The sequence below is a fragment of the Paramisgurnus dabryanus genome, chromosome 1, assembly GCF_030506205.2.
Source record: "Paramisgurnus dabryanus chromosome 1, PD_genome_1.1, whole genome shotgun sequence".
Taxonomy (NCBI): domain Eukaryota; kingdom Metazoa; phylum Chordata; class Actinopteri; order Cypriniformes; family Cobitidae; genus Paramisgurnus; species Paramisgurnus dabryanus.
Window position 1 is genome coordinate 29211391 of NC_133337.1, and position 288358 is coordinate 29499748.

Genomic DNA, 288358 nt, shown 5'->3' on the forward strand with positions numbered 1-288358 from the left:
TTACTGGGTTGATCTTTTTCACATTTTCTAGGTTGATAGAAGCACTGGGGACCAAATTATAGCCCTTAAACATGGAAAAAGTCAGATTTTAAGGATATGTCCCCTTTAAGAGTTAAGAATAGCCAACAAGCAATAGCCGTCATTTCACCATTTAGGTTAACTGTAGTCGCGATACAGTCCAGCTGTGTTCTTGTTGACGTTCAAAGTGTTCTCAAACCAAACGGAGCGTAGCTAACTCCTCCCCTCCCCCTCCCTTAGAATTCGCTTAGAGCACCTTTAAAGTAAAAATTTCCCAGCAGTATTTAAAGCAGTACTTCGGCTAGGAATTCATTGAAAAGTGAGGCCTTATATGTCAAAGTAAAGCGGAGTGGGTAAGTGGGTTATTCTTACGAAATCCAGATTTAGAAGGTGTCCAGCATCAGAATTTTTAACTCTTTCACCGCCATTGACGAGATATCTCGTCAATTAAGAGAAAACGCTTCCCCGCCAATGACGAGATTTTCCGCAATACTTTACGCAAAATTATCCACCAGGTGGCGCACTTCTGCAACTTATACAACCCGGAAGTAGCGCCTCACGTGGAAGAGAAAGAACTCCGTGTATGTTTTAAAGATCGCTCTGTATCTGATCTCTATCAAAAGTCCTTCGCAAAAATGCAATTATCTCAGCTTTTTGCTCAAAATTGTTTGTTTTTGAAGAAACCTACCCATGTTTGAGAGGTGATTACAAGAGAACTAATGAAGGTAGGATGAAACGGTTTTTTTTTTTGTTTGTTTGAAAGCAGAGGGTCTGTTCTTTCATCTGATATATTGTTTGTTTATATATTTAAAGAAGAACATTTTCTGGAAGGCATTAAACTTTTGTGAAAATCATGAAAAATGCTGGCGCTGGCTGGCAACTTTTTTAAAAAATGCTGGCGGGGAAAGAGTTAAAAAGCCATTGAAGCCAATTTTTTTTGCATATACTGTATGAGATTCAGATCTGAACTTATTTTAACCATTATTTTTAGAGGAATTAAAAATATTTCCCATAGAATTATTTACATTTATTAGATTATCATTATCAAAAATGATCATTACCGCAACATGATATTACATTAAATATATGCATTTACAAACTCACGTTTCGGTAATAAGAACTAAAAAGTTGTCTAGGTACAATGACAAACAAAATTTCAATTCTTATCTGGAGAGAAAAAATAAGAGCTGCTTACCTAACTACTTTTTTTAAAATGTTAGTTCCTTGAGGGCTTAAACAATGATTGAAAACTGTTGTGGAGGATGAGAAAATTGGTCTTGGACACATTTATATTCCTTATTATTGTCTCTACATTTACCAGTGATCACCAATACCACATGTTTCTTTACTGTAAATGTTTATACTATAACAGCACTGAACCTTTTTATTTTTTAGATTTTGTTTAATTATAAATATTTCCATATCAAAGAACCCAAATCCAGTCATGGAGACGTTTCGGTAATGAAAATTTTCCCATTAAATGTGGAAAAAACAACAAAATTGGTTTGTATGATGTCATTTGAAATCATGTGCAAAATAGTACATGAAGAGATGTGTGTAACTGTATGCTTCTTATTTTGATACCATTTACTTTTATTATCAAAATGTTTCATGACACCTCAAAAGTGAGAGGGGAGAAGACAAAAAATGAGGGCTTGGTGATGTCAGCAGACAAAAAGTATCATAGGCCGAGAGAGTTTGATGAAACAATATGAAGACAAATGTGACCCTGGACCACAAAACAATCCATAAAGGTCAATTTTTTGGAAATCGTCTGAATAAATCAGCTTTCTATTTATGCTTGTTAAGATAGGACAATATTTGGCTGAGATACAACTATATGAAAATCTGGAGGGTGCAAAAAACATAAAAATATTGAGAATAACACATTTAAAGGGATAGTTTACCCCCAAATTAAAATTCACTCATCATTTACTCATCCTCATGTTGTTATAAACCTTTGTTTTGATGAACACAAAGGAAGTTATTGTGAGGAATGTTTGTTCATGAGCCCCATTCACTTCCATAGTATTCTTTGATGGGGCTCATAATTGGTTTGGCTACAAACATTCCTCAAAATATCTTCCCTTACATTCATCAGAATAAAGAAATGTATACAGGGTTGTAACAACATGAACGTAAGTAAATGATGACAGAAATTCATTTAAAGTCATAGCAACACACATTACTAATGATAAATACATATATTATGTAATGTAATGTATAATGTATAAAATATATTCATGGAACATGATTTTTACTTAATATCCCATTGATTTTTGACGATAATTTTGACCCATACAATGTATTGTTGGCCGTTGCTACAAATATACCCATGTTAAGACTAGTTTTGTGGTTCAGGGTCACAAATATCCCCAGAATAACATGTGCTGGTGAATCACGCACATTAAGCACATGAGTTCCTATTGCTCAGCTGATAGAGCATTGCATTAGCTGTGCAAAGGTCATGGGTTTGATCCCCAGGGAACACACACATACTGATAAAAAATGTAGTGGTTGAATGCACTGTAAGTCTTTTTTGATAAATGCGTCCTTTACAGACCTAATCCAGATCAAAACCTGAAAAGACAAATCCACTTCAACCCTACATCAAGGACACATTAGTGAGCAATTTTGATATTGCCTGAATAAAAGTCATTTGTTCCTCACACCAGATAGATGGCACTTGCACAGATAACATTCAGTTAAACTCACCACACGCCTGCTTTCATATTAACCACCTCGCTCTCTCTCTCTCTCTCTCTCTCTCTCTCTCTCTCTCTCTCTTCTTCTGTTTTATATTTAACTTCAACCTGTCAATTAAAGAGTAAGAGGGCAAAGAGGAAAAAACAGACAGCAAGAAGCACAGAACTAATTAGGCAACTGTGTAATTTTAATTAGCTGTTTTGATAATTAAACTAATTAGTTCCCCTGTGTTTCCACTACGCGCTACCGAGTATTTTTTATAACTCTGCTTCAGAGCTTCACTCCGTCGGTTAATTAGTCACTTTTGCATCAGAAACCTTTATTGATAGCCTTAATTTGCGGCAGAAATGAGAAATCTGCTGTCAATAATTCGGATAATTGCCCGCCGTTTGATTACGGAGAACAAAAGTGCCAGCCTTTGAGCTCCAATCCGTCGGAAATCCCTTGGGTCGTTTCCTGGATGCTTAGCTCTTCCCCCATCTACATATCGGCAAATAAAACCGCTCCCAACATCCCGACCCCGCTAACGAGACGCAAATCCTGCCAAATGAAGAACGACCCACCGAATCTTTTTTTTTTTTTGCATCATGCTTGACTATTTTTACATTTTTATCAAGCTCGGTGTCCAGCGTATATGAAATAATTGCATAAGGGGGCTTTGAGGAGAGACAGGGAAAGTTGCAGCTTTGTAGCTAATTAGTGTCCTTGGAATTAAATGAGCAGCTCTTTGTGCACCTCGAGCTCCTGCGGCCCATGTTTGCGAATTGAATAATTGATTCCCCTCCACTAATCAGAGAGCGACATAATGAGCCAGTTTAATTAAATGGGGATCTAACCTGCCGAACACTGGGAAAATATTTGCTCGTTTACAGCTAATCAGGAATAACAGAGCGAGATGGTTGGAGGGGTGGGGGTTTGGAAAGAAGCCTGTCCCTGTAAAGAGGGAAAAAGACACGTCGCCGAAGGAACATTTGGGAAAACCTGTATTGCAACAAAGCGGCCTAGCTAAACCATCGCTTAAGTTTGGTGAGCTTTCACAGAAGATCTAAATGTCACAGATTAACCTCTCGACTCAATACAAAGAATACAAACTTCAAAGACGCAGGGTACAAAAACATAACCCCTTAAGCGTGACATCACATCCTGTCCGTCAAAAGTAATTTTGCAGATCAAAGTCAACCATGACCACATTGTTTTGCTTGATGTCTCTCAATGTCAGGCTGACCGACCGAATCAAGAGACGAGACCTCGACACTACCTTATGTTTGGGGCTCTCTGTCTGGTATTTTCAGCGGGCCCCGGGCCCTGGGATGATGGTAGCAGATTGACCTTTTCTTATCAGAGGGAGGAAGTGCGGTACTGGCTGACAGGTCCTCGTGGACAGCACCTCAGGATGAGGTTGAGATAGCCGTGGTCTCCTGAGCATTAACCTCTGCTCCTTCTTGATGGGCCACTAGAGGCACCACTTACCCTCTGAGGCTTGTGGATCCTGAAGACCTTTAAGTGTGTTAGATAAAATAATAGTGGCTCAAAGGAGTGTAAAGTCCCCAACCTGATGAAGGAGGTGGATACATTCAGTGTAAAAAAAAGTAAAACATTTGAGATAATAGTAGAGTCTGGGATTTTAGTCTGGCACCTTCTGAAGAGTAAAAAAATCTTGATATTTTTCATGTGCATCAAGTTTGGACACACAGGCATTACTGTGCTTGCACTACGCCAGTGACTTCATCACTGTTTGTCGCTCGTCTCTTTTAATGACGTTGTTTAGGAAGCGTTCCTAAATCTGGTTGTCCTATCGCATACAGCAAAAAAATTAATTACTTTGGCCAAAAATATGTTTTAGCTTTTTCCCCGCCAAAATATTTGCATAAAAAACCATGTTCCTGATGAGGGTTTATGTTAATCTGTAATACCGCGATTATCCACTAGGTGGCGGTATATTGCACTAACCCAATTTATAAAAAAACTGAAGCAAAAAAATGATTTACTAATTTTAAACTCGAAGGGGCAATTTCCCGGACAGGGATTAGACAGCAAGACTAAATACATGTAAGAGCTGTACAAACTGAAAACAACTTGCACTGACATATCTTAAAGTACATCAATGCCCTTTGTTTTGCCTCAAAATGCACACTAGTAATGTTTTTAGTAATGCATGTTTGTTAAAATTATATTTCCTAATTAAACTAAGGCCTAGTCCTGGCATAATCCCTGTCCGCAAAACCACCCCCATGTATGTTTTGATAATCATTCTAAATCTGATCTCTAACAAAATTCCTTCACAAAAATGCAATTATTTCAGCTTTTTGCAAACAAAAATATTTAAGAGTTTATAAGCAAAGAAAAAATAAATAAAACGTTTTTTTTTCCAGTTTTGTTTGTTTGTTTGAAAGCAGTGGGTTTCTTCTTTCATTTTATATATTTGTATTTTTATATATTTTTAGAAGAAAATTTTCCTGAAAGGCATTTTGTGAAACTTTTGTGAAAATCACAAAAAATGCTGGCGGGCAACTTTTCAAAAAATGGCTGGCGGGGAATGAGTAAATTATATGCTAAATACATTGTGTAGAAAGTAAAACTTTATTAAATATATTTTTTTTATTTTAAATTTATTTAGTTTTAACCTAAAGAACACCTATTATCCGATTAAACGTTTTCAACTTAAATCTCTTTTCTTGGACTACAACAAACACAAGGATTGTAGGCAATAGTTTACTTTTCTCGGCCTGTTGACGTGCTGATAAAATTGGTCGATCAACTTGGTCCTCTGCATTTTCTCGATCAAATTCGGCTTGATATTAACTCCTGTCAGTATTGCATTGTGAGCTAATCTTTCAAACATGGTAAGGAGCGTCACATTTCCGGCTGACGATAGAGGTATTAACGCCAATCACAACGTACAGATTAGCTGGCCAATCGGAGAACACTGAGCTTTGTACAAAATCAACACGTTTCAGGGAGGCAGGACGTAAAAGTGCAACAATAATATACGGTTTGTGGAAAATAATGCGTTTTTGAACCATAAATCACACGTACACATTGTATTACAGCAAATACACAAAACAACGTTGTTTTTAGCAACATAATGGGTGCTCTTTAATATATATTTAAATGTATCTCAGTGGCAATAAATACTTTTTCTAATTTTACAACTAAAATATATTTTTCCTGGCCAAAATATTAAAGTTTGTATAAAATGCATAAGTATGTGTAAAATATAAAATTAAAAGTATATTATTCAAATGAAGATAGATTTAATTTTAAGTTTTTCAAACCTGTTATGTTTACAGGTTAGTAACATACAAAGTATTTTTTTCCAATGCAACGTAAATATAAATGCTTTAAAATATATTTTTTAAAATATACAAAAAATATATTGGTGAAAAATACATTTTTGTAAAAATATATTTCAGTACATATAGTTTTTTGGGATTTTTTTGTAAATTTGAAAATATATTTAAAATTATATTTGAAAAATGCCGTAAATTTTTTCCCGTATGTGAGTAACAACTATAGACAAATAAGTAACCGTCCTCTCAGTAAATGCCAAAAGACAGATAACATTTACTCTCATTGGTTGTCACTCCCGAAAGTCTCTCGTCATTTGCACAAAGTTGAACTGTTTTCAACTTCGTCAAGTACCTGGACACGCCCACTTCCTGTCGCCAACGGTCCCTTTTGCAGCAAATCAGAAATTAATGAGATGGTGTTGCTCCGCCGTTGCTAGTCGCTGGCGGTGTGCATGCAAAATAGTAAAGCATTAGCCTTCAAAAAATTTTATTTAAATAGATATAAACAAATAAAAAAAATATATTTATATACTTCTAAAGGGTCAAAATAAAGTAAGGAATAATTGAAGACGGGCCGTTGAATTATAAGAAAATAATGCACACCCAAAGCGGGGTGTCGTTAAACTGCGGGTGTGCATTATTTTTGAATAATTCAAAGGATCGGAGTCACTTATTCCGCTTATACCACGGTTACCACGAACATTGACTATTTTTAAGTCATTTGACAAGTTAGGTGTGCGGTTTACAGAAAAATAATCAACACCCGTGGAACATTCAACAGAAAAAAGCATTCAACAGACCTGTGGTATAAGTTAAGTTCATTTTTAATCTTTAGTGCTTGTGACTTGTTGATCTACCATATAATATGAAAAGTTTCAACTATTAAATTACAATTATGAAGTACTTTTGGAGCGTGAAGCTAAACATGATATATCATCTTGCCTATAAATCTGAATTTAGTTTTCCAAATATGGACTTCCCTAATAGTCGAGAACAACTACACGCATCTGTCACATGTTTTGAGCGAGACGTATTGTTATTGGTTTATACTTCAGTGCATCACCACTATAAGAGGGTCCGCAGTGGGACAGAAGTGGATCATTGAGTGAATAAACACACCTCCTGCCCCAACCTCCTCGCCCATCCCCAACCCCCCGATAAAAAATGAAATACTGCATTGAAATTCCACACCAGAGGAAGGAAAGAGAGAAGCTAAAGCTTTGAAGCTCCAGCCTGCCAGTCTTTTTTGTGTTTTTTGTGTGTGTATGAAAAAGCGAGAGTTCCATGTTTTAGTACTCTCTCTCTCTCTCTCTCTTTCTCTTTCTTTCTCTCTTCTCATTGCTCACTTTCTCTCTCTCTGTCCCTTCTTACCTTTACTTTACAGAGACTCCCGTTTCACTGCTGTCGTTCCCAAGAGCCCTGCACAAGTCAGAAACACAGGTTTGAAAAAGTTGGGTTTGGAAAAGAAATGGAAAACATCCCTTGCTTTTGAACTTCTCAAGGTGCACAGCCACACCTTGGCCATATCTCATGTGTACGATAAAGGGAAGTGAAAGAGAAATAAGACGATAGAGAGAAACAGTAAACAACATGCAACACTGGTCAACATGGATAAAATAAAGCTACTTCTTTGTTTAAGTTTACTGCTAGCTGAAATCATTACAAATATAAGTGCAACCAGTATAGAGAACATAATGCCATAATATTATATAATTTGATGACCGCTCATCAGCAGGCATTGAAGAACATCATTTCTTCTCATTCTCACTCACGTGAAAACAAAATCCTCCATCTTTACTAGAGAGAGAGAGAGACTCATGCACGAGATGAGACGACGTGGCTGAATATCAGACAGACAGAGGATAACGAGACTCATCCCTGCCGTTCATTAGCGCAAAGAACTCCCAAACCCCGAGGGATGGGATAATTCCCATGGTAACCATCGCACATTTTTAACAAGCATCTACGCTGAACTCGCCTTGAGTGAGTGCTGTACCGCTTCCACCTGATCAGGCCCGGCCCACGAGCGTCTACTGTTACACGAGAATGATTAGCGGGGTCTTAAGGGACTCTTTGAGGCCCACGCCGACACCACTTGCTCGTGTTTGCAAACTCTTTACGAAAACAAGGCCTTTAGCGGCCAGGCTGAGATGTTTGAGCCGTCTGTGTAAATGGTCTGGTGACCTTTTGAGATAATATTGTTGTGTGACATCTCAAGGTCAGGCTAATGGTGCTTAAAGCTTGTGATGCTTATTTAGCACTATCGAAAAATGGCCAAAAAGTGTTCTCTAGCTGTCACCAGGGCAGTAGGCTTTAAAAAGGTACAGAATTCGGTACCAATAATAAGTGCAAAGATGTACTTTTTAAATATGGACGACCACAGAGACATCTAGGGTAGGGTGACCTTACGTGCCATTTTCCTCAGACAAGTCTTTGGCAGGATTTCGGGTGCGTCCTCCGGAAGTCGACCGCATACGTCATCGAGGTTTAGTATTCCAGGTTCTATTTTAGAAAAGCAACCGTTAGAATTCATGGTAAGAATGGAGGACGCACCCGAAATCATGGCCAGGGAAATATGGCACATATGTAGGGTGGTTTTTCGTGCCAGTTTCGCCGGACTGAAATAGAACCCGAAATATTAAATCTGATGACGTATGCGGTCAACCAACTCGCCTTCTGGAGAACGCATCCAAAATCCTGCCAAGGACGTGTCTGGGAAAAATGGGATGTATGGTCACCCTACCCTAGATCTCTTGGGCTTTAATGGCCACCCTACACGTATGGTCACCCTAATCTAGGGTGATGCAGTAGATTAACCAGCTGTGTTGACCAATTAATATCCAGGACCAAGATCAATTTTCTAATCTGTTGCGTTTTATTATGGCACCTAAAGAAACAAGATCAGTTTGTCTGTCACCTCCAGGCTACAGCATGTATTCGTCACTGTGCCGAACTGAAACAGCTCATTTCTTTGCTGTCGCCACGTTGACGACATACATAAACTGACAATTTCGTACTCGTCGTGTAACACCGGCATAACGCTATGATTACTTAGCCTCCAGAGTAAGTAACCGTACGATGTGTATTTTCTGAGGCCTTGAAGTAAATCATTAGCATTCGTATGCCACTTTGAGGGGCAGCCATTACTAATCGCTCAGAAATTTCCTCTCCTCGACTACCTGCGGGCCTGTCAGGTTGTAAATGAAAAAGAATTAGGAAAAAATCCATATGTTTCTACGAACCCAGCCCCCTTCCCCCCGCGTTCCCTCACCCCGGCCTGCGAGCACTGAATGGGAGTCTATCATTAGAAGACCAAATTAAACATTAGCTCTTCGGCTGCCGGTAGTTTGAGCTAATTGCTAATCAGCAGTAAAAGTTGCCTGGCACGGAATATTGCTTACCATAAGCTAAAGGTAATTTGCTGCTTTAGACAAGCTAGACCGACTCGTCTGTTGTTGTCCAAAGTCCGTTCCTAATTACAGCCGCGGGGCGATGACAGTCATTCAATGGAGATTAAGACTGAGGCGGAAAAATGGAAATGCGCCATAATGCAGGAATGAGCTCGAAGTGCTTCTGTCTGCTTTTCTTTAATTTCCCCACTCCGGCTCTTTTTTCCCGTCTGCGCTCGCTTTATTACCGAGAGGGATGGATTCTTGCATGGCAAATCGACACCGGGGCGGCTTGTTGATAGCCAAAGAGTCCATTGGAAAGCTCCGGAATGAATCGAGCTGAGATCATCAGAAGATAACTTAGCCTGAGGGTAATTGGGACGACTCTTTTACTTATATATGCATAGACACAGGACAATAAAGGGGTCCATATTGTAAAATATAGTGGAACTTGCCCGACTAGTTACTTTTGCAGTCAAGTAAAGTAGACAACATACCCTCCAACCCATACGATTGCTTTGGTCGTTTGTCCATTTCACGAAATACGACCAATTGAGGCATTTAGTAAATTAACGCCTCTACCGGCTGCAGGTGAAACTTAATATAGTAGGGTATAAAATGATATTTTGGGGGGTGATTTTGCTATGATGACATCTACTGGGATAAGATTTTTAATTTAAACCGCCAGGATTAATTGTATTTTATTACACATTACACTATTCAGGCATTTAGGGCAAATAACTTTCCCATTTATTTATTATATGATATAAACACAGCATACAAAACAGTCAAAACTTTTTAAAAATGTACTTAAAATATACCAAGTGTAGAAGAAGCGATGATACATCATCTATGATTGTGAAAAGGCATTGGCTCTCGTGATCAATTGCATCATTACATTAGCTAAGAATGTGAAGCGCTATTGGCTCTTGTGACCAACTACATCATGCTGGTTTATGTTTAATTGAGATCTGACTGTGCGTTCTTCATAAAAAGTAATCGTATGGCTTCAGTTCGAAAGGTTTGCAACGCAAATGGTTTGTAATACTTTTATACTGTATTATGCAATAAATACCTGACTGTACTTTTGTGTTTAATATGGTTGAGAAGTGGTTGGGTTTAGGGTAAGGGTGAGGGTGGGGTTAGTTATAAAACCATTTCTACATTTACAAATTTATAAAATTAAATGTGTCTAATCTAAAGTAAAAGGCAAAACCTTAAAATGTAACAACAGATTGTAAAAGATACTGCCACTTAGAGGACACTAATCCCTTAATACGTCACTTTACGTCGTAATAAGGTGCTTGCACAAACGAACTATGAGGTCGTTATATTTTGGAGGACAGTCTCAAAGTAGATTATGTAAAATACTCAAAATATGCATGCTGTTAAATAGGGCCTAGATCGTGGGGCTTGAACAACTACCTCTTTTATTAAGTTATTTTACTGTTCATTAAAAATAATAGGGGTGTAACGATACATCGTGCGATTCTGATTGCTATGCTTCTCAATGAATGAAATTTTGCTACATCCAAAAGCCAGATGGCGCTCTTGTGCAGAAACTCAAAATGCGCCACAGAAGAAGAAACATTACACAGGCAGCTCAAGGAAACGTGCAAGCATATTTACTGTATATCACTGTTCTTCAAACATTAACATGTATTTTCATGATAATAAAGAATATTTATAATGATTATGTTTGATAAGTTTAGCTTTTTCAAATGCATGTTATAAAAGAATCAAATTGTGATTTTAGATTGATAAGGACTTAGCCGTAGTACACGAAATATTTGTGCATAATATTGCCATTGTGATTCCGAATCGATATTGGACAAGTATTATAGTGTGTATCGTGAAATATCGTACACCCCTACAAAATAATCTATTGTATTTTATATGTGACCTTGGACCACAAAACCAAAAAAGTCATGAGGGTCTTTTTTAAAGTAAATATTTAAATAATATAATAAATATAAATAAGATTTCCACTGATGTATGGTTTGTAAGGATCAGATACAACAATTTGAAAATCTGGAATTTGAGGGTGCAAAAAAAATATTTTATATTGAGAAAATCGCTTTTAAAGTTGTCCAAAGTCCTTAGCAACATATATTACTGATCATAAATACTTTTTTTTGATATATTTAAGGTACATAATATACAACATATTTTTGTGGAACATGATTTTTGTTTAATATCCTAATGATTTTGACAATAAAGTTGCAATGAAATTGAAATGAAAAACTGTGATTTTTAAAAAAAAATATATGTGCCCTCATAATCTTTAAACAAAAACGAAAATCTACACTGTAAACAATTTGCTGTAATTATGCAGCTGGTTGCCAGTAACTTACTGTAGAAGATAAAGACTGAGAATATTTTTTATGTTCATTTAACTTTGAACAAACTGTTGCAAGTAAATAACATAAATGTAAAATCTACAGTAAGTTACTGGCAGCTAGTTGCCAGTAAAATCCAGTAATACTGTAATTTTTACAGAATTTTTTTTACAGTGTATGTTATGGCGGGTGGGCGGAGTTTGGGACAAGATCGCAGCATTCCAATTACACTGAAAACAATGATTCATTGAGTTTAATAAAATTTTTTAAGGTAAGTGGTTGCAATCAATTTATTTAAGCTACATTTAAACAAAAAAGATTAGTAAAGTAAAATAAAATATAAAACTTTTGTTTAAATGTAGCTTAAATAAATTGATTGCAACCACTTACCTTAAAAAAATTTATTAAATTCAATGAATCATTTTTTCAGTGTAGTTCTCGATGGACGAATTCAAGTCCAGCCCTACTTTATTCATTTCAGAAGCCGTTTTACTTGGATATACCTCACCGCGGGGAAAATAAGACAATCGCTTTTTGTTTCATGGCAACTTTAAAGTTGCAGTTTTTCGTAATCCCATTTTCAAACTTTAGTGTGTAATGTTGCTGTTAGAGCATATATAATACCTGCAAAATTATAAAGCTCAAAGTTCAATGCCAAGTGATATATTTCAAGGGCTATAGCCCTCTACTTCCCAGGTAGATTATGACAATATTCTGGATTTTTGACAAACCTCCGCCTACAGGAATACGCCAAAAAAGGGCGTGACCTTGTTGCGCTTCCACAGAGAACAGGAAGAATTGCTTTGTAGTGTTTTTGTCGCCATGCCATCGGGAGTCATTCCGGAGTCAAATACCCTTTTTTTGGCCTTTACTGAGGACAGCTTCCTCAATCTGGCGTGACCTTTCCAGACAACGTGCGCTAAGCTGCTGTCGAATCACAACACACTGGACCAGCCACACATTTAGAACTCATTACGTATTTCTGAAGGATGGACTTCATAGAACAAGGAAGACATCAGCTTGTTTTTAAAGAAAGTGAAAACAGCGAACAGGAAACTTGAAGACATGATATATTGCGTACTGTAAAAACAATCAACATGGCACCTTTAAAAAAATTATTAATTTTGACTGATACAATGTTTTATTGGCTTTTGCTGCAAATATACGACTTATGGTCCAGGGTGACATACGAATTGTAAGTGTTCCTATGGTTCATGCACAGATGGGTTGACACATGCATAGCCTGGTTGCAAAGAACTAGTTGACAATGTTAATAAAACACAGCTTTACTCCGATTCGTTTCTCATCAATTGCCACGGCATCCCATTTTTCTGATTGTCTCAGTGTCAGCCAGTCAGCTCAGCTGATGTCCCACAGGTCTCAGTCTGCAGGATAAAATCGGAGTCTACAGCTATCATAATTAATAATCACCCACCCACAGGCTTCACAACCTAACCTTCAAAATCCAATCCAACCCCTCTTCTGATCCTCGGATTGATAGATGTGCATGTTTCCGTGCACGCACACTGTAAATATGTATGTACTCATAAACTCAAACAACATTCGGCCCTTTCATCTGTAGGTTTGCCACACAGGGTATAAGACACAGACACAAACACATATACAGATACACGCTCCTATACCCTACTTTTATCTAATGTCAGATATCAAAATGTCAAACCATCGGTTGGTGGGAGGAGGCGGGGCCGAGCGGGTAGTCGTGCATGCCTCACGCCCCCTGGTCGAATCCCAGCACGGTCCGATCGATACGTCGTTATAGATCTTAATCACGTGAAGCGTATAATCGCCTAAAACCTATCAATTATAGAGAGTGAGATAGCTGGACCGCCAGATCCTGGCCTGAAGCCGCCTTCCTCCTTGGATTAGGATCTGAGATTGGGTCAGGATCATAGGAGCCTCACCCTGCCCGGCCAGATAGCGCATTAATGACCACTCCAGGGGCAGCCGTCTCTTCGGCTGCAGTCTGGCAAAATAAATAATAAATCATTTAGGGATGAAGCTGACATAATTACCAACTTAGAAACTCAGCACGGGCCAGCGAGGCCAGTAACAATGGGAGAGGAGAGCGTGAGAGGCCGAGCCGTGATTAGTTCCTCTTTCTACACATGTTGTCTCTTTATTATATCTATTCATCTTTACTGCTTTTGTTTGAACTCTTTGTGAAATATTTATACAGACACACGAGCACGGAGTGACAACGTACATGCAAAAAGTATGCACGTGTAGTCATTAGTGCCACCAATTGGAAAAAAAGAATACAAACATCCCTCAGTGTTGAAGCAAACAGGGAGTCACGTCACAATGTTACTGTATGTTGTTGGCTGAGCCAATGCAGCTAAATTGAGCACCACAAAATTTTGACTTTTCACTGAAATAACCTACAAAATCTTGCTTTTTAGGCTAAAAATGAGAAAGTATCTTGACACAGAAAGCGTGCGTTCTTGGGAAGACATAACAAGTAATAGATCTCCATCTGGGCATATATGAAGTCAGGGATCCATATTAATACCCCAAAAATAGACATAATTTTGTGGTTAATGTCACACTACCTCCAGGTAAATAAACTCCATCCAGGAACACACATAGTATGGTAAATGTTAAGCTATTGACCCAATCCCCCGCAGAAGTCATTCCCTCCAATGAAACACCTTGTTGCCAGTGGCGATGCAATTAAAGGGACGGAGAACTCATTTACATGTGTGTCTCTTATGCCAAAATCTCCAGTAAGGAGGGTGCTTTGGGGTAACTCGGACAGCAAAGCTTTCCCCCACAATAAAGCCGCAAACTATGGCAGCGTTTTAGTGCCACATAGAAAAAATAATAATAATGTGAGAATAAAGTCGAAACATTTCGAGAATAAAGTTAAAATTCCAGATTGCACAATAGAGGCAATATCCTGAATCTCTGTTTTTTATCCTGAATAAATTCAGTTTTCTGTATAACCGCTGCAGTGTCCGGATGCTAAAAGATGGAGGATTTCTTTATTGCTAAATCCTGTCCTAAAATACACGTCTATGTCTAACAGAAGCTACAACTATGTTGTTTCCTGAAATTCTGTTTTTGAGTTTGATTCTGAGTTTGTTGTTGAAATATTTTGACTTTATTCTTATTATTATGACTTTATTCTCGAAATATTTTGACTTTATTCTCATTATATTTCAAATTTATTCTTATAATTTATGACTTCATTCTCGAAATATTTTTACTTTATTCTTATAATTTATAACTTAATTATTAAAATTATGACTTTAATCTTTAAATATTTTTACTTTTTTCTCATAATTTTGACTTTATTCTCAATTTTTTTTTTACTTTATTCTTGACATATTTTTACTTTTTTCTCATTATTATGACTTTATTCTCAAAATATTTTGACTTTATTTTTATAATTTATGACTTCATTATCAAAATTACGACTTTATTTGCATAATATTTTGACTTTATTCTCATAATTTTGACTTTATTTTCAAAACCTTCTGACTTTATTCTCGAAATATTTAGACTTTTTTCTCACAATTTTGACCTTACTTTTAAAGCGTTCTGACTTTATTTTCATAGTTTTGACTTTATTCTCCTAATTTTGACTTTATTCTTGACAGATTTTTACTTTATTCTCATAATTATGACTTTATTCTCAAAATATTTTGACTTAATTCTTATAATTTTTGACTATATTATCAAAATTACGACTTTATTTGCAAAATATTTTGACTTTATTCTCATAATTTTGACTTTATTTTCAAAATGTTCTGACTTTCTTCTCAAAATATTTGGACTTTTTTCTCATAATTTTGACTTTACTTTCAAAACGTTCTGACTTTGTAAGGAATAATTGACGACGGGCCATTGAATTATAAGAAAATAACGCACACCCAAAGTGCAATGCGGCACGACACGAAGCGGATTATTCCTCTTATACCACGGTTACCACCAGTGATGGGCAGTAACGCGTTAGAAGTAACGCGTTACTGTAATCCGATTACTTTTTTCAAGTAACGAGTAAAGTAAGGGATAACAATTGCAAAACGAGTAATTAGATTACTGTTACTTCCCCGTTAGCAGACTGCGTTACTGCGTTATTTTTTAATCTTGATTTTGTTTCGTGAGACTCTCTCGTGTCGTGACGCAAGTCGAGTGACAATGACGTATGAGCGCCGCGCCGTCAGTCAGTGTATTGTTGAACGTGAGAAGACAACATGGAGCGCGGAAGAGAACAAGACTATGCAGCGTTTAATGCTTGGAAGTACCGACATTACTTTGAGTTTAACCCAGTTAAAGGTGACAAAAACATCAGCGTCCGCTGTACACCCTGCGTGGGAATAAAACTTTTATCCACAGCGAAAAATTCCACCTCAGATCTAAGCAAACACCTAGCAAGCCGGCACAGCAATGTGAAACTTACTGAAAAAATCCCTGAACCCCCAACTGACATGACCGCTGCGGCTCCATCTCATACACGTTCACGCGAAATCTGATGTAAACAACAGACTACTATATTTCATGGATTATACGCATTTGTGGACAAAAATTGTCATTTGATGAATTTTATTAGACTGATTTCATGGGTTATTCACACAACTGAAACAGACCGGATTCGACTCGCGATCGTTATAAGGTAAGAAGTCCCGTTTATATTTTGCATCTAGTCATCTGGACTTCTGTAACAAAATACATTTCTGATGCTAGAGCATGTATCTCAAAACAGAGACAATCACCATACAATGATGCTAAACCCGTAGACCTTTTAAACGATGTATAGTAATGTTGATATTAATATTAATAATCTTTGTAGACAGTATGCTATATAGATATTGTTTGCAGGCTTAGAAAAAAACTACGCCATCACGCCCACGAATTAGTGCGCGTCGAGAGGTTAAAACAGATAATGTTTCATTTGATTCAATTTCAGATGATGGAATATGCAGAAAGAATAGAATAAGCACCTTAAGTTTTTCCCTTAAGTATGACACTTAAGGGGTAAATTCCCCTTACCTACAGTAAGAGAATAATTTAAGGGTGTTGCATACAGTATAATCCCTTAAATGGTTCTCTTAGGTAAGGGTAATCGTTAAATGTTTCACGACAGCGACCCAGGTTTATAAAATACTATTGTTGCCATGGAGATGCAACAGAAAAAGCATAAGGTTTTTTTTGCAACACCCTTAAGTTGAAATGAAACATAAGGGTGAATTTAAGGGAAAATTACACTTAAGGTGCTTTATGCAACTGGGCCCTGTTGCATACTGTAGCATATTCAGGTCGTGCATCATGTTTTTGAAAAGTAATTAGTAAAGTAACTAGTAAAGTAACTAATTACTTTTGAAAATAAGTAATCAGTAAAGTAACCGGATTACTTTCTTAGGGAAGTAATCAGTAATCAGTAACTAATTACTATTTCCAAGTAACTTGACCAACACTGGTTACCACAAACATTGCTCTGGTGCCTATTTTTAAGAAATTTGACAAGTTAGGTGTGCGGTTATCTGAAATTAATGCATACCCATGGAACATTTCTCAGCCAATCAGAATATAGCATTCAACAGACCCGTGGTATACATTTTTATAATTATAAAATGATTTTATTCTCGAAACGTTTTGACTTTATTCTCCTAATTTTGACTTTATTCTTGACATATTTTGACTTTATTCTTGATATATTTTGACTTTATTCTCATAATTATGACTTTATTTTCTAAAATATTTTGTTTATAATTTTATATTTTATGACTTTATTCTCATATTTATGACTTTATTTTCGAAATACATTGACTTTATTCCCATAATTATGAATTTATTCTCTAAATATTTTGACTTTATTCTTATTATGACTTTATTATTGAAATATTTTGACTTTGTTCTTATAATTATAACTTTATTCTTAAAACGTTTTGACTATTCTCATAATTATGATTTTATTCTCAAAAGTTTTGACTTTATTCTCATAACTATGACTTTCAAAACGTTTTGACTTTACTCTCGAAATTGTATTTATTTATTTTTTCTAGGTGGCACTAAAAGGCCGTCAGAGAGATGTTATAAAATAATAGGGGGGACCAACATATTGGCTGATTCTCAATTCCAAGAACGCAAAGAACGGACTTGTGAGAATTGAGTTGTGTGCGATCTTCCTGTTGGTCACTTGACCTCTGCCATCGTTTTGCCGCAATGACTTCTGGGGCGTAAAGCGAGTTCAGTGCACAAGTCTGCACTGGCATGCTCGATATCAAGAACACATCCTGGATTTTTCATGCGTCCCCTGTACTTGCGTCTTGAGAATTGGAATATAACTTCGACAGTTAATGATGACGTAGAGCGAGGACACAAGGACGCAAGATCGCTGAAGAACGCATATTGAGAAACAGCCATTTTCTATGTCTACTAATTCATCTCACCTTACTGTTTTTCCACACACCTCAGCCTCCTCACTTCCCATTCCAAATTTAAATTCGGAAAAATTCTTAAGCGGATTTTCTCAATTTAGCCATACTTTTAATCTTTGGCAAAAATGACTGATGACTTCTTTCAATAAAAAAACCCTGACAGGCTTACAGCACACACCGGAGGATTAGTTTCCCGTGGAGATGAGGTTTTCCTTTGTGCCTCCGTGTGTCTGTTTGATGGGGGTTTAACTGGAAACGTTCACGCTGAAATTGGATGCAGACAGGGATAGTGACGCGATGGCCGGGTTTTGATATGGACCTGGATACGGTCTTCTTCATCTTCCTCACACTTAGGCCTGCTTTTACACAAAATGGTACAGTACGTCTTGGGTGCATAGTGCACAGATGGCATTGTAGACACATAGCTAAATCTAAGTAAAAGTGTTTACTCTCTACTAAAGATATTTCCTGAGGAAATGTTTGTGTTATCGTTCTCGTTTCTGAGGTATTGGATTCTTCATGTGTAGCTGTTATGCCGTACGGACTCTTATAATGCAAGAGATTATAAAGACATTTTGTTGCAGGGAAACAGGCCTCAAAGCAAGGTTAGCAGGTTGTTTAACAGCTAAATTATTTCAGGGTCTCGGAAAAGTCTACTTTACAGCAATGCCTTGTATAAACATTGACCTAAGAACCATTAAGGCCAGTAATTTAGTATTAGTCGTTCATACTAAGGAAATGTTGGACAAGCATTAGGATCAACACAGTTTTTGCAAGCATCTATGGCACACATTTGGACGACTGCTGCCCCCCTCCTTCGCTGGCCGGGGTTCCAACAGATGGGCAAAGTCAGGCCTAAGCTCAGACACTTACCATACCGGCAGGCTTGCGCATCCTTACCCATCATCCTCTGAATCCTGCAAACAGGCATTTGTTTGTTGATTTGGATCTTCTTATGCCCCATCATACACCCAGAGCTGACACTCATTTGCACAGTGCTGTTAAAACAAAGCGGGAGTCACTAATTACTTTTTAATTTAAAGTAATGTACATTAGTAAGCACGCTATTGACGGTTTAGGTTTAGCATACTTAATACAGTATGTAAGGGATAATGTATAGTCAGAGGGGTAGTATCGCTAAAAAAAAACTAATGTGCTTTCATAATCTTTCATTAAAAACACAAAGCTCCTTCCTTCCTCAAAACGATCTCTCTTTACTTCTGGTCACGAATGGTGGGAGGGTGGGGTCTGGGAAAAGATTGCATTAGCAAATAGCATCATGACCCAACTTCCAATGATCCAATCAATTCCCAATGGACGAATTCAGGTCTTTTTTTCTAATTTTAATTCTAATTTTTCACTCGGATATACGATGGGAAAAATACAGTGGCGTCCCAGTTGCGCGTCATGTAAACTTACATGTGTCATGTCAAAATACATGCCTGCTGCAGACGCTTCAAAGGGGTTTGTGATAAAAGTGATGCTCAGGTTTGCCAGATACTCACTTAATCTTATGTATAATCAGAGTTTAGTGTTAAGGTAGTGTCTTTCGAGAATTTTGTGAACATGAGCGTCTCGTTATCATTAATCCTTTCGACGCGTGTGCAGCAGGCACGTATTTTGAATTGACGCACGATGCACATGGTTCACATGACGCAAGAAACACATATTTTGACATGACGAGCAACACATGTGACACTCCGAACTATTGAAAGAGAAGTCATCGGGAAAATAAGACAATAGGCTTTATGCCCAGCTGCACTACTTCCTGAACTTCAGCCAGCTCCTTGTTTCCTGTCTGCCATTATTGGACAAACTGATTAATCCAGGTGTGCCTGACCTCAGTAGTCACAACAACAATAATCAGACACACCTGGATTAATCTGTTTGTCCAATAATGGCAGACAGGAAACAAGGAGCTGGCTGAAGTTCAGTAAGTAGTGCAGCTGGGCATAAAGCCTATTGCTACTTCAGTTTCATTGTGACTTTAAACAGCTACTTAGTGAATAAATAAGTAAATAAATAATGGACATAACATTTTGAAAAAGCATTTATGTAGAGTGAAATCAAAAATCACACTCTAAACAATGCTGAGTTATTATAACCCATGGTTGCATAACAACAACCCAACATATAATTTTTAACCCAGCATGTGTTCTGTCCAATATTTACCCAGCATGGGTTAAAAATAACACAGCCATTGCAACCCAAGGAATGCAGTCATCTGGGAAAACTGTCAATTTTATTTTTTGGCAGCCACATTTTTGAATCAACCCTGATTGACCAATCAGAATCAGGTGGAATATGCATTTAAATTTCTTTTCCAAATGTATATATTTTATCAATACGTGAGTTCCATGGAAATCAAACCCACAGCTTTTTGCGTTGCTAACACAGTGCTCTGTTTTTAATACTCAAAAACATTAAATCCAACAACCATACTCACAAAACTTTGAAAATGTGAAAATCCTTTACAGTTGTGTGAAAAAGTGTTGGCCCTTTCCCCACAGGGCCAGGTAGTTTTGGATTTTTGTTTTCCTTTAATAATAAAAACCTTCATTTAAAAACTGCATGCTGTGTTCACTTCTGTTATCTTTGACTAATAGTTAAATTTGTTTGATGATCTGAAACTTAAGAAATCTGGAGGGGGGCCAACACTTTTGCACTCATTGCAAGCAACAAAATCCAAAAGTATCCAATCTGGTTGCATCTTTTGTTGTGCATACAGTTTGTATTTAACCAGCGCGAGTGCTGAGTTAAGAGCAAGATAAACCGCCGGGGTGGTTTGCTAGTCTGCAGGTTTTAGAAGAAATGTAAAGAGAGGAGAGGCGTATTGGTTTGCCTTTTAAAGCCCCTGCTCTTGACCTACTTTTCTTTAATGGAGATTCTGAGTGCGAAAAAGAGCTGTTTATCAGACGATGAAAAGCATAATGACACAATTTATTTATTCAAAGCAGAGCAGACTGCTGACCCTCGGGGAGGTTGGTCAGCCTTTAAAGTAAAGACTGTTGTTATTTAGGAGATGTAAAGTAAATGTTGAAAAGTGCCTTTTTACGCATTAGCATTTCAGAAGGCGTTTCGCACATGCTTCAGTCTCGTTACGTGACTTTAAAGAATGGCTGGATTAGATGAAACACTTGCTTTCTTATTTAAATGAGGTCATTGCGTACAATGTTGTGCTCTTGGTATTGAAAAAATCGTTTTTGCAAATTTTGATTAGTCTAGGTGGGTTTTTTAGCCATTGTGGATTGTACAGGTCCCTGGTGATGGGGGCGAAAAGGTGTACCGGGTGGGTATGGCCAATTACAGCTTTTGGCGCTCATAAGGCACTTCAATAAGAATTATTCAGGACGTCCCTTTATTTGATTACAGCCGGTCCCCTGACTTCCCCTTTTGCTGGCGACCACAATGCATTTCACCAATTAGCTTGCGCACCTGGCCACAATTGATACGAGCATCGTGCATCCCCAAATTATTCACTAAAGCATATAAATATTTGATATCTGTATACCCTGCGTACCCATTTTTTTAACCTTCATAAAAACACAGATGTTTAATATAAATCTTTCAGGTCATCAGCTCGATTACTCTCTTCATCTCTTTCTCTATATCCTTTCCTCATTTACTATTTGAAGCAACTATTAGTGTTTTAACACCACAGGAAAGCGGCTTCATTGAAATGCAATGAAAACCGCACAGAAAAGGCAAAGTTAACTAATGGGCTCAAATTTTCAAACGAATGCAAGATTAAAGCCAATTGAGTCTCCCATCGGGTTTTGACTGAAACCCTTTGAAATGGAGCCCCGTAGTGGTTTTCAGATATGAAAAATAGGACTTGTTCTAAAATATTAAAAATATTTTATACCCTCATTACGGCAAAGCAATTACATTTATTCAGAAACTTACTTGAGGCGATTCGAGCGTCTGCTTTACGGCAGGTACCGTCAGCCTTAACACTTGGTTCCCAGATATATCGCGCTGACATATCAGAGGAAGAGATATAATTTAATATAGGCCAAATTCATATTTGATCCGTGCATTGTAAGTTACAGCTTTAATAACCCAACCATGTACTGGCGGCCCATCGTGAATCTGTAAGTTTGAGCGTAGACTCTGGGAAAAGAAATGGGGGAATCAGAATTGGTGATCTAAGGTGCAATAAAACAGTAGTCTACCGTATAAACCTTTTGGGAGCGAATAACTAAATTCTGAGCGTTCGTATCCGTCTTTTTGCAACAGATGTATCTTATAAACTAGTCTGGCCTAGTTTTCCATAACAGACACTATTAATTAAAGATATGACACAACCGTTCCTCATGGATATATAAATGAAGCACGAAAGAACAATTCAGATTTCCGTTTGTTCTCCACAGACTCACCGCTGTTTTTCGCCAAAATCTCACGTTCACAGGGATCCTGTGTGTTTCGAATCACACACCACAATATGGCAAAACGCACAAAACTTCTCACACATTCAGACAAGATGACAGGGAGAACGATACAAAACTCATCTCTAGATCTCACGAGCGCGTGCTCTGCCCGTAATGGGGTAAGAAGTCATTAAAAACATCACTGCAGGCCTAATTAAGACGGGACATCTGGTCTCGCCGTACAGAATGGATCGCAGCCGGGTACAAATAACTCCTCCATGACAAGTTGAGAGATGTCATACATCTCAGTGATCGTCAATCAACAGGGGACTTAGGCAACTCTTTCATCGTTAATGAGCGAATGCTTTGTTTTCCTGTTATAAGAGAAAACATTTTGACAAATTTCAAAAGGGGGGTTGGAGGCAGGGTGTCTTCTGTCATTTTTCAATTCCTCTTTTATGTTGCTGCCAATTAGTCGGTGTAAACTTTAAGTTGCCTTTGACGATGAGGAGTTTTGCATAACAAATGCTTGTACGGTTGCCGATCTGCTACAGGTTGGTCCTCGAGTGGCAAGATGAAGGGAATTGGATTCTTGAACACTGAAACGAAACCAAACAAAATTTTCCTAAAACCGCTGAACTAATGGCACCAAAAGGGCCTTCCTGATTTTGCCAAGTTATTACAAGAGATATATCTTGATCAGCATTATTGTTGACCTTGGGACAAACTTTTCAATCAACCAATTCGATCTGAGACATAAGTTAACTCATTCCCCGCCAGCCATTTTTTTTTTTTTTTTTGAAAAGTTGCCCACCAGCATTTTTTTATTTTTACAAAAGTTTCACAAGATGCCTTCCAGGAAAATGTTCTTCTAAAAATATATAAACATACAAAATATAAAATGAAAGAACAGACCCTCTGCTTTCCAACAAACAAACAAAAAAAGTTTCATCCTATCTATATTTTTTTCTACCGAGCCCCTAAAGTGACATTGGAGTAATAAAATCTAAAGTTTAGTTTCATGTGCTCATGCAAAACCTTCATGTGCAGCGCGATAGTTTCACGTGCGCACGCAAAAGTTTCAAGTGCGCACGCAAAACTAAATGCGATAGTTTCACGTGTGCACGCAAAAGTTTCAAGTGCGCACGCAAAACTAAATGTGATAGTTTCAAGTGTGCACGCAAAAGTTTCAAGTGCACACGCAAAACTAAATGCGATAGTTTCACGTGTGCACGCAAAAGTTTCATGTGTGCACGCAAATTAAATGCGATAGTTTCACGTGTGCACGCAAAAGTTTCAAGTGTGCACGCAAATTAAATGCGATAGTTTCAAGTGTGCACGCAAAAGTTTCAAGTGCACACGCAAAACTAAATGCGATAGTTTCACGTGTGCACGCAAAAGTTTCAAGTGCGCACGCAAAACTAAATGTGATAGTTTCAAGTGTGCACGCAAAAGTTTCAAGTGCACACGCAAAACTAAATGCGATAGTTTCACGTGTGCACGCAAAAGTTTCAAGTGTGCACGCAAATTAAATGCGATAGTTTCACGTGTGCACGCAAAAGTTTCAAGTGTGCACGCAAATTAAATGCGATAGTTTCAAGTGTGCACGCAAAAGTTTCAAGTGCACACGCAAAACTAAATGCGATAGTTTCACGTGTGCACGCAAAAGTTTTGTTAGGAAAGACACAAGACCGGTATCCCAGCGCAGAGGTTTTATTCTCAGAATGTGTATAATAGACAACACTCAATGTAAATGTATAGGAGAAAACACTAGATGGATCAGATATGTATAATGGAGAGCTCTCAGTGTCCGTGTATGCATAAAAGGAGAAGAGATGACACAGTAATCAGAGGGACGAAGTCCTGGTGGCACGGAGGGAGATTCCTGGTGGGACACAGAGAGAGAGAGAGCGGTTAGAGTCTTCAGCAGTACGCGCGCTGGACAGCGCACTCCGGCAGTCAGGGTGTGGAGCAGAATACGCGCTAGAGCGCACTGCGGCTGTCAGCGTCTTCGGCAGTATTACGCGCTCGTGAGCGCACTGCGGCTGGACAGGGTGTAGAGCAGAATTACGCGCTAAGCGCACTGCGGTGTCAGCGTCTTCTGCAGAATTACGCGCTCGTGAGCGCACTGCGGCTGGACAGCACAAGATGTAAAATATCGCTTGGAGATTCCTCTGACTGAAAGCTTCCAAAGACTAGACAGATGCCACACCAATCGAGAGATACTGACAGCAGGGCGGGGAATCTAACGGGGCAAAGGCAGCAGAGAGCACGGTGAAATATACTAGGAATAGACTAGACATGACAAGAACTAGACAGGGCTAGCGGGCAGGAACACACAAAGACGAACTTGCAAAGAACAAAGGAAACGAGGGGAATTTAAATCAAACCGGATTGGGCAATAATAAGAATCAGGTGCGGGACGCCGGTGAGAGAAGTCAGAGGTAATGAGATCACCAGGTGGAGGACGCGCACGTGTGGAGCTGTCAAAACAAAAACACAACACATAGAGAAACAAAGACAAAGCAGCCAATAAGACCGAAATCATGACAGGACCCCCCCCCCCCCACGACCGCCACCGGGCGGTCCATGAGGAGACTCACCCCGTCGCCGGCGGAGATCCTCTATCAGCCCAGGGTCCAGGATGTCCCGGGCCGGTACCCAACACCTCTCCTCCGGACCATATCCTTCCCAGTCAACGAGGTATTGAAATCCCCTACCCCGGCGACGCACATCCAGTAAAGATTTAACTGAATACACAGGGGCACCATCTATAAGCTGAGGGGTGGGAGGGGTGGGGGCAGAGGGAACAGGGTTAAGGTGGGAAAAATACACAGGCTTCAGCTTAGACACATGAAAAACTGGATGAACCCGACCGAGTGCTGGGGGCAATCTGAGCCTGACCGTCACGGGATTAATAACCTTGACAATGCTGTATGGCCCAAGGAATCGTGGAGCCAGCTTGCGAGAAGGCTCACGGAGAGGTAAATCCTTGGACGAAAGCCATACCTTCTGCCCACAGATAAAACGGGGCGCGGTTCTACGGTGACGGTCGGCCGCGGCTTTGGTTCGTCTGGAAACCTGGCGTAATGTAAATCTAGCCTTTCTCCAGGTGCGTTTGCAACGACGGACAAAAGCTAGCGCAGACGGAACCACCACATCAGGTTCCTGTGATGGGAATAAAGGAGGCTGAAACCCCATGGACGCCTCAAAAGGGGACATGTTAAGGGAAGAAACAGGGAGAGAATTATGGGCGTATTCAACCCAGGGTAACTGTTGGCACCAGGAGCTCGGATATTGCGATGTCAGACAGCGGAGAGCTCTACCTAAATCTTGGTTAGCCCGTTCACATTGCCCGTTGGTCTGAGGATGATACCCTGAAGACAAGCTAGCTGTGGAGCCTATTTGTCTACAAAATTCCTGCCAGAAACGAGAAATAAACTGAGGACCCCTATCTGAAACAACGTCTGTGGGCAGACCATGTAAGCGAAAGACGTGCTCGATCATAACCTGGGCAGTTTCCTTAGCAGTGGGCAATTTGGGCAAAGGGACAAAGTGAGCCGCCTTGGAGAAGCGGTCGACAATGGTCAAAACTACAGTGTTTCCCTTAGAACTAGGCAAATTGGTTACAAAATCGATGGCGATATGTGACCAAGGACGAGAGGGAATGGGTAATGGTTTAAGCAGACCAATAGGGGCTTGATGAGAGGCCTTATTACGGGCACAAACCTGACAGGCTAACACAAACTGTCTGACATCGGGACCCATAGAGGGCCACCAAAAACGCTGACGTACGGTAGCCAACGTTCTCCGAACCCCCGGATGGCAAACAAACTTGGACTCGTGACCCCACCGGATGACCTCGGAGCGAAGCGCATTCGGAACCCACAATCGACCCGCTGGGCACCCCTCTGGCACTTCCCCCTCCCGGCCGGCCCGTCTCACCCGTTGTTCTATTCCCCAGCGCAGGGCACCCACCACCCGCCCCTCCGGGAGGATGGTTTCGTCCCCAGCGGAACCGGGGCTTTCGAACAAATGAGAGAGAGCATCAGGCTTAGTATTCTTGAACCGGGCCGGTACGAGAGGGTGAAGTTAAATCTCTCAAAGAAGAGCGCCCAACGAGCCTGACGAGAAGATAACCTCCTGGCTGAACGGATGTATTCGAGATTCTTATGATCCGTCCAGACCAGGAAGGGCTCCGAGGTCCCCTCTAACCAGTGACGCCACTCACCCAAAGCCAGTCTGACCGCCAACAGCTCCCGATTGCCTATGTCATAATTTCGCTCTGCTGGGTTTAACCGATGGGAGAAGAAGGCGCAGGGATGCACCTTGCCATCCCTTGCAGACCGCTGAGACAAAACGGCGCCTACCCCGACATCCGAAGCATCCACCTCCACAATAAATTGAGCAGCCGGATCTGGAATAGAGAGAACAGGAGCAGAGATAAACCGGGACTTTAAATTATCAAAGGCCTCCTGAGCACGGGAATTCCAGACAAACCTCTCCTTGGTGGAAGTGAGAGCAGTAAGAGTTTGAGCAATCTGACCATAATTTCTGATAAATCGCCGGTAAAAATTGGCGAAACCCAGAAATCTTAATAAATCCTTACGGGAGTCGGGGACTGGCCATTCGGCCACCGCTTTGATCTTGGCTGGGTCGGGACGGATCTCACCGGGGGCAACAACAAAACCCAGGAACGAAACTGACTTACGATGGAATTCGCACTTCTCCGCCTTGACATACAGCTTATTTTCTAACAGCCGGCGTAAGACTCGGCGGACATGCTGAGTGTGTTCCTGCATAGAGGGAGAAAAGATGAGAATATCATCTATGTACACAAAGACAAACTTGTTAATCATGTCTCTCAGCACATCATTAACCAGAGTTTGGAAGACAGAGGGGGCGTTACAAAGGCCGAACGGAAGAACGCAGTACTCAAAGTGTCCGGTAGGGGTGTTAAAGGCTGTCTTCCATTCATCTCCCTCTCTTATTCGCACCAGATGATAGGCGTTGCGTAAATCTAGCTTAGAAAAGAACTGCGCCCCCTGCAGGAGCTCAAACGCAGTAGACATTAAAGGAAGGGGGTACCTATTCTTAACAGTAATGTCATTTAAACCCCTATAATCAATACAAGGGCGCAGGGAGCCGTCCTTTTTGCCAACAAAGAAAAACCCCGCCCCTGCGAGCGAGGTGGAGGGACGGATGAGACCGGCACGCAGGGCATCATTAATATACTGGTCCATAGCCTCTCTCTCAGGACCCGATAACGAATAAAGTCTACCCTTTGGCGGAGAAGTGCCGGGGAGGAGATCAATAGCACAATCATATGGCCGGTGAGGAGGAAGGGAGGTGGCCCGGGCTTTACTAAACACCTGAGCGATATCCGCATACTCCGCCGGGACTCCGGTCAAATCTACCGCCGGAACCTGAGGGAAAGAAAGAACAGAACCAGAAACAGCAGAACCAAGACAAGACACATGACAAGACTGGGACCAAGACAAAATTACACTATGCTGCCAATCAACGTGAGGATTGTGTTGCGCTAACCAACCATGCCCCAAAATAATGGGAGATAGAGAAGCATGAAGAATATGCAACACAATCTCTTCACGATGATTACCAGACACAGAGAGACTCACAGGGGGAGTGCAATGAGTGATCCGCGCCATCTGCTGCCCCTTAAGGGACCAGACATCCAAAGGGGATTGGAGAGGGACAGCCGGGAGACCCCAGGAGCGAACCAGAGCCTCATCAATGAAGTTGCCCTCCGCACCAGAGTCGAGAAGGGCGGTGGACGGATGATCCCGCCCAGCGAAGGACAGCATGACGGGGAGCTGGGTGCTGGAAACAGGGGAGAGTTTAGAAGATGTAGCGCCCACCAGGACTCCCGAATTCACTGGTGGGCAGCGGCCTTTTAACGGGCAGGTCCTAGCAAAATGTCCGGGTCTCCCACAGTAGAGGCAGAGGGCATTCTGCATCCGCCTCTCTCTCTTTCTCTGTGACAGGCGCATGCGCCCCAGTTGCATGAGTTCCGACTCGACAGGTGGAGACGTCGGGGCAGAGGGAGAAGTGGAAGTCTCACCCATAAGCACTCGCTGGCGCAGAGAGTGACGCTGACCATGAAGGATCCTCCGGGCTTCGATCCGGAGAGCCAGATCAATAATGGCTTCGAGCGTGGGGGGAAGATCGTGCACGGCGATCTCATCCTGCAGATCATCTGACAACCCCTCAACAAACTGCGCTCGAAGAGCCGCTTCGTTCCAGTGGCAGGCAGCCGCTAGGGTCTTAAACTCTATGGCGAACTCGGTGACGGAGTGTCTTCCCTGAACCAGGCGTGCCAACCGAGCCGCAGCGGCGTCCCCGCGAACGGAGCGGTCGAATAGCTTTTCCATCTCCTCGCGAAATTCATGGAAGGATCGGCAGCAAGGATCGCCGGCATCCCAAACGGCTGTAGCCCACTCACGAGCCCTCCCAATCAGCCGGGTGATCACGTACGCAATCCGGGTGCGCTCAGAAGCGTAGCGACGTGGCTGGAGGGCAAAGACCAGGGAACATTGTGACAGAAACGCTCGGCAGGAGGCGGGATCTCCATCATAAGGTGGTGGGTCTGTGGCATGAGGCTCCGTCTTTAACTGCTGAAACTGGTCAAGACGGGAGGAGAGGTCAGCCAAGCGAGAAGATAGATCCTCGACCTCTTGAGACATGGTGGTGAGACAGGCCGAGTGTTGGCCCAACCAAGAGCCTTGCTGGGCGAGAGCAGATCGGAGGGCGTCAACCTCCGCGGGATCCATATTGGCAAGTTCGTCCTGTTAGGAAAGACACAAGACCGGTATCCCAGCGCAGAGGTTTTATTCTCAGAATGTGTATAATAGACAACACTCAATGTAAATGTATAGGAGAAAACACTAGATGGATCAGATATGTATAATGGAGAGCTCTCAGTGTCCGTGTATGCATAAAAGGAGAAGAGATGACACAGTAATCAGAGGGACGAAGTCCTGGTGGCACGGAGGGAGATTCCCGGTGGGACACAGAGAGAGAGAGCGGTTAGAGTCTTCAGCAGTACGCGCGCTGGACAGCGCACTCCGGCAGTCAGGGTGTGGAGCAGAATACGCGCTAGAGCGCACTGCGGCTGTCAGCGTCTTCGGCAGAATTACGCGCTCGTGAGCGCATTGCGGCTGGACAGGGTGTAGAGCAGAATTACGCGCTAAGCGCACTGCGGTGTCAGCGTGTTCTGCAGAATTACGCGCTCGTGAGCGCACTGCGGCTGGACAGCACAAGATGTAAAATATCGCTTGGAGATTCCTCTGACTGAAAGCTTCCAAAGACTAGACAGATGCCACACCAATCGAGAGATACTGACAGCAGGGCGGGGAATCTAACGGGGCAAAGGCAGCAGAGAGCACGGTGAAATATACTAGGAATAGACTAGACATGACAAGAACTAGACAGGGCTAGCGGGCAGGAACACACAAAGACGAACTTGCAAAGAACAAAGGAAACGAGGGGAATTTAAATCAAACCGGATTGGGCAATAATAAGAATCAGGTGCGGGGCGCCGGTGAGAGAAGTCAGAGGTAATGAGATCACCAGGTGGAGGACGCGCACGTGTGGAGCTGTCAAAACAAAAACACAACACATAGAGAAACAAAGACAAAGCAGCCAATAAGACCGAAATCATGACAAGTTTCAAGTGTGCACGCAAATTAAATGCGATAGTTTCACGTGTGCACGCAAAAGTTTCAAGTGCGCACGCAAAACTAAATGCGATAGTTTCATGTGTGCACGCAAAAGTTTCAAGTGCGCACGCAAAACTAAATGTGATAGTTTCAAGTGTGCACGCAAAAGTTTCAAGTGTGCACGCAAATTAAATGCGATAGTTTCACGTGTGCACGCAAAAGTTTCAAGTGTGCACGCAAATTAAATGCGATAGTTTCACGTGTGCACGCAAAAGTTTCAAGTGTGCACGCAAATTAAATGCGATAGTTTCAAGTGTGCACGCAAAAGTTTCAAGTGCACACGCAAAACTAAATGCGATAGTTTCACGTGTGCACGCAAAAGTTTCAAGTGTGCACGCAAATTAAATGCGATAGTTTCACATGTGTACGCAAAAGTTTCAAGTGCGCACGCAAAACTAAATGCGATAGTTTCATGTGTGCACGCAAAAGTTTCAAGTGCGCACGCAAAACTAAATGCGATAGTTTCACGTGTGCACGCAAAAGTTTCAAGTGTGCACGCAAATTAAATGCGATAGTTTCACGTGTGCACGCAAAAGTGTCAAGTGCGCACGCAAAACTAAATGCGATAGTTTCATGTGTGCACGCAAAAGTTTCAAGTGCGCACGCAAAACTAAATGTGATAGTTTCAAGTGTGCACGCAAAAGTTTCAAGTGCGCACGCAAAACTAAATGCGATAGTTTCACGTGTGCATGCGAAACTGAACTTTATTTAATTTTTGCTCCATGTCCCCTTAGGGTTTCCGTTTTTTCTCTACTTATAAACTCTTACATATGGATATAGTTTTCTTCAAAAAGCTGAAATAATTGCATTTTTGTGAAGGAATTTTGTTAGAGATCAGATTCAAAACGATTATCAAAATATAGTTTAAAATTAGTAAAAAAAAATTTTGCTTCAGTTTTTTATCAATCGGGTAAGTGCGCCATCTAGTGAATCATCGCAGTGTTAACATTAATTAAACCTCATCAGGAACATGTTTTTTTATGCAAATGTTTTCTCTTAATTGACGAGATAACTCGTCAATGGCGGGGAAAGAGTTAATGTGAAGTTTAGGCTTACAAACAGTAATGGTTAGTTATGGTTACGATTTTTCAACAGAAACTATGTTAACACAGAAACATCTCTCATTTGGCAAAATCAGGTTAAGCTACCAAATGATGAAACTGATTTCAAACAGGAAGTCCCACCCCAAACTTACAGCACTGGTCCAATGTAATATTGTGAAGCAATACATTCTAATATGTAACATTTAGGTACAAATACGTATATATTTGGTAGCAATGTGTACCTTTGAGGTACCATTATCACTTTTTGAAAGGATACCGGCCCAGTGATAGCTAGGGACCATTTTTTGACAATTTGTTTAAAATATATATATAGTGTAAAAATGTGTTCAATATTTCTGTGCTTGTTTAACAAAGTTGCTGTTTACTATTACGTGCGTTTGGGATTTAATATATTTAGTTGTTTGTTACTCTTTCAAAATAATATTTGACTTCGTATTTACCTCTACTACCTTTGCAACAAAGCGAAGGGTTAAAGTTGTACGAACCCACCGAGATAAAGAAAAACAAAAACCCAAAAGATAAACTATAAAAAAATAAATAAAGAACAAAGGCAAAACAACCAGACCTAGTCAGAAACTGGAGACAATGCATGAAAATAATTGGAGCCCAAGGGGTGATATTTGTTCTCCTGAAATAATAATTACTCTTATGGTCTGTGCGCAAGCTACGGGGAGGAAAAAAATCCAACATCACATTGCTATCAATAATCATTTTGTATAGTAATGCGTCTGTGCTTTATTTACATCAATACGTTGGCTGTGATTTCACCTGACGTTTTAATTAGATTAATGACAGATAAAGAACCCTTGGACCTTAAACGGCCTTTCAGCACTCATTGTGTATAAATTCAATCAGAACCCTACCATCTTATAGATAACACAGTGGCAGATAATGTATTAAAAAAACCTATTGAGTCTAAAATAAGGCAATTTCTATGTAAATCGGCAATAAAGCAGAACTTTCCCAACTGCTGAGGGCAGTCGCATTATTGACATGCGGGCTGTTTGGGAAATTGTTTAACTGCTTGATAGCAGGTATCTCGCTAGATATTTGCTTACCTTTCCTCTTCCATTAATGCTCCCTGTAATATTAAGCCATCTCCCTTGCACACGAATATCTGCCGGCCCGGTCGCGGCTCACTCTTTAGCATCTGATTAACGTCGGGTAACTCTGTCTCGGCCAACAACTGCGCTATCGCGTTGAATATTGTGTGCGGGATGAAGAATATCCATCCATCTTAAATTGAACTTTGGGATGCATTATTGATTGACCGGTGAGATTGTGTCAGAAAAAAATAAGTGGCACTATGGGTTTTATTTTTAATATGAATGATAATGCACCTTCGTGAACCACGGGCCCCATCAAATCTATAGGCCCGTTTTCACATAACTTGTGATTTTTATTCTATCATGTAAGCAAAGATAACAGGCTTCATTTATCTATTTCATTTATTTTGGGTTATAGTTAGACGTCTATTAAAGTTTTAGCGTAGACGTCTGGGCTGTGTAAGACCATAGACTGTAAAAAAATATGGACGTAGTATCCGTGACGTCACCCATAGGTTTGTGAAGAGCTTTTTTGAAGCTTAAAGTAGGTGGTGCCTGCCGTCGCCATCTTCCCCGCGCATCACTTGTGGATAACCGAAAATTGTAACGAGGCGGGACGTGGGTGAAGCTGGGGGCTGGTTGTTGAAACCACGCCCACCTAGCTCGACTCTAATGACAGCAGTAACAGTTCACCCGTCACTCAAATGGCCACACCCTTAATTATGCAGAACTTTAAGGCTTAATATAATTTAAACGGATGAGTTACAAAAAAATTCACACCACTCACAGTTGTCATGAAGGGCAAAATTAGCTATACAGACCAAAAACACTTTTTGTACCAGGCTCTAAACACATTTATTTCTGCTGTAAAATTGGGCATTTTAACATGGAGGGCTATGGAAATTGACTCCCTTTTAGAGCCAGCCTCCAGTGGCCAGCCAATGAATTGCAGTTTATTTTTGTAATGCATCTTTTTAAATTATATTAAGCATTAAAGTTCTGCATAATTAAGGGTGTGGCCACTTGAGTGACAGGTGCTGTTACTACATCGAGGTAGGCAGGCGTGGTTTATCAACCAGGCACCTCAGGTCCACCCACGTCTCCTTTTTGCCCATTTCCGTAAGTGACGAGCTGTCAAGATGCTGACTTTGGGCTTCAAAAATGCTTTTCATGGGTGACGTCAAGGACACTACGTCCATATTTTTTTACAGTTTGGATGGCTATTAAATGCAAAACTGCTTGCTGGAAACTGTAATACTAAAATCTCAATTGTAATTTTTGCTTTAAAAAATAGCATCACACTTCTGAGGTCTAAATCGGACTCTTTCTTTGTCTGACGTAAAGTTAATTTTCTCAACTTTGAAATGAGATGATAAAATAATTCTGGTGTCAGCGTTTTTTATCGTAACTAGGACTCGTATCTCCCTGCAGGCCACCTAGAGGGATTATGATTATACAGTAGATTAACACTTTTATCTATGAGCAGCGAATTATTGCTAGATGAGGCACAAACCAGCGAAATACGTCATATTAATAGGAAACCGATCGTGATGAGTGTTGACTTTTGAAGTTCATCTAACTTGTCTGCAGTGGTATAGAGCTAAATGTTTCCATTGAGTTAAAGAGAAATGTGATTGGACAAGATGGCCTGATCTGAATGACAGCACTCCATAAAAATAATATAATTCAGTCTGCTCGCATGCACAGGTATGTGCGTGTGCCTGCGAATGGAAATGTAAGCTTAAAATGTAAAGGTTGAACCTTCCGAATAAAAACTAGATGTTGAGATTTACACTCCCCACTACTTCTTGTGTATACAGTGACTGGAGTTAATTCAGAGTCAAGGTGCACAGCCATGTTTCGGTGCCCGCTGGAATTTGTTTTCTATTTCTGGCAAGCACAAAAGAGTTAATATACATTTAAAAGTGCTAGCATCTCAGGTTAAAGCAAGCAGATTTGGGGGGCGCATAAGAGAGGTGTAAATGTTAAAAGTAATAATTCACCCAAAAAGTAAAATCCTTTTATTATTCATTCGCCCTCATGGAACATTTATTTTTACTATGTTAGGAAAGAGGTTTCTTTATAATGAAAGCTATAATATGGTGTGGAATGTAGTACACCTGTCATTTGAATTAATTTTATAATGTTTTTATGCATTTTTTGGACCATGTGGTCCCTCTCATAATATGGAAAAAAAATGCATAAGAATTTTTCAATTTCTTGTTTATTTTAATGTCACAATAAAATTGGGAAGAAATATTTTGGAATATTGTTTTTTTTTTACAAATGAAAGACTTATCCGTGAGCTTCATTATTTAAAAAAATCATGTTCCCTTATAATCTTTAATCAAAATTCAAATCTGGGCCTTATTGCTGCAAAAACAGTTAATTACATTAAATTAATTCATTAAATATTTTGTTATTTTTTTTTCTTTTATGGCAGAAAATTTCAGAACACAAGTCCTGTTAGTTGTCAGTTTTTTATGTATTGTGCACAAACAAAAAGTTAAGTATAATCTTTTGATCTGTCTGCTGCATTTTGTTAAGTTATTTAAAATTATTTAACATTTTAATGTTCAATTTGCACCACTGTAGTTGAGGTCAAGAAAAATATTCATAATGCTGTTATAAAACTATTTGACAGAGTATTAACACTTAATGATATTTAAATGCCAGTTTAATGCAATGTTAACCCATAAAGCTAGGTAGTTTCTTAAGTTTGATAATTATCGTGTTTATGACAGATTTATGACAAGTTATGCGGCTTTCACATAGGACGCGGTGTGCGTTATGAAACCCATTCATTTCAATGGCTTGCGCCGCGCGAGGGCGGTTTGTTCTTACGTCGAGCAAAGCGCGAGCGCAGGGGACAAAGTTCAAAATAGTTACATTTTTGCGCTGCGCTCTGTGACGATTACCCGCGCGGCCAATAGAAACGGGGCATCCAAACAAGCAAAATGGATGAAAAGCTTATATTCTGAATTCCTGTAGCTTTATAATACAAGTTTATGCTCCTACAGAGACATCGGAAGGAAAGCCGTGTCATGGAAATGCGTAGCAATTCAAGTTGGCATGCCAGGTGTGTTTTAAGTCAAGCAGCTTGTTGTAGGTAGGCAGCTTAAAGTTACGTGAAATGGAGACGGGCAACATCAATCTCTGTATTCCTCATCAACTATTTAACGCAAATATAAACACTGTAGTAATTTATTGAAAACCCCGCCTAATTTGGTCTGGCCATCAGAGCACAAATCACTTGGCTGTGCAAAACACAGCGGCGAGCGCAGCGCACACTGCACCCTTTGTGAAAGCCGCATTAGGATGTATTGGTTTATGTTAAGTTGTCACAACAAAGACTACTCAAACAATGTCATCTTTGCATTATAAATGACATAACTGAACAAATGACACTTAATGACAGTTGTCATAAACGTGCATAAAATCTCCTTCATGTTCATGTGTCTTTCAAGTAAAGTGTTACCTACTGTATAAGGGGAGGGCGCACATTGAAAAGTTGAAAACAATTCAATCAAATATCGGTATTGGCATTGTGCATCCCTATAAATGACTGTATATGACAATTTTTTTTTGGGGGGGTGACCTATTATTTTAAGATAGAAACTGATTTAATAATTACAGTGTGGCATATGGTGCCGGCCTGTCTGTTTTAAATAATGAATCTCTTTTTTCTAGCAGAGATCGTATTCAGTATATTAAAAGTACAATATAAATAGAAAAGAGTAATTAAATCAATAAATGAAATGATGCTTAGTGCTTAATGCAATAAAAAAGTATTTCATAAATAAAAAGCATGCGAAAGCCTTTATAGCATTGTCCAAGTTCACGAGACATGTACAATAGCTGCGGGTCATTAATTTATTCATGTTGTTTTCTTGAAATATTCACACAGTGATAATCTGCAGAGACTCTCCCGAGCAATGTCCGAAGCGGTGCAAAGACGAGAAAGAGAGACGATGACGGCAGTAAATTATTAAAAATGTCAAAAATAATCACCAACTCCCTACAAACCTCAGCTGTCATCAAACCTGTAGGGTTAATCTGAGCTCCGTACTGCAGGTCAAAGCATGGTATGAAAGCTGTTAACAGGAATGTAACAACAACAACTGGCGGATGCATTGAGGTTTTGTAAGCTGGTGCGCGCAGGCTCAACAAATGATGGTTAAAGCATGACCTCCATTCATTCAACGTATGTCGTAACTAAAAACTACTTTCACCTCTATTTTCGTTGCTTTGTGCCGAGGTGGCCTCATTTAAATCTCAAGGCTGGCGTTGCGATTGAATACTATAGGATGTATGGGATCTTAATAGAACCTTCCACTATAAGCTGCTTTTATGAAAGCAATTCATCTTTCATTTAAATGCCACAGGAGCTTTTTTAAGCATATTATTATAGCTTTTGTTACATTTTTTGTATCCTACTGTGTTTTGTACTAATGTATTTTCTTTGTTGTTGGGTCAAATGTTTAATGAATGACAATCAATTACAATTTAGTTCCAGACTGACTGACAGACAGATCCACTCGTTGTACCCGGAGTCGGGCTAACGTCCACGCTAGCTGCTATATGTTTTGCATTGAGATGATACTTGAGGCTCGATGTGCTGTGGTGATATGTGAATTTCTTGTTGGATAGCTTACACTCAACCATGCTCTTATCGACGCTTCCATCCGTTCGTTTTTTATAAAAGAATTTCCCATCCATGGGGGCCAACCAAAGCGATCTCATCAGCTTCTTCGTTCATGTTAACTGTGGTTTGTTGTTGTCTGAAGTCATGAACGCTACTTGGTGCTCCAGTATAATCGGTCCGCCGAAACTCATCCAATGAGAAATGTTCCGCGGTGCAAAAATAAGTGAGATTAAAATGCGTTAAAAATGTTTAACGCGTTATTTTTTGTGTAATTAATAAATCTTAATTAACGCGTTAAAGTCCGGCCCTAATTTTTAGACATCCAAACCCCAACTCTAACCCCAACTCCAGATGAGAATAGTTTAAAAAGCGGAAAAAAAACATGTAGAAACCAATACATAAAAGTACATTCAAACCCCAAATCTAACCCCAAGCGACAATGGTTTACAAATAGGGAAAAAATTCAAATACAATACATACAATACTAACAAGTCGTGCCACGGACACTACAACTATTTATGGAAATTTGTGCCGAGTGACACGAAAAAGACCTGTGCTCAATGCACAAGATTAATCAAGGTTAATTTCGTGCCATGGACATTAATAAATTAATAAAAAACTTTGTGACTTTAACAAAAATTGCTGCGAGATCATGTTGTATTGGTTTATAATTTATCAGTTGGAAAAAATACACTCAGCAAGTGATTCCAACGATATCATTCCTTCTATCTTTATCGTTATAAAGTGTGAACTTGAGCTTTTCTTTTTAAAATAAAACAAGTTTTAAGACTTTGGTTTAGTTATAGTTATCGTTATAATGTGAACGGCTCTTAATGTCAAAAACTTTTGTTAAACACAAAGCTTATTTTTTACGACAATCCAAAAGTTTATGGGAAAAATGTATGGGCTTTTTGTGAGGGAACCAGTGTCCCGCTAACTTCCACGTTGGCATCGAAAAATACGTCATCCCTTCGGCACCCTATCGGCGCGAATTTGCTTGGGTGGCTCAATTGCCTCAAAACATGTCTTTCACACAAGATGAAAATATTCTTTGGATATAAATTCTGAATATAAAAATGTTTGAATTTAATATCAAGGACTTTATAAACTTTTTTGGCATATTTTTGAGCATATAATGTAACACAAATCACTTCAACAAATCAAAAACACTTAGAACAGAATTTTATAAAAATACTTTAAAAGAGGAATTCACCATTGCCATTTTCTTTTTAAATCTGCATTTATTTAAAATTCTCTCTATCATCTGTATATATATTTGATAAAACGAGACCCAGCAACAGAGAGAGAGAGAGTGAGAGAGAGAGAGAGATTGAAAACAACATTCAGAGTATGAGAAGACCAATTCAAATATCTCATTTATATGATGTTCCCTATTCAATAAGTGCGAGAAAAGAATCAGTCCATGTGTCGCTCCATGCAGTTATCTTGTTCAAGTGCATCCACTGAAAGCAAAACTAATGGAATTCTGTGCGGCGGGCTGTCTGGCGTTTTCTGATCACTAGAAGATTGCACTATTGACCAAATGTCAGGCTCAGAGAGATGCAATGATTGAATAAAAGAGTATACATAATCGAAGCCGAGAACTCTGCCAGGGCCGCCTTCTGTTGCTTCTCTAACTACACCCTGGGAAATTGTAAAAAAAATCATTACCCCTCTCCTTCCCACATTGCCCCCACACGCTTACGGTCACACGCAGCGCTGTCATCCGGCCTCTTCTCTCTCGTGACGCTTTCTTGAAATGCTATTTGTTTTTCTCATTAAAAGCACATTTTAAATGTCTCTCATTCTCTCTTGCATGCACACACATGCACACGCATTCATTCCTGTGCGTTTATGTCAACAAAGTTCAAATCTGTCTGAGGATGCGTTATGAAATATTCGGAGCCAAATTAATGTGCTTTTGGTACAGGAGGAGTGAGGCGAAGAGGGCCTCGGGATATTTAGATCAGTACTTTTGATTGGTCGCAGGGAGGAAACGTGGGTGTTGACCCCAGGAGACCAATACACCCCCCATTCCCCCAAAAAACATAACTCACACACCTAGAGGAAAGAGAGGGCAGCTAACAGATTAAATTCTGATTGGAAAGAAGACGCCCAAAGAAATTTATCGGTCACTTGAGAGGCTGAGTGATGTTCGACCAGTTTGACAACTGCTTGAACACGCTAATGATTCTGTTGCATTTATAAATGCAACACGGATGTGGCAAATGAAAAATGCATTCCCTCAAAAAAGAGATTTTTTTCCCTCTGCTTCTGTTCTAATACGATCCAAATCTGTCAGAGGTTAAATAAATTACATCTTCTAAAGGGAAAGAATGAATTTGTTTGCCCGGTGTTCAGTGTATTAAATGTATTCTGGAAAAGTGAAAGCTTTCACTGCCGAACTAAGTCGCCGGATTTGTTTGGTTAGTGTGAAAGTGTTTTTTTCCGAACTTGGATGGGCATCAAATTGGCGAAACTATCTATGCAGAGAGTATGATATGCCTCTGGCGGAGAATCTATGCAAATTTGGCAATTGATTGTTAAAATTAGTGACATATTTGCATTTATGCACACTCCTGGTAATACTCATAAGTATATTAGCATACCTATGCAATACATCTGTCGCAGAAATGCACAATTGTGTGAGTTTTGCTGGTAAATGTGACTGTCAGTAAAAATGTAATAAGCGCCCAAAAATAAAAATTAAATTAAATTAAATTAACTCCCAAAAATAAATGAAATAAAATAAATGAAATAAAATAAATCAAACCAGACAACTTGTAATCACTGTTGATTTTATTAAAAGTAAAGTAAAGTAAAGTAAAGTAAAGTAAAGTAAAGTAAAGTAAAGTAAAGTAAAGTAAAGTATAAAATAAAATGTAATAAACGCCCAATAATAAAAAATAAATCAAACCAGACACTTTGTAATCACTCTTGATTTTATTAAACGAAAGTAAAGTAAAGTAAAGTAAAGTAAAATAAATTTTTTTATAAACGACCAATAATAAATAATAAAAAAATAAAGCAAACCAGACACCTTGTAATCACTGTTGATTTTATTAAACGAAAGTAAAGTAAAGTAAAGTAAAGTAAAGTAAAGTAAAGTAAAGTAAAGTAAAGTAAAGTAAAGTAAAGTAAAGTAAAGTAAAGTAAAGTATAAAATAAAATGTAATAAAAGCCCAATAATAAAAAATAAATCAAACCAGACACTTTGTAATCACTGTTGATTTTATTAAAAATAAAATTAAAATAATAAAAAAGTAAAACAAAAAACAAAATAAAATTTAATAAATGCACAAAAATAAATAAAATCAAACCAGACACCTTGTAATTACTGTTGATTTTATAAAGAAAAATATAAAAAAAAATGCCCAAAAATACATGAAATAAAAAATAAAATAAAATAAATAAATCAAGCCAGACACCTTGTAATCTCTGTTGATTTTATTAAACGAAAGTAAAGTAAAGTAAAGTAAAATAAAAAATTTAATAAACGACCAATAATAAATAATAAAAAATAGCAAACCAGACACTTTGTAATCACTGTTGATTTTATTAAACGAAAGTAAAGTAAAGTAAAGTAAAGTAAAGTAAAGTAAAGTAAAGTAAAGTATAAAATAAAATGTAATAAACACCCAATAATAAAAAATAAATCAAACCAGACACTTTGTAATCACTCTTGATTTTATTAAACGAAAGTAAAGTAAAGTAAAGTAAAGTAAAGTAAAGTAAAGTAAAATAAAAAATTTTATAAACGACCAATAATAAATAATAAAAAAATAAAGCAAACCAGACACCTTGTAATCACTGTTGATTTTATTAAACGAAAGTAAAGTAAAGTAAAGTAAAGTAAAGTAAAGTAAAGTAAAGTAAAGTAAAGTAAAGTAAAGTAAAGTAAAGTATAAAATAAAATGTAATAAACGCCCAATAATAAAAAATAAATCAAACCAGACACTTTGTAATCACTGTTGATTTTATTAAAAATAAAATTAAAATAATAAAAAAGTAAAACAAAAAACAAAATAAAATTTAATAAATGCACAAAAATAAATAAAATCAAACCAGACACCTTGTAATTACTGTTGATTTTATAAAGAAAAATATTTAATAAACGCCCCCCCCCCAAAAAAAATGCCCAAAAATACATGAAATAAAAAATAAAATAAAATAAATAAATCAAGCCAGACACCTTGTAATCTCTGTTGATTTTATTAAACGAAAGTAAAGTAAAGTAAAGTAAAATAAAAAATTTAATAAACGACCAATAATAAATAATAAAAAATAGCAAACCAGACACTTTGTAATCACTGTTGATTTTATTAAACGAAAGTAAAGTAAAGTAAAGTAAAGTAAAGTAAAGTAAAGTAAAGTAAAGTAAAGTAAAGTATAAAATAAAATGTAATAAACACCCAATAATAAAAAATAAATCAAACCAGACACTTTGTAATCACTCTTGATTTTATTAAACGAAAGTAAAGTAAAGTAAAGTAAAGTAAAGTAAAGTAAAGTAAAGTAAAGTAAAATAAAAATTTTTATAAACGACCAATAATAAATAATAAAAAAATAAAGCAAACCAGACACCTTGTAATCACTGTTGATTTTATTAAACGAAAGTAAAGTAAAGTAAAGTAAAGTAAAGTAAAGTAAAGTAAAGTATAAAATAAAATGTAATAAACGCCCAATAATAAAAAATAAATCAAACCAGACACTTTGTAATCACTGTTGATTTTATTAAAAATAAAATTAAAATAATAAAAAAGTAAAACAAAAAACAAAATAAAATTTAATAAATGCACAAAAATAAATAAAATCAAACCAGACACCTTGTAATTACTGTTCATTTTATAAAAAAAATATTTAATAAAGGCCCCCCCCCAAAAAAAATGCCCAAAAATACATGAAATAAAAAATAAAATAAAATAAATAAATCAAGCCAGACACCTTGTAATCTCTGTTGATTTTATTAAACGAAAGTAAAGTAAAGTAAAGTAAAATAAAAAATTTAATAAACGACCAATAATAAATAATAAAAAATAGCAAACCAGACACTTTGTAATCACTGTTGATTTTATTAAACGAAAGTAAAGTAAAGTAAAGTAAAGTAAAGTAAAGTAAAGTAAAGTAAAGTAAAGTATAAAATAAAATGTAATAAACACCCAATAATAAAAAATAAATCAAACCAGACACTTTGTAATCACTCTTGATTTTATTAAAGTAAAGTAAAGTAAAGTAAAGTAAAGTAAAGTAAAGTAAAGTAAAGTAAAGTAAAGTAAAGTAAAGTAAAGTAAAGTAAAACAATTTATAAACGACCAATAATAAATAATAAAAAAATAAAGCAAACCAGACACCTTGTAATCACTGTTGATTTTATTAAACGAAAGTAAAGTAAAGTAAAGTAAAGTAAAGTAAAGTATAAAATAAAATGTAAAAAACGCCCAATAATAAAAAATAAATCAAACCAGACACTTTGTAATCACTGTTGATTTTATTAAAAATAAAATTAAAATAATAAAAAAGTAAAACAAAAAACAAAATAAAATTTAATAAATGCACAAAAATAAATAAAATCAAACCAGACACCTTGTAATTACTGTTGATTTTATAAAAAAAATTTAATAAACGCCCCCCCCAAAAAAATAATGCCCAAAAATAAATGAAATAAAAAATTAAATAAAATAAATAAATCAAACCAGACACCTTGTAATCTCTGTTGATTTTATTAAACGAAAGTAAAGTAAAGTAAAGTAAAGTAAAGTAAAGTAAAGTAAAGTAAAAAAAATTTATACACGACCAATAATAAAAAATAAAAAATAAAGCAAACCACACCTTGTAATCACTGTTGATTTTATTAAACGGAAGTAAAGTAAAGTAAAGTAAAGTAAAGTAAAGTAAAGTAAAAAAATTTATACACGACCAATAATAAATAATAAAAAATAAAGCAAACCACACCTTGTAATCACTGTTGATTTTATTAAACGAAAGTAAAGTTAAGTAAAGTAAAGTAAAGTAAAAAATTGAATACACAACCAATAATAAAAAATAAAACAAACCAGACACCTTGTAATCACTGTTGATTTTATTAAACGAAAGTAAAGTAAAGTAAAGTAAAGTAAAGTAAAGTAAAGTAAAGTAAAGTAAAGTAAAGTAAAGTAAAGTAAAAAATTTTATACACGATCAATAATAAAAAATAAAAAATAAAGCAAACCACACCTTGTAATCACTGTTGATTTTATTAAACGAAAGTAAAGTTAAGTAAAGTAAAGTAAAAAATTGAATACACAACCAATTATAAAAAATAAAACAAACCAGACACCTTGTAATCACTGTTGATTTTATAAAAAAAAAAAAAAATGCCCAAAAATAAATGAAATAAACCCAAATGCGACACAAACATGAATAAAAACTGTCATAACAAAGTTACAGTTAACTCTCCGACTGACTTAAACAATTTAAGTTTATAAACACAAATCAGTACTGTGAACTTAAATATATTGAGTTATATGCACATATGCACTTATATTTAAGTTCACAGTACTTATATGTTTGTGTTTAAAACTTAAATGTTTTGAGGCGATTGGTTTCCTCAAATGTTTTGAGTTGAGTTCACTTATCAGGTTTTAGTAAACAGGAACCACTAGCACTCACAGTAATACTCGTGTTAGTGGTAAAATTGTTCCGCGGTATAGACCTAAAAGGGCAAATGTACAAAAAAGTAAACAGTATTGAAGGGGCAGGGGGTGGAGTCAAAGCAATTATGCGTTTAATAGACGTCCATTAAACTTCCAAACACAGCCCAGGCTAAACAATGCCTCTTCCGAGTAGGCAAAAAAACTAAATATGTGTTTGGGGTGTCATGTGTGTGGCTCATCATATCAAAATCTGTATTCGGTGCATCATGGGAACCTATAATCAAGTGTAAAAAACTCTGTAAAGAAATGTAATATTACTAAACAAATATTTGTTAAGCGTGAAGAACTTTGGATGCACCTGTGCACGGATAGAAACAGTTCAGGCCCTCCCCACACACATCTTCGCACACTTGTGCATGCAATTACATCTAAATGCACTAAAATGATTGACTGAACCAAGTGAAGGGCATTTACTTTTGTGAACCGTGACATAATCTGAGAGGTTTCGAATCCTTTTTATCAGGAGGCCCAGGTAATGATGAAGGCATGGGATCCATTCAGAATTCTCATTTACAGCGAGGAGAGGATGGCCCCATCTGTTCTGTGGCAAGGCCCCCTTCCAGCAATCTTTGATATCACCGAACGCTATTAGCCGAGGAAGAGGCTGGGCTAATGGACCTTTAAGAGCTCATTTATTTGAAGCAATTATTTTGAGGCGACCCCTTTTTGGAGTTGAGCATTGCCCTCGCAAACGGGAAGATTATGCCGGGTTTGGAGGAGAATGCGTTTGACTGAAGGACACAAGAAAGTGTGGACGAGATTGAAACTCATTTCATGGAGGCAGACTGGAAACCCACAAACAAGTCTATTATGTGGTGGCATACAGGTGTACCCCCACAACCAACATGGTGCCAAATTTAGGTTTGCATTTTTAGATATTTTTCTCCACATAAAACGATGTTTACACAAACCATTCGGTGTCAGAATAAATGTATTTACTGTACACTGCTTTTCTTCAATATGCCGTAAAGTTCCTGTTTTGAATCGCAGGAATTGCTTTCCTCTCATTTGTGTAATGGTCTCATGTCTACTGATGAAAATTACTTACATTTTTAAACATTCAGTGCTAATAACCAGCTGTAGACTCGCAGCCAACCAATTTCACAGTCCCTTAATGCAGGAAATCTCGAAATCGAAACTATTTCAGCACAGCAAAGGATAAATAAACATAAAAAATTCAACGATTCCAGCAAGTTTGAACCAATCTGTTTTAAACAGAGAGTAAGAAAACAATCTCGAAAAGGAAGAAACTGAGTCAGCAGCGTTGGTCTTAAAGTGGACCAGGCCTTCACATAAAAATGGAGATTGAAGTGCTCAAAGGCAGCAATCGTGTCTTCTACCGCACAAAGGCATTAATACACAGGATGTGGAGTAAGTCTTCGCTTGGTTCTGACTCCGGTTATGTTTAAACACCACTAGGGGTACTTGTTGTTGTGATGGATGGATCTCACACCCCTTTTAGATTGCAAAGAATATGTAGGCTCTGATTTCCATTTTACTCATATCCGGATAATGCATAACTTCGAAAAAGGCCTACTATACAGACAGTGTGCTATATTGTATATAAACCTTTACGGTTATGAATAACCATTTCTGTTATAATTTTCCAGGCTTTTAAATGTGTGCCGATAAACGTACTATGTGTGCATCAATTGTATTTATTCAGACATATATTCCAATCAAGCAATTTGGCATTTAAAGGTGCAATAGAATGTAAAACTGTATTGACGTAGGCATACATGAATAATATGAGCTCTGTACATGGTAATGATATATTGTGAGCTTCAAATGCGATAGTTTCCTCCACCTCCTGTAAACTTCGTGCATGCAAAAGATTGCTGAAAAACAGGCAAATCTCAACATAAAACTAACTGTGACGTTACAGTCCAGATGTACACCCCCAACATTAAATTACACATTAAATGAAGTACAATGTTGTTACCATGCTAAAAACAAAGTTGTTACTGCTGAGTTAGCGCTATATAGTTAATGCTATATGCTAACATTTAGGCTGAAGTTGTACTATTGACTTTATAGTTACGTTTTGCAGGTCCATACTGAAAAAAACCCACACAAAATTACCACTTAGAAATGATTATCAATCTCCAAACAATTGATTATTCATCATATTCGTCTGATACCCATACAGCAAAAAAAAAACATTTCTCTGGCCAGAAATATATTTTAAATATTTGCGAAATAAATTTTGTAGAATGTTATGCTCATTTAAATATATTTTTGAATTTGGAAATATATTTAGTTTTAACCTTCATATATCAACATATATTTCAAAATTACATTTTTAATTTTACATTCCATAGGGCAAAAAAGTATTCTTTGACAAAATATATTTAAAATACATGCTAAATACAAATAAATTTTAGTATATTTTAAAGTTAAAAATATATACAATTTTAATCTTTTTAAGACGGTAATGTTTACAGGTTCATAACATAAAACACAGTACATATAGTACGATAGATATATTTTTTATGTTTTAAAATGTATTTATTTTTAGAATATATTTCAAAATATAGACGGTTTCAGCAGTAACAACATGAACAAGCGGCTTTCATGGTCATCACGTAACTTCCGGTAAACTCCGCGAAGAATAAATAACAAAAAAGTACTTTAAATGTAGTTTATTTATATAACAAGCAAAATAAACAACACCTAGATTACCTAGGAAACCAAAACATTTGTTATTTTCGACCAGGTATTTGTTTAAGAGTTCAGTTTAGCAACTAGTCAGACCATTAAAAAAACTGAAACCGGAAGTAAAGTTTGGACCAGACGCGTATCACGTCAACGCACGTGCGTCCTATGAAACAGTCTATACAAAAAATGGCTGGTGAAAAAATAAATTTTTTAAACATATTCCAAAATACATTTCAGCAAATATATTTATTGGCCATTTTTTGCATATTTTGAAATATATTTAAAAATATATTTTTTGCTGTATACACTGAAAAAAGTTTTTTAAGGTAAGTAGTCACAATCAATTTATTTTATCAATTTATTATAAGCTACATTTAAACAAAAGTTTTTTATTTTATTTTATTTTTATTTTTTTGTTTGTTTGATTAAAAGTAGCTTAAATAAATTGATTGCAACCACTTACCTTAAAAAAAAATTGTAAATTGAATTAATCTTTTTTTTTTCAGAGTATGGGATATAGGCACGTCTAAAAACAGCCCAGACATCGATGCTAAAACAAGGAAACATTTTGGCTGCCAGTGAAAATTTATACGATCAAAAAATTTTTTTTTGCAAAAACATCATGTAACATCATGAAAAAAAGTTTATTTTGGCTAGAAGTGGGTTACTCATAGCCGACTATATTGGGTATATAGTTAACTAACTTGGTGAAATTATGGCTATTGCTTGCTTGGATGAATGGCAACACATAGTACTTTTCCAAAATCTTGCTATATCCTAGACAAAGATATGCATACTGACAATATTTACAATGGCGCTGAAAAAGTAAATCACGCAAGTCCTACTATCCCAAATCGCAAGAGCATAACAAACTACAAAAAAGTGTGGTGCTCAAGTTCGTGGAGCGAATCAAAAACTCATATCGCATGTTTTGTGTTCTGGGCGCTTTTCTTTTTTCAGCACATTCAAGAATCTCACATTCAGTTTTCGACTTTGCCAGAAAGAACACTTGGTCCCTAGCTGCTGCTAAATATCTCCTCCACCCTCCCTCATGACGACGGTGCGTTTGAGAATCACTCAGAGACCGAAAACCCAAAGAACATCACAATGGATTGGATAGATGGCATTCCCCAAGTAAAAAGATCAATCAGACCTTTTATCAATGCGCCTCTTTCATTCAACGTCTCAATCTTACAAATACGGACAACCTTTAAAATTTAGTTTAACCTCACCTTCAAGAACTTCTACGGTTTGTGATATACTTTGTACTCTTTTCAAATGGGTACATTCGCTTCTTGCCAACCTTATTTTTATTTTATTTTTTTCAGCTGTATTCTGAGATCAGACAATGAGCAGGTGATGCAATATTGCGGCCTGGCGGACTCTGTAATGTAGTCAATGGTATATAAGTCCTGCTGCAATTTAAAACTGCTTATCCGAGCTGAATCCAAATGGGAAATCACTCCCAAACAGTTTTCTCTTATAAGCATTCGTCGGGGCTTAGCCAGGGTGGTGTTCATCTCCGCACAGAGGATGCGCAAATCGCTTTAGTAAAAAAAAATTTTAAGGCCTCATGAGCCATTTGATGAGATGCCAGTGCATGGGCTTCAGTTTCCTGCGTCCAATTTGGTGGGCACCGTGCCTCGGATGTGCATCCACTTCCATTTTCAATATTGCTTCTCCTATCGTGACGAGAAAGAATCCTCAAAGAAACAAAGCTTGATATTGGAAAATAATGGGCCGTGCACGGGTCCTGAGCTGGGAAGGCTTAACCGTTCGGTCCCAACATACCAGATTACTTTTTCGTGTTTTACGTCTATGGCTTTGTTCGCGCCGCACATAAATTTGATTCGGTTTTTAAATTGAATCTTAAGGAGCGGGGTCCACGCTGTCGTTTTACGAGCGATGAAATCTGATCTGTTTGTTCGGACAATGTAGACAGTATTCGGTGTGTCGACTCTACTTTGGTTGGTACTTGTAATAATGTCATCGACGTGATGATGATGGGTGACTTCCTCCGTCACAACTGAATGTAGCTATTAAAGTTGATTGTCTGAACTAATGAGACGCAAAAAAAAGAATAGACATTTATGCATATACAGTGTCAACAAAACTGAAAGGCAAAATAATATTGTGAACTTGAACTTACGTGGCTGTCGTGTCCCTATAACTATAAAAACGTAATTCCGAATGTGACCTTAAGATTGATACACAAAAGAAGCTATTCCGAATTGGATTTTAAACGACACATAAATGTTTGTTAACATCCGTTTTCACGTGTTTACAGATTTCAAGAAGATACTCTTAGATTCCAGTTGTTTTTATAGCCGATAATTCTGCACGTTTGAAGAAGGAGCACCTCATGCGTTAAAATCGGGCTACTGTGAAGATACATCTGAACCATTTCAAGTACAATGGAGCGAGATGTGAGAGGAGGGATTGTAAAATGCCTGTTTTTCCACCCCTCCCGAGAACAGGATCGGGGTCTGATCATCACTGGAGGATTAGTAACTATTCCACTGGGTCCCTTGACATGCAAAAAGAGCAGCCAATTAAAACTTAAAGGAGGGGACTCTTGCGCTCCTACGCGAAAACATGGAGAAAAACACAAAAAGAGAGGAAGGCTCGTACATCAACCCCCTTTTCGGCGCCGTGTACTACAGTATATCAGGGAGAAAAGCCTCAATGGGTGGCTTTGAACCAGCAAAAAAACTGCACGCCTAATTTGCAGGTTTATGCCAGAACACATTCCCGTCAAGCTTGCAGGGGGTGTGACATGAGAAACCAAATTTTGGAAAAAGGAAACAAATGTGCCACGTCTGGCAGATGTTTATCATGCCATTTAAATACTCTGTGTACTGGGGACTGCATGCATATGATAGACAGGCAGCCTAGCCTGGCATATGGGGGATTGAGATTGCTTCTGCACTGTGTCATCACTTAAGGCCCACCTCTCAGAGACCATTAGATAATTAGCAAGCACTGTGTTGGAGAAGCTAAACTGCTCATTAGAGCAAATCTAAACACCAGACCACCCATTTTTCCTTGGAATGTCTGCTTATCCCAAAAAGCCAAAACCTTTAAGGCGAGTGCTTAGGTAGTGCTTAATTGGTGCATTTTTGGCACAGTTTTATGATGTCACCAGTGTGTTATGTCATCACCTACAAAGACGCCACAATGACCACGGTGCTGGCTTGATTGGATACAGCTATGTCCAAATCTCACGAGATGTTTGGTTTAAGGTTACGTTTAGGAGTATGATTAGGGCGAAAACATTGGTTCTGGTAAAATGTGATGTCTAAATCATGTGAAATGTTGGGTTTAGGGTTAGGTCTGGGGGTTGGATTAGAATGAAAATAGCAAGATTTCACGAGATGTAGGCCGTAGCTGTATCCCTTCTAGCCAACATAAATAAACTTGTATCCCAATGTCACCATCATATTAGGGAGGGCGACTGAAATGTAAACCGATATGAGTAAACGGGGAAGTGTGTTTATTTCTGAATAAAACGCAAAATTACGTCAGAGCCGATGGTGTAGTGGGCAGTGCTCCGACATATGATGCAGACGCACTTTTGGCAACCTCAGTTTAAATCCCAGCTCGAGGTCCTTTGCCAATCTTGTATCCCTCTCCCCACCCTAAACTTTCCTGTGCTCTCCTATCATACTATCTAATAAAGGGTGGCAGTGGCTCAGTGGTTCATGTAGGTTGTCTACAAATCAAAAGGTTGGTGGTTCAATCCCCTTGTCTCCTTGACCAAGACACCTAACCCAGACGCTCCCGATGATCTGGGTGGCGCCTTGCATGGCTGACACCACCATTGGTGTATGGGTGAAAGTGAGGCAAAACTTGTAAAACGCTTTAGACGCTATTGGTCTGTAAAAGCGCTATATAAATGCAGTCCATTTACCATTTAATAAAGGCGAAAGTGGCCCAAAAACATAACAAATTTTCACAATTTCTTATGACAACAAATACATTTCACCATCTTTGACATATTGCAGAAACGGACCAAAGCATTCAATGCAGCAATCATGTATGTCCATGGCTAAGTAGAATGGAAATGGCAGTCGCTCTTGCCATTGTAAAATATGGCGAATAGCTTACCAAAAAATGTTCACCTGTACTTTTTTCTGAAGAAAAGAAAAGAAACGATTCTGAGAGAACTCAGGTTGCACTCATATCAATTCCTAACCAAACCGTACCCCAGCACGATTGTCCCCCCTCCCTTCTACTCCAGAAGCACGCACTCACACTTTACTTTGAGCGATCCGAGCCCGGGCACACTTTCGTTATTAGGATGCAATGGAAAACAGGAAGTAAGCGCTCTCTTAACACTGGAACCCATTGTAATGTCTGTGTTTTTATTTTTAATACTAAATGATTTGGTGCGCGATGACATGCACAACCCTCTTACATGCCTATCATATGCTTAGTTGATCTGTTGCGTGTGCAGCTCAGACATTTATGTAACCCTGCTGTGCACATTTACGAAGGCGGTTGAGTGGTCGCGCAATTGACGTCTCTGTCCATTTGAACCACGTTCCCAAGTGACCCGAGCCCACCTCTGCAAGTCGGCCAAGGTGCGATTTACCAAACCGTGCCTGGGCACGTTACGGAGCGATCGCACTATTCAAACAAAACAGGCATCAAAAGGCTTTGGGGGTCCAATGCCCGGGCTGGCTTTGGTTTGGATAGTATGAGCGCACCCTCATTTGTTTTGCCCATACCAGTCAATGGGTGCCAGTGTTGTTTGGTTGCCAACTTTCCTGTTGTTTGGTATTTTCTTTTGTGTTTTGCAGAAGAAAGTCATACAGGTTTGGAACAACATAAAAGATTTTTGGGGGAACTATTAATTTAACTAACCGTCGTTTTCACCCCCACTCTCTTTGCATGATCGAAATTGACCATAACAGAAGCGCCAATCGCCTTTGATTCCTTTGAATCCCTTCAATTAAGATACTGAAAAACGAAAGTTAGTCAAGGCTGCATCAGAGAGTTTCGCTGCTCCAAAATGATAGTCAAATAATGACACCTAAAAGCCACTTCAACTGATTTCTCTATTCAATATTACTCGCATAGCCTTACCTTGAGAGCACTCAATAGCGTGGAAATAAGTGTATTGCTTTGACTATGTCTCATTTATGCGTGTAGCCTATACGTTTTGGAATCTGCCAAATTCGGTGAATTCACTTCTTGTGCGAATAACATACTGTAGGTGCTTCGGACTAACCTTTTGATGGCGGTGAAAATTCATTTCATGCTAAGTATGTTTTGAAAAGCTCAGTGCTTCTATTCTCACAGCCAACATGATCTGGTGAACTTACCGCACACTATTTCATTTCAATTTTGTAATGAGGCCATTGTAAGCCGCGAGTACAGTACATTAAGTTCATTTCGAGGACCCACCATCTGTGTTTTTGAGTCAATTAGCGCTAGGGATGAGAATGAGCTAGAGGCTAATGGCACTAAACAGAGAGGTGATGTCCTTCGATGTTTCGAATAAAGAAAGAGATGGCACAAATGTCAAAGCAGACGGAGGACGTGCCTCTTGTGTACTGATCAAGGTTTAGCTCCCCCTCCTCGAATCACAGGCTTAATTATTTTAAGAACGACACAGCCCTGATCTCAGATCAATGCAAAAGGGCAACTTTTACGGTAGCAACACCGTGTCATTACACTGACTGACGCGTGTGGGTGGGAAATTGCGGCGAGAGTGCATGAGAACATCAGTGACATCAATCATCGCTTCATCTTGCCAATTAGCGCTCGCAGATATACACGCTGATGAAAATCAGAGCCTCATCTAACTGGCTGACAGACTGTGAGATCGACCCTCCCTCCCCCAAAACAGCATCATCAGTGCTGTAACTTTACAGCAAGGTTTTGTTCTTGGGCCTCTGCTGTCAGCGGGACTAATATTTTATTTGCAATCAACACAAAGTGAATACGATGATTCCAAAGAGTCAACACTTAGCATTAGCTTAGCATTGCGAGCTTTGCCGCAATATTTAATTTAGTTATCGAGATACATTCTGTCATGGTAATTTACTATCACTTTAAGCTTCACGGTCACAATAAATGGTGAGGTGAAGTGCATATGTCCTTATTATTTAATTGTCAAGCTGCAGTTGGCAGTTCTGTCTTTAAATATGTTTAGTGTCTCTGTGGACTCAAGGCTCTGATATCGTATACAGGCTTTTTGCACGACAGATGGCATGGTGCTAGTTAGTTCATATGAATATTTAAAAGATTGCAATTTTATATTTAGGGCTGTGGAATAAAACAGGAATGCAAAGCATCAGACAAAGCGGATTGATGGTTCTTTTCAGTTTACAAAATCGTCCAGCTAAGAGTTACGATAAAAAGGGTGATTCTGTTCATTTGGCAGTGTGAATATTTGAACTTTTTACCCTAAAAGTCTGTACATATACACCAATAATATCACAGACTCAAGTAACAAGACAATGAGTATGAACAGCTTCACTAATACAAACTAATGACACATCTGTTCGCCTACACCGTATCTACAGCAAGCAACCGCAATTCCTGTTAAAAGCTGTTTTGTGTAGCACATAAACTAGAGGTTTCATCGCAAGCAAGCCTCCATTTTACTGTCAACTGATGTTCAGCACTGCAATCAGGGATTGTCGGCAAGAGATTAAAAGATATTTTCCTCTTCAGGCGGAGTAAATTGGTTTTGGATTAAGGCTGATTGATTGCCGCAGAGGTATACGGCAGTCTGTTTGAAATGCTTAGTTCCAAACACACAAGTCATTTCAGCCAAGCTACTCAAGGAAATCATGCTGGATGGAATCAATAGATATTGTGTAGCTGGTACCAGTATTGCCCAAGGTTATCATTAAAGGCTTGTAGAAATATTATTCAAAGGTTCATCTTGCGGTTTTAAAGATGTCCGTTACGTATTGTGCTCGCGAGGCGCTGACTGGTTTATTGACTGTAGAGGCTTCATTGTGACGGAAGATTTAATAGGAAAGTGTAAGAGTGACCTCGAAAACTTCCCTCAATTCAAAAAGCATAATTGTTGCTTAGCTTTACGAGAAAAGCTGTTTTAGTAAAAATAAAAAGAGCTCCCCCTACGTGCACTGGTTTTGCAAGATGAATTCAAATTGTCGTTTACAATTACAGGAGATACTGAGCAAACATTACTCTTAGTTGTATTTTTTGTATTTTGTCTGCAATCTTTTCAAAAGCAAACATTTTGTATAAACATACAGTAATGGGGCGTACACCCCAAATGCGAATTCTACAATTTGTGCGGGTTAATGCAAAGACGTAAATAGATGCAAACTTGCACGGGGCAGTGTGAATGACGCGTATTGGGCGACGCAATTGCCGCAAAAACACACGTTATTCGAGAATATTTAACTCCAGCAAAACATTTGCATGACACGAAGTTAAATCCTGCAAGTAATCTAGAGCGAGGAATGCGATTTGGGGTGTACGCAGCACAATGGAGGTAGTCTTAGATTAAAACGTACCAAACTACGTATTTACAATCCTCCTTTAACCAATTCAGAAACGCCCTAAACAATTTGCTGTAGTTATGCAGATGTTTGCAGGTGAAATGAACATTAAACATTAACAAGTCTTTGTCTTAAAACTATACATTGTGACGGAGGATTTCATAGGAAAGTGTAAGAGTGACCTCAAAAACTTCCCTCAAATCAAAAAGCATAATTGTTGCGTAGCTTTACGAGAAATAATGTTTTTGTAAAAATAAAAAGAGCTCCCCCTACGTGCACTGGTTTTGCAAGATGAATTGAAATTGTCGTTTACAATTACAGGAGATACTGAGCAAACTTTATTCTTCGTTTCTTTTTTGTTTTTTGTCTGCAATATTTGAAAAAGCAAACATTTTGTATAAACATACTGTAATGGGACGTACACCAAATGCGAATTCAACAATTTGCATGAGTAGATTACATATGAAGTTAATGCAAAGACGTGAATAGATGCAAACTCGCACGGGGCAATGTGAATGACGCGAATTGGGCGACGCAATTGGTGCAAAAACACACGTTATTCGAGAATATTTAACTCCAGCAAAACATTCGCATGACACGAAGTTAAATCCTGCAAGTAATCTAGACAAGGAATGCAATTTGATGTGTACGCAGCACAATGGAGGTAGTCTTAGATTAAAACGTACCAAACTACGTATTTACAACCTTCCTTTAACCAATTCAGAAACGCCCTAAACAATTTGCTGTAGTTATGCAGCTGTTTGCAGGTGAAATGAACATTAAACATTAACAAGTCTTTGTCTTAAAACTATACATTGTGACGAAAGATTTAATAGGAAAGTGTAAGAGTGACCTCGAAAACTTCCCTCAAATAAAAAAGCATAATTGTTGCTTAGCTTTACGAAAAAATTATGTTTTTGAAAAAATAAAAAGAGCTCCCCCTACGTGCACTGGTTTTGCAAGATGAATTGAAATTGTCGTTTACAATTACATGAGATACTGAGCAAACTTTATTCTTCGTTTCTTTTTTGTTTTTTGTCTGCAATATTTGAAAAAGCAAACATTTTGTATAAACATACTGTAATGGGACGTACACCAAATGCGGATTCAACAATTCGCACGAGTAGATTACATACGAAGTTAATGCAAAGACGTGAATAGATGCAAACTCGCACGGGGCAATGTGAATGACGCGAATTGGGCGACGCAATTGCCGCAAAAACTGGCATTATTTGCGTAAAGTTGAGAATATTCCAGCAAAACATTCGCATGACACAAAGTTAAATCCTGCAAGTAATCTAGAGCAAGGAACGCGATGCTTCGCATTTGGTGTGTACGCAGCACAATGAAGTTAGTCTTAGATAAAAACTTACCAAAATACTTATTTACAACCCGCCTTCAGAAATGCCCTTAAAAATTTGCTGTAGTTGTAGCTATTTTTGCCAGTAACTTAATGTAGATTAAAATTTTTGTTATTTACTGGTAGCAGTTTGTTCAAAGTTAAATGAGCATTAAATGAACATTAAACATTAACAAGTCTTTGTCTTAACCAGAAATCCTCATCAATCTTTTTTGTTTTTTCCTTCAGATTTTGGTTCCCAGAATGCGTTGCATGAAACTGTTATTTTAGTTTTATTCTATAAAGATAAAGACTTGTTAATGTTTATTTAACTTTGTACAAACTGTTGCCAGTAAATAACATACATTTAAATCTACAGTAAGTTACTGGCAAACAGCTGCCAGTAATACCAAACTTTTTACATTGTTCTTCAATCGTGTCAATCGTGTCAGCTCTCGGTCCGGACCTATAAAATTAATTGCTGTTTAAATTAAGTCATTTTCATCTATTCTCTCTGTGACAATACGAGGGGCTGGCATCTTGTGGTCTGGGTGTCTTTAAAGGTTTCCCCTCAAGCCCATTACTAAAGGTGATTCTTCAGACTTTGCCGGAAAGAGTCTCTATTAGAGTCTCACTTAGTTTCTCTCTGCCAAAAACTAAAATTGGTCTACAGGGCAGAAAGAGTGAGTCTGGTAGAGAGACTACAAAAGTTGTCATTAGAAGCTGGGCATCCCTTGACCTTAGTTGAGGGTCACCTACCTGAACCAATTACTGGGTGTCTCTTTAAGAAGAAGCTCTCGTGGTTGTTAGCGCAAACTCGCACGTGTCCCTCTGTGCCCGTCGGGAGCAGAGAACTCTGGGAATTAGATTTAGTGTCAATCTGTACCAGAGTCTGCATGAGCTTAATAGATTGTAAGGCCCGTATGTAATTACGAACAACCTAGTTTGGGATTCGAAAATGTGTAAGAAACAGATGATGGGGTGTGCTAGGATAAGAACATAAAGGTGGTCCGATCCTGCAGAATCTCAGCGGGACAACAATTAAAAACGGATATAAAATACCACATGGCATGGCACCTGGAAACTAATGCAAACTATACGATGTTTGCGAATGATACATACTGAACACCCCAAGATGGAGGTCGACAATTAGCAGATTCGACAATTCTGCATTCTGTAATAAATTAAGCAATCTGAAATCATTTTGTAAAAATAATTATGCTTTTCTCTGTATGTAACAGTTAACGAAAACGGGCAATCTTAAAGGGACAATAAGTAGGGTTTTAAGTGTTTTATTAATCAAAATCAATGTCTTTATTCATCAATATGTCCTTGTTGGTGTCAAATGACCCCTGCCAATGATCTGACTTTGCTTTGTAAGCTTAGAATTTCTTTTCTTTACTTACATTGAGCGAGTAAGTCCAAGGAGGCTTTCATGTCGTTCCACCGTATTGATAAACTATAATAGCAGAGAAGGACAAAAAGCACTAGCCTACCAACGCGTTTCCGCAACGCGTTTTCATTCAGAACATGTGAACCAGCCGAACCGGACAAGGAGATCAGTGAGTACATAACGGCTACCGTAGTTGCAACACGCATTTGAAAAAGCGAGGCGCTAGAGAGCACTATTCGTTTGAATGCAAAATACAATTTCACCACTAGATGGGGGTAAATCCTACTTATTGTCCCTTTAAAGGAATATTTCCTTGATAAGCTTAAAGGAATATTTCACTTTCATAACAAAAATTTACTCATTTCCATGTCATTCAAGATGTTTATGTCTTTCTGTGTTCAGTCGAGAAGAAATTACGTTTTTTGAGGAAATAATTTCAAGATTTTTCTCAATTTTATAGGCTTTATTGGATCCCAACAGTTCACAGTTTTAATGCAGTTTAAAATTGCCGTTTCAACGCATCTTCAAAGGGCTCTAAACAATCAGAAATGAGGCATAAGGGTCTTATCTAGCGAAACGATAGTCATTTTCGGCAAAAAAATAATAAATATGCACTTTTAAACCACAACTTCTCGTCTTGCACTAGCCGTGTGACGCAACAGTGGGAGCTTACGTATTGCGTAATGATGTTGAAAGGTCACGCGTTACATATGTAAAACGCACATTTGCCGACCATTTTAAACAATAAAGTCAAAGTCAAAGTATCTTTATTTGTCTCCCTAGGGAGAAATTTGGTTTGGAGATAAGGGAATTGCTACAGAAAAAGACACAACACAAACACAAAGATAAAAACAGATAAAAATACAAAAAAGTACATAAAACGTTAGGGCTACACAAGTAGCTGTGCAAATTTGCAATCCACTGTTCCTTAAAAACAAAATAAAAGACATATATTAGTATCATTTCACATACAACAATGCGGAGCGGTCCTCTTTCTCCACACATGTAAACACTGGGGTGGTAGTTTCGCATACGTCATGCGTGACCTTTCGACGTGATTACGCAATACGTAAGGTCACGCTGGCGCCTCACACGGCTAGTGCAAAATGAGAAGTTGTGGTTTAAAAGTGCATTTTTTTTGCCGAAAATGACTATCGTTTCGCTAGATAAGACCCTTATGCCACATTTGTGATCGTTTAGAGCCCTTTGAAGATGCGTTGAAACTGCAATTTTAAAGTGCATTGAAACTGTGAACTTTTGAGGTCCAATAAAGTCTTTAAAATAAAATAAAAAATAGTTTGTTTTCCACAAAAAAACAACAACTTTATTTCTTGTCAACTGAACAAAGAAAGGCTTGGATGACATGGGGGTGAGTAAATTATCAGGATTACTTATATGAAAGTGGAGTATTACTTTAAATTAATGATTTATAATTTGAGCGTTCATGTTGAATTTCGTACGATTTTCAACAAACGTAAAGGTAAGTACGTAAAGTAACCTGTAATTTATTGTTTCTGACAAAGATTGTAGTAGATTGACAAAAGTTTTGCCGCTTCAAACTGGAAAGCAGACCCAGAAAATACATTTTATGCTATATTTATATCATCATGGTCAAAAAATAGTCCCTAGCTATCGCTGGGGCAGTACCCTTTCAAAAATACACATTTGTACCTAAAGAGTTCATATTTGTACCCCAGAGCTACATATTGGTACCAACAAGTCCACATTAGTACTTTAACATAACATATTGGTACCAAATGTGTAAACTCTTAAAAAAATAACCCAGCATTGGGTCAAAAATGGATGATCCCAACCCCTTGGGTTGTTATTTAACCTATTGTTTTACCCAAAAATGCTGAGTTGTTTTAACCATTTAATTGATGGGTCATTTTCTGGGTTAAATTAAGCCTAACATCTGAGCTAGTTAAAAAGTTAAAAATAACTTTTTTAGAGTGTACACATTGCAAATAACCCAGAAGGTTTAGTGTGTAATGGTACATATTAGGACCTCTTTAAAGGGTACTGCCCGGGTGGGGACCATTTCTTCTGAACAGTGTACAGTACAAGAAAGAATCTGATATAGCTTGGTTATCACGCTGTTGACAGGAAACTACACATTCGCCGTAAATGGCAAAGAGATTGATCACATTAAATATCTCAGATCTAACTCTTCATTTGTTTCATGAAAAGCCGCATTCCAAGAGTGAGTATTCTGTAAAATCAGATTTATTTTTACAAAGTATTATGGCTGCCAAACTATAAATTCACAGTGAATCACAGGCAATTATAGATCCCGTTTAAGTGGGCTTTAAGTCTCTGTCTTTCATCACAACACCCAAATCTCTTATTGGCTCCACTTATCCGCGGCTCAGCAATAAAAATAGGCCTCATTCCTAATATTCCTGATTTACCAAATAAAACAATCACCATACGTGAACATACAACAGCATCACATCCTTAGTCCCCTCCATGGCTGAAATACCCTATAATTGCATAGCCCTACAACATTGGCTTATGAATCAAACCGAGACCTTTGCTAGGAAAGGCATTTAAAAATCTGACTTTAAAGACATCAACAAGTATTGAAGCAAGCGCATGCCTGTAGCATAAGGTACAAACTGTGCAAACAACCATACATTTGAACTGAAATTCACAGTATTCGCACTCTTAGGTCATGATCTACTTCCTACACATTTATGTTTTTTTCATCACAAACTGTGCACGGTGTAGAAATATTTGCCCCCGAGATGATTGACAGCCACCCCAGCTTCCTCTTCTTCTCCATGCGTGACGAAACGTCTCGTCTTTTAAGTGCGAAAGCGTGACATTCTCATTTCCCTAAAGTGTTCTGTGTTTTAACACGGTGGATAATTAAGCAAGAGGGGGGAGTGGCCCTGATGGGCATTATAAACGGTGTGCCATCACTGCTCACCGTTCAACCCCCTCCCTTCTCAAAGTCACCATCAGAGGAATTATTAAAGATAAAAAGGTGCTGTGAATAAAGATCCTCCCCTGACAGATATTATCATTACAACATTTTATCAAAAAGTGCAAACTAGTTTTTTATCTATCCAGCAGCACCACCGCCACCATCCATCACTCTTTCCCTGGGTATTTTAGCATGGAGAGAAAAGGAGAACGAGAAAGAGATGGAGGGAGCAAAAAAGCTAGACTGAGCTCTGTCAATTGGAGTGAGTGCACAACTAAGTCTGGCTTCACTACAAAGGTTAGCAGATCTGACTGTCAATACTGTCAGAGGAATGGAGTCTTAGGGATGGGAGGGAGCAAAGGAGGTGGAGACACGGAGGTTAGGTGGTGGGGGAGGCAGGAGGGTTTGCTTTGAGAGAAAGAGATACTTTGATATTTCGGAATGTTAGAAGGGTGAATGTGGAGAACTGGAGGTTGGGGATCTAATTACCGGGCCATAATTGGGGGCTAGGGAATAGGTTGCCGTCCTCTCAACTCGCTGCAGATCAATTATGTTAAGAGAACATCTGTAAGTAGAACTTAATGAGGTCCATTAGAGCAACATGCGCTGCCTTCCCTAACGGTGCTTGTCAGCTTCTTGGATGAGTTGGAGTGCGCTGCTAACTAGGGACCTGGTGAAGGTGCTTAAATAGGCGAGGAGACGTGCGGGCCGGCTCAGGTCTGTTTTTGCTTTGCTGCCAGGGAGGGAACGAGACTGTGAGAGAAGAAACAGCCGTTGTGGGGAGAAGGAGGGGAATCTTTTAAAGCGGGAGAGAGACAGAGCGCGCGGGGAAGGAGTTGCGCTGAGACGGGCTGTGCGTTAGTACCCAGACGCCTGGAACTTGAAAAGGAAAGGGAACGGCTGTGTTTCAGCGACTCGTCTTACGTGGCAACTTTTCCTCGGTACAGTATCTTTCAATCAGATTTTCAAGAAAAAAAAATGAAGCTTTTCAAGAGCAAACAGGGAATGGTGTTTTTCTTCAAATTAAGGTTAAGATCTCTGGATAATTGTCAACTACTTGTTTTTAAATATTTAAAGGAGCAGGCTTAGACTGGCTTGTGTGTCTATTGTATCCTGGGTGAGCATTACTCTCCCTGTACATTAGAAGCGGAGGTTTAAAACTGGGATTAAGTTGAAGCTTCCGTGAAATGAATGGTCGCTGGAGATGCTAAAAGGAGGCTTAAACCAGAGGATAAGAGTGCAAAGGAAATATCTTTTTAGTCCAATCCTCTCCGAAAAGATTTTCCCAGTGAAGCCCGGTAATTAAACTCCGCTTTCATTTCGACCGCAATGAAACGACGTTTACTCGCGCGCGCAATGCGTCCGTCGGATGAAGTGGGGTGGTCGTCTGCCGGATATCTCTCTGGTTGCTGACGTTGTAGTGCACCTCTGTATGTGTGTGTGTGTGTGTGTGTGTGTGTGTGTGTGCGCGGGAGAGAGGGAGAGAGGAAAGAGAGAGAGAGGCAAAATAATAATAAGCAGCTCTTCATTCCAACGATGTCCGTGCGCAGCGGCATCCAGCGCGCTTGCAGCTGGTCCATTTTGCGCATAGCGCATCACGTAACTCTCCAGCTCATCACCCCCAATAATTCAGATATCTTCGGTGAATAATTGACGTGATAATGCTGGAGATGAGGTGGTGGCAGGAGGGAAGAGAAGAAGAAGGGGTTAGCGTCCCCTACTCTCTCACTCTCTCTCCCTTTTACGCAGCTTAAAGCGTCTCCACCGCAAATTGCATGATTACCAAGATAGCCCGCTTTGAAATAATTCAATCCATGACAAAACCTAATTACTGGCAGGTAATACCCTGTCAGCTTTAATGCATCTCATCACTCATAATGGAAGCGAGGAGCGTTTTATGACCCATCTCATTACCCGCTGTATTTTAGGCAGAGAGTGATTGGCGTGGGGACGCAATCTTACCACTGAGAAACTCTGTTACCAGTTCCAGTCTCCCTATATTCTCAACTGAGTAAATTCCGAACTACAAATGACCACTTTGGGCCATGAAAGAAAATAAAGTGTGTCTGTGTTTCTGTGTGTTTGGGAAAGGGAGGGTGGATGGCACCTAAGGCATATGATTCATCCTCAGCAACATAAGCATCAAACAGCGCTAATTAGAGCGAACAGGTGTAACCAATGGGCAATAGCTGCAGAAGAACACAGGGTAAAAGATGTGCACTATATCTGAAATAATAAAAATAAGCACAGTGTACAAATAAGTTCAGTGCACTGTTTGTCCAGAATTGCATGCATTTGACGTTGCAGGTGCACAGTCACATGAAGCATGCACTTTAATGATTAATAAAGAAAAAATGCTTTATTGTGTGGCCTGGGGTACCCTACTTTGACTTGATTTAGACCTATGTGTAAATAACTAAAACATTAAAGCAAGGTGAATGTTGCAATGCCAGATATAAGACTGATATGTAAGGTGCGAGCAATGGTTTTGCTTTTACACGTTAAGATAGTAGCATGCTTCCTGCATTCTTTTATTCCTTTAATTGTGTTGTTATTTATTATTATTATTATTATTGTCTATTTGTTAATGAAATCTCTATTACTGTAAATTATTGGTGTGATCCAACAGTAATTATATTTGTTCATCTTAAATTATCACTGCTTTTCAAACCTATTCTTAAAGGCATAATATACATTTTATTTAAGATGCCCTACAGTATAAACAACTTATTTGCCTTTTATTATGGCATTTGATTGATGCGCTATGTTGATTTTTTACCTGGCGACTTCAAAAATTAAAAACTGATCTGCAACTAAACTTATTATACACTTCGTACATTTCAAAATCTATTCTAATAAAATGTCTGGATTATGAACACATGCATGTGTATGCTGTACATAAACCGTGGTTAAATTCATTAATTACATCCTGTGAATCAATCGTTTGCGCATGTGTTGAATGTGTTATTCTATATCACCACGAAAATGTTGCCTAGTGCTTAAACAAAGAGAGAGAGAGAGAGAGAGAGAAAGAGAGAGAGAGAGAGAGTCAAAAACGTGTAGGAGAGCTCAGTGAGGTGAGCATTAAGTTTGTCTTGAGGTGCGCGCGCCCGGGTGCTCGCGCTCTGTTACTTCGGCTGACGGTAATAACTGAATGACCTTTTCCTCCTCGTGTAATGTCTCACTGGTGAGGGATTGGGTTTGAAGATAATAAAGCTAGGCTTCACTATTCCTCGTTCCTCACTCACTGATGGGCAGGTTGTACTGAGCCCTCTCACAATACCCAATATATGACGGCTCGCGCGAGAACACCTGTAGCTTTTGGTGCGAACAACTACTCGTAGATGATCCATGTGGACCTCATTATTTTCAACCTGAAGATCACTCTTATCCGCGGTGCAGTGTCAGATTCGTGAACTTTTGCTCCGTGGAAATATTGAGTTGGAGTCTGCACGACAGTGCGCTATCCTAAGTTAACCTTCTGCATAATTTGGTCGGGAAGGTGAGTGTGTTACGCTTTCGTTGTTTTGTTTATTCACAATAAATAGTGGGCTTGCTGATCATTTGGTCTATTTCTATAAACAATGCGCTGGACTAAAGTATCACTAATTGCTTATTACAAAACAATGTCTCTGATTTAGCAATCGTTAATGCAAAACATCGTAAATTGATAACACGTATGTGTATACAAAGGCTGATTTGTATTGCTGCATTATATTAGATAAAGTGATCATGCAATGCTAAATTCAGAGCTCATTTTTAGTTTAATGCACTTTTTGACACAGCTTAAGAGGGACTGCCAAATTTGGATTGCATTTGTGCTTTGATTTTAAAACCCACAAATGTTACGGTTCTAGCAAAATGCTTGAAAAAAACACCTGCATTTCAGTACTATATGTAGTTTCTGTCCTATGCATATAACTTCGTGCCGTCTAATGTAAGAGCACCGAAACGCCTCGAATAGGCGGAACAGCGCAAGGCACGATAGGATTATAAGATTACAGCGCGCACGCGGGGGTAAAGCATATGCCTTTGTCATCCGCTGTCATTTGTTCGCCGCCACTCGCCTCTCGACGGCTGCTGCTCGATGCAATTTCATAGTCGAGCACTGTTGTGACAAACGGAGTCTTCAACAGCGCGTTGCGCGCACCGCGTCTCTCTCTTCCTCCCTCTTGTGTTTTGTTATTCGGTGTTTTCCTCGGTTTCATTCCGTTCTGAAGCGAGCTGGATTGTTACTCGTAACAAAAGCGAGCCACCGTCGCGCGCGTACAGCTGCTCACTTCACGCGCATCTTCGGCTCGCGCTTCGGTCTTGTTGCATGGTGCTGCTGGGAGCCGGAGCGGGTCAACCAATGCAGAAAAGGGAGAAAAGTTTCGGTAAGAGCCACGATTTTACCCCTCAATATCTGTGTTATTCGTGTGTGAGTTTGTGCCTGAGTATCTGAAGTGTTTCAAATGCGCACCGTGGCAGTTTAAAATTGAAATGTGGCAGCTGCGTTCATCTGAAGCGAGGGTTTAACGTACATTTTCCCAGTTCCCCTGATTGTTTAATTACGCGGTCTGAGTGGATAATTGTAAATAACGTTATTTTGGTGTGGCTCCTGCGCGTTAATGGTCCAATGTGTTAACGGCTTCATTTCGTCATTTTGCAAGCCGCCTCGAAAATTAGCCGCTCTGTAGCAAATCTTATTGGCCTTTGGCGCGCGCTACGCTGCCATGGCAACAGTAATTAAACTGATAAGAGGGTGAAATGTCAGTATCTCCGGCTCGCGCAGCTGTGATGCGCGTGAAAGGAGAAATCAAATTGGTACTTCGCGCCCTGTGTTTGCTCACCAGAAATTTCCCGACAAACAGTGCATCCCATTACTATGTGAACGTGTATTGTTAATGTAGCTTAATGTGCAAAAAGTCGTGGGTTTGATTCCTAGTGGAACAGACATAGCCTACTGATAAAATGTACAGATTGAGTCACTGCAAGCCTCTGCCAAATGCATACATGCAGGTGAACGGGACATAATGAAAGATTTGAGTGACAAGAAAAGACTAAAAATAATCCCAGGTTGTGGTTTTCTTTCCATGTGTAAAATAAATCTTTTGTTCATCAAAAAAGGCTAAATTCTTGCACAAACTCTACTACAATGTGTCCAAAGAGCATTTGGGAATACAGACTTGTTGCGAGTTTGTTCCATTGCTCTCGGTTCACGTGGGACCCGATTGCGGGCCGAGGGGAGTCGAAACTTTAACTTCTCTGGATTTGGTAATGAGAGGCGGTGACGTTGCTGCGTTAACCATGCGAGATTGGGAAGGTGCGGATGAGTGGGACAGAACAACGACTCATACCCGAGGCAATCAGCCGTGCTCTCCTCTTACAATCCAAACCGGCCAATTAAAAGCTCAACAGCTTCATCGCAATGGGACGAAGTAGGGCTCATTACTGCAAACAGTACCTGTCTGATGTGCCTCCTCGTGGTTTCGCCCCCAATCAAACCTCTCTTCTGAATTCGCTCGACAGAGGGGTCGGAGAAATCCGCGGTGGGCTAAGGAAGAATATTTATTGTAATCGTTATTATCCCTCACCTCTTTTTCATTGCATGTTCCTACGTCCTAATGAGCGTGGTCCTGAAGCAGAAAGAAGTTATTCCACAGTCTAAGCCTACGGTACTGCATCAGATATTTGCTCTAGGCTATAATTATGACCCTAGAGGGATAGGCTACCTGCTGTTCCTTTCCCTGCATTGTAATGCTCAGTTGAATTGAAACAATTTCACACCTGTCCTCAGTCTTGCTAATTGGTGCTCTGTCTTGTTTATTTTCTGTGAGAGCCAACTGCCACGCTTTTGGCGAATCATTTCTGAAAGTAATTATCGTCAAGGCCGCATGTTGGATAGATAGGGAAGAAGGAAATACTTGCATTATCACATAGGAAGAGCGGACGCCTTATGCATCTTCGATTGCAATAGTTTTGGCCAGTGTTATAAAACCAAAGTTCACGGATTGAATTTGTTAATCTCATATTCCTCTACAAATGTATTTCAGCCTGGACAGCACGTGCATGGCGGCGGCGAGCGCATTATAACTTTCCTGAGGGAGGTCTTCAATTCAGACAGAGACACTCAATTTACCACAGCTGAGAAAATTCTCAGCGACCCTCTCACTCAAAGCTCGCAATTTTTCAGCGCTTGCTCTCTCTCTCACCCCATCCAAGAGCGGCGTATACATTAGGTGGAAGCTATGGCTCTGACAGCTTCGCCTGCACAAGGTGAGAAATGGGGACTGTCGCAGTGGCAGGACAATGGGGCGGAATCGGGCGTACTTTTAATGTAGGACAAAAACTTTTGGGGACGGGACAAAGGAGAGGCTCGAGAGCTGGTGTGGGGGAGAGGGGTAGAGCTTGTGCTGCTCTGTATGGAAGGAGAATACTAATTACGGGCCTTCAGCATGAGCCCACATTGTCCCTTTTTTACCCAACAAAGCCCTTTCACTCCCTGTATAGGGCTATACAATGCCTGCTCCGGGGGCAAGCTTTCCCTCGCCCTTCTTCTAAAGAGAGGGGAGAGAGGGAATTAAAAAAGCAGGGGTTAGCTATGTTAGTTTGATATACTGTATCGATATCAATATCAGATATTTGTCAGTTTCCACACAAGTGAGCTTTACGTCAACTGGCCACTACTTTATAATTTAAAAGGCTAACATGTGATCTATTTTGTTTCGCCTGTCACCACAAAACCTGTTTCTCACCTTCCTGTACTCTTCACAGGTATACAAATGCTCTCTGTCCAGCCGGACACCAAGCCGAAGGGCTGTGCCGGCTGCAACCGGAAAATCAAGGATCGCTACCTGCTCAAGGCCCTGGACAAATACTGGCACGAAGACTGCCTCAAGTGCGCATGCTGCGACTGTAGACTCGGCGAGGTGGGATCCACTCTCTACACCAAAGCCAATCTCATCCTCTGTCGGAGGGACTACTTACGGTATAAACATTACTTACTATTTGCACTGTAATGCAATAATTTATCCTGTCTGAACCATGTACAGTCAAAAGTCGGAGTCCACATTGATCTGCGATTAGATTCTTAAATGGATAGTTTATCCAAAAATGAAATTTTGCCCTCGAGTTGTTACAAACCTGTCAACGGTTTGGTTACAAACATTGGTCAAAATATCTTCCTTTGTGTTCAGCAGATGAAAAGGGTGAGTGCATTTTAAGAATATAGGGATGATTTCAACATTTTTAGAAAGAAATGTTAGTGGGGTAAAATCAGCTTTTGCACAAACTTGTGCAAAGTGTCTCAGACATTTGGACACCACTGTACGTTTTTTACATTTTGTGCGTCAAAACATAAGTACACTTTACTCGTTGCACTTTTACATTTGAACCTGAAAAAAGCTGAATCTGTACTACATTCACAAGAGACCTCTAAGGGCCTTGCTTCAAATACCATGTCCAAACACAGCAAGTGGCACATAAAGCCATATTGCTTTTAACACTGGCTTTAATGGCTGCCCTTAACGCCCAGAGTTCTCCCATGCTGTTAGATATCCTTTGCTCTTCATAATAGAAAAGGAGCTCAAAGGAGATCTTTATGAGCCTATAAACTGCTGCCATTTCTGCGAGGTTTCAATGAATTCGCTTGTTGGATCCAATCAGCACACTGAGCCTTGATAGAAGGGCATTGTTTAGCAGGAGACCACCCTAGTTTCTGTTCAATCAGCTTACCTTTGTCCACTGATGGAAGGGTTGCCTTAGAAACCCAACCTCCCAATTTCATGTTACTCTGTATCTGTGTCACTTTGTGAGCAAACAGGCATCGCCGTTTTGAGGCTAATAGTACAGTATGTGCAGTATGTTTCATGTGGAAAATACAAACAATTCATGACCAGTGGCGACTCGTGACTTTTTTCCAAGGCCCTATTGCAGTGGATCGTCATGTCAAAATATGTCAAAAAAGGGTTTATGATAAAAGTGATGCTTGCAATTGATATTTGCTTAATCTCAGATGTAAACATTGTTTAGTGTTAAGTAAGTGTATTGCGAGATGTAAGCGCGTCTTTTATCATAAAGCCTTTTGACGCGTATGCAGCAGGCACATATTTTGACACGCGATGCACATAGGTTCCCATGACGCACCGAACACATATTTTCACATGACGAGGAGGCACCGGCCAGCACTGTTTATGACTGTATGTACTGCGCGATATTGATGTAAAACGATATGTTGTAATTTGCTAAACATATGGTATGCGGTACAATAATGCTTTAGGTTTGCAAAATCAAATATTATTTTTACTAACATCCATTTTTAACCAACATTTTTCGGGAGAAAAAAAGAAATATTCACTCTCATTTTGTCCCACCAGTCTCTAAGGGGACATGGAGCAAAAATTTAAAAAAGTTTAGTTTCGCGTGTGCACGTGAAACTATCGCGTGCACACGTGAAACTATCGCGTTTAGTTTCACGTGAGCACGCAAAACTAAACTTTACAAAATAATTCTGCACATGAAGGTTTTGCATGAGCACATGAAAGTTTCATGTGAGCACGCAAAAGTTTCACGTCAGCACATGAAACTAAACTTTAGATTTTTATTACTCCAATGTCACCTTAGGGCTCGGTACCTGCTATCTGCATAGACCCAAAACTTTGACTAAACGTAACTATCAAGTATTAAAATAATTTTGCTATTGCAAACCGTTATGGCTGCGATACGTATCACGATACATAGGTTGTGATGCAATGTGTTGTGATACTGGAAGCGATGCGATATATTGGGATATTTCTTGTTTTAGGAATATAATAGGAATGTAATTTTAGGAAAGCTGTCATTGAGAGCACATCACCATATGCAAACCTTAGCAAAAAAATTGTGGCACGCCCCTATGAAAGTACTTCCTGTCACTGTTTACGTTAAGAGTTTAGAAGAATGCTTTCTAGTGTTTGGGATGTAAACTCCAAATGAAACATTTGCCATGAATCTTGCATGATTTTATAAAAATATACTTATAAAATATATTTATAAATAAATACTCACATGTATCGGTATTCCCTTGCACCACCTACAAACCGTTGCGTATGCACATTTGCAATATTACGATAATTTCTCTATTTTTTGCTGCCCTTGTTCTTAATAACAAAAGGCCGGCAATCTGTAATTTTATGAGTAAAGCATGCACATTCATCCCTGTATCTCTGAGCCGATTAGTTAAACAGCTTCGCATGTCAACTAAAAATGAAAGTATGCGTGAGTGCGACTCTAATGCATGACTAAGGTCTACAAAGCAGAACTTTCGTTCCCTGCGAACGCATCTGACTTCACTCAGTAGTAGTTATACACACCCATGCTAGGAAACATATCTGCTTTTGCACAAATATGAAATGATATAAACGCCGAACGGGACGCTCCGGGGAGTCATGCCATCGTGAGCGCGCTAGAAGCTACAGTAGCTTTGAAATGGCACAGTTCATTTAATTTTGGCATGGGCCATGAGAGAGTCTCCATTAGGCACGGCACACAAGCAGACTTTGGGGAACGCGACTCTAAAGCATTGCCAGAGGGCCAGAGGCAGACTGAGATTACCATCTCGCAGTAAGCCTCATTGACTGTGTTTTGCTAAACTGCATCTTCATTCACGACAACACTGAGTTTGTGCCTGAAACAATAGCAGAGATGAGATAGATGGCACCAGATATGTCATTAGGAGAATCTCGCACAGCAACAGTTTGTGCAAGGTGCAACACCGACCTCAGATCAAGTTTAGTCTTCTGCATTTTTTTGTGTAACTTTTTAAAGTTTAAGACACTTGGTCACATTAGGCGCAAATATGGCACAGCACCAGTTCCTCCGAACGTAACAAAAGAAACACCAGTCTTCACATTGACAAACCAATCAATCGGCACTCCCACAAAACACTTCCAACACTTGATCCGATCGTTTCCTTATTTATTTTCTTAAGTTAGTGCACCGAGATGAGAGATAGACTTAATCCTCTCTTCTTTGTTCTATGTTGGGCTTTCTTATTCCGAGTAAATTACGTCTGGATTTATTATACAAGACTCCCCCCACCCCCACATCCACACAAAATCAATCCCGTCCTGTTTAGCAGTGTGGCATATTATTAAGGCTGACATAACCAGGGTTAATAGAAATCTTCAGGGGTCTACAACCATGAGCGATGTGATCCCACCAGCTGAGAAATAATAATCCCTGTCACAACACACACAAAAACAAATTAAATAAGGGAAAAAAAGAGAGATTTATTCCTTCCCAGACCCGTCTCCCGTAGTACAACAAATATGATGTAGGTTTTTTTCTAGTGTTTGGTCTTCGGTTGTCAGAGAACATCATTCGATTCATATTCGAGGTAATTATTGACGGAGAGCGTTATCGTGGCCGGCTCGATGCTCGTATTACGCTTAAAATATGGGTAAATGGTACCGCCTGTCATATCAACAAATGATTCCTTTGATATTGTGCGGACATCTCCATTGATGATAAAAGTAATGACTGCCGTGGCAGTGTTTATGCTGACGCGGTTACATTTCATAGCGGGGGACGATAAAGTTAAAAGGTCCGGCGACAGAGGAGACCGAGAAACGGGCAAAAACGAACCCTGTCACAGCTCGCCGAAAGTAGCCTAGGATGCAAGCACGGGGAGAGGAAATCTGTTAGGCATCGGCTAATGGAAAACTGTAAATTCTCAGGCATCCATTTTAAAGACAGCACGGGGTGACCACTTATTTATTTATCTATCTATTCATTCGTTTTTTTAATCCAACTTCAATTTTCCTCTACAGTGGTTTTACTAAGATTGTAAATGCAAGCAAACTCGGCGCCTAGTCAACATGACTGGATTTATTACCGGTATGGAAAGCTGGCTATCGGTGAAAGATAACCAACATGTAAAGCACGGTTTTGGTTTGTAATAACTTGTATTTTTCACTTTGTATATTTCACAAGCGCTTTAGAAACTTTTTCCGTGAAAAATGAATAAATTTCATGTTTTTATATTTGCATGCGTTATCTTGAGATTGTTGCGCGCCATATGTTTATCTGTCTGCAGTAGGTCCACAAAACGCAGGTAATCTTTAAAGTCGGGAATTACATTATGGAATGCGTTTATGAGATTATTTATGATATGTAAAATTAAGAAGAGGAAAGATATTTTTGAAAGATGAAAAGAGAAATGTACAATAACGATAAAAATAGTTTTAAGTATTAAAGTGGTTTACTAAGTATGCAACCAGTGAACGTCCCCTCCATAAAAAGTGAAGTTAAAGTCCCATCGTCCTTGAAAACATGCAAAAGCGTCACATTTGGGTCTGCACCGATGCGTAGTCCAAAGAGTCACCACCTAAGACGACAGAGACAAATGGTTAGGAAAACTGCAGTATGGAGACCTCTACACAAACTGTGTCCAATCAGCTCTTTTATTTTAATCTGTGTTTCAGGTGCTGTGCAGGTGCGCAGCACTCGTTTCTTTTTTGTCTTCTCAGGGATCCTGCTTACACCATCTTTGTTGTAATCACAAAGAGGTCGAAAATGTAAAACTTTAGTTTACACCCTCGGCAATAGTTCTCACATATAAACACATTTACTGTATGCTGACGTGACAGTGAATTAACCATGCTGTCTGGTAAAGGTTAGCCTGGTCTCCCCGTTGGGACAAGCGCAGTACCGTCTGCTGTAGTTTTTCATATTTGTTCCTTGCAGTGTTTTTGAAGCGGGCTGAAAGATCGAGGCCATCTCTGGTTCTAATGACCAACGCAGATGTAAGCAGTTCAGTCTGAAGGGCATGAGCGGCCATAATATCGCACGGCACATCTCTATTGTGATCTCGCACTTTCAAATCCAATTTAGAAAGTACTTGACCACATTAAAAGCAAAAGTTTAAGTGCACCAAAGATGCATTCAGAGTCTGTATACCAAGCAAGCAATAGCCTTCATTTCTCGCACAAAACTTGCGTTTATATCAGTGACGCGTGTGCGCTGTTTGCTTATAGTACAAACGTCTTTGACCAGAAAGACGAGAAAGTGACGCAACAGTTAAGGTCTAATAGAGGTTAAAGAGCGACAAGACCTTAAAGGAAAACACCACCATTTTTCAATATTTTACTATGTAGTGCCTCAACTTAGATGAAATAAAACATACCTATCTTTTTTCAATGCGTGCACTAGCGTAGCATTTAGCCTAGCCCCATTCATTCCTATGGCTCCAAACAAAAGTTTTATTTTGTGCCACCATACTTACTCGTGTAACTACTCATGTAACAGTCTTTAAATAGAGAAAAAATGGAAGTGTTTGGTGGCTTCTAAATTCATCCCTGTTTGGAGCCATAGGAATGAATGGGGCTAGGCCAGGGGTGTCAAACTCATTTTAGGCTGTGGGCCGGATGGTAAATAACGCCATGAAGTGCGGGCCGGATAATTTTTTTAAACCTTAGTGTGCTGATAATTGTGTTAAAATTAACTTAACAAACCAATTAATTAGTCTGTTTAGCAAGAAAACCAGAGAAACACACAGCTCTGTGAAAACTACATTTCATAAGGTCACACTCATACTGTATATTATACACACAAATTTACATCTGAACAAAACCCACTGGCCTTATAGGTTGAAAAGCTTTAATTTAACTTCATTTGCCTTAATGCCAAAATTATTTATAAACCATTCACTTTTCTTTGGAATATATTTGTAATGAGAACAGTCATTTAGAAAATGCTAGATGGGGCAGTGGCCCAAACCAAAAATGGCACTATGGGGGTGGTACTATTATTATGGTTTTAATAAAGTATTATAAATATTATGTATTATATTACTAGCATCAACTTAGACAAGTGATTATAATGGGAAATATAATAAGAATTAAAGTGTGACAATCTGCTAAATATTCAATATGATTTACCTGCTGGCTTGATGGAGCTTTGAATCCATGTTTGTAATGTTGAACTGCTGCTAAAAGCCTCTCTTTCCGTTCTCTGTCGTTATTTTGTGAAGGCATTGGTGTTTTTTGTATTTTTTGTCTACAAAGTGTGCCAACAACAGAAAATTTAGTGTTTATATTAACTTAGATCTGATCGGGAACATTAAATCGATTAGACAAGCATTGTAACGTAAATAAGAATGTGCATATTTTGGTTTTGTTAGCTTGCTAAGTTGTAAGCACTTTTAGAACACTGACAGCAAATCATTACCGGAAGAAATACATAAACATACTTACAAATTACTAATTCTGCGGTTTAACAACTGATATAATGTAATGAATCTACCTGTTAATGCAACGAACTTCGGAAACTGTCGTCTTCGCTCTCCAGGCAGAGAGTGGACACAGAGATGCTGCGGAGCGGGCGAGAAAACACGAAGTGGATCACCGGAATCAGTGGATCTTTAGCGGAGCGGTAACAATAAAACGCCAAGATTTTTGGGCACCGTGTTTAGTCTATGTTCCGCGTTTTGCTGCTTTCCGCAAGTCTCTCATATTAAAAACGAACTAGACACCCGCCTAAAAGGGTTTTTAAAATATGTATTTAATATTTAATAATACTGTATAAATCATCACGCGGGCCGGATTGGACACCTTTGCGGGCCGTATCCGGCCCGCGGGCCGCATGTTTGACACCCCTGGGCTAGGCTAAATGCTAACACATTCACGACGCGCTGTACAAAGATAAAAGTGCACGCATTGAAAAAAGATAGATATGTATTAATTCGTCTAAGTTGAGGTAAGAATATAGTAAAATACTGAAAAACGGTAGCGTTTTCCTTTAAAACAGACTGCATGGTCATAGCACCTGTCATATTTATAATATCTATATCTAGAGATCCGTCTCTCATATACAGGTATTCATTCTGCCTGTAGGTTTGTGCATATATTCATACCTGTTTATTTTACATATTGCCTATTTTTAATGTAATGGATTACGAGTTATCTTGTCAATTAAGAGAAAACGTTTTCCTGCCAATGACACTTCTCTGATGAGTTTTACGTAATAAAAATACGGAAACACATATAAACTGAAACACATATATACTGTGAAATATACTGGTACCGTAAAATAAAATTACTCTTTCAATGAAATGGATTTTTGGTCATAACCCCTACTAGACAAATTAGGTAATCAGAACTTTTGTTAACTAGTTTGAGATGAGTTTGACAACTGCAGTGTTGGGCATACTCTACTGTAGGGCTTTTATTTGTATAAATATTATTTTTAAGGTTTGAATTTGGTTCAGACGTTGGCTGACATTGAAGACAGCTGACATTTCTGTCTGTATAAAAACAATTTCAACATGGACATGAAACACGACTTGACAGAAAAACAATCACAAGTAAATGCTTAACATCCACCTACAGTTTGATTTCCACACAATACTGCAGATGGTCTGAATTTTAAACATTGAGATTCTTAATGAACCCATGTTAGGTTTGTTGGCAGCTCTATATTATACTGACGAACTTCAGGGTCCTGGGGGAAACATCTGCAAGGTCGGCTTTTGAAAACACGCTGTACCGTACATCAAGTTGTTTTCTTTTGGGTGCACCTGTTCTTTAATTGTTTTTCATGTGCTTTGTTTTAAATAATGACTTTTCTTAAAGGTAATAAAACAGCGAAGACAAATATTGTCACTTACTATTATATCCTTGTGGTGTAAAACATTTTTATTGTCGTTTTTAAATCTTATTGTGCTTGATGGCTTAACAATGCTGCTAGACCGTCTAAACTCCAAACAAAGCTATTTGTTTAAAACAACAAGGTAGATCCACATGACCGTTACAGAGAGTTTAGTACCCACCAGCATCTTTGGGACAAACTGATTGTGCAGCCCTATGGTTTTTAAAGAGGAAATATTGATGACTTAAAGGAGGTAAATCCGTTCGGAGAGGTGCTCCAATAGGAGTGGCCCTTACAGCTAAAGGACCACGGGCACTTGAGGTGCGAATTCAGAGGATGTAACGTCTCTTAGCCTGGGATTGAGCTTCATCTCAACGGCACTCGTTACAGCAGAGCACTCAGCGTGTACAAAAGGTCTCTCCCGGTGAACCTGCAGCTTCGGACACTTTAGCTCCTTTCCCTCTCCGTCTTATTAGACGACCTCTCAGCATCTTCTGTTCTTTGATCTTAAGCTTCTGTTTTTGATAGCATGTAGTGTATGTAGTGTGGTGATGACTGCTTTTCATCGCAAGCCAGGTTATTGTCGTCAACACAAAGTTTTTTTTTTTTTCAAAGCTAACATTCATGTTCAAGAGAAGAAATCAATGTCACAGTAGCTTTTAAGTCGTTGTATATTCGGATGATAGTTGTGTTACAAACATGCAAAATTTGTTAAACAAATTTAACATTTATTTATTTATTTTACCTTCTTGCTCTGCTTGGCACATTTGTGATAGCTTATAATTGCGATGTCCAATTTGTGAATGATTTTTGATTTTGAATCAAATCTTTTCAGTTTGAAACATTTAGAATTAGAGATGCACGGTATCAACGAAAATGTGGTAACTTGCTAGATCACCCGATATGCGAATGTAGTTTGTAAAATCAAATTAAATGTTAACACTTAAAGTTATATAAATAACATACATGTTTCACAAGCCATCTTTGAATCACCATGATTTTATGCATATTTTGAATTATCGCATCAAAATGAGTTAATTCACAAAAAAGTTTTTTACGCTCGCTTGAGGTGATTTTTGATTTACATTCTTTCTAAAAACTTTAAATTATATAACTAACATACATTTTTCACAAGCCAGGTTTAAATCACCATGATTTTATGCACATTTTTAATTATCGCTTTAAAAACGAATGATGGAAACACCAAATTTAAAATAATAATCCCTTAATTCGCAAAAACGCTTTGACGCTCGCTTGAGGTGGTTTTTGACTTGCATTCTTTCTAAAAACTTAAAATTATATAACTAACACACGTTCCACACAAGCCATGTTTGAAATACCCTTTTTGAATTACCATGCTTTTTTGCACATTTTGAATTATCGCATCAAAAACGAGTGATGGAAATGCCAAATTTCGTATAAAAATCCCTTAATTCGCAAGAAAGTTTTTTACACTCGCTTGAGGTGATTTTTGACTTACATTCTTTCTAAAAATGTAAAATTATATAACTAACATATATGTTTCACAAGCCATGTTTGAATCACCATGATTTTATGCACATTTTAAATAATCGCATCAAAAATGAGAGATGGAAACGCCACATTTCGATTATAATTCCTTAATTCGCAAAAAAAGTTTTTACACTCACTTGGGTTGTTTTTTGACTTACAGTCTTTCTGGGAAAAGAAAGCATAATTTTCGTTGTCTCACCTGTCTCTCTGCTATCTGCATTGAGTTCAACTCTGACTATGCATAACTTTTTGAAGTATTAAAATCATGAATTTATTGCGTATATATTGCGCCGTGCACATTTGCGAAATTACACTAATTCTACAGTAAGTTTGTTTTTTTGCTGCCCTGATTTAAATAGCCTATAAAATTCTGTGCTGTGTTTTTGTCATAAAGTTATTTAATAATTACTGTCTATCGTTAATCTAAACTACTATAATACACCGAAGAAAGTTTTTAGCTGTGCCTGTGCCATCTCTTTCTGTGCTTGTCATTTGGTCCCGTTATTTGTTCCCTGCGCCGTGCTGTATGATTCCCGCCCCTGGAGGACACGCAGCGAGCTTCTAAACAGCAGCGGCCGCTTCACCGCCACAAGGTGAACTATTTCCCGCTGTGTGTTATTATTAATAACTGTCAGCCAGAGGGGGTCACCCCCGACCACTCCTTAAAAAGAACTCAGGGCAAGGCAACTAGGCCGCAGCTGGGCGCCTTGTAAAACAATACCCCCTCCCCCCTTTCCGCTTCCCTAGAGGAAGAGTGCTTAAGGCAGGAATAATGCATGGGAGCGGTTGGGGAGTACGGCACGGCCATGTTTCCAGCCGTGAAAAATTAAGATGTCACCACCTGGCAGTGTTAAGCATACCTTTTGCCAGAGCTCGATGCTATCTGTTGGAGCAAAGACAGGCCAAAGGCAGTACGTTTCCACTGAACGTCTCCTCCTGTAGCCATGAATCCCCAATCACCTGCCTATTTAAAAATGTAAAAAAAATATTTAATGTAAAAATTAATCTTAGGCATAGGTATCAGGAAAAGAGATGCTTTAACATTAACATCTCTTTTTGTGTTTCACAACCTTCAAACAGCATTAGGGTAACATAACAAAATTAATTTTTTGTTGAACTGATTATTTAACTTTTTTTTCTTGTGGCAACCACCATGGAGATTTCTTTTCACTTTGTCTTTATAAACTTTGCACAAGTGCAATCTTTCCCAAAGCTGAGCTTAAGTTTATACTCCAAATACACAAATGGGTCATACATAAATTTTTTTAATGCATCTTAAATAAAATATTTGAATAAAGTTGGAAGTTTGGCCACTACTGGTGGACAAAGAGCACATTAGCACAAAACTGACCGGTGTCATTTTGGATCTGCACAAAGTTTTGTCTTTACTGTATATAGGGTTGCTTTTTCTAAAACGCTGTCATCGTCCGCGTAGCTGCATCGCTGTGGTCAGAGTAATTCCAAATAAGTGTTCCTCCAATCTCCCGCCACCACCTCTAATCCAACAAGTTTCCATTAAAACGAATGTTATAACTGAAACAGGGTACCGGAGATGTGTGTGGGAGGGAAGTGACAGCAATTTATTTGTGCTCACCTCTTTTTCCGTGTACTCTCACTTTGAATGCATTACAAATCCTGCTTTAATTTTCTCCACTGTACCACGTAGACATCTAGCGACATCACTCCAATCTCTCCAAATGAAATTGGTTTTGGAGAGGTCAGAGTTCAGTGCATCGGTCTGTGTTATGATTTCCATCTAATCTGGAAGAGGACTATAAATACCTACCTTTCCCAGGCACGGGTACGTACTTGTCCCTGCGTTTGGGAACCTTGTAATAAGTCAAGAAGTGGGGATAGAGATGATTTCAAGTTGTATGTTTTGTGGATTTATGGCTGGCAAAATGTTGGATGGCTTAAACTGTGCCAAAAGTTTGATTCGGTTTACACAACTTTGTATAGTCAAGTTAAATGTTCACCACGTGTCCCAATCATCTCGTTTTATTGCTTTGTACATCTAATGTGATTTTATTTTAATGCGTCTTGCTTCAGTGGGGTTTTTTATTGTTGTTGTATTACTGTATATCTCAGCTTGCACCTGCCAGACGAATGTGTTTATTTTGTCCCGAGAGTGAAATTGGCCGGACAATTGCAAGCAGGACCGACAATCATAATGCATTAAAGAAATTGCCTCGAAATATTACGTCTTTGCAGAAAGCTATTATTTTGTATTCATCACATCATATGGTAGCAGGTGATACAGTGCAGAAGCGCTACAACTAAAATTGTGGGCCGTGGAACAACATCACGCTAGCGGTGGAACATGCAGTCTTACAACACGACTACCCGCTGAGCGTGATATTATCTGTTATTGTTGTAACACTGGAGGTTTTTCTGCAGTGCACTATAGCTACACTTTCAGATGTATTGATTTCTGCTATTATGAGATTTTCTTGTTGTGCATATGTGTACACTACCCTTACATTTTTTTTTATCAACCTAGCAGATCACATTACCTGCATCCAACAACCTCTTTGATCCTCTTAATCAATCCTCTTGTACCCATTACGTTAGGTATCTTATTTTAGGTTGAGACCCTAAAATTGTGCACAAGGCTAAAATAGGTTTGAATCTCCTTATGGGCATCATTTTGATGAGATGACCTAAAAATAGTCGTCATGATACATCTCATGTCGAAATGCTTCCACAGGCATCACAAGCATATGGGTGCTTCATTCCCCTAAACCCAAACCCCCGTGCTCATGTCGTTATATTAATTGTCAGAAACTGCCTCCACCACTTAATGGCGAAATTAAATCCTGCACCTGCTGACTGGACCACATGGAGCCATCATCCCTGCCTAACTTAGTTTTCTCCAGCAGACATTTATGCGGATTTCTTCCTTTCCGGCAAACCATTTGATATCCTTGCTCCTCAGAGATTAACCTTTATGCCCTTAATAAATGGTCTATATTGACATCAAAGGAGCGGTGAAGCTGGCGCAAGGCCTTCTGGGAAGCGGTCCGGGGGCTTCCTAAAAGATCCCAAGCCCTGGCTCTCTGCGCAAGAAGACTTAATCTGGGATGAGCGTATAGGGAACTTACAGCTCCTCTTTGTCTTTTTAATTAAACCCGAGCACAGTTAGGAGGTTGTTTGACCTCTTCAAGCCCCCTCTTTGTGAGGATTTCCATAGATCATTTCCATGCATATATTACCACATTTTAGTTCCTCTTTGCCTCTGGTGTGTCCATGATCTGCTTGGATTTACAGATTAAGCTGGAGGTGCGTCTGAAGACTTTTAGAAATGTAATATCCCCACCGTTGAAGAAAAAAAGCTTGAAGATTGAGTATATAATTTTAGGGAGACCTCACTGAGCATTAACCAAGAAAGTTATGCATTTAATTGGCATCTTTTTCTTTTTAATTTTCTATTTAATTTCAAATTTTTTAAAAAGCCTCGCTTCGGCTCAGCTGGCACAGCTGTGGTTGGCGGGGGGGTTCCATTGCGTCTTTGGCTGGCATCTCCTCTATGCCGGCATGCAAGAGCGTGATAACCAACCTTGTCGCTTGACATGTTGAGATATTGCAAGCCCTTCTGCATCCCCCAGAGCTTTGGCAGACACCGAGATCAGCTTTTGTTTCCGGGTTTTGAGTTTGGAATCCATCCGCCATCTTGGCTCACAACCATTTGAAAACCTCGTGGCTCATTCTCCAACCCGCCGGTGCAATCCCTCCAAAACCAACTCCTCTTTTACCTGTGATAAAGCAATGGAGCCAATCCAGCAAACAAAACAGAAACAGATTCCCTGACCTGAGTGAGGCTGAAAAATCCCAATCTATAGCTTTGACTTACATGGCCTGGTACCTTTTAAACAATTCATGGTGAATTGTGCAGGGTTGCAAACACGGCCATGTTATCGTAAAATCAGATGCAATTACAAAAAAACTTCTTTGGGCTTGCAGAATAGGTGGTGTATTTCCAAATCTCAACGCCCCAAGTCCCAAATTGAATGTTTTTTCTGTTGGTATTCAAGGGCAAGTGGTACAGACAGTAAAATTAGGAGCTCTCTGAAGTGTCAGCAGTTTGACTGAGGTCCAAAATGCGAGACATTTTATTTCAAATTGTATTGGTTAAGGTGTTCTTACCACCCCTATTCTGCACTTTCTGAACAGTCTTATTATTTAGTGCACTTGGGTTGGTCTCTCTGTCACGTCCCTCACATGCAAGTTTAACGACCAAAGAGAACAAAGCTCAAACCTTGAACCTTCTCTTGAAATGCTAGCTAGCTTTAGGGCTCTGCGTTATTATGTATGGCTAACCCAGGTAAAGAACTCCTAATGAATCCCACTCAGGAATTCTTCATGCATCAATCTATCTCGCCATCTTCACCTGCTTATGACTGGCAGCTCATCAACGTAAAAGAGTCGGTTACGGTAGGTGGCAATTAGACCAAAGTACGTGAGGACGGGCCTCAGACCCTCAGTCACACCCATCTTTGTAATGAGACTTTCATGGAGATGAAGGATAAAGGGGTGGATACAGGAAAATGGGGAGGGGGTAGAGGAACATCCAGATGGGGATTGGTCCTTGTCAGCCCCACTTACAGGGGCTTGATTTGGATTGGGGGTGCAGTGCACTGAGCCCCCCTGCATGCAACCCCTGAGCGACTTCTCAATTAGTGTGCTGCCTAGCGGAACTGTGAAAAGTCGCTGGATGCTTCTCACCTCAGTTCCTCGGCTCTGGGCACACAGCATCTGCCAAAATATCTCATATGATCTCATGGTCAGGCTTATTTTGCTGTGGATGTTACATCAATACACATACTTCTATCGAGAGCAGCAGACCAAAGAGTTGGCTGACTGAAAAGTGCACAAGTCACATTGCAATTTTTACGGTTTTGCCAAATTCGTGAGCATCACCGGCGAGACTCTTCTGAATGGTTGGGTAACAAATTATTTCATTATCAAGCCTATAATTGCTGTAGCTCCTCTTATTTAAGGTGAATGAAATGGTAATTTTGACTCTGTGTCAACGACGTGGGTGAGAGCATTCAGACTCAGTTGCAACTGTGGTTGTGTAAAATGAGATGTAAATGCAGCCGTTTTAACGCCTTGATTTATTCATGAGAGAACCAAAAGAAAGGAAGGAATGTAAATGAGGCACTCGGGTTTGCCCTTGAACCGGACACATCCACAAACAACTCCATCTCAACCCAAAAATTAACAACTTTATTAAATCATTTGACAAAAAGTAATGAAAATGTGCCGGGATCTTGATGTGCAACTGTATCTCAAAATTTAGTGCTTTAGACAAGCTGTCCACCTCACTCGACTTGAATATTCCGATTACCCCAAAATCTCTGTCTCTCTGTCTCTCTGTCTCTCTCTCTCTCTCTCTCTCTCTCTCTCTCTCTCTCTCTCTCTCTCTCTACCAGATACCAGATATTTGTGATTAGCATGAACCATAGATGCATTTTAGACTTGCTGTGCAACTATACCAAAATCTCTCTCTGCCTCTTTATTAAACGTATCTAAGGATGCAGAAATACGGGTGTGGGATTACTCCAGCAGGACGTGTGCGTACACCAAAGGAGAAAAACACACGAGCATTGCCAACCCTGCTGCTGTCAAGTTGATTGTGCTGAATCTACGGCACTTTCCCACATACATTTAATCTTTCTGAAATGCTAAAGAGGCAATCAAAGGAAGTCTGCATTTGGTGTGAGTGTCTGTGCACATCAGCCCCGCTGATTTCTCATCCTAGCTTCTCTGCATTAGCCCTGTGTGTCTGGACCAATCGAACACAGCCATTTTTATGGCAACTCTTCCCCGAGAGCATGCCAGGCTCGACCTAGCACAGCACGCTAAATGTTTTGCACGCTTAGCTATACCGCAGTCCAGTGTCTTGAAAGCCATGCAGGAGAAACCAATGCAGAACCAAATTAAGTCATAAGTGCACAAGTGTATTTGTAGCAATAGCCAACAATACATTGTAGGGGTCGAAATTATCGATTTTTTTATGCTAAAAATCATTAGGATATTAAAGAGCACCTAAAGTCCGATTCACTTTTTTACATTTCCTTTGGTGTGTAGGTGTGTATTAGACATGTTAACGATATGCAAAAGGTACAAACCCCAAAGTAAACAATGAGGCGAGTTATCATCTCCAATGTAAATCTCTTTTCTTGGACTACAACAAACACACGGATTGTAGGCAACAGTTTACTTCCTGGGATTGGGGATGTAGACAAGACCGACATTATCATAATTCCGCCCGCTTCGGACTCACAGCCTGCAAGTTAACTCCTGCTAGCATTACATTGTGCGTGAATCTTTCAAACATGGTAAGGAGCGTCACATTTCCGTGTGACGTTAGAGGTATTCAGGCCAATTACAACGTATTTGTGCAATATTTTGATTTTTGCACCCTCAGATTCCAGATTTTCAAATAGTTTCTCAGCCAAATTTTGTCCCATCCTTTCAAACCATAGGCTACATGAAAAGCATATTTAATTTGCTTACTAGTGTTGCCAGATCTTGCATGAAAAAAACAGCAAACAAGTAAAATTCAATGATTCAATGACCCTTAAATATCAAAATATTATTCATTTATAAACAGTGCCACGATGGTATGTAAGCACAAAAAGATGTGGACCTGGCAACCCCGCAAAACAGTGCTGAGAGAAGCAGCCTCACAACAGCGTACAACCCCAAGACGGAGGTTTATTGCAAAACATAAAGCTGTAATATTATTTTGGTCAAAGCTGTCAATGATAACCATGTTAGATGGCAGAAAGTTGGCATATGTGTCAATCATTGCATTTTCGGGAGTGAGTTGTGCCATACAGACATAGGGGATTCACTCCTAAATTTCAATGCGGTTATCACTCCTGAAAGTTTGCAGTGTGTATGAGGCCATATAGGTTGTTATAAGTTAGTTGTAAGCCATATAAGTTAGTCTTTCAGCTAAAGACTAATCTGTCTTAGATAACATTGAGATTCGGTTTTTAAACATAAAAAGCACATAATTGACATATGCAAGATACTGTATAGCCCCATTTACTGTTCTGTCAATTTCCCCCAAAGCCTCCCAAACTGGCCCCTTTTATTGTAGAGCTCTGCTGTTGTAAAATAGTTAACCATCTTTCCTCCAGTCAAAGTCACTGCGGCATTTGCCATCCTTAGACTCTACCAGTTCCACATATTTGATTTTGATCAGACCCATGGCCTTTGTAAGCTCTCATTAAAAAACCAGTATGCTCTTGGTCTGTTCATTAGAGAGCTCTCCATTGTCAGGCTCGGATAGCAAGATCATTCGCACTGATTCCAGCCGATTCGCTACTCCCCAAATCTGCATTAAAAAAGAGAATCACGCTGCGGGAAGTGTGCTGTAGGTGATGCTGTCCGTAACGCATTACTCTGAAACCCAGATGTCCCCGGAACAAAGCAGAAGAGGGTCTGATACCGAGAAGAGTGCGTATAATTAATTTGATTTCTAAAGAGGGATGTGGGTGGAGAGAGAGGGACGTCGGTTAATGTATTGATCACAAGTTCATTTGGTTTTATCGTCATTCTACTAATTACTTTACTCTGAATAATATTCAAGGTGCTTTTCATTGTAACTGCCAGTGGGAATTCCTGGAAAAAACACATCCAATCTATTCTATCAGTGATTAAAACATTTCAATCATTGGGTCCACAAAACGCCCCTCAAGCTCAGTATGGGGCGCCATTCAGGGCTCAGTCTAATTAAAATCCTACATTAAATATTTCTTAATTATCTTTTTCATGAAAAGAAGGGAACAGGAAATTAATCAAGTTGGTTTTGAAGACCCTTTCCCAGATGGGATCCACAAATCTAGTGGGGCTGTTATTGCTTTTACACTTTTGCGACAGAATCCCAGCAATAACACTCGGTAAATAATGAGTTTTGTCTTGTAATAAGTTTACAACTTGACCGCACTTTTAAAAGTAAAGGTTTTTTAAACCGTTCCATACATATGTCCATCATCTTTCAGACAAATACTTTATTTTAGTAAATGTCATTGCTTTTCCAAGCTTATAATGGAAAAAACAGGGATCATCCATCCTTCAAAGTGGTAATCTACGGAGCCCCTAAGGGGACATGGAGAAAAAAATCTAAAGTTTAGTTTCATACGCTCATGTGAAAATTTCATGTGCTCACGCGAAACCTTCATGTGCAGAATTAAAAAAAAAAGTTTAGTTTCGTGTGCGCACATGAAACTATCGCATTCGCACCTGAAACTTTTGCGTGCTCACGTGAAACTTTCACATACTCACATGAAACTTTCATGTGCTCACGTGAAACCTTCATGTGCAGAGTTTTAAAAAAAAAAGTTTCGTTTCGCGTGCGCACATGAAACTATTGCATGAGCACCTGAAACTTCCGCGTGCGCATGCCACAGTTTCACGTGCGTGCTAAAGTTTCACGTGCGCTTGCGATAGTTTCACGTGCGCACGCGAAACTAAACGAGATAATGTGAAACTATCGCGCACGCATGTGAAATAATTTTGTTTAGTTTCACGTGCGCGCGCGATAGTTTCAGGTGCGCATGCGATAGTTTCAGGTGCGCACGCGAATCTAAACTTTTTTTTAATTCTGTACATTCGCGTGAGCATATGAAGTTTCACGTGAGCACATGAAACTAAACTTTTGTTTTTTTTACTCCAATGTCACTTTAGGGGCTCGGTAGTAATCCACACAGCTCCAAATGGGTTAATAAAGGTTTCTGCAGATAATCAATGCGATGCAATTTTCTAAATAAAATATCCATATTTTAAACTTAATAAAGTTTATACAGTTTGAATATTTTTAATACAAAATCGCATTGAAGAAGACCTTTATAAATATCTTGGAGGCGTGTGGATTACTTTAAAGTCAAAAGTTGTTTCCTGATCCTCTTTTTCTACCATGCCAAAGCTTGAAAGAGCAAGGACATCTACTAAAATAACTCTAAATGTGCTCGTTTGAAAAATGATGGACATATGTATCTTGGATTGCTTAGGGGTGAGTAAACCATGAGGTAATTTGGCTGGAGTATCGCTTTAACCCAGAAAATGTTTGTATTTGACCCAACAATGCGCATGTAATATGCATTGATATTCTTATAAGCAAAAATGTCCAAAATGTAAATATTTATGTAAATATTTCTTTAAAAGTATTGCAAGTAACTACTTTTTTCCCCACGTATCTGTAGTTTAGACCCCTATCAAACTAATGATTTTGAGTTCAATGTGGCCCAAGATTTTACCTGTCTCCAACAGGAAGCCTTCTTAATATGAACAAAACCATCTGTTCCTGAATTAAGTCTTACGTACTCAGAAAATAAATTAATAGATAAAGCGCTTGAACAAAGAAATCCCCCCTCCCCTTCCGCCTCTATATTGTGTTAAATGAAATGGCGTGGAGATGTTAAAAGCACTGAAGGCGTCCTGTAATTGCCATGTTGTGCTTGGAAAAAAGCTTTGCCACCATTAACCTCTCTTCAATACAATTCACTTCACATATCTAGCAATTACGTGGCCAATAACGCTCCATTCTTGCAAATATGCGTGTTCTTGACTTCCTGTAATTAAATTGGGCTTTTCACATGTAATCTGAAATCGTAGAGCGGTCAAAATGGGCACTTGTAATAAACATCGATCAGATTCAAGGATGAGGTGCAAACGCTTAATCTGTTGTTTTTCTTCTGTGCTAAATGGCATTGAAGGGAGGTCAGGGATGCGACTGAAGGGTCATGGGTAGGACGGCATTGTTTTCGATCTCTCGCTCTCCTGTGGTCGGTGGAATAGAAGTCATTTGGCAAATTAAAGGACGGACATCAAAAGCTTGCATTCGACAGCTCTTTAGACTCCTTAAAAGCAAAGGGTGCCTGTTCTTCGACAAGACAGAATCTTTCAAGTAGATGATGAATAGGAGCTTATTTTGCTCTTCTTACAAAAAGACATTCGGTGCTAGGTGATGCTACGAAACATTTCCATGTTTCGTAGCATCACCTAGAGGTCACGTACAGGATTTATATGAAGTCAGACCTTTCGAATAATGTGCCATCTTGATGGCTTTGCAGGTTTTCTCAGTAACGCTATAAGCAAGTTGCAGTCACCATCACCGCCATTTTGTTTTCATCCAGGAACCTAAAGCTCACAATGCAGGCATTCTCATTTCGACTAAACGGTTCTGAGATCATTCGCCTGGACACATTATGTTTTTGGATGGTCCCCTCCAGTTGAGATTAGCTTAATTAGCTGTGAAGAGCAATGACTCGTGGGACCACGCATGTTTGGTGCAGATAATTGCAGGGCTAGCGTGGCACACCCTGGTGCCCAGCTTGCGACTGCAGGTGGGTTGGCACAGAGAAGAGCCTATCAGAGTGCACATCTGGGCCCTGCGGGGGTTGAAAACTTTCATTACACCCCTCTTCGAAATACCCTCACATTCCCCGCTCACCACTGCCAGGTTTTCTTGCTAAAAAGCCCTCCAAAGCTTTTGGATGGCAGTGTGTGGCGAGGGCATAATTATTTTTGTTTCGCTGTGGTTTTCACTTGAAAGAGTTCAGAGAAAGAGCTGCCGCACCTTTCATCTCGGCTGTTTATCGAACACGCAGATGCATGAAAATATTTGACCGCCATTGTTTTTTAAAGTCGCCTCTCATAATAGCAGTTTTTTGAGTCAGTACTGCGGTCTCAAAGTGATGTTTACAGTAATTACCCCGCTGAGACAGAAAGATGTCAGACACTTGTACTTTCCACAATGGCTTCTGCATTGGCATGCATTGTAAAATCGCCCCTCACCGAAACCTCAGCAGAGATGTCAACGATGTTCAGTGACCCTCACGAGTTTTAAACACGCACACGTGGTCTATTTGGCTAATTATGGCGGGGCTCTGCTTCAGCCTAAGCAAGCTGACAGGTCAGCGGAGAGTTGTTGTATCTGGCCTGCAGTGGAAAGCTGAGAGGCCCATAATTCATCATTAGGATATCAGAGTCCAGGTGCAGATTAGAACTGATTGAGCCAGCAGCCAGGCAAGGCAGGGCACTCAAGGAGGAAAATCTTATCCCACAGACAATTCCCAGGTCACGCCCGCCGTAATTGAAATAATTTTGCCCCAAGAGTTGGTTAATCTTCGAAAATCACACGTGGACGCGCTAGATTGAAGAAAGGACACGACTGATCGCATCTGCTAACCCCATCAACCCCCTTTCTAGTTTTATATAGGAATCGGTGACTTATTTTCTTTTAAATCCGATACCATGTGCTATTCGGGTCAATGTTATATATAGCGATACTGACCACTCCATATAATAGGAAGTTTTGGGGTATAAAGTGGGTATAGATATTTGGGTCAGTGACAAAAAAGGTTTGGTAAGATGAGAAATTCTAAACTCTGTTTAAAAAACTTGTTTTAAAAGCATGCATCAGGTTTATTTCAATGCACATAGTGTATTTATGTTAATTTTATGCAATAAAAAAAATTACATTTGCACCATTTTTATGAAAGTTAAGACTGAATGGACCTGAATATGTCAAATGGTGTAACCGGCAATTGCGCAATAGTATGAGAAATATTAAATATTTTATCCACCTTGATGGCATGTAAGCGTAATCATGAAAATAAATTAAATATCATTTTATTAGTTATTTCTAAATGTAAACTTTAATGTGTTTTTGTAATATTCGTCCTGACATATGCTGAAAACAGCTCTTTTTTCTAAATAATCTTTGACGAATGATATAAAAAAAATCATATTACACTAAACTAAATGATTATATTTTATTCCACATTTTTTATGAATATATGTATATTTTAATTTAAAATACTAGTTACACCAATTGACACAGACTGGTTACATCACATTGACATTTTTGCAATTATCCCCCAAATATTCTTTCAAAATGAAATAAAACATGAAAATTTCAGACTTGGTCCTCAAAAAAGAGAATGTATGCAAGTAATCTGCAAATTTATTTTGAAATTTTAATCCTTTTACATTAAATTGAACCATACAGACACAAAATAATTAACGTCACGTCATTGACCCATTTAACATTGAAAAGTTGTTAAATATAATCTAAGATGTAGATTATCAGGTCATTCTTCTGCTTTTTTTCCAAAACAAAAGTTTGAGTTGTCTATGACAGTGTTTTTAAAACTTTTTCGTCGTGTGGCCCCCTTGTGTACGATGCATCCCTTTGTGCCACCCCTGGCACAATCCTGCGGCCCCCAGTTTGAGAACCACTGGTCTATAAGCTAGTATACTCCGAAATATTGACCAAAAATAATAATAACTTTCAGATAAGATTAGATTAAATTTAGTCTCAGTCTCAGATCAGACCACTGACCCAACTTCGGATGCAGAAAACTTATCTGGAAACACTTAGAAGATTCAAAGACGTTTTCTGATTGGTTGACTTACACAGGATTTACTGGAGAAATATGTCGCCATCTTTAACGGTCCACGTAGAAACAACATAAAGACGTTTGATCGTAGAAGAAATCGGTGACGTATACTTCATCAAATTTGAAGATTGGTTCAAAACCAAAACCAGATTGGTTGCTTTAAGTGTCAGTCATATGGCCTCTTGGGCAGTCCTTGACCATTCAAAGCGGCCATTTACTGTTTTATATGGTTTCAGCAGTAACAACATAAACAAGCGGCTTTCGTGGTCCAAACGTAACTTCCGGTAAACTCCGCTGAGAATAAATTACAACAAAGTACTTTAAACATAGTTTATTTTATAACAATCAAAATAAACAACACATAGATTACCCAGGACATTTGTTATTTTCGACAAGGTATTTGTTCAAGAGTTCAAATAGTCAGACCATTAAAAAAAACTGAAACTGGAAGTAAAGTTCGGACCAGAAGTGTATCGCATCACCGCATGTGTGTCCGATGAAACGTCTATACATAAAATCATCATATGTAATGTAAAGAACATTCTGTTTAAATATAACCTTAATATCTTTAATTTTAGTAAGGCAATGATTGAAATTAAAGTAAAATCAATTATTAAAATCAAACGTTGATGCTATTAAAGACAGGGTGCATGATCTCTGAAACCCAATGTTGACATTTAAAATCACCTAAACAAACACGCCTCTACCCCAATCGAATCTGGACCTTCTTTTGAAAGACCCGCCCCACACATATGCAACCCAGGCAACGATGTCAGTTAGTAGACACGCCCCTTACTACTGATTGGCTACAAGTGTGTTTTGGTACTCGGCCTGACTCCATTTTCCAAAGCGTTTCTCAAAAACCGTACACTCCGCCTTTAATCTCAGTTACAAAATTATAAAACTTGCTCTTTACGATGTTTCTCCCCAATAAGTTTCAAAATATTTATACTTTTATCCTCTCAATGCAAGATCAATATTAAAAGTATCAATATTTTTAAATAAAAAAACTATTATCTATAATTTTATGGCTCCTCAGCTCAACGCACCCCCTTCTTGCACGCTAAACATTGATGTTAAAAAGTTTGCGACGATGCTATAGCTGCAGACACAGCGCTGCATGTTAGCAGAGAGAGAGCCTGCTGCTCAAGACGCAACAAATCATTTGTCTGTTATTAACCCTGAGCCTGTAATTATGCAGATTGCCATAGATTTTCCCTGGGTGCCGAGAAGTGAGATCCAGGGGTTGCTCACAGCATGGCAGGCGGCCGGGAGAACGGCCGCGCATTACTGAACTTGCCACATTCATCACTGTGACTGATGGCACAGGCAGCCGGTCCCCGGGTCCCGGTGGTTAATGTAGTGGGTAATTAACTGTCATTTGCCTGGTAATAGGCCGATGATCAATGGTTTGTGAGGAAACAAATTCTAATTCGGCAGCTGATGAATGCACGCTGCGGCCAGAGCGATTGAAGTCGCGGGGGTGGCAGAGAGACAGAAGAGGAGAGAGATGGTGTCAGAATTTTTAAATGCCTCTGGAGGTAACGGTGTTATCATTATTTTTTCGGTGTAAAAAGAAAAAGTGGTTAATTTGTTGCCCTTTGAATTTGGAGAGTACCTAAACAATTGAAGAAAAAGAATAAAGGCCTGACGTTTCAAATAAACAGGATGCTTTGTTTTGTTTAAAATCGTATACTTTTAAGTTTAAAACTCTATACAGTAGCTTGCAAGAAAACAACGATGCTTTGGCCCTGCAAACTTTATCAATCCAATAAATTTGTGAATTCAATCAATACTTGATTTCTTGCAATCTACAGTAATGTGTGAGATTTTTTTTCCAGCTTTTTGACATTTTTTCTGTCCAACACAGGGTTTAGAACCGAGAGCGTGCTTTTGATAACAATTTAAAGTAAGGTTGTATTTGTTAACATAAACTAACAAAGGGCAAAAAAGTTTTATAGCATGCATTTATCTTTGTTAAAGGAGACATTTCACAAGACTTTCTTAAGATGTCAAATAAATCTTTGGGATCCCCAGAGTATGTATGTAAAGTTTTAGCTCAAAATACCATATAGATAATTTATTATATCATGTCAAAATTTACACTTTGTAGGTGTGAGCAAAAATGTGTAGTTTTTCGGTGTGTCCTTTTAAATGCAAATGAGCTGATCTATGCACTAAATGGCAGTGCCATAGTTGGATAGTGCAGATTAGGGGTGGTGCTATCCCCTTCTGACATCACAAGGGGAGCCAAATTTCAATGAGCTATTTTTTCACATGCTTGCAGAGAATGGTTTACCAAAACTAAGTTACTGGGTTGATATTTTTCACATTTTCCAGATTGATACAAGAACTTTGGACCCAATTACAGCACTTAAACATGAAAAAAGTCTGATTTTCATCCCCTTTAATGTAAGTTAATGCCAAAGCAGTAACTTTTGTTTTAAAAATGTATTCGTAAATGCTGAATTTTACTTGAAATGAACTCGAACTAAGATTAATAAATGGCGTAGAAGTATGGTTAGTGTATGTTGTAAATGTTGTAAAGTGTTACCGCATTGACTGATTGAATGAATCTCACTGGATACTGTACTAAAATTCTCACTACTGTGTTTCTAATTGTGGGTTCACACCAGCAGCGTTTGAGGCATCAAATTCGTGTCTACCGGGTCTAGTTTGCCGCTTGAATATTTTGAGTTTACTTTATTCATTCGCGCGTGAAATTCCAGTCATCGAGACATTCACGCGGAAATTCGCCTCATGGGAGGGGCTTCTGCGACTCTGCTCACTTCCTTCACTACTAGAGCAAGCAATGCGTTTTTCCGCCAAAGTTCAAATTTTTTAACGTTTCCCGCGACAACGCTCAATTCGTGCCATTTGCGCGAACTAGACGCACGAATGAGGCGGAATCGCTAAACTCTTAATTCGCGCCGCGAGACCTCCAGACGCGGGTCAACACGTCTTCAAATTGACTTAACATTGAAATCACTCACGCTTGACTCCTCTACCGCAGCTGGTGTGAATGCAACATTACACTACTTAAACAGCACCACTTGTACAAAATGGACATGGTTAAACTTTTGTTAAATTTAATTTAATTTGTTAAACGGATTAAAACAATATCAATTGACAAAACGTCTAATTTTTCTTCTTTAGACGTACCACAAATAATAAGAAGGTGTGCGGTGGGTGTTTGTTTATAGTTTTGGGTAATGGGTTTCAAGTTTGGATCATAACGTCTTTGTTTTTTTCACTGTAAAGAAAAATGAAGAATGAAGTTAAAACAACTTGCCTTTGCAAGTCAATTCAACCTACTATTTTAAGTTTTGACCTGTGATAAGTTGACATAACGTATAATCAGGGTTCCCACGGGTCATGGAGTTTCTGGAATATCATGGAATTTTGAAAGGTCTTTTCCAGACATTGAAAGTCAGGGAATTTTATATTTTTTGTCCAAGTCATGGAATATTAGGGATGTTTGTTTGTTTGTTGCTTTAACTGATGTTAACTGATTATAATTTAAACAGCTGTTTATTTGCACTCTTTATTCATTTCACGCATTTAAGCTACATTTTTATAAACTCACAGTGTACACTACATTATCCTGGCTCACAGTGAAAAAAGGGATTCATTCAATTTACTCAATTTGTTTAAGGTAAGTGGTTGCAATAAATTTATTTAACCTGCATTTAAACAAAACAAAAATCAAAAACAACAAATTAAATAAAAAACTTTTGTTTAAATAAATGTATTGCAACCACTTATCTTAAAAAAAATGAGTAAATTGAATGAATAATTTTTCTCAGTGCACGGCATCCTGGACAAAGGTCATGGAAATTCTGGATTTTAGTCAGGGAAAAGTCTGAGACATTTGACTTTGAGTGGGAACCCTGTTATAAAAACAAGTTAAAATTGTTTAACTTCCTTTGATAAGTTAAAGTAACATAAAAATATATGTTGATTTGACAAAAATGCTGGGATTTTTTACAGTGTTGGTTTATAGGAATTATTCGCATGTTGGAATCCCAGATGGGCTTCGTTTAATAGGGAGTCATTTCCAAGGATTTCGTAGCTCGATGACAATATGGAGGTGACATCGCTAATGCATTTTCCATCGGGGAACTGTCTAATGATTACAGCAAAGCCGCACGCTTCGGCCTCGCCTAGCGACCACTAGGATAAAGCCTTGTGGAATAATTTAATTGGTGTCTGTTTTCCTCTCATCAAATAGGTGCCAGTCAACTGTGAAAAGCTGTTGTGCACCTCCAGCACCTTTTGTGTCCGATCAGGTGCTGTGATTTGGCATTCTCTTTTAACTCGCGAACCCGAGCTGCGAGGAATTTTAATTTCACAGCCTGTTAAAATATACATGCTATTTTGTCAGCCTTTATGTCGAAGGGAGTGCGATTTCCTCTGTAGTATTTTACTAATATCGCACGGCCACTGACCACGGACTGGAGCAATAAACTCGACTGAACTGAGAAAACCGTAGTACGTGGTTCACTAAAGGCCCTACGTGGGAATGCCGGTTTTTCTGTAGTCGTCTTCCTATTGGGTTTTTGCCTTGCTAGTCACATAATACTTTAGTACACAATATTTTATAGCTTTAATCTCAATGACCTGATGGCTGACTTGATGCAACTTTAAGTAGTACAGCAAACAAATTTGCTGAGTTGTAAAGATATCCTGAGTTATCGGTGTAATAGCCCACTGGCAGAAACTGGCACAAATACAAATAATATGAATTGTGATTGGTCAGATGGTCTCGTCCTGGCTAAGTTTCCCAGTCAGAATGTGGTCCATTTAGTCTAGGTCTGGCTATGTGAGACTATTCTCTCCCAAGCTGCGTTTAGAGAACATGTACCTCCGAATTCATTACAAGCCTAGCACGCTTAATTTGCCGCCTCCCTTGAGAGCCATTAGCGTCTGCAGCATCAAACTGGCAGACCGGTGAAAGACAAGTGGCAGGTAGAGCTTCATCCATCTTGCTGCCCCTCCCTGTTTCCTGGTGGGCTGGGAAAAAGACCTAGGGAAGAGCTTTGTGCGAATTGCACTGGATGTTTATGGCCCAGTTCCCTTATTTCAGCAGCAGCAGGTGCCTTTGTTGTTTGCCGAAGCGAATTCAAATGAACACAATTTTGAGATTATAGATGCATAATTAACACATTACATATGTTGCCATTAGACTAGCATACTGTGTTTACGTGTACACGATATACATGCCGATTATGCTTAATAAACTGATAATGTGTTGGGTCATGTAAACACGTAAATTGGTTTTCTTTTATCGGGGGAAAGCCAATAAACGGCAAAAGCAAAGTTAGTAGTTCAGCACAGGCAGTTTTTTGCTCATTACGCCAATTTTGCATTGCATGTAAACGCTTTAACTGGCTTTCTAGCAGTTTTGTTCATGTGCGCATGTAAAAGATAAATGTCACACGCGGAAGTAAATGCAAAGTAACGCATAAAAGTCTGCACTTTATACAAGATGTAATATAATTCAAAATGCCACTATTTAGGTGGGAGCAAAAATGCGCTGTTTTAATGTTTGTACCTTTAAAGGAACATGCCGTCTTTTTGGCACTTTAGCTTATCCAACAGAGTTAGAGAAGTCCATACATCCCTTTTTTCATCTCCATGCATGCCGTAACTCCACCCAAGTAGCATTGCTTCGCCTTCTTAGAATTTAGGCGCTATTTTGTCACTTATTGGAAGCAGTATGCTAGCTGGAGCCATTTACTTCCAGTCTTTGTGCTAAGCTAGGTTAGCGATGGGTGCGTCAGACAGAGTTGCGACACGTACGGAGATGAAAAGGGTATGTATGGACTTATCTAACTCTGGGCGATACGGTGAATAAGCGTCATTTCACTTTATTTATTATGACTCAACTTGTATACTTAAATGTTCTGATTTCTTTGTATGAATTAAATATTTGGCTTGATGGCTACATCTGGTGAAAATTTTGTGTCAATAGCATACTTAGAAATCTCCTTACTGATAAAAATGATGATGTGTCAAATACTTATTTTCCCCGCTGTAGATGGTATTGTCTCATCCCGTATCCCGCTGGGATAAAATGCCAATATATAACCAAAACTCAATATGCCTAGCCCTAGTAGTGCTATTATTGCAAATTTAATAAAAATCTAATAAATACTTTGTTTTTTAATCATAAAATGTGTTACTACAAATAACAAGTAAAAATGTGGACCGACCCGCCTGCACAAAATCCTTGTTAGCCGAGAGAGTCTAAGAGGCGCCTGTGGGACGAGCCTATTATTCTGCAGGACATTAGAGCGAGCACATTCATTAGGGATTCATGACTGTTACTCCACTGCGACCCAGTAAAGGGGGTAAGGGGAAAAGAGAAATATCTGATAACGAAATCATATAACAAAATAACCTATTAGGCGGACTTCTTCGGGCACTTTTAGCCGTCGTTGTTAAAATGATAAAACTGCATGCCACTCTCCGACTCTGTAAGAGATCGCAATCTGATAAATGATCTCGGGGCCTGGGATATGCAGGGTTGTTTATTAACCTTCAAAAACTATGTTTCCCACAGGCAAATAAAAAAAAATGAGAGAAGCAGATAGATTTTGCCCTCATGAATACCTACAAAATTAAGGGCTACTGTCAACACACCTTGAAACAATAAAGGATTTTTCCTATAGCGTTCTATGTAACATGATGATACTGTAAAAAAAACTGAGTACGTCTCACAAATCGTTTGGCGAATTAATTAAAGAAATTATGCCTTTTCCTTTGAGCCGACTAAATATAGACACGTGTGTGTTATCTTGTCTCAGAGAAAGTGCACAGCCAGAAGGCCTCGGCACAGATTAAATGATGAAGAGGATTTTTTACTTCCATCTTTTAGCTGATCTAAAAGGACTCGTATAACTTTAGACATTTCTAAGTTTGTACCATTCAATTTTTTAAGTTAAAGTCTGTGCAAAGTCATTTCATTTCATTATTAATGTTAGACATGTATTGCTGAAGCACATTACATAGTCCTGTTTGTAATTTAGGCTAAGCCATGTTATAATTACTCTTTAAAAGGAACATACATCTGCTTAAGGATACAATTCCTGTGGGCGGAGTTTGCGTAGATTGCATTGCTTCAGGGGCGTTAACTTGATTAAAAAACTTACTTTATAAAATAACTTTGACATTGAGTGCGTTTACATGCACAGAATAAGCGGAAAACTATCAAAAATCAAGATTTGTCAAGTTTCTTCCAGCCAGTGAAGTCACCGCCTATAGTACATGTAGTATATTTTCAAAATCCTGTTTTTTTTTTTTTTTAAATAAAATGTGTTTATAACCCTGTTTAAATAAAGGTGATTGTGACATCTCACATGATCCTCTGACATCCGACAATTGACTACTGCAATTCATCCCATAATTACAGACTGATATAAATTTTGGTCTCTAGCAAGCTCTATAACAGCGGATAAACAATTGCATGCTGCTTATAATGTTTTTAGAGATAATTTTATGAACAAACCTTTATGGATAATTATTTATTAGCCAGAAAAGCCAAATGAATTTCATTGGAACATTTTGTGTGAAACCCCAAGAGATCACTTGTAAAATAAGTATTAACTCTTTCCCCGCCATTGACGAGTTATTTTGTCAATTAAGAGAAAACATTTGCATGAAAAAAAAACGTGTTACTGATTAGTTTTTATGGTTATCTGTAATACTGTGACTATCCACTAGATGGCCAATTTATAAAAAAAAAACTGAAGCAAAAACATTATTTATTAATTTTACACTCTGTGTATGTTCTGATAATCGTTCTGAATCTGATCTCCAACAAATTTCCTTCACAAATATACAATTTTGGCACTTTAGCTTATCCAACAGAGTTAGAGAAGTCCATACATCCCTTTTTTCATCTCCGTGCATGCCGTAACTCCGCCCAAGTAGCATTGCTTCGCCTTCTTAGAATATAGGCGCTATTTTGTCACTTATTGGAAGCAGTATGCTAGCTGGAGCCATTTACTTCCAGTCTTTGTGCTAAGCTAGGTTAGCGGTGGGTGCGTCAGACAGAGCTGCGACACGTACGGAGATGAAAAGGGTATGTATGGACTTATCCATACATTCTGATCTCCAACAAATTTCCTTCACAAAAATACAATTATTTCAGCTTTTTGTTAAAAAAATTAAGAAAAATATCCATATTTAAGAGTTTATAAGCAGATAGGATGAAATGTTCTTTCATTCAATATATTTTTATGTTTATATATTTTGCATTTTGTGAAACTTTTGTGAAAAAAAATGAGTTAACATATTGTCCACATGTGGTGACATGATCACGTGAAAAATTTGTAGTTCCTCTGTAAGGGTACCCAGCTACAGTAGATGATGTTACCTTGGTAACATACAGTATGTGATCTTGCAGGATATATCATCTTTAGGTGTTCAAAATACAATATCACATGTATATGACTGACTAACCGGCAGTGAGAACACAGACTGAAACTTTTTTGCACCTTCAAAAATATTTATTATCTTACCTTGCCCAGCCATGTTCCTGAAATATCATAAATGCTATAAGAAACAATAGACAGATGCCACCCAGACTCCGGGGTGGACCCACTGTGTTATGAAGCCCCCCCCCCCCGATATAAGTCATGACGTTGTATTTGATATCACCATTCAAATGAATTTTCAGATTTTGGTTCTAAATCTTGTTTTAAACTCTTTGCCAGGTTGTTCGGTGTGACAGGAAACTGTGCAGCCTGCAGTAAACTTATCCCAGCATTCGAGATGGTCATGAGAGCCAAGGAGAACGTTTATCATCTGGATTGCTTTGCATGCCAGCTGTGTAACCAGAGGTAAGCCATACTGTACCAAACCCCTTAAATTCCTAATTTGGAATATTTGAAGCAAATCCACATGCAGATGTGTCGCATTATGGACCATTACTGGTTATCGAACCCCTTCCAATCCAAAGCATCTTACAGTAAATATATTGCAGTGACGTAACCTCTTAAGCCCCACATTGCGTCTCACTGAAGTGCACAATTCTGATAGGGAATCCCGGGAACTCTCAAGTTCATAAAAATGCCCCTCATTTGGTTTGAAAAATGACCTTGGGATTTCACGTCCAGTTGTTTTTGGCAGGCATTTCCTTATCCAAAGCATCTGAAATTACATCGGCCTACAGTACAGTCCCTCTGGAGCAAAAAGTACATTGCTCAAGGACACAAAAGTGATAGGGGATAAATCTTCAGTATATAAATCGGCACACTGGGATACGAACCAGCAACCTTTTGTGTTGTACGCTCAGCACGTTCTTGCCAAAGGTGTTTGGCATCCATCGCTTACAACAAAAAAAGAAACGCTTTTACATATTTTTCTTGTTTTGCAATAAAGGATATGAAGTGAATTGTAGTCGACAGCTGTATCGATAATTGCTTTGCAAATACAAATGTACTTTTATATCAAATCAGACTTCGGAACGCTAAACAAATTTGTCATTGCTGCAGTTTGCTATGCACAAATTGCAATGCACTACTTTAAATATTGTATGCCCAGCAGTTTTCTCATCGCATAATGTGTTTGCTTCATCACATTGAACAAATTGTGTTGTTTGTCCTCATTCACAATAAGAAATAGAGGCCATTTGTCTTAAAATCTGCGAAAATGGTAAAGCGAGGCTAAATAAAGAAAAACGTACCATATGCACAGGCCGTTCATCAGATACCCGTTTCATATACTGCACGCATAGGTGCAACACGATAGGGACAGATTGTGGGATCCGGTTACGCTCAATTAACACCAGGTTATTGTCTTGCCACTTCACTTGACTGCACGAACCACGTTCACCTAATCTAAGAAGTCAGCTAATCTTCATCAGCACAACCACAGACAGGTCTAGCGCTTGGCCGGCATTAAAGCCCATTTAGACCCAGGCAAATCTTTCTTTTCGCATTAGGCCAGCCGATCAACTGTTTAATAAAATCGGCGTCAGTTTGCTTCGCACGCGCAACGAAGCCTTACTGCATGTTTCATTCGCCCATCACAATTCAGCACAAGATTTATAGCATGGCGCTGATGCTAATTGCCTGTATGACCGGTGCGTGAATTTCCTGTCAGTTGAAAGACACTTTTGGATGTTTTGGTGGAAGGTTTTACATTGATTTGAAAACTTATGCGATGCAACAAAGCTGAGCAAAGTGGTCACATAATGTATTTGGAGACATCAGCTGCACTTAATACGTAACCCTGGACCACAAAACCTTAAAGGGACACTCCACTGTTTTTAATATTTTGCTATGTTCTTACCTCCATTTAGACAAATTAATACATGCCTATCTTTTTTCAATGCATGCACTTAATCTTTGTACAGAGCGTTGCGAATGTATTAGCACTTAGCTTAGCCCCATTCATTCCTTAGGATCCAAATAGCAATGAATTTAGAAGCCACCAAACACCTACATGTTTTCCCTATTTAAAGACTCTTACATGAGTAGTTACATGAGTAAGTATGGTGGCACAACACAAAACTTGCCGATTTTTTAAGCAGATAAAAACGAGAACTATATTGTATGGCGGAAGAACACTTAGTTTGCATCACTTTGACGTCGGCGACTAAGACTTTTGCACAGCACTGTATGTAAAAGATTTTTTTAATATTCGTAATATCTTTCTAACCTTTTTGGCGCTCCCTCACAGTCCTATTTTAGTTCTCGATCGCTGCCACCTTTAACTCGTATAATAATAAAACGCTGCACCGCACCGCACCTGGTTGGCTCTCACATCAGATCGCAGACGACTATCTCAGACAAAATCCAAGTGTTTTACAACCTCGATTGAATTTATCAGGATGAGAAACCGTTTTCGGCATCAGATCTTCACTATGTGTGCGTTACCCAAGAGAGCAGCGTATCAACTGCCTGATATGCAAATCGCCTCCATTTGACCACCAGCAAATTCATTCGTCAACAAGCTGAAGAGACATTATCTCCACAGACACACGCCATCCGACACGTCTCAGGCACTTTGTTGCGCCGTCAGTGTCTTCTGAGAAAGCCAAGCGAATTCTGATGGACTCGAATGAAAGAAAAGAGGAACGGCCGGGCTTTTCATGACGCGTCCGTCATCGTGACAGCTCCGCGCATTACCCGAGCCCAGACTCGTCCGGTGATGCTTTTTAATAAACATCAACACAAACAGCAGAATGCTTTTGATAAAATAGATATTTGAAAGAGACACAATAATGTCAATCGTTGTTTTGAATAGCGAGTCGGACCAAATTAGGTTTCATACATGCATGTATTTATTTATTGAACGTGCTTTGCACTTAGCGACTGAATAAAAGTGTCACTGATTGAATCGGGAGTAAATTTATAGTTTTATTCCTTTCAGCCCCTGTCTGTTAACTTTGAGGATATCTGTATGTTAGTGCACTTCAGAGCATCGACAAATGTATCAATAATTTGTGAACACCCAGCCAAAGAGTTACTTTTTTTATTCTGTGAAATATAACCTTGATATCTTGATTATGTCAAAGATTGAAATTAATGAATGAAATCAAACTTTGATGCTCCAAATCTCATCATACGGTTTTGAGATTTACGCATTTGCCGAAAATATAGTAGCAGTTAACAGATGGCGTGCTAAAATATCAACAACTTATTTTGCACTTCTTCTAACACCACCTGTATGCAACCTGTGCACGTTCTCCATTTCCATAGGCTATTTAAATGAGGGTCATTCTGTTACTTTGAACGTTTTAAGAATGGCTTTTCTCATTTGTTCCTCTTCTGTCTGCTTTTATATACATCCCACCCCTGCACTCACTCTTCTCATTTCCCTTCCTCAAACATTATTAAAGAGGCCGTGGCCTTTAAAAGAGCCATCTAATCCATCTTACAAACCGCTCCGCTCGACATCAGTGACGTGGAATAGGCATTTTGATGCTTGGAACAGGCTATGGGGTCACTCGGGTCACTCAGTATAATTATTCTCCCCCATGAGGGTCAAAAATGGCCCGACATTGGTGTTTGATGCTTAAATTATTACAATCAAGGTTTTAATACGGCAGGGCCACCCCTCCTTTCCTCACACATGTAGCAAAGAGGTTTCATTAGTCAGAGCAGTCCACACAAAAACATTATTAAAAATATCTTAAATACTGGCCATCATTAGATTCATTTCAAATAAACTTTGAGCCGGATCCGCTCTGGAGCTGCTGACCGGATCCAGACCAGAGTCAACTGCTGTCTGTTTTTTTTTGTGTGCATCCTCCGTACATGCTATGATGTCACCTAGCCCTCTCATATCTCGACTTGATGACTTCTAGACAGCAGACGACTTCAGACCAGTTCCACTTTGGAGCTGCTGACTTTGGCACCGATCCGGCCCATAGTCGTCTGCTGTCTTGGTTTTGTTTGTGTCCTTCGTATATGCTATGATGTCACCAAGCCCTCTTATATCTCGAATTCATGAATTCTAGACAGCAGATGACTTTGTGCTAGAAACGCTCTGGAGCTGCTGATTTCGGCATGGATCCGGCCCAGAGTCATCTCCTGTCTGGGTTTTGTTGGTGTGTGTTCTTCGTATATGCTATGATGTCACCAATCCCTCTCATATTCGACTTGACGACTTCTAGACAGCAAATGACTTCGTCCAGATCCGCTCTGAAGCCACTGACTTCAGCACGGATCCGGCCAGATCCGCTATGGAGCTGCTGATTTCGGCACGGATCTTGCCCAGAGTCGTCTGCTGTCTGGGTTTTGTTTGTGTGCGTCCTTCGTATATGCTATGAAGTCACCGATCCCTTTCATATTCGACTTGACGACTTTTAGACAGCAGAGGACTTTGTCCAGATCCGCTCTGGAGCCGCTGACTTTAGCACGGATCAGGCCAGATCTGCTCTGGAGCTGCTGATTTCGGCACGGATCTGTCCCAGAGTCGTCTGCTGTCTGGATTTTGTTTGTGTGCGTCCTTCGTATATGCTATGATGTCACTAACCCCTTTCATATCTCAACTTGATGACTTCTAGACAGCAGACGACTTCAGGCCAGTTTCGCTCTGGAGCGGTTTACTTCGGCACGGATCCAGTCCAGAATCGTCTGCTGTCTGGGTTTTGTTCTGTGTACGTCCTTTGTATATGCTATGATGTCACCAAGCCATCTCATATTTAACTTGACGACTTCTTGACAGCAGACAACTTTGGTCCGGATCCGCTCTGAAGCTGCTGACTTCAGCATGGATCTGGCCCAGAGTCATCTCCTGTCTGGGTTTTGTTTGTGTGCGTCCTTCGTACATCCTATGATGTCACCAGGCCCTCTTATATCTCGACTTCACGAATTCTAGTCAACAGACGACTTTGTGCCAGAAACGCTCTCGAGCTGCTGACTTTGGCACGGATCCGGCCCAGAGTCGTCTGCTGTCTGGATTTTGTTTGTGTACGTCTTTCGTATATGCTATGAAGTCACCGATACATTTCATATTCGACTTGATGACTTCTAGACAGCAGATGACTTTGTCCAGATCCGCTCTGGTGCCGCTGACTTCAGCACGGATCCGGCCAGATCTGCTCTGGAGTTGCTGATTTCGGCACGGATCTGGCCCAGAGTCGTCTGCTGTCTGAATTTTGTTTGTCTGCGTCCTTTGTATATGCTATGATGTCACCAACCCCTCCCATATACGACTTGACGACTTCTAGACAGCAGACGACTTTGAGCCAGATACGCTCTAGAGCTGCTGACTTCGGCACGGATCCGCAAATGTAATTTCATGTTATATTCCCATTGCTGACCAAACACTGAACAGTATTTTACAGTTTGGACTCTTATGACACCTTATCATCAGTCATACTGTCATCTGTAGAGTATCCCATCATGCATTGCACCCAGACCTAATCTAGTAGTGATAACTAATGATTAGGGTTGGGTACCGAAATGCGGTGCCATTATGGCACCGAAGCCTATATGGGCGGTACCTACCGGACCGAATCAGAACACAGATTTCGGTGCCTCATTTCGGTGCCTCTTAATGCATGAACGATTGACTGAAGTATTTTGCTCTCTGTAGCGCAAAAAGCATAATCACACAAGCACAGCACATTCACTAGTTAAATTATACTGCACTCATATGGTGTAAATAATTTCCTCACTTACAAAATTCACGTGAATGTGAAAGTCGGAAAGATTTGATAATACAGAGGATTCAAGTTTGATTTCTTTGCTTAACTTAAGTGAGTTTGTTCATATTTTACATTATTGTAGTTTTATATTGATAAAAAAACGGAAACCAATCATTTGTTTTGAAAAATCTAAGGATCTTAGATTTATTTATGTTATAGGGCGGATAAAATGTTTACCGTCTATTCGTTTTTGTTAAACGTTAAGCGAGTCATTTTACATTTTTATTGTTCTGTTTTAATAAAAAAATAATAATGAACAAATAAGCATTCGTAGTAATGAAAATTATGTCAATTAAATCTTTCATTTATTTGTGTTTTAACGCAGATACCATCCGTCGAATTCGTTTTATTAATAAAAAAGCAATATAAGCAAGTTTGTCATTGGAGCTACTATTTTATTGGAGTTGAGTTTTTCGTTAAGAGTAATAATGAACAAACATTTAAAAAATTAATTTTATTAATAAATGGAAATATTAAATAATCTAATGTTAAAGATTAAATAGCCAACTTTTAAACTTCTTTGCCAAATATATTTTCAAAAATATGCGCTGTGTTTAATAAGTTTAAAATGTGAAAAAATCCTCATCTGCACATCCCTAATAATACAAATCGAACAAATTTTGTAAGAATATATGTCCAGGTTATTTTTATATTCTGACTTAAAAGAGCAATTTGGAAAATGAGATCCTCAGAGGAGCGCGTGAATGCCGCAATTGATCTGACGGCAGCTTATTTTATATTTTATATGGTTTATAAAAATAGGGAATATCCCACACACTATTAACTTGCAAAAAGCATAATTTTGCAAGTTAATAGTGTGCGGGATATTCCCTTTTTTATAAATGTTTGGTGGACTTCATTGTCTCTTCATCCAACGCACCTAACCGGAACTAACAGGTGTGCGACATTGTTCTTCTATTAAATATTTTATATGGTAACATTCCTTCAGAGAATTTGCTAAAACGTATTACCTCACTAATGTTTTTATTAGTACTTCGGCTAATATTGGCCTGAGATGGGCCGCGGCAGTCACGAGTGTCAAGTTCATCGGAGACAAGCAGAAAGCGTCAAAACGTGAATGGTTTCACAAGCCGATAAGAAAATATTTTGGGTGAATTCAAATGCCGTTTTGCGCCATTGAAGGGAACTTCACGAATAGGATTTCGCATGAACAGTCGATCCAAATAAAGAGAAAAAGACGCTGTATTTTATTGCTCTATTTGCCAAGTGTGTTTAATTAGCCACACTATGAGACACAATTGCGCAACTTTCTCTAGAGTTCAAGAGATCTGATCTTCGAAGGGAATAGGACATATAGGGAGGATCACTTTCGATTAGAACTCGCCCTTTATTTTTTTGAGAGCGGCAGCCGCGTAGGCTTTAACCAATCATTGAACAGATTATTAACAACCAATCATAGAACATTTTTCTGAGCTCAAAGTGGAGTGTTGAGAAGATTTTATTTAATTCACAAATCAAAAATTTCATAAAAAAGAAATCAAGAATGCAGGTCTTAAAAGATGATGGTGCTTTAGGCAAATCATTAATAAACAAATGACAAACAGAGAAGAATTTTCATAGTGTTTTATGCTGTACTTTCATCTACCATCTTTCTATGACTCTTTTTTTCAAAGTACCGCTTTAGGCACCGTTTAGGCACCGGAACCGTTTTAAAAGTATCGATTTAGCACCGGTATCGAAAAAAACCCAAACAATACCCATCCCTACTAATGATCTGGATATGAATCTGCTCACCTGGCTGGAGGTATATTCTTAGCCTACCTAACAGAAATCTGTGGGACTGCACGTGTGCGCCGTGTTGTTTTCAGACTTTAGCCGGCTGTTAGCCACAGATCAGCCATGTAGGGACAGATAATCGATGAGCCTGTCGTCTGCTCAGTCCTCAGTCCCAATTTCTGGTGATGAGCCTGGGCTATGCTGCTCAGAGGCTCCCCGGGAGATTCGAAGAAGGCCAGAGCCCGGGTGACAGGTCAGAGAGGTCACAGGGATGGGGCACCGTCCTTGTCAGGATGTCTAAAAAGCATGGGCCAAATTGGGTCCTGCGTACTTAGGAATCACAGTTTCGGCCAGAATCAATAGACTCTTTTGTTCAATTTGCCACTTTGAAATGCAAACACTGATCGCCATAATGATTGGCTCTTTTACGTAACAGGCGGGACTTCCGTTCTTATAGCCAAGCATTACAATTTCTTACCTCTCTCTTATACTATATCTGCAGTCTGTTTTCGAACTGACATCAATTCTGTTCTGTACTATAACATCTCGTTCACATCATCCAAGGTTTCTTTCAGTATTTTCATTCATTCTCTCTCTTTCTTCTCAGTCTTTCTCTTTCCTGCATGTTATTTCACAGAAGAGGAATGTTACTACTCTAGTTAACACAGACCTCAGAGGCAAATAGCTGACGAAGCCATACATCATTAAGTCCACTGCCTTGGAAGCCATCTTTTCTTTAACAAGACGGGTCTCGATAGACGCATTCATCATTACTGTCACACCTGAGGAAAAGAGAGAGAACGAGAGATGTATTAAAGGTGGTGAACGACAGAAAGAAATAAAACAGAGCCTGAGAGAACATAACGAAATTGTTCATTGACCCTTCACTAAGTCCCGCCTCGAAAACGTGACCGATCATACTGTAGCAATGGTTGCCATCCGCCGTATTATGTAAATCTATGTTTTAAGACATTGTACATGTGCATGCTGGGTATTGCGTGTCATCCATCACTCCCAAACCAGTGTGTATTAGTAAGGACATTTATATTTGCTCAGAGGTATTTAATCATGTTAATGCATAATTCATCAGTTTCTGTAAATAAAACAGGCTTTCTCATTTCATACTTTCAGCAAAAATTGCACTCTTTAAAAATTTTTAAAGAGCACCTATCGTCTGATTCACGATTTTACATTTCCTTTGGTGTCTAAATGTGTATTAGTACGTTAACGATATGCAAAAAGTAAACGATGACGCGAGTTATCATCTCCAACGTAAATCTCATTTCAGTTTACTTCCTTGGATTGGTGATTTAGTAAAGACCGACATTATAATTCCTCCAACTTCCGAATCTTTCAAACTTGGTAAGGAGCGTCATATTTCTGGCTGACGTCAGATGTATTCAGGCCAATCACAACGTACAAATTAGCTGGCCAATCAGGGACACAGTGCTTTTCAAATCAATGAGTTTTGTACAAAATCCATGCGTTTCAGGAAGAGATTGAAATCTGTAGCTACAAAAAATGTACGGTATCTTGAAAATAATGTGGTTTTTAACCATAAACCACGCGAAGACATTGCATTATACCAAATACACAACATAACGTTGTTGTTTTTTAGCAATGAAATAGGTGCACTTTAAATTGTTATATAAAACTACAGATTGTATTTTAAGTTTTGACTTTAAAAAAAGTTATAAAATCAAGAAATAGTTTTTAGTTAAAGTAACATAAAAATATATGTTGATTTGATAACAATACAAGTACACTGTAAAAAATTCCTTGTTGCACTTACATTTTTAAGTTTATTCAACTTGAATTTACAACTTTCTTGACTAATGAGGAGTTGCTATAAATTATACAAAATAAAGTTGAATTAGCTTAAAGTTATTTCAACTTTATTTTTATTTAAATCGACTCCTTTAATTGTAAATTAAAGTTGATTAAACTTAGATTAAGTGCAACAGGGAATTTTTACAGTGTAGTCTAAGAGGCAAGTTCGAGACTAGCAAAGGGTCGAAATTTACGGTCACACCTGAGTAAACACCACATCAGACAAGTTTATGTTTTCTTCCTCCACTTGATGGAAAAAGCAATTAAAGCAATCGAAAGTTGAACTCATCTGGGGGAGGAAAGATTAAAAGAGAGGCCAAAGGGGAACGCATCAAGCTAAGGGTAATGTAGGTGCGCCGAACATGTGGCGATCTCTAATGACTGCGCGCGAAGGGCGACGCGAGGGCATTTATTACCGACGTCTCTGATGGGCTGACTGCAATATCCTCGTCATAATTGGCACGCAGATGTCACAAACGCTGTTGACATTTCACCAAGCAGAAACAATTTGGCGCAGCGACGAGGGTAAGAGGCGACCGAAAACACAGGCTGTAAATAAACAGAAAGATCCTATTAGCCGAGAAAGCGAGAGAGACGGAAAAAAGAAAGAACGAGTGCTCAGAAGAGGAGGTGGAGAGGCCGGGATGTCAAAGAAGACAGACACTAATGGATTCCTGGCAAGAATGTGTCATTTAAACAGGACGTTTTTATTGGAGTGAATGACACCGTAACATTAAGCACACCTCTGCTTTGTGTTAATCACCGTGTCAACAAGCGCGATTAATGGATATTACTTGTTGATACGAGGTCCAAACTAATGGCTGCGCATTCCTGCTTGACATTGGCATGTTGTGTATAACAAATAGAAAGTTTTCTCTTGGAAAGTATTTACAATTTTCGCACTCGCTCATTATATTCGAGAATGACGGAACGGATAATGGTTATCCGATCTTTCCGTCTCCTACGCGTTAAAACGGTCTGGAGTAACACGTTTAAGAGTTAGTAATTGGTGAAAGTTCATGACGTAAGAGGATTGTAGAAATATTGCATTCCCAATACAGCCTCCAGCAATGGCAGAGGTGGCATCAACTAATTCATTTTAAATACTTTTATAGAAAATTACACTAATAAGAGTATTGTGTCATTAGCATACGCCAGATCGTATTAAATAAAGTGCACTTAGGATACCGCCTATCTAGGCAGCTCAATGGGCTATTTTCTCTCCTTAATCCTCTACACTTGAAACCGGGAAGGGAGGTTTGGGTTGGGAACGCTGGTCAGCCACGCCAGTAAACACGAGCACTCGTTGGCGCACCGACCTTGTCGAACTCTCGCTGCGAGCAAGATAAGCAACCCTCAGGACGACTAAACACACAGAGCTTTCTCGCTCCCCCGTTTTTCTTTCTCAAACTTAATCTTCTTTCCAAAAGGTCAAGTGAGACAGGGGCCCGTTGGGCAGCGCTGAAGCAGAGGAATCTGTGGGGTTTATTTATGAAACCACTGCAGGTGGAGAAGATGCCGCGTACCTTTGCGATAGACTCTAGAGATACTCTATCCAAACCGCGTGTCTGAAGGATAAGTCCTCTAGACGCACAGTAATATTGAGGGGGTGGGATACTTTTCGTCGTGAATTACAGTAGCATGTCTTTATCCGTCTGTGGGGAAGTCTATACCACATTTGTTAGTAATGATCCCTTTTGAGTACCTTGCCCGTACCCCTCCGTGGCATTTCTTTAATTGTGGGCACTTAGGACCTGTGGAATTTTAGGAAGTACACACTTTTTATATTTTTACAAAAGTTTTCATGTCGAAAGCATTACAGCATTTCAAAATTATCTTTTGTGTTTGACAGTTATGTGGTGTAAATAACAGACTAACATTTTAAGAAGAAATGTGACCCTGGTACAGAAGACAGAAGTCGAATAAGTATACTTGTAGCAATAGACAAAAATACATTGTATGGGTCAAAATAATAGATTTGCGTAATTATTAATAATTAATTATTAAAACATAATAGATTATAGCAAAACTAGGATATTAGGTAAAAATTATTTCCTACCGTAAATACATAAAAATATTTATCATTAGTAATACTGTATAAAGACTTTATTTGGACAACTTTAAAGGATTTTTTGCACCCTCATATTCCAGATTTTTAAATAGTTGTATCTTTGTCAAATATTGTCATATTCTAACAAACCATACATCAATGGAAGCTTATTTTACAGCTTTCAAATGATGTATAAATTTCAAATTTCAGGGTCACAAATGTCCGACTGCTTTGGCTTGCCTGGGCTAAGTGTATAGCTAGGAATTTGTGTGTCCCAATTAAACTTTGATTAAATTATTACTTATTACACAATTTAATTTTAACATAATAAAAAAAAACATAACATCTCCATTAGAAATCTCTAGTTATAAAAACCTTTTTAAATGTGATATTTAAATTGGTCTTGTTGTTCCCTGTTGTTCTTTAAAAAGTTATTATTGTAGTTTTTTTTTTTTTGCATTTAATCTCAAACACATTCTGTAACAAAGTACCGGTAAACTAAGACAAAAGTTGTTGGACAAAATTTTATTAAAATTTTTGTCAAAATAGGGACAGAAGGTATTATATATATTGAAAAATTTAAATAATAATTATGATGTAATAAATTATGATTAATAATAATAATAATAAAGATAATAATAACAATAATAAATATTTTTATTAAGATTTTTCCAACGAGCAATAGCCATCATTTCTCCATCTTGGTTAAATATAGACCTGATATATTCCAGCTATGAGTGCCAAATTGAGCCAAAATAAACTTGAATTTGTTACATGTCATTTTTACATGTCAAAAAAATTCTTGTTGCACTTAAATTTTACAAAAAAAAAATGTTTATTTCAAACATTTTAAACAACTTAAATTAACAAGCTTTTTAACTTTCTTGACTAGTCAGGAGGTGGTATAGATTTAAAAAAAATAAGTTGAATGTGCTTCAGTTACTACTTAAATAATAAACTAAAACTTTATGTTTATAAGTTATAGCAACTTCTAAGTAGTCAAAAAATTTGAAATGACGTATATATTAAGTAATTAAACTTAAGTGCAACAAGGAATTTTAACAGGGTATGAGATACCATTATGTAAGCAAAGTGCACAGTGATTACAAGATATTTAGTTTTATTTATATATTTATTTATTTTCATTTATTCTTGGGCTGTGGTTAGACATCTATTAAATTTTTACCAAGAGCCCAAATTTTAGCCTAGACGTCTGGGCTGTGTTAGGACGCCTATTAGACGTCTTTTAAACGCAAAATTGCTCAAACTTGCTTTTTTATAATTTCCTTATTTTCCAGGACATTTAAACATGATGTTAAAAAGTTTATAGGCCTGGTTTCACAGACAAGGCTTAGCTAAAGCCAGGACTAGGCCTTAGTTAAATTAAGATGTTTAAGCATCCTCAATAAACATGCCTTAGAAAAAAGACATTACTGGGTTATATCTTGAGACTGTGTTGTTTTAAAGGATTAGTCCATTTTCTTTAAGATAAAAGTTAAGATAAGTTACTCACCACCATGTCATCCAAACTGTTGATGTCTTTCTTTGTTCAGTCGAGAAGAAATTATGTTTTTTTAGAGAAAACATTCCAGGATTTTTCTCATTTTAATGGACTTCAATGGACCCCAACACTTAACAGTTTTAATGCAGTTTCAAATTGCAGTTTCAAAGGACTCTAAACGATCCCACACGAGGTATAAGGGTCTTATCTAGCGAAACGATAGTCATTTTTGGCAAAATAAAAAATTGCACTTTTAAACCACAACTTCTCGTCTATCTCCGGTCATGTAACCAGTGCCAGCGAGACTTCAAGTAATACATCATCACATCAAGAGGTCACGGATGACGTATGTTAAACTATGCCCCAGTGTTTACAAGTGTGGAGAAAGAGGACCGTTCCAACGATGTTGTATACTAATTATGATACTAATTAATGTCTTTATGTCAGTTTGTTGTTTAAAATGGTCCGCAAATCTGCGTTTCATACACGTGACCTTTCGACTTCATTACGCAATTACGTGAGGTCGCGCTTGCTCGCCACAGGACTGAGCAGTTGTGGTTTAAAAATGCATATTTTTTATTTTTCTTAAAAATGACAATCGTTTCACTAGATAAGACCCTTATGCCTCGTTTGGGATCATTTAGAGTCCTTTGAAACTGAAATTTTAAACTCCATTAAAACTGTTAAGTGTTGGGGTCCATTAAAGTCCATTAAAATGAGAAAAGTCCTGAAATGTTTTTCTTAAAAAACATAATTTCTTCTCGACTGAACAAAGAAAGACATCAACAGTTTGGAAGACATGGTGGTGAGTAAATTATCTGCATTTTTTTTATTAAGAAAATTTACTAATCCTTTAAGATCTGTCAGTGCAAGTTATTTTCAGTTAAGACAGCTCTTAGTCTAGGATTAGGCTTAAGCCTCGTCTGTGAAACCATGGGATATTATTATATAAAATAGTTTTAACAAAATGGACAGTGCATATACTGTATATTTTTGTATGCATCTGTTTACCTGTTAAGAGTTAAAAAATAAAGGGAAAATCAACCACTGAGATATAAAAATGCTTGTACTTGAACATTTGTCGTCTTGTTTTGTTTTTTCCAGGTTCTGCGTTGGAGATAAGTTCTTCCTGAAGAACAACATGATCTTGTGCCAGACAGACTATGAGGAGGGTCTGATGAAGGAGGGCTACGCGCCGCAGGTCCGCTGACTCCCTTCCAACAGTCCTGCGCAGATGAGGGGAATGAGCTGAGAGAGGACCTGAAGGGGGACATGCAATCAGACACAAAAAGCACTAGTGTCCTCTCCAGCCCCTGTTCCCGTCACACTGTATATATATATGAAGACGGGGGACAGAGTACTGTACAGATTAGACGTTTTTTGTAAGTGGGAGAAAACCGGCGTGACGACGATCTCGGACCCCTGTAGTGGTCGTAACGATGCTGTGTGTGATGGCCTTATGAAGACCCGTTGGCCCAACGTTGTGAACATACACGCACCCAACAATACTGTCCCAACCATAACAAAGACGATGTTTCACTTACTTCAAAGGATTTAAATAATTAAAAATAAGCTAGATATTTATCAGAGAGAAGTTGTGAATATGTTTGCAAGAAAGAAGGGAGCCAAGTCAACGAAACATCTCAGGTTGAATGGGTTTCCTTGTTTTCAGGCTCAAGTAACGTGATTTAATTTCCAAAAAAAACTCCTGTTTTTGTAAAAGATGACACTAAAGACATTTGGGTATGACTCTATGTAATGGGATTTGATGGGAAAAGTGGGGTTTGTTACTTTCACTGTATTTATTTACTAAGCTTTTTGTCGTTGCGCAAAATACCAAGACTCTGTCTCTTACTTGTTTCTACCTGAATTAAATCAATGCTCAGTCGCCGAGCATCTCGAGTGTCACCCTGTTTTACAATGTCAGATTTTTGGTCGATCAGCAGGCGTAATCTTAAAACAATCATGTGAATACCTGGTCTGAGGATTTACCATCACCAGGTTTTGTTTACTGTCGAGTCGAGGCAACGCTCAAGCCACATCACTATTGATGTTGAAGCATTATTCCTGGATAATCCTTTTATCGTCTGCAGCTACCTTTGAAGACGGAGGGTGCAAAAAGTGAGGACAAACTTCATTTGTATATGGCGGTTGTACATATTTACAAAAAAAAGATTCCTTTTTGCTTGCTATTGTATATGGATTTTCTTTTTATGTGTTATTCAGCATGAGATGTTTATTTTTAGGATGTGTACATACTGTACTGTAATCATTTTAAGCACAAATGTAATACAGTTTTATTGTGTTAGCAATGTGTTGTGACTGGCTTCTCGTCTGTTTTTCCTCCCTAAGAGTTTTTAACTTTTACACACCCCGTCATCCAGACGTACATGAATACGTTAAATAATAAGGTTGTATTGGTAAACCAGATTAGTTAACAGCTACAATATTTATTATTTTTTGTTAATGTTATTTAACATTTACCAATACAATTGTGACCCTGGAACACAAAAACCGTCTTAAAGGGATAGTTCGCCCAAAAATGAAAATACTGTCATCATTTTCTCATCCTCGTGTTGTTATAAACCTGTATGAGTTTTTTTTATTTTGATGAACACAAAAGAAGATATTTGGATAAATGATGGTAAGCACACAGCTGATTTTACCCATTGACTTCCATAGTAGGAAAACAAATATTATAGAAGTATTGTGATAAATGATGAAGAAGATATTTTGATAAATGATGGTAAACACACAGTTGATGGTACCCATTGAATTTCACCATATTTATTTTATTCCTACTATGGAAGTCAATGGGTACCATCATTTATCAAAATATCTTCTTTTGTGTTCATCAGAATAAATACATTCAAAAAACATGAGGATGAGAAAATTATGATTTTTGGGTGATCTATCCCTTTAACCTCTTGAAAAGCACCCCCATTCTGTCCCGAAACCATGAAAAGACCTAATTTCACTAAAAGGGCTGTTTTTACTAAACCATTTATAGTATAAGCTGTGGTATCATTAGATAGAAGACACTTTGAGCTTCGTTTTCCATGTTTCAAAATTATTTTAAGATAAAAATTTAAAAGGTTAGAGAGGCTGAAGTACATTGTAATAAAAAATTTTTTGCATAACATCTTTTTTAACACTAAAAATCTTAATGATAAATATATGTGTGAAACCTAGAAATGCAATGAGGCCAAAGCCACAAGTCTAAAGAAGTTATATTTCACGTTTGAAGTCAATAGACCCAAAAATGAGGTTCTTGCAAGAGTTTTCATAAGACTAGTGCCTTTTCTAAGTGCCAGTCAGCCACAAAATAAAAGTCTTTTGTTTACATGCATACACGCTCGTTCTTTTTATTGTTTATCCTTATATAAGCGTATAAAATGCCGTATCCACACCAGGAAATAAAGCTTCACACAAAGATCGTTGAATTCGTGTTCTAATTGGCTACACGTTCTGTCTATCAATATTTTCCACGAAGTCATTGGAGGAACGCGCGAGTCAGATGACGTCACGATATTTGACAGCGCTGTTTGGATATTATGTATTATACTCCCGCCTACTTGTACAATCAAGTTTAAGCGCTGTATAATAGTAGTGTTATTATTATTGTTGTTTGTACACAGTAGGCTATATATATATTGTTAGCAGCATTAAAAAAAACTGACGTCTTTCCGTCCGCGAGCTAGTGCGCGTCGTAGCACTGGTGTAGCGATAAGCAACAATACATTGTATGGGGCAAAATTACAAATTTTTCTTTTATGCCAAAAATCATTCAGATGTTACGTAAAGATCATGTTGCATACACACATATTTTGTAAATGTCCTACCATAAACATATCAAAACTTTTATTTTTGTGAGTGGATTCAGTGCTAATGACTTAATTTGGACAACTTTAATGGATATTTTCCCAATATTTAGATTTTTTCCACCCCCAGATTCCAGATTTTGAAATAGTTGTATCTCAACCAATCTCAATAAAAAATGACCCTTATTAATGGTTTTGTGGTCCAGGGTCTCATAAAAAAAGTTTTATCTCTTAACAATAAGTTCCACAATGAACTTACATGAATGAGATGATAAACTATATTTTTATTTTTTATTGATTTATTCACGCACGATACTTTAAAGAATGTTTATAACCAAGCCGTTTAGGCAGTGTCCGAATTGAAGTGGGACTGGGGTGGTCCTGGACCTTCTATGAGCATTGAGCACAAAAATATAAATTAGGGGGTCCCCTGTTTTTTATTCAAATTAAAATAATACATAAATTTAAAATTCTCAGAGTCAGTGTCTTGCGTGTGGATTATTTTCACCTTGTTGACAGGAAGCATCTTTAGTAATCTTTAGAGTTAGGGGCTTTTACAAAAAATCTTCTCAAATTATTATTTCACACTAATTTAAGAGGTTAAAATGGTCAAGGTTTGAGTTAATTTGGGGTTTCCTTGATTAAAATGTTGACAAAAACATCTTACTTTGTGAAATCACGGCGACCCTATAATGACGGGGGCTTGGCCGGGGGGGACTTAGCTAGGGGACCCCCCATAATCTTAGACATAATTCCAACACTGGTTCTGGGGCACCATTGAACTCCATAGGGAAAAAGAATACTATGGAAATCTATGGTGCCCCAGATCTGTTACAAACATTTTTTCAAAATATCTTAATTTGTGTTGTGTGAACTATCCCTTTAATTAATGCAACAATATATTGTTATATTAGTTAAATTATTTGTTTATGTTAGCTAATGCATTAACAAATGTTGGCAAACAAAACCTTGTTGCAAACGTTACTGCATTGCTGTAAGATACTTTTTGTTAAGCCTTTCAAGACCTTACCAGACCTCTCTCTCTCTCTCTCTCTCTTTCTCTCTCTCTCTCTGGTTTGCATATACACTCAACAGAGTGTTTACTGAAGCAATTTGGGTTAAGTGCCCCGCTCAAGGGCACCACTGTAGATGCATAGAAGCCGGTGGTGAACCTTCAGGTCTCTACTCCATTAGCCTATCCACCAGACCATGATGCACTTCCGGCTCGGTGATTGATCATAAGTGCGGTTTGTCATTTTGGAAGCCATTTTGTTGTCATTGCACCTCAAAAATATCCACCCCTAGTCTAAAAAGGAAGGGAAAAGGGGTGAGAGTCTTTCTTAGTCTTGCAAGCCAACATTCAAAGGGGTTCAAGAGATAAAATTCACACAGAAATTAAAATGATGTCATTATTTGTTCACCCTCATGTTGTTTTACACTTTTATTCTCTGCAGCAATCTTTATTCATGCAACAGTTTAGTCAGTCATAATCTGTCCACAAATAACTCTGACGGCACTAAAACTAGAAATAGCACCTGCCTACAAACCATCACAAAGCTCTTCACTCTCCCACTAAGGCCCACACTCGAACCGTTTAACGCCTTTGTAGTTTGCCAGAATATTGCTTGAAGATCCTCTTCACTGTACGACTAAAAGATTAAAGTTCTCCCTCTAATTATGCCGGCTTTTTTAAAGTAGCCTGTAAAGTTTGACAACAGCCGCGCTCACATCGCATTACAGCCTATAATAAGCAGACCAATTAAACTAATTGAATTTCTTTAGCCCGAAACACAGTGGGAAAAATGTCTTTGATTAGACTCGAGCTGTTAAGTCTTTCCATAAAGAGCAGAGACTGTTCTCCAACCTCACCCGATAACAATCCAGCCATCCAGAAGAAGAGAGGAGATCTGCTTCACTAATTTACTGTAATTGTCTCGTACGTTGCCACGTTTGAAGAAAGATATGTCCAAACCGTAATGCTTACAATATTCCTGGCTTCCCGGTCAGCAGATGACTCCGGGCCGGATTAGCACCGGATTCGTGCACGGTAAAAAAATCAGCGTTTTATCAAATCAACATTTATATGTTACTTTAACTTAAAAATTAAGTTAAACAATATACATTTTTTTAACTATTCACAGATCGTTGGCGCCAATAGCCCTGTGGTTAGTGCGCAGACATATAGCGCCAGTGCGCTCACGGTGACCCGAGTTAGATTCCCAGCTCTATGGTCCTTTGCCGGTCCTGTTCCCCTATCTTCACCCAACACTTTCCTGTCAACTCTCTACTACACTATCCAAAAATAAAAGGCCCTAAAAATAAAAAAAACGATCAAAACTTTAAAAAGTAAGTAATTTTTTTACAGTGTGCCAAAGTCAGCAGCTCTGGTGCAGATCGAATGCAGATCCGGCCCAGAATCATCTGCTGTCTGGATTTGTAGTAATGCAATCGTGCGTAATATTTGTTCCACTTAAAGTGTCATTTATAATTGTGCGTAGGTTCTGTGCGTAGCCTGACTCGCACCTCGTCAAAAACGTAACACAGCGTCCTGTCCCAAATGGCACACTCCGGACTTGTGGACTTCCTCAAAGTCATCATGTAGTGCAGACCTTAGGGACCCTTGACGCAAGAGGACGCACCGGAGTCGTATTTGGGACAGATTCGAGCGTCACGCTGGAGATAGGAAGAAAGTTGCCCATCAGTGTGAACTCCTCCCATCCGTCATCTGATTGGTCTCATTGCTCTTTCGCAAGGACTTCTGGGTTGGTAAAGTGCGCGAAGCCTGCTGCAGTGTGGGCTCCGCCGAGGATCGCATTAAGGGTGCAAAGGGGGCACTGATGAGCACATTTTTTGAGCGTAAAAAAATGACACATGGGACACACTATGGATACGTAGACTAAGCGAGCACGTGCAATATAACCCTTTTAAGCACAGATGCTATATTGGGGATTTCCGCCTGGATTTGGCCTACCCAATTTCAAAAGCTTCCCATAGCCACATGCAGAGGTGTACATAGAAAAGTTTGGTATCATTTTACAGGAAACCCTTTGAAATTACATAAAACACTGTTGAAAGTGCTAAACATGGTTGTATGTGTTATCAGTCCTCTAATAAAGGACTAAAGTCTGTATTTGAAAGTGTATAACTATGGCCCTGTGTGCTCCAGCAACCTGAAGACAGTTTTGTTTGATTCCAGCAAATGTCAGCTTACAGAGGAAAAATTATTTTTTTCTGTATCTTAATCTATGCAAAAAAGAACAAAAATAACAATGTAGCCTTATTCCTGAGAGTAAGAGCTTTCATTTGATAAGACTTGCCCATGTGTGTCATATTTGAAAAATATGAAATATGTGAATATTAAATGATGTATAAAAAAATTGGGGAGTGATAGTGTAAATTAAGTGTAAATAACTTTCTTACAGTAAAAAAATATGTTAAAGTGATGCACACTGCAGAAAGTAGAGATTCTAAGCTTTCAAACAGTATCTCATGTGGGACTGGGTCCATGACAGACCATTAAAAATTAAAGGAATATTTTATATTAAGTCATAATAAGTAATTTTAGACCCGGTACAGCGTTCGCCGTGTAGAGGAGGTTAAGGCCACAAAACCGAAAGTCCACATGAAGTGCACCATTTGGGACAAGGCCCACATTGACATGCAATTACACATGTAGACCGCTAGTAGGCAGTATCCACATGTGTAACCATAGTAGCAGTGCAACAGCCAAAGAAGAAGCAGCTTGGCCAGTAAACCCACAAACAAAGGAGAAGCAGTAGCTTGTTGTGTATGATTTGAGAAGACCAGCAGTGATGGAGGTAAATAGACAGCGACTTTCATTGCCGTTTGAGTTAAATCACTCCTCAACTTGGCCCATCTTTGTTCTAACCGTCGCAAGCAGAAACGCCTATGAAGAAATGTGACACATATATTTTTTACATGACGGGAGGGGTTCTAGTGGACCAATCACAATGCTTACGGTCCGCATAGAACAGACACGTTGTTACATTTTTGGCGAGGTATGCGTCATGATACGTAGAGCTACGCACAGCCTGTAGACCTATAAATTACACTTAAGAACAAAGTTGGACCAAGCTGAGGACCACCTACAGTGCATAGGTCCTACGGCGTAGCCTCGATGCCGCAGGCTACGCGACATATTCGAGATCATTTTGTAAATGCTGCAATTGTTTCTTTTAGCAATAAAATGAAATGAAATAAAAAGCAAATAGAAAGTTTTAATTTTCCTAAAACAAGGCTTCAATAAATCTCCGTAGTCACACTGTGCTCACATTTGCCAAAATAAATACAAGAGTGCATGTTATCTGAGCTATGCTATCAACATTAATTTTATTCTTTTATATTCTTGCTTGACTTATTTCGCCTCATATTTTTTCTGATGCATAGTAGTAGAAACATCTAAAACAAACATAATTAAATGAAACATAAGCAAGAGCTCTGTAAATTCACCTGAGCTATGAAAGAGCCTTCACGCAACCTCATTTTGCTCAGGGTTATGCAGGCAGGGAGACCATATATAATGCATACATTAAAAAGACCACAATTACTCCAAAATCCCATCTTCAGAATCATTCACCGACAGCACAGACATCAGTATTTAACACGCTTTTATAAACAACACTCAAAGGAGCATTTGTAAAACCTACTCAACAAAAAACAAAGTGCAGGAGGGGATTTAGAAAGATCTAGTCCTTGAGGCCGCCAGCGAAGGAATGGAAAATAAAATGTCTTTTATAAAACAATCATTTGGGGAATTAAGAAATGCATTAGCTGCATGCATGCACCCCTCGACTGACCATCGAAAACGAGCGCACGCTCTGCTCTCCCGATGCTTCCCGTTTGGCAAACGGCTCCAGGGGCAAAAATAATGATGTGCGTAGACATGCCAATGCTATCTGAACCAGATAACGCAGGTCTTAATGACCCCTTATCCTTCGGCCTCTTCATAGAGATGGGTGCCACCGCGAATTTATTCTCGTCATTAGCTCTTTATTGCGACCGTAATGGACTTAAGAATTTTTGGTCCATGGTACCCGGTGGAAAACAGCCTTGGGGTCGATCGGCCCAAGGCCGGATAAGATTTTCACGGATTAGTTTATTCATTTCTGGTAAAACACAATGACAGTTTTGTTTGCCATTGCAAACGGGAATGAAGAGTGCATTAAAAGTATGATTTTTACCCCACCTTTCCTTAGAAATAAACTGCATTGTAAATTCATTTGCTAGCTCCGCATAGATGAGGAGTCATTTGTGATTTAGTTATCAAAACCATAACCATCACCATAATCATCAACACAGCAGGCTGTGCACATGATTACAGACTCGATAGGTGTTTGGTCTCGTATCAGGACGCCTGCACCATGAAACCTCTACCTCGCAAACATACTCCTCCATCCTCGCTTCGATCTGAACTCGTAAGTGCTTCTCATCGTACCCCGTTAAGCGAGAAGAATGCTAGCTATTTCACCTTAAGCACACTTAAATGTCACTGGCAATTTATTCCATGCGGCTCGTTCGGCTGATCTGTGATCTGTTTTTTGAAAGAATGCAAGACGTTTTATCAACACAGGCTGATCTACAAAAAGCGGCCCGCCATTATCAGGAATGCGCACTGGATAGCGTAGCTCACGCAAACGGTGGACGAGATTCGGAGTCTGTGAGCTCTGTGAAGTTTTGCCTTTGATGTGGCACACTAACCTATACCAGATGGACCAGGATTGGTCAACACCACACGGCAAAAAAAAAATATATACAAGTAAAGCTTAATTAAATATATTTTGAATTTGAAAATATATTTAGTTTAACCATCATATATTAATATATATTTAAAAAAAAATTTGGGGGGCAACAAATAAATTTTTCGTTTTAAAACCCATATGGCAATATATATATATATATATATATATATATATATATTGTTCCTGCCCAAAGTATTAAAAAAAAATTCTATAAAATGATTCAAATATATTTTTGCATTTGAAAATATATTTAATTTGAATCTTTTCAAACCTGTTATGTTTTCAAGTTTGTAACATACAAAGTTTTACTTCCAATGCGAGGTAAATATAAATGCTTTACAATATATTAATTTTTAAAACATATTTTAAAATATACAAATTATGGACAAAAACATATTGGTGAAAAATACATTTTGTAAATATAATTTATTTCAGAACATACCACCTGCCTATAGGAGTACATGCCTCGACGGGTCAGGGCTGTTTTGGTGACCTACACAATATTAGGCATGTTGTGGCTGTACTTTTTTGGCCATTTTTATTTATTTTTAAATATATTTAAAATAATATTTGAAAAAAAAATTCCAGTGTGGGACAAAAGGGGCCCAGCGGTGACATAAGGATACAGGCATGATCACGAATACTTGTACCTACTCATCACCGTTAATACAGTAGGTATGGGTAGCATGTATGAATTCGGACCTACTTCATCCGCCTTGTTGATACATCACCTGATATACGTCATCATAACAACAAGTTAATCGTTAACTGGAATGACGTTAAACTAGTGCAATTTAACCACAAGGTTAATATATGTATTTGCATTTGAATAGGGCCGCGTTACCGCTTTTGGACACTTTTGAATAAAACAACGCATCTTCTTCTTCTTCTCGTTGGATAACTCCACTCCCGAGGACCCACAGGATAGTAAATTAAATTAACACTTCAGGATCTTGCCGGAAGTAGTAGGTCATCCGGGTAGTACTGTTTTTGGAATACTTGGAATTTGGACTTACTACTTGCCTCGCCTACTGCTTTTCTCCTATAGTACACTGCAAAAAATTACTTTCTTACTTAGTATTTTTGTCTGGTTTTCAGTAAAAACATCTAAAAATTCTTAAATTAAGATGTATTTTATGATGAGCAAAATGACCTAGGAAAATAAGTCTAGTTTTTAGACAAAAAAACATAAAATTGAAGCAAATTTGTGCTTACAACAAGCAAAAAAAATCTGCAAATGGATAGGAAATTTTTTCTTGAATTAAGTGTTTATAAAAAAGGTAAACTTACAGTATTTCAAGAACATTATTTTGCTTGTTGTAAGCACAAATTCGCTTAAATTTTATGTTTGTCTAAAAAATTAGACTTATTTTCCTAGGTCATTTTTAGACATTTTTACTAAAAGCAAGACAAAAATACTAAGTAAGAAAGTCGTTTTTTGCAGTGTATGGAAGTAGGCACACTACAAAAAAATAAAACATTTCTTAGTATTTTTCTCTTGTTTCTAGCAAAATATCTTAAAAATATTAAATTAAGATGCTTTTTCTTGACGAGCAAAATGACCCAAGAAAATAAGTCTAGTTTTAAGACCAAAAATATGAAATTTAAGTGAGTTTGTGCATAAAACAAGCCAAAAAAATCTGCCAATAGGGTAAGCAAAAAAATCTTGAAAATTTGTATTAAACACTAAATTCAAGAAAAGTTCAAGAAAAATGTGCTTACCCCATTAGAAGATTTTTTTGCTTGTTTTATGCACAAAATCACTTAAATTTGATATTTTTGGTCTAGAAACTAGACTTATTTTCTTGTGTTGTTTTGCTCATAAAGAAAAAAAACATCTTAATTTAAGAATTTTTAGATACATTTGCTGAAAACAAGACAAAAATTGACACTTGAGCTCGCCGAAAGCGCTGAAGTGTGGGCGCCATCTTCTGCAGAGACACGAGAATTTATTCGGCACGAGCCTTAATGGACGACTAGCGGCTAGCTGTGACTGTACATCGGTTCATTATTGCGATGCATTGTGGGGTTGTATGAGTCCCCTAATAAAGTTCACTATGGCTGCGTCCAAATGCCCACACTTGCGGTCTTTGCACTTGACCATTTGACTACTTACCCAAGAGTTCTAGTGGGCGTGAAGATCCCAAGCGTGCATGTAGAATTATTTACCTGATGGGAAACACTTAGCGAGTGTACAAATGTCAATCCAGGTATTTGCACCAAAATGAAAAAACAACACCACTTTCCGTTTGACTACCAAAATATGTAATATCCATTTATTAACTTAAAATTAAAAGTTTCCGTGACATCTCGCGAAGTTTGGGCAAAAGTCTTACGATTTACATCCATAACATGATGCATGATTGGATACGCTTAGCCTTGAATACCGTTCCGAAGTATTCAAGATAGTGTGGGTTAATGCCACTGCACTTTGCCAGTTTTTTAAGACATGGGACAGTCTTGTGCAGTTACTTCCTGTCGCGTGCACAACCTCTCGAGTGGCCAAGACGGCAAGTGTGAGTATTTACGCACCCGATGATTTTGGACATCACTAAAAATTGATGTTCCCTCAAATAGTGCACTATTTAAAAGTATGGGGGCTATTTCGGACACAGCCTATGTCTACACATCAGTCTTAGCGCGTTAACATGCATCATTCCCTTTAGTTAAAAACCTCCACGCCGATAAATACTTTGGAATCTAAATTTAAGGATTATAAGTCGATTCGCCCATGCAGAGCCCCACTAATGGCTATTTTGGTGTCTAAGTTAACACCTTCTCTCGAGTAAATCTACACAGCTGGAGTTGAGAATAACTCTGGCCGTTCATGGGCTATTCCCGTTTGACCTAATTTATACTAAATTGGAGAGATGATTGTATTCAGCGGGGGGTGCCAGTCACGCATAACTCCTGACAACGTTCTCACAAACCCTTTCAAACCAATATCTGAGATTATTTGAGGCAATTTTATACCATTCCTACCTTGAGCTTGCGTGTTTCAGACAGACGGAATGACTTGAAACATCTTATTTTGCCGGACCCAAATGGCTGCGGGAATGGGGAAGCTAAGCTCCGGGTTCCTCTCAGCAGGTGATTTAGTAATCAAACATTGCCGCGCTGCTATGGGACCCAACTAAAGCCTGTTAAACGGACGACCAGGGAGATTAGAACGGCACTACCTCAGAAACAAACCCTCCTCCGAGACATATTTGCCTCAAATGGCCTTGTGATTTTAGGAGCCACGGTGAGACACCAGATGAGCGATATGAGAAGAATGCTGATCTGGTAGACCAGCGTATATGCACGGCCTTGAGTGTTGAGCCGAAGCCTTCAGTAGGCGAGAGCTTTATTTCAGATACGTAATTGGACTCCAAGTTTTTATGGCTTTATTGAGTGGAGAAGTACAACCCATCTCTGAGGGTTATGTCTGCACCCAAAGGCTTGTGGTGCACTGTAGTGTTTTGAGATGTGGGACCATCGAGTGTGAATAAACCTTGCAGTTGACATTGAAAAAGCTGGAAAACAATGACCTTGCTCGAACCTTACACTCGGACACTCGGGAGTCCTTAGACCAACAAATCTTCCAATCTTAGATGCAGGAATCTCCAAAGGCCAACAGGACTGTGAAATGACCAGCCATTGTTTTGATACCCAGACTCTAATTGTAGATTTTTGATGGACAACAAGTTTCATTGAATTTTACGAAATGCTTCCTTCCTACTGTAGATTTACATTATCCAGTCTTTCCCTCAAAGCATGCACTGTGCAAAATAAAGGATGTCGGCATCTTTTCAACTCTGCAATTTGTTTATGTATCCGTTAAATGTGTTTATATTATTAGGGGCTATACAAGACGACTGTTTTACTTCTCGACGGGTAACCGGTGACCTCTGGATGAGGCTGGGAAAGAACGCCCACATCCATGCTGTGCTTTCTGTTCTTGGGTCAGATATGTGGGCTTGTGGAGTGTGTATACATGTGTGTCATTTGTTTTATCACTGAGCGATTAGTTCTTGGATGGTTGTCTAAACGCTTTACTACACTGTAAAAAATGATTTGTTGACCCAACTTGACTTGGTCAAGTCATCTTATTGCATTGACTCAGTTAAGTTTAGCCAACATTAGGAGTTAAGTTAACTCAACTTATATGTATTTGTTGAAATAACTTGCAGTAAATTGGGCCAACGTACCATAGCAATTAATAAGCAATTAGATTTTTTTGTTAAGTAAACTTAAAAACATATTGGTTTAACTTAATTTTTCATGTTTTCACAACCATTAACAAAGTCTAATTGACATAAAATAGTGAGTTTTCCCTCAACATCGCAACTTAACTTTTTGAGTTTATTAGACTTCATTGTTTTCTTTGACAAGAAGTTCTAGATATCTGCCTGAAACCAGATTTTTTTTAAATGAAATCAACACAACTGCAAAATTGAAACTCTCAGCATTTATTTTTCCTTGCAAAGATATGAAAACATTACACGAAAAACACTCACATATATTCAGCTCACATAAGCACATGCAAACTTCTTTATGCACAGACCCATTCTTAGAGAATAGTATCAGATATTTTCATTGCAGGAACAACTGTACATGAAGAATTCACTATAAGCTGTGTTTAACAACTTCAAATAAAAGTCTTCAATTCCCAATCAAATGTCAGACATGACAAGGAAAGAGAAGCAGGACAAGGTAACAAGAACACAGTCTGTTTAAAAAAAATTCTATAATACCAATGTTAAAATATAAACCTCACAAAAACACGTGCAAACTTCTCTATGCACTAGGGCTGCACAATAAATCGCATGTGATTGTCACGCGCATCTTGTAAGTAATGCCGGTTCCTTGATTAGTAGTAAATCGCCATCCGCTGCTTTCAGATGGAGCGGCATTTACTACACAGAGCCGTTCACTGACATTTGGGGCAATTTCGCATTTATTATCGCGGAAGTATCGCCTGCGATATGGCCCAGATTGTCAGTGAACTACGGCTCTGTGTAGTAAATGCCGCTCCATCTGAAAGCAGCTGATGGCGATTTACTACTAATCCAGGAACTGACGAGATGTGCGTGGTATCGCATGCGATTTATCGTGCAGCCCTACTATGCACAAAACCATTTAAGAGCCAAAATAGTACAAATAACTCCTTGTCATTATCAGATATTTTCCTAACAGCTTATAGTGAATTATTCATGTACAGTTGTTCCTGTGTTTAACAACTTCAAATAAAACAGTGTCTTTAATTCCCAATCAAATGACAAACATGACAAGGAAAGAGGAAGCAGAACAAGGTAACAAGTGAACAGTGTTTAAAAAATTTTTAAGAATACCAATGTTACACTTAAAGCGATACACCATCGTTTTGTCATATAAAACTATGTTATTACTTTAACTAAGAAGAGTCAATACATACCTCTATCATCTTAGTGCGTGCACTTAAGAACTGTGGCATGTGGCGACACTTTGATAGCACTTAGCTTAGCCCAGTTCATTCAATGGTACCAAACAGAGATAAAGTTAGAAATGACCAAACACATTGTTTTCCTTATTTAATACGAGTATTTATACGATTAAATATGGTGGCACAAAATAAAACATGGTGCTTTTAAAAGCGGGTTAAAAAGGGTAACTATATTGTATGGTGGAATAGCACTTTTGGGAGTACTTCGACTCGCCTGAAAAATCTGCTCCCCTTCTCCCTCTCATAATGATTATAGTTACCCTTTTAAACCCACTTTTAAAAGCGCCACATTTTATTTTGTTCCACCATATTTGATCGTATATCTACTCGTATTACATAGGGAAAACGTTGATGTGTTTGATCATTTCTAACTTTATCTCTGTTTGGTACCATTGAATGAACTGGGCTAAGCTAAGTGCTATCAAAGTATCACCACACGCCACAGTTCTTAAGTGCACGCACTAAGATGATAGGGGTATGTATTGACTCTTCTTAGTTAAAAGGATAGTTCACTTTGAAATTAAATTTTGATATGTTTTAGCTTACCTCAGGGGCATCCAAGATGTAGGTGTCTTGGTTTCCGCGGTACTTTCACTTTTGATATTTTTAGGTCAAACCGTTGTTGTCTGTCAGTCATATAATGCAGGTCTATGGTCACTTACTAAACGTTACTTCAAAGAGCATGCACAGAGAAGTCCAAATTAAACAACTGTCCATCATAAGTACACATTGATGGCCTAAGACACGAAACGAGCGGTTTGTGTGAGAAAACGAACACTATTTATATTGTTTTTGCCCCTTGTACACAACCACATCTGTGCTTAGTCTGCACATGCGCCGGAAGAGATCTCCTGGATGAGTTTGCGCGAGCATACGTAATTGTTTTCTTTCACGTCGGTTTAAACATCCCGGATAAGCGCAAATCAGTACAATTTCTATTTACTGTCTTACCTACAATCTCTGTTCTGTGTAAACAATGAGTGACGTACACGTGCGAGAGATCACTTCCGGCGCATGCGCAGACTAAGCACAGATGTGGTTGTGTACAAGGGGCAAAAACAATATAAATAGTGTTCGTTTTCTCACACAAACCGCTCGTTTCGTGTCTAAGGCCATCAATGTGTACTTACGATGGACAGTTGCTTAATTTGGACTTCTCTGTGAATGCTCCTTGAGGTCATGTTTACCTCATAGACCTGCATTATATGACTGACAGACAAGAACGGTTTGACCTAAAAACATCAAAAGTGAAACTACCACGGAAACAAAGACACCTACATCTTGGATGCCCTTGAGGTAAGCTAAAACATATCAAAACTTAATTTCAAAGTGAACTATTGCTTTAAGGTAATAACAGTTTAATATGACAAAACGATGGAGTATCCCTTGAAAACAATAATATCTAAAATAACAATGGTCTTAAACTTTAAAACAGTGTAACAGTGTAAGTGCTTATAGTAGCAAGGAGAAGAAAAGAGTTTCTTATCTCAGCAACTTGCTCTTCAAAGAGTGAACTCTTGCGGTGCAAGAGTGTGATCCCACTCCAATGAACAGGCGTTGTATCACTTCAAAAGTGAATTTTAATTCCTTTGGAAAGTCAATGTTTAATGCGTACACCAGGCCCATCAGGTTCAGAAAAGCATTAGGTATGTCACTCAGGTGACGCATCACCACTTCTTCCTCAATCACCAGGGCAACGTCATTGTAGAATTCTGGGAGAGGCTCCATCACATTTTCCACAACCACTAGGACTCCGATCACCACGCCCTTGATCACCACGCCCTTGATCACCACGCCCTTGATCACGGTCACTGGGCTTTGTAGAATGAAAACAAAATTAAGGTACTATTACTTATAACCAATTTCACAAACAATTTAAAGTCCCCAGACCCCTACAAATTAAGAGATCTAATGTTCAATATTCCCTCGTTTTGCCTTAAAGGTTTCAGCATACCTCGCATATCTTCATGAATTTAGAAGGAGTCTCTCGCATGTATCACGGCAGCCCAAGCAATGCTGCAGTCCTCATCCTTTGGTTTGTTGTCTGTAAAATATATGATGGTTAAAGTACCTCCTTTATTGGTTCAATCCTTTGTTTTTCTTTTAATTTATCCTTTCACCCCCTCCCTCTGTCTTGAAAAATAAAAACATTAATTTCAAATATGTACACTTTTTGCATGCTTTTGTTGTAAATAATTTACCAGTGATGTGGTACAACAACAACAGTTGTTTGTTACCTTTTGTTCAGCACCAAAATAAGATTTAATAGTAGATGTAACCAGCTGATGTCACTTAAACCAGGAGTGTCTAAGGGTGGTTCACACTGGGCTCGTTTGCTGTGATCTCAACTCCTAGCCCGATTGTTCCCGACCCCGGCAGCGTTGGTCTGATTTCACACTCAACTGATTTCTGTCAAACCCTGGTGCGTTATTACGTTATCACAACGTGCATGAAGCATAATAGAAAACAGATTCCACACGCTATGCGCGAACACACTGAAGGCTCACTATCGCTCTTATCCAAGGTAAATCATCAACACTATCATCTCTTACATGTATTATATTTAACTAAATACATCATAATAAGCTAAAACGCATGCGCAGGTCACATTACTTCCTGAACAAGTGCGCACGCGGCACGGTTTGGGTGCAACCGAACAAAGACCACTTCCTCCAGGTAGTCTTGGCTTCGGTACCCCAGTGCACACCCAAGTCCACATGACAAAATCATACTGTGACACTGTCATGTGGACTCGGATGTGCACTGTTTCAGGAAGAAATGTGACCTGCCCATAAGTTAGCTTATTATGATGCATTTAGTTAAATATAATACATGTAAGGGACGATAGTGTTGATGATTTACCTTGGATATGAGTGAGAATGAGCCTTCAGTGTGTTTGTGCATAGGATGTGGAACCAGGACAACAAATCTAAAAATCCACTGTCTCCTTAAAAGAGTTAATTTGCAAGCAGCAGAAGCCCACATTATATGACACACACAAACACACACACACAGCACCGAATTAATAAAAAAAGCTATATATTGACCAGTGTTGTTTTCTATCATAATAACACACCAGGGTTCGATCGAAATCGAATCCATTTGAGTTTGAAACCAGACCAACGCTGCGGGGTCCCCGGGAACAATCGCGTTTGGGCTATATGCCACAAAGTAAACCATGATCAGACAGAACAAATTCAGTCACTTTGTGCAATTAAAAGGTAATTACATCAATGTAGTGCACTTTAAGAGTAAAAATAAGTGACATAGATCTATGAGGAATTTAAAAATCTTTGGTTGCATATATGCATGGTAATAATAGGGCACACAAATGAGATTCACCATTGGTCAAAACATGTTTATAAACAATAAGTGGTAGCATTTAATAAAGATTTATTATTCATCACTGAACATCAAGCAACCTTAGCACCCTAAATTTGAAGTGGATACTGCAACATTAAAGTTTATCATTCAAATGATGATGTGACTTTGCCTTTTCAGACACCCAGGAATTTTGTCAAGTCAATTTGTTTTTTGCATTAATCTTTTGGCAAAGCATAACAGTCAAGAGCTACGCGTTTCACACACACATGCAGGCAAACAAGATCTACGAGTGTGTCATTATACTATTCTGTAATCGCATGCGTTAACGCAAATACGCAAATTAGATTCACAAACCATCAGCGAATGTGTGTTTTTGTCAGGATTATGTGGGATCTGATTCATGTGGATGCGCGCGTTGACGCATGCGCGTAGAGAATATTATAATGCAAGCAAAACGTTTTGACACAAATGCAACTTTATATTGATATCGTGAGACAGCATTTGAAATGCAAGCACCTGCTTCTCTTAATTTCTTCTAAAATGCTGCCTGTCTCTGCCTATTCCTTCTATCCATGCCCAGCGCCACTTATTTAAGTGCTTTATCAATTAGGTCATATCTTTCCTGTTCTTTATAAACTTACTTTCCATCCTGCGGATTCCTTGCTACGTGACATCTCCGGTCTCCGCACGGTACCTGCAGCTGGATCTCTCAACCACACTTTAAAGACCCGCCCCATTCTACTTCTGATTGGCTAGTTTAGTTTGGTTGAGAGTAAAATATGTGTTCCTCTCATCCTATTTGTGGGTGAACGCATGAACGCGAAATGATATTAATATATCAACGTTATATATATTTTTTTAATTCGCAGCCAACGCCGCACGCCGGAGATCCGGCACGGTGCCTGAAAACTTTAAACCATGCGAAAAAGCTATTTTGGGCCATTTTACACCAATTAACATGCTAAAAAGTAACTGTACACGTTTTTATCTATTTACCAACATTAACTTACACTAGTTAAAGACGACTTCTCTTTCTGCTCACGTCTCGACAACAGCTCGGTGTCTAACACTGTGTGTGTGGCTCCTGATTAACGTTAACTTACCAATCAAGTTGTCTTAAATTAATACGCAAACGAAACAAGCCTATTTTTTTACATGAAAGAAAGAACAAATCGGGGTATACTTACTATAAAAATCCATCTGTAGTCGTTCAAATAAGAGCTCCTTCGTCGTCTTTGTTCTCCCATCAGCAACTCCTGTAGTGATCTCGTCCTCTCGTGCAGAAAATGGCGATGGCGCCTCTTGTTCAAATTCGTTAAAGTAGTACGTCATTATGACGTAGAGATTCTGGCACATGCGCATGAGGCAAAAAAATTGAAAGAACCTATGTTTTGTTGTTATATGAACACCTTATTTTAAGTTTTCAATTTCCCTTCAAGTTGAGGTTGTTATAACTCATCCTTCTGCGTAGTGAGACACTGCAAGTTGACAGGACATGATTTTACTTGTCCACCTGACTAAAACTCAGAATCACTTTTTACAGTGTATTGCCAGCCCACGGAAAAAATAAAGCACCAAGTTATTTTTGTCTTTCCATGTCACCTTTGAGCACCTAATAGAGAAACTAAGAACATGATAGAGAGTACCTGGACGCCAACGAACAACTGTCACAACCAATCACGGTAAACACAATCACTATTGCTTATATTGGTTTTTGCGTATTTCGTTACTAGTTGTCATATGCGTTTTTTGTCACAGGACACAAACCTTGATGATCTATATTTTGTGATATGTGACATACACTGCAAAAAATTATTTTCAAGAAAAAAAGTCTTAGTATTTTGTCTTGTTTTCAGTAAAAAATATCTAAAAATTCTTAAATTTAGATGCTTTTTCTTGATGAGCAACACGACCCAAGAAAATAAGTCTAGTTTTTAGACAAAAAATATCAAATTTAAGTGATTTTGTGCATAAAACAAGCAAAAAAAATCTGACAATGGGGTGAGCAAAAAATTTTGAACATTTTCCTTAAACACTAAATTCAATAAAAATTCAATGGCCCATTGACAGGTTTTTTTTGCTTGTTTTATGCACAAAATCACTTTATTTTTATATTTTTTGTATAAAACTAGACTTATTTTCTTGGGTCGTTTTGCTCATCAGGAAAAAGCATCTTAATTTAAGAATTTTTAGATATTTTTACTGAAGACAAAAATACGAATAAAATGTTTTCTTGAAAATCTTTTTTTGCAGTGTACACGGCGAAAAATTACTTTCTTACTTAGTATTTTTGTCTTGCTTTTAGTATAAATATCTAAACAATCTTTAATCAATATGTATCTCCTTGATGAGCAAAATGACCTAAGAATTTTTTAGGTGAATTTGTGCTTAAAACAAGCAAAAAATATGCAAATAGGAAATTTTTCTTGAGTGTTTAAGGAAAAAGTTTAAGATTTTGTTCTTACCAAATTGGCAGTTTTTTTGAGTGAATTTGTGCTTAAAACAAGCAAAAAAAAATCTGCTAATGGGAATTTTTCTTGAAAGTGTTTAAGAAAAAAGTTTAAGATTTTTTTTCTTACCCCATTGGCAGATTTTTTAAGTGAATTTGTGCTTAAAACAAGCAAAAAAATCTGCTAATGGGGAATTTTTCTTGAAAGTGTTTAAGAAAAAAGTTTAAGATTTTTTGTCTTACGCCATTGGCAGATTTTTTTTTTTTTTTTTTTGGCTTGTTTTAAGCATAAATTCACTTACATTTTATGTTTTTGTCTAGACTTATTTTCTTAGGTCATTTTACTCATCAAAAAATTGCATCTTGATTTTTAAGAATTTTTAAATATTTGTCAAACAAAATAAAAAAGTAAGAAAAGTATGTATCAATTGCTAAATGATCATTTTATCTATTGAAAATTTTCATATTTATATGAAGTATTCTTTAAAGATAATAAAATAGACAAAAAAGAGGTTTTGAATTTGGTCTCTGATTTCAAAAGGGCCAGATCTGCACCAGACCTGCGCCAAAGCAAGCAGCTCCCTATTTTTAAAAACATCTTGACTGACATATTTTAACATATATTAGTGCCATTGTTTTGTCTCAAGATGTACACCAGTACTGATTTTTGTAAGGTATGTTTGTAAAAACTATTTATTAGTGATGCACCGATGTATCGGCCGCCGATATTTATCGGCCGATTTTTGATGAATTTGAAACCATCGGCATATCGGCAATAGCACGAAAAAGGCCGATACCGATTGTTTATTAATTAACTGCATAAAGAAATCCATTATATGTAAAAAAAAATGAGTTAATGTTGTTAATAAAATAAATGCTGAATTGCAAAAACCACCTTGGAAGGTTGTCATGCTGTCTTATTATATTTGTTTTAGCTTAATTTGTGCCTCTCTTATTATGTTGGTCAGTTGAATGTTAATTAGATCCAATCCATGTTCGGTAAAAATAATTTGATGCAGAAATAAACTAGCTAATAGACCAACTGTATAGTATTGTATACAAGTGTTTAATATCGGTATCGGCATCAGTATCGGCCAGAAGATGTCTGTTTAAATCGGTATTGGCCCAAAAAAAATCATATCGGTGCATCCCTACTATTTATATGTACTAATATAACTAAGGTCTAATCCTGGATTAATCTAAACCCTGTCCGGAAAACTGCCCCATAAACAGCAGACTAATAGAAATGCTTCACAACACTGTATCATCAGTATCTATTTTTACACGATCACATATTTTATTCTGAAAGTATACAAATCAAATTCTTTTTTTAATCTTTTGTTTAGTTACAGCAGCTGAAAATCTAAAATACAAATGACCTTCCTGAATCAACCCACCATCCTCATTTCCATTGCTAATAAGGGAAGGAGTCGCAGGAGGAGTCGCAGAACATCTGCCAGGCCTAACGTCCACCCACAATCACACTGTTTCTCTCCAGACCTACTGTAGCGCCATGTGTGTGGGGGGGTAAAGTGTTCCTTTAATACAAAACTATTGATACCCTACGAGCACCCATTAAAAAAGCTCCTCTAAGTGCTATTTATTAGCTTTGCCATTTATAGCTTTCCATTTCCCCCCACATTCTTCTCTCAAAACATAATCAAATGATAAGAGGTTGAAACAAGGGCTGGTACATGAAAGTGTTGAGGATGGTAATGATGTCATGAAATGATTTCCCCTGAGGAGATGGGATCAATCGCCAGGGGCGAGATGGGAAAAGAAAGACCAGAGAGAGTCAGCATGAACCTTTCATATAAGCATCTCGTTTGTGAAAGAAATTTAGGAGGTGATATGGCGAAAACCATATCGAAAAATCGCAACTTGGGCGCCTGGATCCCTCGATCCACAACTTCTTTTTTAAGGGTGAGTACAGTCAAGTGTTTGTTTACAGTATGTGGAGGTGGGTTATATAAAACAGCTGAAAGGTATGATTTAACAATGTTCAAAACTCAACTTAAGATAAGCAACAAATTATACGGGTCTGTATAAAAAAAATCTCTCGATCGATTGCATCGTCAAAAATCAATCTGGGATTCGCTGCCAAGGTTTGTGAGGAGTAAAGTAATAAGCAGCTGTGTAACTACCTCTCGCTCTCTCTCTTTTTTTGCTTTCCAGGTATCTGCTTTTGGTCACAGCAGGGACATTTTAACATGAGATGGCCAGACTTACAGATCGTTCACCCATCCTGTGACAACTGGTTTAAATGACTGACGGACACAGAGAAACCACGGCGTTGCTTTTAAGAGCAGCGATTTCATGATGCTTCCTAAACACGATGCACCGTAGACATAATGGAAGTAAAGACAGCGGATTCGATTTAACTACTAGCATGTCCATTTAAGCATTAGCTCGAAGATAAAGCATTACAATGCTAAAAACACATTCGGCACTAAAGGGTTTTAAAGGAATGACGGACATTACACGCTCCATTCTTGAGCGCCGCTGTTCGATGTCAGTGGTAACAAAGCAGACGTGTTCGGGCAATAAGTGTAGCTTGTCTGTCAAGACGAAATGGTAGTGCATCAAGTCTAAAGGTGACAATGCACTTCTGCCCATTTGCACCACATTAAAGGTTGCTCCCAGCAGAAAAGTGGCTTTCTGCGTTTCACCCCTCTTTACCCTAAAGTAATGGAGCTTTTTCACAGCTCATGGCAGCTTTTGCAGGCCATGCACTTAACGGTGTTCGGTTATCGCCTGTCAGTCTGTACACCGAGTCCATTTTTATTTGTCTATAAGACGACTGCTATTGTTTGTATCGTAATCTCTAGAACCAAATCTACAGTAGTAATGCTCTCCAATGTTTCAAACTTTCTCAAGTTGGCTGCTGAATTTCAATGATTCCAACATGGAAACTTCAAAAATTTATTTGTTAACAAATCCAGTCTTAATTGAGATAAAAACAAGACAAAAATGCTGAGAAAAACATTTTTGCAGTGTAACCATAATTCACTCATTCCCCACCAGCCATTTTTTGAAAAGTTGCCGGCCAAAATTTTTTCTGATTTTCACAAAAGTTTCACAAAATGCCTTTCAGGAAAATTTTCGTCTAAAAATACATAAACATACAAATTTATCAAATGAAAGACCAGACCATCTGCTTTCAAACAAACAATAAAGAAACAAAAACAGAAAACGGGAAAAAATGTTTCATCCCACCTATATTTTTTTCCCTGCTTATAAACTCTTAAATATGGGTATTTTTCTTAAAAATAAAAATAAAAAAGATGAAATAATTTAATTTTGTGTGAAAGAATTTTGTTATTGATCAGATTCAGATAAAATTAGTAAATAACGTTTTAGCTTCAGTTTTTCATAAATTGGGCCATCTAGTGGAAAATCACGATATTGCAGATTATCATAAAAATTAATCGGGAAAAAGGTTTATTTTTCTTTCATCAAACGCCAGACTGATCTAACTAAACAGACCAGATCTCATGGGAAAACGTCAACGCAATATCATGTCAATACGTATGTATTTTACGAGGTGGCTAATTCGACCACCTTCGTACGTTTTTGTACAATTTGCTTTCACCTCGTGACACCGGGGTTAGAGGCGGGGTTTCATTTATGAGTTTGCATGTATGATCATACAAAAATGTTTGCTTATCCGAAAAAGCAGAATTATAACCCCAATGTCACTGCTGCGAAAGCAGATCGTACGTTTTAGTACGATCTGCTTTCGCAGCAGTGACATTGGGGTTATAATTCTGCTTTTTCGGATAAGCAAACATTTTTGTATGATCATACAAAAATTGTATCAATAAGATACAAATTCAAACAAATTAGCAACCTTGTGAAATACAGTTGATACTAGCCTGATCTCACGAGAATTTGTACATATTTTACAAGATGGCTAATTCGAATAAAATTGTATGAAGTTAATCGTCCGAAAACAAACAATTATCATAAAGAAATAAACAATAACGAAACCCCACCCCTAACTCCAACTTCAAAGGGGTCAAGACATATCAAGTCAACTCGTACATATTTTACGAGGTGGCTAATTCAACCACTTACGTACATTTTTGTAACATTGGCTTTCACCCCATGACACTGGGGTTAGAAGCGCCATTTCATCATTATTTTTCTAATAATCGTCATACGTTTTCGTACGATTCCCTTTGAATTCATACGAATTAGCAAACTCGTAAAATATGTACAAATTCCTGTAAGATCAGGGTGGGATATATAAATTTTACGTGTTTGCGAATTTGTATGATCATACAAAAATGTAAGCTTATCCGAAAAAGCAAGAATATAACCCCAACCCTAATGTCACTGCTGCGAAAGCAGAGCGTACTAAAACATACCAATAAGATTGTACGAATTCAAACAAATTAGCAACCTTGTGAAATACAGTCGATACCAGCCTGATCTCACGAGAATTCGTACATATTTTACAAGATGGCTAATTCGAATAAAATTGTATGAAGTTAATCGTCCGAAAACAAACAATTATCATAAAGAAATAAACAATAACGAAACCCCACCCCTAACTCCAACTTCAAAGGGGTCAAGACATATCAAGTCAACTCGTACATATTTTACGAGGTGGCTAATTCAACCACTTACGTACATTTTTGTAACATTTGCTTTCACCCCATGACACTGGGGTTAGAAGCGCCATTTCATCATTATTTTTCTAATAATCGTCATACGTTTTCGTACGATTCCCTTTGAATTCATACGAATTAGCAAACTCGTAAAATATGTACAAATTCCTGTAAGATCAGGGTGGGATATATAAATTTTACGTGTTTGCGAATTTGTATGATCATACAAAAATGTAAGCTTATCCGAAAAAGCAAGAATATAACCCCAACCCTAATGTCACTGCTGCGAAAGCAGAGCGTACTAAAACATACCAATAAGATTGTACGAATTCAAACAAATTAGCAACCTTGTGAAATACAGTCGATACCAGCCTGATCTCACGAGAATTCGTACATATTTTACAAGATGGCTAATTCCTATAAAATTTTACAAAGTTAATCGTGCAAAAAAAATGAATATTATAAAAAAATAACCCCAGCCCTAACCCGAACTTCACAGGGGTCAAGGTAAATCGTACAAAAATTTATGAATGTTGCTATACAAATTAATACGATTTATCCACCTCGTAAAATATGTAAGAATTGCTGTGAGATCAGGCTAAAAAAAAAACGGGACGTGTTTGCGATTTTGTATGATCGTACAAAAATGCATGCTTATCCAAAAAAACAAGAATATAACCCCATTGTCACTGCTGCGAAAGCAGATCGTACTAAAACGTACCAATAAGATTGTACGAATTCAAACAAATTAGCAACCTTGTGAAATTCAGTCAATACCAGACTAATCTCACGAGAATTCGTACATTTTTTCGAGATGGCTAATTCATATGAAATTGTATAAAGTTAATCATACAAAAGCATACGATTGAACCCCACCCCTAACCCCAACTTCACAGGGGTTGGGGTAAATCGTACAAAAATGTATGAATGTGGTTATACAAATTAATGCGATTTATCCACCTTGTAAAATATGTGAAATTAAATTGTGTTGACTAAACCGAACAACTGTTGGTGCTCGTAGCCATTTTTGGGGGGCTGTGTGAAGCCCTGAGATGTTTACTTAATAACTAAACCATCCCTATAACAGAAATGATCATACATTTTTGGCCATAGCTATTCAGGAAGTGCAAATGTTAGCGCGCAGGTCGCTGGAGTTCCTTCAAAGTGAAAGTGCATTTGGAATTCAGGCAGCAATTTATTTCACCTCCAGATGAGCTTCTCCCATGTTCCTACGTGTTTAGAAACGGCACGGCGTGCGTAGAAGCTATTATCCTCGGTCTGTTCAATTATTGATCGTTGAGTGCCACAGGGTGAGAGAAAGCACAGAGACCAAATAAATCTCAGTTTGGACATTTCAGACCGTGCCTTCCAATCCCTGGACTTCCAACGGTAATGTGGATGCTAAAACCACAATTACTCATCACCAGACGAAATCAAACTTCTGCGCACACAACGCTCCAAAACACAAAGCATTTAACAACACTAAATCAGTCTTGTGTGCCAGGTTTGTGGTGTATTCTGTAAAAATGGATGTACGATGTTGCAACAGCCGTGTAACGTAATTGGCAGAAATGGACAGCATTGCAGTTATGATCTAGCATCGGTTGTGTCCGGCACTGACTACTCCAATAGGAAGTTTTTTTGGACAAGGTGTATTTGAATGATATTTCTAGAGTGATTGAGCTGCCAACAGCCTCCCTCAGGTCCCTCTGTAGGAGCTTTTATTTCTTTCATAAAACCAGGCAGATTTATCCATTATTAACTCTACTCCTCATAGCAGCCACATTTTATGTATTGCTGAGACAGGGTTAAATGATTTTCAGTTAATTAGCTTGCCTCCAGGTTATTGATTTTCTTTCAGATGGCGGCGGAGCTCCGAACATGGACCTCGGCGGGGGCAACGTTTCTGATCATGGTTGCATGTAGTAAGGGGCAAGTCGAGACAATCCTCACCGCAGTCTGCAATGGTATTGTTTCGCTCTAGCTTTGAATGCTACTGAGAGGTTTAACAGTGTTGTAGTCGTGTCCAGCTTGAGTCCAAGCCAAAACCAAGACCAGAGATTGAGTTGAGTCCAAGTCTAGATAAAGCTGGATGTAGACTCGGTCTTGACTCGGACTCGCTGATGGTCTCGTGGGCAGCGCTCTATCAATATGATGCAACTGCCCCGCCCAGCCAAGTTCCTGTGATGGTCCTGTTTCACCTTTCCCCATCCTGTAAGTCCAATATCTACACTGTGCTGTTAGGTAAAAAGTTTGAAGAAATAACTTTAAAATCAACTTCTGAACTCATTTCCTTTACTTTCTCGTAATGCACCATCAACATTGAAATCAATGGGCTCTCTGATGCAGCGTGAATTCGTATTGTATGCGCACTAAAGAATTTTAAGTGCTTCCTTGCAGAGAACCTAAATCATTTGAATCTTTTTCCACTGTAGCAGTACAAGGACTCTGATGTGATGTGTGTTTGCCCAATGGGGTCATGAAACAAGTGTACTGAAGGTCTGCTGCATATACTGAAAAATTAACTGAATAGGTCCACTGAAAAATGTGGTATTACTTTAATCCATACAGCAATATTGCCAAACAAATCAAATCTATCCAAGCCCTGCTTAAAATGTTCGTTTTTATGTGCAGGTCCATTAACTTCACAATTATTTTCAGAGGAGCCAGGACCTGGTGGTTAACGCGTTACGACGCGGACGACGACGCACAAGTAAAAATGAAAACCGACGCGGAACCTACGCCGTCGCGGCTATGCCGTAGGACCTACGCACGACTATAAATCGCCCTTTAAGCTGTGGTTCTCAAACAGATAACTTAAATTTAAGTCTGGCTTGTGTCATGTACGATGGTAATCCTATCTTTTCTCTGGATTATGTGTTATCCTTTCATTATTATTTTATTAACAAAAAGGAAAGAAATAGAAAACTCACCAAAAGGATATGACACAGTACCGTTTAAAACACTTGACTGAAATGTTTCTCAAGTTTTTTTCCTTTTTTAAATCTCAAAATATATGCCTAAATGTTGTGTAGATAAAAATATTATTGTGCCAACATATTCATTTCTTTCATTAGAAAACTAAAATTTCATCTAAAAATATATGAAGAGTTCAGCTGCAAAAGCCGCTAAATGCGACCTCCATTAAAAATGAGAGAATGATATTGACAGGAATCTTTTTCCGCAAATTATACGTTTATCAAATACTTTCACTTCAAATCTGCTTAATCCTGGCAACAGACCATTTAGAAATACCGTTTTGTTGGCAGAATTCATTAAACGGCATGCAAAGAATTGGATAAACGACAGCGCGCATATGAGTGAGATTTTAATTGTCAAACTGCAAGTTTTTTAAAGGAGGTTTACAGAAAATATTAAGATAAGACATCTTCAAGGGTCCACTTAAATTTGACCCAAGATCTGAGTGGTTTCAGGTCTAAATGTTTCTAAACTAAACTAATTTAACAACATTTTAACTCATTCCCCACCAGCATTTATTACTAAATTTCCCCACCATTTTTTGTGATTTTCAAATAAAAGAACAGACCCTCTGCTTTCAAACTAACAATAAACAAACAAACTAACAAAACGAAAAAAAACTGTTTCATCCTATCTATATTTTTTCGCTGCTTATAAACTCTTAAATATGGGTATTTTTTCTTTAAAAAATAATTTTTTAGCAAAAGGCTGAAATAATAAAATTTTTGTAAAGGAATTTTCTTAGAGATCAGATTCAGAACGATTATCAAAATATACACAGAGTGTAAAATTAGTAAATATTTTTTTATACATTTGGTAAATGTGCCATCTAGTGTTGCAGATTAACATAAAAACTCATCAGGAACCAATTTTTTCCATGCAAATGTTTTATGTTAACCGATGAGATAACTCGTCAATGGCGGGGAAGGGTTAAACTGATCTCTATTAAAATTCCTTTACAAAAATAAAAATTATTTCAGCTTTTTGCCCAAAATTTGGCATTTTTGAAGAAACTTACCCATATTTGAGAGATTACAAAAAGAGAACACTTCTGTGAAAATCACAAAAAAATTTGACCGCCCACTGCAGCAAAAGTGAAATTGCCCACTCCCACGAGATTTGCGTTGGGTCTCACGGCAGGGTCTCGTGGGAGCCCGAACCCAATGCAACGCTCTACTTGCAACATTGTTTGGCTTGGCAATAGATTTTCATTGAGCCAGACCTGTCAATCAATTTTGAATACACACTGCAATCGGTTACCTTGGTGTCGTGGTCAGAAAACATATGAAAATAAATAGACCAGCAGGCCAAATTGGTTGCGATGCCATCGGGGTCTGACTGGTGCGTGTGGGGCCAGTCGGTTTAGAAAAAATTGCCACTTGGTCGGGTTAGACTCGGGTCTAATTTTGTCAGGTTTGTCTCACGTCGGGTTTTTCATCAAATATATATATATATATATATATATATACATATGTGTGTGTGTGTGTAATTATGCACGCTGGGTTCAGGTAAAAGTGATTCGGGTCATTTTGGGTCGGGTACATTTCTTTGGACCTATGAAGACCTCTAATGATAATAATAATATCAACCAAATTTTGAGCCTTTATCCAGAAAAGACAGAGATTGGGAAATGACTGCAGATCACATTCAAACTTGGGTCCTTTTGTTAGTACTTGGACTTGAATACAACCCGAATGTGACAGCCACATGGATCACAGCGCCCCCTAATGTGTGCTCAGTTTCTTGATTTTTACCTTTTTTCTAGTTTCTAGTTGCATCTTTACTGATCAACTGTTTACTACGTCTCATCCAAAATGTTTAAACAAAGCATCATCCACTGAAGAGTTCCTGACTGCGATTGGCTAAAATCAAGATGACATCAACGGAGCCATGAGACTTTTTTTGAGGGTGATAAGAGGCTCCAAACAGTGATGACTGGCTTTCAGCAGACTCTATTCTCTGCCTCATCAATGTTTCAGAGCCGAGTAATGAAGTCGAATGTCTTCATGTCTCCACACAGCTGTTATCACGTGTCTCACATACGTGCCCACACACACACGGCAAAGTAAAGATGAATTATGGCAACACCCCCACCAGACTTCTACAGAGGTGGGCTCTCTGACAAACATAAATTATGTTAATAGAATGAAATAAAAAACACTTTATTCCAAAGGTTTCAGTACTTTGAAATGTCAGGATGATCTAGTACGTTACCTGCAGAGAACTCATAAGCTTAAGTCGGAGCGCTAAAATATTAAAACAAGAAATTTGCGCGCTCTCCCGAGGTGCTGGAAAAGTGTGAAAAATGAAGAATGTAAAAGTGTGTCTCCCAGGTGGAGTTTTTCCATTCATTAATTGATCCGAATATAGCTCGACGGTATATTGTAGATACAGAAACTTATTTAACCGTGCTTTCACGCGAACAATTGCCATTAGCCTGTTTTTGTCCTGTTGCCTCAGCAAAGTGCTTAGTCAATGTTATCAAAATACCAAATTATAATTATCGTCCAAATGAGGCGTTTGATTTAAAAGAAGTTGATTAACTCCCCGGGTTATTACACTTGGGAGGTTATCTGGCGAGAAGCTTTCAGGAAACGCTGTTTTCTTCTATTATTTCTATAGATGAAAAACACAGAGGACGTTTGCATCCAAATTGGAAGAGGTCCCACTGCTACCCTACCTATAATGTGTAGGGAGCCAGGATGCTAAGCAGCTAAATTAACCCGAGATAGGAGATTAATTGAACATTTCCATTGTTGCCATGGCAAACTGCCAATTGATTGGCCTTTCAACGCCTGATCCCTTTTCTTCATTGTTGGCTCCTCGGGACACCGCGTGTTTTTTCGTTAGATGATAATGTGGAGTGCGAGAGGAACGGGAGGTGAACGTTAGGCAAGAGGGAGGGCGCCGAAGCATTTGGTCAAGGTGTTCAATTACAGAGGCTGGGAGGATAAATCAATATCATTTAAATTGCTTATGGTAATCACCCACGATCCAATCACTAAGATCAGCATAGGATATCTGCTGACCCCAGCCAAGTCTAACAGTCCCATAGCTCCAAATCTCCTATTGAAACCCATGTAAAGGTCACGCTTGCCACTGCTTTGAGTAGATTGGGTCAGGGCGTTACCTTACTGACAGTTATTGTGCCGTTCACGAATGTGATGCGAGTAAAGCCTCGTTCCCGCTACAATGCAGCAGTACTTTCACACCGTTGTTTTCTGTTGTGCATAGGGATGCAACATTTTCAAGGCTGGAAGCTTTTCATAAGAATAAAAAGGAATATATGGGAATTAATGGGAAATTAAAACATGGAACCTACATGTAGACTGCATTAAGTCAAATAAGTTTTGATGATAAAACTTGGATAAATATATTTAAAGAGTTTGGTTTCAAAACGCGATAAACGCTTTTTTTTATTAGTTACAGCCAAAATCAGTATTGTATCTGGTAAGTATTAAAAAGTCAATTCTTAATTTTACGCAAACTGATATCCGCCGTGTTATTTTGTCATCTTTTTTCCCTTTATTTCCCAGCTGTGATAAATGCCAATCCTCCTTTCCTTGCAGAATGCAATAAATCCGCTTAACCAATCACAGCGCACCATTCCACTCATTGTAAACCACAATGTCGGTGCTTTGAATACACACTGAATCCTAGTTTTCCTCATCTACTTTGTACTTCATGATCAACAAACAAAAGCAAAATAATAATTTTGATGTTATTGATAAACCTGTGGTGGTTTTCTGTGGCGGGGAGAAACGTAAGCCATCAAAATAATTTACGTGAGAGGCACTCGGGGGAACGGAAAATGCCGGCTGTTGCTTGTTCTCCCGACAGCATCAAGCTTCTGTCATGCTAACACATTGACCCCAACGGATCTTATGAAAAACTTTCCATTATTTTACTCCAAGTCAACGAAAATCAAGCAGGACCAAAACATTTTACAGTTGATCGCTGTCAAAAAAGTTTCGCGACGACATCCCAAGGATGACAGCAGCAATGACAGTGTTCTTTAAAAATGTTATTAAACCCATGATTCACTCACCCCCAAGCTGTCTGAGTTGCATATGTCCATCGTTTTTCAGACAAACACATTTTCAGATATTTTAGAAAATGTTTTAGATCTTTCAGTTGATTAAATGTAATGTTACGGGGTCCACCCATAGTCTACAACCTTCGAGTCCAAAAAAAGTGCGTCCATCCTTCACAAATTAAATCCAAACGGCTCCAGGATGATAAACAAAGGTCTTCTGAGGGTAATCCGCGCGGTGTTGTTGTAGAAAATCCATATTTAAATCTTTATTAACGAAAATAAATACCTTCCGGTAGCGCCGCTATCGTAGACTCCTCTGTATTCAGGAGAGAGTATTAGCCTAGTGTACGCACTTTTCTTAGTGACGTATGACAAATTCGGAGGCCGGGGGCACAGAGCAGCAGCAGAGGAGCCTCCGTAGGCTGCGTAAGCTCTCATCCTGAATGCAGACGCGACTAAGATGGCAGCGCTACCGGAAGGTATTTATTTTAGTTTATAAAGTTTTAAATATGGATATTTCTACAACACCGCGCGGATTACCCTCAGAAGACCTTTGTTTATCATCCTGGAGCCGTTTGGATTTATTTTGTGAAGGATGGACGCACTTTTTTTGGACTTGAAGGTCGTGGACTATGGGTGGACCCCGTGAAATTACATTTAATCAAATGAAAGATCTAAAACATTTTCTAGAATATCCAAAAATGTGTTTGTCTGGAAAACGATGGATATATGCAAATCGGACAGCTTGGGGGTGAGTAAATCATGGGTTTAATATCATTTTTGGCCGAACTATCCCTTTAAGTGTAAATATTAGAAATGAATCCTGTAGTCACAAATGATTTTTTTTGGAGATCCTCAAATTTAGCATTTTTGTGCAATCCAAAGTTAAAGTTTTGATGAAATTTGTATCACATGAAGATGTGTGACCAATAGATGACCGATACATCACAACACAGAAAATAACTGGATCGCACTGAATCCTATTTTCTATAATAACAACAAAAGCATAACGAACTGTGCGAGCAAGAAACCATGATGTGTAAATAAATATATACAAATGTCTGTGCGTTGAAATCTAGCATGTTTAAAGTTTAGTGTGACTGAGGCATAAAATATATTTTTATGCAAACAAGTTCGCTGTATTATTTTAAATTTTTTATCTCAAAGGATTTGGTTTGTGATGTTACAAATAAAAAATAAATGAGTTTGCACTGCGATGATACTGAAATGACGCTACTAACAGATGCCAGATAAAGCACCACTTTATAAATGACTTTTGGCCCACAAAGCCCATCAATTAGGTCGTATGTTGAGATAAATACACTGAAATCTTTGAGTCCACATAGGGCATCTGCTTCAGTGACCATTTCGGGCAGATTTATTCGGCCGTTCCGACGAGTTTCCCCCGACATGAGATAATTTGACTTTTTGGGTATAAATGGCACTGACATGTGTAAAAAGAAAATGAAAAGCTCACACAATTGCACAGTAATGGGGTTCAGTGAAGACCAAGGGCAGCAATCCGAAAGGCATTAGTTAGTCCCTATTATGTTGGCCATCCACTGAAGTCTGATCTCGAACGCTTGATCCTGACCTGGGATTTTTACTGTATCGACGTGATTACGTGTGACCTCCGGGCCTACAATTACTTCACATAAACTCACAAGCCATTACGTGCGCGAGGACGAAAAACAAGTCACGAGGCCACGTGTTCTCGTTCTACCTCTGACCTATTTCAACATTACTTTCTGTGAATGACAAAGAGGGGATCGGTGTCCGCATTATCGCGGAGGCTCTTAATGTAACCGTGGCTTGATGTTCAAAAATGCTCTAAAAATGTCGAGTCCAGCAGATACGTTCGGTTCTGGATTGCAAGGCTCAAATTGATTTATATTGCGGCGCGTCGCCTACAAGTCGGATCCCGACTAAGCGTTCATTAATTTTTCAAGACCCGTGGAGCCATTGTGGGATATAAATCTCAGCTAAACCTTGATACTGGCCCACGCCGTGACTTTGAAGTGCCGCCTAATTAAGCGCCTGTACAGTTAACAAGCCTTACAATACGGCCGAGGGAAGATCTGAGAAATATATGATTTCTTCTAGTGTGGGAAGAATAGAGCAAAGGTGCACGCATCTGTCTATCGGTATATACAGCCCACTATTGTCGGTGCAGATGGCACTGAAGCGTACACTATGTCTGTCTTCTTGACTGTTTACCAACTCTTTAAAGTCATTGATCTGTGGGTTTTCTAAAGCACCAAGCGTCAGGCCGGACCCAAACAGAACCGGACCGACAGAGAGGCCTATGTGGGCGGATCAGTTATTATTGATCACACACCAAGGTTTTGCTGCATTTCATTTGGCCAGCTGGTAAAATGCTTGGCTTGACTGAAATATTACACACCCTGAAGCTGGGCACAGACCCAAAACAAATGAGAAAAAGGCTATACGGGGCATATGCATGGCCAGCCATGGCGACCTTGGGGGAAAAGCCGATGCTAAAAAATGAAACATATGGAAGTTGCGGTCACCTTTAACCTCTAACAGGGAAATGATAGACAGTACTTTAGGGTGATATGGTTCTTAATTTTAGACGAATTGCACAATCGATCTAATCACTGGTGTAAGATAAAGTAGTGCTTTAAACAAACATACAGCCACGGAAAAATAAGACACCACTCCAGTTTTGACTTAAATCATCATTTCTAGATGTATTGTGACCATTTCAGTTCAGTGTCTGTTGAATTTCAACAAAAGCAAACTTTGGGAGTGACATAAAGTCACCCAACACAAATGTAAAAGACTAAGAGCTTGACAATATTTTTTTTTTCCCTAAAATACATGTAAAACATTATTATTTGTTATTGAAAATGAACTTGAGCACATCTTCTAATCTTTTTTTTGACCATGTTTTTCCCATTTCAATCTTCAGTAAATAAATGCAAATAAAATCATATTTTAAGAATTTGGCAGAAATGTTGTTGGTAGTTGACAGAATGAAACAAAAATTATTATTTTACTTAATATATATTAATAGCGCTACATCCTAGTATAAATATACAAAAAATGGGGATAAACATCACAACAGCCCGCGTTTAAAAGCAGGTGATGCACGGGTCAATGTATAAACAACCCGCACCCAACCGACGTTTTCAACTAACCCGCCTGCAACTCGGACTGCAAAAAAAATAAAAATAATTATTGTACCCCACCCGCTCCATGGCCCGCACTTTTAAAAGTAGTAATTGTTTAAAATGTTAATTGGCATCTTGATTTCAAACGACCCAACTGACCGCGACCCAAATATCATTAAAAATATTTTTGGATGACTCGTAACCGCGGGTCCCGGTGACCGCAGCAGGCACCCGCTCACTTCGGATCAACCCTCACATCACTGGTGTGCACACCCCCTAAGAATGTAATTTTCATATTTCAAAACGTTTTAGCAGTAATAATAATGCAGTGACTGTAATTTATTAATTTGTGACAAGAGTATGCAGCAAACCGTTGACACCTAGTGGCCGTTGTTGGTAAAACCACAAAAGTGTGACATGAACCTTATTTTTTGTGATTTAAACTTGAAATTTGTATCACAGCTACCTAATATTTTGTAGCATTTCTGGCATGAAACATTTTTATAATTTTATGTATACTATATTTATTTATTACAGTAAATGTAGAGTGCTATAACATTTTTTTTTTATTTAATATTTTCAAAACAGTGAATATTTTTTATTGTCTTTTCAAAAACAAGACCAAGGCTTCTAGACTAAAAAATGCCTCGAATTATATTTTGAAGATGCACATCAACTTTTCACCCCCCCCCAAAACTTAAAAAGAGGGGTGACTATAGAAATGGTCTTTTTTTCTGTGGCTGTATTTGATGCATTTTCCACATACCTAGTTTTACTTTAGACCAGAATGTCAGGTTTTCCTCCTTTGCTGTGAGAAACTGCAGAGTTCTCAGGATTTTTGCTTCTTTGCAATGCACATTTTCATGTCAAACAATCAAACCCCTATGAAAAATAAACTTCTTTTCAATCTTTAAAAGACTGAAGTTGTATAGGGTCAGTGAATGTTTTAAAGATTTTGTTAAATATCTGAATCTGTGTGTTGTGTGTTGACAATGCATGGCTCATGAAAAGAACCAAAGTTGTATCAGGGACAACAGTACTAGACAAACATGAGCATTACATCAGTACATTAAAGCTTTCAGTTAGCGCCCTCTAGTGGATGAAGCATGAACTGCTTTGCACATTTAAATATAAAAGTCTTTACAATCAGCTGTCAGAACTGTTTAAACTTTATTTAATCTTAAAAACTTCTTCACAAGATATGATGTCAATTTGTAATCACCTCAGCATAACAGAAGGTCACATCACAACCATTATTTTCCTAAGTAAACATTTGAAGTAGAACCAAAGAGTTTCCTAAAGGCCTAAAAAAAACTTAACAAATGACACACATGCAGCATTGTAATTGGCTTCCTAAAACACACACGCATGCCATTCAAGTCGTGTACTGCCCTAAACGTTTCCGATTGCTAGCTATCAAAGGAAAAGTGCAGTAGTGAGGACCCTGTGGGCCATGGAGAAGGTTGTGAACAATCCCACAATCCACGCCAGAGCTCTACTGGGCTGGGGAAGAGACATCAGGTAAGCCACCGTGTGGATAAACCGTGAACCCACAAACACCCTAAAGTGCAACAGAGCCGAGGAGAGATCCGGACCCGTGAGAGCATACAGAAGACCGATTACCACGAAGGGAACGATGTTCTCCAGGTCGTTTTGATGACATCTGTGATTAAAAAGAAAAGGCAGAGCATCAGTGCCTGAATCGGTAGTCCAGTGAACAGTATATACGGTTACGGTACCGTCGCACTCGTTCCACATCTGGATCCACCCTGACAAACTTCTTCCTGTCTTCTGTGATTTTGACCAAGCCGGTGTCCTCCAAGTTTGCAAAGACCTTTAAAGAAAAGAAGTGGATCGATTAAAAGTATTCATCCATTTAGGATTAAAAAATATTCACGCTTATACCTTTTTTGTTAAGCGAAAGTAAGACGTTATGGGGCTCATCAGCATCATTTTGAGGATGACTATGGTTGCATAAGTAGAGAAGGCCAGGAAGACCTCGGTGTCAATCATGTGAACGACATCTGCCATCTTGATTTAAACTGCAGTGAGGATAAATGATCAACAAAACAAAATGAAATTTTTTTATGTTTATTGCATTGTTAATGTTTAACATTACAAACTCTTTGCATTATTGTGAAGGAGAACATTATGCATTTGGTTTGATCACAACTGAAATGATTTCATATTTAGATGCATCAATATAAACATCATTTGTATATACACTTGGACTTGGTGATCTCCTTTATAAAAATGAACCATGGTTTTATTATAGTAAAAGTGTGGTACTGGTTTCTTGCCATTTGTATTACTATAGATTTACTACAAATATCATGGTTAAACTATTTATTTACTACAGTAAATCAATGCTTAATGTGTGCTACGTGTTCATTTCTCCAAATATCATAGGTAGCCGAAACTATGGCTACTGTTTGGTTAGTTTTCGTAAGAGCTAACGCAAATGACGCCTCAAGCGGTATTTGTGGAATGTCAAAAATGTCGAAAACCTGCACGTTTTAAAAGAATAAGCATGAACAAAACACAAATGCAATATAAGTTCACTTGTGAAATATAACAGAAAATATTTCCGGATGCGTCTGCTTACCTTTTTGCAGCCACGCGACCAGTTCAGTTGGTAACAGACAACTCCAGAACTTACGTGAGGTGGTGGGCGTGTCACTTTCTGCTGACGTAATAAGTAACGATACATTTTTTTCCAAGATTATTATTAAAGAAAATATAAGCAAAACAATGAGTGTAAATAAGTAACGATAAATATCCACACCACATTAAAAATAATTACGATTTATAACTTAGTTTAATCTGCTTTGCATTAATTACGTTATGTTTTGTTGTTTACATTTTATACTTATGTATGTAAAGATGTTCTGTTGTTGTTGTTTTATATTTTTACTTGAAAATAAACACCTTATATTTTAAACTTAGTTACACTAAAAATATGTTTTAATATTTGTTTTTTATATTTAAGACTATTACTCTACAGTTAATATTCAATGTATATTTTTTCATTATATCATTTTTTTCTCTGTAGCTTATCAGAAACAACTTTTTGCATTGATAAATGACTAATAAATGCTGTTTGGTTGAGCTTTTTCAAAATAAAAAGTTTTTGTAATACACTCCATTGATGTATTATGAAAATTAACCACTGAAAAATCCAGCTAAGACCAGCATAAGCCGGTAAAGTGGTTTTAGCTGGTCTCCCTGCTTGGCTTTTGCTGGTGTAGCAAGCTGGTCTAGCTGTGTTTGGTCACTTTTAAGCTGGACTTAGCTTGTCGGGCTGGGAGGACCAGGTTAAACCAGTTCTTGGCACCTTAAACCAGCTATCAGCTTATGCTGGTCTTAGCTGGATTTTTCAGCAGGGTTAAAACAAAAATTGTTACATGGTTACTGTAGTAAAATCATGGTTACCACAAAATAACCATGGTTTTGTAAGCCATTGTTTTCAATAACCATAGTTAAACTATGGTTACTGTTGTAAAACCATGGTTTTGCTAATAGTAATCAAAACATACCAAAAAACACAGTTACTACACTTTTACTAAATAAAAAAAGGTTAATTTTGGTTAATGGTTTAATTTTAGTAAGGGTAAATAATTGCAAGTCACTTTATGACTATATGAAAAAAAATCTCACTGAAGGGTGAAAACTCATTGTAGTTTAAGCACATGGAATGCAATGATGTCCAGAAATGAATGCAAACAATCCTGTATAAATGCTGAGTCATTGTGACAATAACTATTTGTTAACCACAAATAAACATTTCCTAGTCAAGAACTGACCAATTTCTTCACAGACTGACTTGAAACTAATTAACATCCTATAAACAATAATACAGATAAACTGATTTTATTACACATTGCAAAGAGTTAAAAATGATTCTTGATTTAAGAAAACATTTATTTAAAGCAAGCACCTCTCCCCTGCAGGGGAAATTAAAGGTAAAGTGCAGTAGTGAGGACCCGGTATGCCATCGAGAAGGTTGTCAACATTCCCGCAAGCCAGGTCAGAGCTCTACTGGGTTGGGGGATAGACGTTACGTAAGCCACCGTGTGGATAAACCGTGACCCCACAAACACCCTGAAGTGCAACAGAGCCGTGGAGAGATCCGGGTCCGTGAGAGCGTACAGAAGACCGATTAACACAAAGGGAATGATGTTCTCCAGGTCATTCTGATGACACCTGCGGTTAAAGGGAAAAAAATAGCCATAAAGAATCTGACTTGACAAGTTAAATGAGGTTAGACCGGTCCTTTGGTGTTACCTTCGAACACGCTCTACATCAGGATGGGTCTGAAGCATCTTTTTTCTTTCTTCTGCGTTTTTACCAAATTTAGTGTCTTCCCAGTTTGAAAAGGCCTGTGTAACGACAAAAAGATTTGAATTCTGGAACTCAAATACACTGCTGAGGAGTCACCATATCATTTTTTTGCAATAACAACTTGTGTTTCATTTAAGCATTTATACATTTTTTTTTAAGTTAAAATGGTTTACAACTAGTCCTGAAGCTAAGGGAGAAGAGTCTGTAAACAATGGTAAGTTAATGATTGTTATGGATTAGTCAAGTGTATGCGACTGGTATACGTAAGATTGGTTTTGTTAAGGTTGTATTATTATTTAACAACATAGAAAATGCAAGAGATGAAATCAATAGAGTGTTTTTTTTTATTTTTTTTAAAACCTTTTAAACATACTTTAATTCTTAAAGGGGACATATCATAAAAATCTGACTTGCTATAATTGAGTCCCCAGTGCTTCTATCAACCTAGAAAATGTGAAAAAAATCAACCCAGTAACTTTTGGTAAACCATTCTCTGCACGCATGTAAAAAAAATAGGTCATTGAAATTTAGCTCCTCTTGTGATGTCAGAATGGGATAATACCGCCCCTTAATCTGCACTATCCAACCACGCCACTAACATTTAATGCAAAGATCAGGGCTGCGTTCAGCCCCGACATAACGTTGCACAACGTTTATTAAACTGAAACGGTGATGCATTGAACACCCTGTTGTGATGACGCAAGAGTTGCAACTACGGTAGCTGAGAGGCCATTCTTTGTGTTCTTTTTTAAATGTTTTTAAAGCCTGATGAAATCGTTATAAATGTGTGTTTAATACTGTAAAATACCCTCGATGTTACAATCACTGACCTTGCTGTCCAAAATGAAAGACAACATTCCAACTTGAACCCATTGAGAGAGCTGTCTCTTTACTATCGCGTGGTTTTATACATCTTGCCGCTGATTGGGCTGACATTTCTGACACACCCACCAAACAAGAGAAAACGCTTCTAAAACCTGTTGCATTCCGTTGCACACCGTTTCCAGGAAACATGTCGTTCAACCCGGAAACCGTAGCAAAACGTTGTGCACCGGTGTGAGATTGAACATGCCCCAGCTCATTTGCATTTAAAGGACACACCCAAAAATTGCATTTTTGCTCATAACTACAAAGTGGAAATTTTAACATGTTATAATAAATTATCTATATGGTATATTAAGCTAAATCACATATGTACTCTGTGGACACCAAAAATGTATTTGACATCTTAAAGTCTTGAGTGAAATGTCCCCTTTAAATTATGATTAATTTCAAAACTGTGTAGAATGAATTTTCTGCTATTTTAGTAAAACTTACACAACATTGTAAGTAACTAAAATATAGTTGGATTTGTGATATTATCAACATGACATAAGGAAGCAACAGGTGCATAACTTTAGTTTACATTGAACATAGATATAATTAAGCATAAAGCAAGTGCACCTTTCTGGTAAACCTGTAGTATGCAGTCAGAAAGGACATGAACATCATTTTGAGGACGACGATGGTGGCATACGTGGAGAAGGCCAGGAACACATCACTGTTTATCAGTTGGGCCATTTTCCCCCAAATCCTGCCAAGGCCAAGATTATGCAAGCACAACAGAAATCTAAAAATAACAAAAGATATCACAACGTTAAGGCATAGTACTGCATATACTACCCAACATTAACTTCGTTTAAACGTTGTATAAGTTGTAGGTTAAATGTCACAGTGGTTTCGAGATAACAGGCGTCTATTAGTGGAAATACAACATTACTGAACCTGCCCATGAACTTTTACAACTTGTAGCCTAAAAGAATAAACAACGCGTGAACAAAAACAGTTTATTAATGTATGCAAAAGCGCATGTGGTTGTATCTACAGTAGTTGGTTATACTGCATAGCCTATTCCTGCCATTTAACAAGAAACCTGTCATAAATTAAGCTGTCTGCGCTAATGGGGTTTTTTTTTACTTCCCACCACATTCATACAAGATCGCCTGCGATAAAAACAAACGAGTTGTTTGCAGCTAGGCGAGTTTATATTCAATATTCGCTACGTTTGTTATAACGGAAGCGTATACCGTACGTTTACAATTTTGCGCGAGATAGTTTGAACTAAAAGTTGCGTAATCGGCTTATCAAAAAAATGTTATCAGATCAACTTTTGAAAGGTTGCTATATGCTTACTTACCTGGACGACGATGCCTCACAAGTGCGATCACAAGTGCGCGTGCATTAGGAAATGAACTTGAAAAGCCAGACAACTGTGGTGTGTAGGACAGCCTACTTGGACCAAAGCCAGTGCATTGCAACACGTTTTGACAGTGATTTTTTTCTGGAAGAGTGCTACAATCAATAAATAATCATTGTTTTGTGTGTGTGTATAATATATATTTTTTTCAACTTTAGCTAGTAAAATAAATGATTAGCCTTCTGCAAATGCATAACATTGCTGGCATGCACCTCTTACTTTTTAAACCTTTTGTTTGTGATGTTATGTAACACAGCAGTGGGGATTTACAGTGTAATTCAAAGTCAAACCACGGTTTATTGGGAAAATCATTTTCTCTGCCTTCTACCCCGGCAGTAACAGAGTGTTTCTGTAAGTGCTGATTCACTGTGACAATATCAGATTGTTTGTAAATCCCAGTAAATCATACTCACAACTAAATACAAATTCATCTCAAAATCACATACGGCTATTATTTTCCCATATCGTGCTTTTTCAGAAATATTGTTCAAGTGACTTATAGTCTTAGACAAAGTTTGTGGGGAATTTTGCGACACCTGTTTTGCTCAGCATCTATAAAAATAAAAAAAATTGTCACCATGCATCATACTGTGACTGTATACTGTATACGGTTTAATACTAAATATTAAACATAATAGGTATATTTTGACCATTAAAACCAGGGTGGCCAGGTCTGCGTAACAAAACCAGCCCAAAGGCCAACCAAAAGTTGCTGCTAATGCAGTGTTCTAATAATCAAGTTACAATAACAATATACCAATATACTACTACACACTAAAACATGCAGGGTTATTTTCAACCCAGCATTGGATAAAAAAGGGACATGCCCAGCCTGCTGGGTTATAAAAAAGAAAAAGCATTTTAAGTTGAAACCACTCAAGCATATAAACTACAACCTAACGAGTTGGGCTCACCTTTTTTTGACACAATGCTGGGTCGAAAAAAACCCAGCATTGTGTCAAAAAAAGGTGAGCCCAACTCGTTAGGTTGTAGTTTATATGCTTGAGTGGTTTCAACTTAAAATGCTTTTTCTTTTTTATAGGTACAAAAAAGGTACAGACACTGGGAGTTAAATTCACCCAGAACGTTTTTAAATTTGACCCAACGATGGGTTAAAACAACCCAGCATTTTGGATTGAAACCACCCAAGCATACAAGCTAACGCGTTGGGCTCACCTCTTTTGACCCAATGCTGGGTTATTTTCGACACTGGGTAAAATTAACCAAGAAAATGTTTACATTTGACCCAACAATTAAAAATAACCCAGCATTGGTTCAAAAAGGGACAGACACTGGGTTAAATTATCCAAGAAAATGTTTACATGATTTGACACAACAATGGGTTAAAACAACCCAGCATTTTGGACTGAAACAACCCAAGCATATAAACTACAACCTAACGAGTTGGGCTCACCTCTTTTTGACCCAATGCTGGGTTATTTTCGATCCAGCTTTTGGTCAAAAAGGTACAGACACTGGGAGTTAAATTCACCCAGAAAATGTTTATATTTGACCCAACGATGGGTTAAAACAACCCAGCATTTTGGATTGAAACCACCCAAGAATACAAGCTAACGTGTTGGGCTCACCTCTTTTGACCCAATGCTGGGTTATTTTCGACACTGGGTTAAATTAACCAAAAAAAATGATTACATTTGACCCAATGATGGGTTAAAACAACCCAGCATTTTGGGTTGAAACCGCCCAAGCATATAAATTACAACCCAACGAGTTGGGCTCACCCAATAACCCAGCATTGGGTCAAAAAGGGACAGACACTTGGTTAAATTATCGAAGAAAATGTTCACATTTGACCCAACAATGGGTTAAAACAACCCAGCATTTTGGGTTGAAACCGCCCAAGCATATAAATTACAAGCTAACGAGTTGGGCTCACCTCTTTTAGACCAAATGTTAGGTTATTTTCGACCCAGCATTGGGTCAAAAGGGACAGACAATGTGTTAAATTAACCCAGAAAATGTTTACATTTGACCTAACGATGGGTTAAAAATCGTTTTGGGTTGAAACCACCCAACCATATAAATTACAATCTAACAAGTTGGGCTCACCTAGTGCATACCCCGGCATTTTTAAGAGTGAATAAAAAAATTGGGTTATTTTCAAGCAAGGATTGGGTCAAAAAGTGATGAGCCCATTGTAATTTAACCCATGCTGCGTTATTTGAACCCAAAATGCTGGGTTTTAACCCAATGTTGGGTGAATTATAAACATTTTATGGGTTAATTTTAACCCAGCTGCTGAGCTAGTCCCTTTTTGACCCAATACTGGGTTAAAAATAACCCAGCATTTCTTAGAGAGTATAAAAGTAGGCGATTTCAGACACATGCTCAGGTTTTGTCATTATGTTAATGCTTAACATCACATGATGCTTTGGCACATGCTGTATCTTTTGGTATTTTGGACACATTTAACATAACTGCTCTGTTTGGCCTTATTCCATCAACTGCGAATCAAAGGCATCATGTCACATAACTATCTAGTTTTTCTTTGGGACTGTCATCTCAAAGCTAGAAGTTAGGCTGAGTGAATACCAAGATGACATCTGGCTTCCTACAATTATGCCACTGTCACACTAAATGGGTCCACGTCATGTCGCCATTGTGCTGCCGTTTCGCAAGTAACGTGACGTCCTTATCTATGCCGAAAAATTTTAGGGTCTTTACATATGCATGAGCTGCAACAAAAAGTGCCGCGCGTAGAACGGTTGATAATGAACATGGACTGAAGAGATATTCTCCTACTGACATGCCGATGTTTGCTGGCTTCTCCGAGTAACACGACAAACCTAGTGTTTACCGTTCTGGAGAGAAATGTGAATCGGTGCAACTTTGCCAGAGCTAGACATGAAAGATGTCAGTCAATGCGAGACAGGGGATTTAAAGACGTCGCATCGCAGTAGGATATTTAACTGATTGGTCTATGGCATGTGTCAACACGCTCACCATCAGAATAGTAATGTTGGAAGACACATATCATTAGTGTTTGGTTTGCATCTTACTTGAACACAAGAATGCTAAACGTTTACGTTTAAAAAAAATAGACACACCAGAGCTATCAGTTTTATTATACGCAGCATTTTCTTTCCTTTAACAAAAACCTCGCATACACATATCAGGTGCAGCACACATTGCTAACAACCCAGTAATAGATGTTATGGCAGGACAATTGATGTATGTGTCGCATGCGGCAAAGCAAAACAAGGTAACTATAGGTCTCCGGCTGTACAATCTCTCGTTGATTTGTATAATTCACCCCGTCTCGGAGAGACAGCGAGAGTAAGAGCTTGTACGAGCCAAATAATACAGTATGATTTCCCAAAAGGACCCGTTAATGGTCAACACATGAATTGATCTCTCACCAGTCTCACCAGTAATTGGGATGCCGACTGTGGTGTCACTTTATTGATTTTTCACTGGTAGCCAACTTGCGCCCAGGTTGTAGGACAACGATGACTAAATAACAGCCAGACCAATGATCTTAATGCTAGGAGCCAAGCACAGCTATTGATTTCATTACTGAATGCCTCCCAGGCTCCAAGCACATACATTTTTTTTAATCGACCCAAGGCGGCGTCTACACTTCTTCCTGTCCTGTCACATGCACCGTGCCTGGGCATTCAAAAGCAGAATGCTGAGTACGTACAAACACGTGGCCACAATTTATGTGCATGACATAAATTTCCCATCAAGCAATCAGTACGTGGAGGTGACCCGTTCTGATATAAATATTAGGGGAAAGCAAATTTAGGATTAAATAAGTTGTCTAAACAGACAAGTGAAAGCTATCGGAAGATATACAGAAGTGTCACTGTGTACCAAGTGCACCAAATGCTATGGGAGTCAGTGGGTACTATAATTTGAGAAATGAGAGATATTGTCAGATATAGTCACTTTCTGAAGACTGGGTACCAAAAGTACCAAATGTAAAATACTGGGTGCATCCCAATTCGAAGGCTGGATCTTTCGAGAGACGTGGACTTTGAAGGCAAGGACTCTGTCGTTGAAGGACACAGCCTCCAAAGTCCATGAAGCGAACTGAAATTAGACGGTCTAGCCTACAAAGAAACGTCTGTGTCACCTCCTGTTCCCACCCACCGTGCCTGTCAACAGAACCAACTCCATCTCACGAGAATTCTTTCATATTTTACAAGTTGGCTAATTCGTATTTAATCATACGACCACATTTGTAAGTTTTGGTACGATTTGCCTTGACCCCTGTGACGTTAGGGTTAGGTGCGGTACGAATGAATTGATACGAATTAGCCAAATCGAAAAATATATACGATTTTACTTGAGATAAGGCTGGCAAAACACAACAGCAGAGATGTTTGAAACTTCTTATTTCTAGAGAATATGATGCCTTGATGTAGATTAAACTACCGAACAGTATTTCAAATTTAACAATTTTAGAAATATACAAATGTAAAACTCAACATGCACAGACTGCAGCATGAACACTTTTTGAGTTAATTCAACTTAAAAAAAGTCAACTCAAGTTCTTAAGTTGAATTTAAATTTTGCGTTAAAGTTCGGTATTTTACACTTAAAGCCCTGTTTTCAGATCTCACACCCATATATTCTTCCGTTGAGAGCTTGAATAATGAACACTCCAGCCCAGTTGGTGGCAATAATCCACCTTTGCCAATAGCAAGAATACAAACAACGTTCCCGGCGCGGAGTAATACCGTATCTCACAGCACATCTAATACAAGTCAATGGAGTTGGACAAAAACTACGATAAAACCTGTTGGAAAGCATCTTTTGCAGGGATTCTTGTGTGAGCATATCAGTGAACACCCCTGACCACTCGGTGAGTTTCACGTCTTTGTAAACGAAAGTTTAATGCATTTTAGGAAGGATTGTTCCAGTGCACCTATGCACCAATTGGGGGGTGGAAGGAGTGATACCACAGAAACCGAAAATTCTCGGGCTAGCAGCATATAAACCGTTCTATTTCATCATAAACAATCTGAAAACAGGGCTTTAAGTGTAAAATACCGAACTTGTTCTTTAAGGCAGCATGAACACTTTACAGTGTATTGCAGCAATACTATTTATTCAAAACACCATTTATAAAACAGTGACAAGGACCTTTAACCTGCAAGTGCACACTTTTATTTATTGGAGGTTATACGTTTTTCTTTAAAAAAAAATCCAGTCGTCCCAGGAGCTCATTGTATCTCGAGATCCATCTGAGTGATCCGATTCTCGGAAAGCAAAGGACACATTTGGAAGCCACATCTCAAAGCAATTGAAGCAAACTTCAAACTTTGCTGCTGTAACATGGCTGCAGTAGGCGCAATGATATTACCTAGTGCCCGAAAATAGTCCCCTGCTATTGAAAGTTACTAAGGTCACTATTTTCGGCTGCTGCGTAATATCATTGTGCCTGTTGCAGCCATGTTACGATAGCAAAGTCCTTGATTATTACGCCAGAATGAGAGTATAGTTCCTAGCCATATCTGCCTAGAAAATGGAAAATTTTAATTTTCGGTCTTAGTACACAATGTAACTACAAGAGTCAAGTTTTAAATAGGAAAATATTGTAACTATTTGGTTATTTTTAGGCGTGATGCTAATCAGATTCAATGGATTATGCTAAGCTATGCTAAAAGTGGTAGCGCCAGACCGGGAGATCGTCTGAATGGATTCCAAAACGGTAAGAATCACATGTTTAACTCTAGGGGAGCTGAAAAATGAGCATATTTTCCAAAAAAGTGGAGTGTCCCTTTAAGGTGAATGTGTCTGCTGTGTTCTACTGTAATGACGTGACATTTCAAAATTAATTAAAAATCTTTACTATACTCCTGAAAGTTGTCTTGGAGCTCCTGTTTCTCACTATTTCTGTCAGTATTTAATTCTAACAATCTATCGACAATGACCCTGCAAAAAGCAAAGCCATTATGAGAAAAGGCCACTTGTTTTACGCTTAATGATGGCAAACACTAATGCTCATTATCCTAAAGAGCTTGTGTTCCCCATCAGCCTCACCTAAACTGCATTTAATTGCCAAATTAGTCAACCTATACAACAGTTTGCTAATCATCTGACTATTAAACACACAGCAGTAAGGTGGAGATGAAATTTCGGACACGCTCTATAGATTAATTACATGTATGATTGTGGATTCAACAAATTGTACATTTTAAAACAGGGATTCATGTTGTTGAATTTATGAAAGTATATTGGAGATATCTTTATACCATTTATGCCCACGTTGCTTTGAAGTTCAGGTTTATCTGGAAAGGTTAACAGACAAGACTTCTCTTTATACAGCGTTTACATTTTTAACTACAAGAAAAGTTTTCTGAACTAAGTATTCCCCCTGCTTTTATCACAAACACAATGAACTTTGGTAATCATCTCTAATATCTGACACTAGCTTGACCCCTTTTCGTGGCAGGGGTCTACAAGGTACTTACGTCACAATAGTCATAGGCATTGCATCGATGTGGCTCAAGGGTGCAAATTGAGATAATTACATACTGCGAATTACTCGATAAGTGGCCCTCCAAACGGAGACGATACCACGTTCACGCTTACTTAATGCATATCCGAACAAAAGCGAGCGCTCCTGCTAGGCGTAACGTTTGGGCCCCGGCGCTCCACAGGAGGGCTCGTCTCATTAGGATGCTTATTTTAACGAAGCGTCTCCGTGCTGCAGATCACTGCGCTGCCCCACGAATCCGCTCTCCTCCTCACAAAGGGAAATAAATCTCTTTTCGGCAGGATAATTACCGAGATAATTTTATCCGTAATGATGCTTGTCAGTCAGAAGAGCTGATGAAATTAGAGATGTTCTTGTGTAAGAAAAAAAAGACAATCCCAGCAGATTTGTCTGTCAGGAAGGATGAGTAAAGCAACTAGCGAAAAAAACTTTCTCAGTTTCAACCGTACACGTAATAATAGTGTTTTCTTTCTAGTAGAAAATGGCTCTACAGACTATAAAAAGGTATGAGAGACACCTTACGAAACTTAACCATGGTTTTAGTACTGTTAAAACAAAAACAAAAACATGGTTACTGCAGTAAAACTATGGTTACCGTAAAATATCCATGTACTAACTGCACATAATGTATTAAGTATTACTTTAGTGGTGTAATAAATGTTCATAATGCAATCATTTCCTCAAAACATAATAAAATCTTGAACTCATAAATGTAATAAAAATGTTTCAATAATGTAATAGCTTATTGTATGAAAAAATATGATTAAGTACTCACAATCTCACCCTTTAATTTCACAAGTTTCAACTAGATTTTCTGAAGAAAATGTGAAGTGGTGCTTACTGTGGCAAAACTCAGGACATCCCGTTTGCTAACATGAGTCAAAAGAGCACACACACATATATCTACAAAGTTCTGATTCAGAGATATAGGTCCTGCTAAACGACTGCTAGGGTATTCGGTTTGGTTGCTATGTGGTTGCTAGGGTACCCGAGGTGGTTGCTACATCGTTGCTAGAGTGTTGTTATGCGGTTGCTAAGGTGTTGCTATATGGTTTCTGGGGTACCTGGGGTGTTTGCTAAGGTACCTGGGGTGTTTGCTAGGGTTTTGCAATGCAGTTGCTAGTGTGTTGCCCAGGTGGCTGCTAGGGGCTGTCCACACGGAGACGCGAATCACTGTATACGTATACATTTTTATCGTATTGGCGTTTCGTCCACACAGATCCGGCATTTTAGGAGACTGGAACCGCTATTTTTTGAAACCGGGTCCTAAAGTGGATAAATCTCAAATCGACACCCTTGCGGTTTCGTGTGTACAACCTATCCGTATATTTTGTGCATCACACGTAACAGCAACAACAATAATGGCGGACTACATGATTGTGTTCGTGCTACAGAAGCTACTAAGCCTACTAGCTTTATTACAGCAAAATCTATTGCTTCTATGCAATTGTGGTGAGCAAGCGATAATGGACAACACCATACGCCACATGCTCTTAGATCCACCACGGAAGACAACCAGGAGAGAGACAAAAGGAGGCTTTTGCTCTTGAAGTTGTTGCGTTTGCCATCACTTCTTCTTCTTGGTTCGTATACAGCGCGCAAGGTTATGCGCATGCTCAAAGTCTTCTTCTCCGTGTATTGTGGATATCAGTGGCAGAAGTACAGCGCCCCATACTGGTCTGGCATATATATTCTACACCGCTTTCAGTCGGTTTCAGTGGTTTCGTTTGTGCGCAGATATTTCTTGAGACGACGCCGTGTTTACGGATAATTTTTTTTAGAAAGAGAAAAAAAATGATCGGATAGGGAATGCACCGACTTCGTGTGAACAAAACCTCAATGCAGTTGCTAGCGTATCGAGTGTGGTTGCTAGCAGTGATGCACGAGTCAATGTATAAACAACCCGCACCCAACCGGCATTTTCAACCATCATTTCAAACATCAACGCATTGCGCAAAAAAATATATATATAAGTAGTAATTGTCTAAAATAGTTAATTGGCATTTTTATTTCAAACGACCCGACCGACCGCGACCTGAATATCATTAAAAATATTTTTGGATGACTCGTAACCGCGGGTAACTGCATGCATCTGCCCATTTTGGATCAACATGCGCATCACTGGTTGCTAGGGAGTGAATTGGCATCCACCAATGATTACAGACCAAGCCACGAAGGAAACGAGACCACCCATATCTCTCTATGATGTTCTGATACAGAGATATAGGTCTCTAAACGGTTGCTAGGGTACTCTGTTTGGTTTCCAAAGAGCCAATAATTATGGTTAGTGAAACAAACCCACCACCATATGATGTACAATTGTGATGCGTTGCATAAATGCAAGCACCACAAAAAATATATTTGCAATGTTTAAAAGCCTCTTACAGTATTTTGATGAGTTTATAATGTAATACGTTTCTCATAACTTAATTATTTTTATTACATTATGAGCTCAAGATTTGAGAAAATTATTACATTTCATTACAAAAATTATGTAACACCCTACATTATGTGCAGTTATGTAATACATTATGCTTTTAAAAACAATAGTTTTCAAACACATAGTTAAATCATGGTTACTGTAGTAAAACCATGGTTTTGCTATTAGTAAACAATACACCAAAAACATGGTTAATACACTTTTACTTTTATTTTTGTAAGGAACATGGCTCTTTACACTCGTCTCCAAAAAGCAGCTGGATTGTGATAAATATTTGCTTTCCATCCATAGACGTCATGCAGTTTGTCCTGCCATTTTATTTGTTGTTCACACAAACACACCAGGGCAGGACAGTCAACATGCTCAACATCATAGTTAATGCTAGGAAAGCCTTTCAACCAACAAGAAAAAAACCAACAGCACTTAATCACAACATGGAAAGCGGGAAAGCCAATACTTACTCCAGTGGCACTCCATCTGCAAAGCTTTGATCTTAGATATGAATTCTCTTAACTTCTCCGGGCTTTCAAAAAGGGGCTACTTTAATTATTTCAGAGGCGCTGCTTTTCTCCGACGTGGCAAAGGTAGAGCCCTCCTGTGGTTTTGGGAAGATAAAAGGTGCTCAAGAAGACATCACGACAGGTTTGTTATATTACTTAGCATAAGCACTGCCAAGCATCCCTTAAAGGAATAGACATCTCATGTTTTTTCTCTTTAAACAAAAAATTAACGGTGAGGAATTGAGACTCTGCTCTGTGTTGTATCACGCAACAAAGGCGCGAACAATAGCTTATTATGTCAAACTTTGACAATGACAGAATTGGAACAGGGCTTCTTAACACTCCGTCCCCCACTGGGAGCCCCCCTACACGAAGAACTCCGAAAAGAAAGTTTACTTTCCCTGTCAAGGAAAATTACGTTCATTTGAATATACATTGCACTGCAGGCCAGCAAAACCAGTAGGGTTATAAAACCCAACTTTTTAAGAAAAACCAACAGCTTTGATCACACTGAATGTGTTGTTATATGCTCGATTATATGGTTCTTAAACTTTTTCAGGTGCGTACAATATATTGCATTGCATTAAACAAGTTTATAAAGTTAACTACAATACTATAACTAAACCCCACCATTGTGACTGCAATAAATCAACCAAACGATTTTAAACGACAAACGCACAAAATTCGATACGCTGGGTTATTTTCAAACCAGCATTGGATCAAAAAGGGACAAACCAACGCCATCTTGATCGCAAATCGTGCATAATATACGAGATGGCAAATTTGCATTTATTCGTACGACCACATTTGTACATTTTTGTACGGTTTGCTTTTGCCCCGTAACACTGGGGTTAGGAGCATTGATTCGGTATTGTTTTGTATGATTCACTTCGTACGAATTCATACGACTTACCAAAATACCTACATTCTCGTTAGATCAGGCTGGACAAATTCAGCCCGTTGGGTTGTAATTAAATCTATGCCTGGATGTTTCAACCCAAATTTTTTTTTTTCTCCATTGTTGGGTCAAATATAAACACTTTCTGGGTCAATTTAATCCAACGCCTAGGTTTGTCCCTACGTTGGAAACAACCTAGCATTTTTAAGAGAGTAATTCTGCTTAGGTAAATAAAACAAGTACACATCAAATGCAGTCATTAGCCCGAAAAGCTTTCCAAATTAAAGCCGTAAAGAGGACTAAAGATCGATTCTGAGGATTTGGGCTGGCCTGGCACTGCAGCGTGAGTAACTCAGGTGAATTTTTGCATGCTGTGAGAAGGGGTCTTCTTGATTATACACTAACCTTCATTCGGTCCCAACCATTGTCAGGAATGAGCGGACCGCAGGGGCATTGATTGATTAATCAAAGCTAACTGTAATGTTCTTTTGATCAGCGGGTGATACCCTATCAACCAGCAACCGTAAGTAGGGGAGGAACGCTCCATCTTTTATTTACCCGCCCGCGAGGTCCCTGGTTGACTTCCGTCGTTAACTTCAAAGCAGTCTGTGACAATTCTGACATAGTTTTGACTGATAGATAAAAAGTTTCATATATATTTTCCCTCGACAGTAGATTTTGTTTAATCGTTTTCAGCCTCGTTCGATTTTAATATGTGACGAGGATCAGACCAAAAGTCTCATGTTTACTTCATGACTGTTTCCTCTTTCGTCTCATTGTCTAGTGGGTTGTCCTCTTTTCGCAGTGTGCCATTTTATGCCGTTCGCTGCCTGTCACAAGGACACCAAGGGACACTTCATGCAACTTTTTGTTGTTCGCTATAATTTATCCTCATGTGTGTATGAAGAGACTATAGCATCAGTTTTTTTGTTATACATTGTAATAAAAAGATTTGTTGGTTCTACTTAAAAAAGCAAGTTAAATGGTTGCCTAACTAAAAATATTAGTTAAGTAATATTAGTTATTTTTAAGTTGAATTAACTAGGACTGTGACGGTGGCAGTATTTTACCACCGCAATGGTAATGCACCAATGGTAATGGTGCGGTGGTTATAAAATGCGTGCATTGATGCATATAGCCTTATATACAATGCATACATATATATTGAGAAATACAAAGAGTAAATGATGATCAGATATAACGTACATGTTCATAGGCGGCGATTTTTTTCCACTGGTGGGTGCCCGTCACTATTAGCAATAGCAGACGCTCTGGAGCACCCAAGCACTTTGAAAAGAAGGAGGAAAGTGGCACGGTCACGTTCCGTGTGGTTTTAAATGCAAAATTCAAAGCAAATGTGAAGCAAGTGAGCATATGTGCTTGGCCATTTCGTTGGGCGCTTGAGCTGAACCCCCGAGCACACATGGCATCTGCGCCTGTGTGTGTGTTTATTGTAGCACTTCCACCCGTGAAGCAACACACGGTTCAAGTGAGGAACCTTATTGTGGTTATGATGTTTACACAACCTTGAGTGACCAAGAGAGAATATCTTCACACTAACTTCAAGACATCTTTCTGGGTGAGATTGTACTTCATATTTTTCATAGTTTGTGATGTGCACAACACTGCAGGTCGCACTTCACCATCACGATAGCACCACACCTCCACCATAGAATTAACTCAAATTTTTAAGGCATCAAGGAAATTACTTTTTAAGTTGATCCAACTTTTTTTAGGGTCTAAAGATCTGTAAACAACTAAAAAACTAATTTTTTATTTATCCACAAATTGTGTTCAAATTCTCACACTTTATATCGGATGAAGGTTAGACTCACCTGAATGCAGACTAACCTTCAACATCTTGCTTCATGTCGGTTGACTAAATGATGATGAAATTTTGGCAAAGCTGAAGGATTTTAATGTAGTCCTTGAGGATGAGATGTATCGCAGTCTTCTTGAGAAACAAATCATAAATGCATACAAACAGAGAAACCAACCTTAATACACATAGTGTTTGAACCGAACCTTCTGCTTCAAGTGAACTTGCCTTTGTTGTCTCTTTCCTCTTCTCCATCTCTCACTTTCCCATTTCTCATTCAAGGGCCTGATTCCTGTTCAACCTCTGCCCTTGAGTTTTCCAATGTCAGCACAGACTTCAAACACAATCTGACTGGCTCAGAAGAGTCCGCTGAGATGCCCCATTTCAACCAATTACTCCACTTCTTCCATACTGGCTGAAGTCATCTCGGAGTATGAGGGAAAAATCAAAGGCGCCCAGCGACCCATCAGTGCCACTGCACGTGCTGTATTTGGTCCCTCGCTGGTAGTTTTAAACGTAATAGAAAGTTTAATATTTGAAAACGACCAGCACCAATGGCGATTTCTAGAAGGTAACCCCATGAGAACCAAGATGCCTGGAGAGCCAGTTTGAATTGTGCTCTCTTTACTCCGTCTCAGACTCAGTAATCCTTGGTCTATGAAAATTTTGTTTGTGGGAATATTTCACTTTCATAAAAAAATGTTGATTATTTACTCTCCCCCATGTCATCAAAGATATTTATGTCTTTCTTTTTTTCAGTCTAGGAGAAATTATATTTTTTTTTAGGAAAACAATCAAGGATTTTTCTCCATATATTGGACTTTAATGGACCTCAATGGTTTACAGTTTCAATGCAGCTTCAAAGGGCTTTAACCAATCCCAACCGAGTCATAAGGGTCTTATCTAGCGAAACGATCATCATTTTCACCCCCCCCCAAAAAAAGTACTTTTAAACCACAACTCATGTCTTGCACTAGCCGTGTGATGTGCCAACGTGACCTTATGTATTACATAATCTCATTGAAAGGTCACGCATGGCGTATGCGAAGCTACCACTCCAGTGTTTAAAAGTGTGGGGAACGAGGACCGCTCAGACGTTGTTGTTTGTGAACTAGAGATCTTCACGGGTCCACTAAGATCTGAAAACCCGAGGTCCGACCCACACCAGGTCTTAAAGTTTCACATGTTCCTCGGACACGGGTCGGGTACAATAAAAGCGGCATCAGGTTTCGGGTAATTTAAAATGAATGTGTTTTTGCTGAACGGACCCGAGAAGACCCGAACTCTCTCGCATGTGTGCGTCAATGTCCTTTTCAAACCTTTCATCTGTTTGCCAAGAGCGCTTGCGGTCCATATGTGACATTGTGTGGGGTGCGGTAGGTTCATTTTCATTAAGACAGACATGTCAGTCAATTTTAAATGTACATTTTTAGCGGTTAACTTGGCGTCGTCGTCAGATAAAGTAAAACAAATGGAGCAGCTCGCCAAATTAGTTGCAAGGCCACCAGAGTTTCTTTCTGTCTAACTGCTGCGTGTGGGTCTGCAGAATGCACACACGTCAGTGCCGTTTACATTTGGGTTTGGGTCGGACTCGGGTCTAATTTTCTCGGGTTTGTCTCGGGTCGGGTATTTCTTTAAAAAAAATATTTATGCACGTTGGGTTCTGGTATAAAGTGATTCCGGTCATTTCAGGTCGGGTACATTTCTTTGGACCCAAGAAAACCTCCAATGAGGACTGATACAAATTAATGTTGGCGTTACAAGGTTAGTGCAAGATGAGAAGTTGTGGTTGAAAAGTACATCTTTTTGGGTGAAAATGACATCGTTTCGCTAGATAAGACACTTATGCCTCGGTTGGGATCATTTAGAGCCCTTTGAATATGCGTTGAAACTGTAAACTGTTGAGGTTCACTAAAGTCCATTATATGGAGAAAGAAAAATCCCCTAGAATATTTTCTTAAAAAAACGTAATTTCTTTTCGACTGAACAAAAGGTAAAGCATTTAATCCAGTTTTTGGGAAAACTAGGCCCAATTTCTAGCTACGTAAAGGCTGCTTCACACGAAGAATCTTCATATTTCCAGAAGCTCCCCCATTAATATATGGAGAAGTAAAATTCAATCGGAGTTCTTTTTTACTGGTAATTGTTTGCCCAAAATTAGTCTGGCCTGACTCTGAATCATGAATTTTAAAACGGCATTAATAAAATTGCGCAAATGGCCACACAGCAATCAGAAACCGAATCGATAATTATACTCGGTGATTAGAAAAAAGCAGATCGATAAAGATCGCTCTCATGGTTTCGCGGTATCCATCAAATCTGTGGATGGTGTTTGATCCTTCAGGGTTCAAGCCCGTCCTCGGCAGGGTTTTCATTTATTTGAAGCACAGACAGATTTTCCATATGGATTACTTGTGACTGTGGCCCTGTTGTGGCTGGTCTTGTACCCTTGGTCTTGTAAATGCAAAAAGTTGTTGATCAAATCTTTACAAGAGCAGTCTAAAAACCTGAAACTAAAATTTGAAGGCATGGTCAGCCCAGTCTCACGAAATTACGTACCTATAGTCACGTATTTCTGTTTATGTGTCATTGTCACGTATTGGTTACTCAACTGCTTTTACATATTTTCAAACAATTGTCGCTTCGGTTTAGGGTTAGATTTACATAAAATGACATCCTTACCCAAACCAAACTCTAACCCTAAACCGAAGCGAAAATGGTTTGAAAACAGGAAAAAGCAGCCAATACGTGACAATGACACAAACAGAAATTCGTGATACAATCACGTAAAACCGCGGAAATTCGTGACAGTATCATGAATTTTTTTTTTTATTACGTGACTATAGGTACATAATTTTGTGAGACTGGGTAGTCATGGTTTCTACAAAAATTTAACTAATCATTACCCAGCAAGCAATTTTGCGTTTAAAAGACGTCAAATAGCCGTCCAAATGAAGTACAGATGTTTATAGGCTAAAACAAGATAATATTTGGGCTGTTAGTGAAATTTTTATAGATGCCTAAAAAAATTTATTAATTAAACAAATGAATCCAAACACCTTCACTTTTGGCTTTGTTTACATGATGCAAGTTATTTTGGCAAAAACGACATGTAACCAAATTCATGTTTATTTTGGCTAGTCACAGACCATAGACAGTAAAAGAAAGATGCAGACGAACTATATCGGGTCTATAGTTAACCTAGACTGTGTAATGGTGGCTAATGCTTGCCGGGTATTTACCCTCGTCGTTCGAACTCAAAACATTTCTCGTTGTTCCTTAAAACCCAAACGCACATTTTTTAAAAGTGTTGTTTGGGGTTTTCTGGTTACTGTGGTAACCCTTGACTAACAATGCCAAAGTTTCATTTTTTTGTTATCTTAAAAAACGGATAGCTGCAGACAGATGCTGATTTGTGAATGGTATTCATCTTCAACCCTAATGGATTATAAATACTCAGCCAATCTGTCAATGCCACATAATTTATCCAGTGCAGATCTGAGAGAGATCAAAGCTCATTACCTTTTCCTTCTTAATTTCAGCTGCAGAGTTTGACAAGTGTGGCTGGAAGGTTCTTTTGAGAGCCAGACATCAGACCGCCGGTGCCAGGTGAGACCCGAGCACAGATTTGATCTGGTATACATGTATTCCTTCACTACTCGCTCGCTGGGGAGCAGCGCGCCAAGGTCAATACTCAAAGACAAATGCACGCGGTGAGAAGCGCTCCTGCACGGGCTGCGTTATGAAAGCCGCGGCCCTTTTGTTGCGTGCATCAGAGGGTTTGGATTGACACGAGCAAAGTCCCCAGACAGCCGCCGTCACTCGCGGTTTCCCTCCTTTCACAGGAAAAGCAAGCGTGCGCTTTAATTGCTTCATTAATATCATTAAGATGAATTGTCTTCTCCATCTGGGTCACGTTTGCCTTTGTTGTGTTCATAAGGTGTAAAAAGTGTGAGTTTTGATGGCCTTCAACCCAAGTGTGTTTGCTGTGGCTACAATGGCATGAGGCGATTCAGAGTACCGGTTTGCTGGCAGAATCTGTTAAATGCCACATAGATTTTGAGGCAAAGTCCTCTAAGCACACGGAAAACAAACTGAATAAATGACGACGCACATACCTCAAGGTGCAAGAGGTTTTTTTACCAGGTTAAAGGTGGTTTAACAAATATATTAGAATATTGACAACAAACAGAAAAACACACACAAACACATACACACAAACACACACAAAAAGACACAAACACATACTGACAAAAAACATCCAAACAAACAAATATACAAACAAACACACACACACACACACACACACACACACACACACACACACACACACACACACACAAACAAACCACACACACACAAACAAACAAACAGAAACACAAACAGAAAACACACACAAACAAACAAACAGAAAAACACACAAGACACACAAACACATACTGACAAAAACAAACATACATACAAACACACACACACACACACACACACACACACACACACACACACACACACACCAAATACGCACACACACAAACAGAAACACAAACAAAAACATAAAAACAATAACACATACAAACAGAAAACACACATAAAGACACAGAAACAAACAAACATACAGACAAACACACACAAACAGAAACACACACGGACACACACAAGGAAAAACACACACAAACAGAAGACACACACACACAAGCACACATACAAACAACACACACACACAAACAGAAACACAAACAAAAACAAACACATGCAAACAATAACACATACAAACAGAAAACACACACACACACACACAAACAAACCACACACACACAAACAAACAAACAAACAGAAACACAAACAGAAAACACACACAAACAAACAAACAGAAAAACACACAAGACACACAAACACATACTGACAAAAACAAACATACACACACACACACACACACACACACACACACACAAAAAGACACACACACACACACACACACACACACACACCCACACACACACATACAAACAAAAACACACACAAAGAAACAAACAGAAAAATACACAAATACAGAAACAGAAAAACAAACACAAAACAAACACATACAAACATAAAAACACACACAAAGACACAGAAACAAACACAAATGTCATGGTTATGAAATTTGGCTGGCGGTTAATTGTCTAAGAAATTGTGACGATTGACGATGAATCGTCTGTTTTATTGCTTTGACATTTAATTCTCATAATTTTTTTTCGTTTATGAAATAATTTTCACACATTGTTATGATTATTTAAATTAAATCTTTTGCAAGGTTTACCTGGCAGTAAATATTAATACACATAACACATATTTAAAAGTAATCTGATACTGTCTCGTTTATACAGGCGCTGCAGCTCCCCCTTGTGTTTTTTAAAGGGATGTGCAATCATTGCGGTGATCTGAAATCATCGCGATGAGGTCAAACAATCGCGATGATACGATTACTAAATCATTGTGACAGCCCTGACACATACAAACAGAAAAACACACACGCATACAAACACACACAACCCTTCCTCCACAAACATGCATACAAACACACAAATCATCGCACAAACACTCATACATATACGTAAACATACATACGGTATACACATACATACAAACACATTCGATTTAATACATCATGTACCCTAACATCCACAACATACCAAACAAGCTCAGACAAAAAAAAAAACACACAAACATGAACCTGCAAGACAGCAGATAAAAGTCAAAACATTACAATAAAATGGGTAGCAGTGCAGCTGTCAACTTTATCAACACACTTAGCAGCAGAACTATACATTAGATTATGAGTAGTCGGCCATCTGCAGCTTCGACTTGACACCGCACATATACATAATCGGATGATACAACCCGTTTTGTCAATTTCCAAAATCGAGGACGTTTAAACAAGCACGTTAACATACAACTGACACGAAACTGTCAAAGCATCACTGTCATAAGTCAACCAAACAAGCGTTAACAATTATTCTTCACCTCGAAGACGTTGCCACGAACTGACGTTTTGTCACAGAGCTTTTTACAGCCATTTTACTTCCTTTAGTCTCACAATACATTAAAATTCAACAGCCTGGAGATGATAAGGAATGACATGCTTTTAGTATTAAACCGCACGGCTTATTTCACCAGACTAAAACGCTCTTCAATGCTTGTTAAGACTCCATCCAGATCTGAGGCACTCCAAGACAAATGAGTGAAGCGTAACACGTGTATATAATTAATCACACAGAATGACATCTTTCCATAGCAATTGATTATGAGGTGGGTTAGTGTTGCCACCGGCGGGTAACACGTGAAAAGCACACGAGCAAATCTTTATTCCGGCCTATATGATAAATGTAGTCGACAGGTGACTTGTGTGTCATTAAAAATGATTTTTTTGCCTCAAAACGTCACCCTGAGCGCACCATTTTTCACAACTGCTTCGAGGAACAAAGGGAAAAAAACATTTATGAATAAAACAGCAGAAAAAGCAATCAATCTGAAAAAAGAGATTTGTCAGAGCGAGTGAAACGCAGTCTGACCCGCTGACAGAATCAATCACACTTTTTAAACAACCAAGTTAATGCTACAACGTACAAAGAGGGTTTTACCGGCCACCTGATCCATGCCTAACATACAAATCGACTGTAGTTTCTAGTTAGTTTGTACGGATAATGCTGGTAAAACTTAAAGTAAAAAAAAATTTGAATCATATGTCAAACGTAATGAAATGCTTAAAATGCAAAACAGACTCTTGAACAGTAGACCTACATATGAAGAATGAATAATTCACGTGTAATTCAGTCATTCCCTCTGGCATTTCAGATGTTTCTCAAATTTACATTTCATTCACTGCATGACCCCATAATCAAATTAGACCGCTATAACAAATGGATATGTTCATAAAGATTACATTTGTATAATCACGAAAGAAGAAAATGTTTGTAGGGCACACATTCATACAAACAAAGGGAAATTATATTTTTTCTTGCATGGTCGGTGTAAAAAAGATTTGTTGGTTTAACTTAAAGTAAGTTATTTGCACTCTTTTTATTTTCAACCCAGCATTGGGGAAAAAATGGATGAACCCAGCCGGATGGGTTTAATTAACCCAGAACATTTTTATATTTGACCCAATGGGATTAAAACAACCCAGCATAGGTTAAATTAAAACCCTGGGCTCTGTCTGGGCTCGTCCCTTTTTGACCCAACGCTAGGTTAAAAATAAATTGGCATTTCTTAACTATCACCACTATTGAGGATTTATTTCGTCAATGAAGAGAAAACGCTTTCCTGCCAATAACAAGTTTTTATGGCAATCCACGTTTCCGCTATTATTCACTAGGTGGCGCTCTTACCTAACTTATAAAACACTAAGGGGGTGTGCACACCAAAGCTTTTTTTACGCAAATGAAAACGCCTGGCGGACGCCGACTGCCAGCTTTTTTCAGCTGAGTGCTTTGGTTGCTGCTTTGTTTATCAGTCATTGTACGATGCGCCGGTTGGTTGTTGCGATATTTGTCCCGCCCCCCTCCACTGTGATTGGATGGCCGTGTGAGAACTGACATTGACGAGCTGAACTTTTCACCCAAAGTTGAATATTTTTCAACTCTCGGCGCTCAGTGCGGAAAAACTGCAGAGCATCTGCTTTCAGCGAAAAAAAAAACACTAGCTGCTGGCTTTTTTGAAAAATGCTGCGCTTTCATTGGAAACAATTGAAAACGTACGCCGGACGCAGGCGTAAAAGCTTTGGTGTGCTACCTAAATCCACTGATCCAAAAACAGTAAAAATATTTATGTTTTAATTATTGTTCTGCATTTTTGTAAAGGACTTTTGTTAGAAATCAGATTCAATTGTATATACAGCATTTCATCCAAATAAAGGTAAGATTAAACTTTTTTAGTTTGAAAGCAGATGGTCTGTTCTTTTATTTGATATATTGTATGTTTATATATTTTAAAAAAGAATATTTTCTGGAAGGCATTAAACTTTTGTGAAAACCATAAAAAATGCCAGCGGGTTAAAGTGTGGTTCCCTTAAAGGCGTTCTAAGCAAATCTGCGAGACGTTCGTTTTTGTTGACGTTTGAATTGTTTTCAAACAGACGGAGCGTAGCTAACTCCTCCCCCTCCCTTCCCTGCTTTCATGAACGCGCCCAACCCTACCCCCAAATCCTTCTTGTCGTTTATTGGTTGAAACACTTTGTTATGGTTTCTGTTTGTAGGTTTGGCCACTATGTTGTTATTGCCGTTTGTGAAGCCGGGGCTGTCTACAGAGATCACTTTTTTTACAGTTTGATCAGCGGACAGGCAGCAAGCAGATAGTGAGGAGATGTTTTATGGTCTAAAACGTGTCAATTCGCTTAGAGCACCTTTAAAACTTTACGTTGATTTGACTCAAAAAAAGTTTCATTGCATGGAATTAACTTAAAATTTTATAAAAAGGGCAACTAGGTAACTTACTTTTTTACGGGACACTCCACTTTTTTTAAATATGCTAATTTTCCAGCTCCCCTAGAGTTAAACCTTTCAGTTTTACCGTTTTGGAATCCATTCAGCCGATCTCCGGGTCTGGCGTTACCACTTTTAGCATAGCTTAGCATAATGCATTGAATCTGATTAAACCATTAGCAACATGCTAAAAAATGACCAAAGAATTTTGATTTTTTTTCTATTTAAAACTTGACTCTTCTGTAGTTGCTTCGTGTAATAAGACCGACGGAAAATTAAAAGTTGTGATTTTCTAGGCTGATATGGCTAACTATACTCTCATTCTGCCGTAATAATCAAGGACATTGCTGCCGTAACACGGCTGCAGGAGGCACAATGATATTACGCAGCACCCGAGGTAACTTTCAATAGCTGGGGACTATTTTCGGGCACTGCGTAATGTCATTGCGCCTTGAACCAACAAAATTGCAGCTAAAGTCGTTTTTTGTGATTTACTATTTTCCACATAAAATCATCCTACATAATGTAAAGATCATTCTGTGTAAATTAGGGGTGACCCCGAATAGTCGAAGATTCGATGCATCGATAGGAGAAGCCTGATTCGACTACCAATCTCATAGTCGAATCGTCGCAGATGTGTTATGAAATGAGGATCATTTAATTTTGGCCGTATGGGTGCACACATTATCTGATTTCACATATAACAGCTTTCTCACAATATATTAATATACTGCATATTATGATAATGCTGCAAATAATATGTGAAGTAGCAGCTTTCAATAAATATTTTTAAAATGCGTTAATAAATCCAACAACCCCTGTGACCGGGCTTCACGTCCATAAGAGGTCTCTATGTTAATAAAGCCTTGCCTCTTTGTTTCAACATTTAAAAGACAAATCTGGCAAATTAAACTATGACTTTCGTTCTTTTAATAATTTCTATATTTTATTTTATTTATAAATCACTTTGGGTTATCTGATTGAACTATTTGGCTTGTGTTTTGTTTCCGTGCACTTGAGGCATTTTGCATATTTGTTCTGCACTTTGTTACTTCTGACCTTATTTTATTAACAAAATTGTATTTATTATAAACGTAAATTCTGATCTAATTTAAGTCTGTAAATTTTGGATAGCTTTTCGTTGTATCGATGTTGCGCTATTGCGTGCTGGCCATGCTTGCGCATGTAATTTAGCCGAACGGGCTAGGTGCTCTGCGTCTCATATTTAGGAGTTCATCAAACTAAACATTACAAAACGGATGTTTTTCGACGAGTATAAGTTTTTAAAATGTATTTAAAACAGAGTGGTTATATTGTCTATCTTAAAGTTAAACTACAAAACCGTTTTTTTTATTTCGGTGATGAAACGGAAACATCTGCACCGAATCTATTTCTGCCTGACACGAATGTCTTTCTTGTGATTTAATATTATGGTCAGTCGGTGTTCACTTTCAAATGATAGCAAAGAGATTCCTGAAATAAATAATATCATCCGGTCTTTCTGTATCTAAAGTGAATACAGAGATGATCAAAGTCAAAGCAAGCAAGCAGGTATTTCTGTGCTAAATAATAACGCGTAGTGTCTATAAAATCATTAATTTCAGTGTTTTTCTTGTTATAAATTAACGTTTAATGAATTGTATATAAAGATTAGTTTTTATCCTTTACAGTCACAATCACAAATTATTTGTCATTTCTCATTTGTCGGTTTTTTTTGGTCACGACTGCTTTGACGCGCTATCTCCAAATTAAATAAAAACACTTAATTGTAGCCGGAGTTTCCAAGGCAGGATTACCTTTGTTATTTTTTTAGGTTTAGTTATCCAAATGTATTTTTGTGTGATGTTCTGTAGATCGTGGCTTTAAAATGTTATGAGGAATAATTAAACAAATGTTGCCTTACATTTTACCATATATATATATATGCATCGTCAGTTTTGTCTTCGTTTATTACTTGAAAGACAGTTTTGGTCACTTTATCAGACAGTTGTTTATGTGTGCTGCTTGTGAAAGAAAATAAAAGTTACCAATTTGTACCTGGTCTGGCCCCCTCCCAACCCATGCATACAAACATAGATGATTCGACTATCGGTCGACTATGGAAAGATTCGCCAATTCTGATTCGAATATGTAAATCCTTAGCCGAGGACACCCCTAGTGGAAAATAACCTTGATTTCTTTAATATTGACTGAGTAAGAGATCATGTAAAATATGAAATCAATGATTACAATTAAACTTTGATGCTCCTAATCTCACTATTAGATTATGAGACTTCAGCTTGGATTTAACAGAGAGGGTCACATATAGCATGTGGTCCAAAAGTCTAAGACCAATCAAAACATCTGTTTAAAAGTCCTAAGCTTTTGAAAAATTTTAAATGAATGAAATGTAATTAATGAAAGAAATGAAATGTTATTAATTAAAGCCGGCAAGATGCTCTTTCTCAAACACCTTGACAGGAATTATCCGATTTTATCCAAAACTGTGGAGTCACAAGACACATGCACGCTGTCATTATAAAGCATAATAAATGCATCTCAATTTCCTAAAAAATTGTGCACTTGGATAATAAAACTTGCTAAAATTTAATAAATGAAGGAAAAATCACTTGAGGTATCATATGTTTGGACCCCACTGCATATCTGGCAGCTCCATCAGCTTGCTTGAAATTTAAAACACACAACTCGGCAGGAAAAGATACACTGCCTGGAGCAGAGAAAGTGATGGAGTAAAGGGCTGCGCGAGCGACTACCAAGAGAAAGAAAAAGTGTGAGAAGAGCGTGTCGTCTGCAGAGGAGAGATCAATCTGCAGGCTAACTCAATCCCTCAGCGTTATCTAGCTTGCTGGCGTGGGCCATGGGTCCAGATTGGAGATGATCTACATGCCTTTATGTAAGTGAAGCTAATCTGTCATGGCCTCGGGGAGGTGGAGAGAGCTGAAGGGAACGCAGGCGCTTCATCACCCTTACTCCGCCCTGCCAGTGTGCTCTCATAAACTACTACAGTCAGGAGAGACTACAAACGGACAGACGAGTAGACATTATTTTTTTGTGATTGTTGCGGGCAAAATCCATGATATTGCAGCATGTTTTCTCAAAAAATGCGATGGAATATGCGTGATATTTATGCAATTTTATGTGATGAAATTGTGGGAATTGCATAAGTTGCAGGAACTTGCAAAAACTGTTTGCAGCTTTTCATTGATGTTCACATCACGTAATTACGTCACTTCCTAACATTCCCATGACAACAGAGGACATGGCTGCGCATGTGTGAAGTAAATGCAAAATGTTTTACTTTCTGCTAAGATTTATGACTTTTTACAAAATCATGCAAGCCCCACTTATTTTGCGAGCAGAAAGTCGTCAGACACTTAAAGGACAAGTTCGGTATTTTAGACTTAAAGCCCTGTTTTCAGATTGTTTATGGTGAAATAGAATGGTTTTGACTGAAATTTCGACATTTTCGGCTGCCCTGAGAATTTTCGCGTGTTTGTGTTTCAGCTCAGACCTCTACAATGGGTTTAATGGTGCACTGGAACAATCCTTCCTAAAATGCATTAAACTTTCGTTTACAAAGATGTGAAACTCACCGAGTGGTCAGGGGTGTTCACTGGTATGCTCACACAAAAATCGCTCCAAAAGACGCATTCCAACAGGTTTTATCGTAGTTTTTACCAACTCCATTGACTGTATTAGATGTGCTGTGAGGTACGGTATTACTCCGCGCCGGGAACTTTGTTTCTATTCTTCCAATTGGCAAAGGCGGATTAGCGCCACCACCTGGGCTGGAGTGTTTATTATTCAAGCTCTAAGCGGAAGAATGTACGGGTGTGAGGCGTTTGGGAAAATAGGTCCACAAGTTAACAACGAATGCTAAAACAGCTGTTGGAAAGCATCTTTTGCAGCGATTTTTGTGTGAGCATATCAGTGAACACCCCTGACCACTCGGTGAGTTTCACGTCTTTGTAAACGAAAGTTTAATGCATTTTAGGAAGGATTGTTCCAGTGCACCATTAAACCCATTGTAGAGGTCTGAGCTGAAACACAAACACGCGAAAATTCTCAGGGCAGCCGAAAATGTCGAAATTTTAGTCAAAACCGTTCTATTTCACCATAAACAATCTGAAAACAGGGCTTTACGTCTAAAATACCGAACTTGTCCTTTAATAAAGCGAAGTGCTTTAGTTGTTGTGATATAAAGAAAACGGAAGTCTTTTGTTGTACAATGCGGCAGTTGTTTGGCGTTCGGGCTGCACGATAAATCGCACGCGATTGTCAAGTGCACAAAATTATTTTTAGAGAAAAATAACAAAAATGAAATCCCTCCCCTAACCACAATGTCACAGAGGCAAAGCAAATACTACAAAAACGTACGAATGTGGTCATACAAATTAGCCAACTCGTAAAATGCGTACGAATTGCCATAAGATTGTATTGGTCCATAGAGATTAACAGGATGGCATTTTAAATTAAAATTTATTTGTATGTAGAAACCAAATCCTACATTTAGTATGGTGGTCAAATGCGTGTTGCGTTACGAGAAACGCAAGAACCAATGAAATTACGCATTTTTATGAGTTGCTAATTCGTATTAATACGTACAAAACGAATCGTACAAAACTTACGATTTTTAGAGAGAAAAACACAACAACAATGAAACCCCTCCCCTAACCACAACATCACAGAGGCGAAAGCAAATAGTGCAAAAATTTACAAATGCGGTCATGTTAATTAGACACCTCATAAAATGCGTTATCGAAGTTTTAACGCTATCTCTCAGAAACCTATCATCTCACTTCAAAAAAGCATATATTTACCCACTGAAGATTACTTTGCCTTATCTCACAGAAATTTACGCATTCGTACGCAGTATAAATTGTCTAATTCGTAATAATTCAAAAAAAAAAATAATAATAATAATAATCGTACAAAAACATACAATTTTAAGAGAAAAAATAATGAAACCCCTCCCCCAACCCCATCATCACAGTTGTGAAAGCAAATTGTAAAAAATTTACAAATGTGGTCATACGAATCAGCCACCTCGTAAAATGCGTACGAATTGCCATGAGATTGTATTGGTCCACAGAGATTAACATGATGGCATTTTAATATAAATTTATCCGTAAGTATTAAACTGAAGAAACGAAATCATATACATCTGGTATGGTGAACTATTCCTTTAATGATTTAATTTGGTCTGGTTCTTGCTTCTTGCACAGTTGATCTTGTGGGTCTCTCAGGAACACCAGCTCTAAAATAGCGCTTATGCAGGTATTACGAAGCTCTTACGAGAATAGCTTTTAATGTTTCCCCATGAATTACAAATCTGTTCACGCTCCAGTTTTCTAAACCTACTTGACAGACTATACCTCCGTTTTCTCCAAGTTTTCTTCTCATTCCACTGTTAATTCGGTCATTTATCCTCCGATTCCAGTCAAGGGCACGGCCCAAGACCTTTTAATTAAAGAAGAAAAGACGTCTTCAAACGAAGCTGGAATGGAGGTATTATCAGATCATTTAAACTCTCTTAACCTCACTTAATTAATCCCAAACACATACTTCAGAAATCTGTCTCTCGGTTAATGAAATTAACACGGCTGAAGTCGAGTAACATCAGGCCGGATGTGGCTTACAAGATTCCCGGATGTGTAGAACGATTGCTGGGTGTGTGGTGATGCAAGAAGTCTTTACACTGATGTAAAATGATGAGCGCTTTTACTTTGTGCATTATTTTACAACATAGCTTTAAAAAGTCTTTACAGTTTAATAAAATATACAGCGTGTGCTGATGTGAATGTTAGGCATACGGATCCTGTTACTTTTTCCAAGGTACTTCATTTCAGCATAAGACAATTACTGTCATTTTTCATAATTGACTTGAACCGGTGTAACATCATCTTCCCATAGCGTTACTGCCTGATTATAACCATTTAAAGCTTTAGGCCATGGAGGTTCAGGCCATAGGAAGTTCATGATATGCTGGATAGCGCCCAGTCACGTAGTGGTAAATCTGTATTAAAAAAAAAGACAGGAGAAAGAAAGTGTATTTAAAAAAAAACCAAGGCAGCTACAAAAGCTATTCGATATCGGAGAAGTCCAAAGCCAATAATGATGGGTTTATCACAGCATTGCTTTATTTACCTGCCGTTCAATGTCAGCGAGCAGGCTACTTGCACCTATTCGGAAAAGGTGAGGATTCAGCCAATCGTCACCTAGTTCCTCTTTCATCAGGGCCAACCACACCACAGACTCCTGAGCCGTACGAATGCCACCCGCGGGCTTGAAACCCACCTGAGGAAGAGACAAAAAAAATGAGTCAAACGCCCTGCTGGATAAACTAGATGTAAAATTAGCACAATGGGTCATCTACCTTATGGCCTGTCTTCAGGTAATAGTCACGAATGGCTCGTGCCATTACTACAGCTACAGGATAAGTGGCGTTGACCGATTCCTTGCCAGTTGAAGTTTTGATAAAATCTGACCCTGGTTGGAAAGCAAACGTAGACTCGTAAATTATTAGCATTTATTAAGCAATTATTATTAGAACGGTCTAACCCTTTACGCTCTTTCACTATTCCCTACATCAATATTGTCCACTTCAATGATTACATTAAAACAAGTGAATACCGTATTGTCCCGAATACAAGAAGACTTTTTATAGAAATGCCTCTAAACTCTTTCCCCACTATTGACGAGTTATCTTGTCTATTAAGAGAAAACATTTGCATTAGGGATGCTTAACGATTAATCGCGATTAATCGTTAGCAGAATAAAAGTTTTTGTTTACATCATATATGTGTGTGAACTGTGTATAATAACTTTGTATAAATAAATGTACACACATGCATGTATATGTTTACATGTGTATATACATTTGTATATTTATGTATCATTTATATTATATATAAATATAAATACTTAATATTAGGGGTGTCCTCGACTAAGGATTTACATATTCGAATCAGAATTTTCGAATCTTTCCATAGTCGACCGATAGTCGAATCATCTATGTTTGTATGCATGGGTTGGGAGGGGGCCAGACCAGGTACAAATTGGTAACTTTTATTTTCTTTCACAAGCAGCACACATAAACAACTGTCTGATAAAGTGAGCAAAACTGTCTTTCAAGTAATAAACGAAGACAAAACTGACGATGCATTTATATATATATTTTTTAAGGTAAAATGTAAGGCAACATTTGTTTAATTATTCCTCATAACATTTTAAAGCCACGATCTACAGAACATCACACAAAAATACATTTTGATAACTAAACCTAAAAAAATAACAAAGGTAATCCTGCCTTGGAAACTCCGGCTACAATTACGTGTTTTTATTTAATTTGGAGATAGCGCGTCAAAGCAGTCATGACCAAAAAAACCCGACAAATGAGAAATGACAAATAATTTGTGATTGTGACTGTAAATGATAAAAACTAATCTTTATATACAATTCATTAAACGTTAATTTATAACAAGAAAAACACTGAAATTAATGATTATATAGACACTACGCGTTATTATTTAGCACAGAAATACCTGCTTGCTTGCTTTGACTTTGATCATCTCTGTATTCACTTTAGATACAGAAAGACCTTATTATATTATTTATTTCAGGAATCTCTTTGCTATCATTTGAAAGTGAACACCGACTGACCATAATATTAAATCACAAGAAAGACATTCGTGTCAGGCAGAAATAGGTTCGGTGCAGATAGCCTACTAGTTTCCGTTTCATCACCGAAATAAAAAAAAACGGCTTACCTGTTTTGTAGTTTAACTTTAAGATAGACAATATATGTTTTAAATACATTTTAAAAACTTATACTCGTCGAAAAACATCCGTTTTTTAATGTTTAGTTTGATGAACTCCTAAATATGAGACGCAGAGCACCTAGCCCGTTCGGCTAAATTAGCAAGCATGGCCAGCACGCAATAGCGCAACATCGATACAACGAAAAGCTATCCAAAATTTACAGACTTAAATTAGATCGGAATTTACGTTTATAATAAATACAATTTTTTTTTAATAAAATAAGGTCAGAAGTAACAAAGTGCAGAACAAATATGCAAAATGCCTCAAGTGCACGGAAACAAAACACAAGCCAAATAGTTAAATCAGATAACCCAAAGTGATTTATAAATAAAATAAAATATAGAAATTATTAAAAGAACGAAAGACATAGTTTAATTTGCCAGCTTTGTCTTTTAAATGTCGAAACAAAGAGGCAAGGCTTTATTAACATAGAGACCTCTTATGGACGTGAAGCCCGGTCACAGGGGTTGTTGGATTTATTAACGCATTTTAAAAATATTTATTGAAAGCTGCTACTTCACATATTATTTGCAGCATTATCATAATATGCAGTATATTAATATATTGTGAGAAAGCTGTTATATGTGAAATCAGATAATGTGTGCACCCATATACGGCCAAAATTAAATGATCCTCATTTCATAACACATCTGCGACGATTTCGACTATGAGATTGGTAGTCGAATCAGGCATCTCCTATCGATGCATCGAATCTTCGACTATTCGGGGTCACCCCTACTTAATATATACATTTATTTTTCTTAAAATTATACATGAATGTGTTCATATTTATATATATACATATTTATTATACACAGTTTACACACATATGTGATGTAAACAAAAACTTTTATTCTGCTAACGATTAATCGCGATTAATTTTTATGTTAATCTGCAATACTGCACACAAAAAAAAAAACTGAAGCCAAAACATTATTTACTAATTTTAAACTCTGTGTATGTTTTGATAATCGTTCTGAATCTGATCTCTAACAACATTCCTTCACAATAAATGCAATTATTTAAGCTTTTTGCTAAAAAAAAAAATATTTTTAAAGAAAAATACCCATGTTTAAGAGTTTATAAGCTGAGAATTTTTTTTTCCCGGTTTTGTTTGTTTATTGTTTGTTTGAAAGCAGAGGGTCTGTTCTTTCATTTAATTTATTTGTATGATTATATATTTTTAAAAAGAACATTTTCCTGGAAGGCATTTTGCGAAACTTTTGTAAAAATCACAAAAAATGTCTGTCAGGGAATGAGTTAAAAAATTATGTCCTCTTATATTCCAGCTCTAGACTGCAAATATGGGGTAGGTGGCGCCAAATACACATAAACAAGTTCTGGACTAAACTAACCTGATAAAGTACAGTCAGACTGTTAATGAAATATTATAAGGCTACGTGTTTTTTCACAATGAGAAGGACAGCCTAGGCTTATTATTATTATTATTATTTAATACAGATTGAATGCAGGTTATATATGGCATGAAAAGTATTGAAGGATGGAGGGGAACCAAACAGGTCCCCGTTAACTTATAAAAAAGTATTTTCAAATTAAAGCAGTTTCTTCATTAAAGACAAGGCTTGGTCTTCAAAAAGCATTTTTCCAAAAGGAATGTCATCTTATAATCAGACTCGTCTTATATTCGTGACAATACGGTAAATTCGGACACCAAGCACCGGGTGCCATCTTGTGTCGAGTTTATTTGGCACGCATCTCACAGTAGCTGCGTTTCCATTACCATTTAAATTGCGCAATTTGACATTGTGTATTGAAAATACCGCTGATGGAAACACATCAACTTTGCAAAAACTTCCAAATATTAAGTTAATTAAGTTAAACAGCCCAAAAACTGGGTTCCCACACCTTAGTTAACATCAGATTCAAGGACCTTTCAAGGACTTTCCAGGTCCAATACCCTCAAACATTTTAAATGAGAGCAAGGTTACATTGTGTTACCTTTAAAGACACATTGTTACAGTTCCCTTTCGCGGGAACTTGCGCTGCGTCACTGCGGTGACACTTTGGGGACGCCTCCAGGGGTAAGTGCGTCTGAATGTGTATATCAAATTCAACCAATGGTGAGGCTTAACGACAAAGACAGGGTGATGCGGGAGCCAGGAAGTATATGGCTATCTAAAAAATATTGCCAAAGATGGCGTTACAGGGACGCAGGAAGTATGGCAAGGGAGACGCAGCGTCTCGTTCCCTTCTCAGGGGACAACGGTTACATACGTAACCAGAGACGTTTTCATGTGTTTTTTGCATAAAATAGATTCAAGCACTTTCAATGACCTGTATCTATGCATGTATATTTTCAAAAACTTCCCAAGGCGTTGAATTTTTTCCCAGATTCACAAACTTTCAAGAACCCTGCAAGAACCAATCACAAAGATTTGTTCACAATGCATCATCTCTGTCTTGCTAGGAATTTAATAAAATGGGTATCATGCTTTGTACATTAAAAATGTTGTAATCGTCTAGCAACTTGTGTTTTCCCGTCCGACAGGTCAAACACGAGCTCTGAAAATAGTTCCTGTACATTTTAGGGCCTTGATTCATGCACGTCGGACAGTCGTCAGATTTTGCGTCCCGACAGGACATTAGTCGCGATGCCCGCAGAGGCCAGACAAGAACATATGGTCCTGTCTGCAGCACAGTGGGTGTGCATTCGTTCATCAATAAGAACCTTCATTTCTCTCTTCCTCTCCTTCATAGCCAATTACGGTTTATCAGCGTTCCGATAAAAATAGAAGATAAAATGACGCTTCTAATGGATGAAGCGCAAACTGTGGAGCGGTTCTTGTCCCGTCCCGCCCGCCTCTCACGTCTAATGACCGTTCATTACCTTCCCGAGCAAGATGAACATTTTCCAGTTCATTAAAGATACGTTCTATGTGTTTTTCCAATTTTTTATCCATCCCCCCCCGCACCTCTTTCTCTTCCCTCAGACGGGCTTGCGCTCCATCCCTCAGCCTGTTTCTCGAAATGACATAATCCTTCAGATTCGTTCTGGGGAGTCTTAATTACACGATAATGGATAACGGTTATTAAACGCGGGCGACAGTAATGAAGCTCTATTCATTTGCGCCGGAGCGGGGGGACACTGCCGGAGCGCGTGGGAGTAAAATAGCTCCGGCGTCGCAGATTAATAGGTGAAATTATCATTCAATTTCAGAAACCTCATACGCAATTCATAGGAACAAGGGGAGATTAAGGAACGAGCGCGGCGACAAAAGCAATGCATTTTAATAACGATCCCTATCAGAGCTGCTGACAATTGGGTACAGTAATCGGCTTAATGTGCGATGGCTATTTAAGCATACAGTGGCTGCTGGCCGTGTATGTGTGCGTCATTGGGCATCTAAAGAGCGAGCGTGTAAAGGATGAACAATAGCACCACGCTGTGGACAAAACATCAGACTGCATCGATACTGAATTTATGTTTTCTTATTAATGAGCATTTTTTTGAAAGTCTGTAATAGAAATGCATTATTTTTTCAAATGTTTAACAAATTTTCTGCAAAACCCTCCAAGCCATGGGTCTTCAACAGGGGTCTGGGGACCCTTGAGGGTATGTGGTGGGATTACTGGGGGCGTTCAGAGATCATGCACCCCGCCATTAAGTGCTCCTTGGCCTAAAAAAGGTTGAAGACTTTGTTCTAAGTGCATGCAAAAATCTCCATTGGGTCAATATTATCTCACATTTGACGAAGGTGGTGTTTAGCAACTTATCCAACCATAACTAATAGTATATAGAAAGCGTGTAACTATATTAACCTGCCATCATGGACACCAGACTGGCTTTGTAGACATTTGTGAAGTTTCCCAGTTCTCCCACTGCCAGGATGGTCTTCATATGAGCGTCCCCACAGGCCTCTCTGAACTGCTTTATCTCATCATATAGGGCTAAAGAGATCATGAGAGACAATAATTCAGTATAAACTGTCAGACAAAACGCATAAAGCTGTCACTGGTATTGTCCCTTTTTAAAAAAAGCCCTAAATTTTATCATTTAGGTACCCGTTAGGTACCAGTATATACCTTTGAGGTACTAATATGCACCCTTTAGGTACAAAGGTAAAACGGGAACCACATCAGTGAAAGCTTTTGAGTACCGTTTTTTAAGAGCGTAGTCATGAAACCAAAACAGAAACATACTATGGGTCAAAAAAAAAAAAACGTACATGCAGTTATTATTTTCATAAATTGTATATTTAAGGGCATATGCCATTAATTTAATTTATTCATAATTAATTATGCATACCCCATTAATATTAATTATGCATAATTCTTGGAAACTGTGCACACCTGCCCATTGCCCCGTAAGTGCCAAAGTCCGATTGATTACGATGTCAATCTCCATAGCACCGTCTTCCACAGCCATTCGGACCTCCTCCAGACGGGTCTTTAATGGCGTCTGACCAGCAGGAAAACCAGTTGCCACTAGGAGCCAACACAAAAACACAAAGCAGACAATGCAGTTCATGCTCTCTGAATCTTTAAGAAATAAGAGGCTCTCGAAACAAAGTGTGGTTTGGGTGCGAAGTTTGAAATATTTTACCTGATGCAACAGGAAGATTGGAGTTGGCTGCCTTTAAAGATTTCACTGCATCGGCCACCCGTGACGGATATACGCAAACAGCAGCGGTTGTGATACCTAGGAGTATTCATACACAAATTAAGCATTATTTTTGTGTTATTATTACATGCATGTATCTGGTCACAAACTGATCTCTTTTGATTTGTGGAGAGCTTTGCCTCCCTCTTGTGGACAGATGTATATCGACAAGTAATGTAATTTTTTTAAGGGGTCTTCAACTACTCTTCTTTAAAGGCCAGATTTTAGAAATGTAAATATGATGCGGTCCAAACTTTTACCCTTTATATATTTTTTTGTTTTTGTTAATTTTTTGTTATTGGTCATATAAAAAAAACATGCATTTTCAATAAATATGCATACATCTTGTATCCAGTATTTTGGCTTTTAATTACTGAAAACTCATTTTCTTTTTTATTATTTTAAAAACAATTGCAGTTTAGCATAGCAAGAACCAAATGTTAATAGTTCAACTATGAATAATCAACTATAAATAATCAACACATGTATTTTTGTATAGCACTAACTGCAATGCTGAACTATTTAACTTTTATAAATTATTATTTTAAAGTATTCATAACATATAGTCAGTCTTCTCCCGTTGACAAAAATTGCACTTCATGTTTTCTTTTTTAATATTTTAAAGATATATATGCTAAACCGCCTTTCCATTGTACACTACATTCGGACACGACTGTCAGAGTTCGCCCCCTAGTGGCAGTCGTAATGAAATTTAAGTTTAATGTAAATCCTTGTCAACGTGTGAGAGATCAGGTACAGTGGATAGGCGGCTAACACGCTGCTTTTAAATTAGATGAGTGGAGGGCGGCATTAGGCCTGTGGGCGGCCAGTTATGAATGTTATTCAATCTTTGACATGACCTCACTCTGTCAACATTAAAGATATCAAGGTTATATTTTCACTAAATGTTCTTTATAGTGTGATTTTATGTAGAAAACACAAAAAAAATGACAAATTTGTATCATGCAAGACTAGGTAAGCATTTATCGTTTAACTAGTCTTTATTTTCATGTGCTTCCTACGTAAGCAAACCTTGTTCATGCATGTCTATGCTCTTTAGCAGATCACAACAAATGGGCTGTGTGGCCTTCATACAGAGGCGATGGACATTAGATGGCGTGTCATCACCGGCAAGGGTGGTCAGATCAATGCACGTGACAGCCTTTAGCAGCCAAGCCGCCTACAGCAGAGGACGAAAGTGCATTCACACATGATTTTACAGTGCAAATAACAAAACATTTCAATTAGGATGTGTGTATACAACTATTTACAACATGAAACCATTGAACTAATGCATCAGCTGATCTGACTCTTTACCTGCCACTGTTTTTTGGCAACTTTGCGTCCTTGTATCTGCTGGGCTCTCTTAAGAACAGCCTGGGTGTTGACTCGGACTTTTGACACCCATTCCAGATCTAAAATAGGATGAGAACGAATAATAATGGGAAGAAATACTTCGGTATGTTTTGCTTTGTGTTGTTCTTGTCCACTGCTTAATGGGAGTCACATGCACCATGTGATATTCATTAGGAAACATAAAATCGCCATATTGTTTCGATTGCATGCAATACATGAATAATAAAACATGATTTAAGGTTCCCAACATCTACACAGGGCAAATGAATGTTGATTTAGTAAACGCAGTTTACTAAGTGAGTTATACATTAACCACTCACAACACTTTGTATAAACTTTGCACAATATGTGTGCAATGGTAGACGTACCACAAAGTGCACCACAATGACTTAATTAAATTTTAGTTTGCAAAGAACTATTATTTATGTATATTTTTTTTAATTAAATGTCCATCTACCGTGTACAAATAATAGCTTTATTTAGATGGGGGTTACAAAACTATAACTTCACATTAAAGCGATTAAAATACTCACCAAGATCCATTCCCAAATTTCTAGCAGACATGATGAAGAATTGATTGAATTAAGATAAACGTTTGATTTGATCAGAGACTGCTCGCACATTGACAGCTTTCACGCTACTGCTGCAACTTCCGGGGTAACGCCCCGCGACACGCTCTTAACCAATCATTGCACAGCCCCGCAGGGAGCGCGTAATGACGTTTATCCTAACGGGTGGTAATGGCCGTTTCTCAATCCGAAGGCTGCAGCCTCCGGAGGTCTCATTTCCAGGCTGCATACGTCATTAATACGTCTTAGTTAACTTTAAAATTGTTAAAATTTTGAAATATTATTCTTATTTAATCGAAAATTGTTGTAATATGCTTATGATTTGCGAATGTAATGCTCAGTTAACTCAAATAAATCAGGTTTGGTGACGTATGCAGACTGCATATGCGACCTCCGCAGGATGCAGCATTTAGATTGAGAAATGGCCAATATGATGAAGAAAAAGATATGATGATGATAACATTTAATGCAGAATGTTTGGACAACAGAACGTCTCACATTCTCACCATAGTTTCTACATTTAGTTTCCAGCCCAAACATACAGAAACTTATTAAAAACATGTATGATGAAAACAGAAGGGCAGTACTAAAACAAAAACCAGCTGATACCATAAACAAGCATTGGTTTGACTACGTGGTGGGCTGCGCAAGATCCGCGTGTGACGTCAAAGTATGGCGATTAAAAAGCAGATTTGTGAAACTAACCAGTGATTGAAAGACACAAAATGAATGATGGAAAGCCATGAACAAGTCTATACTTTAATGCACATAGCCAAAACCTGATATTACCTGGCTTGATAATTTGCAACCATTTATGTAACCAACATAATAAGTCTGTGAAATAAACATCCATAACAGGTGTAAGGTTAAAAAACCAACATCATGCATAACAAGATATTTAAGTACATATCCCCAAATGTATTTAAAAGTTTGAGTTTTTTGAGGTATTAAAATTACCTCTTAGGTACAAACGATGTACTTTTTAAAAGGGTCCCGCCGCCCCAGTTACAGCTTTTGTACCTTAATTTCTAAGAATGTACATAAAATGTCCAGATTTATTTAGACGTCAGGGTACAATATAACCTTAAACATTTTAGAGCAGTTTTACACAATGATATTCTTTGTCTGACTTTGACATTAGACTTTGATAATAATTAAATAACAGAACCACATATCTACAATTTCCCTATTATACCATCATTTACAATTTGTTAGACTGAACAGTAAAAAATAAATGGATGCAGTATATTGGAGCACCTACTTTTTAAAATCTGTGCAATATTTTACAAAAACGATAAAAGAAGATTTTACAAGTTGTTTCAATGCATAGAACAAAATAACATGTCCGAACCCTCTATTCTTTGAAAACTACCAAATTATTCATAATTTACAATTATTAAAGCAGCTACATGCACAATTATTTGGAAACTCACATTATGTGAAATATAAATTTTAAATGAAAAATGTATTTTTTCAAGAAAATACAGTGGCACAACCTATTCTGTTTGGTTTTTCATCTTTAGTAACGTAACAAAGGCTAAGGCTGTTCCCTTTGAGAAGAACTTTGTGAGAAGAGCTGCCTGCCGTGGGATTTTGGGCTGGGACTTGCGATAGAGAGAAGCTTCATCCTCGTGCTGCATAATGGAGACTCTTCTGAAGTGGTTTGCTAAAGAAAGAGGTTACAGAATGTTATTTACTCACAAGCCTTAGCACAGTAATGTTACGTGCACATCGCCAATTTTGTTACGCAGCTGGACTTTCTGTCGCCAATGCTCAGCGTTGCTTGTGTTGCTGGAAGTTGCCAAGCTTCCAGCAACGCGACTGCACAAAAACACACTATTCACCTTTAACGCATCATTGCGCAAGTTGAAAATTAGAGCCCGACCGATATGCGTTTTTTTCGGGCCGATATACAGATATTAGGGACTAAAAAAAGACAGATAACGATATATCGGCCGATACTCTTTAGGTGTATTTCCTATTACAGTACACATATACACTACAGTACTGTACATAGAATACACTATATACATTAACACAATATACATGCAATGCAATGATCACTTACAAATGTGGTGATTAAACACTTATATTGATGTGACAAAGATATGTATATAGGCAAGAAGTTAACAATAAACTTTATTATCCAAAATGAGTCTGATGTCAGTGGACTGAACAGTATACTTGACTTATTATAAATAACTTTAAAACACAAACAGAACAAAATACACAAAACTAGTGGCGCAAGCGAATAGCGGCGCATGCGAATATATGCGAATAGCGGCGCATGCGAATATATGCGAATAGCGGCGCATGCGAATATATGCGAATAGCGGCGCATGCGAATATATGCGAATAGCGGCGCATGCGAATATATGCGAATAGCGGCGCATGCGAATATATGCGAATAGCGGCGCATGCGAATATATGCGAATAGCGGCGCATGCGAATATATGCTAATAGCGGCGCATGCGAATATATGCGAATAGCGACGCATGCGAATATATGCGAATAGCGACGCATGCGAATATATGCGAATAGCGACGCATGCGAATATATGCGAATAGCGACGCATGCGAATATATGCGAATAGCGACGCATGCGAATATATGCGAATAGCGACGCATGCGAATATATGCGAATAGCGACGCATGCGAATATATGCGAATAGCGACGCATGCGAATATATGCGAATAACATTGCGAAATTCGCCTCAAATGCGTCTGCGCGCAAGTTACAAATATTTTATGAAGAATTGTCATGACACGAAGCAAAATCCCACGAGTAATCTAGACAAAGGAACACAATCAGGATGCACAATTGCTGCAAAAACATGTGCTATTCACCTCAAACGCGTCTTTGCACAGGTTGAAAATATTCAATAAAGAATTTGTATGACACGAAGCAAAATCCCACAGGTCATCTAGATAAGGGGACGCGATGCTCGCATTTGGTGTGCACAGAACGATAATGCTCCACTAGTGGTGTGCATGCAGCATAATGAGACATACAGACCAAACAAAAATTCAACGATTACATACAAAGTCAATGCAAAGACGCGAATAGACGTGTATGTGCGTGGGGCTATGCGAATTATGGAAATTGGGTGGTGTGATTGCCGCAAAAACATGTGCAATTCACCTTAAACGCGTCTTTGCGCAAGTTTTAAATATTCAACAAGCAAAAAATTCACATGACCTGAAGTTTAATCCCGCGAGTAATCTAAAGCGAGGAATGCAATGCTTTATGTTCGATGTGTACACAGCATAAGAGTTTTTTTATCAAAAAAATTCCACCTTAATTTCCACAAAAATACTTTACAACATTTAAAAAGTCTGTTACCTTTGCTAGTTTTCTCGGTGTGGTACAGTCGTCTGCTAGCCCCAGGCGTTTCGATGACCTGCCGCTTTCAATTGGGGAAGAGGTGATCGCTCCCAGTGCTTCATCTTCAACACAATCAGATAATTTGGACACATTTACATTCTGTGTCGTAGTTGACTCATCACAATTGTACATGGGTGACCAAGAATATGTTTGACTGAATGCCATGTCATCTTGTAATGACGTATCAGGTGCTTCAATGTTTTTGTAGAGGTGTCGCACGCATGAAGGTCTGGTGTTTCTACAGAACGCCTGGGAGAAGCTGGGGGTGTGCAGAGTTGGTGTGGACTGTGAAGGTCCAAAATCTTGGGTCACCACTGGACTTTGACTAATGCCTGACTGAGTCAGGGTCTCTTCAGCACCTGGTGGGGCGACCACTTTCTTGACAAGGCTGCACAATCGCGTCTTACGAGGGATGATCGGTTTCTTGATGGCTCTTTTTATGTCGTCCTCTTTACCCACCACATAGACGCGCTTCTGACCCCGAGTCACAGCCGTGTAAACATGTTGCCAGTTTTGACCCCTGCTATCTCCAAGAACGTACACAATAGTTTCCGCCTCTGATCCCTTAAAAGTAACAACAAAAAAGGAATAGTTAACTAGATAAAATGTTTAAGCTCAGTATTACGAAATTTAAGTTTAAAGAAATTATGTGATTGTGTGTATGTGTGAACCTAATACCTGAAACGTATGTATGGTTCTTGCCCAAGCGTGGCGCAGTTTACACTCTCTCTGAAGCTCCCTGAAGCTGGCAGTTACTACCCGCCCGTTTTTATCATCTAACGTAAGGTACCGCCTCTTTCTGGGCTTTTCATCCATGTCTTCATGTGTTGAATCCTGTGATTGGTGTAAAATAGCAATACATTTACTATTTTTTGCAAATTTGTAATTTGTGGATTTAGGCTATGTTTACACGACAGTGGAAAAGATTGTTCTTTGCGTGATAGATTTAATGGGCACACGACAACATTGTTAAAAAGATCCACATTTATACGAATCAAGACAACGATGTCAGGTCAGCAGAAGGTAATGTTACCTTGTAAAGAAACACTAAGCCTGCGCACATACACATTTTCTACAGAGCGACAAATATAATCAAAAAGTTAGGAACCCAAAACGCCATTGTCGTTTCAACGAACAGCCAAACCACATAAAAATTTTCCTGTTTAATGTTATTTTTAATCAATTTAAAATAAGTCCAGTACCTCTGTAATGAAGAAAATTTCGCCATTGCACAGTCGTTCTTTTTTCACTTCAGACTGGTCATTTATCTGGGATTTTGAAAAACTGCGTGAAGATCCAGTAGCATTGAAGGAGGCTTCGAGAGTGTGACGAGAACGATTTCGTCTAGGTTTTTCGTCTTTTTCTGAGACGTAGCCATTCTTTGTACAGCAAACTTTATCGTCCCGTCGAAAGTCAAACGTTTTTTTGTGAGTCCTGTTTAAAAAACAAACAAACAAACATTAAAATCTATATGAAACCGCATATGCTTCTAAAAAATGTCAAATCTATGAAAGTAGTGAAAGCCTCTTAATAAAATTGAAGTGTCTTTTTTATACTATTTACTTACTTTGTAATATGTTTAGAATAATGTGAGCAGCAAAGGTCATTGATCAACTCACAGTCTTTCCTGTAAGAAAAAAACAACTTTAATGAGAAGATCAGCATTTACTTAACATGGTGGGCATGTTAACATTTACTGATTAAACAAAATCAGTCTACAAAGAGTCCAGTAACAAAACATTGACAATGGACAGATGATCCAAATGTGTACTGTCCAAGAATGCCGCACAAGCCCTGAAAAGTGGAGCCAAAACGCCTCGATCGCCCCCCCAGTAACTGGTCCCAGTATTGATCATAAACCCCGCCTACCCCATGTTATTTAATGGGACTTGAGACCAACATATTAAATTATCTTTTTTCCAAAGCTGGTTTCTGTCATTTACTGTAGTTTTATCACGCTGATGTAAATTCAAGTGTTTGTTTTTGAAATAAGTTTGTTTTTAGTTAGTTATTTAATGCTATAAAAACAGTGGTGTCACATCATGATTGACAGCTGTGATATGCGCATTCTGCAAGAGCGAGGGCGGGGCCTTGATTTCATGGCTTTCCTTCCTGCTCACTAATTGCTACTGCGTAGAATCAATATCAAAAGTGTAATACATCACATCAAACATATTGAAGGTTAGTGTCAATAAACCGTAAAAGCTTTTCTGGCCAAGGTCGTTACTTACTTTGTTTTATTCTTGCTTATTACAGATCTATACTGTTATCAGTTCACTTATTCAGTAATGATCTTTAAATGAGGTCTTACCTCCTAAAAGCCACAAACTGCGATGTTATATCATCTTCAAGTCCAGGACCTTTCTCAAGTAAAAATTGTATGGCATTCTGGAGGTCTAAGCAAAAAAAATTAATCAAAAAGGCACAACAAATAAATATTTCACATCAACTTTTGTTTCCAAATAAGTCATGTCAGCGATGGGTCAATGCATTGTATGTCGTCAACATTAGTTAAATCCTTTTTTTTTTGGTTAACATGAACTGTAAACTGAAAGTTTTTTGTTAGTAACCAAAGTTAACAAAAATTAATAAATGCTGTGACTGTTTGAAACGTGAACCGACAATGACAAACGCATTACTGAATTAAATTAGTTATTGTAAAGTTTACAGACACAAAGGAGGTACATTATCATGAACACCCTATTAATATTCATTTTATCAGTTGCTCTTAAATATCTAGTAAAGCCCTTAAATAAACATGTACATAACAAGCAGCGGTACTCTAACGTATTAGTGCGCATCAACTAGGGCAGCAACAAACGATTATTGTAATACTGCGTAAAAATGCGTCTTCTTGTCTACTTGTGATCCAACTGACAAAGATGCATCTCAATACCAGGTGTAAACAGGGCCTTAAATCCATCAAGAACCTCCTAAGAACCCAGCAGTGGTTCTTTGATTAAAGAACCTCTTCTTTAGCCTCTTTGCATAGATATATATACACTAGATGTCACCTTGGCTACGGCAGTTCATTGGACCGAATGTGTCAAATAGAGCCGCCATCTTGAAACAGGGGAATCCTGCATCAGCGTCATTGTAGACAATGGTGTGACGGAAATAAAATCACATTAAATCGTCATGAATGCGATTTTCTGGGTTTTCTTTTGGTTCATTTCATCAGTCAGACATGTATTTAGCATTGAGTCTAGAAAAAATTTTAAGTTTGGATATTATGAAAAATCTACTTTTTCTAACTATAATGCAAAGTGCTAGTAGGCCTTACATCCATCACAGCACAAAAGTCCGACATCATCCATGAATCAGGCGGAGATAGCAGTTTTACCTAGCTACTCACTATCACAAAATCCCTGTTCCAAGATGGCGGCGGTTTTGACGCAGGCTTAGAACCCCAAGTCGACATCTAGTGTATATATCTATGGCCTCTTTGTAGCACCTAGCTTACATATTGAAAATTCATTAAATATATTAATTCAGCAGAATGTAATGTAAACTCACCCATATTATAGTTTTCCCCACAGATCTTGACAAAAATAAACCTTTTATCAGATGGGATTGTTGAGGGATCAGCCATGTTTATGATGGCATCAAACTTCAATGGACTATACCATCTCTTTTTACCCATCTCTGAAATTCTAAAAACAAATGTGATTAAAAGGTCATGAGGACTGGGCTACAAAATACAACAAAGCAATACACAATCAAATGAGATTCATCTCGTGACCCAAAGCTATGAAATTATATAATACAACCAACTTGCACAAAGTATAAACAGCTATCTGCTCACAGTCCAGCGTTTCTAACAATGAGCTCAGACTCGGCGCGATGGTTTGTCCGCATCTCGATGGCCCAGTGGACCGTCCTGAGACCCTCAAACAGATCGTACAGTGTGTTTCCAGGATCAATACTGGGCAACTGTCTCACATCTCCTGCAATTACAAAAAAAATTCAAATGCATAATTGTATATTTCGTTCTAATAAAGGAGTTGCATGTGGGATGCCTTTACCCAAAAGTATAAACTTCTGGAGTTGTGCATGTTTGGTAAGCATGTTGAGGAGGGAGTGAAGGATCTGAACCGACACAAGACTGCCTTCATCCACCACCAGCACTCGCACATTTGAGAACTTCCAGTACCCGGGTGCCCCCGACTCATCTTTTTTAGCATTCATGAAACTCCATAAAACCTGATGTAAAAAGTCACAAAACACTATGATCAACTTGTTTAAACAGATATACTGGTCCACAGTGTTGGGCAAAGAAATTAACATTTATACCGTTATGAGATTTATACCATGTCAACCAAAATTTAGAAGCATATCGGCAATAGAAATTTTGGCCATATCATCCAGCCCTAGTTCCTGGTCACCCTATTGGATTTATTTTGCAGCATTGACCTGGCTGTATGTTATTCATTACGCGGCTCTATCACAATATTCAAAAAGAAAAAATTTTTTTACCTGGTGCATGGTGTAAGCTGTAAAACTGGTTTTTTTAGTAAGAAGTGAAGCAGCTCTCCCTGTAGGAGCCGAGAGGAGAACTTCTATAGGCTTTTCTTCATCACCGTCGCCCTTCTTGCTGGTACCGTCTTGCTCCTCCATAGATTGGTCTGGCAGCAGCCCATCGCTAGAGTCCTGAGAGTCATTCTGAAAGTCCTTACAAGCTTTCGAAACCTCTTCCATGTCACTTGTCTGCTGCTGCATAGCCGCCTTGAAGACCAGACTCACCACTGTGGTCTTTCCACAACCCCCCTTTCCACTGATCACCGTCACGGGGTTGTCGCACATCATTTCTGCCGCCCGCACCTGATCGGGGTCCAAATTGACAACAGCTTGATCAGGATTTGAGTCGGAGTCTGATAAACACGGCAATGTTATCCCATCGTGGTCTACGTTTGAAGAACCAAGCTGGACTTCAGCGAGATCTACAGGCTCTGGTTCTGGTAATGACGTTTTTGCATCAGATTCACAAGCCTTGGTCCTCAATCTTTCCCGCTGAGCCTGGGAAAGAACCTCTCGGACATCCAATTGGATTTTCCAGGGTTTTCCGTCCACCAGGGATTTAAGGCATTCACCAATGCCTTTCTCATAGCCGAAGAAGTTTCGAAGAATCACCTTCTTCCTCTCCCTCTTCAGCACACCTAATTCCTCAAGAAAACGCCCAGCTTCCCAAACAAGCTCGTACCCCATCCTCTTTTCCAACATGTCTTGCTGAATGTACGTGCTTCCCGTGATTCTACAGTGGTCTTTGATATACGTGTACAACTGCAGCGCATTCCTCTGAAGCTCTGGGATAGTGTTGAATAGATCACAGAGCTTAAAGGCATCCAGTTTTGCTTCACAACGGACGAGGTCTAATTCCTTATACATGATCTATTGAAAAAAGGGAAGTGCCATTTATTCCCATAATTTAAACATTTCTTTTTAGCTGCGCAAAAGGTCATGGATTTGATACTCATGTCATGATAAAATGTAAGAAAGCTTACTTACATAGTTGAAGCCCAGCTTCCAAACATCAGTCTTTATAAGCTCCTCCAGTTTGGCCAATACACCTGTATTATTTTGTTGCTGTTGTGCAGGCTCAGTTGAATTACTGCTCTCTTCTGTTTCCGGTGGGCTCTCCATTATTTCTTTGTTTATTATCGACATAAACTGGCCTGGGAGCAAAGTTGGCAAGTACTTCATGATACCAGGATACAAGCTGGCAACTCTCACATGTTTCCAAGCACCTAATGTGTGGATCAGAAAGAAGACAAGTATTTATGATTTTAAATTACATACATATTTAACTGTTCATCTTTGGCAGCGTTGTATAGATCTTTTTCTATTGTCATTTAACTCTTTCCCCGTCGTTGACAAATTTTCTCGTTAATTAAAGAAGACATGAAAATCTGACTTTTTCCATGTTTAAAGGGCCCCTAACCTAGGTGTTGTTAGCAAATTAAAAATAGTCTCTGGTATCCCCAGAATGTGTCTGTAAAGTTTCAGCTCAGAATACCCCACACAGATCTTTCATCATATGATGTTGAACATGACCATGTGTGGCTGCAATGAAAAACGTTTCTTTAAATGCAAAGAAAGCTTCTGTTCCCCTCCCTGTATGCAAAGTAAGGGGTAAGGCGCTTACACATGTGCTACATCAAAACGTGTCTCTGGCAAAAGAATGAGCTACGCACTCATAAGTGGGAGTCTGTGAGCAGTAATGGTTGGGGTGTAATCAATGTGACATCACATTTGACGTCGACTGGACATCACAGCCTGTTTTGTGTGACTGTTGCGGTTTGAAGGAGATTACACAAAGACGACGACATGGATTTGTATAATAACAGGATATTTATCCACACATACTGGCAACTTATTTTCTGATATAAACACATTTAAAAGTAGATTTTTAGGTTAGGGGGGCTATAAGTGCTATAATTGGGTCCCCAATGCTTGTATCAACCTAGAAAATGTGAAAAAGATCAAAATAGTAACTTAGTTTTGGTAAACCATTCTCTTAAAGCATGTGAAAAATAGGTAATTGAAATTTGGCTCCCTTTGTGATGTCAGAATGGGATCTTATTATAATAACACTGCCCCTTAAGCCCGATTTATAGTCGTGCGTAAGTTCTACGCCGTAGGACCTACGCACGACCATAACGAGCCTTTTAATCTGCATTATCGAACCACGGCACTGACATTTAGTGCAGGGATTAGCTCATTAGCATTTAAAAGGACACACCCAAAAACGCCACATTTTTGCACACAGCTACAAAGTGGCAATTTTTAACATGTTATAATAAATTATCTGTGAGGTATTTTGAGCTAAAACTTCACATATGTACTTTGGGAACACCAAATATTTATTTGACATCTTAAAAAAGTCTTGTGAAATGTCCCCTTTAGGACAAAATGCTTCCTTGCCAATGACAAGGTTTTACGGCAATCCATATTTCAGCTATTATCCACTAGGTGGCACTCTTACACAACTTATAAAACACTGAAGCATCTACAGATCCAAAAACACTAAAAACTCTGTGTATGTTTTGATCATCGCTCTGAATCTGATCTCTAATGTTTGTTTGTTTGTTTGTTTGAAAGCAGAGGGTCTCCTCTTTCATTTGATATATTGTGTGTTTATATATTTAAAGAAGACATGTGCATGCATGACCTATGCATACAAAGTACACACAGTTACAAAAATCTGGTGGTCACGTGTGCGTCAGGCGCACTGTTAGCAAATTCTTGCATATGCATAAAATCAAAACTATACTTCTATTTGTAGTAAAAACATGGTTGTTTTTGTAAGGGCAAGCTGCTAAATGTAGTGTAGTTGGACCCACTTGAGCGATTGACACGTGACTTGAGCTCTTCAGCTATGGCTTTATGTTCTGGTTTTGACGTCTCAAAATCCTGCAGTGCATTTATCACATTACCAGGATCCACGTGTCTGTCTTTGGGCAACCAGTCCATAAACATGGTAACAAACTCAGGTTGGGCATCACAAGCTGTAAGAAGAAGAGACAAAACGGACTGTCCTGCTTCTGATGTCAGATCAGTGCGGAGACTGTAAGAAGGGAAGCCTTTGAGAAAAACCTTGCGCTGGCCTTGACGAACTGTGCACGAGATCAGCCACCATGGGTCACGTAAAGGGAAACGACCGTCAACCCGGTATTGTATACCACCAGCAATGAAATCCACTGCAAATGTAGTCAGACAAGACAAAAATCATGGCTTAGTTTTAATAAATTACACAATGTTTGCTTAGTTATAGTTTGCCAAAATTGTACTTGCTGCAGTGTAAACAAGGCAACTTGTTTACATGCACATGTTGTTTCCAACTCATATAACTTATCAAAGACAACAACTGTGTTACCTTCTTTTGACGCCGGAACAGAGAAATTAAACATCTGTCCTCCCGATGAGACAGAGTTCATCTCCTTCATGTCCAAAAACTCAGGCTGTCTTTCCTCCTCTTCATCTTCCTCTTCGGAAACATCCTCTTGATCTGACGGAACAACGTGCTTTTCAGGTAAAATATATCCTGATATGACTTTAGTGGCAGCGTTTAAACTGAGCTGGGGCATTTTGGCAGTAATGCATCGAGTTTAAAGATCTCGACACTTCGCGGTAAAAGTAACATTTGAGTGTTGTTACTGTACCGCCCGACAGCAATAGCTTATCAGATCATGTCAAAATAAAAGTCTCTCCACCTCACGTTTCATTTCCATAGACAGTAAAAAAAAATGGAGTCACGAGGCAAACAAAAATAAACGCAGGTGTCAGGTGTTTTGCAAAATGTTAAAACGTGAATGGAAAAAGGACAAACTACATATTTGCTCAAATATATTTTTTTATTGAATATTAACAAGAACACAATGTAATTTACAAACAAGAGTACATATAACCATATATGTCAGGGGTAATATGAAAAAAAACAAAAACAAAGGAGGAAGAGAATACAAATAAAAAGGAAAGGCAATTTACATGAGAAAATTGTATTTCTTAACCATATAGTTTTTCTTGCTTTTAATTTATTGCTTGTGGATATTGTCTCTAAATATATTTTAACATCTATTTTAAACTCTTCAAAACATTTTAGCATAACATAAATTTCTTCAAAGTTAACAGACTTTTTAACTTTTCTTTGTTAGTAGCCTACTGAGCTCTTTCCAAAATATTTGGGTTTTGGGACACTCCCAAAATAAATGATTTATAGTCTCAGGGGAAATTTTACAAAAAAACCCAAATATCTTCTATATTCACTTTAAAACGTTGTACCACAAGTGACTTAACTGGGTAAATCTGATGAAAATTTTTATATGAAACTTCGTTCACTTTATATTTGCTCAAATATGTAAGGTAATATTTAGAAAAAATAAAAATAGTAAAATAAACCGATTAATTAAAATATTTAACAAATAAACTTCGAAACTATAAAAGCACAGCAGGATTTCAGAAATTTATAACTCAAAAGAGAGGAGATCGTCAAAGAGGAGTGCACTTTAATGCCAATGTGATAATGTCAAAATAAAAGTGTCTCCACTTCACGTATTATTTTTTTAATCCCATCAATGAGTCACGAGGCAAACAAAAATTAACTCACCTGTCAGGTGTATTGATAACTATTAAAACGTGAATGAAAAAAAGGACAAAATAAATACATATTATTAAGTAAAAAAGGGAAGGAGCTGCCATAATTTATCATTAAATTAAAAAAGAGAGAAATTAACTGATTAAAATATTTAACAAATAAACCAAAAATGGATTTCTGAAAGGTATAACTCAAAAGAGATACAGTGGAGACTGTCAAACTGTTATTGAAGAGTTTGTAATACATACAAAATCTGTATTTCAATCTGTTAAATGAGCAGAAATGTTCGACAACATTCTGTTTATTGAGTTTCTCATGTAAACATTTATAAATGAATAAGTAGTGAGACTATTTGTGCCAAATAAAAACAATAAAAGCATTTATTTTCCTCTTATTTATTTATATAAAATAATAACACGACCACTGTACAATATTTATTTCATAACTTAACATTCCATATGTTAGCTTTATTAGTTGCTGGACAAATCATTAAGAGCTTTGCTGGGAAATAAAGGTGTCTAGTGATAAAGTAGTACAACGACGATTAAAATGCCTGTAAGCATCAGAATCCATCTGACTTTAGAGAGAGAAGTTCTTCTGTTTTTATTAACCCTTGGTTGTACAGGCGAATTTTATTCCTCATTTTTTCTTTTGCTGGATTCTTAATGTCTTCCTGAGAGGAGTGCACACTATCATCTGAAAAGTAAAACATAGACATTCTGTTACTAATAATTTTACAAAAACGCTGAGTAATGTGACTTCATCCTTTAACTTTTTGGTACTTGCCTAAAGTGACACATATGACAGAGTTATCAAAGCCATTAGCGCAGCAGTCCTCACACCCCTGAGCTTCTGCACCAGCCGTACAGCTGCACTCCACAGGCCAACTCCCATACAAGTCCGGATGAGAAACAGAGTCTGGCTGTACATTTGGACTTGATGACACCAATTTGTCATTTTCCAGGAGAGATTCCTTCGAGTAACTTTCTCCAACACTCAGGAAAGTCACCTCGGACTGGCTGCATTCACAGGGTGCCGCCGGTCTGCTGACTCCGTGAGGTTGGTGTCCCTCTATGGGACTGTACGATTCGTCATCTTCTGTAGGCATGCTGAAAGCAAAACCATTGACGCTGTAGGGCCCCTGAAAAGCAATGCTATCATCCAGTGTATGTGGTTGATCCTCAGGAGATGCGGGGATTGGAAGAAGTTGGCTTAACCTCTGAAGAACCTAAACATGGGAAACAATTCACTAAAACAAATAAATCACATAATGTTTATCACAACGTGCACTTGTTTATTTGTAATACAAGCAACGTCTTGACCGTGCATAAATAAAAGGCATGGAGGGGGTAAACAGATACAATCTTGTATTGTACAGGTTTATTTAATAAAGCATATATATACTAACAGCATCCATGCCGGGCCGAACTCGCATTCTGCTCGATGTGCAATCTAGGCCGATTCGAAGCAGAGAAAGAGCCACAGCCGGAGGCCAATATTCCACTTTTGGATCCAAGAACCGGAGACAGGCATCCACACAGCCCTTCTCCTCAAACTCTGATGTTACAACATCTCTCTATGGGAAAATGATAGTGTTCAAAATTGTTGATTAGGAATATACACTCACCTAAAGGATTATAAGGAACACCATACTAATTCTGTGTTTGACCCCCTTTTACCTTCAGAACTGCCTTTATTTTACGTGGCATTGATTCAACAAGGTGCTGAAAGCATTCTTTAGAAATATGAATATAAATATTAATAGGATAGCATCTTGCAGTTGATGGAGATTTGTGGGATGCACATCCAGGGCACGAAGCTCCCGTTCCACCACATCCCAAAGATGCTCTATTAGGTTGAGATCTGGTGACTGTGGGGGCCATTTTAGTACAGTGAACTCATTGTCATGTTCAAGAAACCAATTTGAAATGATTCAAGCTTTGTGGCATGGTGCATTATCCTGCTGGAAGTAGCCATCAGAGGATGGCCGTGGCATTTAAACGATGCCCAATTGGCAGTAAGGGGCCCACACCATTACAACACCAGCCTGCACAGTGGTAACAAGGCATGATGGATCCATGTTCTCATTCTGTTTACGCCAAATTCTGACTCTACCATCTGAATGTCTCAACAGAAATCGAGACTCATCAGACCAGGCAACATTTTTACAGTCTTCAAGTGTCCAATTTTGGTGAGCTCGTGCAAATTGTAGCCTCTTTTTCCTATTTGTAGTGGAGGTGAGTGGTACCGGTGGGGTCTTCTGCAGTTGTAGCCAATCCACCTCAAGGTTGTGTGTGTTGTTGCTTCACAAATGCTTTGCTGCATACCTCGGTTGTAACGAGTGGTTATTTCAGTCAAAGTTGCTCTTCTATCAGCTTGAATCAGTCGGCTCATTCTCCTCTGACTCTCCTCTGGCATTTTCGCCCACAGGACTGCGGCATACTGGATGTTTTTCCCTTTTCACACCATTCTTTGTAAACCCTAGAAATGGTTGTGCGTGAAAATCCCAGTAACTGAGCAGATTGTGAAATATTCAGACTGGCCTGTCTGGCACCAACAACCATGCCACGCTCAAAAATTGCTTATCACCTTTCTTTCCTATTCTGACATTCAGTTTGGAGCTCAGGAGATTATCTTGACCAGGACCACACCCCTAAATGCATTGAAGCAACTGCCATGTGATTGGTTGAATAGATAATTGCATTAATAAGAAACTGAACAGGTGTTCCCAATAATCCCATTAAAAATGCATTTGGCAATTTAATCCAAAGCGACACATAGTAGATTCATATTATATATTTTTTGTTACAGTATGTTATGGGGAACTCCGGCTCACTTGCCATACAAACCTCTACCTAGCCTAAAATAGGTTGCTCCTGGTACATATTGCTGCATCTTTCAATTAAATGTCTATTAGTGCCGTTTGGTTTTACTATGGTTTAACACAGGATTTTTAAAAGTTACGAGGCAGACATACCAATCGAAAGATGCAGCAATATGTACCAACAGCAACATATTTCAGTTTATGCAGAAATATACCTTCACAAAATCACATTTACCAAAAACTGGGTCTCCTGTATCACCTTCTGTCCTGTACACGTCTCCAGTATAACCTAAAAACACGAAACATAAACAATGAGGGTTGATCGTCCGTACTTGGTTTATTTTTTAATAGGTTGTTAAACTCACTATGCCAAGGCTGTAAACGTCAAGTTTGACGGACAGCTTGCCATCTCGAATGTACTCCTCAGGGAGATAGCCGAGGTTGCGACGGGAGGCGGTATCCATGACGATGGTGCAGCTCTGGTTGACAGTATGGGGTCTCAGATGAGCCAATCCAAAATCTGATAATTTGGGCTGCAGGTGCTCATCCAAGAGTATGTTTGAACTGTTGACAACAACCCAAAAAAAACTTTAGCATCAAGTGCATGACTTTTGCTTATGTAATCTTTTCACTAAACAATAAAGAGATTAGTCCGTATCACACATAACAGTCCATACTGGATTTATGAGATTGGTCTTCTCGTATATTTGCTATGTTACTTTAAAAAAATATTATTAATTGTAAAAATGCCCAGATTTGAGATACTGAAAATAAAAACACCAATACGGACATTACAGATCTGGGAATTTAACAGATTGCTTATATGAAAGAGACTTAATTCACGGTGGCACCTTGTAATATTTCCACAAATAACCATGCAAGGTTGTGCCGTGTGTAGATGGTTAACTGCTCTCGCTGTTCCTTTGATAATGTTAAGTCGCTCCTGCCACGACAGAGGCATTTTCACTTCCTTTAAAGAAGACAATAGTACAGTAAAGTTACTTTCAAAGTAGCATATGAAAATCAATGTTGCAGATCTCAAGTAAGCAGATCTCTTTAGATCAAACAGGTATGATTTACCTCATGAAGTCTATGAAATAATGATCCATTATGTAGGTACGGATACACTAAACAGAAGTGATCTTCCTGTGAAAAGCTGCCCCATAGCTCCAAGATATTAGGATGCTGGTAGCTAAAAATGCAGAAGATAATTATTGTATAACACAATTTATTGCAACATTTAAATATGATCAAATATTCACAGACTGGCTGAACCTACAGTTGTAGGACTTCGATCTCTTTGGTGAATTTTTCCCACAATGCCTTCCAAGCAGCCTTATTGTCCTGTTTTAAAGGGATTACACCTTTGATCAGTATGACAAATTTCAATGACGGCATTGAAATACTTCACAATGTAAAGTTTAGGATTAGTAGTACCTGTTTGAAAACTTTTACCGCAAAATTTTTGTTTTCCCATTTTCCGCAGTAGACCTCGGCAAACGCGCCTCCTCCGATTTTCATTTGCAGGTGAAAATTTCTTGTTCCCTCTATGATGTCTGAATAAGTGATCGGATACTTCTGTTTCTCACCTGTGGAATTGGGATTAACACTTAAGTTTCATAAGAGACCACTTTCATCTCAAATCATCGTGAAACCCACGCCTAACAGAAGTGAAAGTTTCTTTGTCTACAATGTGTGTAATTTAGTTAAAGTTTGTTAACTCTCAGAAAAACAGTACAAAGGTTAAAGGTACTGTAAAAGGGTTAATTTAGGTACCTGTATACATTTGATACCATTACGTACCCTTGAGGAACTAATATACACTCTTTTGGTGGAAACATGAACTTTAAAAAAAAAAAGGATACCGCCCCACTGACAGTTTTTTGTACCTTTTTTGTATTGCAGCAGTAATGTAAGTTAATACAATAACAAAAATAATTTTTTTGTGATTCATATTTTTGTATATTACCTTTAACATATACAGACTCTGAATGAAGTGCTGATGGTTTCATGGATTTTTCACTGTCTGGAATAAACTAAATAAAAAGCAAAACACCAGTAAAAATAAATAATATATATATATATATATATATATATATATATATATATATATATATATATATATATATATATTAAACCTATAAATACATAATATTTATTACATTTGTATGTGTGTATATATTTTTTTTTTAAATGCATAACTTTCCAATCCATTAAATGCAGTGGTTCGCAAACTATGGGCCAAGAAATGGTTTTCAGTTTTAAGAAATTTTATAAAATACATTATATATCAAAAATATAACTACCTTCTAACAGCACTACACTTTATCATTTTATATGTTTTTTTTATTCAAATTTTAAGTTTGAGATTGTTTTATGTCATGATTTTTTATTTGGGAGGGGGGTCAAAAATTTTGAAAAACACAGATTTAATGCAACATGTTAAAAAGATCATTACAAAATAAACCTTAAGCCTTTCAAAAAGGTTGATTATTTTTTACCTTGTGACACAGAGGAGGTGAAGATGACTTCAGCACACACGAATCTAAAAAAGAATCAGTTGGATTTGGTTACTTTGATGTACAGATGTATTGATATTATGTGGTTTTGTGTGTGTAACGATTTGCTAGAACTACACATGGGTAATGTGGTTTTCGATAGCTGGACGTGTTTTGTTTTGCTTTATGGTTCACTTCACATTTATGTATAAATGGTTCCTCTTTTTAAGGTACAATATATGTTTCACACCTATAGAAATGTTTTAGTCATAAAAGGAAGTTCCATTGCTAGTTAAATGTAAACAATCCCTACATGAATATTGCCATAAACATTAATTAGGGTCTCTTTTAAAGGTGCCAAAGAATGCATTAAAATAATAATTTTTTAATTTTTAATAATCTGTTAAATTGTTCTCTGATATATACTAAAAGGTATGTGGCTTAATTAAGTGCAAAAATGATCTAGATATGGTTTTACATGTCTATTTACAACCCTACCATTTGCCCTTAAAATGAAATGATCTATTATTACCTTATTTGGAAGGGTCATGAATAATAATGTTGAGCTCTGCTCTAATTGGATGTTTCTCAGAGCAGCTCTTTTGAGTAGCTCTGTGTGTGCGTAAACAGATCTTATATTTGAGCCTGTATCAGATGAAGATATGAGGAATAATCATTTGTTAGGAGATTGTTAATGGACATTTCTGAGTGGTAAAAAACGTAACTGTAACGTCAATAGTAAAACTTCAGCCTAAACGTTAGCATATAGCATTAACAAGCATATAGCGCTAACTCAACAGTCACACCTTTGTTTTTAGCATTGTAACAACATTGTAGTTAATTTAATGTGTTATTTAATGTTGGGGCGTACATCTCGACTGTAAAGTCACAGTTGGTGTTATGTTAAGATTTGCCTGTTTGCAAGCGGTGCACAGAACTCTTGTTATTCATTTATGCCTACTTACGTAAATACAGTTTTACATTCTATGGCACCATTAAAGCAATAAAAGCTTTCAGATTTATTTCAATTTATTTTCTTTGAAAAACTACTGTGGTATGTGTCATAAAATATTAGCTATTGTTGTATTTTTTTGTTCAAGAAAGCACAAAGAGTTGTACGATGAAATATTTGTCACCTTGTGGTTGAAAAAGACTCCTAGCACGACGGTGTCCCATCTGATCCAGAACCTTCAGCAGATCCCCCACTGTTTTATTTTGCTGGGCCCACGACCACATGAGCTCCTGAGTTGGACTCCTCCCTGCAGCCGCATGCATGTCTGCGCACCTCACATCTAGGAGACTGGGAAGGATGCGGGAAGCTGTAGGGAAGTTACAAACATATTACAGAAACCAAATGTGTCTATATTGTATAAAGCAAATAAACACAACTATTAGGCTTTCTACATTTTTTGCCCCTTTCTTACAATGGCAATTTTTATTCTACTGAAAAATCCAGCTAAGACCAGCATAAGCTTTTAGCTGTTCTCCCAGCTTGGTTATAGCTGGTTTTGGTGGTGTAGTAAGCTGGTCTAGCTGTGTTTTGGTTACATTTTAAGCTGGACTTGGCTGGAAGACCAGCTGACGTACCAGCTTTGCCAGGCTGGGAGGACCACCTTACTTCCACCTTAAACCAGCTAGCAGATTATGCTGGTCTCAGTTGGATATTTCAGAAGGGCAATGTATCAGATAATAGTGTTAAACTCAACCTTATTTTCATTAAAAAATACCCTGTTTTAGTAAATGTTGTCAGATAATGAATTCCAAAGGATTTAATAGTTATAATGGGAATTGTGTTGGTTTTAATGGAAACTAACTATAATGGCTCTGCTGGTAATGTGTTGGGTTCTGTTGGTGTGATGGGAACCAAAACCTTTAAATCCTACTGGAATAAAACCCAAAACATACATACAGTACATAAATTAATTTTCTATCTGTGCTAATGTTAAACAGCTGAATATCTATAAAGTTTTTGTTAAGTATTTTAAAGCAAGGTTTCTGTCACCAAAGAACCAAGGAACAGAAATTTCTTCAGGTTTGTCAGATATTAAAATAATTAACATATAAAAGAGATAATTTTACCTAAATCTCGCCATCCAAGACCATCGACACCGCTGTCCATCAATTTACAAAATTCGCTCATGAGCATTGGCGGGACATTGAAGAGAAACATCGACGGTTCTGTTTTACCTGCCATGGCTCTTTAACTAACTGTCTAGTTTAGTCTGGGTTTGTTTGTTGTTTCATGCATGTCTAACGAAAGACTCAATAGTGCTCTCGTGCGTAGCCATCTGTTGCTGCAACTCGGAAATTCCCAAACCCCGCCCACTTCCTCAAAAATGACTGTTGCTAAGGTAACAAATAAGGCCTTTATTTACTTTTAGTTCTTGTTGAAAAATGTATTATTTTTATACTATTGTATTTTTGTGCTCTAAGTGTAACTGGTGCATTCAATTTCATGTTTAATTCATAGTCATGTTTTATAAATATTCAAATAAAGACTGTAGCTAATTTCTCACAAATGTTTTCAAACATCTTTTCCTTGAACACTTACCTTCAGATTTGGATATGGTGTTGCTATGTTGTGTATAATTGTTCAACTTTGCCAGCAATTAATTCAGTAATGCATCAAAAAAAAAAAAAAAATATGTAATAGATTAAATTACCCTTAGGCTTATTACTTTTTATTACTGTAACTTTAACCTTTATTACTCTTACATACATTAACAATGATTTTATTATAGTAAAAGTAGTAGCATGTCTTTTGGCAGATTGATTGACATTACCAATAATACCATATTACTTCAACATCATGTTCAAACTATGGTAAGGTCTACAATGATGCATATGTGTGTGTTTCCTATGGTTTTACTACAAAATATCACAGGTAAACTGTGGTTACTGTAAACCTTCGATAAGAACAACAGCAGTAAACAAAAACATTTCCATGTTCATATACTATTTGCAAAGCATACAGCTTTATTTACAAACTCCTTATAAAAACATCTGATATTGCTTATATGTCTACATGCTCTTTTATAATCCCCAAATTAATGAAACATTGGGTTTTTGTCTGTTGCCCACAGCCCACTCAGCAAAACCTCGTTGAAAAGATGTTGAAATGACTTCTCCAGATGTCAAAATGACGTGAAATTCTGGTTGAAAAGTTAAGTGTGAAAATACGTCTTTTTAGGGTTGTTATAGACGTCTAGAAAAATGCTAAATTTGGTTGAAAAGTGACATTTTTCCAAGGCTTGAGTTTAACCTCATTTTAAGAATGTATTATGTAATAAATTAATTATACTATGCTATTAAGTATTCTCTAAATAGGACAGCTAACAAAAAGTTAACAATACCAATTTATTGATGTTAAATAGTAAACATAATCTCTTTTATTAGCTGAATCTACATGAAGTAATTTTAAAACATGACAAAAAGTTGATAATTTTCAGAGTTATATTTCATATTATTTCAGCGTTTATACTGCATTATTGTTGTAATAAATACACGATGCATGCCCATGTTTCTCGTTTAATATAAATCATAACGTGCTTTCGAGCTGCTTTTGCTTTACTGTGATGTCATACGCTGTTCGTTCTGCGCAGCGCTGCGTGCAGTCGGTCGAACACGCATATGGATTTTCCGGGAAATCACGTGACTTTACCTCATACAGAACTGAGCGAAAAAACGACGTCTGGCTGAAGATGTCATTTAAGTCAGGACAAATGTTGACACTTAAAACAACAAATGTGAAAATAGTTAAAATAGCACATTATTTTTAAAGCTACATATAATTTTTTACATTATTTTGACAGCTGTGTAGAAAGTGAAAGTAACTTGCCGCGCCTTTTTTTATCCAATCACCGATTTTATCGCTCAGTTGCTGGGCAGAAATTTATCTTTTAGGTTTAATTCAGTTGGGTGTTTTAATTTTCTGTAAAATCTCTGTATACTAGTTCTTATAAAAGCGTGTTATTACATTCATTCATGAAGTTATTTACCTTATTAACTTATTACAGAAACCAAATGTGTCTTTATTGTATGAAGCAAATAAACACAGTTAGGTTTTCTCAATTTTATTCTCCCCTTCTCACAATAACAATATTTTAAAAAATGTACAACAATCTAAACATGGGAGCAAATGTGGATTGAAGTTTTCAAAATTATTTTTAAAGAAACAATTGCTTAGTCTTGCTAAATAATTACAAATATGCTAAACCACCATCCAATAATTTGTATTATTAAACCTAAATTTGCCTCTACTGCTTTGTTTTAAAAAGCATTTACAAAAAGAAGAACGAAACAAGTCAAATAACCAGAAATCATCCCTTACAAAAACACGTAGCAGCTAAATTTTGGTTAATAATCTTACTTTCATGTGAAAGAACCACATTAAGTTGAGGCTTAAAGTAGGACATTAAGAAGGCTTACAGCAGAATAATCAATGTAGTAATGGATTCAAAACAATGTCTTTACAAATGTCATTGGTATGAAAATTGCATATAGACGGCTTTTAATATGGGATTTTATGGACGTGCGCATATGATGTAAAGTGTCCAAAATTTAGGAGGTCATCCTAAAAAAAGAAGAAACACTCATTTAATCTTCTTAACATTTTCGAATGGGTCATGATTGAAAAACAAAAAACAATGCAAGAAATTGCATCTTAAATTCTTGCACAATTAACAGATTATAAACACGCTGTCACTTACCTGCTGTTTGTTTCGGCTTACATGTTTGGCTCTGTTGAAAAATAAGAGATTCAGTACGTAAAGTTTTGTGAAACCATGAGATATCTTAAAACACGATACACAACACTCACCCCATTGGTAGGAATTAGTTTTGTCCATGTGTCGAACTTTGCAGGTGTATTGCTCCCCCTTCTTTGGTGTGAAGGACACGCTCCTGGTAATGTGAAACTGCCAACCCTTTTCGAAGGCCAGGTCGGTCTGCTGGGCATTAGGAATAACCTCTCCATCTTTCAGCAGGTCAATGTTGATATCTGGAGGGTGGAACCCACTCACATGGCAGATCAGGGTGTTTTCTTTGCCATACTCTCCTGGAAAATGGGTGTACACCTGGACCTTGGGACTGGCTAAAAATTATAAAACAAAATATGTGTCTATGAATACTGTATGTAACTTGAATCTAATCAGCAATGAAGGGTTGATAAAAGGTTGTAGAAGGATGCAAATAAACAAAACACGGAAATGAGGTCAAAACTTCCAAAACATACAAGAGCATTTGTTGGATTCATTTAACAAATATTAAATTATTAAAACATGGATGACAACATAACAAAAAAGTATAAAGAATGCATTTTAAAAAGATTTCATGAGTACAGTGCTCAACCTATTAACTTACTATTTTAATCAAAGACAAAGGCAATGGAGGAAGTTACTTTTCCAAAATAATTTCCAAAACAAAATTACTGCATACTGCATGTACATTTATTATTTAACTTCTATTTTTTATTTTACTATTTAAACAGTTCAAACACAACAACTATATAGGCCTACTATATGTTTGTGATATAGGCTATCATAACCTCTTTATTAGCAATATTTGTTGTTGTTCAAAAATAAGCTTATTATTTTGATATAACATTTTTATCCCATTCACACTTTGATTTTGCTTACTTACAGAATGGTATTACGTTTAATTTTTACATCACTAAGAATGAAATGTAAACAACTGTAAAAAAAATAATGCAAAATAATTTACTTACAAACTTTTCCTTGTACTGTGACGCATATAACGCAGAACAGCGCAATAGAGATGAACGCCTTCATTGTGGCGAGTTTTATTTTTTAAGTATCACGAAGATAATGCTTCAGGTCTGTGATCTCAACGCGTTTAATGTCTAAAGTGAAAGAATGGTTACCTCAAATGCACTGTCATAACATCCAGTACAACCTCCCTAAGACATGTGATAACCAATAGAAAAACTGTAAAATGAAGTTGTTGGGTAGATTTGGACTGGGGAGGTTGGTACAGCCACAGTTGCGTTGATTCTTTTGGAAATACCCAAACTTACCAAAAGAAACCACTCCCATATATATCCTAAACAAACCGGTCCACCATTACATAAACCAACAGGAACCAAAACAAAGAATCATGCTTATTATGGTTAAATGGCGTACATTAAGCGAAACTAAAATTGCAAATGTCTTATTTAAAATCATAATTCACAAATATGCTAGTCAACAGAGGCTACTGTAAAATAACAAACAGTGTACTGCAGTTAGGCTACATTTTAAAATAAGCCTATTTTAGGCTATATTTTATAAATATTCATAAAGTAGCTATCATCAGGCATGCATTTTTATAAGCTGGTGAATTTAATTTGTCTTTCTCAAACTGGGGGCCTGAGATGGTGCCAGGGGGACCCGGTTTAACCTCCTCAACACGTACCGGGTCCAAAATGACTTTATACAATAAATTTATTCATCATAAATTCTGTGTAATTAATTCTCAGAAAAATAAGGCTATACTAACCAACAGCAGTTTAATAATTAATAAAATGTTTTGTTTAATACAAATTTTAAGTTTATGTCCTAAATTTTCTTTGGGGGGCACGAAGGGATGCATCGTATACAAGTCACACGCTGAAAAAGTTTGAGAATCAAAATAGCAGCTAAATGTGATAAAGTAGTGTAAGAACTGGTGCCATCTAAAACACACTTTTTACATTTGTATTAACTCTATCTACAATGAATTTATTTTTACATGCCCATGTTATTGGTCACTGCATGGGCATGAAATATCAGTTGACTGCTGTATCCATAACCCAAAAAATGCTTTAATTTATCCAATGGCTGGGTTTGTCCCTTTTTATCCAACGCTGGGTTGAAATTAACCCAACATTTTGTAACAAAACACAATTTTCTTTTATAAATAATCTTGTTATTCACTTAAAAGTCATTCAAAACGTTTTTACAAAAACATGATCTTTTCCACTCTTTTGTCATCTCTCTGATAATCACCAGAGGTCTTTCCAGAAATGTGACCATGGATCACAAAAACCATTAGGATATTAATATCATGTTCCATGAAGATATCTTGTAAATTTTATACCGTTAATATATAAAGAATGTATTTCTTGTATTCAGTTGGACAACTTTAAAGGCGATTTTCTTAATATTTAGATTTTATTACACCCTCAGATTCCAGATTTTCAGATAGTTGTATCTCGGCTAAATATTGACCTATTGTGGTGCAGGTTCACAAATGTGGACAAGGCCATTTGGGAAAATTTCAAATTTAGCCAAAAGCAAATAAAAAAAGTTTAATTTAATGGATATTTAGCATCAGTGTTGTGGGAAACACAGAAAGTACAACTTAATATTTGTATTTTTATGGCCATATCAGGTTGTGGTATGTGTGTGTTGTATTTGATTAAAGCCAAAGCAGATACCAGCCTGGGCACATTTCTGAATCTTTGTTATTGTTGTTTCACCTTCTGATGAAAAATGATAATATAATGCCCACATTTACAATTTATGTCAGTTGATTAAATATCAAATAATTTGCTTTGAAAATAGCACAACCACATATCAAGCAAAACACTTTATAAAATGTAAAATTAAAAAAACATTAGTTATGAAAGGTATTGTGAAACTTGGTGGAAGATGTTTAAAAATAGATTTTCATACAAAGTTTGTCTTGGAAGCAACTGGTTGAACATAATCACGAAAATGGGAGTTACATGTTTGCCAAAAATGCTTTGATATTTTATTTGATACAATGAAATTCATTAATTTAAGTGTGCAAGTCTAAAAATGCTGGATTGTTTTCATCAATAAAATATTTATATTTAACCCAACAACGGGTTAAAACAACTTACATTGTCAGAAAAAAGGTGTGGTACCCTTAAATGTTCATTTCCGTATCTTTATCTTTACATTAAAATTTTGTATCATAAGGACTTATTTTGTAAAGAAAAACCTCTTTTGTACCATTTACATTTTAGGGGTACAAAACATTTAACTCTACATTTAAAGGTACAAAATAGATCCCTTATGTACATTAAAGTACCCCAAAAGGTACAAAGTTGTATTATGTTTTGTATACCTGTAAAAGTACAAAACGAAACCTTAAGGTACCACCCCAGTGACAGAAAAGGTACAGTTTTATATTTCTGACAGTGTAGATATAAATTACAACTCAACTTGTTGGATTCATCCCTTTATTTGACAAAACGCTGAGTTGAAAATAACCCAAAATTTTTAAGTATAAACAAAAGCGAAAGTAGATACAGTAGATGCCAACTCTTGATCTTCTCCAAGAAATCACGTGATAGCTGGGAATTTTTTTTATTGTTTTGTAACTGACCTATATATGTGCGGAAATGTATATTAATAATCCAAAATCGTGACTTAACTAAAAGTAAAAATTTCATCCAATTTCTGGTCAACCTCTCCAAATTGATACATTCGGCTCCTGCTTTTGAGTTTTTTTTTAAACAAGGGCAGATTGCAATGACACAAATTGTCCACTTGCTATCAGCATTGCACCAGCATTCAAAGTGAAACTGAAAAATGCACAGAATTTAATCCGAGTCAGAGGTTTGGATCACATGCATATTGTGCATATTTGTGTCCTTTACAATAGGTGTTATATTTGTTTGATTTGAGCTGGTAAACTGTAATGGTTTAAATGTAATCTAAGCTTTTAAGTTTACTTAATGAGCCTATTTAACACAAAGCTTAAACTTTAATAGAAGAATTAATCTCCAAGTTAATGTCAAATAGAGGAAATCATTGCTCTTGCTCAGATAAAGATTCACTCAAATGTAAAAACCGACTGGCTTTATCTAGAATACATCATCAAATCATCAACGTTTGTGGTGTAGCCGCGTGGGACAGTTGTGCAAGCATGTGGTAGCGTTCACGGTCTCATAAAGGCTGAGGTCAGAGACCATAACAAAATGTTCACGCCTTATTGAAGGGATGTTTTTGCAATGACCTAGGGGCGTAGAGGCTTCAAGTATGTCTGTGCAAAAATACAGCTATTTTCACTGCAAATATGTGGTGTCTAGCACATAGGTGGCCTAAGTGAAAACAGGAGCCAATAGATTTTTGCACCACACATAAAGTCTAGGCCAAAATCGTACTGACAATGATTCATTTTTGTATTAAATAATTGTATTATCAAAATAACATTTCAAAAGTTTCAATTATTTTGTGGTTCATCGCTTTAATGACGGCATGCCCTTAAGCCAGCATGAACTTTCAAGTTTGTACAAAGCCTGATGATTCATGTAATCCCATTCTCAAATGTTTTACATTGCTCCCGTCTCGCGTGCACTTCTTGGGAAGCAAAAAAAAAAAACTTTTTGAGAAAAATCATTTAAGTGCAAGTTTAAAAAGCAAATTTACGATTTCATTTGCATAAGGAAAAACATTTTAAAATATTATTTAAAGTACAGTTTTGATTCCCAGATTATCGGCATGTTTTATGTTTTGGATCACGTTGCGTTGCCTATCCTATGTAAATGTGAGCTTCATCTCGAGACAATGTTGCAGCTGGAGTTTTATTACATGTGGTATTGTTACCATAAGTTATGGAACGCAATCAAACATTTATCGTGGAATTCTTGGAGTTACTCTAGAATTCCCAGACTTCCCGATCGGTTCTGTTAGCTCTGGGAATGAAAGCCAGATACGAAGTACAGGGTAGATTAGAGCACCAACGAGAGAGAAAGAAAGGGAGCTTCCAGCCATGCGGTTTGGTGTCCCAGCCAAGTCTGGGCTTCATTAAAATGAGGTCATTTACAGAGCCAGGAAGGAAAGGGAAAGAGAGGGAGAATAGGAATGAGAAAGGAGAAAAGAAAGAGAGATCGAGAGGAGCGAAGGAGGAGAGTTGAATGCTGGGTGGAGGAGGGTGGCAAAATGAAACCAAGATGAGTCACACGGAGCAACAGCGAGCGAGAGAGAGAGAAGTAAGGGGAAATCGCTCCTCGATGACTGTGCGAGTGTGGTTAGATTATGCGGTCCGGCACGCGAGCCTACGGTGCTGGTGATGTTGGGATGAGTCAGGACCACCGGCGTGAGTCAGTGGTGGTGTGACACGCCCTCAAACAGAAGCGTACAAACACACATCAGTCATACAACATAAACAAAGGCGCAGACTGATTCACAAAGTGAAATTCATTACTTGTCTATATACAAATAAACACTGAAAATTATACCCGGATGTAGGTAGGAGTTCAAAACGCAGTTGTGCACGGTTAAAGACTGAGCGACTTTCAATCCAAATTTCATATATTGCTTGGAGTGTCCCATGTAAAGCTCATGGGTTCGACCCCCCCCCCCCACACACACACACACAAAAAACTGCATTGTTTGAATGCACAGTAAGTCACTTTGGTTACAAGCAAATGCAAAAAAATGCTGGTCACACACAGTGCATTGTCTTGAAATAATATCAAAAAAATGAATGCATTTCACTGGGAACAACGCCCACTCGCATCCATACTTCCACTTTTACACACGCAAGGTTTGTAACCCACGCCCACCTCCAGCACTGCCCACGCTAAGCTCCAGCGCAGATTCGGCAACAGCCGGGCTCTGACACACAGACTGGAGAAACCGGACCTGGTCGCATCCGCTCCGTATTGGAAAGGGAAGCTGGCAGGATTACACAGCCTGTAGTTTTGATGTCCAGTGACTCATTCCTATAAACAAGCCCTTGTGAATGGAGAGAGATCATATGTCAGAAAGCCATTCAGACTTCTCACCGCTGTAGTATTTTGTGTACAGATCTGCTGCTGACTCACCTCGACTGGAGCAGTCTTGGAAGTCATGTCACGTTCTTGAATGGCATGAATGAGACCGGGGTCATCCAAGTGTGCTAGTTTGAATCAAACATGTCCCTTGAAGGCTTTAGTAAGAGAATTACATTGGTCATTTATTATGTAAGAATATAGATCAAAGACATTCACATCTTAATATTACCAATAATAATCAGCTCTCACGATTGATAACTCTTGGTACCAAGGCTTTGTTCTCACATAGACTAGAGAAAGATTTTTATCTGTCAGTCTGCCTATCTAATAAAAGTGACGTGATTGATCTATGTCAATCCATCCATCCATCTGTCTTTCCTTCTGTAAGTCAATCAATATATCCGTCTATTTATTTGTCTGGCTGTCTAGCTTTCTATGTCTATCTTTTCGTCCATCTATCCATCCGTCTCTCTTTCTATCTTTTTATGTCTATTTGTCTGTGTCAATGTATTTGTCTGTCTGTCTGTCTATCTATCTCTGTCTATTTGCTTGTCTGTCCATCTTTCCATCTATATGTCTGTCTATCTATCGTCTATCTTTCTGTCTGTCTATCCATCATCTATATCTGTCTGTGTCTATCTATGTATTTATTTGTCTCTCCATCCATCCATTTGGCTGTCTTTTTGTCAGTCTGTCTATCCATCCATCGATCCATCTATATCTGTCTATCTTTCTATGTCTACATGTCTGTCTGTCTATCAGTCTGCTTATCTATCTGTTTGTCTGTCCATCCATTCATCTCTCTGTCTATTTGTCTGTCTGTTTATTCATCTATCTGTCTGTCTGTCTGCCTATTCGTCTATCTATCCATCTGTCTGCCTATCTAATAAAAGTGATGTGATTGATCTACTGTATGTCAATCCATCCATCTGTCTGTCCTTCTGTAAGTCAATCAATTAATGTCTATTTCTGTATCTCTGTCTATCCTCTATTTATCAATACGTCTAACTTTCTATGTCTATCTGTTTGTTTATTCGTCTAGTTACCTTTCTATTTATGTCTTTCTATGTCTATCTGTTTGTTTATTCGTCTAGTTACCTTTCTATTTATGTCTTTCTATGTCTATCTGTTTGTTTATTCATCTAGTTACCTTTCTATTTATGTCTTTCTATGTCTATCTGTCTATCCATCTATCCGTCTATTTATTTGTCTGTCTGTCTAGCTTTCTATGTCTATCTTTTCGCCCATCTATCCATCCGTCTCTCTTTCTATCTTTTTATGTCTATTTGTCTGTGTCAATGTATTTGTCTGTCTGTCTGTCTGTCTGTCTATCTATCTCTGTCTATTTGCTTGTCTGTCCATCTTTCCATCTATATGTCTGTCTATCTATCGTCTATCTTTCTGTCTGTCTATCCATCTATGTCTTTCTATCCTTCTGTTCATCCATCCATCCATCCATCTATATCTGTCTGTGTCTATCTATTTATTTATTTGTCTCTCCATCCATCCATTTGGCTGTCTTTTTGTCTGCCTATCTATCTGTTTGTCTGTCCATCCATTCATCTCTCTGTCTATTTGTCTGTCTGTTTATTCATCTATCTGTCTGTCTGTCTATTCATCTGTCTATCTATCCATCTGTCTACCTATCTAATAAAAGTGACGTGATTGATCTATGTCAATCCATCCATCCATCCGTCTGTCCTTCTGTAAGTCAATCAATTAATGTCTATTTCTGTATCTCTGTCTATCCTTATCAATACGTTTAGATTTCTATGTCTATCTATTTGTCTATTCGTCTAGTTACCTTTCTATTTATGTCTTTCTATGTCTATCTGTCTATCTATCTATCTGTCTATTTATTTGTCTGTCTGTGTCTGTATCTTTTCGTCCATCTATCCATCCGTCTCTCTTTCTATCTTTTTATGTCTATTTGTCTGTGTCAATGTATTTGTCTGTCTATCTATTTGCTTGTCTGTCCATCTTTCCATCTATATGTCTGTCTATCTATCGTCTATCTTTCTGTCTGTCTATCATCTATGTCTTTCTATCCTTTTGTTCATCCATCCATCCATCTATATCTGACTGTGTCTATCTATGTATTTATTTGTCTCTCCATCCATTTGGCTGTCTTTTTGTCAGTCTGTCTATCCATCCATCCATCCATCCATCTATCTATATCTGTCTATCTTTCTATGTCTACCTGTCTGTCTGTCTATCAGTCTGCCTATCTATCTGTTTGTCTGTCCATCCATTCATCTCTCTGTCTATTTTTCTGTCTTTTTATCCATCTATCTGTCTGTCTGTCTATTCATCTGTCTATCTATCCCTCTGTCTGTCTGTCTATCTTTCTATGTCAGTCTGTATATCTATTGTCTATCTGACTGTCCATCCATCTATATCTGTCTGTCTATCTGTCTGTGTCTATCTATCTATTTATCTGTCTCTCCATCCATTCATTTGTCTGTCTTTTTGTCAGTCTGTCTATCCATCCATCCATCTATCTATATCTGTCTATCTGTCCATTCATTCATCTCTCTGTCTATTTGTCTGTCTGTTTATCCATCTATTGGTCTGTCTGGCTATTCATCTGTCTATCTATCCATCTGTTCATCCATCCGCCTGTCTGTCTGTCTATCTTTCTATATCAGTCTGTATATTTATCGTATATTTGTCTATCCGTCTGTCCATCCATCCATATCTGTCTATCTAGCTTTCTATGTCTATCTGTCTGTGTCTATCTATTTGTATTTCTATCTATCTATCTATCTATCTATCTATCTATCTATCTGTCTGTCTGTCTGTCTGTCTGTCTGTCTGTCTGTCTGTCTGCCTATCTATCCATCATTAATTTGTCTATCTGTCTATCTATCCATCTGTTCATTTATCCATCTATCTGTCCGCCTGTCTATCTTTCTATGTCTCTCTGTCTGTGTCTATCTATCTGTCTGTCTAACAAGTCTGCCTATCTATCTATCCATGCATTCATCTGTCTGTCTATCTATCCATACATCTATCTGTCTGTCTATCCATCATTCATCTGTCTGTCTATCTATCCATGCATCCGTCTATATCTGTCTGCCTATCTTTCTATGTCTGTCTGTCTGTGTCTATCTGTCTGTCTGACAGCCTGCCTGCCTGTCTGTCTGTCTGTCTGTCTGTCTGTCTGTCTGTCTGTCTGTCTATCTATCTATCTATCTATCTATCTATCTATCTATCTATCTATCTATCTATCTATCTATCTATCTATCTATCCATACATCTATCTGTCTGTCCATCTTTCTATATCTGTCTGTCTGCTTATCTGTTTATATCTCTGTCTGTCCGTCTATCTATTATCTGTCTGTCAGTCTGCCTATTTATGCTTCATTCATCTGTCTATCTCTCTATCTATCTGTCTATCAATCCGTCTGTCTGTCCATCCATCCATCCATCCATCGATCTCTCTATTTGACTGTCTATCTTTCTATGTCTGTCTATCTGTCTGTGTCTATCATCTATTTGTCTGTCTGTATAGCTTTCTATGTCTGTCTGTCTATCTATCCATAACTATGTCTGTCTGTCTATCTCTCTATTTGTCTATCTCTCTGTCTATCCATCCATTCATCTATTTGTCTGTCTGTCTATCTATCGCTCTATTTGTCTATCTCTCTGTCTATCATTGGAGCTGAAGGAATCTTGGGATTGTGTTTATCTGGATTTTTTTAGGTTTGCGTATGTGCGTGTAATGTATATGTGACTGGGAACACGTCACTCTGTAACTGTTTTTATAGCTCTGTAACATTGTGTGTGTGTGTGTGTGTGTGTGTGTGCTTACACATACATTAACCCTGACAAAGGCCAATGCAGCTAACCTTAACCCTCCTCCTGTTGTGGAACAATGCAGCAGACAGCTCTGGCCTTCCTCACAGCCAGACGACCCATTCCAAACACTCATCTGCAGGAAGCACCCAGCCGTAACATGGCCTCAAAACTGCTACAACCCCATCCCTTCAGCCCCTCTAGATCCTCAACTCCCAGACAATCCACAGATCCATGATTTCTGAAGTAAACCACACGATTACCCACAACAAAACTACACCACAGATACAGCTCATCATATATGTGTGTCAGTGCCACTTTTGAAAGGATATCATTACGTTCATGTTTCAGTCACGTTCCTTCAATGGATAAAGCTGGAACTAATAAACTATTGGGAATAATGTTTAGCATAGTTTCACTTGTTAGAACATTTTAAATAACTATTAAATACATTAATATCATGCTCAGGTCAAGATACTTTGGTTTTAGGAATATATAGGAATTAATATCAAAATGATAAAATGAATGATGAATAAGAATTACTCTACTAAGAGATTACGCTCACAATTTTGCAGGGAAAAATATTCAGATGCATTGATCGAAAGTGACTTACAGTAGCAGTGCATTAAATCTATACATATTTTTAATCAAACTAAAGAACCTTATTCATATTAAATGAACGTAATATCAAAACGAAAGGTCATTAAACTACTTCCAGCCACAAATGTAAGTGTCTTAAGGAGAATACATTTAAAATGTTTGTAAAAAAGCATGAATTGGGTTATAAAGGGCATTAGGCAGACAGTAGTGTTGGAGTCGGTCCTCTACAACAGCTGCACCCAGACAAGAGACGAGAGGAAGTGAGTTTTATTTGCTCAGCAAAGTGGACGGACATCCTTTAGTATGGATGATACAAGAAACAAACACTTATGTACCACTCATCTCTGACGCCTCTGACAGAGACAGTGTGAGGAAAATCAGTTCAAATATGCAAACATACTTAAAACAAGCCTTGCACTTTAAAATAAGGTTGTGTTTGTTAACATTAGTAAATGCATTGGCATGAACTAACAATGAGCAATACAGTCTTTCAGCACTATTGACGTTAGTTAATGCAAATAAAATTGTTCATTGTGAAGGAATAATTGATGATGAATTATTTAAAAATAATGCACATCGAAGATGGTGATGCGGCACGATGCAAATTATTCAGTTTATATAACGAATTTCAGAGAAAGTGCTCTGGTGGTTATTTTAAGACACTTGACAGGTCAGGTGTGTAGTTGTCGAAAATTAATGCATACCTGTGAAACATTTCTTAGCCAATCAGAATAAAGCATACATCAGGCTTGTGGTATAACTACTGTTGCTGCTACCCAAAATCTAAAAAGGGTTAAAAATGTTTTAGGAAATGCTGAAATTAAAATGAAATAACATTAATTAATGCTATTAAATTATTGTCTATTATTAGTTCATGTTAGTCAATGCATTAAGTAAGGAATAATGTATAGGCAGCAGGAGGGCGCGGCAAAGCGGAGGGTCTTGTATCACACTAAAGGGGCTTATTTTGCCATAACTATCTGCTGCCTGTACATTTTCCCACTTATTACATGGTTATTTACCTCATAAGTAAGATAAGGAATGTTAAATACTGTTTTAAATATTTTATTTGCTCATTTTTAACGAATACAGACCTTCTGTGAAGAAAACCAGTTTACTTTCGGCTTTAAGATCATGGGACAAGACGTTCAAATGTCACAAACTGACTATAATGCCAGATATGTTATTAAAAATCATATTTATATTTCATTTTGTGTAAAATAAAAAAAACTGTACCTGTCAAAATGATTTGCAGCATCTGAACGAACAAACTTTGGAATGTCGCTTTTGGCCAATCAGAAGCAAGCATTTTAGAGTGCCATTTAACAAATGCAACCTTTATTGTAAAGTGTTACCCAAGCCTTTGCTTGAACTAAATTATATTAAGGCTTGATTTTTAATTTTTGCTTTAGAGAAACTTAATCTTGAACAAAGTTTATTTTCCTAACCCAATTTGCAAACATGTGTTTTCTTGAAAATCTGAAGAACTGAAGTGAGGTTTTTGCTCAAGTTCCTTTATCAATTAAATTTAGTTTTCAAGTAAATTTGTATCTTGTTTTAAGAATGCATTCATGCAGCTCGCTTGGTAGAGCATTGTGTTAGCGGCGCAATAGTCATTGGTTTGATCCAAGAATACACATACAAAAAAATGTACAGCTTAAATTCCCTGTAAGTCACTTTGGATAAAAGCGTCTAACAAATGTAAACAAAAAGTTAACTAATGTTTGAATATTTTTACTAAAATAAGGCAAAAATGCTGACCAAGAAAAAAGATTTTACAAAAAGTATTAAAATCCATTAATTCAAAACTGTGGGCAAATCAATCTCATTGCAATTCATCTGTATTTTGTGAGGTGGCTAAAGGACAAAGTTTGGTCCGTTACATTGTTTGCATAGGTCGTGCATGCATGTACTGTTATGAAATGTAAGATGGAACCCAAGTGCAGACAGCAGGTAACTTAACAAAGACTTTTATTATTACACAAAACTGAAAACAAAACCCACGAGGGGGCAAAACAATATAAACAGAATAACAATAGACTGATGGATACAAGACTATACAGGACAAGATACTAAACAACACTGAAACACTAAACTGGATTACACTTAACAACTTACTGACTAAACACTAAATCTACAATTGACTTAACTTCACAAGACACAGTATACTCACAGGAGTTAAACAAATGCACAAGCACAGGACAAGGAATACAAGAGGATTATATAAGGGAGCAAATCAAGGGGGGGAACAGGTGACATGAATCAAAAGATAATGGGATGATTAATGGGGAAACAAGTAGGCGGGGTCAGGAGACGAGACTGAGAGCACATGGCTAGGAATAAACAAAGCCAGTGCTCTCACACAAAACATGGGTCTGTCATGGTTCTGCCACAAGACTAGATTAAACAAAGGACAAAATGGCAGAACCATGACAGAATCCCCCCCTTAAGGAGCGGCTTCCAGACGCTCCCCAGGGGAACACTAAACACGAGACATGACAGACTGACAGATAGACAGACACCAAGAAAACATGATAAATATACACAGGGGCAGACAAGATAACATTACAAGAGGGTTGGGGTGACACAATAAAAACAACAAACAAGGGAGGGGGGGCGGAGGCAAAACAGAGTTCACGTGAGGAAGTCCAGGTAGGGTGGAGCTGGGTGGGCAAGGGGTCTTGGGTTCAGGGGTGGTGGAGGGCTTAGGACGAGGAGTCCGGGCAGACTTGGTGGGGCTCTTGGAGGGTACAGGCTTGCTTGGGGATGCAGACTGGGTAAGGGGAACAAAAGGAGGCAAGGTAGGGTTCCAGGGCGTGGTAGGGGAAGACAAGGGAGCAGATGAGGGCGAGCCAGGACTCACAGGGTAGGGGAGAGAGTCAAGGGAGGACATGGAGACAGTGGCAGGGGACCAGGCAGACGAACAGGATGACAGTGCTGGGGAGGAAGCAACAGAAGGAGCTGGAGAGACAGGGGGCGCTGCGTCCGGCAGCGGAGACGAGACAGGAACAGAGACAGGGGGCGCTGCGTCCGGCAGCGGAGACGAGACAGTGACAGGGGGCGCTGCGTCCGGCAGCGGAGACGAGACAGTGACAGGGTCCGTGACAGGGGGCGCTGCGTACGGCAGCGGAGTCGAGACAGAGTCCGTGACAGGGGGCGCTTCGGCCGGCAGCGGAGACGAGACAGAGACCGAGACAGGGGACGCTGCGTCCGGCAGCGCAGACGAGACAGTGACAGGGGGCGCTGCGTCCGGCAGCGCAGACGAGACAGTGACAGGGGGCGCTGCGTCCGGCAGCGCAGACGAGACAGGGACAGAGTCAGTGACAGGGGGCGCTGCGTCCGGCAGCGCAGACGAGACAGGGACAGAGTCAGTGACAGGGGGCGCTGCGTCCGGCAGCGCAGACGAGACAGGGACAGAGGCAGTGACAGGGAGCGCTGCGTCCGGCTGCGCAGACGGCAGGGGCTGCAGCGGTGGCTGCGCAGACGGCAGGGGCTGCAGCGGTGGCTGCGCAGACGGCAGGGGCTGCAGCGGTGGCTGCGCAGACGGCAGGGGCTGCAGCGGTGGCTGCGCAGACGGCAGGGGCTGCAGCGGTGGCTGCGCAGACGGCAGGGGCTGCAGCGGTGGCTGCGCAGACGGCAGGGGCTGCAGCGGTGGCTGCGCAGACGGCAGGGGCTGCAGCGGTGGCTGCGCAGACGGCAGGGGCTGCAGCGGTGGCTGCGCAGACGGCAGGGGCTGCGCAGACTGAGGCAGAGGCTGCGCCGGTGGTGAAGTTAACCCCCTCCTCTTCTTTTTCCTTCTCGGGCGTGGCGCAGATGCTGTGGCAGGTGAGGTGAGGACAGTGGTGGGAGCAGCCGGCTCCGAAGAGGACCCCTCAGACGGCGACTCCCATGATACCCTCCTCTCACGCTTACCACGAAGCGACATTGGTGGGGAGGAGCTCTCTGGGGCTGGAGGGGAACGTTCTGGGTCGCCGGGCGCCAACACTCCCAAGATAAGTCCCTCCGGGATAGATGGCAGCGTGGCAGATGGTAAAGCCCTGGTGGGAACCTCAAGCTCCTCCCGACACAACTGGTCCACGACCTCACGAAACGTGCGTCGGATCAACCCCTCCCGTTCAGGCAAGGGAGGAGGGAAGTTGAGACCCGCGATAAAGTAGGAGTTGAGGAGGGTCTCTGGCAACAAAACCCTCCTCGCTTCCACATCCTGGGCATACCCCCTCAGGGTCCTCTCCTGCTGGGGAGGAAATGGGGCCCTGCCCATCTTCATGTCGGCGGCAGTCGACTGCCACCACAGTTCAAGGTCAGCCGACTGCCGCCTGGCGGGACGACAAATGCTGTCTGCTGGGTTCTGTTGGGTCTTGTGCATTCTGTTATGAAATGTAAGATGGAACCCAAGTGCAGACAGCAGGTAACTTAACAAAGACTTTTATTATTACACAAAACTGAAAACAAAACCCACGAGGGGGCAAAACAATATAAACAGAATTACAATAGACTGATGGATACAAGACTATACAGGACAAGATACTAAACAACACTGAAACACTAAACTGGATTACACTTAACAACTTACTGACTAAACACTAAATCTACAATTGACTTAACTTCACAAGACACAGTATACTCACAGGAGTTAAACAAATGCACAAGCACAGGACAAGGAATACAAGAGGATTATATAAGGGAGCAAATCAAGGGGGGGAACAGGTGACATGAATCAAAAGATAATGGGATGATTAATGGGGAAACAAGTAGGCGGGGTCAGGAGACGAGACTGAGAGCACATGGCTAGGAATAAACAAAGCCAGTGCTCTCACACAAAACATGGGTCTGTCATGGTTCTGCCACAAGACTAGATTAAACAAAGGACAAAATGGCAGAACCATGACATGTACATTAGCAGTGTTGGGGGTAACGCATTACAAATAAGGCGCATTACGTAATAATATTATTTATCTGAAGTAACAAGTAAAGTAACGCATTACTTTATAAATGTACACATTCATATTTAAATTACTTTTTTAAAAAGTAATGCGATTAATTTTTTTGTTTAACTAATTTAATTTAAAAATAAAATAATGTACTGAAATAAACTGAACATATTAACGTAGAATAAGCGCCTGAGCGGTAACAGTTTGAGTCAGAAATGGAGATGGCAGGCCAGAGCTTGACATTTTTGCAATCAAAAAAGCACCTGCAAAAGCCGGAAAGTACTGAGCCCCTAAGGTGACATTGGAGTAAAAAAATCTAAAGTTTAGTTTCATGTGCTCACGTGAAACTTTCATGTGCTCACGCAAAACCTTCATGTGCAGATTTTTTTAAGTTTAGTTTCGCGTGCTCGCGTGAAACTATCACATGCTCGCGTGAAACTTTCGCTTTCACGTGTGCGCGCGATAGCTTCACGTGAGCACGCGAAACTAAACTTTAAAAAAAATTCTGTACATGAAAGTTTCACGTGAGCACATGAAAGTTTCACGTGAGCACATGAAAGTTTCACGTGAGCACATGAAAGTTTCACATGAGCACATGAAACTAAACTTAATTTTTTTTGGCTCCATGTCCCCTCAGGGGCTCCGTATGAAAGAGATCAAGCCTCAGACAAGAAAAAAAATAACGCAAAAGTAACTTAAAAGTAACGTAAGTAATACTTTTCATGAAAAGTAACTAAGTAATGCAATTAGTTACTTTTTTGGGGAGTAACTTAATATTGTAATGCATTACTTTTAAAAGTAACTTTCCCCAACACTATACATTAGTACGTAGGCCACAAAATGTATAGCAAATTGTCGCAATGCACATACATTGAACGTCAGCGCACGTGTATGAGTCAAATGAACTATGCTTTGCAAAGCTGTGCTTTCAACTGCGCATGTACGTTCTCGTATGCCTAAAAAACAGACTATCCCCAGGGCTTAATTGTTTTAAATTCATACGACCACACTTGAAACATTTTGTATAATTTGCATTCAGCCCTGTGACTTTGAGGTTAGGGGCAGGGTTTCATAAAAAAATGTATGATAATCATATGTTTTTTCACGATTCACTTTGTACAAATATGTACGAATTGCCATGAGATCAGGCTGGCAAATCCCAGCATACAAAGACAGCTGACAAGTCTGCTATCTGCATCTAGACATTACCTAATAAAGCACAAGCGAAAGTTTTGCCGGTGGCCTCTGCTTGTCCTTTAAACAGCTCTATGTTTTGTTAATGAGAGCACAGGAAAGTCTCATTCACACAAAGACGCAGAAGAGGTGACAAGACCACCACTGAAAGTGGTTGTGGTAGCGGCGAGCACCGTCTCCACCCAGATTTTAAACTTCCTTGGGTCAATCTAAAAGAATTATGGAGCACATTCACCACATACTCCGGCGCTCACCAAATCCTCCGTATGGAAGCGGGTGGAGGCAAATAGCAAAGTGGTGGGGGTTTCGAGACGGAGGGGTGTGGGGGATGAGTGACGGGCCCTGTCAGAGTGCAGAAAACGGCGAGCTTTGAAGTGGGGGCCTCTGTCCCGTTCACAGACTTTGCTGTGGAGCAAAGGTCAGGGGCTCCAGGGTGGGCTACGTCTCCCCCGTGAATACACCAAAGAATCGGAGTTAAAGAGATGTTTCGGAATTGGGAAGAGGGGGAGAGACTGTGGAAGAGGAACAGGGGAGGGACGAGGGGAAAAAAGCAGTCATCTAAATTCCGTAACATTGTGTACCTAGAAGTTCCATACATGGGAGTTGGCCTCTCGGTTTCTCAACATACAGCCGCAGTGTTTTGCTATGGGTTTGCTTTAAGAACAGTGACACTTCAGTGTTGACTAACTAGAGGAAAATGTTATTGCTCATGTGTTGCTGCTCTTTAAGAGCTCAGAGGTTTCTTCTAAAATTACTTGCGTGTGAAATTAAATTGTAAACAAATGAGACAATTGTTTAAATACATTGAGAGTGGCTGCATCCCAAATCATGCGGACTTGCCGTCTCGTTGACTTACAATGCACACCGCATGCATGTGTCTGTTAAGTCCACAAGACCGTAGGGTGTCCCATTTGTCATTTAGGTTTCAATAGGGTGCTCATGGGCGCCACCATTTAGGTCGACATGCACCCTTGATGCGCACGAGTCTGCACTTGTGAACTTCGCAGCAGACTCCTTTCCGAGAGTGAAACCGGAATTACGTCACGAAAGTGGGGACTTGTAGGAACACCATTTGGGACAGGGGTAGTAAAGAGCTGTCAAATTATTTAAAAAAATAAAGTAAATCTTAATTTGTCTCAATTTGATGAGAAATGTTTGAGTTTTTATTAAAATCAACAATTATTCAAAAATTAATTTTTCAATAAATAACTTTTGATTTTGAATTGGCAAATCAGTTATTGACAGTTTACGATCTCTTCTAAAACTTTAATGGAGACATTTGTTAGATTTTCATTTCAGACGCAGGAGACTTAAGCAAAACTTAATACCTAAAATAAATAACTGATATATTAAAGAGATCTCATTTAGGATTTTTCTTTCTTATGGGGATGCTTGCTTTAGTTTGATGTTAAAATACGTTTTGTTAGCTTAATATGAAGAGACAACTTTAAGTAAGTCATTTCAGGGCTAGATTTCCTAAAGCGTCTAATTATTGGCAATCAAAACATAACTCTGTTTGTTTTTGTTGCCCCAACACATCACCAAATGATTCATAAATCACACAAGTATGCGGAAGTGCTCAGGAATCTTGTTTGAAATTTTTTGCTATTACATTTATACATTCATAAACAAAAACACACATCGGGAACTGCAGTACATGCCAGTGGTCTTTGGCAAAGTCTTAAAGTAACATTAAGTGCACTTTTGTACAAAAGGTACATATCTTTACCAAAAATTTACATATTAGGACCTTTTTAAAAGGTATCGTAGGTAACGTTTTTCCTGAAATTGCAGTGGTCTAATAAAATGGTTCACAAATTGAAATTCTAACTTTACATTTATACCTTATACATTACCCAGTCGTAATGAAGTTTCAGTTTATTCGTAACATAGAAGAACAGCTCATTCCAGGGCAAGAGGCTTTATTCAAATATTTACCATATAAATAAATTAATGCAAATTAATGAAAACAATAAACAGCTATGCATATATAAAGACATATTTTTTGGGAGAGAACATAATGAGACAAGATGAAAATAATGATTTATACATATTAAATTAATAATGTATTACTTATTAGTTATAATAATATCTAATAGTGTTATTGATACAGATACAAAAAGGATTAAATAATTTTCACCTCGCACGGTCTTTTGATTGGCATACACTACTGAAATACATCACTTCCGGTCAGCGTATAGCATCGCCCAAGTTTAAATTTTTAACGGATCCAACTGTCTAAACGGATCCGAAAATAACGTATCCGCAGACGGTCGGCACCTCACGCAGCCCCTTTGCTTCTCTCCATAGGGAATTAATGACTTCCGGTTTATCTGCCGTCGTCGTTTGTCGTGTGCAATGGAAATGCGGCTATGCCTAGAGTCGTCTGCAGTCTAGGTAGGCAGACAGTTTAATCCTAAATTATTTAAACTTTCATGAGATCAAACCTATGACCTTTACATTGTTGATGCAATGCTTTACCAAGAACGCTACAGAAACACAAGCTAGTACACTTGAAATGGTTGCGTTAACTACATTTGCAAACAGGTCATTTCTATAGAAGGCTCATTGCGAATATGTCTAATTTACACACCTGCATTTGTTGCCTTCATGTGCGTCAGAAGTTTCCCATGTAAAATCTCTGATATGGTGTTTACCTCTGTGAAGGTCGTAAATTATTTTTATACCCGAGATGGACGGGCCTCAGACTTCAGTTCATTGCCTTGTCTTGTTGTTAAAGTAGTATATATTGTGTGTAAATAACATTTTACCAAGACACACTCAAGTATGAACTACATGTTTTCCGTCAACAAAACCCTGACAAGAACCCACGACAAGCTCGTAATCACAGAAGCGGAAAATATTACATTTAGGATAGCACGTGAAGGTGACATAAGTTACGTAGCTTATCTGATAATAGGCTGTTCGACTTCATGCGGCTCCTCAAGAACCGACAGCCAGATGACGTCAAAGTACCGCGAGAGCGAGACAAAATTAGACTTTGTATGACTTCTCTAATCGTTCTCGCGGTACTTTGACGTCATCCGGCTGTCGGTTCTTGCGACACCCCCATGAAGTCGAACAAGCCTAATGGATTCACACGGCAATATATGTCAAAATAAAGGTCCAAGATAGCCGTCATATTGCCAGCCAAAAATACTAATATTAAAATACAAAAATATTTGCATATAGGGTTACATTTGGTCAAATACATTTAAAAACTGGTCAGTAAATTTTGGTTACCAAAAAAACCATAAATGTGACCCTGGACCACAAAATAATTAACAAGGGTCATTTTTTTATTGATATTTATAAATTATCTAAAAGTTGAATAAATGAAAATCTGGAATCTGAAGGTACAAAATACTTTAAATATATAATTATATAATAATAGTTGTCCAAATAAGGTCTTTAGCAACACATATTACTAATTATAAGATTTTATATATATATAATAATTTTGACACATAAAATGTATTGTTGGCTGTTGCTACAAATATACCCGTGCAGTTTTATGGTCCAGAGTCACTTTTTAAATGTAGTTTTACAAAAAGTTTAATCATAAAAATGAAATATTTATAAATAAAACATGCAATTGACTTCATACACGACAACAATCACAGGCATCTTTTTTATTGTGGTGGATATGTATAAAGAGGACTTTTTTCTAATATGTTTCTTTTTTGTCCTTTTTTTTTCTTTTAAAACAAGCAAGCAAATTTAAGTGAAATCACAAACAGCAATACTACGTGAGACAGACATTATTGTTAGAAAACAAGTTATATCAAGTGAAGAAGATAGTTGAGATAGTAACCACCAATAGTGACATTCTCCATCTCTACAGCTGCAGAAACGACATAACATTGCATAATGTAAGACAATGCTTAAAAAAGTCAAACATCCAGTCTTATCTAACTTGTGACTGAGAGGCATAGAGGTAAAGTCTTATAAAAATCCCCCACACACAAAAATAGACTATGAATATATATTTATATAATATATATATAAATTTATGACGTTCTCTCGGGACTCCGGCACCTGAATTTTAAGCAGATAGTAAGTTTGAAAAATGAGGTAACAAGAGGCCCTCTCGGAGGTAGAAAAGTGTATTCGATTGTACTAGAACGTGTTGTCATAAAAATACTTAACTTTATCTTCATTAAGACACCCAGAGTTGAAAGCCTGTGGCTCGTGTGGATACACATTCAAACCAGCATAGGAAATCTTTGAACACTATGGGGCTTTCGCTACATCAAAGACACAAACATCGGCCGTGCACATCGGCAGCGCTAAGCGTCGTGTGTAAAAGTTATGGTAAGAGTTGAGGTCGACTGATCTCGAAACAGTGTTACAATGCAACCACTGCCAACTCTGAGGTTGTCAAAAGACATGCCGTCCGTCTACCCAAGCCACGGTTTAACTCGTAGCGGTCTATCCGGATAACTGACATGCCACTTTTACAAGAACTGTAACCATTTAGGTAGTAGCACTACAGTGTTTAAGTCACGGTCAATGATGGTTTGTGGCAAAAGCCGAGCTGCCGCATGTAAAAACGCTCATGCCGTTGTAAAATCAAGGGGCATGCCAACAGTTCCACTAGCTTCTACCTCAGGCCTAGTTGAGAATACCATGGTTAACATGGTGACAGGTTAAAAATGGTGTATTCTTTCACTAAATACGCAGTACATATACATCTGTTTAAACCATATAACAGGAAAAAAAGAAAATCACATTTGTGTAAAGTACACAAAAATCACTACTCAAGTATATCTCAATATCTACTAATTTTCAAAAACATATTCATATATGCAATATACAAAAACCCAAACATGTTTTTAAACCTGAAAGATTCAAGTTGTTTGTTTCTTTTTGTCGTTTCATCGTGTAATGCTTTTCATAGCTGTCTTCTCGCCCATATGAGTTAGGATGAACACTATTTTGTAAAACAGGATCTTGTGCAGTTAACGTGTTTTTTCAGCACATATACTGAAACAAACCGAGTGAAAATCAATCCATTTTTAAGACTGGAGGTAGGTATTTGTCAGCTGATTATTAGTCCATTTTTCTTTCTTTTTTTTCATTTTTGAGGTACATATCTGAAAAGTACATATTTCAGAAGAAACTAAAACTATAAATTCAGAGCAAAAGTGGAGAAATCAAAGAGAAGATAATAAATTCAAAACAATTTCATTTAGTGTCATACAAGCACTTGATCTTTAGAAACCATTGAGTAAATCAGTACAAAATATATATATTCAAGTTAAAAATGTAAAACAGACATCCCGGTTGTAGAGGCAGAGTGTCTTGTTACAAATGTCAGATATACGCTAGTGAAAAAAAAAAGAAATTTTAACTACAACGAACGAACAAACAAACAGTACTTTTTCCCTTAGCTGCATGATTAGTTCGACATATGACTACAAACAGACCTCAGATTTCGATTACGACTCTCGCAAAAAACATTTCGCAGAGCATCGCCCGCCCGCCCTTATGACAAGTTACGACAACATCACGACAAGGTTTGTTTTCGATATTGGCACTCGATGCCATTCCCTGCTTTGTTATGAGAACTGTATAGCAGCGTGCGTCTTTCGAGCTGGTCGTGGAAATCAGAGGTAGCTTCGAAACGTTAAGGAGACATTGCATCGGTGACAGTGCTCGCATACGTTAGGACTCTTTGACGGGATCTTCCGACATCACACGGTCACTGCTGTTCAGGTATCTTTTTTGCGTAATGAGGTATAGCGTGGTTTTGTTCCTGTGGTTTTTGTATTAATTGAGGTTTAGGTCATGAACCAGACTGAGTTGATACATTTCCCTTTCCCTATTCGTCAAAAAAGTTATGTTCTTAAAGCTATGCCGTAAACGAAAATAAAACACGATTATGTACACGTTTGTAAATTAAGCGAAGCCAACATTGCAAAGATATGTTGAGCGTTGCGGCATTTTTTCCCGCCATTTATCGACTGCGGGAAAAACTAAAAGAAAACGTCAAGTTTAAACTTATCACCAAGGACAGGGCCATTTTAAAGGGATAGTTCGACCCAAAAGTAACATCGTAGACTTCACAAAAAAGCAAGTTGGATTTTCTGTTCGGTTGGGTGAAATATGGACAATGGTTTAAATTAACCTATGCTGAGTTGATTCAACGCGTGGTTGGGTCAAGTATGGACATTTTCTACGTTAATTTAAACCAACGATTGGGTCTATTTACATGATAGTAAATATATTTCTTTAAAGTGACTAATAGGGCGTACACACCAAATGCGAATTCAACGATTTGTGGGAGTAGAATACATTCAAAATCAATGCAAAGACGCGAATAGGCGCAAACTCGTGTGGGGCTATGCAAATGACGCGGATGGCGCAAAAACACGCTATTCGCCTCAAAAACGTCTTCGAGCAAGTATTCAACTCAAGCAAAAAACTGCGTATGACACAACTTTAAATCCCACAAGTAACCTAGACACGTGTTTGGTGTGTACGCAGCATAACAGGGTGGAGTCTGGTTGGAATTTTAAGTCAAATATGCTAAAGCTCACTGTCATTTTGGGGAACACTGCATTACATGCGACAGCTTATTTATCTTACAAACATTTTAAAAACATTGTTTCATAGATGGAACTATATCGCACCAGTTTTCCTCTCGTGTGCTTAACACCTCATTGGATTTTAGTCTTTGGAGGAATTACTTTTGAGTTACGACAAGATTTGCTTAGCCAATTCATCAGTGGGTACACTATCTGTATCTGTAGTGTCTATTTTAACTTAACTGTCTTTGGTGGTATGGTGCTCTGAAGAGAGGGGGTTGTGTGTGTACTGTATATACATTTGTAAATTTCCATTTAAGGCACCATCTGAATGACAAAACCATACGGTTTGTATCTTCTTTACCGATGTAGAAACATCAGTGTGCTTTTAAGTGTGTGTGGCGCAAGAAAAACCGCTGTAGCATGTTTTTTTGTGTTTAACCCCTGCACCACTGTGCTTACAGCAGTTTAAAACGCTGAAGTGGGAACAGCATGGCGGCTCCAATTGTCATCTGCAAGATGTTTGTTTGCGTTTGTTTTTTTTGGGGGGGGTTACACACTGAGGTGTTGTGTGTGTGTGTGTGTATGTGTTTATCATTAACGAAACAAAACCAAAATAAACGAATGAGGAAAAACTAAAATAAACGAAAGTGAGAAGTCAATAATAAGTGGTCAAGGCAGTCTTTTCCCTTGGAGAGAGCTGACAGCTGAATGAGGTAGAGGTGAAATCCTGTGGTTGCTTAGTCCTCTTCTGGCTCGGCTTCCTCCTCCTCTTCTTCTTCCTGCAAAACACAACAGATGATCAGTCAACGGCTAAATGTAAATAACAAGCACGGCAGAACTAACGGCATACAACTTATACATTTTTATCAATAGTTATGTTGCCAGGGAATTAAACCCACAACCCTTATGCTGCTAACACAATGCTGTACCAACTGAGCTACCGTAACTTGAATGATTGTATTTAATAAATAAAATACATTTTCTTAAGTATAATAGCTACATTTTCACTTCTATGATCAGATAGCATAAACTTCTCTCATCACATAAATTAGTCTTGGCCAAATGGATATTAATCCAATCTTTATTCCTGTGCAAAATGCATATATATACATAGAGAGAGAGAGACGCCGGCAAGATTGACAGGAGATGACGGAGGAAAACCACTCAACAAAGCGGTCAAACAAAAAGCTTACTGTTAATAAATATTTTATTTCTGGTTTAATATAAGCGTGTTTGTCATTGTAGGACTTTACTGGTTTTAGGAAGTTTTTTTTACATACTGCTGACGCTTTTCATTGCTCTATGATCAGCAGACAAATACCCCACACTGCAAAAAAAGACTTTGTTGCTTAGTATTTTATTCTTATTTTCAGTACAAATATCAAAAAATCCTTAAATCAAGATGTATTTTCTTGATAAACAAAATTACCTAAGAAAATATGTCTAGTTTTTAGAGAAAAACTATACAATTTAAGTGAATTTGTGCTTAAAACAAGCAAAATTATCTGCCAATGGATTGAGAAAATTTTGCTTAAATTAAGTGTTTAAGAAAAAAGAAAACTTATTTTATCTCTCACACCATTGGCAGATCTTTTTGCTTGTTTTAAGTTTAAATTTACTTTAAGGAATTACGGAGGATTTTCTTTTTCCGGGTGGATCATCAAGACTCTTGGTCCTCCTAGTTGTCAAACAGGAGTGTTGCGCAATTGCATTTTTTTAAAAAGTGGAGAAGGCGGTTCTTTTCAAAAATTCGAGAAAATCCTCAGCTACACCTTTAAATTGTATATTTTTTGTCTAAAAACGAGACTTATTTTCTTAGGTCATTTTGCTCATCAGGAAGAATATTTATTCTGAAAAACAAGACAAAAATACTAAATAAGAAAGTCTTTTTTTGCAGTGCATCGCCGCCGCAGTGTCTTTCTCATACGCTGCATGGTGTTCAGAATGCCTTGATTATAAATGATAAATAAAACTTGTAGTGCTGTATGTTTTCGTATCTTTCTCTGACACTTTAAAATGCTTTCACCAACATGTTTGCTGCATTTGCGTGCCTCTTGCGCTGGTTACTATTTGATGGCGTTCAAACCTTTACACTTGTTTGGTTGCCGAAAATTCGGTGCATCCCTATGTTCGTCGGTTTGTTGGCAGAATCCATTAAACGCCACATACATTTTTTAGCAAAACCCTCAAAATGCATGGTAGACAAATGTGAAACAACATTCAAACTTGGGACCCTTGTGAGTAATTGGACCTGAATACGACTCGAATGTGCCAGTCACATCCATCATAGCGCCCCCTAACGTGTGCTTTAGTTTCTTTATTTTACATTTTACCATTCTGGCTTTCATCATTTCGGAAATTTCTAGTTGCATCTTTAGCGATTTTGCAACTGTTCTCTTGTTCAAAGAAGTGGGGGGTTTTGCCAAAAAAGCTTGCATTAACGTATGACGCTATGAGTGTCAGCTCACTTTACTTTGCCTTAGTTAGCTTTCATTGAGTTGAGTACCACTTTTGTGTGGGAGGGATTATAGGCGTGTCGTTATATTTGCGCTGCCTACTGCTGTGACATCATTAAAAAGTGGAAGCAAGCAACAGAGCGAGCATCATTGGAAAGCAGTATTTCCCATACATTCATTTAATTGTCAGTCCGATACAAAATCAAAATTGACCACCACAAATACCACAAATAGATGTTTGCACATTGCGTTTATCACTACCTCTGTCTCACATGACAGTTTCTGTAAACACCTGTGGCGTCAGTCGATGCGCTCCGTTGAGCCTTATTTAAGTTGCAAAAATGCAGCGCATACATGCGAGCCTGAAAACTGCAAGCCTGGATGGTGTTCCTGATTCTCGGCCTGTGGATGTTTTATCACTAAAAGGGAGTTTGGGAACTTGCAGCAAAGCACAGATAATAACAGATTTGCTGGAGACAATGCAAGCACGAAGGTAAAGCTAATCTTGATGATGCTAATAGTGATCGATTCTTTCAGACCAATCAGTGATCTTTAGTGTTTTCACCTCGTGTTTTAGTATCAGCTCAGCTTGATTGAAACCCAAACTGAGGTGGTACTAAAAAAAGTATCGGGTATCCAGTGGAAAAGTCCCCAAAAGTGAGTTGGCCCGACTTAACCCGTGGGGTACTATGCAACGGAAGGCGCCATTAGAGGGTTTTGCAGTGAATGACAGTCAAGTTTGTAAAATACTGATGACTGACTAAAGTGACAATAGTAAAATTAAAGCATTTCGATTTCAGGCTAATAACATTTTTATTGCAATTAAAGTGAAATTACTGAACATAAACATAAGAGTCTGATAAAAAATGCTCATTTACAAGAAAACATGTCAGACGCACTTTTCCATCTGAACTCTTCATATATTGTCCATTTCATTATTCTGGTCTATCCATTCTCTGTGCTTACAAATGTTCATATGCTCCAAACCTGAATATTCCACAGCTGCTGTTGGGATGACCACCATTGAGAGAGGAAGGCATTGTATAGGGGGCTTGGAAGGCGCTTAGCTCCGGGCAGTTTTCAGAATGAAATGGATTTCGTTTTCCACATGGCTTCATTTTATTTGGTGAGGCTAACTGACACAATTTATAACCCTCTTCCTTTCCCAAGTCGCTGTGTTGCTGCCATTCAGAGGAGAAGCTGTGGCGAAAGCCCGCCTGTGTTATATGAGCCAAACTCCATTCATTAGTGCGGCAGACACTTCAGCTGTTAAGCACCAGCTAAGCGCTACCATGTGTGACATGGGTGAAAGAAAGAATGGAGAAGGAGGGGAGAGGGAAGAAAAAACCTCTTTAATCATATCTGGAAGCCCCCCATCCGCCCCACCTCCTGTCCATGCTTACAACTGAAGCGGCAATCGGACTAGAAAATGTGCAACAATTTCGATTGGATTTTAATGTTTAAGAGTCTAGAGACAAGAATGTAATAGCAAAATCAATATACAGAAAACACGCAAAGTCATTATTATTATTAAAGTTGAGCGAAACGTAATATTTAACAACTAGTTGGTAGGTTGCCCGAACACTCAGTAACTGGTCCAAAGGAAGCCCTGGATTATTAAAATAGTTTTGTGTACTGACCCTTTTTACTTTACTACATTTCATAAATTAAATGTTTTACATATAATACTTAAAGGTGCCAAAATATAAAATTAAATAATCTGTTAAATGGTTCTCTGATATCGACATAGAAGGTATGTGGCTTTATTAAGTGCAAAAAATATCCAGAGACGGTTTTACATGTGTATTTACAACACTAGGATTTGACTTTATAATGAAATGGTCTATTATTACCTTATTTGGAAGGGTTGTTAATAATAATGTTGAGCTCTGCTCTGATTGGCTGTTTCTCAGAGCAGCTCATTCAGTAGCTCTCTCTGTGTGTGTGTAAACAGATCTAATGTTTGAGCATTTATCAGATGAAGATATGGAATTTGAGGAATAATCAATTGTTTGGAATCAGTTGTTAATGGACGTTTCTGAGTGGTACTTATTCTTTCAGTATGGACCTGCAAAATGTAGCTGTAACATCAATAGTAGAACTTCAGCCTAAACGCTAGCATATAGCATTAACTAGCATATAGCGCTAACTCCGCAGTCACAACTTTGTTTTTTTAGCATTGTAACGACGTTGTACTTCTTCATTTATTAATATAAAACATGCGATGACAGATGCGTGTCTATGGTTACTTTACAAGAGCTTCGAACGTTACTCATCTAACCATTATTTACAGTCAAAACTGTTTGCTTAAATATGGGTTAATCAACATATCCATTATTATTTTTAAATTATAAATGAAGAAAAAAATTAATTAACAAATATTTTTAACTTCATTATTCTAGATGACCTGTTGAACATAGACATCTCTCATTATAATGCTTGCTAGTCATTACAAGCACTTGTACTCATTACTCTTTTTAACAGGGAAGTAATGTGTGTGTACTGACTGTTTGTACATGTTATAGCTTCCAGTATGGCTCCAAGCCATCAGTGCCTTTGCGTTCCCACATAGCAACAAATCAGGCTGCAGTTATGCATTCACACTGTAAACTGGTCCGCACCAGCGAACAAGGGGAGGTGAGCAGATTCCTGGTAAATGTATGGAAGTTGGTGTGGGGGAGGTTCGGAATTGTGGGAATTCTAATCAAGACACCTGTGCCCATTAATGTATAAAACCACCATTACACACCATTATACATCTACGTTTATTAACTAAACCAAAGGACAATTTGTCGATCGACCGGTTTCTATTACTGCAGGGAACCGGAACATTAAATGGAAAGTTTCACGTTTGCCTGGACAGACAAATTACTACAAACATTGAACAGTTTTTCTTTTCATTTACATTACAGTCAGACTGAGAAAAAAATGACCGATTCATTGTTTGTTTGAAGGCTATTACTTTAGTTAACAATTCAAATACCAAACAATTCCCACAGGTATCTAAACATTTTTTAAAGAATGACAAAATTCTACTTTGTGCTTATAGTTGTGGCAGACTGATCTTACGGAAAGTTGTGTTGTAGTCACGCAAAATTTAATTAATTTATTCATGACAATGGCACGAAATTAACCTTTTTTGTGCCTTGAACTCAAATGTCTTTTTCGTGTCACTCGCACAAATTTCTATATCATGTCCGTTGCACAACTTTCTTTTTCGTTTCAATAGTTTTTCCTATTTTCCTATTTTCTTACCATTGTCACTTGGGGTTGGGGTTAGAATCACTTTCTGTTACATTTTTAGACATCCTAACCCAAACCCCAAATCTAACCCCAACCGCAAGCGACAATGATTTAACAATAGGGAAAAAAAATTGTAAACAATACATATAATGACATGAAAAAGTAAGTCGTGCCACGGACACATAGAAATGTGTGCGAATGACATGAAAAAGACGTTTGTGTTCAAGGCCGAAATAATGCTGATTTTCGTGCCATGGACATGAATAAATAAATAAAAATTTGCGTGACTCTAACACAACTTTCTGTGACCGTAAGCAGAGTTTCACAGTTGTGCACCTACAGGCTGACAGGAGTACTGCAATACGTTGAGATTAATGGAAAAGTGCAAGTAAATTAATTAAAATATTATAGACTTGGTCTAGCCATTAAATACTAAATAAGACGAGAAATAAAGCGAGAAAAAATGAGATTTTTTTAATTATTTAATTTTTATTTCATACGTACACTGTCAGAAATAAAGGTGCAAAGCTGTCCTAAGGTCTTAATATGTACCATTTAGGCACAGGTATTTGTTAGGTACCTGAGATACCAATTTAGGTACAAATGTGTACTTTTTGAAAGGGTACTGCCCCAGTGACAGTTTTTACCCCTTTTGGTAGCCCCCAAATTCCAGTTGTTTTTTTTAAAGTTATTTCTTGTGTCATTTCGCCTTTATCTGATAGACAGTGTAAGAAGAAGACGGAAAAGTACAGGGTGCAGAGAAGGGGTTTGGAATCTATTGTTAGTGTAGAAAATGTATATTTTGATGTAATTTAGTACTTTGTAAAATTCAAATTGTACTCCTATGTGAGCCTGGACCATAAAACCAGTGGTAAGTCACACGGGTATATTTGTAGCAATAGCCAACAATACATTGTATGGGTCAAAATGATCAATTTTTCTTTTATGCCAAAAATCATTAGGTTATTCTGTTCCATGAAGATATTTCCTACCGTAAATATATCAAAAATGTATTTATGATTAGTAATATGTGTTGCTAAAGACTTCATTTGGACAACTTTAAAGATGATTTTCTCAATATTTTAATTTGTTGCACCCTCAGATTCCAGATTTTCAAATTGTTGTCAAATATTGTCCTAATTCCTAACAAACCAAACATAAATGTAATTCATATTTATTCAGCTTTTTCGTGATGTAAAAATCTCAATTTCACAAAATTGACCCTTAGGCCTGTTTTGTGGTCCAAGCATAAGTGTGTCTTTCTGTCCGTCATGAGCCCAATAAAGCACATAGATATATAGACCAATTTCGTGTTTGCAAACAGAGATTACGTTTTTTGTGGGCGGAGCCAAACTGGTTGCAGAAAGTGACTGCTCCGCAGTAGGGTTGTGAAGTGTTTTAGCATTAAACCGTGATTTTTATGGATCCGGTGTTCTGTCGAAGTCTGATTCCTTTATGTTTCCCTTTAGTGCAATGTTTCTTATAGCGTTTTAATCACATTACGTTTATTTTTTAGATAGATAAAAAGTTTAAATGGCTTGGCTACTGATATGCATGTATGTAATGTATGTGTATTGTTCTTTTTTGCTAAATCAAATATTTTTACAGTCTGAATCGCTAAAGTACATGTAAAAGCAATTCTATCATGTATTATATATAATAGCGTTTATTAAATATTTCATAATTTTCCTGTTTTTTATTATTTCTTCCTTAATAAATTATAATTGTAACATGATAAAAACGCTATAAGAAACACATGGAGGGAACAGACTTCGACAGAACACCGGACATATTCTCTACTTATTTTCTATTCTTATTATTAAAAGATTTCCAGATGATTTCCTCCCTCCATTCTGTCCGTTTAAGGGCTTATTGTAATCATAAACACCTACGTTTATCTTCAAATGATGTCTTTGACGATGGTATTCTATAAAAATGAAAGCCATGTTTTTTGGCATTCTTATTCTGACACTTAACAGCACAACCGGACATTTTCAATCGAGTTATCTTGCTCTTTTCACTCGTGTCTAATTCATTTCCACTGTTTTTCTGCAACTGCATTGCGCGCGCAGCTTGCAGTGACGTAACTGTGACGTCTACTCTAAATTGGTCTATACACTAGATGTCGCCTTGGGGTTCTAAGCATGCGTCAAAACCGCCGCCATCTTGGAACAGGGGTCTCATAGGAAGTAGCTTGGTAAAGCTGCTATGTTAGCTGTACTTCGAATTCATGGACAATGCCGGACTTTTGTGCTGTGTATTGATGTTAGGCCTACTAGCACTATGCATTATAGTTAGAAAAAGTTGATTTTCATAATATCAAAACTTTAATTTTTTTCTGGACTCAATGCTAAATACATGTCTGACTGTTGAAACGAACCAAAAGAAAACCAAGAAAATCGCATTCATGACGATTTATGGTGATTTTATTTCCGTTACAGCATTGCCTACAATGACGCTGATGCGGGGCTCCCCTGTTTCAAGATGGCGGTTTTCTAGTTTACATATCTATGAATAAAGCAGTGCAGTTTTGGAAATACGGCAAAGAAATTTAGACTTGAGAAAAAAGGCCCGTCTCTTCAAAACTAATCCCACATGCCAGATTGCATATGCATTCGTAAATGGATATACTGAATAACACATAGCGCTATAGGATCAGCGTTAATGATCAAAACTAGGTCCCTTATCACCCCGGAATTAAGGGCGATTTATAGTCGTGCGTAGGTCCTACGGCGTAGCAGCGACGGCGTAGGTTCCGCGTCGGTTTTCATTTATACTTGTGCGTCGCCGTCCGCGTCGACGTGCAAACACACGCGAAACCGCTGGTTGGCAGTAATCACGCGTGTAACCACAGTAGCAGCAGAAGTCGTCAGAGAAGAAGAAGCTAAGCAAGTTAACCCACAAACGAAAAAGAAATAGCAACTTGTTGTGTATAATTTGAGAATACCAGCAATGATGGAAGTAAATAAAGAGCGACTTATGTTGCAGTTTGAGTTAAATCACTCCTCAACTTGGCTCATCTTTGTTTTCACCGTCTCAACCGGAAATACCTATGACGCAGTTTTTTTACCTGACGGGAGGGGTTCTGGTGGACCAATCACAGAGCTTGCGGTCCGCGTAGAGCCGACGCGCTGTTAGGAATTTTGTGAGGTGCGCGTCAGGCTACGCAGAGCTACGCACAGGCTACGGATAGCCTACGCCGTAGCTACGGCGTAGCACCTACGCACGACTATAAATCGCCCTTTACTCCCTTCATTCACCCCAAAAAGTAAAGCATTATAAATCCTTAAATATATAAGACACCTAACGATGTGTATTTCGTTCAGTATGGTCTTTACCACAAGAGCCAATAGCTCCATTTGATACTGAACATAAATGTGCATCTACATCAACATCTGCTGGATTCATTTTGCATGTTGCAAGACTTTACATACCTGAGCGGGCTTTTCCTGGACTGCCTGTTGTGGCTGGAAAACAAAAAGAAAAATGATTACTACTTTATGAACACAATGACTAGCTGCTACACAACACGTAATACACATACTACACAACGTGTGAAATTCAGGCTGAAGGCTCATTCATTGGTTTCAATCTTTCACAGTCAATATTACAGATATCAAAGTTATATTTTCACACATTATGTAAGAAGCTCCTGCTGACTATAAATGGCTTTTGCTTATGTAGATAATGTAAGAAATGTGTCAGGTAAACCTATACGAGAGGCTTCTTTAAGTTGATTTCAAAAATATGTAGTTCTCGTGATAAAGATCCCTCACAACATGACAAATCAATACAACCCGCCAGCGACCTTTAAAATCCACGAGCAGTATAGATAGAGTAAATAGTATAGACATGTGTGCACATACAGGGGTCCATCGCAGTGACAAGTGTAGAGTATACAGTACAAAGCCCAGATTGTCCCCTCCTCGCATTACATCACGGACACTAAGCTCCGCCACCCCGCAGGAAGTGCTTCTAAGACCCGAGGTTGACAGCTGAAGAGCTCTCCGCTGCTCCGAGTGCCAGGCAAAAATAAAACCATGAGAGTCCCCAGTGTTTGGAATCGAACCCACACGCACACACACTTGGGATCGGTGCGAGCAGCTGGTGTGTTTTGTGCCAGCTCCGCTTGGAATGCTATCAGGCTGTAACACAGTAAATGTCAACACCGGATGGGAGCAGGCGAAGAATGTAACAGGCGATAAAGGGAAAATGTGAAAATGATGCACACGTTCCAAATGGAGTACACATGGAATAACCACCACACACACACATACGCAAACATCTACTGTATCCGTCTATCTTTAGCTGAGCTTTCACAGACTGGGTCACACATGTATTTATTTTTATTATTTACTTTATTTTTAATTATGCATGCTGACAGCACATTGTGCTTTAGCTGTAAGACGATTTGCAAGATACTTTCTCTTACAAACTTACTCAGAAATCTGTCTGTGCGTCCGTCTGTCTATCTATCTATCGGTCTGTCTGTCTGTCTCTGTGCATCTACTGTATCTATCCACTGTATTTTATCTGTCCATCCATCATCTATCTATCGGTCGTATTTCTCTGTCTGTCGGACTTGTCTGTTTATCTACTGTATCTATTTACTGTATCCCTTTATCTGTTTGTTTGTTTGTCCGTCCATCGTATCCCTCTTTCTGTCTCTATTCATCTACTGTATCTATCTACTGTATCCTGTCTGTCTGTCGTGTCTACTGTATCTATCCGTCCATCATCTGCCCGTCCATCCATCTAGTTTGCAAGACACTTTCTCCTACAAACTTTCTAAGAAATCTGTCTGTCCGTCCATCCATCTTTCTATCTGTGGTATTTATCTGTCTGTCTGTCTGTCTGTTTATCTACTGTATCAATTTACTGTATCCCATTAACTGTCTGTTTGACCGTTTATCTATCCATCATATTCCTCTTTCTGTTTCTATCCATCTATCAAATCTATCCATCTATCAATTTTTTATGTCTGTCTGTCTGTCCGGCCATCCATCCATCATATTCATCCATCTGTCTATCCATCCATCTGTCCATCTATCATCCATCCATTTTTATATGTCCGTCTTTCCGTTGTACCCTTCTGTCTGTCTGTCTGTCTGTCCGTCCATCAATCCATCCATCCATCCATTTTTATATGTCTGTTTGTCCGTCTGTCCATCGTACCCTTCTGTCTGTCTGTCCGTCCATCAATCCATCCGTCCATCCATTTTTATATGTCTGTCTGTCGAACCGTCTGTCTGTCCATCCATCCATCCATCCATCCATTCAACGTATCCCTGTCTCTGTCTGTCCATCTACTGATCTATCCATCCATCCATTTTTATATGTCTGTCTGTCCATCGTACCCTTCTGTCTGTCGGTCTGTCCGTCCATCAATCTATCTATCCATCCATTTTTATGTGTCTGTTTGTAACTGTCTGTCCATCCATCCATCCATTCATCGTATCCCTGTCTCTGTCTGTCTCGGTCTGTCCATCTATTGATCTATCCATTCATTCATTTTTATATGTCTGTCTGTCTATCCGTCCATCCATCAATTCATCCAATCATTCATTGTATCCCTGTCTCTGTCTGTCTGGGTCTGTCTATCTATCAATCTATCCTTCCATCAATTGTTATGTCTGCCTGTCTGTCTGTCCATCCATCCATCGTATTCACCCATCTGTCTATCTATCCATCTGTCCAACTATCGTCCATCCATTTTTATATGTCCATCTGTCCATCGTACCCTTCTATCTGTCTGTCTGTCTGTCTGTCCATCAATCTATATTAATCCATCAATTTTTATATGTCTATCTGTCCATCGTACCCTTCTATCTGTCTGTCCGTCCATCAATCTATCCACCCATCCATTTTTATGTCTGTCTGTCTGTCCGTCCGTCTGTCCGTCCATTGTATCCAACTGTCTGTCTATCAGTCTATCTATCTGTCCATCTATCAAATCTATCAATTTTTATGTCTGTCTGTCCGTCCATCCATCCATCGGATCCATCCATCATATTCATCCATCTGTCCATCTATCATCCATCCATTTTTATATGTCTGTCTGTCAAACAGTCTGTCCATCCATCCATTCATTGTATTCCTGTCTCTGTCTGTCTCGGTCTGTCAATCTATTGATATATCCATCAATCCATTTTTATATATCTGTCCGTCTATCTGTCCATCCATCAATTCATCCAATCATTCATTGTATCCCTGTCTCTGTCTGTCTCTGTCTGTCCATCTATCAATCTATCCTTCCATCCATTTTTATATTTCTGTCTGTCCCTCCATCTATCCATCTTATCCCTCTGTCCGTCTATCTGTCACTGTGTATCCATCCATCTACTGTATCTTTCTACTGTATCCCTCTATTTGTCTGTCTATTTATCAACTGTATCCATCTACTTTTCCCATTATCTGTCTGTCTATCTACTGTATTTATCTATCTGTCTGTCCGTCTATCATTCATCCATCCATCTATCCATCTATCGTATCCCTACATATACAAATATACACCTTACTAACTTCTACCCCTTACTAACGTCTAACAAGACATGAGAACAAGACAAAATAAAGTAATGGAAGAGCCTGACATTTTGTTTTGAGCATCACGTTTGGCTCTTGCAACTGGTTTGAAGTTTCTTGACTGACAAGCCAACATCCCACTGTTTCCTCTTGCATTGACCTAAACTGAGGATTTTATACAGGGCTGACTGCCTGTAGATGATCTAATGATCATCTGAATGGCATAATGTGTTGCTCCTGGAAATAAACCACTAGATGTCCAACATTTATCCATTTGGAAAAAACACAGGGAAGATTTTAATCGGAAAGACTGTCATACAAATACTAATTTTATTAATACATTTTATTATTGTTGTAAATGTAAAACTAATTCTTTACATTTTAACATCCTTAATTTTAAACCAAAAAAATGAAAAAGGTCCAAACTAATCCAAGTCCTTTTCTTTGTGGCACTGAACTCATTCCTCTACGCACAAAGACACGTGTGAAATGGTCCCTTGACACCCATCACAAAAGGAAACATCACAGCATTGTCTCACTCTTTGCAGTTGCTTACACAGTAGCAGACACCCCGAATAACTTCTGCAAGCTTTGCTGAGATGAGATGAGGGCCAAAAGACAACCAAAAGACCTGAGGGACCCTTGTCACCCTCATGTGTATGGTTTGTACTAAAGATCCAAAAAAGTGCAAAACAAAACCCTGCCATCCCTGAAACCCAACACTATGGTAATGCAGGACTGTAAGTGGGCAGGGCTTTATCAATGTGACCTCACACTGAAAAGAGACTCAAATCGGCATGTCTAATGACATTTTGTTCTGGTGTAATAGGGATTTAAAACAAGGACAAGAACACTTCCAACACACATTATGTCCAAACACCTTGTAAAAGTGGATTTTGCATAATAGGTGACCTTTAAACACATTCAAATTAGTGTTGTTTTTTGTACATGCACTTTAGTTCAAGTTGACCCTTGAATAAGCTCCCAGACACAATTTGCATCCCAGCTGTAAATTTCGTGTAATTATTTGTAAATGCATGTAGCCATTAAAGCCCAGAGATCAAAATGATTTGCTTTTAATGTGTTGACCGACTGCAGAAATGAAAAAGAGGTATAAATTAGTGTAGTCTCCTAAAAGCAATGAACTAACTTAAAACCCCTCAATTGTAACTAACAACATTAAACATTAGGTTTCCTTACTTTTCTATCCATAAGGTAACACCTTGACATTTACCCATTTGGCAGATGCTTTTATTTAAAGCGATAATGCAATACATTACAATGTATACATTTTTATCGACATGTGTGTTCCCTGGATTCAAACCTAGGAACTTTTGCACTACACTGTAAACAAAATGTTTGTTGGTTTAACTTATAAAAGTACGTTACCTGATTCAACTTAAAAATATTTGTTAGGTAATGAACTCAAAATTTTAAGGCATCCAAGTACCTTTTTTAAGTTGAACCAACTTTTTAACACAAAGCTCTACCGATGAGTTATACAGGACCCTTCCACTAGTGTAGCACAATTTAAGTTTATTGTTAATAGGATTTGGTTTTAATAGAGAAAGTCACGGCCGGTGACCAAAAGGAAACTACTTACCATAAGATAAAAGCTTGTAGTTTTGTTATGTATGCGAGTTAGTCGAGTTAAATGTTGATACGATTGGTTGCCTTTGGACAATCTTTAAAAGGACACGCATGATTTACTCAGCGGGTTCAAATATAACTATACCCTCGTTACTTGTAAATGAGGACTTGATATAAACACTTTCATATGGCTATATAGTTTGCAACAAACAATTCAAGTATAGTTTTCACATATACATGTTTTAAATTAGATCCCGTGTGCTAATATGAAGGCTGTTAAAATCAGGAATGCCAAACCATTTGCACGGTTAGATTTTAACAGCCTCGCCTTTCAGCAGGTGAACTTCCAATGTAAAGGCGTGTGTGTTTATAAGTGAACAGAAACTACGTTCTGAGAGGCTGTTAAGGCCATTAAAGTTTTATGCCAACATGAGAACAGAGCGACTGCTCAAATATTATTTTAAGTCATGGGTTACATTCATCATTCGGCGAGGAAACGTTCCAGTTGGAGTGATCAACAATGTCCAGAATTGTTTTTGGTATACATACAGGTCGGTTTGTACATAACTATACAACAAGCTAAAAAAAAACTTGTGTCGTCTATCACATTACTAGATCTAGATATATACAAGCGCTAGGCCATTACGTTCTCACAGTTTCTGATGTTACATAGATTTCAGGAATCTTAATGGAACAGTGCAATAAAAATGAAAATCATACCATTGTTTAGTCTGTCATGCTTCAAAAGACAATAACAGCAACTGATTCAAACTGACCTATGTATTAAATTACAAGTCTGTATGATAGCTTAGTCATAAATCTCAAGTCTTTGTAAATGAATCACAATGAATCATACGATCATCTTCAGTTAAATAGGACAAACGATTCATTTAAAAGATCAAACTTAAATGAATCATCCATTCATGAATTGACAGTGGGCAACACTTTAAAAAGTAAAAGTTGGAGCAACTTCAAATTTACTTCAATTGGTAACACCTAAAAAATTAATGTGTATTTAAGTGAGAAATTTTAAGTGAAAAAAAAACTTAAGGCGTTTCCAAATGAAGTCATTTTTTAAGTTGAACCAATTTTTACTTTTCACTGTGTATGGAGGGCTTAAGTTGACTACATTTGTGATGCTTTAACATTAGGGATTTTGTTCAATATTTTGATTCATTCTAGTTTCCATTTTTTTTATTAAAGGTACAGTGTGTACATTTTAGCGGCATCCAGTGGTGAGGTTGCGAATTGCAGCCAACAGCTCAGTCCACTGCTTACCCCTCGTTTTGAAACGCATAAAGAAGCTATGGTAGCTGCCACTGGAAAAACATATAATTGACAGAGACAACTTAGTAAAAAAAGTTTGTCCGTTAAGTACTTCTGTAGAAACATGGCAGCACAAAATGGCGACTTCCACGTAAGGGGACCCTCTGTGTATGGAGATAAAAACGTCTCATTCTAAGGTAATAAAAACATAACAGTTCATTATAAAAAGGTCTTTATACACCCCTGATAATATAGTTTTGTATATCATTTTGTATTTCTATCAAGAGATCCTTCTAAAAATTACACACTGCACCTTTAAAGAATCATTCCTAAAAAAAAACAATAGCCAGGTAATTCTTCAAAACATTTGCTTAAGAAAGAAAGTCATATGCACTGTAAAAAATAAAAAAGTTGGATCAACTTACTTTATTGGTATCACCTCAAAAATGTAAGTTTCTCACTTTAGGTTACATTTTTTAGGTGTTACCAATTGAAGTATTTTTTTATTGATCCAACTTTTCACTTTTTACAGTGTGGGTTTGGAATAACATTGGGGTAAATAAATAATGAGTTTAATTTTAGGTGAACTGTCCCTTTAACACTACACTGCCAACTGGCCATGAAATTCATTGCTTGCCACAACCCGCCACACTGGAAACAAGCACTACTGTGATTTATTTTCCAGTCTACAATGTTACGCATGCCTTGAAACAAGGAAAACGGAGGAAAGCGGAGACACCCACCGTGCTCAGGAATGATAACATTAATGAACAGTATCAACAAAATTAAATAAAAACTGGCGTCCCTAATTTCCTTTTATTTTCAGACTACCTATATCTTTAAACAAGAAACATTAAAGGGATAATTCGGTTAAAAATAAAAATTCTGTCTTCATTTACTCACACTCATTAAGCACAAATATTTTTAGCAATGATGGTAAGCACAAGGTGGATGATACCCACTGACTTTCATAGTAGGAAAACAAATACTACCGTCAACTGTGTGCTTACCATCATTGCTTATTTTCTTTTGTGTTTAACATAATAAAGAGACTCATACAGGATAAGGACAACATGAGGGTGAGTAAATGATGACAGAATTTTTATTTTTGGCTAAACTTTCCCATTTAAAAAATAATAATAAGAATGTACAAATCAAACTTCCTTAAAACCACTTGATTCACAACTCCTCCCTTTTTCTGAATGTATCCCATCTTTTTAATTGAGTAAAATAGTAAGATCTTTAAAATCCTATTAAATTCTGATTTGTGTGCCGACCCAAATCAGAATTTTCCCAGCCTGATCTCACAAGAATTTGTACATATTTTACGAGCTGGCTAATGGCCGTTTCACATGGTACGCGGTAAGCGGCAAAAACGCCGCGCGGCTTCAGCTTTTCTCTTGTATTGAAAGCGTTTTGTGCAGCATTTAGTGCAAATATGTTTATCTTCAACGGCGCCTGTCATGAAGTACCATGTCCGGAGAAGGAATAGGATTTTGGGTGCACGAGCAAGGCGTGTGGACCAACTCCGCTTCACCTCTGTAACAGCCCCCGTTTTGCAGCTTTCCGCACGTCTCCTATTGAAAAAGAACTAAACACTCGCGGTTAGGGTTGGGCATGATTAATCGACGATCGATAATTGATCGTTAAGAATTTAGTCGATGACGTTAATTTGTTATTGATTAATCAAATACTTTTTTTATCTAATGCAGGTTGCGTTGCCTAGCGTAGCGTGTGTCTTGAAGCAATTAAATGAATTTCACTGTGTGGCAGCAATTCAACATTTTACCACCAGGGTGCAATATTTGACATCATACTCCGTTATCTGTGACCTTCCGTTTTGATTTCAAAAAAATAATCATGAAGAGGTCATGATTTTTTTGAACAAATGAGGTCTCTGTTTAAGAATGTGGCTCGCAGCTGCAGGTTCTGCTGCTTTAGAGCGCCGCATATTCAAGCGCATAATATGGTCCGTTTGTCTAACTAAATGTAGTTTAACTGTTTGCCACAAGTTGATCTTGTAATAAAGGTCTCATGGAGGAAAACAAGCTGTATTTTTGTATTCAACATTTTTGAATAATAAGTTAAATAATTATTATTTATTATAAAAAATTAATGATTAATCGATAGTCGATCGTTAATTTTCCGGACAATCGACTAAAAAAATTTTATCGAATGCCCATCCCTACTCGCGGTTGCGGCGTACCGTGTGAATCGGCCATAATTCATATGAATTCATACAAAGTTAATCGTGCAAAAACGGACGGTTATCATAAAAACAATAACGAAACCCTACCCCTAACCACGTCACAGAGGTCAAGGCAAATCGTACAAAAATGTACAAATGTGCCCATAAAAATTAACCTCCTAAGACCTGGTGTTGAACTGCCTTATGTTCAAAGAAAAATATTTGGTTATTATATTTATTGGTTCTTCCTAACCCCAAATAGCTGGAAGAAATCTGAATTGCAGGCCAAACCAAAGCTCGGATCTTAGGAGGTTAATCCGAATTAGCCACCTCGTAAAATATGTACGAATTGCTGTGAGATAGGGTTGATTTTCTAGGTAAATGAGCTACAAAACAAATATAACTTTGTAACTTAGCAACTAGTCTTGAGGTCCGACACACAACAACATTTTCTTTGCTATGACTCCAACTTTGAGTAATAACAAATCTGACAGAATCACAATCCACATTATTTCCATCAAAAGGAGCGGAATCATATTCATCGTTCATACAAGTAGAATAAGTCTCAAAGAAATGCTGGATTATCGGCATTAAATTTCCCAGCGATCACTCAATGCTCTCAGACGTCAAAGGTGATGAATGTGTCTGCAGAACCACGTTTTCTCTCAACTTGCTGTGAATGGAGAAAAGTTCTTGGTAGACGAGGTTTCTCTGTAGTTTGCGAATCCTTCATTCTTCGCTAAGAATACGAGAAGGTCTTTGGGGCAGTTGCACAAAGAGATTATGTAATGGTTGTAAGTCAGCCTCTGGCACAGGTACCTTGGGGCAAGAGCTGAAAGCGTGCAGCTGCAAGTCTGATCAGCTCCAGGACAGAACGTGCTGAGACAGAGCGAAGCCAAGCGGCTACAGTACGAGCGGAAGACGCCGGCTCGAAAAACCTGGCATGACTTACCAAAACCGTTCTCCGTGCCAAGAGTCATTTACTCAAAGCTTACACTGTGGGGAACCCCCTTCCTTCCCTTACACAAGAATCTGCTATATTTTTGTCTTCTCTCTCATTCATGGTCCCTGAAATCTATCGCTATCGCTTTCATTTTGAAAGAACCATGACACTTTTTATGAATACTTTCATTAACAAAATTTGTGGAATGACAAAAAATGAATCTGGAATGAGAATATTGGTGGGTGTCATGCATCCCTTCACTTTTATTCAAATGAGCTACATTCCAAGAGTATTCATAGATAAAATTAAGATTAAGGCCCAATCCCATTTCTCTGTCTTACCCCTTCTTCTTACCCCTACCCCTTAGTTTTGCACATTCATATCTCTCCGCAATGTTAAGATTCATTTATGCGAAAACCGTTAGCTGCTAGGTTCAAATTTAGTTAACTTATCCTAAAGCTAGCGCTATGTTTACATGACAACAATGTAGTGATAAACGATGCTTTTAAAAAGATCTACATTTACGCAGATCTGCGAAGACGACTTAGGCCCAATCCCATTTCTCTGTCTTACCCCTTCCCCCTACCCCTTAGTTTTGCACGTTTACGTGAGAGTAAGGGCTATCCCAACTGGCCCTTACCCTCACGTGAACGTGCAAAACTAAGGGGTAGGGGTAAGGGGTAAGACAGAGAAAAGGGATTGGGTCTTAATCCGCTGTGTTACGTGCCAGACCAGTGTGCAAGCATGCGCACATGCGCATTTTTCTACAGAAGGATCGAGCAGTTTTGTTTAGACGAACAATGAGGTAGGTTTATTACTACAAGTGACCCTGGACTAAAGCACCAAAACTGTATAAACTTCATAGGAGACGTGTTAATAAACTCAGTATCTTGAAGCTCTTGTGGTATTGTAAATGTTAAACTATTTTTGTGCCATTCCTGCAACTGCTGATGCTTCGTTCAACAAGGAATCTACAGCCATTGATGGTTGAGTTCATTATGCACAATTCTACAGCTTTCCCCTAAAATCAACACAGATCATTGGAAAAAGTTTCCTCTCTAACATGGTACAAGACCCTTTTTTGCCCATAAGCTATATTCATTTTACCTGGCTGCCTGGTGAAATATGGGGGGGAGGGAATGCGTCTCACATTTGCTTTAAACTTAAACCGCTAACATATGTTTTGCGTTTGTGCAAAACCTTACTTGAACATAGTCTCCTTAAGGCTGCTGACAGAAATTCCACAAAGACAGGAAACATAAAAAAACACTCGTGCTTGATTTGATGAGGCAAACGTATCCAAGGACTCCCTTACTAGAGGCAGACCCCACAGACGAGCCACCCAGTAACTGCACGCCTCTCCGCCCCCTTCGCTCCTGTGAATAAAGGCCACATGTTCTGTTAAACTGGAGGTGGAAGTGGGGAAAACAAGCCAGACATCTCCAGGGTACAGGGCCACAGCACTGGCTTTGTGATCTCCGTTGGAATGCTTCCACTCGTTCGGCAGATCCTGAAAAGATTCCAGGTCCGAGTGCCACCCCCCACCTCCCCAACACACATCTTGCTCCGAATCAACCACCCTTTACAACCGAACGGTGCTATGAATGCCACCTATCAGAGCCTGGCTAAATCCTGCGATTAGGGGGAATTTGCCGAAGGGCCCTTTGTAGAGGAGAAAAATGTCTGCCAGAGCATGGAATGTGGAAAATTCCTGGCAGGACAAGCAGCCTTTTGTTGGGTTTTTTTTTTTTTGGAGGGGGGGGTTGTTCTGAAGGGAAAGAAAAGCGCAGACAAATTGGATCTGGTCCGTTCAAGAGCCTCTGCTGTTTGATGTGAAATCAGTTCCCAGAGTTTCTCGAAGAAAGGGAGAAAGGGATGGGGGCCAGCAGTAATTCACGTTTTACTTCAGTTCCACACAACTTTCCTGTTGAGTCTTTAAGGGGTCTTTAAGTTTGGGAACTGCGTCAATACTTCAGTTGGTCCATTGGAACACTTTACAGATGAAAAAATACAGATTTATAGATGTTGACGTAGTCATCAAAGTCCATTTCTGGAAGAGTGTGTGCGTTTACAAAAGAATATTTGTCCATAAACATATACTAGAATAATTTGAGTCTAACATACAATGCTTCTGTTTGTAGGTATCTGATGTGACTGTAGGTATATGAATGTGGACAATGGACTACTAAGGTCTTCAAGAAGATCAATGCAGATGTTGTGGATTAACTTGTGCTGCCTACAACGAATGACTTCCTGTCTCGACATTATAGTCACGCAAAGACCGCAATGACATAAAGATCAATATATGTTCCTACAGGGGAACAGATTGAAAAATGGCCTGGATGATTTTGTTTGAACACTTCAACACTATGCTTTTGCAAATCACAAAAAACTGAATTCTCCATGCACATAAACACTACTGTGTATTTTTTAATTCGTAAAGCAAACAGTTTCCAGTCTTTGGACTAAGTGAAACTGAATAAAGGTGAACCTGATCTCTCTCTAACTAAAAATAAGTCATTAAAAATGACTGGTCTGTCAGAACCAATCTCCCTATGGGCTGTGCTTTGACATAAAAAGCAGTAGCACTTCAGACAACCCCAGTTAAATGCCCAGAGTGGGAATTCAAACAACTCACACACTATTTAAATATAAAAACATAAATTTTAACAATGTTTTGTCTTTAATAATCTTCACAAAAATCAGAGAAATTAAATACAAACATCTAATGTTTTCCTGCAGCATGTCTATAGCAACACCAACATGAGTTTGATTCCCATACAAAGCGCATACTCACCAAATGCATACGCGTTTCTGCAGATCTTCAGCCCGAAAGTTTTTTTTTTAAATGCATGAGCCTGGTAACATTTCATAAGTCATGGTTTCAAAGAGGGGTTGTTTTTCTTTGGATTTGGGGTGCATAAATCAAAGTCACTGTGGCATACAAGTGGAAACGTCCCAGAGAAAGACAAGAATGCATGTTTCCAGCCCTCTGTGTGAACCACTTCCCATGTGGCCATTGTACGATAAAAGTCTTGCATTGATGAGATGTCACCATCAATAACATATACCACATACTTTCCCTGTTCTTCAAACACAAATGCTTACTGTTTTTTTTTTCAAATCTATTGCTTATTCAATTTAATAATTTGATTATTAAGCAGCTCTTTATGCAAATTATTGTCTATAATGCACTATCCTAACTGTAAACTTGATAACTGATAACAAGCATTCAGTGAGTAAATTATTTATTTAACATTGTTTACCATACATAGGGGCAAACTATGTTATTGTTTTCACATTCTTATCTCTAAAGCACCTATTGAGGCAGATGCTATGGTCACTGGCTTAAAGCAAAATGAGTAAAGAACTTCCAGAAGTTGGAACAAAAAGGTGGGGATAGCAGATGAAATGGGGGAAAGGGGTCACAAGGGTGACTGGTGGAAATCTGTTAAGGTGGTCCCAGTAAACTCCTGTTGTGTGAGTAGAGTTACGGACCGAATACACGCCCCTATTGGCAGGAATTTAGGGTTTTGGCCCACAGTTTTACAGATGGGGGTTGGGGGGCTCAGAGAATGTGGAGAATGAGGTAGAGATGTCCACTTTCCCTCCCATTGCATTGAGCTTGCACAGCCATCCGAGTGAGAGACTAAAATGGCTCCAAGCCACAGTGTAAACTACGCTTCTGCAAGTACATGCTTCAAAACCCCAAGGTTTCAAAAAGTGCTTATAAAAATATTGCAGCTAGTTACAAAAATCCGTTTAATTAGGAGAGTCTTGCCAGATGAAATCAAAACTACGAAAAGTGACATTTCTGAACATGTTGAACAAACAAAATGTTCATTCTAACCCACAAGACCTTTTGATTATTTATGCTGGCAAACTGTAAGACTGACTGAGAGGGCGTGAGATTTACCTAAATGTCTGGTAGGGCTGGGCAAAAAAAAAATGCCTGCGTGTCTCATGCATGTCTCATCAGTAAAGCCGTTCAGTGATTAGTAGTAAATCACCATTACCTGCTTTCAGATGGAGCGGCATTTACTACACAGAGCCGAATTTCACCAAGAAGCTAGGCAAAATCACGTTCATAATCATGGAAAATCGCCTCTGATAATGTATGCAATCTTGCCTAGCTTCTCTGTGAAATACGGCTCTGTGTAGTAAATGCAACTTCATCCGAAAGCAGGTGATAGCAATTTACTACTAATCACTGAACCGGCTTAACTGATGAGATAATTTGACTCAATGTGTCATTTTAATTTGGCAATGAGAGATATTTTACAGATAAAATATACAGATACAGATAAAAAGTAGGATGGGACATGGTCAGGAATTGGTTGGATCATGAAAATTGGCGTCCCATAGCAGCATTAAAGGGATAGTTTGGCCAAAAATGATATTAAACCAATGATTTACCCAGCCCCAAGCTGTCCGAGTTGCATATGTCCATCGTTTTTCAGACAAACACATTTTCGGATATTTTAGAAAATGTTTTAGATCTTTCAGTTGAGTAAATGTAATGTTAAGGGGTCCACGACCTTCAAGTCCAAAAAAAGTGCGTCCATCCTTCACAAAATAAATTCAAACGGCTCCAGGATGATAAACAAAGGTCTTCTGAGGGTAATCCACGCAGTGTTGTTGTAGAAATATCCATATTTAAAACTTTATTAACAAAAATAACTTACTTCCGATAGAGCCGCCATCTTAGTCACGTCCGCATTCAGGATGAGAGCTTACGCAGCCTACGGAGGCTCCTCTGCTGCTGCTCTGTGCCCCGCCCTCCGAATTTGTCATACGTCACTAAGAAAAGTGCATACACTACGCTAATACTCTCTCCTGAATACAGAGGAGTCTAAGATGGCGGCGCTACCGGAAGGTAGTTATTTACATTAATAACGTTTTAAATATGGATATTTCTACAACAACACCGTGCGGATTACCCTCAGAAGACCTTTGTTTATCATCCTGGAGCCGTTTGGAATTATTTTGCGAAGGATGGACGCACTTTTTTTGGACTTGAAGGACTTGGACCCCGTAACATTACATTTAATCAACTGAAAGATCTAAAACATTTTCTAAAATATCTGAAAATGTGTTTGTCTGAAAAACGATGGACATATGCAACTCGGACAGCTTGGGGGTGAGTCAATCATGGGTTTAATATCATTTTTGGCCGAACTATCCCTTTAAGTGACGGTACTAACTTTAGGCAAGAATTTTATGAGTTTACATTATCTCTAACAGAAGCCAAATAGTCATTTAGCATAGCTAATTTTCTTTTCCCCGTCCACAAGCAAGGAATTATTCAGTTTATGATAAAAGGTTATATTAATTTTACTTATAATCTATATTAATCAATCAGATTCAGTTTTAAAAATAGTGAACCTGAAAGCCTAAACTGTAAAAAATCTATTGTTACTTTTAAAAACTGTATATTTTTTCTATACCGTAATTTTAAATGTAATGTTTTGTTAACTCTATTACAGTTTTTAACTGTATATGAATTCAAATGTAAACATTGTTTTACAGTGTATGCAAAAAGAAAACATTGCACTACGGTCACATGTTGGCGTTTGTTTATTTGTTTAAACAAAAGCTGACAGCTTCTTAGTATTTCAGTCCCATTTAATGTGCAATAGTAAACAAAACAAAATGCTGAAAAAATAAGGCAAAGGCCAAACCACTGATTCACACTGATTCACACTTTGACTCAGTCCTGAGCTGACGAGTCTCCTGTCTAGGACGCCTGGGGGGCCAAGTTCAATATTTTGCCCGAGAGGCTTCCAAAAGCTATTAAAAGGTTTTGATGCTTGACACCAAATTCCTCTCACAATACTCTCCTCCTTCCTCACACATTAAAAAAGGAAAGAAGAAAAAAAGAGTAAAATCTTTTCACACTTTGGCAGCGGCTGAGGGTTTTCCAAGCCTCCCCACCAGTTCGAGACTGTTGGATGACTCCCAATTGCGGCTCTCATTCCCCCTCCGCACCAACCTCCAAAAGCCGACTGCCTCCACTCTTCCCTGCCAGACTCTCCCTCCCATTTCCCTCAGCTCTGATTCCGCTCCTTACCACCTGACAACACTGTCTGTCCTCCGGCCAAAATCAGCAGATCATTGTGTGAGATGAGAGAAGTTACTCCCCTGTTCTGCTCATTCGTGCCTCTTCATTCATTAGTTTGCTCATTTATTCTTCCTAGATGTGAGGTGGTAGAGTCGAAGTTGCAAGTGTGAGGCTTACGATAACTTTTTGCTACAAATTTGCAGTAGCTCACTTATGAGGTGAATGACAGATTTAAAGTAGTGATGGATCACGACTAGTCAATTGTTGAAGTCGTATATTTTTCTATTTAATTTCTTTATTCTTTGGTCATTGCATCATGTCCCATGCCGTTTTATTTTACAGACCCAACATATGTCCGGCATTTTAAGGTACTGTGAAGACGCCAAGCTAAAAATGCATCCATTAAGCCAAACTCTTATGTAAACGCACTTAAACAAGATCAATTTGTCAATTAGTCAATCATGTCGTTTTGTTTATACATTGTCACCATACAGATGATGTTACCTTGGTTTGACTTCGACCTGCTCATGGTGACAGATGTTCATTCAGCTTTAAGAGGTAAAAAGGGAAGTGAGCTATAAACACCGTCAATAAACAAGAAGGTGCAGAGAACCACCGGGGAAAAAGGCAAGTATGAATCAAGACGTTGTCATAAACCTCATATCAAAGGAATTCTTGGCGGAAAATGAGTTGAACATCACGGCTTCAACCTCTTGTCCTGATCTTTTCAGCGCATGTGACATCCCTCACGGATTGACTTCTAGGAAAAAAACACCATGGGAAGGAATCTATTGTCTTTGCCGGCATTCCCATTTATTACCGTGGCGACAAACAAGCAGTGTTGTCGGCTAAGGAGTCGAGCGCTAAGTAAGGAAATCTAGAGAAAACACAAGAAGCATGAACTTCTCCCTCCAATTTAATCTCACTCGCTTGTGGAGAAATCAGACACGTAAACTCGGTGGACGCAAGCCAATTGGCACTATGAAAGGGGAACTGCAGTGCACAAGTGAATAATGTTAGCTGTTCGAGGACAGAGATAGCCCGTTCCAACATGCCCCCACTTCCAAAACACAGTGTGGCTTGTGCGCTTGGCACAGACAACTCGGTCCATCTCCGCACCTGTGCAGGAGGAGCACCCGGAAAAGGAAGAGAGGGTCAATAAATCAGACTTTTGGCTGCCGAAGCAAAACTAGCAGATAACATTACGCCTGCCGTAGAGGATCCAAAGAATGCTCTCTCTTGCAGGACTTCCTGTTGGCCTGATTTAGAAATAACAAAAGGACTACAGCAGAAATAATGCAATTCTACCCCCAATGAATGGAGTTATTTATACTTCAAGATCCCCTTTCAAGACCAAATTGCACCTGGCGCGGTCATAAATTTGGACCATAACCATAAAACAAAAGATCATTGTTGATACCCGTATGTTAAAGACGCAGCAACTGGTGTGTTGAGCAACACATTCAGTAAAGAATTTCTTTCGCCAAAATATTTCTGATAGTGACATCAACAACTCAAGGTCTCTATCGGGTCTAAATTCTTATCACTCTAGGGAGGAAAGTTTCTTCATAGCAAACTAGCATCTTCACATATCAGCTGTGTCACCTGTGAAATATTGAAAAAAAAACAAGTGGCAAACATCAGACCTCTTCTGCAGCTGAAACCGTTTCAACCCAACCCTTGTTGTTTTAATTTAACATATGCTGGATTGTTGCAACAAATAATGCTGGGTTTGTTAACCCACTGTTGGGTCAAATATCAACATTTTCTGGGTTAATCTACCCAACGGGTCAGCACAGTGGCTCAGTGGGTAGCACTGTTGCCTCACACCAAGAAGGTCTCCAGTTTGAGCCCCGGCTAGGTCAGGTGGCCTTTCTGTGTGGAGTTTGCTCTGGGTACTCCGGTTTCCTCCCACAGGCCAAAAACATGCAAGTAAGGTAAATTGATGATACCAAATTGCGCCTCCCCTAACTTGTGTATGGATTAACCGGTTCTTGCCATGAATATAGCCATAGATCCTTTGACCAAACAGTGTTGGATTTCCCATTTAAAACCACAATGCGCAATGCATCCTTCTCAATAAGCCTCTAGCTACCGGGATTGTTGTGAAGCTGAGAGCCACAGACGAACAAACAAAGGTGGCTGAATATCAGGTGAGCGCTTGAATTTGGAAAAATTAATCTTACAGGACTTGATGAACTCAATAGGCTGAAATGGAAAAAGTGGAATTGATACAGTTAAACAATCCAATATTAACTATTTAAGGCAATGGATGCTGGTTTGGGGTGGGGGGCAAAGGAAAACATTCCAACAGCCCCTTGTAGCCAAAAAGGATATGCTATAATTAGTTCCAGGAGGGCGAGCAGTAGCTGAATGAAGAAAACCGACTTGAAGAGGTATGGCAAAGCTCTTGTCCGCCATGTTGTATGTGAAGACCGCCGTGCAACTAAGGCGGACCTCTTGACCATGCCAATTCATGTGTGACTTACTAAACAGATCGTAACCCACACACAATGACCCATACAAAAGTACAGAGAGGCGTGTTTCCCGTTGCCCATTGGGGGATTTCTGCCTTTAACTCCATTGGCTGAATCCAAAAAAGTCTTTGCATACATTTGCAGATGGTTATTCAAGAACTTTTTCAGGATTTAAATCAAAGATGATCTCTCTCTGCTTTCCATCTCTGACTCATACTCATTCATACACTTGGCAACAAGTGCATCTCAGACTTATTCACAGGATGTCATACCACTATGCCCACTTCACATTCAGGATATTTGTAGTATGACTACAGTCTGATGAATATGCCTTAGAAACAGATGCCAGTTATATAAAAACATCTCCGGAGATCACAACATTATCATCTGCTTTGATTTATTGGCATTAGTATCTACATTGGTATTTCAATTTGAGCGATGATTAACAGCCAGAGAATTCATTATGAATTGAAACATCAGTTTCTATGTGAATATAAACTACACATCCACATGTGACCCTGTCTGTGGAATCCAGGCTGAAGTCTCATGAAGGCAAAAAAGACCTTTGATGCATAATTCTTTAAACTCACTTGTCATCTAACGCAATCTCTCTTGCATTTCAAAATAAAAGCCTCCTACTTTGTGGATCATTAATATCTTATTAAGCACTAAACAATTTATTTACTTTTCTTGTTTCTGCACATGAAAAAGCATTTTACCCCATTATCTATTTGTTTAAGACTAAATGACATCAATGTGTGGGTGGATGAAGGGTGTATGTATTTGTGCGGTGGGGCAATGTGCAGCGTGGGAGTGTGTACCTGCATCACGCAGCCATCATGAAAGCACAGCCGAATGCACCTTCGGCATCGGTGCAAAAGGAAATAGGGCAATAAATGTAAACTTTTATCAGTTGAGTTCAAAGAGCTCAACCGCAGTTTAAACCCACGACTTGACCAATCGTTCACATACCATTGCGCTTTATCATTTAAACAGATACGGCTGGGTCACATTCAATCCTGGTATGTGGTAACATTTACTTGAGCCTCTTGTAATTTATCAGTTTTAAAGCAATTCAAATCGAACTGTACATTTATACGACTAACACGGACACTTTTTTATTGCTTGAACATGTGAATGTGCCAAATGGATCTCATTGCAATGCTTCTCGCCGTTTCAATGCCTTGACAAATTACAACTTTTAGAGGACCTGCCCTCCATTCTCTTCTGCTACATTGATCTATTTCTGAATGCAAAAACGTGTCCAGAACAAACAGAACCTGACAAATGAGAATAAGCGCTTGCAATTTATCACACACGAGCCAAAAATATTAGGTCTAAGGCAATGCCAATTTTTAGCACTCATGCATTCGGAAGTTTCTCGAGTCTGGCTCTAAACATTTCCCATCTCTCCTACTCGCTTCATTATGATATCTAACTGAAACAAATGCTAATTTTTGTGCCTCATTCTTTCATCAATCTATCAGTTTGTCAGGCACATGTTGAGAAATATCTCTTCATGAACTGTCATGGTGAGTGAAAGCTAAATTATAGGAAGTTAGCTAAGGGTCTCAGCTGAGATCTGTAGGGTATTTTGGAAGAGCTTGGCTCATGGGATGGGTTATGTTTTCATGCAATACAAATCTACTAATTTCTAAAAATTATTTCGACCCCCAATCCACATTGAATGATACCAATCATATTAAAGAATGCAAAAATGTAACCTTAAAACGAAGTTGATGTTTGTTCAGCGGCATCTGTATGCTTAGCTTTTTTACTATGTCTTAGAAAAATCTACAGTGCAAAAAATGACTTTCTTAGTTAGAATTTTGGTCTTGTTTTAAGCACAAATATCTAAAAATTCTCAAGGCAAGATGTATTTTCTTGATAAGCAAAATGACCTAAGAAAATAAGTGAAGTTTTAAGACCAAAAAAATATCAAATTTAAGTGATTTTGTGGCCAATGGGGTAAGCAAAAAAATCTTGAACTTTTTACTTAAACACTTAATTCAAGAAAAATTCAAGACAAATTTTATCCACAAATTATAAAAATTTTTCGCTTAAAACTAGACTTATTTTCTTAGGTTATTTTGTTCATCAAGAAAAAACATCTTAATTTAAGAATCTTAGATATTTGTATTGAAAACAAGACAAAAATACAAAGTAAGGAAGGCATTTTTTACATTGTTTAAGGACACATGAGAGAGTCGGCATGCAACAAAGCCATATCAGCCCTCAGTTACACTGGTGGCACTTTTATCCCCCTGCAGCCTTTACTCCATTAGCTATCAATTAAACGTGTCACTTGCAGGCTGATAAATACAGAGCCCCTAAGGGGACATGGAGAAAAAATAAATTTTTAGTTTTGCGTGCGCACGTGAAACTATCGCGTGCGCACGTGAAAGCAAAAGTTTCATGGATGCACCCGAAAGTTTCACGTGCACACGCAAAACTAAACTTTCAAACTATCGCGCGTGCACTTGAAACTATTGCGTGTGCACGTGAAAGCGAAAGTTTTATGGGTGCACCCAAAAGTTTCACATGCACACGCAAAACTACACTTTTCTAGTTTCGCGTGAGCACATTAAAGTTTCACGTGAGCACATTAAACTACATTTTTTATTTTTTTACTCCAATGTCACCTTAGGGGCTCGGTAGATAAACGTTGAAAACTTGAGGTTATCCAAGGAATTAAACAGAAGTACAAACATTTGCACAAACTAAACAAATTAAAGGAAAACCGGAAGTAGTAAAAATTATGTGGATACCGATTTATGAAGTTCGCACAACCTTCGACCAATGAATTAATGTCTTTGTCAGTCATTATGGATACTGTGTTTAAAAATTATTTTAAAAGTGCACTATTTTGCATAACTGCAATAATGCCATAATTAAAATATACGCAACTTTACGATACATTTAATTCATTTCCATTATTTAATTATGATACCTGTGTTCTTAAAAATTGCTTTGTCTAAAATGTATGTAATCAAACTCACCCATTTCCTGGGTCTTCCTCTGGGTCTTTTCTCCCCCGTGGTCTCGGCTTTCTGCAAATGCCAAATAATATGAATTAGTGGGCAGCGTTTCATCATGTGGTATAAACAAACTTTTTCAGGTCCACAACATATATGGGCCCAGAGGAAGAGGGGCTACGTTTCCCTTAATGCATTCAATGAGAACCGTGTCAGGTCTGTAACTTATATGCGGGCCTCCAACGTCGAACCGTCTCCATCGCTCGAGTTCCTGCTCTGTGTAGCGTAATATTTCACTCGAGGAATTTTATGCCATTCAAGTGTAAATAAGAGCACCTTTATCAGCAAAAGCACTCAGATAAGGGCTCTGAAAGACATTTATGTGCTTTCCATCACAGCAGATCCAGCCTAATAATAAGCAAGCACTGAGAATATACATTTCAAGTTTATGAATAAACAAATTTCCAATCTTAGAATTTACTAACCCCAATATCACTCCAAACCCATATCTTAAGTAAAAAAACACAAGAAAAGACAAAAGATTGAATGCACTGTAAATTGCTTTGGATTAAAGCGTCTACTACAGTGATGATGTCTAATACACCGTAGCACCTGCACAAGAAAACCACTAAAGCCCAAACAGACGTGTAGGGTTTCCCCAACCCTGAATGTTTGATTAAAAATCCCACGCAGATGTTCTGGGTTGTCCGATGATTCCCCCAAAGGTGGAAGCAGGAGGATCTACCCCGCGGGCACGCTCGATGGTGCCTTTCCGCCACGGTCCGACGCAATTAACAAGACAAGACGTGTCTTTATTATTTATAGGATATAAAGTTTTCTACTGGCTGTGGGCTTTTGTCATGCGTAACCTTACTCAAATCATCAAACATCTATGAATTCTGCAAATGACCAAGGAAGGGTAGGTGTCAGAGGTATCATGTTTCTCAACCAAGTTCAACCAAATGTCGCAAATCAACACTTGTCTATTAACAATGCCATTGTTTGCTACACTGAAAAGAAACATAATATACAATACTATGTACCATTTAGGCACAGATATGTATACATTTAACCCCTTTGGGGTACTAAGATGCACTCTTTTTAGGTTCAAGTCAACAGTAATTACAAGGTGTTTGCTCTCATTCATTTATTTATTTGGGGGTCTATAAAAGTTTCGCTGACAGCCCAAATGTTTTAGCCTTTTAAGCTTGCTGGGAATAGACAGATGTGCAACTCTGTCATATTTTTTTATATAAAAATAGATTTCTTTTAGTGTGATTTCATTATTCAAATCCTATTCTTGTGGTCGGGATGATCTGAATTCATCTCTGCAGGTATCAGTGTTGTGTACAATGTGTTGGGCCTCTTTCGGTCGGTCTGTATGCCCTGGCTAAGTATGCAGGCATTGTCAAGGCTCACATTACCTCCTCTCCAACAAGTACAGTTTGTTTTGAATACCCCAAGGACGCTTCACCGTTCTTCACAAGCATGATAGGTTGGAGAAATAAAAAAATCTTGCTATAGCAGACCCCTCATTGGTTTTAGTGATCAACATTTTATATTAGAAGCCATTTTAAATGCAACTTTAAACCTAAGTTTTATGCATTCATGTATCTAAATGTCATTCATTTTATCAAGCCTCCTGTCAATGTTTGCCATTCCCGCCAAGCAAAATTACACCCTTGCACATATGCAAAGCACTAAAAGTGCTATTTAGGTCACGTCCGATCGTCACCTGAGGCACTAATTGCTACATAATTACAAAATGCACATGGATGCATGACATCCTTACTTCATATGATGATTGAAATGGCGTAAAAAAAGCTTTGATGACTTGCTAGCTAATTCTGCAGCTAATGCTAATCACGCTAACGTTGTACTGCACTAACATACGTGTTCTCCATTTCACAACGTCTTTAACCTTATTCTCTCTATCTCTCCTTATCTGTGTCTTTATTCTGTGCATCCCTGTCTGTCTTTCTTGGGCCAATCTCTGTCTCTTTGCCCTTAGTTGGGGATGCTGCAATTTTAATCAGTAGATTTAATGGTCTGCAAACCGACACCCTGATAAATTAATCATGTTTGTGTTCGTCTCATCCAGCCAGGTCCCAGCAGACACACGCCTGGACGCTCAGTGTCCTCTTTGACACCAAGACGTCCAGGCGTGCTTGAGCGGAGAGGCCGTCGCTTTTTGAGGGAGGGGTGGTCTCGCCCCTTTTGCAAATGTAGAGGTTAAAATTAGCCCAGTATCGAGTTCCAACAATGACTGGTTGACGGAAAATATTTGAGTTAGTCATTAGAGCCGACATATTGATATCGAATGATCGGAGCAGGGCGGAAACTTGTCAGGTTATATCTGTTGACAGACACAACTGTGTGAATCTTCAATGAGGTATATCCTGGTCTGGATTGTTCATATGATACGGTTTCTGTGATGCAATTAAGTCGGACAATGGCAGAATCTATAATACATTTATGCTGCCTTCACCCGCTTTTGGAAATTGGATAATTCCCACTTCTGAAGTCGTAATTACGAGCTTGTTGTGTTTAGGTGCTTCATTGACGTAAAGAATGGTTAATACGCAAGGTTCATATGTGTGCACAATAGCTGAACACAGCAGAAATCCTTCTCCTATCTTTCATTGCTAAAGTTTTAGGCCGGTCCATCTCTGAGATTTGGGTATCGAAATTATTTCCAAATTTCCTAGAGGTAAAAATTACATCAGAGGGCGTGCATGTGCAATTGTTATATACGTAACTCAAATTTACGATAATTCCAAGAGCACGTGAAGGGATCATAAGTATGCACTGGGGTACGAGTGGCTGTGCTGTATTATGAAATAAATCACGTCGTTGAAGAGCGTTGTTAATCACGAAACAAAGTGGACTTTATTGTATTTATAAAACAATGCAAATATGAAAGCAAAAAAAAAATTTTCATGATGTAAAATCACTAAAAGTCTTCCTTCCGCTGGAAAAAAATAGTCCCTGACCGACAGTAAATATTTCACGTCTTTACGTTCCTAAGGGTGCTGCACAGTCATAGATGTATTTAACAAAAAATAAAACACAAATATTAACCAATTAGAAACAAAACCCAGAACAAATCATTTTATAAATTGCGTTATTAATGCGGCTTGACTATATGCTGCTTTTTTGCTGTACAGTCAACAAAAGTTATTTTGTGTTTTTAATTTTTGTTTAATGAAAAGTTAACCCCCAAATCTTAAATAAAATCACAAAATCATCTAATTTTGGAAAATCTTGTGAATATATTATTAAAGGTATAGTACACAAAATTGAAAGGTACTTTTAATGCATCGGTGCAAAAACAGCATCACTTTATAAAACAAGAGACTCGAAGCAACGAGACTATACAACATTATATTATAAATATTATTACTTTCAAGGCCATAAAAACTGATATAACTACACCTCTAGATAAGATAAATAAGTTATGTCACTTTTACCGTAAACAACCTACAATTGCACAGTTTGTCTCTACACCTGACCAGGTGAAATTCTTAAGGAAATACAACTTGAAGCGTAACTTGTAACATTTTTTCTGCCATGCATTCATTCGTTTTCAGCCAATGTTAAAGGATTAGTCAATTTTCTTTTAAAAAATCCAGATAATTTACTCACCACCATGTCATCCAAAATGTTGATGTCTTTCTTTGTTCAGTCGAGAAGAAATTATGTTTTTTGAGGGAAACATTTCAGGATTTTTCTAATTTTAATGGACTTTAATGGACCCCAACACTTAACAGTTTTAATGCAGTTTAAAAATGCAGTTTCAAAGGACTCTAAACGATCCCAAACGAGGCATAAGGGTCTTATCTAGCGAAACGATTGTCATTTTTGGCAAGAAAAATAAAAAATATGCACTTTTAAACCACAACTTCTCATCTTCCTCCAGTCGTGTGATGCACCAGCGCGACCTCACATAATTGCGTAGTGACGTAGAAAGGTCATGTGTTACATATATAAAACGCACATTTGCGGACCATTTTAAACAATAAACTGTCACAAAGACATTAATTAATATCATTCAACATACAACAACGTCGGAACGTATTACGTGAGGTCGCGCTGGAGCGTCACAGGACCGGAGGAAGGCGAGAAGTTGTGGTTTAAAAGTGCATATTTTTTATTTTTCTTGCCAAAAATAATGACAATCGTTTCGCTAAATAAGACCCTTAAGCCTCGTTTGGGATCGTTTAGAGTCCTTTGAAACTGCAATTTTAAACTGCATTAAAACTGTTAAGTGTTGGGGTCCATTAAAGTCCATTAAAATGAGAAAAATCCTGGAATGTTTTCCTCAAAAAACATAATTTCTCCTCGACTGAACAAAGAAAGACATCAACATTTTGGATGACATGGTGGTGAGTAAATTATCTAGATTTTTTTTAAGAAAATGGACTAATCCTTAAATGTTAGCAAGTGCTGCTAAAGTCTGGGGGTCGGTCCATAAGCACTCGGTTCGGTCATAAAGTGGTAGATTTTAAAAGATGACCAATTTTGGGTGGAAGAGCAAATTTTGTGAAAAGGCGCCTTATCGATTTTGACTTTCATCTCAGAAGATTTATCATCCTGACGCACATCATAACAATGCCAAACGAGACTACACTGGCAGAGAAGTGCTTAAGCTTTTCAAAGCAGGACATTAACGTGAGCCGTCGGATATCAACGCGTACCGAATCCACATGTACGCGGCTCAGCTTAAACCAAATGCACTGACAGTTGGCAGGGGTCAGGGACTTCCCACAAACATATGCCAGGCTAGACCACACACACAAGCGAGGAAGAAATGTTAATGACTTCATCAAGAAAAGCTCTCCAGAACAACCCCTCTTTAAAGGCATTCCCCATATATAAACAGTATTCGGCAATTAGAAATGTTGACAGTCGCATTTAGAGAAACTCCTGTGCGCAATGTAAATCTTCGGTGATGCTGCAATTTGCTTTTCTGTTTGCACGGGCATTAGTAAGGAATGGGAACAGAGGTCTTTTGGCAATATGTAACAGAACGTGCTCTATGTACCCCGCATAGTGTATACAGTTAATGCACGAGCGTGTGTGCAGCTCCATGTTTGTGGTCATTTGCAGAGAGAGAGAGAATTTGTGTGAGCATGTTTATGTAAGTTTGTACTTAAAGGTGTGTATGTCACCCTACTACTGGAGCTTAGGTGTTTACTGCTGTGATGAAACGGCACTTACAGGCTATGGAGGCAGTCCCTATATATATATATATAACACTGAAAGTACAATGGATATAAAAACAAACAGACAGATGGATAGAGAAACAGATGGGTAGAGAGACTTATACAGACTGTGACTGAAAAAAAGAAATAAAAAGAGTCCCTTTGATGGCACGTTTGATTGATGCCCATGAAACGCAGTGCTATAAATATAAAGGTTAGATTAATTTTGTATTCATGCGTTACATGAGCCGAACGTAAGCTAGATAATGTGTGTCTGAGTATGTTTGTAAGTGGCTCTCACCTTCTGCGCTGCTTTGGAGGGCCCCTTGTTTTTGCTTCCCTTGGGGCGACCCCTCGGCCGTTTGGGGACAGGCTCTCCTGTGGGTTCCTGAGAAGGAGAAAAGGTGAACGCGCCATGAGGTCAGGAAACAAAAAAGGTCTGTCTTAATTGGCACCAAGAAGTACTTAAACACGTTGGTGGTCACCCTAACAAATGAAAAGTTTGGTTGCAAAACGAGATAATTTAAAAATGTTTGCTTGTGCATTCCAATTAATATCAATCAAACTGCAGTTGGACAAGTAGCACAATAAAGTAGCACAATAAAACACAATAAAAACATTATAACGACAATTATTTTTTAACGGAGTTATCTCGTTTTGGAACTAAACTCTTCAAATGTATGTAGCTGCTACCCAGTCTCACAAGGTTTCGTGATATAGTCACGTAATTTTTTTATTCTTTTTTAGTGATATTATCACAAATTTCCGTGTTTTTTCGTGATCGTATAATGAATTCCTGTTTTCGTGTGATTGTCATGTATTGGTTACTCAACTGCTTTTTCCTAGTTTCAAACCATTGTCGCTTCGGTTTAGGGTTAGATTTGGTGCTTGCATTAGAATGTCACTTTATTTATTGGTTTATACTATTTTTTCAGATTCATTTTTGTATATGTCGCCTGGCGTTAGGGTTAGAGTTGGGTTTGGGTAAGAATGTCATTTTATGTAAATCTAACTCTAAACTGAAGCGACAATGGCAATAGGACAAAGCAGTTGAGTAACCAATACGTGATAATCACACGAAATTGTTAAACAATCACGAGAAATGCGGAAATTCGTGATAATATAACGAAAAAAGAATAAAAAATTTACGTGACTATATAACGAAATTTCGTAAGACTGCGCTGTTATGTCACTGCATTATAAATCAAAATATCAAAAAATATCAAATATTAAACCATTTCAATCAAAACAAAACAATTATTTTAACTTATTTGAGCTATTATCGTTTCAAATTAAAACACTTGAGGCCAGATGTACTAACAGCTTGCGCGAGCGCAAACCATCATTTTGTCGTTAAATAACAACTGTCGGGTTTTAGTAAAGACGTGCAGTGGATAATTAGCGCTGAAAAGGGGTGATCTAGTTATTTTTGCGACTGACCTCATTGCATATGCATTTCTATGAGTTTACCTTTCAGATGCAAAATTTATGGGAGGAGATTATTTAAATGATTCACGCAAAATGATTTACAAATGTTTGCATGTGTGATATTACGGTTCTTCGCACCATTATTTAACACCGAATAAAGCATGTCTTAAATTACTTTGCACTTTAAATGGCTGCAATTGTTGGTAATAGGAGAGGCATCACAAAGATTTTTTTAATACGTAATTGTTATTTGAAATGCAAGAAGAACATAGCCTATTATACAAAAATATTGTTTGACAACCCATGTTTTTTTATTTGCTGGAGGATCACTAGGAGAAGACATACAATACCAGGTGTTTCAAAACTTCTTGTAAACCTTATTTTTTTGTCCTCCGGTTCATTTCAGTGTACCATAGCTTCATTACCTGGGATTTACCCCCCAAATTTTCAACTGAGATGTCCGTGGTGCTGAACTCAAGCGCATCAGGCATTAGTAGCTCACCCGCACCTAAGGAGCATCAGCTCTGCTTATTACGACCCTGAACTAATTTGCGCTGCTCTTATAGATTGTGGAAATCAGCTGTTGCGTCTGTGTTATATATTTTGCACTTTTTAGTAAATAACACGCAGATATTACCACTCCCATTTGCGTTTTTTTAGAATTGCGCTTTCGCGCTAATTTGCCCCATTTAGTAAATCTGGCCCTTAATTGTGAAACTCCAGCCTGATCTCACATGAATTCGTACGCATTTTTTACGAGTGGGCTCATTTACAAAAACGAATGATTATTTTAAGGAAAACAATAACGAAACCCTGCCCCTAACCCCAACGTCACAGGGGTGAAAGCAAATGTTGTGCAAAAACGTACAAATGTGGTCGTACGAATTAGCCACCTTGTAAAACACATAAAAATTGTCGTGAGATTGTGTTGGAAACACAATAATTTAATAATGGGACACTTGTAGCTACCTTGCTAAGGCACCTGTGTGAACTTGACTTAAAAGATCGACTAAAAATGACCTTGAGGCCAGTGGTTTCAAAGTACTCCCAAAAATGTCTGAGAAAAGTAAACGTTGGAAGCATTTGTCTGTGAACGCCATTTGGTTTGGTATTCTGCTACTTGTTAGTGGCTTGAGTGTTCATTTGGGCCCAACCTTTACTATTCACCCCCCCCCCCAAACTCACTCACAAAAGGACAGGATCCTTCTTAACCATGCGCAGATTTACTGGTGGTCTCCCCTTCACTCGGTTGCATCTATGTGTGTGCATTATTCAATGTAACTGTAATGTGTAGACAATCATTTCTAAGTTCTTCATTTTCTTTGCATTTTATATTTTGCATATTTACATTTAACAGTGTTTAAAAAAAAACAGATTTTTTTACACCTAATTACAACAGCTGCTCATTTTATTACACGCCTATATATAGCATTATGGCAGGAAATACCAGGGTAATAATCACGTGATGTTAATGTCCAAGGTACATTGAAAATCCACCAACCCTTAGCTACAAAAACACGTTTTATCTGTATAAATTCACAAGTGAATGAGAACAAATCGTGTAAATGTTTAATGTAAAACATCGCTATTTTATATTTAATTTAAAACTTTTCACACATTCAATCTGTGAACTGGTGATCTGGTGACTCGCCATCTCATCCTAATGGATCTCTCAATTAGATCGCAGTGACTCATTGGGGAATTACTTAAAATACTGAATCACATCCTCTCATCATAAACACTAGAAAGTGAGTATTTTGAAGAATGCGTCCATGACTAAACAGCAAGATGTTCGTGATATTATTTTTATTTCACACGTGTTGTTATAGTAACCGTTTCTCACATCAATGACCGATTCAGGTCGAGGTATCAACAGGTATTTTAAAACAGTGACCGATATATAGCATTGCTCACCCTATCTATGCCTCTTCACACAACATACCATCAAAGTGCTATATATAGCTATAAGTTCTCTATAGGAGAGAGAGAGAGAGAGAGAGGGGGGGGTATAGCCTATATATATATACATACATGCATGCATACATATATAGTAAATACACAAGTTGTAAAGTAAAAAAAAAATACAAACAAGCCGCGCGCAACAGTGCGTTTACGGCGCGTTTACGCACAGTTTTCTGTGGTAATATGTGAATGCAAACAGCCGAAAATCACTGGTGGGCTATCGATCATTTGGACTAGTAAATGTTTAAAGCAAACCAGATGAATTTACCAAACACACCTGTATTTGCTTAATAATCACATTTTGCAGTCTGTACAACAGAGGATCCCTAGCTCGAGCTATACATTAAGTCTGTAGCTATATGGTCCCATTATAACTTCATAAACCAGCACACAAAAACATAATAGGCTGAATTGTCTTAAAGCAGCAACAATACAACACAATTCGCTTTAATGAGAATTTCAAAATTATGTACAACGCGTAATGATATGACTATGCAGAACAGAGGCACAAACTGACCTGTTGCGGCTTTCTGGGTCTGCCCGGTCCCCTCTTCGGTGGCTCGGCCGGGGCGGGCTCGGGCTGCGATCCTGAAGCTTCGCCGGCGGCTTCTTCGGCGCGCTCACTCATCGTGCGTGTGGTACCAAACCGAGTCTCGCGCACCTTCCGTTGCTGTAGCACGAGCTTTCAGTCAGTCACCGGACGTCCCGCTGCTGGAATCCGAACGGGCAGCGCGCGCTTACGACTGAACAACCGGCGCGCACGTGAAACGGGATGCAAACGGTAGAAATTAAACGCGCGCCTTTACGCGGTATCGTGAGAAGCACGTGCTGCTGGCTCTCGATTGAGAATTTGGCACGCGCGCGCAGACTCGCACACACACAGAGATACACGGAGGGGAAAAAATCACTGTGGAATTGAGTGGGGGTGGCTTTGGTAATAAAATAAGCCCGAGTGATCGATTGGGATTTCGGTCACCGTCTGTGCAAACGAGACATTTGCGAGGGGGGACCTTGACAGTGCAGGGTCAGATTCGCGCTACTGAAACGGTGATTCCTGAATTTGCGGGGAAACACTTTGTACGCGGATGGGTCCAGGCAAGAACGTTGGCATTTTAAATGCACCCCTGCTGCCCACACGGAAATAAGTCCATTGACTGGGGATGAGAGTGAGGTATATAGATTTATTTAAAAAAAGAGGCGAAAATCACTTTTCCCGTGGGTGGATAACACGAAGAGGGAGGGGGCACGAGAAGCGCAGAGAGAGAGAGAGAGAGAGAGAGAGCGCGCAAAAGAGAATTGGAGAACAGCCAGAGAAAACATGAGAAATACTGCGCTTAGAGGAGACACCACATCGAGACAAACTCACGTGTCCAACACCATTCATGTAACTGGCTGCACTCCAGATAGTTTAAAGAAACAGCACATTAGATAGTGTGTTTATTTGTTATTTAAGACTATTTATTTATTTAATTGTAACAAGTACGCAAATGTCATTAGACCATAGTAGCTAATCATAGTGAAATAGTAATCAAGATTAATTTACACACAAAATAAACCACGGTTTTACTACAGTAACAACTGATATTTTTATTAAAAACAAATGATAATCATTCCCTATAAAACACCAATATTAAACAGTTCTACTGTATACTATAGTAGGCCTATTATTTACAGTTTATAGTAAACTGTAGTAAAATTCTTAGATAACTAGGCTACATTAGCGTTTTGACCCTTACTATGGTAAATATTAACCCTACCACTGTATGATTGATAAACTAAGGTTACTTGTAGGCTATAATATACTACAATGTATTATAGTAAATAGGCATATTGTAAAATATACTACAGTATTTTTTCATCCAGGCATGATTAATATTTATAATTACTATACTAGTATACTTGTCCTATAATAAAACCATTTGTAAGGGCTGCGCAACCTCTTTTTATTGCAACAATTAAGCAGGAATAAACTTTACGCGTACACGTATATTTTTGAAGCCCAGATTGAGTTTTTTAAACCATGGGCACATACTACGCGTCATGCTTCACGTGCACAGCTCCATACAAACTACGAGCATGTACTATAAGTTATTTTGCACACTTATCAAAAGCGTGCGTCGCCACAGAAGTGAAGCGCTTCTTTTTGTCCCTCGAGGCCGCGAACGCAAGTGGAGCGACCTCCAACAGGCGCGCGTCTTTGAAGTCTTCCGCCCATCGATGTGGAGTGCGATCAATTACACTTACAACAACAGTGTCAAAGAATAAACTGCTTTACTTGGAGGGCCTTTCCCACGATCTGACCGGGGGTGGGGGGATGGCGAAGTCCTCCCTTACCCTCTCCAACTGAATACAATTGAGTCAGAGATGGACTTTATAACCAAGAGCTTGAGGATCTTGAACTCCAAGCACTGCAAGACAACGACGGTGCAAAGAAAGAACTTGGAACAAAAAAGTGTACCAGTGATAAATGCATGATCATAAAAGCGCAATGCATTGCGCACGTTTATGGGTGCTTGGTGAATTTTCATTATTAATAAAATAATTATTGTAACACACCACAACATGGCACTTCTATATTATACATTTGCTTTCTGCATGCCCTTGATAATAATAAATGAAACGAGAAGCACCTTTCTTGTGAAAGAGCGCGCTTAATTTGTCGTTGGTATTCAGTTCATTCATAAAAAACAGCTCTTAGACCCCCAAAGAAGGTGGAGAAGAGGAATTTCAGACCACTCCCACCCAGACAGAGCGGCGTCGGGACCGCCAGCGAATGAAACGAATACGATCAATAGCCCCAGCCGCAAATTACTGCCCAAAGTACTACCAAGATCGATTACGGCCAACTTTAAAACTTTTGTCGGTATATGGAGACATATGACTTGAATGTATACATATTGTGCAAAATGCACGTCACTCTTCCCTTTGCGAATTCCCCCTTTCCAAGGATCAAGAGCGGTAAAAAGCTTTCTATTGCAATGCGCGCATGAACATCCTATTATAAAGGCTGCTGTTTATATATTTTACGATTTAAATAGGCTTCATATAATACACATGCATATGCACAAAATCTAATTCTAAAATTTTATGTAAAAAAAATATCAAGATTTGGCATTTAATTAAGTTCTCCATGTGCATTACAACTTCCTTTGGATTGTGCTGTTTTTTTAACCACTAAAGTAATGACTGGTGGTAATAAATCACACAAATGCAACCCAAGTTGTGAATGTGAAGGAAACAAAACGCTCACAGGGTGTAAACAACCAGGAGCATGTGCATTTCAAAAGACATTCTTCGGGTTGGACACACATTTCCTTTTTTCTTTCTCGGACAGAAGAGGGGAGTGCTTTGGGCAAATTGTGGGAGAGCTCGTCCACCGCGGCACACTAAAAAGATTCAAGACCAACCACAGCCCCCTTGCCACCCGATGTCAATTTTAACCATTTCACCCCCAGACAGCCTCAAAGCGGCCCCCACATATGCAATACATTTATAAAAAGTCAACTGCCGGGGGCCTACAGCCACACATCAAACTGTAAAAGCATTTTCCTCTTCACTTAAGTCTTAACCTATACAAGTAGTGGTATAGGTAGAAAAAGAACGACATGCTCATGGGCCAGATCCTATTACTGGCCACTGACCAAATCCACATTTTCGGAAAACTGTTGAATCTGTTTAAAATGTGTTAGACTGCAGGGTGCATTCACTAGCCACACTGTAAAACTGCATGTTCGGTCACGCAGGAATAGACAATCTAGGGTCAGTCTCCCTGTCAAAGGGTTAAAGGTCACAAAGGGTCATAAAGACAAATTATCAACTCAAGCTGCCTCTGTCATTCCCTTCCTTCTGAAGTGACACGGACGTCTGGCCAGCTCTCAGGCCACCTCGGAGAGACAACGGACCAATGCATAAGCTCAAATAAGCTCCCACCTTGCTAAACTTGAGTCCCCTGTGAACAGCAGGGTCCACCGGTCTATTCATAGCCTCTCGCTCGTATTCCTAATGTAGCAGCACGGTTAAGGCAAGAGTGGCCTGTGTGTATATGGAAATGGCACACATGGGAATCACACCTTTCCTAAGCACTTGAGAGGGTGCTCTTGGTTTAGATGGCCTGGTTAGAACCCGTGTGAATATATCCCGACGATATCATTTTGTGAGTGCAAACACTTTCCTGCTATAATAGTTGATTTTCACAGTTTTTGGATGTTGAATTTTTAATCAACCTAGTACAAATTTTTAGGATGCACATGTAGTTCGAATGAGTAACTTATTTATACCCTACTAATTTAATACATTTAATTAATTAATTCAAGCTTTCAGAATCAAAATTTTATGGCTACGTTTACGCGACAACGATAAAATACTGAAAAGTTTTTACTTTTTTTACCGTTTTGGAATCCATTCAGCCGATCTCAGGGTCTGGCGCTACCACTTTTAGCATAGCGTAGCATAATTCATTGAATCTGATTAGACCGTTAGCATCGCGCTCAAAAATAACCAAAGGATATTTTTCTTATTTAAAACTTGACTCTGCTGTAGTTAAATCGTGTACTAAGATAGACGAAAAAATTAAAAGTTCAGATTTTCTAGGCAGATATGGCTATGAACTATACTCTCATTCCTGCGTAATAATCAAGGACTTTGCTGCCGTTACATGGCTGCAGGAGGAGTAGTGATATTACGCAGTGCCCGAAAATAGTCCCCTGCCAATGAAAGTTACTAAGGGTATTATTTCCGGGTGCTGCATAAAGTCAAGTTTAAAATAGGAAAAATATCGAAACTCTTTGGTTATTTTTGAGCACGATGCTAATGGTCTAATCAGATTCAATGGATTATGCTAAGCTATGCTAAAAGTGATAGCGCCAGACCCAGAGATCGGCTGAATGGATTCCAAAATGGTAAAAATCAAATGTTTAACTCTAGGACAGCATATTTAAATGTAAAAAAAATTATGTATGCACGACATTATCTAAAATGTAAGTGTTTACACAGATCAGTGAAAAACAACTAAAAGTGCTGTATTATGGGTGCCAGGCCAGTAGATGGCGATGTTACTTTGTAAAGAAACAATGCATGCCTGCGCACATAAATACAAAGAATCAAGACAACGAAAGCACCAAGCAGTTTTGTTTACATGGACGAAAAGGTCGTTTTGTGACCCTGAACTATAAAGTGGCAAAATTTCGTAAACTTTGTAGGTGTTGCGTTGTTAAACTCAGTATCTTGAGCAGCACAAACACAGTCCTAGTGTCCATTGTTACACAGTCCATTGTTGTTTTGGTTATTCTCGTGCATGGGTGATTCTCGCGAAATTTGACTTATGAGGTGTCATGAAACATTTTGAATAAAAAAAGTAAATGCAAAGTAAGAGTATCAAAATAAGAAGCATACAGTTACCAACATCTCTTCATGTACTATTTTCAACATGATTTCAAATGACATCATAGAAACTTTTTTTTCCACATTTAAGGCGAAAATTTTCATTACCGCAACGTGTCCATGACTGCATTTGGGTTCTTTGCTTGGAAATATTTATAATAAAAAAATCTAAAAAAAATGAAAAGCTTCAGTGCATGTTATACTATAAACATTTACAGTAAAGAAACATGTGGTATTTGGTGATCATTGGTAAATGTAGAGACAATAATAAGGAATATAAATGTGTCCAAGAACAATTTTCTCATCCTCCACAACAATTTTCAATCATTGTTTAAGCCCTCAAGGAACTAACATTAAATTTTTTTTTGTAAGGGACATAATTGACTGTGACACTCAAGATGGCTACCAGGTAAGCAGTTCTCATTTTTTAAAAGTTGAAATTTTGTTTGTCATAGTACCTAGACAACTTTTTAGTTCTCATTAATTTCAATTCAATTCAATTCAATTTTATTTATATAGCGCTTTTCACAAAAGTCAATTGTTTCAAAGCAGCTTTACATAAATAGAAGCAGTGAAAAGCACAGAAAAACGACAGATAGCACAACAAAATACATGATAGCATGAGCAGTTAAATTTGCCTATGACTCAATATTATAAGTGCACGTATTACTAAAGCAACGTATAGAAGAGGAAGCTAGGTAAAGCCCAAAAAGGCTGCCTCCCCGGGGTGAAAAACCCCCTAGGAGAAAAAAAACCCCGGGGCTTTTATCCGAGGAAAAATAAGTCCTAGGAGGGAAAAACCCTTGGGAGAACGGATAAGGAGATTTAGCGGAGATTAAGCGGTTCTGCCGGTGATCGTTGGTCAGGCATCAGCTGGGCATGACGTTGAAGGACGGCCAGTAGCCGGAACATGAGTTTGTAAATGCATATATTTAATGTAATTTCATGTTGCGGTAATGATAATTTTTGATAATCTAAAAAATGTTAATAATTGTATAGGAAATATTTTTTAAATCCTCTAAAAATAATGGTTTTAGTAAGTTCAGACCTTAATCTTATATGTGCAAAAAAAAAAATTTGCTTTTAAGGGCTTTTTAAAAATTTTGATGCTGGACACCTTCTAAATCTGGATTTCATGAGAATCACTCCTATAAGCTTAACAGGAGCGCAAATGGTCACCGTTATCACAGATTCACATTTTTATAATTTACACCCCGCCGTTATTAAAAACATGCACTTTGAAACCCTGTCTTTTGAGTGTGTTAACAAACAGCCAAAACGCAAAAATACTTAAAGCTTAAACGGCCCAGCAGAACCTACAATAAATACTAATTCATGCAACAGGTAGAATTTGCCCTAGCACACTCCTGTTCCCAGGACCCCGAGGGCCTGACCCCGGGCAGCTCCATTTCCATGAGAAGCTGTGTTTGTGCACAAACATTGAATACAATGGACCACCCTGAGGGACTTAAAAGACCCCTCCAGCAGGTGAAGGAGCCAGAGGCAGGCCGAAAGTAAAGGTGATCTGCTATAAATCCAACATCGATCCACGACTAGTTCATCTCTTCCAATGATCCCTGGTATCTGCTTGGGTTGTCAATATTAACCAAAGTGGTACACAAACAAACCTAGCAAGCAATCTTATCGGATATGGCAGAACTCGCAAACAAGATGGTGCATGCACTTATCCAAAAATCTTACTTTGACAAATGATGCTTGACCGGTAAGCAAGGAAAAATCCCCATGATCAAACATTACCTGAAAGGGACATCTGTTTTCCTACTGCCTTTGTTCTTGCCTAATCTGCTAATTTAAGTTATTTATTAAGTTATTGATGTTAAGCTAATTTAGTGTACACAACAGCCTTATGTTGTCCAGTGTCCCGACCGTACTAAAAGACATTTTGCATGCAACATTTACCTAAAGCAGCAAAGAAAAGCTTGTGTTGATACGACTTGAGAGTTGTCTTTGCGGAGATGGTTCGCTGTAAAATGTATTAACGTTATAAAGAGTAAATTTAAATTTGAAATGGATTTTGATTGGACAAAAATGGTCCTGAGCTGTCAATGAAGCAATATACCCTTTTTAAAGGTACCACACCAGTGACAGCTAGGGACAATTAAATTTCCACATTGACATTGTTGTGTTGTATATAAACTAAAATCTAATTTAAAATCTTACTAATACTTCCAATAATAACATACGCTGTACATTTTTTTTTTTCAATTTTACGCTTGTGGGTTCTTCAAATTTACTCCCATTTCGGGTTGTTTGTGTACAAAAAAGCCTCTTAACCCTCATGTGTTGTTGGGGATGTTTTCATCCACTACAGAGTTTTTTTTACTCTTAATTTGGCCGTAACTTTCTCTCTGTTTTAGCAAATTGAATGATTTTTGGTGACAAATCTTATATTTACATATATTTTAAGAAAATGCTTTGAAATTTTTTAAAAACTCAACGATATACCGTGGGCAAATTTACTACCCTTTCGTGTTGTTAGTGGATGAAAACATCCACTAAATTCAACGGCTGTAAAAATTTATCAGATGAATATTTTTTCCAAATTTTTTTTCATAAATCTGTTAATCAACCTCAGTACTGATCAAAACTACCAAATCTTCACAAAAATTTCATGATTTTAACCCTTTAATTGCCAAGTTTATAAGGTGTGTCACTGATTTGGGGAAAAAACACACACAAAATGACAGATTTTCAATATAAAAAGTGATTGTAAACTGGATTTTTGTTTACCTTTTTCAGAGTCTTGAACATGTCTAAGATTGGTAAAAACATTGGCTTTGAAACATTTTTAGTTTTTGTGTAGCATCAGTTTACATTTTTTTCTCCCTCATTTATTGTTAGTGGCTGTTTTTGCGCCATTGACTTCCATTATAACCACATTTTTTGATTGCAGAGCTATGACACCTTTTTATCATGCATTTTTGAATGTTGGTGTTTTTTCCTTTTGCTAAGAGGTCAAATTTGTAATTTTTACAGTTTATCACCATGTGGCACTATTAACCCTTTAGTAGCCCTGTGCAAAAACAAAGCTTAATTTCTGACTTGTACATTGACTTATATGGAGTATAACTCCATAATAAAAGCATATTATTGTGTGTGTGTGCGTGTGTGTGTGTGTGTGTGTGTGTGTGTACCTGGTAATTATCACGTTGTGGGGACCAATTGTCCCCACAAAGATAGGAATACCAGTGTCTTTGTGACCTTGTGGGGACATTTTGATGTCCCCATGAGGAAACAAGTTTATAAATCAAACAAAATGATGTTTCCTGAAAATGTGAAGTAGGAGAAGGGTTTTTGTGATGGTTGGGGTTAGGGAAATTTTCTGTAAAAATCTTCTCTGCATCGGATTTATGAACATCATTTATTATGAACACAAAAACAACTTCAAATAAATTGAACAATGAAGCAAGAGTAGAGGATGGATGGAGAACTAAACAATCAAACTAACTTTTAGTGTGTATGTGTGTATGTGTGTGTGTGTTCAGTATTTCCAGCAGGACTTGCAGCATATCACTTGGTGCTCTCTGCAAGTGTGTCCACCACAACAGATGCAAGTGCTGACATGTTTGTTCTTTGCACCAATTGCATGTTCCCCTCTTCACTCCTGAGCTGCTGGTGCCTGCTGGTGTCTGTGGATTTGTGTCTGGAGAGACAGCTGCAGGAGACTGAATCTCTCTCACCAGTGCAGTAGCAACTGGTGTGCGAGGGTGATGCTCTCTCCTCAATATTGCTGCAGAGATTTTCCCAGGTCTTCTAGGAAAGACTTCTCCTAAACAGCTTTTCACCTCCCTCGTGCATGAGTTGCTGTCCCTCCAGACAAACTTGCAGAGAGCACCAAGTGATATGCTGCAAGTCCTGTTGGAATGACTAAACACTTATGTGTTCATAATAATGATGTTCATAAATCTAATGTCTAATGCAGAGAAGATTTTTACAGAATATCTTTTTTTCATGCACATACACACACATAAGCACACATACGCACGCACACACACACACACACACACACACACACACACACACACACACACACACACATGCACACATACGCGCACACACACACACACACACACACACACACACACACACACACACACACACACACACACACACACACACACACACACACACACACACACACACACACAAATATGCTTTTATTATGGAGTTATACTCCATAAAACACAATGTACAAGCCAGAAATTAAGCTTTGTTTTTGCACAGGGCTACTAAAGGGTTAATAGTGCCACATGGTGATCAACAGTAAAAATGACTAATTTGACCTCTTAGCAAAAGGAAAAAACAACAACATTCAAAAATGCATGATAAAAAGGTGTCATAGCTCTGCAATCAAAAAATGTGGTTATAATGGAAGTCAATGGGGCAAAAACAGCCAATAACAATAAATGAGGGAGAAAAATTTTTTAACTGATGCTGCACAAAAACTAAAAATGCTTCAAAGCCAATGTTTTTACCAATCTTTGGCAAGCCCAAGACTGTGAAAAAGGTTTAAAAAAATCCAGTTTACAATCACATTTTATATTGAAAATCGGTCATTTTGTGTGTGTTTTTTCCCCAAATCAGTGACACCACTTATAAACTTGGCAATTAAAGAGTTAAAATCAGTGAATTTTTGTGAAGATTTGGTAGTTTTGATCAGTACTGAGGTTGATTAACAGATTTATGTAAAAAAATGTGAAAAAAATATTCATCCGATACATTTTTATAGCCGTTGAATTTAGTGGATGTTTTCATCCACTAACAACACGAAAGGGTAGTAAATTTGAACAATGCACAAGGGTTAACTAAATGGCTGTAAAAATTTATTAGATGATTTTTCTTTACATTTTTTGCATAAATCTGTTTATCACCCTCAGTACTGATCAAAACTATCAAATGTGATGTCACTGATTTGGGGAAAATACACAAAATGATGATGGTTTTCAATTAAAAAGTGATTGTGGACTGAATTTTTAAAACCCTTTTCACAGTCAAAGATTAGTAAAAACATTGGCTTTGATGCATTTTTAGTTTTTGTGTAGGATCAGATTTAATTTTTTCTCCCAATTGTTTTGTGGCTTTTTTGCCCAATTGACTTCCATTATAACAAATTGTTTTGACTGCAAAGCCATGACATCAAATAATCAAGGGTTAATGGTGCCACATGGTGATAAACAGTAGAAATGACACATTTTACCTCTTAGCAAAAAGAAAAATCACCAACTATCAAGAATGCATGATTATATAATGTCATGGCTTTGCAATAAAAAAAATGACGTTATATTGGAAGTCAATGGGGCAAAAAAGCCACGAACAACTTAAGGTGAAAAAAATACGATGCTGCACAAAATCTAAAAATGCATCAAAGCCAATGTTTTAACTCATCTTTGACAAGCCCAAGAAAGTTAAAAGTTAAAAAATCCAGTCCACAATCACGTGAGCACACGAAAACTAAACTTAAAAAAAAATGCTGCACATGAAGGTTTCGTGTGAGCAACATGAAACTAAACTTTAGATTTTTTTACTCCGTTATCACCTTAGGGGCTCGGTATGATCAGTAGTTTTTGAAAAATTTCAAAGCTTTTTCTCTAAATATGTGTCGATAAGATAAGTCACCAAAAATCATTATTTGCTGAAATACGTGGAAAGTTGTGGCCAAAATGGCCTCAACAACCCATAAGGGTTAAAATTGATTCAACTTGCATTTAAAAGTCTTTTTAACTGTATATTGACAAGTGATGCGTCGCTTATAAAATAAAGTTGCGATAACTAAAGCAAATTCCGCTTGATTTAATAAGTTACAGTATCTTATCACTTGTCAAGGTAGTTGAAATGACTTGCACCTGATTAAACTTAATGTAAGTACAAAAAGATTTTCCTGCATTGTATAATGTAATATAATAATATGTATTTTTCTGAACACATACACTTCACTGTTACTTATTGCATGTGCATGCCAAGCTCGGCAGACCTGTCCTTTGTGTTCAAGAACTTCCAGTGAAGGAAAATCTCAGCGTATTAACTTCCTGTGATTCAGGAAACGAAGAGCGGACCTTTGACCTCCGTGCTGCCTGAGGGCTACGGCCAGAATTTAGCTTCCACACCTTGTTAGGGTCAAAACGAAGGCTGTACCTCCCAGACTGAGGTGAACCGCAAGCCCAGTTTATTTCCCACCTTCATCACTCTCACAGAGGAGTATACATGGTGTATTAACGCTCTCTCCACCCCAATGCGCTTTAAAGTCAACATGAATTGCAGCTCACGTCCCATTTTACTTCCTAAACGTGACTCATTTCTGTGTGAAAAAGGATATTCAGGAATGTTGGGTGTGACTCGTGTTTATCTATCGGAATTGATTAGATTGTGAAAAGTGTCTGTTACATATACCAGAACGGGTCCAGACCTACATGTGCCAAAATATCCATTTGTTTATTAGTCAAGATTATCCAGTAGCCCGTGCAATCAAAATGACTTTAGAAGAAAAGCAAAAATGTTTAGAGAAAGAGTGAGTTATTACATTTTTTTGAAAGTTTAGGATACTGCAAAAAAACATGGAATTATTCACAGAAAATAGTCACTAAAAAAGTTAAGTAAGCTTAAAAAAAATAAAGTAACTGGCTGACAAGCTTTTTTCAGTTTATTCAACTTATTTTTTTCCAAACCATATATAAAAAGTTCACTAAATCTACGGTTTAAGGGTAAACCAGCTTGCCTTAATAAGAAAGTACATGAGATTGGTCCACCAATACTTATATATTTAAGTCCACTTAACTTAGTGCTTATGTGAACTGAACTTAAACTGTTAAATTAATTTACATATAGCGTATTAAATAATAATATAACTCGGAGAACGCAAATAATTTATCACTAACTCTGTCAATCATTAAATAAACTTGAGTCTTCACAAAAATATAGACATGAAACTGCATTGTTGACATGCATCTTCATATACAATGTCTTTGCAGTTTCATGTCTATAAAGCAAACAATGATAACCTAAATGTTAACTTCACAGAAAATTATAATTTACAACAAAATAACATCTGTTAAACTAAAAAGATCCTAAACTTTTCTCAAACTTTCATAAAAAGCCTGATAATTTACTCACCGCCATTTCTTCCAAGATGTTTTTGTCTTTCTTTGTTCAGTCGAGCAGAAACTAAGTTTTTTGATGAAAACATTTCAGGATTTTTCTCCATATATTGGACTTTAGTGAACCTCAACAGTTTACAGTTTAAATGCAGCTTTAAAGGACTCTAAATGATCCCAACATAAGGGTCTTATCTAAAGAAACCATCGTCATTTTCAGCCAAATAACTTTTTAACCAAAACTTCTCGTCTTGCATTAGCCGTGTGATGCGCCAGCGCGACCTTACGTATTACGTTATCACGTTGAAAGGTGACGCATTGCATATGTGAAGCGCCCACTTTTGCACCATTTTAAACAATAAACTGACATTATTAGACATTAATTTTATTTCATTAAATTTGAAATGTGTGTATTGATTATATGTCAAAAAGTTACACGATGCAAAAATAAAAAAATTTGATCATTTGATACTGTTGTATTCAATTCAGATGAAAAAAATCCTCTTTTCTATTACATTTAAAGTTAACATGTAAGTAAATATAACTTTTTAAAGATTAAAGTCATTCCGTTATTGCATGTTATTGCGATATATTGCACAACCCTGCATTTGGACCAATATTTACCTTTAAGGTACTATTATGCACTCTTTTCAAACCTCCAAGGTACTAACATGAGCTCTTCAGGTGCAAAAGTATACTTTTAAAAAAGGGGATAACCCTAGTGACAGCTATTGACCATCAATTAAAATAACTGGTGTGGATTTTTATATTGCAGTTTTTGTCCACATGCAGTACAATGATAAGAAAATGTCAAATATTATATATTACGTTTCAGAATAATTAACAAAATAAGCAAAATTGTTTATTGTTTTGTGCATAAATCATAGGGTGACAAGCTATTTATTGTTAGAAATACTGTATAAACATATACCTTAATGATGATCGCTGCAGTTAAATACTCTCAAAATGAAAACGATTCAACAGTTATTGTTTAAAAGCCATTTCAAGTTGTGTGTCTGTGTAACCTGACAGCTCTGTGCCAGCACTGAATGCTACAGACGACAGCTGGCAGACCAAAGGCTCCATCTGCCGGCACAGAGGAGAGACGTTGACAACCAACCCTCCACATTCACTGCTCAGAGGACGCCGAATGAGCTCATTGCATTGAAAACCTGAATCTACTTTGAGTTTGTAATCCCACCGCACCAGTGGGCTTCTGCTGAGAGGGGTTTACAGCACTCACTGCTATGTGAATATATTCAGGTTTATAGCGGCCTCAGATGTTTTTAAAAATCCTTCAGCTTTATTTATTTCCAGTTTTAAACGGGACACTGAATCGGGTCTTTTATTGTGGTTTCAGACTTGTAAGTCACAAGTAATTCAAAGAAACTTAACTTGAAATCTTTTTATTATCATACGCAACAGGTGACACACACATTGAAGGTTTGTGTACCCTAAGCAAAGAAAAAGATGACTAGAATCCTTTCAAAAAGATAACATAGGTCTCTTTGACATCGTTTGTTTTTCTTTTTTCAGACGATGTTTAAATCTGTACTAATTCTGACTGGAATACTGAAGTTGACTGATATATTTTTTATAAACCAAACTTTGAAAACAAAAGTGATTGAATCCTACAAACTTAAGCATTAACTTATTTATGCATTTACTAATAAATGCATCGTGTACTACACCAGTGGTTCTCAAACTGGGGGCCCTGAGATGGTGCCAGTGGGACCCCAATTTATAAAATACATTAATTTATCATAATTAAACCTCGTAAAAATATGGTTACAAGTCAACAGCAATACGTTGTATAATGTAATATGTTTTATTTAATTGAAATTTTTAATAGTTTTTCAATAGTTCTCAATAGTTCTTGAAGTTTAAGGTCATACATTTTCTTTCGGGGGCTGTGAAGGGATGCACCATACACGAAAGGGGCACAGCGAAAAAGTTTGAGAACAACTTGAAAGTTGGATGTACTTTAAAAAGAAAATACTTAATTTGGTAACACTTAAAAAATTTAAACTTTATCAAATGAATTTTTCTCACCAAAGGAAAAATTTAAGGCAAAATAACTTTTAAAAATAATGACTTAATTTGGTAACACCTAAAAAATGTCAACTTTATCAAATTAACAAAAATAAAAATGTAAGTAAAAAAAAACAAATACTAATTCCAGTAATTTTTTTATTAATCCAACTTTCACTTTTTACTGTGTACGGTTATTGTTGAGTTGCAACTGACTGTGAATAAATTAATAAATTTAATAATCAACTTATCTCACTTTTAATCTTAAACTTTATAATCCGAGTAGGATTGTTAGTGGATGCGTTAAAACAATTGGCAATTTGTACATATTTTACAAGGTGGTTAATTCAAATTATTTCATACGACCACATTTTTACGTATTTGTATGATTTACTTTCGCCCGGAGACATTGGAGTTAGGGGTGGGGTTTCATTATTGATTTATATGATAATTGTACCTTTTTGTCGGATTCACGTCGAATGAACTTAAAAGAATAACCCAACTCATAAAAGACATACAAATTTGCGTGAGATTCCAGATGGTTGGAAGGTTAGAAATAAGTTTAATTTATAATCACTTTAATTTAGAAACAACATCAACTTTAAAGTGTCAAAGAAAAAAAAGTTAATGATGATTTCCAATGAACAGGAATCTTTAAGGCCGTTAACACCTGATATAAAGATGCGTTTTGGTGGAGGTGTAAACAAGGTGAGAAACATTTTGATCTCGTCCACTTTTAACCACATTTTTGCCATTTTCACACAGAGATTACGGAAAATACACGGAAAATGCATGAATGCAACCGATTTGTGGTTCATTCACACTGCTAATGATTTTCGGAAATCTGTGCATGCATTCACACACATACCGTAAAAATCCCGTAAAGAAAGTTTTTTTCCACAGCGTGTGAAGTTTGGTAATTATCCGTGATTTCTTTCTCGAGAAACCACACGCATGTATTTTAGATTATGATAAGATTGCATGATGCGCTGATGCTGGTGAATGATCTCAGCTTCAGCGCGGATAGTGACAAGCTCCCTGATCTCTGCTACAGTCCAGTTTGCCAACATTTCTACTTGTGAATGCTGCATTTAAAACCCTGTGTGAAAGAGCTGAACCACTACGGCACGGCACGCCCCTTACAGCATTGTTTCTGCCTCTTATTCACACCAAATGCTTTCCGTGAATGTTACACCAATGTTACAAGGTCCTCTTTACGGGAGCAATCCCAAAACATTTATGGACTGTGTTTTTGTTCACACAGAGGCCTCTCTGCCAATTTAACAAAAAATTTCTGGGACCAAAGTGCTGTGAATGACACTGTAAAAAAATTCCGTAGAAATTTCAATGTTATTGCAGCTGGGTTGCCGGTAATTTACCGTAGATTTACATTTATGTTATTTACTGGCAAGAGTTTGTTCAAAGTTAAATAAATTTTAAATATTAGCAAGTCTTTATCTTTACAGAATAAAACTATACAATTACAGCCTCATGCAAAGCATTCTGGGAACCAGAAATCATCATCAACCTTTTTCTGTTTTTTGCTTCAGATTTTGTTTCCCAGAATGTTTTGCTTGATGCTGTTTTTTTAGTTTTACTCTGTAAAGACAAAGACTTGTAAATGTTTAATGTTAATTTAACTTTGAACAAACTCTTGCCAGTAAATAACATAAATGTAAATTTTTTTCTCAACATTCCACGAAATTTTTCTCCATGTCGTATGGCGACAGCGATCCCAACTTTTTTCTACAGGAGTGATTGCCAAGTGGAGACGCATCACGCATGTAAAGTTTATGAATAGAGTTTTGGTTGAACACAAAGTAGCAGGGTACAGCAAACCGCAACCTTGTGAGTTTTTCCTCGAAGGCGAATGTTTTTCTAACGGAGGACATATTTCCAGAGGCACGATGTTCCCATCACACAACAAATATAAACAAGCATACGCTTTTTTTTGGCTCTCTTGAATGTAAATCCAAACACAGCACATTCACACAGCCCTGGTAAATTTCGCTCTGTTCTTCAATTAACTCGTTCTCATTGACAAATTTATGGAAGCCTGGCCTCCGAGACAGGAAGTCTTCAAAAGAGAATGAATGGCCCACTGCACATTCCTGACTTCCCCAAAAACATCTCAAGTGAGTCTGCTGCTGTGAACCTCAACCACCATCACAATGAACAGACCCGAGTCTGGCCGCTCAACCAGAGAGCTGTATTTTACTCTTCTTAAAGCAACAGTTCACCCCAAAATGTTTAGGCGATCTGCAAACTTTTAAAACTAGAGCGGTGACCCACGAAAGGACCTTTAACTTATGCATTATGCATTTTCTTGATACATAAGTGACTTTATTTACTTTACGTTTAATACTCACCTGTTTGTTTTGCAGTTTCATGATCTCCATGCATACAGACAAATTGTTTGGCCATTGCATTGAGTCATTGATCAACTTCACAGATGGCAGGCTTTAAGTGAAGCAGTATTTACATGTTTCAGAAAGGAGCACACAGACTTTAGCTTATACTACATACATACCTTTGGGAAAGCGTGCACAACCATCACCTGCAGTTTGGCTGAATGCCTGAGGCAAAGGTCGGTCTCCATGACCGCGGTTTGGTTTCAGGGCTGGGTGAGGGTCGATTGGTGACTCTTGTTATATCAGGAATGATTGGAATGTAAAATGATATAGAAGAAAAGAGGGAGGGGCATGTTAAGGTTAAGGCGAATTTAGTTAGCAGGGTTACTTGGCCTGTTGTCCTTTTGCATGAAAAGTTCAACTTTTAATGTCAAACCTGATGTCAAATGACTTAAAATATCTTTAACTTACTGCATTTGTTTAGAAAACAGAAGTTAATAACAATAAATACACAAATTATTACAAAAAATATCTGATATAGGGCCACAAGACATACTGGTATATTGCACATATGCATATTGCAATGGTTTGCAATAACTGAATGATGTTAATACTTTAAGAAATTATTTTTAAGTTTTAGGCTGATGAAGATAGCGGAGAGACTAAGCGAGTGATTTATTCCTTAGGGCTGGGAAAAGATTAATCGCGATTAATCGCATACAAAATAAGTGTTATTTTTTGCATAATATATGTGTTTGTACTGTGTGTCATTATTGTGTATATATAATCACACGCACGCACGCACACACGATTTTTTTATTTATATATCAATTTTTTTATATATATATAATATATATATATAAAAAATATATATATATATATATATATATATATATATATACACATTCAAATGTTTTTAAATACATGAATGTGTTTTTATATGTACATAATAATTACACACAGCACACACTCGTGTATTATGCCAAAAATCACTTTTATTTTGTATGCGATTAATCACGATTAATCTTTCCCAGCCCTATTTGTAATATAATTTTCAGTTTTTAAATATATTACCCAAATATAACCCAAAATTAAAGATCCCGGATAAATCCTGCATGCATTTTCCGTGTATTTTGCATAATGTCTTTGTGAAAAGGGCTT

At 38.2% G+C, this 288358-nt stretch overlaps 8 protein-coding genes and 1 long non-coding RNA gene across 18 annotated transcripts; 1 reads left to right on the plus strand and 8 right to left on the minus strand.

Moving 5' to 3' along the window:
• Positions 1 to 11322: 11322 nt before the first annotated feature.
• On the minus strand, positions 11323 to 210119 carry b2m (beta-2-microglobulin). 3 transcript variants are annotated; one of them, XM_065289874.1, is made up of 4 exons: positions 209956 to 210119; positions 209050 to 209322; positions 208939 to 208970; positions 11323 to 11333 (listed from the first exon to the last, which is right to left on the minus strand). In XM_065289874.1, exons 1-3 carry the CDS (start codon positions 210017 to 210019, stop codon positions 208957 to 208959), a joined length of 351 nt encoding a protein of 116 aa, XP_065145946.1. In that variant the 5' UTR covers positions 210020 to 210119; the 3' UTR covers positions 11323 to 11333; positions 208939 to 208956. The 3 variants fall into 3 exon arrangements, with proteins under 3 accessions (XP_065145946.1, XP_065145945.1, XP_065145944.1); XM_065289873.2 differs by lacking the exon at positions 11323 to 11333 and adding an exon at positions 195266 to 195276; XM_065289872.1 differs by lacking the exon at positions 11323 to 11333 and adding an exon at positions 208288 to 208803 and having other exon boundaries at positions 208940 to 208970.
• On the plus strand, positions 59942 to 111637 carry lmo3 (LIM domain only 3). Of its 5 annotated transcripts, none has more exons than XM_065285041.2 (4): positions 59942 to 60072; positions 66262 to 66475; positions 96761 to 96886; positions 110430 to 111637. In XM_065285041.2, the coding sequence occupies exons 2-4, from the start codon at positions 66270 to 66272 to the stop codon at positions 110533 to 110535; spliced, it is 438 nt and encodes a 145-aa protein (XP_065141113.1). In that variant the 5' UTR covers positions 59942 to 60072; positions 66262 to 66269; the 3' UTR covers positions 110536 to 111637. The 5 variants fall into 5 exon arrangements, with proteins under 5 accessions (XP_065141113.1, XP_065141112.1, XP_065141111.1 ...); XM_065285040.2 differs by lacking the exon at positions 59942 to 60072 and adding an exon at positions 60089 to 60446; XM_065285039.2 differs by lacking the exon at positions 59942 to 60072 and adding an exon at positions 60532 to 63007.
• On the minus strand, positions 124926 to 129222 carry LOC135779401 (uncharacterized). Of its 2 annotated transcripts, none has more exons than XR_012337791.1 (3): positions 128881 to 129222; positions 126324 to 126413; positions 124926 to 126185 (listed from the first exon to the last, which is right to left on the minus strand). It is a non-coding gene; the product is annotated as an uncharacterized lncRNA (long non-coding RNA). The 2 variants fall into 2 exon arrangements; XR_010544787.2 differs by having other exon boundaries at positions 128335 to 129222.
• Positions 146056 to 148342, minus strand: mgst1.1 (microsomal glutathione S-transferase 1.1). Its single transcript, XM_065285035.2, has 4 exons — positions 147510 to 148342; positions 146810 to 146946; positions 146644 to 146738; positions 146056 to 146567 (listed from the first exon to the last, which is right to left on the minus strand). The coding sequence occupies exons 2-4, from the start codon at positions 146933 to 146935 to the stop codon at positions 146321 to 146323; spliced, it is 468 nt and encodes a 155-aa protein (XP_065141107.2). The 5' UTR covers positions 146936 to 146946; positions 147510 to 148342; the 3' UTR covers positions 146056 to 146320.
• Positions 148759 to 151540, minus strand: LOC135779154 (microsomal glutathione S-transferase 1-like). Of its 2 annotated transcripts, none has more exons than XM_065289863.1 (4): positions 151422 to 151540; positions 150689 to 150854; positions 149189 to 149283; positions 148759 to 149107 (listed from the first exon to the last, which is right to left on the minus strand). In XM_065289863.1, the coding sequence occupies exons 2-4, from the start codon at positions 150803 to 150805 to the stop codon at positions 148861 to 148863; spliced, it is 459 nt and encodes a 152-aa protein (XP_065145935.1). In that variant the 5' UTR covers positions 150806 to 150854; positions 151422 to 151540; the 3' UTR covers positions 148759 to 148860. The 2 variants fall into 2 exon arrangements, with proteins under 2 accessions (XP_065145935.1, XP_065145936.1); XM_065289864.2 differs by having other exon boundaries at positions 150689 to 150818; positions 151422 to 151498.
• On the minus strand, positions 177771 to 186575 carry dera (deoxyribose-phosphate aldolase (putative)). Its single transcript, XM_065289861.2, has 9 exons — positions 186398 to 186575; positions 185826 to 185923; positions 185541 to 185688; positions 184452 to 184547; positions 184199 to 184333; positions 183668 to 183796; positions 178443 to 178555; positions 178214 to 178363; positions 177771 to 178082 (listed from the first exon to the last, which is right to left on the minus strand). The coding sequence occupies exons 1-9, from the start codon at positions 186426 to 186428 to the stop codon at positions 178026 to 178028; spliced, it is 957 nt and encodes a 318-aa protein (XP_065145933.1). The 5' UTR covers positions 186429 to 186575; the 3' UTR covers positions 177771 to 178025.
• helb (helicase (DNA) B) lies at positions 187179 to 197993 on the minus strand. Its single transcript, XM_065289869.2, has 13 exons — positions 197691 to 197993; positions 197158 to 197514; positions 195323 to 195561; positions 194294 to 195205; positions 193843 to 194020; positions 193623 to 193764; positions 193334 to 193470; positions 192129 to 192213; positions 191385 to 191444; positions 191020 to 191251; positions 190496 to 190651; positions 189776 to 190381; positions 187179 to 188099 (listed from the first exon to the last, which is right to left on the minus strand). Exons 1-13 carry the CDS (start codon positions 197899 to 197901, stop codon positions 187971 to 187973), a joined length of 3444 nt encoding a protein of 1147 aa, XP_065145941.1. The 5' UTR covers positions 197902 to 197993; the 3' UTR covers positions 187179 to 187970.
• Positions 198260 to 208140, minus strand: irak3 (interleukin-1 receptor-associated kinase 3). 2 transcript variants are annotated; one of them, XM_065289870.2, is made up of 13 exons: positions 206310 to 208140; positions 205367 to 205549; positions 204234 to 204277; positions 203702 to 203768; positions 203170 to 203321; positions 203012 to 203076; positions 202813 to 202924; positions 202584 to 202702; positions 202098 to 202296; positions 201968 to 202021; positions 200317 to 200484; positions 199695 to 200136; positions 198260 to 199604 (listed from the first exon to the last, which is right to left on the minus strand). In XM_065289870.2, exons 1-13 carry the CDS (start codon positions 206422 to 206424, stop codon positions 199471 to 199473), a joined length of 1854 nt encoding a protein of 617 aa, XP_065145942.1. In that variant the 5' UTR covers positions 206425 to 208140; the 3' UTR covers positions 198260 to 199470. The 2 variants fall into 2 exon arrangements, with proteins under 2 accessions (XP_065145942.1, XP_065145943.1); XM_065289871.2 differs by lacking the exon at positions 198260 to 199604 and having other exon boundaries at positions 200022 to 200157.
• An 18979-nt stretch (positions 210120 to 229098) lies between the features above and the next one.
• Positions 229099 to 271626, minus strand: hmga2 (high mobility group AT-hook 2). The gene is made up of 5 exons (XM_065285028.2): positions 270845 to 271626; positions 267239 to 267325; positions 261758 to 261808; positions 241146 to 241178; positions 229099 to 232791 (listed from the first exon to the last, which is right to left on the minus strand). The coding sequence occupies exons 1-5, from the start codon at positions 270953 to 270955 to the stop codon at positions 232750 to 232752; spliced, it is 324 nt and encodes a 107-aa protein (XP_065141100.1). The 5' UTR covers positions 270956 to 271626; the 3' UTR covers positions 229099 to 232749.
• Between the last annotated feature and the right edge of the window lie 16732 nt (positions 271627 to 288358).

Bases quoted from the DNA above. Each gene is read 5' to 3' on its own strand.
- lmo3 (XM_065285038.2), top strand. From the start codon at position 63,824: ATGGTGCTGCTGGGAGCCGGAGCGGGTCAACCAATGCAGAAAAGGGAG. The intron at 63,882-66,261 runs GTAAGAGCCACG...TACTCTTCACAG, and splicing joins GAAAAGGGAGAAAAGTTTCG to GTATACAAATGCTCTCTGTC. The intron at 96,887-110,429 runs GTAAGCCATACT...TGTTTTTTCCAG, and splicing joins TGCCAGCTGTGTAACCAGAG to GTTCTGCGTTGGAGATAAGT.
- mgst1.1 (XM_065285035.2), bottom strand. From the start codon at position 146,935: ATGGCAGATGTCGTTCACATGATTGACACCGAGGTCTTCCTGGCCTTC. The intron at 146,739-146,809 runs GTATAAGCGTGA...TTTTCTTTAAAG, and splicing joins ACTTTCGCTTAACAAAAAAG to GTCTTTGCAAACTTGGAGGA. The intron at 146,568-146,643 runs GTACCGTAACCG...TTTTAATCACAG, and splicing joins GATGTGGAACGAGTGCGACG to ATGTCATCAAAACGACCTGG.
- LOC135779154 (XM_065289863.1), bottom strand. From the start codon at position 150,805: ATGGCCCAACTGATAAACAGTGATGTGTTCCTGGCCTTCTCCACGTAT. The intron at 149,284-150,688 runs GTGCACTTGCTT...GTCGTTACACAG, and splicing joins ACTACAGGTTTACCAGAAAG to GCCTTTTCAAACTGGGAAGA. The intron at 149,108-149,188 runs GTAACACCAAAG...CTTTAACCGCAG, and splicing joins GATGTAGAGCGTGTTCGAAG to GTGTCATCAGAATGACCTGG.
- dera (XM_065289861.2), bottom strand. From the start codon at position 186,428: ATGTCTGCTAGAAATTTGGGAATGGATCTTG. The intron at 178,556-183,667 runs GTTAATATAGTT...CTTTCCAACCAG, and splicing joins TCTGGTGTCCATGATGGCAG to GGTCAGATTTTATCAAAACT. The intron at 178,364-178,442 runs GTAGATGACCCA...TCTCTTCCTCAG, and splicing joins ACCTGAAGACAGGCCATAAG to GTGGGTTTCAAGCCCGCGGG.
- helb (XM_065289869.2), bottom strand. From the start codon at position 197,901: ATGCCCCAGCTCAGTTTAAACGCTGCCACTAAAGTCATATCAGGATAT. The intron at 195,562-197,157 runs GTGGGTCCAACT...TCCACACATTAG, and splicing joins GTCACGTGTCAATCGCTCAA to GTGCTTGGAAACATGTGAGA. The intron at 195,206-195,322 runs GTAAGTAAGCTT...TTTTTTCAATAG, and splicing joins GGAAGCTGGGCTTCAACTAT to ATCATGTATAAGGAATTAGA.
- irak3 (XM_065289870.2), bottom strand. From the start codon at position 206,424: ATGGCAGGTAAAACAGAACCGTCGATGTTTCTCTTCAATGTCCCGCCA. The intron at 203,322-203,701 runs GTAATATACAAA...CCAATTCCACAG, and splicing joins AGAGTCTGTATATGTTAAAG to GTGAGAAACAGAAGTATCCG. The intron at 202,022-202,097 runs GTGAGTTTAACA...TCGTGTTTTTAG, and splicing joins ACGTTTACAGCCTTGGCATA to GTTATACTGGAGACGTGTAC.
- b2m (XM_065289874.1), bottom strand. From the start codon at position 210,019: ATGAAGGCGTTCATCTCTATTGCGCTGTTCTGCGTTATATGCGTCACA. The intron at 209,323-209,955 runs GTAAGTAAATTA...TATAATTTTTAG, and splicing joins CACAGTACAAGGAAAAGTTT to CCAGTCCCAAGGTCCAGGTG.
- hmga2 (XM_065285028.2), bottom strand. From the start codon at position 270,955: ATGAGTGAGCGCGCCGAAGAAGCCGCCGGCGAAGCTTCAGGATCGCAG. The intron at 241,179-261,757 runs GTGAGTTTGATT...TTTGTTTTCCAG, and splicing joins GAGGAAGACCCAGGAAATGG to CCACAACAGGCAGTCCAGGA. The intron at 232,792-241,145 runs GTATGTAAAGTC...TGTGTTTTGCAG, and splicing joins TCCAGGAAAAGCCCGCTCAG to GAAGAAGAAGAGGAGGAGGA.